Below are 280764 nucleotides of genomic sequence, written 5' to 3'. Positions count from 1 at the left end.
AAGACATTCTGTTAATCTTCTCCAAATCCTTCATTGGCTCCTCATTGCTTCCAGACAGAAGGCCAAAGTTCATGGGCTGCCATTCCATATCCCAGGTCAGATTCAGAACTGCTTGAATGGACAGACCCAATTGCACATGTATAACCTATGTCTGATTGCTTACTACCTTAGGGAGGGGGCAGGGGAGGGAGGGAGGGAATGAGAGAGGGATAGAATTAGGAACTCAAAACTTTAAATAAATAAAATGAATGGACAGACGGGGGCAGTTAGGTGGTGCAGTGGATAAAGCACCGGCCCTGGATTCAGGAGTACCTGAGTTCAAATCTGGCCTCAGATACTTGACACTTACTAGTTGTGTGACCCTGGGCAAGTCACTTAACCCCCATTGCCCCGCCAAAAAAAAAAAGAATGCACAGACCCAAAGAATAACCATGAATAATTCTGAGAAAAAACATTACTTTCTTATTATATTAATAATTGATTTTATATATGGGATCTGGAGAATCTCTTTTTGATTATTAATAACCAGTTATTAGCATGTTAGTTATGAGTAGAGTGTTTTTCTCTTTTTACTTCCAGGGTTGACAATGAGACATTCTCTTCAATCTTGGGCAGGAATCTACCCAACTAGGAGGGCTTCTTTCTGATTCAGGGATAAAGGGAATCTAATTTAGGTGAATTCTGGCCCATTGTTCAATACTTTAAGTGATTTGGGGAGAAATGGTTTCCTTCTCCAGATAGCCCCAAGCAGCAGAGTCTTATCTAGCCAAGTCCTCAGCTGGAGAAGGTGGAGATTTTTTTTTTTTTGCAGGGCAATGGGGGTTAAGTGACTTGCCCAGGGTCACACAGCTAGTAAGTGTCAAATGTCTGAGGCCGGATTTGAACTCAGGTACTCCTGAATCCAGGGCCGGTGCTTTATCCACTGCACCACCTAGCCGCCCCCAAAGGTGGAGATTTTTTTGCCCACCTCCCGATTGATATGTCCACCCCTTCATTAAGTGGTAACCAGAATTGATTTTCATCCTCAGGGACAACCCCTTTTCCAAAGGTATTTAAACATTCAGCAACCTCCATTCTGAAGTCATTTGTTACCCTGAGACCGCTGACCATCAATTTATTGATTATTTGCTAGTCTAATTGATAAATTGATTAATGATTACTCAGAAAATATCTTTCAGGCTTTTCATTCCAGTAAATTCAATGATGATTTGGAAAAGAGTTTCCAGTGGAATTCTCTAAGGATCAATGCCTGGTTCTACATAGCTGAACATTTTTATCAATGACTTGATGAAGACTCATATGGCATTTTATCAAATTTTCAGATGACCAGTGGGATGAAAGAATTGGGATTCAAAAAGGATATTAGGAGGCTACATTGTTAGGCTGAAATTTAAAAATTCCAAAAAGTGAAGTGACTTTCCTAAGGCTATATGGCTAGGAAGGGAACAAGATGCCTCCACTGACTCCAATTCTAGCTCTCTTTCCATTCTGTCCCTTTGGTTAGTTTGTTTGGCTTTGAATGAATCCCTCTCTTAATCTTCCCTCTAATTCCTCCATCTGTCTTCTGCTTCCCATTTCCCTGTTGACTGATATGTATTTCCATTTCTCTCTCTCTCTCTCTCTCTCTCTCTCTCTCTCTCTCTCTCTCTCTCTCTCTCCCTCCCTCCCTCCCTCCCTCCCTCCTTTGATCATTTTGGAGAAGAGTGAAATTCAGGTCTCATATACTGTCTCTTCAGAGGGATGCTTGATAAACTGGTTTGTGGTCTGCCAGAATGAACCATTAATAAACTTGATATCAGCATCAAGAAGGGCAACTGGGGAGCAGCTAGGTGGCACAGTGGATAAAGCACCGGCCGTGGATTCCGGAGGACCTGAATTCAAAGCTGGTCTCAGACACTTGACACTTACTAGCTGTGTGACCCTGGGCAAGTCACTTAACCCTCACTGCCCCAGCAAAAAAAAAAAAAAGAGAGAGAAGGGCAACTAGGGAGGCAAAAGGGCTTGAGGTCATTTATATGAAGAACAGGTGAAGAAATTCAGATAGGTTAATCTTTCCATTTTCCCCTCTACCTCTCTTTTTTTGTTTGGTTTGGTTTTTTGTGTGTTTTTTTGGTGGGGCAATGAGGGTTAAGTGACTTGCCCAAGGTCACCCAGCTAGTAAGTGTCAAGTGTCTGAGTCCAGATTTGAACTCGGGTCCTCCTGAATCCAGGTCTGGTGCTTTACCCACTGCACCACCTAGCTGCACCCTCACCCCCCACCTCTCTTACTTTATCTTCAAAGTCCTTTTTTGAGCGCTTCCATGGCCTGAGACCAATTCATATTTTTCTTGGAAGCTTTGGATGTAGGAGCTTTGACTTTGTTATCTTCTTCTGAGGGAGAATAGGTTAATCTAGAGATGTGAACACTTGAGAGCAAAACAATCATGGTCTTCACACATTGGAAGAACTGTCACATGGAAGAGGGATTAGATTTATTTTTCTTTGTGCTAGAGAACAGAATTTGAACCAGTGAATAGAAGTAAAAAGAGAGAGAGAGAGAAAGAGAGAGAGAGAGAGATTTAGGATTGATATAAGTGTTATGGGGAAAATGGGGTACGGGGTTTGGGTTAGGGGTAGGGGTTCTTAGGAATTCCTCTTTAAAGAATTACACCCTCTTGCACACAAAAGCCGTTAAAATAATATGGTAGTTCATTTAGGGGCAAGGGAAGGGGTGGGGAGGGAAACCATGAAAGAAATCCTTGGACTTCTCATGGGGAGATAAGTATGGAACAAAGCACGTGGCTCTGAAGTACCAATCTCCTCGAGCAGGAGGCTGGTAGGTACTTTTATAGGGGACTGATGGGAGTGACCATCAGTGGAAAGTTCCTTTAGTGAGGGAGGACCATCCCCCACTGGTGGTGGCTAGAGGAGTTGGGTGAGGGGTGGCTACGGATCTCTCAAGCCATCTTTCTCTTCAGGACACAAAGGCAGCAGCCACATCCAAACTTATCTCCCCAGGGGTAAGGGAGACCAGAATGAAGGGTGGAGGGCCCAAAGCTAGATCAGTCCAAACTGGTTCCGTTTATCTCCCTAGGCTTCTCTGTCCTCTGGTTTAGTTTCTCAAGGAGAAGATTCCTTGATGTGCCCCAGAGAACTTCTGGGGTGCTCTGCGCCCTCAACATAAGGAAAAGTTTCCTTAAGAATTCATGTTGTTTTGTCATGGGGAAAATAGGGTAGGGGGTTTGGGAAGGGGTAGGGGTTTGGGGTCCTTAGAATTCCTCTTTAAAGAATTACACCCTCTTGCACAAAAAAGCAGTTAGAATAAGATGGTAGTTTATTTAGAGGAAGGGGAAGGGAAGGGAAACCATGAAAGAAGTCCTTGGACTTCTCATAGGCAGAGAGGCATGGCACAAAGCATGTGGCTCTGAGATACCAATCTCCTCGAGCAGGAGACTGGCAGGTACTTTTATAGAGGACTGATGGGGGTGACCATCTGACTGTGGAAAGTTCCTTTAGTGAGGGAAGACCATCCCCCACTGGTGGTGGCTGGAGGAATTGGGTGAGGGGTGGCTGCAGATCTCCCAAGCCATCTCTCTCCTCAGGATACAAAGGAAGCAGCCACACATAATCTTATCACCCCAGGGTTAAGGGAGACTAGAATGAAGGGTGGGGGGCTCAGAGCTAGCTCAGTCAGATCTATTTCCGCTTATCTCTCTAGGCGTGTCTGTCCTCTGGTTTAGTTTCTCAAGGAGATTTTTTGATGTGTCCCAGAGAACTTCTGGGGTGCTCTGCGCCCATAACAGTTTTAATAAGTTATATTGAATAGCTTGCCTTCTTAAGGTGGTGGGAGGGATGAGGAAGAAAGAGAATTTGGAGCACAAATGACATACATGTAATTGGGGGGAAATATAATTCTAAATAAATAAAAAAATAGGAATGGGCTTCCTCTGGACGTAGTGCTAATGCTGTATCCATTATGCCATCTGATATCCTTGTCAAAAAGAAAACGAGGGAAATTCAGCACGGTCTGGCTTGATAAAGCCACGCCTGTCCTTTGTGACGGCTATTTCTTTTTCTCAATGCTCACTAATCATTCCTTGAAGAACATATTGTTAAGTTTGCCAGGAATCAGAGTCAAGCTCACTGACCTATGCCTGGATGATTCCATTCTCTTTGAAAATTGAGACATTTGCCCTTCTCCATTCCCACAGTACTTCTCCCATTTTTTCAAATTTCAACACTGTGCCTCAGATGCCATCTCACCCTAAAACTTCCATTAGCACCCGGAACCTCCTCATCCTGGAACATCCCTCAATGTTGGCCCTCTTCTCCCACTGGTGAATTCCTCCTGGGGTCAACCGTCATTTCTCTCCTGGTCCTGCTTCTGACTTTCTGTACTTAGACATCATTCCTTCTTCCTTCCAACCCTTTCCAGCTCCCATTTGTACCCAATCTTCAATCATCAAACATTTATTTTATCAAGTGCCTACTATGTGCCAGGCATTGTGCTAAATGCTGGGGATACAAAAAAAAAAAGCAAAAGATAGTTCCTGCCCTCCAAGAACTTACTGTCCAGTGGGTAAGATAACTTGCAAATAGATACATACAAAGAAAACTATGTATAGGATCAATAGGAAATAAGCTGCAGAAGGAAGGTACTAGAATGAAGGGTTGGGAAAGGCTTCCAGTAGAGTGGATTTTAGTTAGGAGGTAGAAATTAAGCCCCTTGGGGTCAGGGATTGTTTTTGGATTCTCAGTGTTCTACAAGATTTTAGAAATCCTAATAAGTGCTTGAGGCTGGATTTGAATTAAGGTCTTCCTGACTCCAGAATCAGCTTGATAATTGAAAATAGAAAGAAAAACAAAGAAAAAAAACGTAATTAAAAATAAATACCGGCGAGGCAAAATGTAGTTCCAGTTATAACCCTGTATGAAGTATGGAGAACTTGAATGTGACTATTTAAAAAAAAAAAGTTAACTGGCTGGGACTGAGTCTTATGAGACCACCTTCCCCTGAAGGTCCGAACATTTCTTAGAGATACCGTGAGGAGGATCACTCAAGGTCTCGGGGCACGAGCTCTAGGGTGTCAGGGAAGAGCCGTTAGCCACTTAACCCTTTGGCTGCCGGAAACTGCCAACCAGAAGGGCTCTAAGAGAAGGGAAAGATCTGGCTCTTCTGGGTGTGCCTGGTTCCCCAGCCATGGAATGGGGGTTAAGGGGAGGAGGAAGACTGGAGGAATGAATGAGAGGAAGGAATAGCTGGTATGGGAGTGGGCGGGGAAGTGGAAGATAGGAAGGTTGAAACAGTGGTGGGGCTGGGGAGGGGAGACAATTGGCCTGGAGGGAGGGGCAGGGATTAGGGAGAGTTAGACGCTGTGACTCCTGGGGCCAGGACCCTCGAGGGTCCTGGAGCAAATAAGTCCTTGTCACTGACTCAGTTTCCCCAATAGGAAAAGTGGGTGTTAATGATTTCATGATCGTTAAGGCCTCTTCGTTTTCGGAGAATCGTTCGTTCGGGTGCATGAACCGTGAGAGGGCTAGGGGAAGGAGCAGGTGCTCCTCCGCTTCCCTGGATGCCGCCCATGACTCCCTGCCTGGGCTCTCCAGCTCCGGACTGCCCACCCTAATGGTGTCTCTACTACTGCTGCTGCTCCTGCTGCTACCGCTGCCAGTCCAGCTGTGGATCCAGCTGGAGGAATCCTGTCAATGGCAAGTGGTACTCAACAAGTACGACACCCTGGGAGAGGGCAGTGAAAGATTTTTCTATCAAAACCCAGTTTCCACTGTAGACAGATTCTTCAACAAGCTAGTGGATTCACCCATCAACCACAAAGAAGTAGGTACCTGGCCCAGCTGCCCCTCTGGCTCCCCCCTCCCCCTCTCTCACCCCCGCCTAGGTTTCTATTCTTTGTTCCTTCCCCTCCATCCTCCAAGGCACCCACCCACCCCTTTCTGCTTTTCCATCTTTCCAACTGTCCTCTGACCCTCCAATCTTCCATCCATTCCCCTTGGCTTCTGTCTGTCAACTCTGGCTTCTTTCTACTTGGGCAAGCAAGTCACTTGTACCTCTCCTGGCCTCAGTTTCTTCACTTCTGAAGTGGGAGGGTTGGACAAGATGGCCTCTGAAGTCCCTTCCAGCTCTCAATCTCATCTGTGTTCTTCTCTCTCTCCTTCCATTCTACCCCTTCATCCTTCCTCCCTCCCATCTCTCCCTCTATCTTCCCATCCGTCAGTCACTGAATCCTTTCATTGGTTCCTGCTCCTTCATGTCTTCAGGACACCTTCCCAGAGCCTTGGATATCTCTTGCCCTGGGGTTAATGGAAGGAGGTGGGAGGGGAAGAGGGAAATGGCAGAATGGCAGGAGTGGGGGTGGGGGACAGGGTAATCACACTGAGCTGGATGTATCCCTCATCTTTAGAATTACCTGGGCTTCCCTTACTTCATGAAGATTAATTTCAGCTGCCCTGGAGAGGTGAGTGAGGGGCAGAGAAGGAGAAGGGAGGAATGGAACCAGATGGGCACACAGACACAGGGTAGGTAGAGGGGAAAATGTTGATTTAGGGATGAATCACTGAAGGTTCCTGATGGGTGGGGAATCATTTTAGGATGAATCAGGGAAGGTGGCTTTTACCTCACCCAAACCATCTTTGGGGGACCCACCCATCAGAACTTGACTTCCTGCCCCCAGCATCTTTCCCCCTTCCTAGCCAGCTCCCCCAGCCTACCAAAGGAGCTTCTGGACACTGCCATCCCTGCTCCCCCCATCCAACCAATTGCCAAGTTCTAATCCTTAGTACTCTCCTAAAATGGAGAGTCCTAGGAAGATTCCCCGGAGTCTGAAGAAGAGGAATGTTGTCTCCTTTGGCAGATGGGGAACTCAGTCCCTAGAGGCCAGTTCCTGTGTGGCCTCTCCTAGGAGGGTGGCTGAGCAGCAGGTCTCCTGTTTTTAAGGAAGGTTTGGGGAAGGGGAGGGAATCCCAGGGGGAAATTTAGATTCTGGAGGGTTCACCTAGCATTCAAGAATGGTGCTGGTGCCTTCATTGACACACAGGGTACTCTCTCTCCAGTTTCTCTCCAGCTTCCAGGAATGAAGCCAGTAATTGTGCCCTGGGTTCTTGCCTGGCAGAGTTCTGTTCTCTGCCCCCAGCTGCCTACCCACTTCAGCCAGATAGGCAGGGTCAGAGGCCTTTCTCTAATGCCAAGGCCCAGGCCAAGGCACCTGGTGGGTGGGACAAGGAGGATCTGGCCATGCCCCTAGACTGGTCAGTGTCACTCCCTCTTTGGTCCCCTCTCAGGCTAAAGAAGCCTTTGTCCGTGGGGGCCACCTTAAGGGCCTGTTTCCCATTGTGCTGGTCACCTTCCACACCCCTGTGAATTTCCGGAGGTGGAAGTCAGAAAGGTTGCAAATCCAGATGGAGGGAGCACCATTCCGAAGCCACAGTGAGGGTCTTCCCCCAACAATGGACTGGGCACCAAGAGTTAGGAAGAACAATGTCTTGGAGAAGGGGGCTGCCAGAGGGCTCTTGCTACGAAGTTGGACAGGATGAGGAATAGATCTGTCCTTAGCCAGTTTGGCACCTGGAGAATGGGTGGGGATAGGGAGCAGACCTGCATACCAGGCCTTGTGAGGTACAGGTCCCTGGACACTCACCTGGGACACTCAGAGGCCCCTGATGCCTAGTCAAGGGTTCAGCTGCAAGTCACAAAGACCTTGGGATCCCACAATAGCTGGTGCCAACTTTTTATACTTGGATTCAGTTGTGTTTGGGTAGGATAGAGTGACCCATCCCTCAGAAAGCTTGGCCTGTTAGACAATGCTAATGACTCCTGGAGGCCCCAATTCTCTATAGGAGAGGGGAGAAGCATAGCCCACTGTGAGGTCTGGCACTCTATACCAAGGCCCCAATCTCTTGGTAGGGTTCTGGTAAAAAGGGAAGGTGAGGCAGTTCTGGCTGGGTGAGGGTGGTCCCCAGGCCTGTGCCCACCTTTTTCCATCTCGTACCTACCAGTGTCCTGTTCAGCTGAGCATGCCTGTGCCATGAGTTGGTACACCCCAATGCCCATGAAGAATGGCAGTGTAGTGATGGAAGTTGAAATCTCCAGCAACAAAATGGGGGAGATCATTGGTAATGCTAGGTGGGTGGAGTCCCAGGGATCCCTGTGGGGTACAGGGATGGTAGAAGGCACAACTGACCTCGATGTTAGCATAGTCGGTGTGTGGTTTGTAGACAGAGGGCTGATCTAAGTAAGTAAGCAAAATCTCTAAACCTAGGATGACCCTAGAGATCACCTAAATCAACCTACTACTTCCATCTGTATTTTACAGATGAAGAAACTGAGGGCCATAGAGGCTAAGTGAAAGAGAGTAGAATATAAGCTCTATGAGGGCTTAGCACAGAGTAGGTGAAGCATAAATGTTTGTTGAATTGAGTTGGATTAAAAGAGGAGGATCATAAATTATAGAGTATTTGACCTGGAAGAGAGCTCAGAAGACATGGAGTCCAACCCCCTAATTTTACAGATGAGAAAACTGGGGCACAGGAAGGACCTTAGCTCTGGGAGGCATCTTCATAGAAATGATGATTGAACCCATGGCAACTCATGAGAGATCACCAGATGGGATGGCATAGAGGGACAGAGGCAAGGTGGCAGTACCCAAGGGCACAGAGGTTCTAGGTGCCAACAGCAAGATTTGAACCCAGGTCCTTTGACTTCAAATTCAATGTTCTTGTCACTGTACCATGTTGCCTCCTATTCAGAGTCAGGGACCTAGGGCTTGAGAGGCAGTGTCTGGGTACCAAGTTAGGGTGTGGGGTGAGAAATCTCCATTGAATATGTTGAAAGCCAAGGAAGCTATTCCCCCTCCTTCTGCAGGTACATGATAAATATCAATGGGTTTCTGAAACAAGAAAAGGACAAACTGATCTTTACCCTTGGAAATGAGGTGAGAGAGAGGAAAAGGATCGGAGAAAGTCTGAGGGGAAGGTGGTGGGGGGAAGGTGATCCTCTTGACTGAGGATCCTGGCTAAGATGGGGTTTGTCTTCCTTCTCCCATTGTGTCCCTTGGTCCTCTCCCATTAGGTCAGGCCCATAATACACAGGGATTTCATCAACACACCATCTAGACCTGTCTGGGCTACAGTGGACCAGGCTCCTGTGCTAATCCTCGGGGGGATTCCGGATGAGAAGATGATTCTCCTCTCTGACTCTAGCTTCAGAGACATCTCCCTGGTGGAGGTGAGGGAGGCTGAGTGGCAGCTGACTGTGTGGATGGAGGGTGGGCAAGAGTGGACATTCTCTAGACTTGGGAAGGGAAGGAGGGAAGGAGATGCGGATCCCCAAGAGTGGGGTATTATAAGGACTTCATTGTCTATAAAGGAGGGGTGGTGGTGGCCTATATAACCTCTATGCCTATTTCCTGCTCTCTATCCTGCACACCTCCATCCCTGCACTGCTGGGCTCAGCTGAACATCGATAGCTGCTGGCTGGGTTCTCTTCACTGTCCTCAGGAGCAGTTCACGGCCTCCATCTTTGACACCATATCTACTGAAAGCACCCTCTTCATCCGACAGAACCAACTTGTCTACTATTTCACTGGCGACTACTTCCAAGGGCCTGAAAAAGGGCCTGCCACCAGTGAGAAGCTAGGGAAGGGAAGAACTATGAGAGTAGGGATTGGGCCTTCCCTCCTAGTTCTAGTGTCTCCCCCTCCTCACCTTGGGGCAGATTAGCTTCTCTGAGCCTGGGGTCTGACTCCAGCTCAAATGAGAATAATCTTCCAAGAGATCATAGAATACAGACTCCTGAACCAGATGCTGAGGAAGAGCCACCTGAGGTGATAGAGGGAAGAATGATTCAGGGAGTTCAAGGATCAGTTGGATGAGTTTACAGCAGTGAACTTTTGGTATGTCTGATGGATGCCCTTCCATGGAGAATGGGCATGTCTATGGGCACCTTATGTAGAATCCAGGGAAAAACCAGTGGGCATGCCCACTCTCTCCATGAGGAGAACCCCAAAGGTTTGTCTACTTCCCTGTAAGCTCATTCAATTGATAGGGGAGCTTATCAGACTGATAAGGGAACTCTTATCTCTTACCCAGAATTTACACAAGGCCAAGTTCCTTCTTAAAGCCCATAGCAGGGTCATGACCCAAACAGAAAACTATAATATCCAAGAGCATGAAAAAGGGGCAGAACCATATAGGTGTTGGGGGAGGGGGTAGTTTGTTGTTTCAATAGCAATCTTGGGGAACTGATGAAGGCTTCCTGAAGGAAGCTAAGCCATTCTCAGATGATCCTGAGAAGTTTCTGGGATTCAGTTTCCCACTGGAAGAATGAGGGGGTGCCAGTCTTGGAGAAGGGAGGGGGGAGATTCCTGGCCCTGAGAAAGTCCCTCCCTTTCCCCAGGCAATTGGGTCCGAGTCTTGCATAGTCGGTGTATCAAGAAACTTTGTCCTGTGGAACTCCACAGCAATGGCTCTGAGTACGTCTTGGCCTTGGCTGGGGGCAACGAGGAGGGCTTCTTCCACTTTGGGACCATCACAGGTAGCCTCCCTCAGCTTCCTTTTTCTGAAAAGGGACTTTCAGGCTCTAAAATTGTGGGGTGGTGATGTGTGGTCCCAAGTTCCTACACCTCCCTTCACCTCTATTCAAACAAGTATTTATTAAGAAAGATGGGTATTTAAGGGTATCTTCAAGGACCAAATTGCCTGAATGGATGTAGCACATTTTTTTTTATCCATAAGGCAAAGCAAATCAAGACAGTAGGATGAAAAATTTAATTCAAAGCAAAATTATAATATCTGCTTATAATTATTTGTGTTTAAAGTATATTTGCACAGATAGGAGGGATTAGAGCAAAGCATAATTTTTTTTTTCTTCAATTGACATACCTGGTCCTTCTAATAGTTAACCTACATTTATTACCTGTGTGACCTTGAACAAGTCTCTCTCTCTGGGCCTCAGTTCCTCATCTATATATGAAAGGGTTGGACTGGAAGGGCTCTGAGGTCCCTTCCAGCTGAGATAGGCCATCACTTTGACTTTCAGTTTGAAATGCCCATGAGAAAATGAAAATTGGCTCCTGCATTCTATTGGGGGACACATCATGCACATAGATAAGTAAATATAAAATAAATTGGAGAAAGCCTTAATGAGGGGGTACAGGAGGTCAACTGAGGTGGCACCTCAGGGGGGGACATCCTTTGCAAGACACAGAGTTGGAAGGTGGAATATTAGTGCTTTATTCTCATTTTGACTTGAATGGTGATTGATTGAAAGATAGTAATTGGAAATTAGCCTGGAAAGTTAGGTTGGAGAAAATCTCAAAGTGTGTATTTTCTTCTGGAGGAAATGAGGATGAAAATTCAGTGTTTTTTTTTAGTAAGACTGTGACCTGCTGGGACCTGTGCTGTAAGACTATTAATATGGAAGCCATTTGGAGGATGGGTTGGAGAGGAGATCCTAGAAGCAGAGACCAATTAAAAGCCTATTACAAGGGGCAGCTAGGTGGCGCAGTGGATAGAGCACCGGCCCTGGAGTCAGGAGTACCTGAGCTCAAATCTGTCCTCAGACACTTAACACTTACTAGCTGTGTGACCCTGGGCAAGTCACTTAACCCCATTGCCTCACTAAAAAAAAAAAAAGTCTATTACAGTAGTCAAGGCAAAGATGATGAGAGCCTGAACACCCATGGTATATGAAACAAGGGAGTGAAGAGAAGGTGATAGATTTGAGAGACTTGTAGATAAGACTTGGCAATTCCTTGCCAAGAGAGAAGGGAAAGGGAAGAACCAAGGATAATTTTAGATCGTAAGTCAAGGTGACTGGAAGGATGATGCTATCCATAACAGAAATAAAGAACTTTAGAGGAGGAATAGGTTTCTGGGGAAAGAGAGCAAATTTCATTTTCAATTTCAGATGTGTATTAGACATTGAGATGGAGATATCTAGCAAAGTAGTTGGTGATGTGGGCCTGGGCTTTAGGAGAGAGGCTAGGGATGGATACAGTATATATATCGGGGAGTCATTTTCATAGGAATGATGATTGTACCCATGGCAACTAATGAGAGATCACCAAGTGAGATAACATAGAGAGGCAGAACAGAGATGGTACAGTTAAATGAGCTTTTTTATTGAACTCTCTCAATATTCCCCATGAAACAAACAACTTTTTTTTTTTTTTAGTGAGGCAATTGGGGTTAAGTGACTTGCCCAGGGTCACACAGCTAGTAAGTGTTAAGGGTCTGAGGCCAGACCTGAACTCAGGTACTCCTGACTCCAGGGCCGGTGCTCTATCCACTGCGCCACCTAGCTGCCACCCATGAAACAACTTTTAAAAGTGCATCAAATAAAGCACCTGCCCTGGATTCAGGAGTACCTGAGTTCAAATCCAGTCTCAGACACTTGATACTTACTAGCTGTGTGACCCTGGGCAAGTCACTTAACCCTCATTGCTCCGCAAAAACAAAAAACAAAACAAAACAAAACAAAAAACGTACATCAAAGCAAATTTTAAGAGTATAACCAAAAGAAAAAAAAGTCACAGTGAGTAATTTTTCCAGTCCCAGGTGGCTTAAGAAGACAGAATGAGGTCTGCAGATTCCTTTGGTAGGAAGTGGCTGGGACTGCATCATGGTGGAAGGAACACCAGATGTGGGCCCTGGAACCACAGCAGAATCACCAGCAACAGAGATACTAGGAATGCTCAGTACCCAGAAGACAGAGTATTGAATAGCTAGTCAGAAAAAAAAATGCAGGGGACCTCTGTGCTAGCACTGGATCCAGAACCAGGCACCATTGGGCAATTCCATTGCTCATTGCCATTTCCAAGTTTACAGGGTAGACAGGAGTGCTTACAGTTGCAAAGAAGCTGGGGGTTCTACCAGGGTAAGGAGCAGAGCACAAACCAGGAGGGTCATGACTAGAACTCACCCCAGATTGCACCATCTTGCAAGCACCAAAAACTTATAGCTCCACCCCACCAGACCTAGCCATAAAAACAGCAGGACAAAAAGGCCTAAAGCTCATGATAATTATCTTCTCTATCCTCTCCCCCCATCCCAGAGGGGAGCAGAGGCCAACTCTAAAATATAAATTCCAAAGTCAAGAAATAGGCTGGAAAATGAGCAGACAATAAAAAAAGAAACGTGATCATAAAAATCTATGGTGACAGAGAAGCTCAAGAGAAAAACTCAGAAGACAATGACTTGAACATATCTACAAGGAAAGCCTCAAAAAATGTATATTGGGCACAATCCCAATAATAATTCCTAGGAGAAATAAATATTTTCAAATGGTTTTTAAAATCATATAAGACAGAGGAAAAATTTTGAAAAAAATGAGAGCAATGCAAGACATTTATGAAAAGAGAGCAACTTGGTAAAAGAAGCCCCCAAAATACTTAAGACAATAACTCCTTAAAATTTACAATTGGTCACATCATAAAAGAACTACAAAACCACAATGAAGAAAAGAACTTAAAAACCAGAATTGATCAACTAGAAGCTAATGATTCCATGAGACATCCTAGAAATAATAAAACAAAGAAGATTGAAAAAATAGAGGAAAATGTGAAATTGACCTGGAATATAAATCAAGAGATCATTTAAGAATTATTGGACAACCTAAAAACTGTGATTAAAAAAACACACCAAACAACCAAGAAATCCAATGTCATAGAACCAGAGGGCAAAGTAGAAATTGAAAGAATTCACAGATCACCTCTCAAAATGAAAACTCCCAGGAATCTTATAGCCCAATTCCAGAGCTCTCATGTCAAGAAGAAGAGCATCCAGAAAGAAACTTCAAAAAACATGGAGCCACAGTCCATAAATCATACAAGATTTAGCAACTACCATGATAAAGAATTGGAAGTCTGGGCATGTGATATCCCAGAAGATAAGAAGCTAGTATTATACCCAAGAATAACCTACCTAGCAAAACTGAGTATAATCCTACAAAGGGAAAAAAAAGAATTTTAATGCAATAGACTTTCAAGTATACCTGATGAAAAGACCAGAATGTAATGGAAAATATGATATTCGAGGGCAGCTAGGTGGTACAGTGGATAAAGCACCAGCCCTGGAATCAGGTGGACCTGAGTTCAAATCCAGCCTCAAACACTTGACACTAGCTATGTGACCCTGAGCAAGTTACTTAACCCTCATTGCCCCCCCCTCAATTGATATTCAAACACAAGACCCAAGTATATAGAGGTAAGCATGAGTGAAAAATTATAGGAATTTTAATAAAGTCAAACTGTTTATAATCCCAAATCAAAAACTGATACATGTAACCCCTAAAAACTCGATTATCATTACAACAGTTAGATGTAATCTACTTAGAGGACATGGGTGGGAGTCTATTTTGTTGCTATGTTCTGAAAAGAAAAATGGATGAATGAGAAAGAAATGTACTGTGGGAGTGAAAAGTTTTTGGCATAAAAGTGGTCCTCAAGGAAGATATCTATATCCACCCACACAGTTGGGTATAGAAATTCATCTTACTCAATAGGGAAGTAGGAGGTGAAGGGACTGTGAAAAGGTGGGGAGGGGGCTGTGAGAAGAGGGAATATAGTGGTCAGAATGGGATAGGGTAAAAAAAATAGAAGGATAAATAAAAGACAATAGGTTGGCAGGAAATACAAAGTTAGCAATCAATGTGAATGGGTTGAACTTACCAATAAAATAAAAGAGGATACTTACTAGCTCTGTGACCCTGGGCAAATCACTTAACCCTGTCTGCCTCACATACTTCATCTGTAAAATGAGCTGGAGAAGGAAATGGCAAAGTACTGCAGTATCTTTGCCAAGAAAACCCTAAATAGTATCACGAGGAGTGGAATACCACTGAAATGACTAAACAACATACACATACATGAGCATGTGATTTTCCCTTCAGTAGACTATAAACTCCTTGACAGCAGCAATGGTTCTATTCTTTGCCTTCGTATCACTAGCATCTAGCAAAGAGCCTGACATTTGCTTAATAAATGCTTGTAGACTGACTGATTGCTGCTTTCCTCCCACAACAAGATAAATACTTCACTCAATCAATCCATAGGCATCTATTAAGTGCCTGCTGTGTGCCAAGCACTGGTATAGGTGAATAGGTGTTGGAGATACAAGCAAACAAAGCAAAACATCTCCTGCCCTTGAGGATCTTACCTCCTATCATTGGGTTTTAGAATAAGGAGACTTCTTCATCTAGTCCCTGAGTTTGTTATTATTTACTTAGATATGAATGATGCACAGAGCTTTCACAAGGACAAGACAGTTGGGGTGCTTGCCCAGGGCACACAAAGCTGAGACAACACCAAATCTTTTTAAAACTTATTTCTTGGGGTAGCTAGGTGATTCAGTAGATAGAACAGCAGCCCTAGAGTCAGGAGGACCTGAGTTCAAATCTGATCTCAGACACTTGACACTTATTAGCTGTGTGACCCCAGGCAAGTCACTTAACCCCAATTGCCTCACCAAAAAAAAAAATAAACAAAAAACATAAAACTTATTTCTTATCCTAAGAATGCCAAGCAATTGTATAATCTTGTCTGGCTTCTGGTGCTGATGGCTGACACAAGGCTATGAGCTTTTCCCCTGGCTTCCACCCATCAGGGCGCTTGACAGTAATGTCTAGGGGCAATCCCAGGCTGGTTGCACCAGGCATCTAAATCCAATTGTTGAAAAGGACCGGGGTTAGATCCCACTGCACGGGACACTCATAGAAGATTTAGTAGGAGGTGCACACAAGGATGGGGGGTCTGGCGTTCAGCCGGGTTCATTCCAAAGATGGAATGGAAAGAAGTAGTCTGGGATAAGGGACCAGGGCTGGCACATCCTTCTGAAAAGCCTGCTTGGTCCTCTGTCCCTAACCTCATTTTGGGCATAATGTGCTTGTGGATTCTCTCTCTTAGGGGCTAGAGGCTGCTCGTCCTGGACCATTCTTATAGCTAGGGAGTAAGAGGGAAGCTGCTCTGCCTTGGCCCCAGGACTAACCTCTGTCCTCATGCCTTACTCCTTCCTCCTTCCCTAGATGGCAAAGTAACTTTTAAGAGGATGCCTAATATGAGATCAACGTGTGACTTCCAGAAAGGTATGGATATATGGTGGTGCTGGATCCCCCCAGGGGTGGTGTTGGGGTCTAGGGCTAGGGAGGCAGTATGGAGCAGTGGAAAGAGAGGGTTGGATTTGGTCAATCCCGGCTCTGCCACTGACTAGCTTTGTGACCTTCAAAAAGGCATTTACCCCCTCCTTGGGCTTCAGTTCCCTCATCTGTAAAAGGAGGGTGTTGGACTCCATTCTGGTTTCTGAACCTCAGAGTGTCTAGGGGCCTGGGATGGTCCTGAGCTCTCTTGAGTCCTTGCAGCCTAGGGAGGGGAGGTCAACAGAGGCTACTTGGGTCCACTGGGCCCCGAATCCCTGGGAGAGCTGTCAGGACACAAAGAGGCCCTGGGTCATTCCTGGGAGGTGCCGATGGCCTCCAGTCAACAGCATCAGGCCAGCAACCCTGGCCACCTCCCTGCAGCTCCAGAGTGTTGGCTCCATTGGGTGGTATACAACATGGAAGACGACACTTTCTTCCTTCTCATGGAGTTTGCTCAAGGCAACAAGACACGTTTCCAGGTTTTAAAGTACTCTCCAGTCACTACAAGCTCCCATTTGGATTCGGTCCACTTGCTCTTTCAAATTCCCCCTTTCATCCCCATGGGTACGTGGGGTTACCTGAGAGCTCGAGGGGGATTGAAAGGCTAGATAGCTGGGGAAATATGGGCATGGAGAGAGGGTTGAATTGGGCTGGAGTGCTGGGGGAGAGGGGATGAAGAAGTGGGGTTGAGGTGCTGGGTGAGGGAGGGGGTTTGATCTGAGGGAGTTCATTCACTACAGTAGTTTTGGATCCCTGAGCAGGTGAGGACATAGATTTTGTGATGCTGCTGGGCATGGAGAAGTACACTGACTACCCCTTGGTTCCCAGGGGTCTGTTCCACAACCCTTTCTCCCAACTGCTGTTCATTTGGGGCAATGCTATTCTGCAGAGGTGAGAGGGCAAAGGGGAAACTAGGTGGGGAGGGGGCCAGAGGGCATGCGGGCCAGTGGCCATGTGCACAAGTAGGATTCCCTGAACTTGGGGGGCGGGCTAGAAGCCTCTCCCTCTATCCTCACCCTCCCTTTGAGGGTTGGCTGCAGCCTTCCTCTCACCTACAATGTCCTATGTCACCTAAGTAACTAGACATTGAGATGGTGGAAGTGGATGGAGTGGTGGGCCTGTAGTAAAGAACTGAATTCCAAACCAGCCTTAAACACTCAATAGCTGTGTGTCCCTGGGCAAGTCCCTCAGTCTGTTTCCTCATCTGTAAAATGGGAATGAATAATAGCACCTGCTTTCCAGGATGGTTGTGAGGATATAAAATGAAGTGCCATTTGTAAGCACTTGTCAACATAATTCTAAGTCTAGATTCTTGCTCCTCATGCCCTGAGACTGTGGGCTAGAACAAAAGAAACCCTGAGTTCAAGTTCTGGCCTCTGACTCATTATGTGATTTCAGCCCTCTATTTCCCCATCTGTCTAGTGGGGCATCAAACCCTGTGATTCCCTGAATCTTTAGCCTGGGGAGCCGGGAATGTAAAGGACAAGGAGGGTGTTGCATGGGGGCAAGCAGAGAGAGGCTGAGCTCTTTGGGCTGCTCTCTTTAGATGCCCTTGACCAAGCCCAGGTTCCCCTCTCCTTCCCCCACAGCTATGATCATAAGAATTACATTTACTTGGCTGGATTCCCCAAGGAGTCCTCAATAAAATACATGGCCAGCTCCTACAAAGGCCAAGTGGTCTGCGTCACTGAGACTGAGGAGGTGGGGAATAAGAGGTTGGCCTGACCACTCCATGGCTTCTGCCTCCTCCCTATTCTCTGCCTCCTCCTGAACTCAAGGCCCCTCCTGGGGGCTCCCCATCCCTTGTTTCATCCTGGATGCCCCCACTCCCCTCACCCTGGTCACCATTCTTCCCAGCCTCCCAGGGGATCCTGCCTGGGCCCTCAAGCTCCTGTACTCTCTCACTTTCCCTCTCCTTGTCCCTTCTGGGATCTCGGCCCCCTAGATCTGGTTCATTGTTGAAGGCAGCTTCAAAGTGTATCGTCTGTACCCGTCAGAGGGCTGGGAGATTATTTTCAGCCTTTCCCAGATGGAGGCTTCAGGCCTGTATTCAACCAATGAGACCTCAATCAGTATCTTCTATGACAGTATAGGTCTGCAGCAGGTGAGCTTGAAAGAGAGGGGAGACATGTATAACCTAGATGCTTACCACTTCAGGGAGGGGGGTGGGGATGGAGTGAGAGAGGGAGGGATAGAATTTGGAACTCCAAACTTTAAATAAAAATGTTTATTAAAATTAAAAAATAGGGACAGCTAGGTGGCGCAGTGGATAAAGCACTGGCCTTGGATTCAGGAGTACCCGAGTTCAAATCCAGCCTCAGACACTTGACACTTAACTAGCTGTGTGACCCTGGGCAAGTCACTTAACCCTCATTGCCTTGAAAAAAAAAATTAAAAAATAGAGTGCAGCCTTTCCAAGCTGGCCTGGCTACCCAGGGAGGAATCCATTCCCAGAGGGCTGAAATGACCCTCCCTCTCCTCCTCTTTAACCCCTTTCCCCACAGCTGGTCTACCTGGTTGACCAGAAAGGGGAAGGGAGGTTGGTGAAAAGACAGCTGCCAGTGAATCAAATCTTGGTGTATCAGCTGCTTGGTCTGACTACCTATGAGATCAGTATTAACACGTGAGTGAGCCAGAACCCAACTGCCCATCTGGGACAACAGAGTGGTTGGTGTGGGGTTAATAAAGGAGATATCAGAGCCCAGGACCCTTGAGGGCCTCTCCCATGCAAAGCCACCTTGAGGAGCCCTTGACTGTCTAGCTTAGGTGCCATTTTCTCCATAAAGTTTTCTGAGATTCCCTAGGTGAAAGTAATGCTTCCCAATTCCATTTCTTCTCATGCCTTCCTATGACTTTCCTTCACCATGAACTCACTATTTTCTTTTTGTTATTTTTTCACTTGACCTTTCATCTACTTTGTTCTTATGTTATAAGCTCTTTGGGAAGAGGGTCTAGGTTATATCACCATTTTTATTTTACCAAGTATTTGCTGAATAATATAGACTAATGGATGGATGGATAAATGAATATAAAAATAAACAGATGGATGAATGAATACATGAATGGATATATGAATGAACTAATGGATGAACTAATGGATGGATGGTTTATATATATGGATGGATGAATAAATGGGCAGAAAAACAAATAGGTAAATCAATGGATACACAATTGACATACAGATATATGGATAAAATGGACAGATAAATGGACAAACACTTAGATGCAGGGGTGATAGATAACATGTGCATAGAAGGAACTCGGAGGGGGGGCTTGCTTAGGTTGGGGCTGGGCTCCTCCCAAATCCCTTTTCCTCTGTGTCTTTCCTAGGCCTCTCCCGACCCTCTTCTACAGTAATCCCTGCCCTTTTGAGCTAATGCAGCTAAGGGACCTGCCGAACCCACAACGATATACACGACTGGAGCGCTATCGGGCTGAGCCACCCTTTGTGAGCTCTGAGGCTGGCTTCCACAGCAAAGTCTCTTTGGCCATCTACCAGGGCCTTGTCTACCACCTGCTCTGGCTGCACTCCAAGTATAATAAGGTATGTATGAATGAAGCCAAGAAGAGAAGTCCAAAGTAGGGGAGAGGGCAGTTAGAAAGCTCAAGGAGTTTCCTTCCCCAGCACCTACCTGTACCTTCTCTGTTGCCCTTCTAGCCCTATGCAGATCCTGTCCATGACCCTACCTGGCGTTGGTGGAAGGATAAAAAGCAACATAAGGTGAAAGGGATGGCAGGGGTATTTCCCCCTCACCACCCCCCCCCCAGCCTCATTTTTCCTACACTGTCCACTCTTCTACAGGGGGTTGGGAAGGAAGTTATGGGAGTGTGTAGGCAGGGATGGTGGGGTTTGGCCACAGGGTTGTCAGCAGTGTGCTGCAGGTGAGCTGGTTGTTAAATTTGCAGGGTGAGCATTTATACCTTGTAAATCTGCCAACACTACAAATGGATATCCAATTATTAAACACCAGCATGTCAGTGGCCCTGGGGCTCTGACACCTGGGATAGGTGACACCATAGCCAAGAGGGACAACTAACCCATTGGATGACAAGATCTGAAAAGCATAGCCATTAATGGTTTGATGCTGGTGTGGCATCAGAAGGTCTTCAGGGGAGTGCCCCAAGGATCTGGGCTTGGCTCTGTGCTAGTTAATATTTGTATCAATCATTTGGGTCAAGGCATAATATGTTCCTTAAGTCTGAAGGTGACAGAAAGGAGAGAGAGCTTACACACTGGATGACAGAGTCCAGAATTTAAAAGATCTGGGGCAGTGAGAACATGGGGCTGAATCTAATATGATGAAATTCAGGAGACAATAAATGTAAAGTCTTAACACTTGGGTTCAAAAAGTCAGTGTCCCAAGGACAAGCTGGGGAAGGTGTGGCTACACTGAGTAAAAGAGGTCTTAGGGTCTTAGTGGACTGCTAGCTCAATATGAATTCACCTTTTGATATGACAGCCAAGAATGCTAATGTCATCCTTGCTCCATTAAGAGAGAAGCAGGGGGGCAGTTAGGTGGCACAGTGCATAGAGCACTGGCCCTGGATTCAGAAGGACCTGAGTTCAGATCCGGCCTCAGACACATAACACTTACTAGCTGTGTGACCCTGGGCAAGTCACTTAACCCCAATTGTCTTACCCCTCCCCCCCCAAAAAAAAAGAGAGAGAGAGAGAAGCAGGGTGGGGCAGCTAGGTGGCGCAGTGGATAGAGTACTGGCCCTGGAGTCAGGAGGACCTGAGTTCAAATCTGTCCTCAGACACTTAACACTTACTAGCTGTGTGACCCTGGGCAAGTCACCTAACCCCAATTGCCTCACCAATAAAAAATAAAGAGAGAGAGAGAGAGAGAAAGAAGCAGGGAGGTGATAGGAAGTCAACTTGAACTCTGCCCCAGTCAGAATACACCTGGACAGTTGTCTTTGGTTCTGGATTTCACATTTCCATAGTCTAGAGGAGGGCATGAAGGATGATGAGGGCACTGGAGGTCATTCTGTGGGAGAATCTGTTGAAGGAATTGGCCATGCTTGGCTTGGCCAAAACTGGGAGGGAAAGGGAAGAGAGGTAGGGAAGGTGAAGAGAGACAAATTTAAGGAAATTCTCTAACAATTAGGACTTTTCAGTACAAGAGCTGAGAAAGGCTGGATGGAGTTGGAGTGGGGCAGTAGAGAGAGGGCATACCCTGGAGGGGGATTCCTCTTTGGGCCTATGAGTTCCTTTCTAGCTTTTGAGATTATGGGATCCTTGGAGCTAAGGGGGCTGATGGGATCTTCAGGAGGTGCTCAGAACCTGACCAATCCCTCCCTGGTCTTGGCAGGCTTTCTATTCCTATAAAGCCAGTAACTTTCAGACTGAGTTTGGTGTGTACATTAATATGGACAGCTATGGCAAGCTTTACAATCAGAAGGCCATGGATTTCCTTCCTGAATACATCTACCTGGACAAAGGGACCATCTATACCTTCTCCATTTACCTTGTCACTCCGAAAACTTCCTGGAAAAGTGGGTGGACCTGCGGGGACCCCAAGGGCTGGTAGAATGGAATCAAGTTGGGGGAAAGAAGATGGGGCAGGCAGACGGGGCTGGGATGAGAATCTCTGAGCTGCTGGCCCACCTTTGTCTCCCTCCTCACCTCTTGCAGACAGCTTCCTGGGCAAAAAGAAGCATTTGCGTCTGGCTGTGATACTGTCCCACCCCTTGTGTGTGTCAGCAACAGTGGAAGAGAAATATCTCATTAACCGGAATGCCATTCTCTTCCAGGTGGGAAGAGCAGGCCATGTGACCATGCATATATCTCTGTGTTAGAATGTATGTATTCCTGTGTGTATGTGTGTGTGTGTGTGTGTGTGTGTGTGTGTGTGTGTTCTAACTGCAGTCCAATTCACCTGGATTCTCGGCCAAGGAGGAATTAACATTTTAGGCACCAGATGAGGAAACAGTAAATGAGAAAGACCAAAGAAATGGTCTAGGTTCCAGACCGGGGAGGTCTCAATTCCAAGCCCCAATTCTCTTTGGCCAGCACAGTGCCTTAACTCACCATTTAACAACATAAGCATTGATTAGGTGCCCTTTATATACCAGACACTATACTAGAACTGGAATACAAAGTCAAACAACAACATAGTTGTTTTTCTTCTCTCAAGGAGTTTGCATTCTATGGGGGATAGGTGCACAAGATATATACACAATCACAGAGAAAGATTGTGACTGAGTTATCTAGGCAGAATTGGCCTTGGGACCCTTGGACAGAGTCAAATCTCTCCTCCCTTCCCCTTTCCTGAAGAAGATTGAGGGGGAGGTAGGGAGGAGCTCTCCAGAACCCCAGGCCCTTAGCACCTTCCCCTCAACCTGACCAGGTGTCTGTCAAGGACAAACTCAGATGCTTCGATCAAAGCATCAGTGGACACAACCTGATGAAAACGGCCTTACTCATCAAGGTGGGAGACAGGAAGAAACAGAGGAAAGGGACCACCCCTTTTTTCTATTGGGTGGGAAGGTGGCTCACAAATGACAGGTTTAGCAGAGGGAAGTTCCTAGTTGACATTGGGGAGTAAAAGACCCCTTAGGCCTGGGAAAGCAGTAAAAGAAATGGGGGTGGGGGTAGGTGACTGCCCAGCACTGAGCAGTCCTCTCTACAGGTGGTCGGCTCAGCTGGGAAGTGCTTTCTTAGAACTCGATATGGACATCTGATGCAGGTAACTGAGGAGAGGTCATGGGGGCTTGGCAGATACTTAGGGGAGGGGTAGACTCTCTGGCCTGGGCTCTGGTCTTCCTAAAGCTAGGACTGACCCCTCCACTCCTTCCCCTCCCATTGGGAATAGCAAAAAGGATGCAGTGGTCCTTGTACTTGGGTGGTTTCAAGACCTTTTTCATCCCTCAGACAAAATGTTCCCTGCTCTTTAGATCCTAGAGAATGAGGGGGAAGGGATGTTTGAGGTCCTGGTATAAGTCCTCTTTCTCCTTCTGCTCTGCAAATTAGGGGGCAGGGACAAACCAGGAAGGTACTCTGGGTTCCCTGGGAGAAAGGTCATGGCATGTTCCTGCTTCTTCATGGCTAGAAAGGATAGTAGAGGATTGGGAGCAATGGGTGAATTTGGTGTTTTTCTCTTCCCTCCCCAACTCTTCCCTTTTCCTCTCTCTCTTCCTTTCCCCTACTTCCTTGGGCAGGGCAATGACATGATCCCCATGTTCATCGGCTGTCCCCCAGGCAAGAGGTTGGCTTTTGATATCACCTTAACCCTTCAGTACAACAAGGAGACCAATAGAAGATACTTTGACTGCGTGTACCCAGACCCTGAAATGCCTTGCTTCTTATTCAGTGATCGTGAGAGGGGGTCCCTGCCCAGCCACCCAGCACATGACCTTCCCCCAGCCCAGTACCACCTCTCTGCCCTACCAAGGCTCCACCCTCTTCCCCAGTTCAGCCTTGTCCCTTCCTCCTACAGCTTTCTTCCCTTTCTTCCTGATCCAAGACATGGTGACTGGTGAGTCAGGAAGCTTCAATGGCAGGTGAGCCCCCTGCCTTCCCTGGTCTGAAAGCTTTTTGGGGAAGCATGGGACAAAAACCAAAGAAACAGAAGGATTTCCTGGGGACTTCAGAACTATTGGATAGATGCCAATGGTGAGGTATAACCCCTGTCCCAGGAGGTGCTGACCAGCTAAACTTTTTGTTGAAACCCCCAATGCCATTTTCTTTCCTGCAGACTTCCCACTTCCCCTCCTGGGCTTACTGTGTGTGTGTGTGTGTGTTTATGGCTATGGTGCAGTATTTTGAGGGTGGGGTGAGGACAACACTGCCCCTCCATTATCCAGGGTGAGGAAGACATGGGGTTGGGGGTTGGGGAGAATGGAGTTGCCTACCAGGCTGGACCATTATTGTCCAAGCCCCTGTGTCTCTGGTGCAGCTATGTTCTGAAGGTGATTGGCGGAGGAACTTCCCTGGAAAACATTGTGGATTACTCAGAGGCTGACATCTTCCGCTACAACAGTCCTAATGACACGTAACTACTGACTCCAAGCCCATAGGGCTCCATGAGTCCCTCCCCCATATCAATCTTCCCAAGTCACTTTCTCCCTAAACTTCTTTTCCTTGTAACCCTTGTGGGCCCAGACAGGCAGACACATGCATAGGCAGATCAACTTGTGTTGTTCAGTTGTTTCAGTGGGGTCTGACTCTTCCTGACCCCATTTAGGGGCTTCTTGGCAAAGATACTGGAGGGCTTTGCCACTTCCTTCTCCAGCTCATTGTACAGATGAGGAAACTGAGGCAAACTGGGTTAAGTGACTTGGCCAGGGTCAGGAAGCTGGTAAGTGTCTGAGGCCAGATTTGAGCCCAGATCTTCCTGATTCCATGTTTGGCACTCTATCCACTTGCCACCTAGGTGCCCCAAGATAAACTTATACCCCTACATATATGGACATGGGTACCTCCCTATACTAATTACAAGGTCTCTGAGTTGGAAGGGACCAGATTAGCTAACTAGTCTGACCCATAGACCTGATCAACAACTCCCTCTATGACCTCCCCAACAAGTAGTCCTCTAGCCTTTGCTTGAAGACTTCTGAAAGAGCGTGCTCATCACCTCCAGAAGCAATCTGCTTCCATCTGGATCCCCTCTGCTGGTTAAGAGGTTTTCCTGCCTTTGGGCTAAAACCCAGTGCCACTTCTATCTACCTCTCCTCCTCCATAAAATCACAGCAGCACAGATTCTGAGCTGAAAGGGCCCTTAAAGGTCTAGCCCCCTTATTTAAAGATGAAGATTCTGAACTGTAGAAAGGTTAAGTAATTTCTCTAAGCTCCTATATCCAATATGTGTCAGAGCTGGGATCCAGACTCAGGTCCTCTGACCCTTTTCCCACGGCACCATTCTTGGCCTCTGGGGCCAAACAGAATCCATATGATCCCTTCTCTCCACATGGTAGTCCAACAATTACTTGAAGACAGCCCTGATGGCCCCTCTGGGTCTTACTTTCTCCAGGCTAATCATAGAGTTAGAGCTGAAGGTCAGAGGCCACATATGCTGGCCTCAATGAGTATCTGTTGATAACAAGTGTACCTACTATGAACTGAAACATGGCCTCAGGCACACCTATGTACAAACATGTGTGCATACACACACGAGCATCTCATGGAGTATCTAAGTTCATCAGATGGCTGGCCTAGGAGGCCCCAGCCAGACCCAGAACATGGCTTTTCCTCTCTCTAGTACCGAGAGCCTCATCTGGACTAACAGGGACAACTGGACAGATAGCCATTCGTTTAGCATCCTGCGGTACAACAGCTCTGGCATTGAGTACGCAAGCAATGGTCCCACAGTCCTCCTCTCTGCCTCCCTTTATCTGCAGCCTGCTCCCAATCCTTGAGCAAGCTCCCTGCCTCCCTAATATCTGCAGGCTGCTCCTGTCCACCTTTTAGGATAGAGGGTTGAGGATGCAAGTGGGTGGCTGCCTTTGGTCCCCCCAGTCTCCCATAGCTCCACAATTCCTCTAGGTGGCTGTGTATGGAGAACTCTCCTTGTCATGATATCATTCCCAAGCATATCTTTTCTCCTGACTTCTATTTCAAAATCATGGTGAGCAACAGGTAAGGGAAAATGAAGGTGGGTTGAGTTGGGGTGGAGGGAGATGGGAGAGCCCTTAGGTTCCCCCTTGGGCCCAGCCCCACCCAGGAACAAACCCCACTGCCCCTCTGTCTTGGCCAGGGGTGTGGACACGAGCACCTACTGTGATTATCAGCTCATCTTCATCCTCCACATCCATGGCCTTCCACTCAGCAGTGGCAGGGCCCTCTTTTACCTGTGGGTGAGCCTGTCTTCTTCTTGCCCCTTCCTCCCTCCCAACTCCAACTCCTTTCCCAGTCTTTTCCAATCTGATGTGGAGGCACCAGCTTTGGGCCTTGAGTCAGAGGACCTAGATTTGAATCTTGGCTCTGCCACTTCCCTGTATGACGTTGGGCAAGTGATTTGACCTCTCAGTTTCTTCACCTGTAAAATGAGGTGATTGGATTAGATGTCTTATAAGGTCCCTTTCAGCTCTAAATCTATGCTCCCATAGACAAGCCTTTCCATGCCCACTCCCTCTCCCCAACAGCCCTAAATGACTGATTCTTGTACTGCTTCCATTTTTGTTGCTTTCTGCAGCTCCTCTCCTTTCCCTCCCCTACATCACCATCATCTCTTCCCTAAAGCCTTTAGGGATCCTGTCTTGTGCCCTGCCTTTCATCCCATCTCCTTTGGAGTTCTCAGGAATTCTTTCCTTCATTACCTTTCCCACTGTCCTCAGGCTCCTGCCCTACCCTCTTGTTCCCTACCAGGTATCTCTGACTGTAAATGTGGGCTTTATTTTCCTCTACATCTCCTGGTGCTTCTTCCGGCCACACTTGAAGAAATGGTGGTCTCTCTTCAAGTGGAAAGTCAATGATATCATCATGGCAGGTGAGGCCTGGATTAGCTGGACAGAGGAACTGAAGGGAGGTTCAAGGGCTAGCTAGGAGCAGGGATCAGGGGTGGGGACAGGGTTTGTGGTCTAGCCAAGGGCAGGCCAGAGGCTGGGGCAAGACCCTCTGAGCTGCACTTGGAAGGTAACCCACTAGGCCTGGTTCTTCTCCATGCAGAGTCTTTCTCAACATATTCATCATCTAGCAGTTCTGTCCCTTCCACGGTCAGTTTTAAGGGCAATGAATTACAGAGCACTGAAATGGAACCAAGTCCTTTCCGAAAGCCAAGACCCAAGAAAAAACCTTGAGGCCATGATAGCCTCTGCCTGTCCCTTCCAGCTTCTCCTTATCCTTCTTGGCCTCTCCTATCTTTATCTCAACCTCTCCTATCCCTCTGCATCCCTTCTCCCTTCCAGTCTCACACCAGTCCTCCCAGGATACCCCATTCCTCCTTAACCCAACATCTCCTGAGACCTTCAAGCCTCTCCCTTTCCCTCCCAAGTTCCCCTCTCATCTTCCCTCCCTTCTGTCATCTCCCTTGCCTTCCAGCTTTTCTTCATCCTCTGGCTCAGTCAATAAAAGTCATGTCTAGGGAATGTGTGTAGTTCCTGTACTGTCTGGGCCATGGGGAGTCAGAAGAAGCCATCTCTTTCCAGGAACACGGACATATTTGGGGGGGGGGAGGGGAGCAGAGAGGGAGAGCAGAGGACAAGGACCAGAGAGAAAAGGAGGATGGAGGATCTCCTTCTTTGCTGGCCTAAGCTTGGGAAATGCCAGCTAAAGTGATGCTCAAGATCTTCTAGCAGAGCCTGGAAGAGCACATGCCATGGAGTTGTGGGGAAGGGTCACTTTCTGCTCTTCTCTCCTTCTTCCCTGGGGTGTCTCACACTGATCAAGAATGGAGGTAAAGGAAGGGATCCAGAAGAGGCTGCAGAAGATAGGGAATGGCCCTAGATGGATGGAAGGGAAGGGGTGGAGGGGGATAACATAAAGTGATCCTAGTTCTCTGATCCTGGTGGTAAGGATGAGGATGTATATGGTGACAGCCTAAGAGAATGATGCATCCAATCTGGAGAGTCTAGCTTGAGGAGGGAGGAGAGCTCAATCTGTAAAGAGAGCAGCATATACAGGGACAAGAGCTACAGGCTGGGAGATAGAACACCTGCATGTCAGTGCCAACTCTGTTTCCCTTCCTCTCTCTAGACCTCAGTTTTCTCATCTCTTCAATGGGGATGATACTCAGGACCTACCTCACTAGGCTTGAGAGGAAAGCACTTGGTAAACCTTACTGGGCTTTAGAAATGTGAATATCCAAATGGGGAAACCAGAGAAAGGAGAAAGACTTGCCCAGTCACAGAGCCAGTCATGAGTATGTCTGAGATCCAGACTACTAAACTCCCAGAATAAGGTTCTTTTGTGCTGTGTCATGCTGGGTTTCAGGGGTGCAGAGGACCTCCATGGTTGTCTTCACCTCAGGAGACTGGGGGATATGTTCTTCTCATGTCCCTAGTCTCCCTCTTCTGAGCTCTCGTCCCTTATTACCAATTGCTTTTGGACATTTTGAGCTAGGTTCCCCATAGACATCTCAAACTTAACACAATTCCAAAACACAATTCATCTCGTCCCACAAAAAAAAAAAAAAAAAAGAACCTTCCTCCCCTCTTCCAGATATACCTATTTATGGGTGAAGGCATCACTACCTGTAAGCTGTAATCTGTTACCTGTAATTACTACCTGTAATTACTACTAGTAATCCAAGATCATCATCTCTATATCATCTTTGTCATCTCATTCCAATGCTACATATCCAACCTCTTGAAGTCTTGTTTCTACCTTTCCAACATCTCTCCTATATGTCCTCTGCTCTCCCTTCACCCAGCCACAAGCTTAGGTTAGACCCTCATCTGGACTATTGCAATAACTTTTCTATTTGGACTCTGCCTACAGTCTTTAATCCAATCTATGCTTTTTACTCCTATTTTTCTATTTTCCATTAGAAACAAATACAAACTCCTCTGGCATCTAAAGCCCTTCATAACTTGGCTCCAGCCAACTTCTGCAGCGTTGTTATAGCCTTGTTATACACACACACACACACACACACACACACACACACACCCCACCCCCCTCAATCATATCAATCAATATTGGGGTTCAGAAAATAATGAGAGACCTCTAGGTCCAAAGTTTCCTCCCTTCCAAACTGTCTTTTTTAGTTATTTCTCCCAAATTAATAATGAGATTAACAGCCTCTTTCCCACAAACAAACCAGGTTTTATTAAAGGGAATAAAATTTAGAACACAGGTGAAGTTAATAAAGCCAGGGACAATGAGAAAGGGAATAGGGGAAGAGAAAATGAATAAGCTCCCTGGCTCTAGCAAAGACTGACTCAAAACCCAAACTTGCTTCCAGCTCAGCTAGCTCAAAGATCTGGCCTTGCTTTCACAAACTCACCACCACCTGGGGTCTGTATTTTCAATGAGAGTCAGCTGTGCATTCTTTCTCTGGTTCGCTCTGAAGCTCTCTCACACAGCTCCTCTCTCCCCCCTTTTTTGCCTCTCCCACAGTAAGGGGAGGTTCTTAGCCATGCTTAGTCTCCAGTTGGTTCAACATACCCCTGGGCTGTTCCCATTATAATTTGGCCAGGCCCATGTGGGCATAGGGGACTACTAGAGGAGGCTTAGATACTTAGTTGTTCTTTTCTGTAATCCCTTCAAGTACACACCCATCTTCTCTTAGGCTTTTTTAAGATTACATCTTTTCAGTCTGACCATAATGAAGCAAAGATGGGGTGATGGAAATCCCAAATCACCATTTCTTACACTGATAAATTATAAGCTTCAGCAACAGTTTAGGCATTAAGCATTTATTAAAGTATATTAGAGGTTAGTAAAGAGAGAACACCTGTCTCTGAAAGAACAGGAAAACCTATCTACCCTAGAAGGGAGATCAGAGTTCTGCCTGGCCTGGTTCTGCCACCACCACAAGGTTCCAGCCACCAACTGAAAGAGAGAACAGCACTTTCTGTGTCCCCCGGAAGACATAGTCCTTACACACTGCTTCAAGCTGATTGGTTAAGGGTGGTCTCATGTTTTGTGAGGTAACTTCTGGATGCTGAATTGACCTTATAAAGGTCAACCCATGCTCTCTCAGCCGGGGGCCCCTGGTAATAATATTCTCACATTGCCAAGATCTTAGTTTTTAATATTAAGCTTCAGGTCAGCTTTTATACTCTCCTCTCTCACCCTCATCAAGAGGTTTCTTAATTCTTCATTCTATGCCATCAGAGTGGCATTCTCTGCATATCTGATAAGGTTGATAGTTCTGGCAATCTTTTTTTGTTTTTGTTTTTTTGTTTTTTGTTTTTTGCTTTTTTGCGGGGCAATGGGGGTTAAGTGACTTGCCCAGGGTCACACAGCTAGGAAGTGTCAAGTGTCTGAGGCCGGATTTGAACTCAGGTCCTCCTGACTCCAGGGCTGGTGCTTTATCCACTGCGCCACCTAGCTGCCCCCAGTTCTGGCAATCTTAATTCCAGTTTTTGATTCATCCAGCCTGGTATTTCACATGATATACTCTGCATATAAGTTAAATGAGGTAACAATATAAAGCCTTATCATACTCCTTTTCTAGTCTTAAACCAATTAGTTCTTCCCATATTTGGTTCTAACTGTTGCTTTTTGGCCTGCATATAGTTTCCTCAGGAGACAAGTAAAATAATCTGGTACTCCCATCTCTTTGAGGACTTTCCACATTTTGTTGTGATCCACACAGTCAAAGACTTGATTGTAGTCAATGAAGCAGAAATAAATGTTTTCTGGAACTCCTTGCTTTCTCCCTAATCCAGCAAATGTTGGCAATTTGGTCTCTAGTTCCTCTGCCTCTTTGAAAACCAGCCTGCTCTTCTGGTCATTCTCAGTTCACATATTGCTGAAGCCTATCTTACAGATTCTTAAGCATAATCTTGCTAGTGTGTGACATGAGTGCAATTATTTGGTAATTTGAACATTCCTTGGCATTACCCTTTTTTAGGATTGGGATATAAACTGATCTTTGTAATCCAATGGCCACTGTTGTGTTTTCCAAATTTGTTGGCATATTGAGTGCTGCACTTTTAACAGCATCATCTTGTAGAATTTTGAGTAGTGGTGGATAACAAGAGATTTGTTAACAATATAAGGAAGCTGAGTTCTGCTCCATTTCAAGTGATTACTATCTATGACACCATCAATGTCAGACCTTCCAGATATCTAGAATGGTGCCTCAGTAGAAAAGATTGCTTTTAAGGGGAAACCCAAATGGTGGTTCTAGAGACATATATAGGGTCACAAGATTGGCAAATCCTCGGGGACCACATCTGTAAGGAGATGAATTCTTTGGTCATTACTTGTATAAAACTTATTCCCCTGACCTCAGGATCAGACTGGCAAGACCTTCCTAATGTCCAGGTATACATCTCAGATGGCACCATCACCAAGAAACTCTGATATAACCATCATGATAAGAATGGATGCAACAGTACTGGAACCCTCAGAGGTGTCTGTGCCTTCGTGAAAGGCTAGATTCTGTAGCTAGACAGTTCAATATCTTGATTCCATAGTGCCTGCCCCACAGAAGTTTGGAGTGGGATAGCTTCTTCAGCACTACAGTTACTAATCCTGAACACATTAACAAGCAGGGTCCACAACTTCACTCAGAACAGCTACGAATGGTGAACCTATGGGAGTATGCCTGGTCCCAAGGATTCCCAGACACCTACAGATTTTTTGGCAATACTTTAGATAAAACAGACACAGGTGGGGAATGCATGCCTCCATGCCTTGCAAAAGCCACAGGCCTGGAGATCAAGCTCTGTGTGTTGACCAAACTGAAAGGGAATGCCACAGAATTGAAGAAGAAGACAGAAGAACAGAGTTATCTTGGTTTACTCTTTTTATTATTTTTTTTTTTTGGTGAGGCAACTGGGGTTAAGTGACTTGCCCAGGGTCACACAGCTAGGAAGTGTTAAGTGTCTGAGGCCAGACCCGAACTCAGGTCCTCCTGATTCCAGGGCCAGTGCTCTATCCACTGCACCACCTAGCTGCCCTGAGATGTTTTTAATGATCAAATAATTAAACTATGAAACTGTAAAGTGTCTATTATATAGTCTCAATTTTTAAACTGTTTTCATTATATATTAAATGTAACTTCTCATGACAAATATTTTTGCAGTTTTTATATAATAATTTTTTTTGTGAGGCAATTGGGGTTAAGTGACTTGCCCAGGGTCACACAGCTAGTAAGTGTTAAGTGTATGAGGCCGGATTTGAACTCAGATCCTTCTGACTCCAGGGCTGGTGCTCTATCCACTGCACCACCTAGCTGCCCCTAATAATACATTTTTAAAAAAATGTCAGAAGTTCTTAAGTTCAGAACAAACTGAGCCTTGAAAGGGAAGTTAAGAACAACTGAAAAAAGGTCGGTTTTTTAAAGCAATATTTGGAATAAAAGAATAAAAGAAAGAAAGTACATCCTGTTCCCCGCTTCCTGCATTCACAAACTAGGATTGGAATCCCTAAGGGTATCTTTGACTACTTTCCCTCAAGGTTTTAGAGATAACCATGAAAGCTTATGGTTTCTTACAAGGTTGCACATGAGCTTCCACCAGTATGCTACCCATGATCAATAAACTAGTTGAATACCATTCGATTTTAGAAAAAGGTTTTATTGAGAAGGCATGGTAAGAAGAATTGGTACAAAACATTCCCCCAGTTCTTGCCTCACACACACAAGATCCTTTGGATGAGTGAACTCAAGCTAAAGTATGATGGTAGTCAAGGACACATGTAGAGGGCACAGGTGGCAAGGAGGTAACTCAGCACCTTGCTCTGAGAGTGCTTTTCTCCCTTTATGGAGTCTTCATGTAGTTCCCCTGAGGTGGTTCTCTCTCTCTCTCTCTCTCTCTCTCTCTGGGAAATTATCCCCTGCTGCTGAGTTGAGCTGATCTTCTGCTGGACCAGTGGTCAGATGGACTTTCCAACAGGTCAATGCAGATTGCTGCTGTTTCCTTTTTTGACATGGTTACTAAACTGGTACATAACAGGAATGCTATGGATAGAGTGTATCTAGGGCAGGTTTTAGCAAGGCTTTGCTGATATAAAGTATCTCAGACTATTCTTGCAGTGAAGACAGAAATATGTGGACTAAAGGAAAATAGGATTACATGGATCAGAGCTGATTGGATGCTAGACTTAAAGAGTTGTTATTAATGGGTTAATGTCACAACAATAACAAATGGCATTTCTGTAGTGGTTTAATATTTGTAAACACTTTGTGTGTTATCTTCCCAACAACTCTCTTAGATAGGTACTATTATCAATCATTTTACAAATGAACAAACTGAGGCTTTTGAGGGGCTAAGTGATTTCTCCAGGATCATACAGCAAGTAAGGGTATATAAAGGGAGGGAAGGGTTCAACATCTATTAAACACCTACTTTGTGTCAGCCATAAGTACTGAGGCAGTATTTGAACCCAAATCTCCTGACTCCAAGTTTAGTTGTAAGGGCCAAATTTTAATTGGGCAGCTCACTGTATTATTGGGGTTCAGAAAATAATGAGAGACCTCTATGCCCCAAGCTTCCTCCCTTCCAAACTGCATTTTTTAGTTATTTCTCTCAGACTAATAAGAAAGGAGATTATTAGCCTCTTTTCTACAAACAAACCAGGTTTTATTAAAGGGAACAAAATTTACAACACAGGTGAAGTTAATAAAGCCAGGGACAACAAGGAAGAGAAAACAAATAAGCTCCCTGGCTCTAGCAAAGACTGACTCAAACCCCAAACTTGCTTGCTGATCCGCTAGCTCAAAGAGCTGGCTGGCCTCACTTCCATTCACCACCTGGGGTCTGTAGTTTTTCAATGAGAGTCAGCTGTACAGTCCCTCTCTGGTTCACTCTGCAGCTCTCTCACCCCAGAATGAATATTTCTTCCCTTCCTAGTTCCTCTCTCCCTCCCCAAAAAGGGAGGTCCCTCAAGCTGATTGGCCAAGAGTGGTCTCTTGCTGATGCCAGCAGTACAGTCACCCAGGGCTGGCCAGGTGTGGCCTCCATCCAATCATCCTCAAGCAGGTACCTAGTCAGTTTCTCATTCTCACCCAATTCAAACAACACTAAATCAGGTGGGGCCTCTGGGCATCTGCCAAATTCCATTATTTTATCACATAGTGAATAATGGTTTATTTTATTTTATTTTTTTTTAGTGAGGCAATTGGGATTAAGTGACTTGCCTAGGGTCACACAGCTACTAAGTGTTAAGTATCTGAGGCCGGATTTGAACTCAGGTACTCCTGACTCCAGGGCCGGTACTCTATCCACTGCACCATCTAGCTGCCCCATTTTATCACATAGTGATTGATCCACTAAATCACATGGCAAGGTAGGAAGTTTTTGTGAAGTACCTTAGAGGTCTGTGCTTAGTCCTATGCTATTTACTATTCTGATCTGTGACTTGGTGAGTCACAGATGGTGTGTCCAACAAATGTGCTGATACCACAAAGGTAGGAGGGGTTAATACACTGGAAGAGATTTGGCATGCAAAAAAGATCTTGACAGGCTACAAAATTAAACTTACCCTAATTAGAAGGAATTCAGTAGAGATAAATGTCAAGTCTTAGATTTGGGTTCAAGAAATCAACTTCTAAAACACAAGTTGGAGGAGGCAGGGTTAGACATTGGTTTGTCTGAAAAAGATCTGAGGGTTTTAGTGGACTACAAGCTCAATAGGAATCAATAGCATGATGTAACAGTCAAAAAAGCTAATGGGACTTTTGGATATATTCACAGAAACATAGTTTCCATGAATAAAATAAGGCAGCAAGAGTCTCTTGACTTTGCCCTCATCAGAATTCATCTGAAGGGTTGTGGTTGTTGTTTGTCTTTTGTTTTTGAAGAGAATAATGACATTTGGGGAAGGTGACATCATGACTTAAAAGTGCAATGGATCTAAGTGAAGGAGGGCTGTGCAGAGTCAGCAGCTTCACTCTCTCCTCCAGAGCCATCTGGTTCCAGTGGTGAGATATGCATCAGGATGATTGGAAATGGCCCCAGATGCAGTGGGAGAACTTGGTCTTTTTTTCATGGTTATGGTTCTGTGGCAATACCTCTTTCCATAAGGACATGTACATTTCTCCAGATTTATATGTTTTGACTCTTTTCAGAAGGAAAATGAACTTGAGGTGACTAAGTAGTCCAGAGACCTATTTTCAGATACTTAACCTTCTGGTACTACTCAAAGTTTGTAATCAACCAGTCCATCAGCAAACATGCATTAAATACACAATGAGCTAACAACACTAGCTAGACTTTATTACACGTTAAGGTTTGCAAAATGTTAGCTCATTTTATCAGGAGATAGACAAGAGTTTGCAAGTCCTGAAATGAGGAGTAGCCAACTAGGGCAGCAGGGCTGAACTGTGGGTCATAGCTGAGAGAAGAATGTATAAGAAGATTGAAAGGTAGGAAGGGAGCAACTTATGAAGGGATTTAAACATCAAGCAATACTTTTTAGTTGATTCTAGAGGTAACAGGAAGCCACTGGAACTTAGTGAGTAGGGGATGATATGATGCACCCTGTGCTTTAGGAATATGAAGAAGATGGATTGGAGTGGTGAGGGACTTGAGGCAAGGAGATCAAACAGCAGGCTATTTCAATAATCCCAACAAGAGGTGATGAGGGCCTGAACTAGGGTGGGAGTTCTGTGAGTAGAGAGAAGGGATCAGATTTGAGAACTATTTAGAAAATGGATATGTAAGCCAGGCTTGTTTGGCTATGCTCCAAAGACCCCTTAGGACACCTTCAAGTTAGGCACTGACTGATTAAATATGCTAGAATTTCCCTTTTCCAAAGAGGAACTAGATAATGGAGTTACATAACAACTAGTCAATCAGGAGTACTTCCACTGCCCAGGGTTGCTTGAAATTCCAGTGATCCTAGGGGCAGCTAGGTGGCGCAGTGGATAGAGCACCAGCCCTGGAGTCAGGAGGACCTGAGTTCAAATCCGGGATCAGACACTTGACACTTACTAGCTGTGTGACCTTGGGCAAGTCACTTAACCCCAATTGCCTCACCAAAAACAACAACAAAAAAGAAATGCCAGTGATCCTTTGCAAACTAAACTTTAGCTGAACTCAGAGATGCCTGCAACTGCTGAAACCTGTCTTGACCAGCTCAGAGAGTAAAGTAGACATTCAAATGTGCTCTTAAGTGTGAGAATTGGGGTAGAATAAAACTTAATATCAGACTACTATTTTTAAAAATATTTGGCAGTGAATTGACTGAAAATAGTGGATTCTATAATATTTAATGTTTGGATTGAATAGCCCTTGTGTAAAATATATTGAAATTATAAATTGAGGTAATCTTATTAATAACAGGTTTGTTGGAAGTTTCAGATATATACTACTGTTTATGGTACGGTTATGTTTTTAAAAATTTTATATTATAAAATTGGTCAAGTTTTGTATCAGTTATGTTGGGCAACTTTTTATAAGTTGAATGTTATTAGATTATGAACTGAATTGTTAAAATAGGTAAAAATATTGTTTAAAACCAGTTATGTTATTTCGATCATACATGCTAACTCTGTTTTATAATGTTTTGTAACTGCAATTAGGAAACTGGATATATTTACCTTTGCCTGTAGTTAAGAAGTTACCACTAAAAACTTTTGAAAGTTGTAACATTGTTAATTAAGTTGTTTGGAGTTGTTGTCATGTTAAAACCTAAATTGGTAATTGATTGCTACATGTAAAAAGGAGGGAATGAGGTAAAAACCTTATCCAGATAGGTTCTGTTGATTCAGAATATTCCACCTTGGGCCGGCAGAGACACCAGTCCCTCCTCTGGGGTCCCTGTTGATTCTCCTTATTTTGTAAACTTGTCAGGTTCTTGGAAACCTTTGTGGTCATGTCAATAGCCCTGGAAAAAGAACTTATTTGGACTACGTAGTTCCTGAATAGTGAAAGTGACGTACTGAGAATTTACAAGCTTATGTATAATATAAAAGTGATTTCTAATGATTGATCTTTATACCAGGATGAGTTTAAATTTGAGAAGAACAGAAGAAAAACAAGTGAGGAATCTTAAATGAAATCTCTTATGTGTGTGTGAGTCCTGGTAAACTTTTATTGCTTACTGAAACTCCACAAGAGTAAAAATAACTGTATTTAGCCCTAAGCTATGATTAGTGAAACTTGCCATTTGAGGTAAAAGCTCTTGGGACTGTAACTGATATTGTTTTGAGTTTTGAATTGATGTATAGTTGTGTGATGTATCATTAAGTCAGTAATGCACCATTTGAGAGAAATGCCACAAGCTACTTAGTGGGAATGTAATTCTGAATTGTTATGAGTAGAAATTTGTATCTGGGGAAAAGCCTAGAGGACAACCTTGGCATAACCTAAGGTAGGATCTTCCTAGCTCAGTTTGGGGAAACTGAGCCAGGAGAAATCTACCTCAACTCTTACCAAAGTCATTCTCCCAGCCTTCCCATGATAGTCCATCACCATTCATGATGTGACATTATGGCTGCTTATTGGCTCAGGAGTAATGTCCTACAATGACACTACCAATTAATGTCATAAATAGTGCCATAATGTCTTAAATAGCAAACTCGAACAATCAGCACTTCAAGTGAATCAACTTAATATATCCTAGGTAGCAAGCATTAACTATACTTGTACTCATGTTAAATTGACACTTTCCATCCCTGAGTTAACACTACACAAATGAATCTGCCTTGAGATGCTCAATAATAAACAACAAAAGAGTTGGAATAAGCATAATTAATCCCAAACTGCATACAGAGAACAGACTAGGGGCGGCTGGAGTCAGGAGTACCTGAGTTCAAATCCGGCTTCAGACACTTAACACTTACTAGCTGTGTGACCCTGGGCAAGTCACTTAACCCCAATTGCCTCACTAAAAAAACCCAAAAAAACCAAAAACAGAGAACAGACTAGAAAATATTTCACATAATACCATATAGTAAAACAGGTTCAGGTATTAACCATCTAAGCATCAACATAGGATATCGCCCTCAGAATTCCTTTAAACAATGGGAACATCTTAACTAGTTTGCATGTGTTTCTACACATGTTCTAATTTCAAATAATAATCATAGGTAGATAGACTCCTATTTCCTATTAAAGTGATATAAGGCAATTCATAAGTTCCCAGTGAACACTAATATATCTTATACATATCAAATTCAGTCACTAATTTAACTATTGCTTAAAACAGCAAGATCTTTCTCACAGCTTAGTGCAGTAATGTAAATGCTCTAGTGTTAATTTAATAACCAATTGATTCAGTATTGCAATAACAAACTTCCACTTTGTCTACCTCGTAGTGCCAGGGGGAGAGATGGCCTGAGAGATCCTGAGCCACCCCTCACCCAATCTCCCTCAGCCACCACTAGTGGGGATAGTCCTCCCCCAATTAAACCATTATTTCACTCCAATCGGATTTGTATGCAAGAGAGTGCAGTTCTCCAAAGAGAAATTCCTAAGAACCCCAATACCAAACCCCCATAACATTTTGCTCCATACTTTACGCAGAAAATCATTTATACAACACTCACCCTATGCTAAGCACTTTACAATCATAGGATCCTCACAACCCTGGGAGGTAAGCTTTATTACAGGAAAGTAAACTTACTAGTAGATTTCTTAATGCCAAATCTTCTTACTTTACCATAATAATCCTGATAGACAAGAACACATTCAGACTGTGTTATTTCTTTTAGGGCAGATTTTGGTTTAGATCAAATCAACTACAGATTTAGAATACCCAATGGTAACATACCCTGCAAAATATCATCACAACAATACCCCTGCAAAAATCCACCTCCTCCTCTTCTCCAAGGAGGCAGGACCTCCCATTCCACCCTCAAAATCCATCAGACACGTCATTGGCCTTCTCTCCTCCCCACAGCAGCCCCTTGGTCCCAAGGCTTTGCAACTCGAAGGCAAAGAATCCAGTTGAATCCTGAAAGGGTGTGGCCTGCTTCAACCTGGACAGCATGAACAGACACTTCGGACTGCACATCCTATAATCTACCTCCATACCATTTCTAGTCCCCTATGCCTTAAATCCTGTCTATGAAGAAAAGGGAGGGGGGTGGCTAGGTGGCACAGTAGCATTTGCACTGCGCTTTGGAAATATTATTACAAATGATAGCTAGCGGGGGAAGCTAGGTGGGTGGCACAGTGGATAAAGCACCAGCCCTGGAGTCAGGAGGACCTGAGTTCCAATCTGGCCTCAGACACTTGACACTTACTAGCTGTGTGACCCTGGGCAAGTCACTTAACCCCCATTGCCCCGAAAAAAAAAAGGGAGGGAGAAACTGTTAAACTCGAGTAAGAACTTATTTCCTCTCCATATCCATTTTGCCTATAGAGGTCAAGCCTTCTCTCTGTCCTGAACCTCTTAAATACTAAGTGAGAACAGGATACATGGAGATACCTAAAGTACTATCTCCAGATCCCACACCCCAGCCCCAGCTCTTGCCGCCTCGAGGACTGAGAATCCTTCCCATTCTATCTACAATTGGTGAAACTTATCCGCCCTTCACCAGCCGGAAACCAAAGACAGAATTTGAAAGTCCTTTCAGAGTAGAAGGGGCACAGTCATTTCTCTCTGCTACCCACTTTCAGCTGCCAGGAAGCAACATCTCTATAAGGGGAACACAGCAGGTTCTCCCCTGCCAACCAAGAGGGCTAAGAAATGGCCGGGGGCTATCATGCTGCCTTCTACTGAGCAGAACCCCAGGCTCACATTGGATCTGTCACTTACCTCCACAGGACTCTCCCAGACCACCTCCTTAAGAGTCAATGGGGGGCAGGGCGCAGCTAGGTGGCACAGTGGATAAAGCACTGGCCCTGGATTCAGGAGTACCTGAGTTCCAATTCGGCCTCAGACACTTGACACTTACTAGCTGTGTGACCTTGGGCAAGTCACTTACCCCTCGTTGCCCTGCAAAAAAAAAAAAAAAAAAGAATCAGTGGGAGTCAAGCTATGGCTAGAAGGAGGCAGGGAGAATAGGCATCCTCCAGGTCCCAGAAAAGGCACTGAGCTCCAAGCACCAAGCTGGACCCCCTGCAGAGGGATGGAGAGGGAAGAGGAGAACCCAGTAAGCCTTCATGATGAAGGCCTCACTCCTATACTCTCTTCTGTGGCCTTGTCAGTGCCAGCTGAAAGCTAGGCTTCACCAGCTGTGGGCCATTTGCTCCACCCTTCTGCTCCTGGGCATCTCACCCCCAAAGCTGGAGCCAAACCCACTCTCAACTAATAGCATTTGCTTGCTCAGGGCCTGATTCTCTTCATCTGGGGCTTCAGAGAAAAGGGGCAGCCTGAAGTGTGAGGGATGGAAGACGGGCTGCCAGAGGGGCTCCTCTCCATGGAGAGGTGTGACTCCATCTCTTTCCTGAGCCCTTCCCTCATGACACCTTAACCACTCTATATTAGGCCAGTGACTATGCTCAGTCAGGCCCCTGGGACGCTGCCCCACACACTGGCTTTGGCTCTGCATAACTCAACCTTCACTAGGCTCTAAAAGCATCTTCCTACTGCCTTCTCAACATCTCCCTCTCTCCCCACCCTTGGCACTTGCCCACTTCACAGAAAACCAATACCACAATCAATTAAATCCATCCATATCCCAACAATGTCTCCAACACAATGAACCACTAAACTGCTGGGCACTTCTCCCTTCCATATCACAAATCACCTGAGGTAACCAGCTTAAAAACGATAGAGCATCACAATAATCAACTTCACCCACAATGAGACCAGAATTGATTCAACTACACCTGAATCTATTCTCCAAATGACATCCCATAGAACCTTAATTGACAATTTCATTCTAGTACCAATTCGGCCAAGAACCATCCACTCCAAGCATTTCATCTTTTAACAGATTTTACTTGATTTTAGTTTGTATGAATCCCCAAATTTCTTAACTAGAGGGCCAAATCAAATTCACTGACCTTTTTGGATGATTTCCTTTCTTTTGTTGGCTTATTCAGTTTTCTAATTAGTTTGCAAAACCATGCTAGATCAGGGAATTTCTTTCTGCCCCTCCCCCACTTCCTCAATCTGGCCACAGCATGGGCTTCTAAATTCCAAGCAGAAACTTACATTTTGGCAGAAACTTGAGCATGTAAGACAATTTTCAAAACACACATGAGACACAGATGGACACTCCCGGGCAATTTATATTCCCTTGAAACTTCCTTTCTCAGTCCTTTCTCCTCCTTGGAACACCAAGCTACATTTCACAAAGAAATCACATGAAAATTCCATAACTTCATCTCACTTCTTGATTTTTTTTATCTTTTCTTTGTAATTTCTAACTTTTAACAAAAAGCAAATCACTTTACTGAGCACCTGGTTAGATTTTTTTCCCTGAGGCAATTGGGGTTAAGTGACTTGCCCAAGGTCACACAGCTAGTTAAATGTCAAGTGTCTGAGGTCACATTTGAACTCAGGTCCTCCTGAATCCAGGGCTGGTGCTCTATCCACTGTGCCACCTAGCTTCCCCCATCTGGTTAGATCTTAAAGCCTTAATATACAGCTGAGGATCTTCTAAGAGGTTCTTACTATGCCCAGCTAAACCAGATAACCTGAAACTTGCATGCCTCAACCTTTCATCCTGAGATGATCCCAGCCTCAACCAGCAGCTCCATGATGGTGCCCAATGTACTCAAGAGCCCCTTGATGGGCACAGACCCCCCCCCAGAGTATTATATCCAAATTCAAAACTCATTCATCACAAAATATTTTATCCCATTTCAATCACTTTCCGGTTCTTCCCAGACAATCGCTTACAAATACTTAAAGCACAGAACACATTTTTCCTTTCAGTTTTTCTTTTTTCACTGTCAGTACAAACAGTGTTCAATTTATTTCTACTCACTTCCCTAAGAATGGGCTTGTTCTTTTAGGGATTTCTTTTTGTTGTTGTTGTTGTTGTTTGTTTGTTTGTTTTTTGCGGGGCAATTGGGTTTAAGTGATTTGCCCAGGGTCACACAGCTAGTAAGTGTCAAGTGTCTGAGGCTGGATTTGAATAGGGATTTCTTAAAAGGCTACTCTTACTCAGTTCCTTCAGCACTGTCCTTGGTGACTTTTCTAATTTGGGGGGGGGGTCCTTATAAACCACCCAGACTACAGACTCAAAACACTTAGCTATAATCTAAAAGCTTTCAGGCTTAAAACTAGCCTACAGACTCAAACTGCTTGGCCCCGTCAAACTGTTTTGCCTCCATCTCTCCCAGCTCTCTTAACCACCCAGGAAGCACTCAACAGCTCTTTCCTCCCAAGGGATCTGCACACACAGACTTATGTGGCTTGATCCCCTGATCTGATAAATTCTTACCTCTTGAGCTCACTTAATCCAACCACATTTGCAACATCTCCTACTGCTGGAGTTCCTTCTCTAAACCACCCAACCTCTGAGCTCCAGTCCTCTGTGTGATCACTGATAATAGTTCAGCAAGACATCTTGTAGAAAGAGTGCTGGGACCCAGAGGCTAGAAGCTCCTTTCAGAGCACAATATCATAAAAAAAATCTTGGCAGGACCTCCAAATTGTGAGGAATATCACTCCTCCAATAACTTCTGGAACTCAGAAGTTCATTTGTTGTCATTCTCGCGAGAATGGGCCACCTCATGTGCAGCTGGTGGGTGACCAAAAATGGAGGCTTGCAGGCAGGTTTTTATCTCCTCTCATCCCTAATGAGAAATAGTCCCTCCTTTTTTCAAGGTATAAAGTTGCTATCTAGCTCTACTGTCTAAAATATTTTCCCCAACCTCCATGCCTGACCCTGCTAGCTACTGTCCCATCTCTCTCTCTCTCTCTTTTGGGGGATAGTGAGGATTAAGTGACTTGCCCAGGGTCACACATCTAGTAAGTGTCAAGTGTCTGAGGCTGGATTTGAATTCAGGTCCTCCTGAATCCAGGGCCGGTGCTCTATCCACTGCACCACCTAGCTGCCCCTAGAGTTAGACTTTTAAGCATTTATTAAGGAGAATAAGAATTTGGTGAAGAGAGAGAGAAAGAGGCCTAGATTCATCTATCTATCAAAGGGAGAGCACATTTAGCTCCACTCTCCATGACAGTCCAGATGAAAGAGCATGAGAGAGCTAGCCTCTCCCCTTCTTCTTCCCACCAACAAACATCACTTCCTGACACCAAAGAAAAGCTGCATGGCTTGCCCTCAGATGCCTTTCTCCTCATGGCGGAGCTCTCCTACAGTAAAGTCTCCAGCAGGTGGCATCATTCTAATCATTACAGTCCCCGCTTTGTTTCTTCAAGAAACACATAGTGTTTCCTTGACAAAACAGTAAAAAACAACAGAATATAATACCCTATGCTAACAAACAATGTTAATAACAATATAGAAAAGGGAGGAAGGGGAAATTTTGTCCAGAGAGGTGGTCCCTCATGAACCAGCGCTTTGACACTGGCCTGCAGAGGGAGGCCCTCTGCAGAGAATACATATTACAAATGGTGTATATAATAATAGAAGGGAAAAAACAAGAAAACAAAACTGTTCATTTGAAGTCTTTGAAAATCTTGTCTCAGATGATTCTTGGGATGTCCTCTGGGTATAGTCGTGGAATGGAATTTTTTTTTCAGGGGTTGATGTGTGGATGCTGGTAATCAGCCAGGTAAATTTCCTACAAAATTGAGCTTAACACAACTTTAAAATAGCTTTGTCAATAATCAAATTAAACAATGAGAGTTCTTAAAAACATGTCTAAGGGAATTCAGAATCTTAGTTGTTACACTTGAAACATATAATAAAACGAAAATCAAAACATTCTCTAAAACTTAATATTACGACAATAATTTTTATCTTTGTTTCATCACCTTTTGCATCATCTGCCTAATTATACTCATGCCATTATGAGAAATTTAAAAATCTAATATAATTGGTAACAGATGTCAAGGCCAAATCCAACACTGTATTTATCATGATACCTGAGATAATTATGGGGGCTACCATAAAAGAACAGAGAAATGATGGGATATGAGCATTCCCACACTTTTATACTACCCATGCAGTATGCCAGGCTTAAAATAGGTGGATGGGATATACGTCCATGCCACCAAACATATTGGAAGAAACTGAGTCAGACTTAATCAGATGCATGGGATTGAAACGTCCATGGCATCAGGCATATAAGAGGGGGCATAGAAGCCAGGTGTAGAATGAGATGGGTGGGATGAAAACTTCCAGTCATCTCTACAATATTGTGGGGAAAAGTTCAACCAAGAGAAACCAACCTCAATGTTTGTCAAAAGCTGTTCCATTGGCCGTACCTTGACTTCATGCATGTCTCCCCTCATGTGACAGTTCAATATCTGCTCTTGCATGTATTCCTCTTGTGATCAGATGGAATCCTGGCCAACTGGTGTCTGATAACTTAGAATGAAGGCAATTAATGTCTCAAATGATAAGTTCCCAAAATCCAGGTCTCATATGGATTTAAAAATTGAGGATAATAATGATTGCAAAAAATGTGAATGTACCTTGATTCAGAATATAATATACAATTATGCAATAATTTCAAATACCTTTTTTAAAGTATACAATTACTTTTGTGAAAAATTGGAACATATTTAAATACAAGTTAAAACACAATATAATCTTAAAGAGAACTTTTTTGTTTGTTTGTTTGGGTTTTTTTTGCAGGGCAATGGGGGTTAAGTGACTTGCCCAGGGTCACACAGCTAGTAAGTGTCAAGTGTCTGAGGCTGGATTTGAACTCAGGTACTCCTGAATCCAGGGCCAGTGCTTTATCCACTGTACCACCTAGCCACCCCTGAGAACTTTTTTTTGAAAAAAGAAAACTTTCACAAATGTTCCCCTCTTTTTAAAAAATATGCTTATCAAAAATAATACTTCTAGAATCAATTTACACTTGCCATGGCAACCAATTTGCCAGGGAAATGCTTTATAGAGTTTGATCAAATAATCTAATCAGTTGAGAGAAAAAATATAACAAAAACAAACAACTCAGAATATGGGAGCACAATACTCCCAGAATTAACATTGTATTATGAAATCAAAACCATCTTGCGTTGTTTTAAAATAGAGATAAACAAATACAACAAAATACACATGGAAGAATTAAAAACAATGAAATTCAAACTAGGGAAATCTAAATGAATATGAACTTAACATTAATAAGAGTATTACAAAATATAAACTTGATCACATGACTATAAAAAGGTTTTACAAATATTCCCCCCCCCTTTTTTTTGGCTAAGTATAAAATACAATCTTAAAAACACAAAAATCTCTATGAAAGTAAACCCATACTGTTAATTTCAAAATGTAGATGTAATAGCATAGAAATCCTATGTAACCTCTGAACTGACATTATTTTTCTGAGTGAATTTAGAACACTTTTGATTCAGATATCTAAAATTTGCAATACTCATATCAATACTTTGCTGCTTCCTTCTACATTTCTACAAAATATGTACCCCTCTATGGCAAAAGAAGTGGAGTCTTGAACTATGATGATGAGGCTTGTCTTGTACATCTGTATTCAGCTTAAGTTGCTCTTGTTTTTTAACCCTCTATTTTCTCTGTCCATCCTTTCATAATATAAATGCTTTATAAGGTTACTAATTAACAACAAAAGCAGATTAACAAAATTATGAACAAAAAGGGCATATATGGGATTTAAAGGGTTTTCTAAGGTTGGTTTGGGAGAACCATAGCAGGTCGAGTCAGAATCACAGCTTAGGGGCAGGCTGTTTGCTGGAAACTGTAATGATTGGAATGACGCTACCTGCTGGATACTTACTGTAGCAAAGCTCCACCATGAGGAGAAGGACTCTCAGGGCAAGCCATGTGTTCAAGGTCCTTAGCATCAGGAAGCAACGTTTGCTCATCAGTACTGTCTATCAAGGTTACCAGCCAATCAACTTGAGGAGCCTCCCATTTCTGGGAGGAACACATGAAGTAGAAAGTGGATGCTGGGGGAAGAGTTCTGTCTCTTTTGGTTCCTGACTTCGCCATGGTGGGTTGGATGATAGGGTCTCTTAGAAATAGTTAGATTTTTACCTTTCTCTCTGATCCTAATGCTCTTTAATAAATACTTAAACATTTAAATACTCTTACTAAAGCTTATAATTTGTTGGTGACCACTCATTAGATTTTAGATAGTTTAGCTAGAATTTTAGCCCCTTACAAAATGCAGGTAGAGAAAGATGTACATGTGCAAGATCAGGACCTGAGAAAAATCTCTTGACTTCCCTGGTGGGAGGATCAAGGGGCCTGGCCATGGGAGGAGTAGGAGGTGGTGCCAGAGGAGGGGGAGGAGGGGGGTCCTGAGAGGAGTGGTGGAATTAGGGCAATTTGAATCAGGCCTGGTTTCCCCTCCCCCCACTGCTTCTAGATGTGGTTGGGGCATTGCCTCCAGGCATGCAAAAGAAGAGAAACTCTTAGCATTAGAATTTGAAAAAAATGCAGGAGTCAGAGGTTTCTCTGAAAAGGCATGGTTGGAAGAGGGGGGATATTTATATTGCCTTGTGTGAGCACCTTGCTCGCTCTTCTAACAAAAAGAAAAATAGAAAATCCACAAAAACAAAGCATTAACATGATCTTATCCCCCATTCGTCTGGTTAAACAGACTAAAATCAGAAACAGGGTACTTAGGGAGTTGAAAAAAACCATTTGAAAATTTAAATAGAAAACAGCCAGTACTTAGCAGTACTTTCAAGTTTAAAGGGACAAGGTAGGGGAAATTTCTTACCCAACAGGAAGATCAGAAGATCAAGGTTCAGGGGCAGCTAGGTGGTACAGTGGATAAAGCATTGGCCCTGGATTCAGGAGGACCTGAGTTCAAAACTAGCCTCAGACACTTGACACTTACTAGCTGTGTGACCCTGGGCAAGTCACTTAACCCTCATTGCCCTGCAAAAATAAAATAAAATAAAAGATATGAGAAGATCGAGGTTCAGCTTTCCTCTTTGTGGTCAGCCATCTGTAAGGGGCAAAAATTCTAGCTAGTCTGTCTAAAATATCTAATGAGTGGTGGCCAAAAAATTATAAGCTTTAGCATGAGTTTAGACTTTTAAGCATTTATTAAGGAGAATAAGAATTTGGTGAAGAGAGAAAGAAGCCTAGATTCATCTATCTATCAAAGGGAGAGCACATTTAGCTCCACTTTTCATGAGCGTCCAGACAAAAGAGCATGAGAGAGCCAGTCTCACCCCTTCTTTCTCCCACCAGCAAACACCACTTCCTGATGCCAAGGACCTGACTGCATGGCTTGCCCTCAGATGCCTTCTCCTCATGGTGGAGCTTTCCTACAGTAAGACTCCAGCAGGTGGCATCATTCCAATCATTACAGTACCAAGTAATGGCATATGAAATCACCAGTGGAATATTACTGTGCTGTAAGAAATGATGAAGGGGATGGTTACAGATAAGCCTGAGTAGGACTTTGTAACGATTGGAATGACGCCACCTGCTGGATACTTACTGTAGAAGAGTTCTGCCCATGAAGGGAAGGTCTTTGAGGGCAAGACCAGGAGTCAGGAAGTGACGCGGGCTAGTGGGAGGAGGAAGGAAGAGACTGGCGCTCAGTCTCGCTCTCTTTCCTGGGGACGCTGGCGGAGAAGGGAGCTAGAAATGTGCTCTCCTTTTAACAGATAGGAATCTAGGCCTTTCTCTCTCTTTACCAAATTCTTATTCTCCTTAATAAATGCTTAAAAGTCTAACTCTTGCTAAAGCTTATAATTTATTGGCGACCACTCATTAGATATTTTAGACAGACTAGCTAGAATTTTAGCCCTTAACAACTTGTATGAACTGATGCAAAGTGAAGTGAGCAGATCCAGTAAAATAACTTAAGCTATCACATCAACATTGTAAAAAATAAATAATTTTGAAAGTCTTGAACAAAATAATGATCAATCATAATTCCAGAGGACCTATAATGCTACCCATCAGAGGGATGACAGATATAGCTAATATAGGAATTTGTTTTGTTGGACTATTTTTGTTTCCGGGATGTTTGTTTTCCTTTCTTTTTGGTGGAGAGGAGAGGGGAAGAGGGGAAGAAAGGGAACATTTATTAAGTACCTACTATGTGCCAGGCATTGTGCTGAGCAATGGGGTTACAAAAAGGCAAAAGACAGTCCCTTTTGAGAGGAATAATGTGTCCTCCTCAGTAGGCAGGATACATTATTCAAGTCCCCAGGGGCTTCTCCCCTAACCCCGCCCCTCCCCATTCCCTTCCTTTTCTTGCTGAGCTAGCACTTACAATTGCCTTTCCTTAGATAGGGCGGGCCACATTGTTCAAGTCCTAGGGGCTTCTCCCCATCACCCCCATTCCTTCCTTTTCCTGCTGAGTTAAGAGTTAACCAGTAGAGGGTGCTTCTCTCAGATAAGAACAGACTACATTATTCAAGATTAGGGGCTTATCTCCCGCTCCCCCAAATTTTCATTCCTTTCCCTGCTGAGTAAGAAGGGAAGTTAGATAAAAAAGAATCATAAAAATCTCAGGGTCTGGTCGTCCTATGGGGTGGGGGCAATGGTGGTGCCACATCTGTGTGTATGTGTGTGTGGGGAATGGGGGGTTGGTCTACATGATTATAAGTGTCCGAAGAATGTGAATACAAATGGGGGAGGAACTTTGGGTTAGATCTAGGATAAAAAGGGAAGTTTGCTGTGGCAAAGCATGCCACTCTTCCAGAGTGTGTGCCCTTTCTTGAAAGAGCATAATAAAATGACCTTCCTTCTTTGCACTGGACTGGGAGTTGTGCCTCAGTTTATCTGTTCCCAAAACTCATTGAAGAGCTTACAATCTAATGGGGAGATAGCATGCTAAAATATATATATATATATATATATATATATATATATATATATATATATATATATAGAGAGAGAGAGAGAGAGAGAGAGAGAGAGAGAGAGAGAGAGAGAGAGAGAGAATGTGCTATATATAGGATAAATAGGAAGCAATTAACAGAGGGAAGACACTAGAATGAAGAGGGGTGGGGAAAGCTTCAAGGAAGCCAAAGAGCTCAATAGAGTGGAGAAGGGAGAAATTTCCAGGCATGGGAGAGAGCCAGATAACATGCTCAGAGCAGAGCCAAGAGAGAGAGATAGTGTGTCTTGTTTGAGGAACACCCAGGAAGGAGAGCAGAGTCACTGAATCAAAGAATATATTAGAAATGATTATTAATAACCAATACCTTGGGGAGATTCCTTCTTTTTTCTGGGGACCAATGAGGGTTAAGTGACTTGCCCAGGGTCACACAGCTAGTTAGTGTCAAGTGTCTGAGGCTGGATTTGAACTCAGGTCCTCCTGAATCCAGGGCCAGTGCTTTATCCACTCCAAAGTCCAGTTCTCCTTGAAAATAAGATTAAATTGAATCTCTTCATCTTGGTCAGGCCCAACCCAAGCTTTCAAGGAATCTTGAGTGGAGACAGCTCTGTTTATCTATATAACCAAAGGCTTCTCTGTCCAGAGGAGAGGTCAGTTCAGGGAGGAGGTCACTTGGGAGCCCCCTGTTGAAGAGAAGGACATTCTTTGAATTGATAGCCCAAGTCTGGAGATAATCTGTCTGTGAAGGAGTCAATTCATGGCCCCATTCACCACCTAGGGTTTCAAGGGTATAAAAACCCTGTGCCCCACCACCATGGGGGTCTTTGGTCTGAGAGAGATGGCCAATGACCATCCCTTTATTAATAACTTGCTGGCCTTATTAATAAAATGATTAAATTACCCAGAAACCATGTCTCTCTTATTTTTAATGATCACAAATACATGTTGAGGAGTAAGGTGTAAGGAGACTAAAAGGTAGGAGGGGGCCACAAGATGAAAGGCTTTGAATGCCAAAGAGATATTTTTGTGTTTGATCCTGGAGACAACAGGGCGCCACTGAAGTAGTCTTATTGAGTAAGGGGAGGAGCGTGACTTGGTCAGACTTGTGCTTTAGGGAAATCATTCTGGAGGCTGAAGAGAGGATGCATTGGAGTGGGGAGAGACTTGAGGCACAAAGACACACCAGCAGTTATTGAAATCCTCCAGGTGTGAGGTGACCAGGGCCTCTACCAGGGTGGGGCCAGTGTGACAGGAGAAAGGGGAACATATGAGAGAGATGTTAGAGAGGTGACATGAGAGACCTTGGCAACAGCTTGGATGTGGGGGAGGGGAGTGAGAGATAGTGAGGAGTCCAGGAGGACTCCTGGATTGTGAGCCTGAGGGACTGAAGAGATGGTGCTGCCCTTTATAGTAGTAGGGAAAGTGAGAGGGGAGAGGGTTGGGGGGAAAGATGATGAGTTTTGCTTTGGATAGAGTGAGTTTCAAATGTCTGGTGGACATCTAGTTTGAGAGGTCTGAAAGGCACTTGGAATGGGAGGTTACAAATCAGCAGACATGAGCACCGGCCCTGGAGTCAGGAGTACCTGAGTTCAAATCCAGCCTCAGACACTGGGCAAGTCACTTAACCCCAATTGCCTCACTAAAAAAACCCAAATCAGCAGACATGTTGGGGCAGGGAAGGAGGATTTGAGAGTCATCAGCATTGAGATGGTGATCAGCTCAAAGGGAGCAAATGAGATCACCTAGTGAAGTAGTATGGAGGTGTAAGAAACAAGTAGACTGAGGCAGGGACTCCCAGTCTGGTGCAAAGCAGAAAGGCCTTTATTATGAAAGAAAGGGTGCACACCTCAAAGAAGTTGTGCACAAAGCATGCTTGTTTCACACTGAGTTTAGATAGGTCCCTAAAGCAAGTATTCCCTGCCCCATTTCACCTGAATTGGTTATTCCAGGTTCCCAATCTTCAGGATATTTGGAAACATGTACACTTCCCACCCAGATGTGGTGCCCACCCAGACACTCAGATTTTCTAATTCTTTGTTATGTAACTTTAACTCAGGAAGGGAAATTTGGGAAAGGAAATAAGCCCTTGGGACTTGAATAATGTATGTAGTCTGCTTTTATCTGAGGGGGAGCCTACTCTCCAGGTTAATTTAGCAGGAAGCAGGAGGGAATGGTGGGGAAAGGGGAAAAGCCCCTTTGAACTTATGCTGAGAACACATTGGATTCTCTCAGAGGGAGGAGAGAAGAGGGTGCAGGACAAAATCCTGAAGGACCCCTACAGATACAGGGTGTGGTCTAGAGGAGAAGCCAGCAAAGAGAGAAGGAGAAGTCAGATTAGTAGGAAAACAGCTAAGAGAGAATGGTATTACTGTGTGATGACTGACTGTGATAGACTTAACAATACAATGGTCCAAGATCATTCCAAAGGACTCATGGTGGAAAATGCTCTCCACATCCAGAAAAAAGAACTGTGAAATCTAGATGCAGATTGAACCATACTATTTCGACTTTTTTGTTGTTTTTCTTTTTTCTTTTTGGAGGTTTTTCCCTTTTGTTCTGATTCTTTTTTCACAACATGACTAATGCAGAAATCTGTTTAATGTGATTGTACATATATAACCTATATCAGATTGCTTGCTCTCTTGGGGAGGGGGGAGGGAAGGGAGGGAGGGAAGGGAGAAAATTTTGGAAATGGAAATCTTACCAAAACGAATGTTGAAAACTATCTCAACATATAACTAAAAATAATAAAATACTTTTATGATTAAAAAAAGAGAATGGTATCCCAACTACCCAGAAAGAAGATAATATTGAGGAAAGAGGGAACAAAAGGCTGCCAAGAGACCAAGGAGGATGAGGATAGAGAAGTTTACAAACATAACAACCCTGGAAGATAAAGGCATTTTACAATGGAGGAAACTGAGGCATACAGGTTAAGTGACTTGCCAAGGTCACACAGTCTGTATTAAAAGTGAACTCAGGTCTTCCTGACTGCAGGCTCATCTTGATAAGTAAGCAAAAAAAGAGAAGAAAACGTAATTAAAAATAAATACCGGCGAGGCAAAATGTAGTTCCAGTTATAAGCCTGTATGAAGTATGGAGAACTCGAATGTGACCATAAAAAAAAAAAAAGTTAACTGGCTGGGACTGAGAGTCTTATGTTATGGGACCACCTTCCCCTGAAGAGCCAAACATTTCTTAGAGATGCTGTGAGGAGGATCACACAGAGTCCTAGGGGCACGAGCTCTGGGATGTCAGGGAAAAGCCGTTAGACACTTAACCCTTTGGCTGCCAGAAACTGCTAAGCAGAAGGGCTCTAGGAGAAGGCAAGGATCTGGATCTTCTGGGTGCGCCTGGTCCCCCTGCCCTACCTTGGGGGTTGAAGGGAGGAGGAAGACTGGAGGAATGGATGGGAAAGGTTGAAGAAGGGGTGGGGCTAGGAAGGGGAGACAAAAGGCCTGGGGCGAGGGGCAGGAGGGGGAGGGAGAAAGGGGGAGGGGTTAGCAAGAGTTAGGCGTGGTGACTCCTAGGGTCCAGAGAACCCCTCCCCCACTCTCCTCGAGTGTCCTTGTCACTGACTCAGTTTCCCCAATAGGAAAACGGGGTGTTAATGATTTCATGATCATTAAGGCCTCTCCGTTTTCGGGTGCATGGACTGTGGGAGGGCTAGGGGAAGGAGTAGGTGCTCCTCCGCTTCCCCGGATGCCTCCCATGACTCCCTGCCTGGGCTTCCCAGCTCTGGACTCCCCACCCTAATGTTGTCCCTACTGCTGCTTCTGCTCCTGCTGCTACTGCCGCGGCCAATCCTGCCGCAACTGGAGGACAACTGCCGATGGCAAGTGGCACTCAACCTGTATGAAACTTTGGGAGAACACAGTGAAAAGTTTTTCAGTCGGGAAGCTAAGCCTGTGGACCATTTCTTCGACAAACTAGTGGATTCACCCATCGACTACAAAGAAGTAGGTACCTGGCCTAGCTGCCCCTCTGGCCTTCCCACCTGCCCATTCCCTTCCTACCCTTGCCCCGCCCCCCCCATCCCCACACCAAGGTTTACATTCTCTGTCCCTCTATCCCTTCCCCTCCATCCTCCAAGGCACCCACCCACCCCTTTCTGCTTTTCCATCTTTCCAACTGTCCTCTGACCCTCCAATCTTCCATCCATTCCCCTTGGCTTCTGTCAACTCTGGCTTCTTTCTACTTGGGCAAGCAAGTCACTTATACCTCTCCTGGCCTCAGTTTCTTCACTTCTGAAGTGGGAGGGTTGGACAAGATGGCCTCTGAAGTCCCTTCCAGCTCTCAATCTCATCTGTGTTCTTCTCTCTCTCCTTCCATTCTACCCCTTCATCCTTCCTCCCTCCCATCTCTCCCTCTATCTTCCCATCCGTCAGTCACTGAATCCTTTCATTGGTTCCTGCTCCTTCATGTCTTCAGGACACCTTCCCAGAGCCTTGGATATCTCTTGCCCTGGGGTTAATGGAAGGAGGTGGGAGGGGAAGAGGGAAATGGCAGAATGGCAGGAGTGGGGGTGGGGGACAGGGTAATCACACTGAGCTGGATGTATCCCTCATCTTTAGAATTACCTGGGCTTCCCTTACTTCATGAAGATTAATTTCAGCTGCCCTGGAGAGGTGAGTGAGGGGCAGAGAAGGAGAAGGGAGGAATGGAACCAGATGGGCACACAGACACAGGGTAGGTAGAAGGGAAAATCCTGGTTTAAGGGTGAATCACTGAAGGTTCCTGATGGGTGGGGAATCATTTTAGGATGAATCAGGGAAGGTGGCTTTTACCTCACCCAAACCATCTTTGGGGGACCCACCCATCAGAACTTGACATCCTGCCCCCAGCATCTTTCCCCCTTCCTACCCAGCTCCCCCAGCCTACCAAAGGAGCTTCTGGACTCTGCCATCCCTGCTCCCCCCATCCAACCAATTGCCAAATTCTAATCCTCAGTCCTCTCCTAAAATGGAGAGTCCTAGGAAGATTCCCCGGAGTCTGAAGAAGAGGAATGTTGTCTCCTTTGGCAGATGGGGAACTCAGTCCCTAGAGGCCAGTTCCTGTGTGGCCTCTCCTAGGAGGGTGGCTGAGCAGCAGGTCTCCTGTTGATAAGGAAGGTTTGGGGAAGGGGAGGGAATCCCAGGGGGAAATTTGGATTCTGGAGGGTTCACCTAGCATTCAAGAATGATGCTAATGCCTTCATTGACACACAGGGTATTCTCTCTCCAGTTTCTCTCCAGCTTCCAGGAATGAAGCCAGTAATTGTGCCCTGGGTTCCTGCCTGGCAGAGTTCTGTTCTCTGCCCCAACCCTGCCACCACCTTCCCTCAGATAGGCAGGGGCAGAGCCCAGGCTAAAGCACAGGGTGGGTGGGACAGAGAACTGACCATGCCTCTAGACTGGTTAGTGTCACTCCCTCTTTGGTCCCTTCTCAGGCAAAAGAAGCCTTTGTCCGTGGGGGCCACTTTAAGGGCCTGTTTCCCATTGTGCTGGTCACCTTCCACACCCCTGTGAATTTCCGGAGGTGGAAGGCAGAGAGGTTGCAAATCGAGATGGAGGGAGCACCATTCCAAACCAAGAGTGAGGGTCTTCCCCAACAATGGGCTGGGTACCAGGAGTTAAGAAGAACAATGTCTTGGAGAAGGGGGCTTCCAGAGAGCCTTGCCAAGAAGCTGGACAGGATAAGGAATAGATCTGTCCTTAGCCAGTTTGGCACCTGGGGAAAGGGAGGGATATGGAGCAGACCTGTATAGCAGGCTTTGCGAGGTACAGGTCCCTGGAGACCCACCTGGGACACTCAGAGGCCCCTGATGCCTAGTCAAGAGTTCAGATCTAAGTCACAAAGACCCATCCCTCAGAAAGCTTGTCCTGTTAGATAATGCTAATGACCCCTGGACACCCCCATTCTCTAAAGGAGGTGGGGGGAAGCATAGCGCATCATGAGTTCTGGTACTCTGCACCAAGGGCCCAGTCTTTTGGTAGGGTTCTTTAATAAGGGAAAGTGAAGCAGTCCTGGCTGGGTGAGGGTGGTCCCCAGGCCTATGCTCACCTCATTTTATTCCACACTTGCCAGAGGAATGTCCAGAAGATGACATATGTTTCCTGAGTTGGTACACCCCAATGCCCACGAAGAATGGCAGTGTAGTGATGGCAGTTGACATCTCCAGCAACAAAATTGGGGAGATCATTGGGAATGCCAGGTGGGTGGAGTCCCAGGGATCCTTGTGGCCCAGGGGATAGTGGAAGGTACAGCTGACTTCACTATCAGCATAGTCAGGATGTGGTTTGCAGACAGAGGGCTGATCTAAGTAAGTAAGCAAAATCTCTCAACCTTGAATGACCCTAGAGATCACCTAAATCAGCCTACTACTTTCATCTGTATTTTACAGATGAAGAAACTGAGGGCCAGGGAGGCTAAATAGAAAGAAAAGTAGAAAACAAAGTCTCTCAGGGCTTAGCACACAGTAGGTGAGCCATAAATGTTTGTTAAATTGAGTTGGATTAAAAGAGGAGGATCATAGAGTATTCAACCTGGAAGAGAGCTCAGAAGCCATGGAGTCCAACCCCTTCATTTTACAGATGAGAAAAATGAGGCCCAGGAAGGGCCTTAGCTCTGGGAGGTATCTTCATAGAAATGATGATTGAACCCATGGCAACTGATGAGAGATCACCAGATGGGATGGCATAGAGGGACCAAGACAAGGTGGCAGTACCCAAGGCACAGAGGTTCTAGGTGTCAGCAGCAGGATTTGAACCCAGGTCCTTTGACTTCAAATTCAGTTGTTCTTGTCACTGTACCATGTTGCCTCCCATTCAGAGTTAGGGACATAAGGCTTGAGAGGGGCAGTGTCTGCTCATCAAGATGGGGTGTGGGGTGTAAAGTCCATATTGAGTCTGTCAAGAGCCTAGGAAGCTGTTCCCGCTCTCTGCAGGTACATGATAAATATCAATGGGTTTCTGAAACCAGAAAAGGACAAAGTGATCTTTACCCTGGGAAATGAGGTGAGAGAAAGTAGGGTAAAAGGATGGGAGAAAGGCTCAAGGGAAGGGAGAAGGGGGGAAGGTGATCCTCTTAACTCAGCCTCCTGGCTAGCATGGGCCAAGCCAATCTGTCTTCCTTTCTTCTCCCATTGCGTCCCTTGGGACTCTCCCATTAGGTCAGAGGCATTGCACACAGGGACTTCATCAACACATCATCTAGGCCTCTCTGGGCTACAGTGTCCCAGGCTCCTGTGCTAATCCTCGGGGGTATTCCCAATGAGAAGATGGTTCTCCTCTCTGACTCCAGCTTCAAGGACATCTCCCTGGTGGAGGTGAGTGAGGCTGAGTGGCAGCTGACTGTGGATGGAGGGTGGGCAAGAGTGAACGTTTTCCTAGACTTGGGAAGGGAAGGAGGGAAGGAGATGCTGATCCCCAAGAGTGGGATATTGTAAGGTCTCACCTAAGCCAGGGGGCACATGATCTCAGCCCTCTGCCAAAGAGGCATCATAATACAGGACAGGGGGCAGGGAAGGGAACCTGACAAAGAACTTGGGTTCTAGGCTTCACTCTGCCCCTTAGTTGCCAAGTCCCTTGGCCAAGTCTCTTCATTCTCATTTCTTTGAGCCCTCAGTGTGTTTATACAGGAAAGGGTTGTAGTGGCCTAAATAACTTCTAAGTCTATTTCCTGCTCTCCATCCTGCAAACCTCCATTCCTGCACTGCTGGGGTCAGCTGAACATCGATAGCTGCTGGTTGGGCTCTCTTGAATGCCCTCAGGAGCACTTCACGGCCTCCATCTTTGACACCATATCTACTGAAAGCACCCTCTTCATCCGACAGAACCAACTTGTCTACTATTTCACTGGCAACTATTCCCACTTACCTGGAAAAGCTAACAGTGAGAAGCTAGGGATGGGAAGAACTGTGAGAGTAGGGATTGGGCCTTCCCTCCTAGTTCTAGTCTCTCCCCCTCCCCACCGTGGGGTAGATTAGCTTCTCTGAGCCTGGGGTCTGACTCCAGCTCAAATGAGAATAATCTTCCAAGAGATCATAGAATACAGACTCCTGAACCAGATGCTGAGGAAGAGCCACCTGGAGTGATGGAGGGAAAAATGATTCAGGAAGTTCAAGGATCAGTTGAAGGAGTTTATAGCAGTGAACTTTTGGGATGTCTGATGGGTGCCTTTCCATGAAGAGTGGGCATGTCTCTGGGCACCTTATGTGGAGTCCAGGGAAAAACCAGTGGGCATGCCCACCCTCTCCATGAGGAGAACCCCAAAGGCTTGCCTTCTTCCCTGTAAGCTCATTCAATTGATAGGGGAGCTCATCAGTCTGATAAGGGAACTCTTATCCCTTGCCCAGATTTTACACAAATCCAAGTTCCTTCCTTTGTCTTGGAGCCCATAGCAGGGCCATGGCCCAAAGAGAGAAAACTATAATATACAAGAGCATGAAGAAAGGGCAGAATCATGTGCATGTTGGGGGAGGGGACAGGTTATTGGTTCAATAGCAATCTTGGGGAGCTGATGAAGGCTTCCTGAAGGAAGCTAAGCCATTCTCAGATGATCCTGAGAAGTTTCTGGGACTCAGTTTCCCACTGGAAGAATGAGGGGGTGCCAGTCTTGGAGGAGGAAGGGGGAGACTCCTAGGCCTGAGAAAGTCCCTCCCTCTCCCCAGGCAATTGGGTCCAAGTCTTGCATAAAAGGTGTATCAAGAAACTTTGTCCTGTGGAATTCCCCAGCAATGGCTCTGAGTACGTCTTGGCCTTGGCTGGGGGCAATGAGGAGGGCATCTTCTTCTTTGGCACCATTACAGGTAGTCTCTCTCAGCTTCCTTTCTCTGAAAAGGGACTTCCAGGTCCTAAAATTGTGGGGTTGTGATACATGGTCCCAAGTTCCTACACCTCCCTTTACCTTTATTCAAACAAGTAGTTATTAAGTAGGATGGTGCAGTGGATAAAGCACCAGCCCTGGATTCAAGAGGACCTGAGTTCAAATCTGGCCTCAGACACTTGACACTTACTTCTCACTGACCTTTCCCCCCCACCCCCACCAAAAAAAAAGGAAGGGAATTTAAGGGTACCTCCAAGGAATGGATGCAGTGAATATTTTTTATTCAGAAGGAAAGCAAATCAGGACAGTTGTATGAAAATTTAAACCCAAGTAAAATTATAATATCTGCTTGTGATTCTTTGTGTTTAAAGTGCATTTCCACAGATAGAAGGGATCATAGCAAGGCATAAATAATAATTTTTGCTTCAATTGATGTACCTAGTCCTTCTACTGTGTAACCTGAATTTATTACCTGTGTGACCTTGAAGAAGTTTCTCTCTCTCTCTCTCTCTGGGCCTCAGTTCCTCATCTATATATGAAAGGTTTGGACTGGGTGGCCTCTGAGGTCCCTTCTAGCTGAGATATGCCATAACTTTCACTTTCAGTTTGAAATGCCCATGAGAAAATGAAAATTGTTTCTGACATTCTATTGGGGAATACATCATCCACATTGATAAATAAATATAAAATAAATTGAGGAGAGAGAGCCTTAATGAGGGGGTACAAGGAGTCAACTGATTGGGAAAGGCTTTGCTTAAGAGGTGGCACCTCGGTGGGGAGCTCCTTTTCAAGACTGAGTTGGGAAATGGAATATTAGTACTTTTTTTCTCATTTTGACTGGAATGGTGATTGAGTGAAGAATACTAATTGGAAATTAGCCTGGAGAGTCAGGTTGGAGAAAACCTGAAAGGGCTTTAAATTCCAGGCTGACTAGTATGTACTTTCTTCTGGAAGGAATGAGGATGAAAATTCAGTGGTTTTCTTTAGTAAGAGTGTGACCTGGTGGGACCTGTGCTTTAAGTCTATTAATATTGCAGCCATGTGGAGGATGGATTGGAGAGAGGAGATCCTGAGAGCAGAGAGGCCAATTAAAAGCCTGTTACACTAGTTCAGGCTAAGGTGATGAGAGGCTGAACACCATAGTATATGGAAAGCCTGAACACCATGGTATATGGAACAAGGGAGTGAAGAGAAGGTGATGGATTTGAGAGACATGGAGATAAGACTTGGCACAACTCCTTGCCAAGAGACAAGGGAGAGGGAAGAACCAAGGATAATTTTAGATTGTAAGTCAAGGTGACTGGAAGGATGATGCTATCCATAACAGAAATAAAGAAATTTAGAGGAGGAATGGGTTTCTGGGGAAAGAGAACAAGTTTCTTTTTCCATTTCAGATGCTTATTGGACACTGAGATGGAGATATCTGGCAAAGTAGTTGGCCATGTGGGGCTGAGCTTTAGGAGAGAAGCTAGGGCTGGACACAGTATACATACCGGGGAGTCATTTTCATAGGCATGATGATTGTACCCTTGGCACCTAATGAGAGATCACCAAGTGAGATAATGTAGAGAGGCAGAGCAGGGATGGTAGAGGTGAGCTTTTTTCCTTGAGCTCTCCTAACATTCTCCACTAAATAACTTGAAAAGTGCATCACAGAAATTTTAATTGCTATAACAACAACAAAAGTCAGAGTGACTTGTTTTTCCAGCCCTAGGTGGCTTAAGAAGACAGAAAAGAGGTCTGAAAATTCTTTGGGTTGAAGGTGGCTGGGAGTGCATCATGGTAGAAGGAACATGAGATGTGGGCCCTAGAAACAGCAGGAGCAGCAACAGAGGTACTGGGAATGCTCAGAACCTAGAAGACAGTAAGGGTATTGAACAGCTGGTCAGAAAAAAAAATTGCAAGGGACCTCTGTACTAGCACTGGATCCAGAACCAGGCACCATTGGGCAATTCCATTGCTCATCATCCAATTTCCAAGTTTACAGGGTAGAGAGGAGTGCTTACAGTTGCAAAGAAAACTGGGGTTCCCACCAGGGTGAGGAGCAAAGCACAAACCAGGAGGGTCATATCCAGAACTCACCCCAGATTGCACCATCTTGCAAGCACCAAAAACTTATAGCTCCACCCCACCAGACCTAGCCATAAAAACAGCAGGACAAAAAGCCTAAAGCTCATGATAATTACCTTCTCTCTCCTCTCCCCCCATGCCATAGGGGAGCAGAGGCCAACTCTAAAATCAAGTCCAAAGTCAAGAAATAGGCTGGAAAATGAGCAAACAATAAAAAACACCTGATCATAAAAATCTGTGGTGACAGAGAAGCTCAAGAGAAATCTCAGAAGACAATGGCTTGAACTTATCTAAAAGCAAAGCCTCAAAGAAAAATGTAGATTGGGCACGATCCCAATAAGAATTCCTAGAAGAAATAAATATGTTAAATGGTTTTTTAAATCATAGAAGACAGAGGAAAAATTGGGAAATAAATGAGAGAAATGCAAGAGAACATGGTAAAAGAAAGCAACTTGGGAAAAGAAGCCCCCCAAATACTGAAAATGATAACTCCTTAAAATTTGGAATTGGTCAAATGGTAAAATAGCTACACAACCTCAATGAAGAAAAGAACTTAAAAAATTAGAATTGGTCAACTAGAAGCTAATGACTCCATGATACATCCTAGAAATAACAAAATAAAGTTAGAAGCCTGAAGAAAATGAAAGGAAAAAAAAGAAAAAGAAGAAAATTGACCTGGAAAATAGGTCAAAGAGAGATCATTTAAGAATTATTGGACATGGGGAAGCTAGGTGGTGCAGTAGATAAAGCACCAGCCCTGGATTCAGGAAGACCTGACTTCAAATCCAGCCTCAGACAGTTGACACTTAACTAGTTGTGTGACCTTGGGCAAGTCACTTAACCCTCATTGCCCCCCAAACCAACAAACAAAGAATTATCGAACAACCTAAAAACTGTGATTTTATACAAAAGAGCCAAGACATCCAGCATCATAGAACCAGAGGGCAAAGTAGAAATGGAAAGAATCCACACATCACCTACTAAAATGAAAACTCCCAGGAATCTCATAACCCAATTCCACAGCTCTCAGGTCAAGGAGAAAATACTAAAAAGCATCCAGAAAGAAACTATTCAAATACCATAGAGCCACAGTCAGGATAACACAAGATTTAGCCCCTATCATGATAAAGAAGTGGATGTCTGGGCATGTGATATCCCAGAAGCTAAGAAGCTAGGATTATACCCAAGAATAACCTGCTCAGCAAAACTGTTCATAATCCTATGAGGGGAAAAAAAAGAATCTTAATGCAATAGAAGGCTTCCAAGTATTCCTTATAAAAAGACCAGAAGTGAACAGAAAATCTGATATTCAAACACAAGACTCAAGATAAACAGATAGAGGTAAACATGAGTGAAAAACCATAGGGAACTTAATAAAGTTAAACTGTTTATAATTCCAAATAGGAATCTGATACATATAACCCATAAAAATGCAATTATCATTACAGCAGTTAAATAGTCTACTTAGACAGAGGGCATGGGCATGAGTCTATTTTGTTGGGATCTTCTCAATAGAAAAATGGAAGAGTGAGAAAGAGGGATGTACTGTGGGAAAGAAAATTATATGCCATAAAAGAGGTCCTTAAGGAAGTGTCTTTACAATGAAGGGGAAAATAGGGAGCGAGAGGGACTAGGCAATGCTTCAACCTATTTCTCATGAAAACTATGTGTACATGCTTATGTGTGTACATATTTCTTTGACAACTTTTTTTTCAGGACAATGAGGGGTATGTGACTTGCCCAGAGCCACACAGCTAATAAGTGTGAAGTGTCTGAGGCCGGATTTGAACTCAGATCCTCCTGAATCCAGAGCTGGTGCTTTATACACTGTGCCACCTAGCTGCCCTGTATGTATATATTTCTATACTAAATTGTGTTGGGGTATGTCTACATGCACCCACACAGTTAGGTGAAGAAATTCATCTTTCCCAATAGGAAAGTAGAAGGCGAAGAGATTGTGAAAAGGGGGGTAGAGTTGTGAGAAGAGGGAAAGTAGTTTAAGGGAGGCAGTGATCAGAAGCAAAACAGACTTTTTAGAAGGGGATAGTAAAAAAAAAAATAGAAGGATAAACAGAAGAGAATAGTTTGAAAGGGAATACACATTTAGAAATCTTAACTGGAAATGTAAATGGGATAAACAAATACATAAAATGAAAAAAGACATCAGAATGCATGAAAAACAAGAACCTAACACTATGTTGTTTACAAGAGACACATTTTTTTGCAGGGTAATGAGGGCTAAGTGACTTGCCCAGGGTCACATAGCTGGTGTCAGGTGTCTGAGGCTGGATTTGAATTCAGGTCCTCCTGAATCCAGAGCTGATGCTTTATCCACTGCATCACCTAGCTGCCCCAAAAGAGACACATTTGAAACAGAAAGACACATGTATAGCTTATATTTAATTGCTTGAGTCCATGAGGAAGGGGAGGGAGGGAGGAAGAGAATTTGGAACACAAAGTTTTAAAAAATTGATGTCAAAATTTTGTATTTTACATGTAATTTGGTAAAATAAAATTCTACATGAAACAGAAACACAGACAAGAGTTAAAATTAGGGCTTGGATCATTTAAAATTAGCTAAAATGATGGTTCAGCTGAATTTTTTTAAAAAAGGAATGGGTAGCAATCGTGATCTCAAATAAAGCAAAAACCATTGACCTAATTGAAAGACATATTCAGGGAAACTACATTTGGCTAAATGTTGCTATTTCGTTTTTGGTTTTGTTTTTGTTTTTTGGCAGGGCACTGAGTGTTCAGTGACTTCCCCAGGGTCACACAGCTAGTAAGTGTCAAGTGTCTGAGGCCAGATTTGAACTCAGGTCTTCCTGAATCCAGGGTCAGTGCTTTATCCACTGTGCCACCTAACTGCCCCTAAACAGTACTATTCTAAAAGGTATCATTGCTAATAGGCAACAATGACTATTAGTATTGAACATATATGCATGACATAAATGGCATAGCAACTAAATTTTTTTTCATCCAAATTCTTAAAAGAAATGTCAAATGAATTATAGGAGGAAGGAGACAGTAATAATATAATAGTTGCGGGCCTCAATTTACCACTCACAGACTTAGTTAAATCTAAGCATAAATTTTTTAAAGTTATGATGAATAGCATTTTCGAAAAGTTAGATATGCTAGACCTTTGGAGAATATTAAATGGGGATTTAAACAAAGGAGTATTCCTGTTTTCAGCTGCACATGGCACTGGGGCAAAACTGACCATGTATTAGGGCATAAAACCACAAAAACGAATTCAGAAAGGCAGAAATATTAAAGGTACCCTCTTTGGACCATAATGCATGTCAGGTACTTCACATTATCTATGAGACTTGAGGAAATCTACCCAGGCTCAGGATCCCACCGTACAATATACATTCCATAAAGGACCATGGAAAAATGGATTGAAAATTCATTGAAAGTAAATAATTTAATCCTAAAGAATGAGTGGGTAAAAGAAGAAATTACAGAAATGATAATTTCATTAAAGGTGATGGCAACAATGAGACCACATAGCAAAATTTGTGGGATGCAGCCAAATCAGTATTTTAGGAGGAAATTGTATATCTCTGAATGCTTTCATTAATAAAAGACAGAGAAGAGCAATGGATTGGGCTTGCACCTAAAAAAAACCCAAAAACTAGAAAAAGTACAAATTTAAAATCCCTAATTAAACATCAAAAAAGAAAGCCTAAAAATCAAAGAAGGGATTATTAAAATTAAAAGTAAAAAAAAAAACATTGAACTAATAAATAAAACTAGGAACAACTTTTATGAGAAAAAATAGTTAAACCATAGATTAATTTTATTTAAAAAATACCAAATTACCCGTATCAAGGATGACAAAAAATAGTGAATGCACAACTAATGAAATTAAAGTAATTATTAGGTGCTATTTTGCCCAATTATATGCTAATAAAACTGATTACATGAGATGGACAAATATTTACAAAAAATAAATGGCCACTATAACGGAAAAGGAAATAGAATGCTTCAATAATTTTATATTGAAAAAAGAAATTGAATTAGCCATAAATGAGCTCCCTAAGTAAAAAAAATAAAAACAACCCAGGATTAGATGGAAGTACAAATGAATTCAACCAAACATTTAAAGAACAATTAATTATAAGATTATATAAACTGTTTGAACTAAGAGGCAACAAAAGGAGTCCTACCAAATTCTTAATATGTCATAAATATGGTTCTGATCTCTAAACCAGGGAGAGCAAAAACAGAGAAAGATACAGAGCATTTCCCCATTAGTATTGATGCAAAATATTAAAAAGATAGCCAGGAGGGGCAGCTAGGTGGCACAGTGGATAAAGCACTGGCCCTGGATTCAGGAGGACCTGAGTTCGAATCCAGACTCAGACACTTGACACTTACTGTGTGGCCCTGGGCAAGTCACTTAACCTCAATTGCCTCAACAACAACAGCAACAACAAAAAGAGAGAGAGAGAGAGAGAGAGAGAGAGTGAGAATGGTTGGTCAGCCTGAAGGGGAACCAAAAGAGAGTATAGCTTCAGGTGAGCTATAAGGTAGGAAGGCAGGTTACTGAGGATGACAAATCAGTGGAAAGAAAAGAGATGAAGGCAATGAATAAAGATGGCTTTTTCTAAGAGATTGCTATGAAAAGGAAGAGAAATGAAGGATGATGTTTTCAGGTGATGGCTGCATTGAGTACAGGTTTTTTAAGGATCAAAGGGGAACTTTGGCATGTTTGAGGCAACATGGAAGGAGTTAATAGGTAAAGAGAGACTGACTATAAGAGAGGTAGTGTTCACTGACAAAGGCTTGTGGAGGAGACAGGATAAATAGCACAAGTAGAGGGACTGACGTTGGCAAAGAGTAAGACCATGTCTTCCTCTAAGACTGGAGTAAAGGAGGAGGTAGAGGAATAGGAATAGTATGGAGAAGGGCAGGGAAAGGTATTCTGGGGGGATTTGGGGATGTTATCCTGTATTTCTCATTAAAGGAGGAAGAATGTCCTCTGCTCAGAGCAGGAGTTGTCAGCCTTTTTGTGTGTCATGGACCCCTTTTTGTCAGTCTGGTAAAGCCTCATGCACCCCTTTGAGAAGGCAGAAACAAGTTTTTAAATGCATAAAATAAAATAAAATAAAATACATAGAATGACACAGGAAACAAATTAACATTAAAATACAATTATCAAAATATTTTTTTAAAAAACAAGTTCAGAGGTCTCAGGTTCAGAACCCTTTCAAAATCAAAATTAATATTGCCTTGAGTTTCTACTATATCGATTCTACCATACAATTGATTATTTTTGGTGACGCAATTGGGGTTAAGTGACTTGCCCAGGGTCACACAGCTAGTAAGTGTCAAGTGTCTGAGGCAGAATGCAATTGATTTTATGGTGTGTTTTATTTTTTTTTAAGTGAGGCAAGTGGGGTTAAGTGGTTTGCCCAGGGTCACACAGCTAGTAAGTGTTAAGTGTCTGAGGCTGGATTTGAACCCAGGTACTCCTGACTCCAGGGCCGGTGCTCTATATGCTGTATTTTATAACTGAGTCTGCATCTGCCTAAAGCCCCCTTGTTATATGCTTGTGTTGAGCTCAGGAATTTTGCATTCCCTCTGAGTTAGTTTAAAGGCATAATTAAGAGAAAAGTCAGTATCTCTGATACAGGGATACTTCCAGAACACGTGTCATCTGTCCTTGCCTGTCCTTGTGAAATTAGGGGAGATTTTAATCTTTTCCAAGGAGGCAACAAGTCTGGTGGGGCCCCAGGACACCTGTCCCTTCTTGCAAGCTTTTTCCCTCACTTTGCAATTAAACCTGCTTGATTCCTGACTCTACTATCTCTAGCCTGCTCTATTCAGCTCTGGCCATCCATAGGGTAGAGTCTGGTTTTGTCAGGTTGACAATCCCTAACCTTGTTGTGGGGTGTGCTTGGGGGCCCTCTCTCAGGGGTTAGAAGCTACACATCCTGGACCATTCTTAAGGCCAGGGAGTGAGAGGGAAGCTGCTCTGCCTTAGCCCTAGGGCTAACCCCTATCCTCATGCCCCACCCCTCCCTCTTTCCCCAGATGGCACAGTGACTTTTAAAGCGTTGCCTGCCTCCAGTTCCATATGTGATGTGTTAAAAGGTTTGGTGTTTCCCTGGGACGGCCTGTGGGAAGCTGCCCATACCACCCGTGTCCAGGAATGGGCTTGTGGGAGGAGGTGGTGGGTGGTGTTGGGGTCCAGGGCTAGGGAGGCAGTATGGAATAGTGAAAAGAGAGTGCTGGTTTTCTTCAATGCCGGCTCTGCCACTGACTAGCTTTGCGACCTTCAGAAAGGCACTCCCTCCCTCCTTGGGCTTTAGTTCCCTCATCTGTAAAAGGAGGGTGTTGGACTCAATGACTTCTAAGGTCCTTTTGGATTTCTGAACTTTGGGGTGTCTAGGAGCCTGGGAAGGCCACTACTCCTGGGAAGGTCCTGAGCTCTCTGGAGTGCTTGCAGCCCAGCCTAGGGAGGGGAGGTCAACAGAGGCCACTGGGTCCACTGGGCAGGCCCTGAATCCCTGGGGGAGCTATCAGTACAAAAAGGGGCTCTGGGTCATTCCATGGCCTCCAGTTGACAGCATCAGTGCAGCAACTCTGGCCACCTCCCTGCAGCCCCAAAGTGCTATCTCCACTGGGTGGTGTACAACACAGACGACTACACGTTCTTGCTTCTCATGGAGCTGGGCAAAGGCAACCAGATGGAATTCGCGCTTTTCAAATACACGCAAGATGCTAAAGGCACCAATGAGTATAATGTCACCTTGCTCTATAAAATTCCCCATTTCGTCCCCACCAGTAAGTGGAGAGATCTGAGAGCTTGAGGGGGATCACAAGGATCTGTAAGATTTAGCTGGGCAGGAGGCAGCTAGGTGGCGCAGTGGATAAAGCACTGGCCTTGGATTCAGGAGGACCTGAGTTCAAATCCAGCCTCAGACACTTGACACTTAACTAACTGTGTGACCCTGGGCAAGTCACTGAACCCTCATTGCCCTGCCAAAAAAAAAAAAAAAAAGATTTACCTGGGAAAATATGGGCATGGAGAGAGGGTTGAGTTGGGTTGGAAAGTCAGAGGCTGGAGTGCTAGAGGCTAAGGAGTAAAGAGGTGGGGTTGAGGTGCTGGATGAGGGAGGGGATTTGATCTGGGCACAGTTCACTACAGCAGTACTGGATCCAACAGCAGGTGGAGCAAAGCATTTTCTGATGCTGGTGGGCATGGAGGAATACACTGACTGTCCTATGGTGCCCAGGGGTCTGTTCTACAACCCTTTCTCCCAACTGCTATACATTTATGGCAATGCTATTCTGCAGAGGTGAGGGCAAAGGGGAAACTAGGTGGGGAGGGGGGCAGAGGGCATGCGGGCCAGTGGTCATGTGCACAACTAGGATTCCCTGAGCTTGGGGGGTGGGGCGTAAGGACCAGAAGCCTCTCCCTCTATCCTCATCCTCCCTTTGAGGGTTGGCTGCAGCCTTCCTCTCACCTACAATGTCCTATGTCACCTAAGTAACTAGACATTGAGATGGTGGAAGTGGATGGAGTGGTGGGCCTGTAGTAAAGAACTGAATTCCAAACCAGCCTTAAACACTCAATAGCTGTGTGTCCCTGGGCAAGTCCCTCAGTCTGTTTCCTCATCTGTAAAATGGGAATGAATAATAGCACCTGCTTCCCAGGATGGTTGTGAGGATATAAAATGAAGTGCCATTTGTAAGCACTTGTCAACATAATTCTAAGTCTAGATTCTTGCTCCTCATGCCCTGAGACTGTGGGCTAGAACAAAAGAAACCCTGAGTTCAAGTTCTGGCCTCTGACTCATTATGTGATTTCAGCCCTCTATTTCCCCATCTGTCTAGTGGGGCATCAAACCCTGTGATTCCTTGAATTTTTAGCCTGGGGAGCCGGGAATGTAAAGGACAGGGAGGGTGTTGCATGGGGGCAAGCAGAGAGAGGCTGAGCTCTTTGGGCTGCTCTCCTTAGATGCCCTTGACCAAGCATAGGTTCCTCCCTCTTCCCCCCACAGCTTTGACCATAGGAATTTTGTTTACATGACTGCGTTCCCTAAGGAGTCCTCAATAAAGTACATGACCAGCTCCTACAGAGGAGAAGCAATCGGTGTCACTGAGACTGAGGAGGTGGGGAATAGGAGGTTGGCCGGAACACTCAATGGCTTCTGCTTCCTCCCTTTTCTCTGCCTCCTCCTGAACTCAAGGCCCCTCCTGGGGGCTCCCCATCCCTTGAATGGCCCTGGATGCCCACACTTCCCTCACCATGGGCACCCTCTTTCCAGTTCCCCAGGGGATCCTGCCTAGGCCCTGGAGCTCCTGTACTCTCTCACTTTCCCCCTCTTTGTCCATTCTGGGCTCTTGGCCCCCAGATCTGGTTCCTTCTTGAAGGCAGCTTCAGAGTGTATCGTCTGTATCCATCAAGGGCCTGGAATATTGTTTTCAGCCTTTCCCAGTTGTTACACTTAAACACGTATTCAACCAATGAGACCTCAGTCAGCGTCTTCTATGATAGTTTTGGTCTGGAGCAGGTGAGCTTTAAAGAGAGTGCAGACATGTTTAACATATATGCTTACCACCTCAGGGAATGGGGAGGGGAAGGAGGGAGGGATAGAATTTGGAACTCAAAACTTTGAATAAATATGTTTATTAAAAGTTTTAAAATGGAATGCAGACTTTCCAAGCTGGCCTGGCTACCCAGGGAGGAATCCATTCACACTGGGCTGAAATGATTCTTCCTCTCCTCCTCTTCAACTGCTTTCCTCACAGCTAGTCTACTTGGTTGACGAAAATGGGAAAGGGAGGCTGGTGAAAAGGCGCTTGCCAGTGAGTCGACTCTTACTGCTTCTACGGCTCAATCGGACTCCGGTTAAGATCACTTACAAGCTGTGAGTGAACATGAACCCAACTGGGATGATAGAGTGGTTAGGATGGGAGTGATAAAAGAGAGGTTGCCAGAACCCAGAAACTCTGAGGGCCCCTTCCATGCAAATCCACCTCGAAGAGCCCTTGAATGTCTAGCTCAGGTGCCATCTTCTCCATAAAGTCATGGGTCCCAACCCCATGTATTCTCATGTTTTCCCTAGACCGACCTTCACAATGATCTCACTATCTTCTTTCAGTTATTTTTTCACTTGACCTTCCATCATCCTTGTTCGTATGCTATAAGCACTTTGGGAATAGGATCTATGTTATATCACCATTTTTATTTTACCAAGTATTTCCTGAATAAATATATGAAGAGATTAATGGATAGATGGTTAACGTGGGGCTGGATAAATGGATAGGTGGATGGGAAGATGAATGGATAAGTAAATCAATGGCTAGAAAATTGACATACAGGTATATGGATAGAATGGACAGATAAATGGATGAACACTTAGATGGAGGGATCATAGATGACATGTGCATAGAAGGAACTCAGAGAGGGGCTTGCTCAGCTTGGGGCAGGGCTCCTCCCAAATCCCTTTTCCTCTGTGTCTTTCCTAGTCCTGTCCCATCCCTCCTCTACAGTAATCCATGCCCTTTTGAGGAGGTACATCTAAGAAACCTGCCAAAACCACAAAAATACACACGGGTGGAGCGCTATCGGGCAGAGCCACCCTCTGTGAGCTCTGAGGCTGGCTTCCACACCAAAATCTCTTTGGCCATCTACCAGGGCCTTGTCTACCGCTTGCTTTGGCTGCACGCCATGTATAATAAGGTATGTATGAGTGAAGCCAAGAAGAGAAGTCCAAAGGAGGGGGGAGGGCAGTCAGAAAGTTCAAGGAGTTTCCTTCTCCAGCACCTACCTGTACCTTCTCTGTTGCCTTTCTAGCCCTATGCAGATCCTGTCCATGACCCTACCTGGCGTTGGTGGAAGGATAAAATGCAACATAAGGTGAAAGGGGTGGGCAAGGGTAGTCCCCCCCTCACCCAGCCTCATTTTTCCTACACTGTCCACTCTTCTACAGGGGGTTGGGAAGGAAGTTATGGGAGTGTGTAGGCAGGGATGGTGGGGTCTGGGCCACAGGGTTGTCAGCAGTGTGCTGCAGGTGAGCTGGTTGTTAAATTTGCAGGGTGAGCATTTATACCTTGTAAATCTGCCAACACTACAAATGGATATCCAATTATTAAACACCAGCATGCCAGTGGCCCTGGGGCTCTGACACCTGGGATAGGTGACACCATAGCCAAGAGGGACAACTAACCCATTGGATGACAAGATCTGAAAAGCATAGTCATTAATGGTTTGATGCTGGTGTGGCATCAGAAGGTCTTCAGGGAAGTGCCCCAAGGATCTGGGCTTGGCTCTGCGCTTGGCCCAGAGCTTAATATTTGTATCAATCATTTGGGTCAAGGCATGATATACTCCTTAAGTCTGAAGGTGACAGAAAGGAAAGATAGCTTACACACTGGATGACAGAGTCCCAACTTTAAAAGATCCGGGGCAGTGAGAACCCAAGGCTGAATCTAATATGATGAAATTCAGAGAGAATAAATGTAAAATCCCAACACTTGGGTTCAAAAAGTCAGTGTGCCAAAGACAATCTGGGGGAGGTGTGGCTACACAGAGTAAAAAAGGTCTTAGGGTCTTAGTGGACTTCTAGTTCAATATGAATTCCCCTTTTGATATGACAGCCAAGAATGCCAATGTCATCTTTGCTCCATTAAGAGAGAAGCAGGAAAAAGAGAGAGAGAGAGAGAGAGAGAGAGAGAGAGAGAGAGAGAGAGAGAGAGAGAGAGAGAGAGAGAAGCAGGGAGGGGCAGCTAGGTGGCACAGTGGATAAAGCACCCGTCCTGGACTCAGGAGGACCTGAGTTCAAATCCACCCACAGACACTTAACACTTACTAGCTGTGTGACCCTGGGCAAGTCACCTAACCCCAATTGCCTCACCAAAAAAATAAAAAGAAAAGAAAAGAGAGAAACAGAGAGGTGATAGGGAGTCAACTTGGACTCTGCCCCAGTCTGAATAAAACTGGTTCTGGATGTCACATTTCCATAGTCTAGAGGAGGGCATGAAGGATGATGAGGGTACATGCTGTGGGGATAATCTGTTGAAGGAACTGGCCATGCTTAGCCTGGACAAGAAACCACTCAGATGGAGACAGAACAGCTGGATTTCATGTTGAGAGGGCTGCTGTGTGAAATAGGAATTCAACATATTCTGCTTTGTCCCAGAGAGTAAAACTGGGAGGGAAAGGGAAGAGAGGTAGGGAAAATGAAGAGAGGCAGATTTGGGGAAATTCTCTAATAATCAGGACTTTCCAGTACAAGAGCTGAGGAAGCTGGATGGGGTTGGAGTAGGTCAGTAGAGAGAGGGCATACCCTGGAGGGGGATTCCTCTTTGGGTCTATGAGTTCCTTTCTACCTCTTGAGATTATGGGATCCTTGGAGCTAAGGGGGCTGATGGGATCTTCAGGAGGTGTTCAGAACCTGAGGAATCCCTCCTTGGTCTTGACAGGCTTTCTATTTCTATACATCCAGTAACTTTCTGAGTGTGTATGGCATACGCATTGACATGGAAGGCTATGACAAGCTTTATGATTTGAATGCTGAAAATCGCCTGCCCGAATTCCTCTTCCTGGACAAGGGGACCCAATACAGCTTCTCCGTTTACCTTGTCCTTCCAAAAATGTCCTGGAAAAGTGGGCAGGCCTATGGGAACCCCAAGGGCTGGTGGCATGGAATGGGGTTGGGGGAAAGATGATGAAGCAGTTGGGCAGGGGGCTGGGACAAGAATCTCTGAGCTGCTGGCCCACCCTTGTCTCCCTCCTCACCTCTAGCAGACAACTTCCTGGGCAAAAAGAAGCACTTGCGTCTGGCTGTGGTAATTTCCCACCCCTTGTGTGTGTCAGCAACAGTGACAAATGACTATCTTGTGAACCGAAATGCCATTCTCTTCCAGGTGGGGGAGCAGGCCATGTAAACATACATGTGTCTGTGTGTTAGGGTGTGTATATGTGTGTGTCTTCTAACTGCTGTCCAATTCACCTGAATTCTTGGCCAAGGAGGAATTAACATCTTAGGCACCAGATGAGGAAACTGTGACTGAGAAAGACCAAAGAAATTGTCTAGGTTCCAAACTAGGGGAGGTCTCAATTCCAAGTCCCAAGGCTCTTTGGCCAGCACAGTGCCTCAACTCACCATTCGACAACATAATCATTGGTTAGGTGCCCCTTATATACAAGACATTATACTAGAACTGTGACACAAAGTCAAACAACAACATATTTGTTTTTCTTCTCTCAAGGAGTTTTCATTCTATGGGGGATAGGTATACAAGACATATACACGATCACAGTTTGAGAAAGGTTGTGACTGAGTTATCTAACTAGAATTGGCCTTGGGACCCCTGGACAGAGTCAGATCTCTCCTCCCTTCCCCTTGCCTGGAGAAGATTGAGGGGGAGGGAGGAAGGAGTTCTCAAGAACCCCGGGCCCTTATCACCTTCCTTTCAACCTGAGCAGGTGGTTATCCAGGATAAAAGTCAATGCTTTGGTCAAAGTATCAGTGGACACAACCTGAAGAAAACATCCATAATCCTTAAGGTAAGAGACAGGACAGAATGGAGGGAGAGGCCACCCCTCTGTCTACTGGATGGGAAAATGGCTCACAAACGACAGGGTTAGCAAAGGGAAGTCTTGGTTGACATAGAGGAGCAAAGGATTCCTTGGACCTGGGCTGGGGCCCAGCTTACCTTCCTCCTCTCTAACCCTAATTTTGATAGAAGCAGCAGAAAGTGGATGGCAGTAAAAGAAATGGGGGTGGGGATAGGTGGCTACCCAGCAATGAGCAGTCTTTTCTTCAGGTGGTTGGCTCAGCTGGAAGGTGCTTTGCTAAGACCCGAATAGGACACCGGACAAAGGTAACTGAGGAGAGGTTACAGGGGCTTGGCAGACTCTTAGGGGAAGAATACACTCTCCGGCCTGGGCTCTGGTCTTCCTAAAGCTAGGACTGACCCCCTCCACTCCCTCCCCTCCCATTGGGAATAGCAAAAAGGATGCAGTGGTCCTTCTACTTGGGTGGTTTCAAGTCCTTTTTCATCCCTCAGACAAAATGTTCCCTGCTCTTTAGATCCTAGAGAATGAGGGGAAAGGGATGTTTGAGGTCCTGGTATAGGTCCTCTTTCTTCTGCTGCTCTGCATATTAGGGGGCAGGGACCAGCAAGGAGGGTACTCTGTGGGTTTCCGGGGAGAAAAGTCATGGCACGTTCCTGCTTCCTCATGGCTAGAAAGGACAGTAGGGGATTGGGAGTAATGGATGAATTTGGTGTTTCTCTCTTCCTTCCCCAACTCTTCCCTCTTCCCCTCTCTCTCTCTTCTCTCCCCTTACTTCCTTGGGCAGGGTAATGCCATGATCCCCATGTTTATCGGCTGCCCCCCAGGCAAGAGGTTGGCTTTTGACATCACCTTAACTATTCAGCACAACAAGAAGGCCAATAAAAGATACTTTGACTGCGTGTACCCAGACCCTGAAATGCCTTGCTTCTTCTTCGGTGATCGTGAGAGGGGGTCCCTGCCCAGCCACCCAGCACATGACCTTCCCCCAGCCCAGTACCACCTCTCTGCCCTACCAAGGCTCCACCCTCTTCCCCAGTTCAGCCTTGTCCATTCCTCCTACAGCTTTCTTCCCTTTCTTCCTGGTCCAAGACATGGTGACTGGTGAGTCAGGAAGCTTCAATGGCAGGTGAGCCCCCTGCCTTCCCTGGTCTGAAAGCTTTTTGAGGAAATGTGAGGGGGGGGGAGGGAGGGAAAAAAAGGATTTCTTGCGGATTTCAGAACTCTTGGATAATTGCCAATGTTGAAGCATAACCCCCGATTTTCTTTCCTGTACACTTCCCCTCCAGGGGCTTACTCTGTGTGTGTGTGTGTGTGTGTGTGTGTGTGTGTGTGTGTGTGGTGGTGGTGGTGGTACATTGTTTTGAGGGTGGGGTGAGGACAACACTGCCCCTCCATTATCCAGGGTGAGGAAGACATGGGGTTGGGGGTTGGGGAGAATGGAGTTGCCTACCAGGCTGGACCATTATTGTCCAAGCCCCTGTGTCTCTGGTGCAGCTATGTTCTGAAGGTGATTGGCGGAGGAACTTCCCTGGAAAACATTGTGGATTACTCAGAGGCTGACATCTTCCGCTACAACAGTCCTAATGACACGTAACTACTGACTCCAAGCCCATAGGGCTCCATGAGTCCCTCCCCCATATCAATCTTCCCAAGTCACTTTCTCCCTAAACTTCTTTTCCTTGTAACCCTTGTGGGCCCAGACAGGCAGACACATGCATAGGCAGATCAACTTGTGTTGTTCAGTTGTTTCAGTGGGGTCTGACTCTTCCTGACCCCATTTAGGGGCTTCTTGGCAAAGATACTGGAGGGCTTTGCCACTTCCTTCTCCAGCTCATTGTACAGATGAGGAAACTGAGGCAAACTGGGTTAAGTGACTTGGCCAGGGTCAGGAAGCTGGTAAGTGTCTGAGGCCAGATTTGAGCCCAGATCTTCCTGATTCCATGTTTGGCACTCTATCCACTTGCCACCTAGGTGCCCCAAGATAAACTTATACCCCTACATATATGGACATGGGTACCTCCCTATACTAATTACAAGGTCTCTGAGTTGGAAGGGACCAGATTAGCTAACTAGTCTGACCCATAGACCTGATCAACAACTCCCTCTATGACCTTCCCAACAAGTAGTCCTCTAGCCTTTGCTTGAAGACTTCTGAAAGAGCGTGCTCATCACCTCCAGAAGCAATCTGCTTCCATCTGGATCCCCTCTGCTGGTTAAGAGGTTTTCCTGCCTTTGGGCTAAAACCCAGTGCCACTTCTATCTACCTCTCCTCCTTCATAAAATCACAGCAGCACAGATTCTGAGCTGAAAGGGCCCTTAAAGGTCTAGCCCCCTTATTTAAAGATGAAGATTCTGAACTGTAGAAAGGTTAAGTAATTTCTCTAAGCTCCTATATCCAATAGGTGTCAGAGCTAGGATCCAGACTCAGGTCCTCTGACCCTTTTCCCACGGCACCATTCTTGGCCTCTGGGGCCAAACAAAATTCATATGATCCCTTATCTCCACATGATAGTCCAACAATTACTTGTTTTTGTTTTTATTTTTGCGGGGCAAAGAGGGTTGAGTGACTTTCCCAGGGTCACACAGCTAGTAAGTGTCAAGTATCTGAAGCCAGATTTGAACTCAAATCCTCCTGAATCCACCTAGCTGCCCCCAGCCCTACAATTACTTGAAGACAGCCTTCAAGGCCCTTCTGTGTCTTACCTTCTCCAGGCTAATCATAGAGTTAGAGCTGAAGGTCAGAGGCCACATATGCTGGGCTCAATGAGTATCTGTTAATAACAAGTGTACCTACTATGAGCTGAGACATGGCCTCAGGCATACCTATGTACAAACATTTGTGCATGCACACACAAGCTACCCATGGAGTATCTAAGTTCATCAGATGGCTGGCCTAGGAGGCCCCAGCCAGACCCAGAACATGGCTTTTCCTCTCTCTAGTACCAAGAGCCTCATCTGGATTAACAGGGACAACTGGACAGATAGCCATTCGTTTAGCATCCTGCAGTACAACAGCTCTGGCATTGAGTACGCAAGCAATGGTCCCACAGCCCTTCTCTCTGCCTGCCCAGTATCTGCAGCCTGCTTCCAGCTCTTGGGGACAGGGAAGGAACTCTCTGCCTCCCTTTATCTGCAGGCTGCTCCTGGCCACCTTTCAGGATGGAGGGATGATGGTGCAAGTGGGTGACTGTCTTGGGTCTCCCCAGTCTCACCTATCTCCACAATCCCCCTAGGTGGCTGTGCCTGAGGAACTCTCCTTGTTATGACATCATTCCCTACTCTTTCTTTTCTCCTGAGTTCTTTTTCAAAATCATGGTGAGCAACAGGTAAGGTCTTAATGGGAAAGTGAAGCCTGGATGGGGGTGGGGTGCGGGGGAGGAAGGTGGGAAAGCCCCTAGCTTCCCCCTTGGGCCCAGCCCCACCCAAAAACAAACCCCACTGCCCCTCTGTTCTGGCCAGGGGTGTGGACACAAGCACCTACTGTGATTATCAGCTCATCTTCATCCTCCACATCCATGGCCTCCCACTCAGCGGTAGGAGGGCCATCTCGTACCTGAAGGTGAGCCTCTCTTCTTTCTGCCCCTCCTTCCCAACCCCAACTCCTTTCCCAGTCTTTCCCAATCTGATGTGGAGGCACCAGTTCTGAGCCTCGAGTCAGAGGACCTAGATTTGAATCTTGGCTCTGCCACTTCCCCGTATGACGTTGGGCAAGTGATTTGACCTCTCAGTTTCTTCACCAGTAAGATGAGGTGATTGGATTAGATGTCTTATAAGGTCCCTTTCAGCTCTAAATCTATGCTCCCATGGACAAGCCTTTCCATGCCCACTCCCTCTCCCCAACAGCCCTAAATGACTGATTCTTGCACTGCTTCCATTTTTGTTGCTATTTGCAGCTCCTCTCCTTTCCCTCCCCTACATCACCATCATCTCTTCCCTAAAGCCTTTAGGGATCCTGTCTTGTGCCCTGCCTTTCATCCCATCTCCTTTGGAGTTCTCGGGAATTCTTTCCTTCGTTACCTGCTCTGCCGCATTGTCCTTAGGCTCTTCCCCTACTATCTTGCCCCCACCAGAAAACTGCATATGTGTGCTTGGGAATTATATTTGCCTACATCTTGTTCTGCACCCTCTGGCCACGGGTAAAAGCAGCCTGGACGTCTATAAAGTCAAAATTCACTGATCTCCTCACCACAGGTGAGGTCTGAGTCAGCTGGTCAGAGGGACTAGAGGAGGTCCAAAGGCTAGCTATGAGCAGGGAGCAGAGGCTAGCTGGGGTGGGGACAGGGATTATGGGCTGGATTAAGGAAAGGGTTTGGAGGCTAGCCAAGGACCTAGGAGGGAATAAGGCCTAGCTAGGCATCAGGACAGGGTCTGGGGGCTAGCCAGGAGCAGGGACAGGGGCAGCATCCTCTAAGCTACACTAGGAAGCTAACCCACTAGGCCTGGCTCTTTTCCTTACAGAATCTTTCTATACATACTCAACATCTGCCAGTACTCTCCACTCCATGGTCAGTTCCAGGATGAGTACAGCAGACAGACAGTCTCTGCGAAAGTCAAGATTCAAGAAAAAATCTTGAGGCCATGATAGCCTCTGCTTGTCCCTTCCAGCTTCTCCTTATCCTTCTTGGCCTCTCCCATCTTTATCTCAACTTCTCCTATCCCTCTGCATCCCTTCTCCCTTCCAGTCTCACACCAGTCCTCCCAGGATACCCCATTCCTCCTTAACCCAACATCTCCTGAGACCTTCAAGCCTCTCCCTTTCCCTCCCAAGTTCCCCTCTCATCTTCCCTCCCTTCTGTCATCTCCCTTGCCTTCCAGCTTTTCTTCATCCTCTGGCCCAGTCAATAAAAGTCATGTCTAGGGACTGTGTGTAGTTCCTGTACTGTCTGGGCCATGGGGAGTCAGAAGAGGCCATCTCTTTCCAGGAACACGGACATATTGGGGGGGGGGAGGGGAGCAGAGAGGGAGAGCAGAGGACAAGGACCAGAGAGAAAAGGAGAATGGAGGATCTCCTTCTTTGCTGGCCTAAGCTTGGGAAATGCCAGCTAAAGTGATGCTCAAGATCTTCTAGCAGAGCCTGGAAGAGCACATGCCATGGAGTTGTGGGGAAGGGTCACTTTCTGCTCTTCTCTCCTTCTTCCCTGGGGTGTCTCACACTGATCAAGAATCGAGGTAAAGGAAGGGATCCAGAAGAGGCTGCAGAAGATAGGGAATGGCCCTAGATGGATGGAAGGGAAGGGGTGGAGGGGGATAACATAAAGTGATCCTAGTTCTCTGATCCTGGTGGTAAGGATGAGGATGTATATGGTGACAGCCTAAGAGAATGATGCATCCAATCTGGAGAGTCTAGCTTGAGGAGGGAGGAGAGCTCAATCTGTAAAGAGAGCAGCATATACAGGGACAAGAGCTACAGGCTGGGAGATAGAACACCTGCATGTCAGTGCCAACTCTGTTTCCCTTCCTCTCTCTAGACCTCAGTTTTCTCATCTCTTCAGTGGGGATGATACTCAGGACCTACCTCACTAGGCTTGAGAGGAAAGCACTTGGTAAACCTTACTGGGCTTTAGAAATGTGAATATCCAAATGGGGAAACCAGAGAAGGGAGAAAGACTTGCCCAGTCACAGAGCCAGTCATGAGTATGCCTGAGATCCTGACTACTGAACTCCCAGAGTAAGGCTCTTTTGTGCTGTGTCATGCTGTGAGCCTCTTAACTAGGAAGGGTTTCAGGGATGCAGAGCACCTCCAGGGTTGTCTTCACCTTGGGAGGCTGGGGGATATGTTCTTCTCATGCCCTTAAGTCTTCTGAGCTCCAGTCCCACATCACCAATTGCTTTAGGATATTTTGAGCTAGGTTCCCCACAGGCATCTCAAAATATGTCCAAAACACAAATCATCTTCCCCCCCCAAAAAACAAACTTCCTCCCCTTCCAAACATACCTGTTAATGGTTGAAAGCATCACTAGCTGTCTAGTCATCCCAGCTCACCATCTCTGTATCATCTTTGACATCTCACTCCAACTCCACATATCCAAACTCTTGAAATCTTGCTTCTACCTTCCCAGCATCTCTCCTGTATGTCCTCTACTCTCCATACACTCAGCCACAAGCCTAGGTTAGACCCTCCTCTGGACTATTGCAATAACTTTCTATTTGGACTCTGCCTACAGTCTTTAATCCATCCATACTTTCTACTCCTATTTCTGTATTTCCCTTTAGAAACAAACTTCTCTGGCTTCTAAAGCACTTCATAATTTGGCTCCAGCCAACTTCTGCAGCCTTGTAATACAGGCCTCCCTTACACAAACACACACACACACACACTTTCCAGTCCAACCCGGAAGAATAATGATGGCAGTCTCCCAAATATCAAGACAGATGCTGGAGCTCTCTACCAAAAGCAAAATAGCTAATGCCTACTTTATTACCCAGTCAAAAAGAAAACAAATGAATAGATGAGGATGTTCAATTTGGTGCTCAGTTGGGGATTTTGAATTTGTTTTTTTCTTGTGTTTTTTTTTTACTTGCATGCCTAATTCATTGATCTGCTCTTTCTGTTTTGTTGATGTAAGAATTTTAAAAAATAAATATTCCCCTAAGTAAATACTTTGGCTGTATCCCATAAATTACAATAGGTTGTCTCATTGTTGTCATTCTCCTTTTTTTTATTTTTTGGTGAGGCAATTGGGGTTAAGTAACTTGCCCAGGGTCACACAACTAGTAAGTGTTAAGTGTCTGAGGCCAGATTTGAACTCAGGTCCTCCTGACTCCAGGGCCAGTGCTCTATCCACTGTGCCACCTAGCTGCCCCTGATGTCATTCTCCTTAATGAAATCAGTTGGTTTTTATGATTTGTTCTTTGATCCACTTATTCTTTAGGATTAGATTATTTCATTTCCAATTATTACTTTTTGTGGGGCAATGAAGGTTAAGTGACTTGCCCAGGGTCACTCAGCTAGTAAGTGCCAAGTGTCTGAGTTTGGATTTGAACTCAAGTCCTTCTGAATCCAGAGCCAGTGCTTTATCCACTGTGCCACCTAGCTGCCCCCTCCAATTAATTTTTTTTTCTTTCCTTTTTCTTTTTTTTGGTGAGGCAATTGGAGTTAAGTGACTTGCCCAGAGCTAGTAAGTGTCAAGTGTCTGAGGCTGGATTTGAACTCAGGTCCTCCTGAATCCAGGGCCAGTGCTCTATCTACTGTCCCACCTAGCTGCCCCCCTCCAATTAATATTTTTCCTTTGGCTTTTTTATTTTTTTGAGCAACAAACATTTATTTTATTTTTTCCATTTGCATGTAAGGGTAGTTTTCAACATTCATTTTCATAAGATTTAGAGTTCCAAATTTTTCTCCCTCCCTCCCTCCCTTTCCTCCCCCCTCCACAAGACAGCAACCAGGTTATATATGTACAATCCACAAGTGCTCTTTTTTCAGTTCTTTCTCTGGGGGGTGGATAGTAAGCTTCCTCATTAGTTCCTTGGGATTGTCTTGGATCATTGCATTGCTGAGAATATTTAAGTCATTCACAATTGCTCATTGAACAATACTGCTGACATTATATACAATGTCCTCCCAGCTCTGCTCACTTCACTATACATTGATGTTCATGAGTCTTTCCAGGTTTTTCGGGGATCATCCTGTTTGTCATTTCCTATAGCATAATACCATTCCACCACAATCATATAGCACAGCTTCTTCCATCATTCCTCAATTGATGGACATTCCCTTGATTCTCAATTCTTAGCCTCCACAAAGAGTTGCTATAAATATTTTTTGTACAATTTTCCCCCCTTTTTCATGATTACTATTGTTACCTGTTTCCCTTCCATCCTATTCCCTTCCCCATGATATTTATTCTATTATCCATCTTCTTTCATCCTATCACTCTTTTTCTTTTCTTTTCTTTTCTTTTTTTTTTTTTTTGGTGAGGCAAATGGGGTTAAGTGACTTGCCTGGGGTCACACAGCTAGTAAGTGTTAAGTGTCTGATGCCGGATTTGAACTCAGGTTCTCCTGACTCTAGGGCTGGTGCTCTATCCACTGCGCCACCTAGCTGCCCCCATCCTATCACTCTTCAAAAGGGATTTGCTTCTGTCTGTCTCCTCCCCCACTCTGCCCTTCCTTCTTTTGCCCCTCTCTCTTTATCCCCTTCCCCTCCTTATTTTCCTGCAGGGTTAGAGAGATTACTCCACCCAATTGAGTGTGTAAATTATTCCCTCCTTAAACCAATTCTGGTGAGTGTTAGGCTCATTTACTGCCCAGATTAAATAGATTACTCCACCCAGTTGAGTGTGTGTGTTAGTCCCTCCTTGAGGCAACTATGATGAGTTTAAGATCTTTGAGCCTTTTCTGATGAGTGTAAAATTCATTTACTGCCCTGCTCCTCTCCCATCTCTTCCCCCACTCCATAAGCCTTCTCCTGTTTCTTTCATGTAGGATATCACCTCTGCCTTTCCCCCTCCCCAGTGCATTCCCCTCACACCTCAACTTAACCCTAAAGATGTCATCATGGGGCAGCTAGGCGACACAGTGGACAAAGCATCACCCCTCAAGGGCAGCTAGGTGGTGCAGTGGATAAAGCACTGGCCTTGGATTCAGGAGTACCCAAGTTCAAATCCAGCCTCAGACACTTGACACTTAACTAGCTGTGTGACCCTGGGCAAGTCACTTAACCCTCATTGCCCTGCAAAAATTAAAAACAAAAAACACAAAAAAACACAAAGCATCACACCTGAACCTAGGGGGATCCCAGCCCAAACCCGTCCTCAGACATAAGACAATCACCCACTGAATGACCCCAGGTATGTCCCCCAACTCTAATTTTTTATGGTTCTCTAAGGTCTTGTATTTGAAAGTCAAATTTGCCATTCAGTTCAGGTGTTTTCATCATGAATACCTGAAAGTCCTCTTTTTTTATTAAAGTCCCATTTTTTCTCTGAAAGATTATGCTCATTTTTGCTGGGTAAGTGATTCTTGGTTGTAATCCCAATTCCTTTACCCTCTGGAATATCATATTCCATGCCCTCTGATCCTTTAATGTAGAAGCTGCTAGATCTTGTGCTATCCTGACTGGGGCTCCACAGTACTTGAATTCTTTCTTTTTGGCAGCTTGCAATATTTTCTCCTTGACCTGAGAGCTCTGGAATTTGGCTATAATATTCCTAGGAGTTTTCCTTTTGGGATCTCTTTCTGGAGGTGATCGGTGGATTCTTTCAATTTCTATTTTAGCTTCTGCTTCTAGAATTTCAGGGCAAGTTTCCCTGAGAATATCTTGAAAAATGATGTCTAAGCTCTTTCCTTGATCATGGTTTTCAGGTAGACCAATAATTTTCAAATTATCTCTCCTGGACCTATTTTCCAGGTCAGCAGTTTTTCCCAGAAGATATTTCACATTGCCCTCTATTTTTTTATTCATTTGGATGTGCTTTATTGTGTCTTGGTTTCTCATAAAGTTACTAGCTTCCATTTGTTCATTCCTAATTCTTAGGCAATTATTTTCATCAGAGAGCTTTTCCATTTGGCTTTTCAAGCTGTTGACTTTTTTCTCATGTCTTTCCTGCATCACCCTCATTTCTCTTTCCATTTTTTCCTCCACCTCTCTAACTTTATCTTCAAAGTCCTTTTTGAGTGACTCTATGGCCTGAGACCAATTCATATTTTTCTTGGAAGCTTTAGATATAGGGGCCCTGATGTTGACATCTTCCTCTGAGGGTGCACCTTGATCTTCCTTGTTACTGAAGAAATTTTCTATGGTCCTCATCTTTCTCTGTCTGTTCATCTTGCCTTTCTTTTACTTGACTTTTAGCTCCTTAAAGTGGGGCACTGTTTCCAGGCTGCACTGTCCTAAGCTTCAAAAGTCCCAGGTGGTATGATTTAAGGAGGATCAGGTTCTTCACTCACCTGGCCTGTTCCCTGGTCCATAGATGACCCCAGACCAACTTGTTAATCAACCAGCTTTGTGTGTTGTGTTTGTCAGCTCTGATGAGCCTGTGCCCCTCCCCCACCTGGGCCACTTCTACTCGAGCCTACCTCCTGGTTCCCAGCAGGGGTGAAAAACCCAAATTCTGCCTCAGCACCAGCACAGACCTCTGCAGTCTCCCCCCTGCCCAGGACTCAGTCCACTCACCAGACTGTGAGCTTAGTTCCAGAGGACTCTGGTGCTTCAGCTGATTCAGAGGCTCTGGGGGTCTCCTTCTCTGGTGAGGCCTTCCTGAGACTGGATCTATGTCAGGGTGACTGTGGGGTTGGGCTCGACTCCTGTATCAGCACAGCAGCTCCCTCCTTCCAACCTTCTAAGCCATTCTTGGTTAGATGATTTCAGCACATTCTTCTGTGGGTTTTGCTGCTTCAGGCCCCTCCAATTAATTTTTTTTCCTCCAATAATTTTTTTTTTTGCAGGGCAATGAGGGTTAAGTGACTTGCCCAGGGTCACACAGCTAGTAAGTGTCAAGTGTCTGAGGCTGAATTTGAACTCAGGTTCTCCTGAATCCAAGGCCAGTGCTTTATCCACTGCGCCACCTAGCTGCCCCCTCCAATTAATTTTTATCCATCTTTCTACTGCCCTTTGTTGAATGTAATTTTTATTGCATCATGATCTAAAATGTATACATTTACTATTTCTGGCTTTCTACATTTGATTTTGTGGGGTTTGTGGCCTAATACATGGCCAATTTTTTGTATAAGTGTCATGTGCTGCTAAGAAAATGGTATATTATTTCCTGTTCCCATTGAATTTTCTCCAAAAGACTGTCATATCAAGCTTTTCTAATATTCTATTTACCTCTTTAGTTTTTTTGTTTATTTTTTGGTTGGACTTATTAAGTTCTGAGAAGGGACAGTTGAGGTCCCCCACTTGCATAATTTTGCTATTTCTTCCTGTAACTCACTTAACTTCTCCTTTAAGAAGTTGGATAAGGGGGCAGCTAGGTGACACAGTAGATAAAGCACTGGCCCTGGATTCAGGAGGACCTGAGTTCAAATCCAGCCTCAGACACTTGACACTAACTGTGTGGCCCTCATTGCCAACTCCCCAAAAAAAGGTTGGATGCTATCCCACTCCCACTTGGTGCATATATGTTTATTATCAATATCACTTCACTGTCTATGGTACCCTTTTTTTTTTTTGCAGGGCAATGAGGGCTAAGTGACTTGCCCAGGGTCACACAGCTAGTGTCAAGTGTTTGAGGCCGGATTTGAACTCCGGTCCTCCAGAATCCAGGGCCAGTGCTTTATCCACTGTGCCACCTATCTGCCCCCTATGGTACCTTTTAGCAAGATGTAGTTTCCTTCCTTGTCTCTTTGAATTAGATATACTTTTACTTTTGTTTTGCCTGAGATCAGGATTGCTACTCCTGCTTTTTTTTTTTACTTCAGCAGATGCATAATAGATTCTGCTTGAGCCCCTTATCTTTACCTTATATGTGTCTCTCTGCTTCAAGTATGTTTCTTGTAAACAACATATTGTAGGATCCTGGTGTTTGATCCACTCTGCTATCTGCTTCTGTTTTATGGCAGAGTTCATAACATTCATATTCACAATTATGATTACTAACTGTAATGATTGGAATGATGCCACCTACTGGAGACATACTATAGGAAAGCTCCGCCATGAAGTGAAGGTCTTTGAGGGCAAGACCAGGAGTCTTTTCTTTGGCATCAGGAAGTGACATTTGCTGGTGGGAGGAAGAAGGAAGAGCCTGGCGCTCTGACTGGGGCTTTTTCCTGAGGACTCCAGTGGAGAAGGGAGCTAGAAATGAGCTCTCCCTTTAATAGATAGATGAATGTAGGCCTTTCTCTCTCTCTTTACCAAATTCTTATTCTCCTTAATAAATGCTTAAAAGTCTAACTCTTGCTAAAGCTTATAATTTATTGGTGACCACTCATTAGATTTTAGAAAGACTTACTAGAATTTTAGCCCTTAACAGATGGCTGACCACAAAGAGGAAAGTTGAACCTCACTCTTCTGATCTTCTGGTTGGGTAAGACATTTCCCCTGCCCTGTCCCTTTAAACTGAAGTACTGCTGAATTGCCAGGTGTTTTCCCTTTAAATTTTTTCAAATGGACCTTTTAAACTCCCTAATTACCCTATTTTTGATTTTAGTCTGTTTAACCAGACAAATGGGGGATACAATCATGTTAATGCTTTGTTTTTGTGGATTTTTTATTTTTGTTAGAAGAGCCAGCAAGGTGCTCACACAAGGGTGCTCCCCCTCTCCCAGCCATGCTTTTTCAGAGAAAACTCTGATTTCTGCCTCTTTTCCAAGTTCTAACACTAATTGTTGCTCTAATTTTGCATGCCTGGAGGCAACAACCCAACCTCTGGAAGCTTTTAATCCCCTAGTGCCTGGAGGCAAAGTGAGGGAAGGGGAATCCAGGCCTGAGTTCAAAATCAAGTCTGATTCAAATTGCCCTGGTCCCTCCCCTCCTCTCCAGACCCCACCTTCTACCCCTCCCTTGGCCAAGCCCCTTGATTCCCCTGCCGGGGAAGTCCAGAGATCTAAAGTGCATTGGAAGATTTCTCTACCTGCATTTGCAGCTTCAGGCTCAGCCCTTCCCTGGCCTGGCTGTGCTTCTGACTCAATCTTAGAAAGCCCTTTAAATTCCAGATATGCTCGTTTTGTTCATAATTTTACTAATCTGCTTTTGTCTTTAATTAGTAACCTTCTAAAGCATTTGTATGATGAAAGGACTGACAGACAATATAGAGGGGTTAAAGAAGAAAAACAAGCTGAATAAGAATGACAATCATCAACATAGTTCAATACTCCTCTTCTTTTGCCATGGAAGGGTATATATTTTACAGAAATGTAGAAGTAAGCAGCAAGGTATTGATATGAGTATTGGGGACTTTAGATATCGGAATAAAAAGTGTAATGTCAGTTCAGAGGTTATATAGGATTTCTATGCTATTACATCTACATTTTTAAATTAATGGTATGGGTTTATTTTCATAGAGATTTTCATGCTTTTGAGATTGTGTTTTATACTTAGTTTTTAAAACAAGGAGAATATTTCTAAAAGCTTTTTATAGGCATGCGATCAAGTTTATATTTTATAAGACTCATTAATATTAAGTTCATATTCATTTAGATTTCCCTAGTTTGAATTTCATTGTCTTTTATTGTTCCATGTGTATTTTCTTTTATTCATTCATCTAATTTTGAAACATTGCAAGATGGTTTTGATTTCATAATACAATGTTAATTCTGGGAGTATCGTGCTCCCATATTCTGAGTTGTTTGTTTTTGTTATTTTTTTCTCAACTGATTATTTGATCAAACTCTTTAAAGCATTTCCCTGACAAATTGGTTGCCATGGCAAGTGTAAATTGATTCTAGAAGTATTATTTTTGATAAGCATATTAAAAAAAAAGAGGGGAACGTTTGTAAAAGTTTTCTTTTTTCAAAAAAAGTTTTCTTTGAGATTGTATTGTGCTTTAACTTGTATTTAAATATGTTCTGATTTTTCACAAAAGTAATTGTATACTAAGTAAAAAAAGGGGTATTATTTGAAATTGTTGCATAATTATATATTATATTCTGAGTCAAGATATATTCACATTTTTTGCAATCATTTATTATCCTCAATTTTTAAATCCATATGAGACTTGAATTATGGGAACTTATCATTTAAGACATTAATTGCCTTTATTCTGAGTTATCAGATGCCAGTTGGCCAAGATGCCATCCAATCACAAGAGGAATACATGCAAGAGCAGACACTGAACTGTCACATGAGGGGAGACATGCATGAAGTCAAGGTATGGCCGAGGGAACAGCTTTTGACAAATGTTGAGGTTGGATTCTCTTGGTTTAATATTTTATTCTCTTTTCCCCCACAATATTGTACAGATGGCTGGAAGTATTCATCCCACCCATCTCATTTTACACCTGGCTTTTATGCCCCCTCCTATATGCCTCATGCCATGGACATCTCAATCCCATGCATCTGACTAAGTCTGACTCAGTTTCCTCCAATATGTTCGGTGGCATGGACATATATTCCATCCACCTATTTTAAGCCTGGCATACTGCATGGGCAGTACATATTGCTCAAGTGTGGGAATGCTCATATCCCATCATTTCTCTGTTCTTTTATGGTAACCCCCATAATTATCTCAGGTGTCATGATAAATAACGGTGTTGAATTTGGCCTTGACATCTGTTACCAATTATATTAGATTTTTAAATTTCTCATAATGGCATGAGGATAATTAGGCAGATGATGCAAAAAATTATGAAACAAAGATAAAAATTATTTTTAAAAATTAATATCGCAGCAATTGTCTTCTCAATTACCTTCCATAAGGGGGGACTATAGTAATATTAATTTTCAAGAATGTTTCAATTTTTGTTTTATTATATGTTTCATATGTAACAACTAAGATTCTGAATTCCCTTAGACATGTTTTTGAGAACTTTCATTGTTTGATTTGATTATTGACAAAGCTATTTTAAAGTTGTGTTAAGCTCAATTTTGTAGGAAATTTTCCTGACTGATTGCCAGCATCCATACATCAACCCCTGAAAAGACTTCCATTCCACGACTACACCTAGAGAACATCTGAGAAAAGACTTTCAGAGACTTTAAATGAACAGTTTTGTTTTTTTTTTGTTGTTGGGGTTTGTTTTTTTTCTGTTTCTGTTATAATATACACCATCTGTAACATGTATTCTCTGCAGAGGCCCTCCCTTTGCAAGACCTATGTCAAAGCGCAGTTCGTGAGGGACTGCCTCTCTGGACACAATTTTCCTCTCTCCCTTTTCTATATTGTTATTTACATATTGTTAGTTAGCATAGGATATTATTTTTGGTTGTTTCATTGAGCAAACGCATTCGTTTTTCAAATGAAACAAAAGGGGGACTGTAATGATCAGAATGATGCCACCTACTGGAGACTTACTATAGGAAAGCTCCGCCATGAAGTGAAGGTCTTTGAGGGCAAGACCAGGAGTCTTTTCTTTGGCGTCAGGAAGTGACATTTGCTGGTGGGAGGAAGAAGGAAGAGCCTGGCGCTCTGACTGGGGCTTTTTCCTGAGGACTCCAGTGGAGAAGGGAGCTAGAAATGAGCTCTCCCTTTAATAGATAGATGAATGTAGGCCTTTCTCTCTCTCTTTACCAAATTCTTATTCTCCTTAATAAATGCTTAAAAGTCTAACTCTTGCTAAATCTTATAATTTATTGGCAACCACTCATTAGATATTTAAGACAGACTAGCTAGAATTTTAGCCCTTAACATAACTCCATCCTATTTTTCTTCCTGTCCTCCTTTCCTTTCACCCTTCTCACCAGTTTTTTGCTTCTGTCTACCACCTCCCCCGATTGGCTCTCCCTTCTACCAGTCCTCCCCATTCCTTACTTTATCTCCTCTCCCACCCTTCCCTGTGGGTTAACAGATTTCTATATTCAACTGATTGTGTATATTATTCCCTCTTTAAGCCAATTCTGATGAGAGTAATTTTCAAGTGAAGCCCACTGCCCACTCTCCAATCTTCCCCTCCACTATAATAAATTTACTCATTTTCTCCTCCACTGTAATAATTTACCCCATTCTACCTCTCCCTTCCTTCTCCAACCAGTGTACTCTTTCTCATCCCTTAACTAATTTTATGTCATTCCTTCATATTCACCTTATACCCATACCCTCTGTCTATATATGTATGTATATATGTATGCATATGTATGTATATATATGTGCATGTATGTGTATGTGTATATATATTCCTTCTAGCTGCACTATTAGTAGTACAATTCTTTTTTAATTTTTTTTGGTGAGGCAATGAGGGTTAAATGACTTGCCCCTGGTCACACAGCTAGTAAGTGTCAAGTGTCTGAGGTCAGATTTGAACTCTGGTCCTCCTGAATCCAGGGCTGGTGTGCTATCCACTGCACCACCTAGCTGCCCCATTAGTGGTACAGTTCTTAAGAATTACAACCATCATCTTCCTATGTAGAGATGTAAACAGTTTAACTCTATTGAATCCCTTATGTTTTCTTTTTCCTTTTTATTCTTCTCTTGAGTCTTGATATTAGAGATTGAATGCTTTGTTCATTTCTGGTCTCCTTATGAAAGCTTGAAATCCTTCTATTTCATTGAATAATCATTTTTTCCCTTGAAGCATTATGCTCAATTTTTCCTTTGTTTGTTTTTGTTTTTAGCATTATGGTCAATTTTGCTGACTAAGTGATTCTTGTTTGTAGTTCTAGCTCCTTTGCCTTCTGGAATATCATGTTCCATGCCTTCCAATTCTTTAAGTTGCAGTTGCTAAATCCTGTATAATCCTGATTGTGGCTCCCCAATATTTGAATTGTTTCTTTCTAATCACTTGCAATATTTTTTCCTTAACATGATAGTTTTGAAATTTGGCTGTAATGTTCATTGGATTTTTTACTTTAGGATCTCTTTCTTGAGGTGATTAGTGGATTCTTTCAATATCTATTTTGCACTGAAGTTCCAGGATATCAGGGCAGTTTTCCTTGATTATTTCTTTTTTTTTTTCCTTTTTAAAATTTATTTTAGTGAGGCAATTGGCGTTAAGTGACTTGCCCAGGGTCAGACAGCTAGTAAGTATCAAGTGTCTGAGGCCAGATTTGAACTCAGGTCCTCCTGAATCCAGGGCCGGTGCTTTATCCACTGCGCCATGTGAGATTTAAAATTGGATATTAGATCATAAATCTCCCCTACTTAACCTTTCCCTTAATTTATCTCCCAAACTAGTAAATGGAAGCAGGTTTTGGTTTTCTAGATAGACCTTTTTATTTATAGTTATGATAGTCACAAGGTGATGTTGGTTAGAAGGATAGGAAAGTAGAAACACAATACAAATCGTCTTAAGTCTAAGCTTAGTCTATATTCCTTATAACAACTCACCAAACCGACAAGGCCACCAACCGACAAGGCCACCAACCGACAAGGCCACCTTTGGAGAGAGAGTCCGTGCCGCGCCGTCAGGAGTCCCGCCAAGCAGGCAAAAAAGGCCTCTCTCCTTTTCTCCACCCCGGAAGTCAAAAAAAAAACCCGGCAGGCAGTCTGACATGCGCAGCAGGCGCACTGTACCTGGCAGGCAGTCTGACATGCGCAGCAGGCGGACTGTACCCGGCAGGCAGTCTGACATGCGCAGCAGGCGGACTGTTCATCTCCTCCCCAAAAGGGTGGTCCTTGAAAAACTGGCGTCTTTCAGTTATCCTAACCGACTGTTAAAAACTTTCATATTTTACCACATTTCCCCCCTTTGCTTCCTCAAGAAATGGAATGTTTCCTTGATGGAACAGTAAAAAGAATATAATAACTTTTGCTGACTAATAATATGCGAACAACAATACAGAAAAGGAAGAGAGGAAAGTTTTGTCCAGAGGGGCGATTTTTTTTTTTTTCCTCATGAACCGACGCTTTGACGTTAGTCTTGCAAAGGGAGAGCCTCTGCAGAGAGTACATGTTACAGATAGTATATAACAGAAAGGAGATAGTAAAAGCTAATAAAGCAAAACAGTTCATATAAAGTCTCTGAGTTCTCTTGTCTTCTTGAAGTGGTAAGATGTCATCAGGAGGAAACTGGATTCTGGTCTGGAAAACTGGATTCTGGACTCTGGTCTGGAAAGCTGGATTATCTTCTTTAACTGTTTGAATTGCTGTATTTTTAAAACCTTAGCATAGCATTGTCAATGATCAAATTAATAAATTCCATTACATTCCCTCCTTTATATGGTTAGACTTGTAATAGAGGGTTGAGGTAGTTATGCAATGTGTAACACTTTTTACCACCATGTGTCTGGATCAAAGCCAAATTTAGTATGTGTTCATGACACCTGAAAATGTTATGGAAAGGTTATCATACCATATCTCATGGTTCTGAGACAGCCAGTGATTGTGCTAGGCCACAGGTGAATTCAACTGAGTGAGATAAAAAGATAAATAAGTTCAGTTAAATTAGGTTAAATTAGGAGGGAGAGAGGATGAATACTGGACTGTGCCTAGTAATTGTGCTCTACATAGTCACCATCATAAGCAAACCATGGACTTACGTATACCTGTCTCTCCTTTTGTTGCACATATATTCTCTCCAGGGCCTGCGTCAGAGTTCACAGCAAGTTAGTCTCTGAAATGATAAGTTTCCATATTTCTGAAATCTCATTAATTTCACCAAAGACAATATGATGGTAAAAATGTGTGCTATGCTGCATAACTGAGAATATATTAGTGATATATACAATAATTCCAAACCATACCCAGAGTATAATGACATATAAATAATAAACGAATGTAAATAGCTGATTATATTAGACATTGTTACATAATCTTCTTTTAGACATTATTACATAATCTTCTTTTAGCAAGTAGACCACATCATCTTATACATGAATTCTCTGGTATAACAGTAGCAGATACTTAAAGTGGTGATTAATTCATCAAAAAGAAATAAGACTTCAATTAGCAAGATTCAATATTCAATGTTTTCAGTGAGGTATCAAGCAATTTCTGGTACTTTTTAGTTAAACAGAACAACATACAAGAGAAAGGAGAAAAATAAATAAATAAAACAAAACTCATTAGAACTCATGGTTCTCTCAAAAAGAAAGAGTAAATAAAAAAAAAGAAGAATTCTGGTAGCTTCTGAGGCCCGATAGCCTCACCCACAGCATATACTTAAAATGTCTTTGAATAATCACTTAGTTTACAAAATTTAGTTTTAAAGAAAAGCAAAAGAAACAAAAGTAAAAAAAAAACCAAAGCAAAACCAAAAATAAAAAATAAAAAGCAAAAGATTCGCTAAGCACCCTTTTGTGCTCTTAAAGAACTTAAAGGTGCAGTCAATTCCAGGTCTTTTCAGTGCCTTTCAAAAGTCAAAACAAAAACAAAAAAACCCAAAAATTAATAAAAAAAAAAAATAGTTGAGGTAGGCCAGAAAACTAGGCCATGTACTTCAGTGCTTTTGCCTGTAGAAGGAAATGCTTGTTAAATTATAAGGTATTTAAGCTGCTAGAGTTTGGGGTATGCCACATTGTTTTAACTGGTTCCCCAATTCTCTGCATGCCAAAATGGCAGGGGTTTCTGAATTGTCATTGATCTTTCTAATGCTGTCATAATGTTCTTTATGGTAGAAAATGTGGAGTTCTGTAGCATCAGTTTTGTCTGTGCCACTGATTTTCAATAAAGGCTGATTTAATTGATGAACCACAACATTCAGCTGATGCTGCTTAGCAAATGCTACAATTGTATCATTTCCTCCCCACTTTCCAAATTTCTTTAATTCATCAACATATTCTTCAAAAGGGGAGTCATTTACTATAAAAGACTCAAACTCTTGTCTATGGTTAATCATATAAGAAGCAGCTTCTTGTCTGTGTCTGAGATGATTTCTACAGTGACCTTCTAGCTGGTCTGCTAAAGCCCTAAAAAGGCAATTTCCGTCTCCTGATACTTTACGAAGACTGAGTCCCAAAGCATTTAACTGATCAGTGGGATTCTTAAATGGGAACTTCCTGTTTCCTCTGAACTTTCTTTGCTCTTTAACAGTTGCTATCGTTAGGGTTTTTACCTCTTTAGCGTCTACCTCAGGTCTATCTGAAATCTCTTCACCTATGAATGGTGCAGGCTTTATATGAGAGCAATGAATCCATGAGTCTTTTTCACCAATTTTAATGGCGGTAGGAGTTGTCAATAATACCTGAAAAGGTCCTTCCCAGGCAGGTTGAGTTCCACTGGTTCTCTGAAAATTCTTTACATATATTTTATCTCCTGGGTTGAAGTTATGCAATGAAAAGTCTAATGGTCCTGCCTGGACCACAGCTCCTGCCTCATGGAGTTCACGTAGCCTGGTCTGTAATTCCTGTATATAGGAAGCAACAGAAGTATCACCTCCCACCAGTGATGTATAAACTGGGGAAAAAGTTTTAGCTTGGATAGGAGGGTGACCAAAAAGCATTTCATAAGGAGATATATGAAGTTCTCCTCTTGGTCTACTTCGTAGATAGAATAATGCCAATGGTAGAACATCAGGCCATTTCAAATGGGTTTCAGTACATAATTTGCCAATCATACTCTTAAGCTCTTTATTCATACGTTCGACTTGGCCTGAACTTTGTGGATGGTAGGGCGTGTGGAATTTTGGAGTCACTCCCAAGAAAGAGTAGATTTGGGATAAAATCGAATCAGTGAAATGTGTGCCTTTGTCAGAATCGATGCGGGCTGGTGGGCCAAAACGAGGTACTATCTCTTTAAGAAGAATTTTGGCAACAAAGGCAGCTGTGGCTCGGGGGCTGGGAAAGGCCTCCACCCACCGAGTGAGCTGATCAACTATAACAAGGCAAAATTTATAATGTCCTGCTTTTGGCATAGTAATATAATCAATTTGTAAGTGCTCAAAAGGTGTATATGCTAGAGGACGCCCTCCATAAGCTTTGGCCTTAAAAGCATACTGATTATAAGACTGACATGTGGAGCAGCCCGAGCAGATTCGAGATGCTGTATTAGTCACACCTGGTGCTATCCAGGTTCTCTTAATAGAGTCTACAATGCCTTGTGTACCAAAATGGCCTTTTCTGTGAACAGAGAGGCATACCTGGTGGTAGAATTTCCGGGGAAGAAATGGCTTACCTTCCGGAGACACCCAGATGCCATTGATCTGTTTCGCCTTAAATTTCTTTTTCCACTTTTCTACTTCAGAATCGTCATAGGTTAGGTTGGAAGGAATATCCTCAGAAGGTGAAAGGTTAAATACATGTTCAGGAGCTTCTAATGCAGCAAGCTTGGCTGCAGAATCGGCTCGTGCATTTCCCTTTGAAACAGGGTCACTATTCCCTGTGTGGGCAGGGCAATGTACAACGGCTAGGGAAGAAGGCAGTTTTAGGGCATCTAAGAGGTCCTTGATAAGGTCCCCATTGGCAATAGCCTTGCCCGAGGATGTTAGAAAGCCTCGTTGACGCCAAATCATACCAATAAAGTGGCATATGCCAAAGCCATATTTCGAGTCAGTAAAAATGGTGGCACTCTTATCTTTAGCTATATTACAGGCCTGTGTAAGAGCCACAAGTTCAGCAGCCTGTGCACTAAAATGGGAAGGCAGAGAAGCTGCCCAGAGGGTGTCATAATCAGAAACTACAGCAGCTCCAGTAAAACGGGTTCCCTCTCTCATAAATGAGGAACCATCTGTATAGAGGACAAGATCAGGATTTTCTAAAGGTGTATCAAAAAGATCATCACGGGGTTTTTCAGCCATATCAACTAAAGAAGCACAGTCATGCAACGGTTCCCCCGAGAATGGTAAATTAGGGAGTAGTGTTGCTGGATTAAGAACTGTGCAGCGTTTTAAAGTGATATTCTCATTACCTAACAGGGTTATTTCATACTTAGCCAGCCTTTGATCTGAAAAGGCTTGTGTCCTGTGACGTAGTAAGAGAGCCTCCACTTCGTGAGGGCATTGCACAGTTAGAGGGTTACCTAGGACCAAATCAGAGGCTTTTTCTACCAAAAGCGCTGTGGCCGCCACTGCTCTAAGGCAAGGTGGCACTCCAGCCGCTACAGGGTCCAGCTGAATTGAATAGTAGGCTATAGGACGCTGGTTAGGCCCCAGTGACTGAGTCAGGACTCCAGAAGCCACCCCCCTTTGTTCATGCACAAAGAGAGTGAAAGGCTTACTATAATCTGGCAGTCCTAGGGCAGGTGCTGATAACAAGGCCCGTTTTAATTCTTTTATGGCTGAGAGATGCTGGGGATCCAACTGTAAAATGTCTGGAACAGAACTTTTTGTAAGAGCTATGAGGGGTTTAGTAATTTCACCAAAAGAGGGTATCCATTGTCTACAGTACCCAGCTGCTCCCAGAATGGCTCTCAACTGCCTCTTAGTAGTGGGGGCAGAGAGTTGTTGAATGGCCTGGACTCGCTTAGAAGAGACAGAGCGAGTTCCAGCAGCCAAAATAAATCCTAAATATTCTACCTGGGGCAAACACCATTGTACCTTTGTCTTAGAAACCTTGTGTCCTCTCTTGTGCAGCTCCAGCAGTAAGTGACGGCTATCTTCCTGACAAATTTCAGCATTAGGAGAGGCCAAAAGTAAGTCATCAACATATTGTACTAGTGTGGAGGCTTTAAAGGTAATAGAGGCCAGATCCTGCTGTAAAATTTGGGAAAATAATGTGGGACTGTCTACAAATCCCTGTGGGAGTCTAGTCCAGGTCCACTGTCTATTTTTCCAGGTAAAAGCAAATAAATATTGGAAGTCCTCATGTACTGGTATGGAGAAAAAGGCAGAGCAAAGGTCTACCACTGTGAAACATGTAGATTCATAGGGAATTGAGGAAATTATCATAGCCGGATTTGCGACTATAGAATGTCTAGGAATAACATAATTATTAATCGCTCTAAGATCTTGCACAAAGCGATAAACAGGTTTACCATCTGGCCCAGGCTTGGGTTTTTTAACTGGCAAAATGGGAGTATTGCATGGAGAGTGATGACATGGAATAATAATACCCTGGCTTTTCAAAGCCTCAATTATAGGGGTGATCCCTTCTATTGCTTCCCTAGACAATGGATACTGTGGAATGGAGGGGGGTGGTCCCCCCTTAACTTTAAAGGTAACAGGCATGGCAGACTTAAGGAGCCCCACCTCATTAGGGGATGAGGCCCATAAAGACTCAGGAATGTCAGAGGGGATTTTGGATACCTCCCCTGCTGTTCCTTGAGCTTCTGTAAGTAAAATTGGTAATAAATGAACAGTATCCTCTGGCAATTGTAAGGAGACAGCCCCATCTGGAGCACAAGATATGGTTGCTCTAAGCTTGCAAAGGAGATCACGACCTAATAAATTTACAGGGGCATCAGGCATGAGTAAAAATGAATGTTCTACTGTTAAGGGCCCCATAGATACCATGCGAGGATTCAATTTTGCCACTCTCTGGCTCTTTCCTGAGACTCCCACTACATTCAAATATCCTACAGGTCTACACCCAGCATCTGGTTTGCTTACTAATACTGATTTAGAGGCTCCTGTGTCTAGCAGACAATCATAATAAGTCTCCCCCACTTTTAAGGTGACATGTGGTTCATTACTCTGGGGAGGTGAATGGACTGGCACAAGTGCATTCAAAAAATCCGGATCTGGGAATATATGGCTTTCATTATCTATGTTCCATTCCTCCCCAAGACACCATCATTCCTGTGTCCTCTTCTGAGGGGGGTCTTGGTTACCATTATTCTGGTACTGCCTTTCTGTATTCCTCCAAAAAGATCTATTTCTATTTTGATTTCGCCTGTAATTAGAATTAGAATTTCTTCTCCAAGTCCTACATTCTCTCAATTCATGCCCCTCCTTACGACAGTAACAACACACCTTAGTGTCCTTGCTCCGGTATCCACATGGCTGACTAGTAATCGCTGGTGCCAGAATGCTCTGTTTAGGGTGATCTGGATCTTCCTCACGTGAGTCAAAGACATAATTTGCAAGTTCCTTAATTCTATCTACTGAGAGATTTCTCCAGTCTGGACATTGTTTCAGAAAGTATCTGCGTATTTCTGGCAGTGAATTATAAACAAATGTGTTGAGAATGATACAGGAATCTCTTAAATCTACTGGATCCAATCTGGTGTACTGTCTAGCGGCCTCACAAAGTCTATCATAAAATCTGTTTGGTCTTTCATTAGCCTCCTGAGGTAGGCTTAAAAATTTCTGCCAGTTTTCTGGTTTTCTAGAGCAAGATTCCATTCCCTTCAGAAGTGTTTCTCTAGCATCTTTTAATCTTTGGAAATCCCTATCATCATTATAATTCCACTCTGGATCCTTTAGAGGCCATTCCACATCGGCCTTACCTTTCGCAACAAGGGCATTTCCTGCTGAGATAACATCTGTAATCTCAGTTGGGGACAGTAAAGTTTCCAAAAGGCAAGTAACATCAGCCCAACTGGGTTGATATGCATTAAATATAGTCCTTAACTGTGAAATTACAGTGTTAGGATTTTTCTCAAAACTAGGGATGATTGATTTCCATGCGCTCAAGTCACTTGGTCTAAAGGGGCTATATTTTCTGACTTGAATTGGCACTCCCTTCTTACTATGTTCTATAGCTTCCTGCAGAGGGAGTAGTTTCTGCTGATCTGATTCTGAACTTGGATCATCTCTAGTAGAAACAGCCATTTTGAGGTCTCTCTCCATATGTGAGAATTTCATTTCGAGGTCTCTCTCCATATGTGAGAATTTCCCCCATATCATAACAATGATAATAACAAAAACAATGATAATAACAAAAACAAAAAAAAACCAAAAAAAAATAAAATCCTTAGTCGTATGAACTATGGATGTGGTATTAAAAGGTATTTCAATTGCAGGCATAAAATTTCTACTTATATTAAACGTATTTTCCCAAAGATTCTCACGTATACTATTATACAAAAAACTTTTTGCTGCCTGAATGAGGAAAAAACCAATAATGTTATGAAGGACCATTGAGTAAACTATTCCTCTAAGTCGGGATGTTATGCTGTCCCAATACATTCCGATGAGAAAAATCAAAGGGATAGTAGAATATTCGAGCATCTTGCCCTTTAAACTGGGCTGGCTTTTCTGTTTAAAGCAAGACTCTTAGAGGCTTAAAGTCTTTAAGGGAGATTAGACAAAGGGAAAGTCCGTGGGGGGGGGGGGGTAATTTGGAAAATCCACCGAATTGGCCGGCTTATGGCCAAACTAGGGAGGGTGGGAGGGTCCTTAAGGTCCCTTCGGGGTCGCCAAAACTGTGAGATTTAAAATTGGATATTAGATCATAAATCTCCCCTACTTAACCTTTCCCTTAATTTATCTCCCAAACTAGTAAATGGAAGCAGGTTTTGGTTTTCTAGATAGACCTTTTTATTTATAGTTATGATAGTCACAAGGTGATGTTGGTTAGAAGGATAGGAAAGTAGAAACACAATACAAATCGTCTTAAGTCTAAGCTTAGTCTATATTCCTTATAACAACTCACCAAACCGACAAGGCCACCAACCGACAAGGCCACCAACCGACAAGGCCACCTTTGGAGAGAGAGTCCGTGCCGCGCCGTCAGGAGTCCCGCCAAGCAGGCAAAAAAGGCCTCTCTCCTTTTCTCCACCCCGGAAGTCAAAAAAAAACCCGGCAGGCAGTCTGACATGCGCAGCAGGCGCACTGTACCTGGCAGGCAGTCTGACATGCGCAGCAGGCGGACTGTACCCGGCAGGCAGTCTGACATGCGCAGCAGGCGGACTGTTCATCTCCTCCCCAAAAGGGTGGTCCTTGAAAAACTGGCGTCTTTCAGTTATCCTAACCGACTGTTAAAAACTTTCATATTTTACCACAGCCACCTAACTGCCCATGGGACAGCCCCTTAATTTAATTTTTTTAAAGATATCCTCCCTTCATATTCGACTCACACCTGTGTCCCCTGTCTAAATATACTCCATCCAGGGGCAGCTACATGGTGCAGTGGATAGAGCACCAGCCCTGGATTCAGGAGTACCTGAGTTCAAATCCGGCCTCAGACACTTAACACTTACTAGCTGTGTGACCCTGGGCAAGTCACTTAACCCCAATTGCCCAACAAAAAACCAAACAACAACAAAAATAAATTAATTAATTAATTAATAAATATACTCCATCCAGCTACCTAATAATGAGAAAGTTCTTATGAGTTATAAGTATCATCTTCCCATGTAGGAATATAAACAGTTTAACGTTTTTTTAAATCCTTTATGATTTCTTTTTCCTGTTTGCTTTTCTATGCTTCTCTAGAGTCTTGTGTTTGAAAGTCAAATTTTCTATTCAGCTCAGGCCTTTTCATCAAGAATGCCTGAAAGAAATATGTTTGATGTAATTGTACATATATAACCTATATCAGATTGCTTTCTGTATTGAGAAGGGGGAAAGGAAGGAAAGGAAGGAGAAAAATTTGAAACTGAAAATCTTATGAAAACAAATATTGAAAACCATCTTTGCATGTAACTGGAAAATAATAACATAATTTTATGATTAAAAAAAAAAAAGAATGCCTGAAAGTCCTCTCTTTCATTGAATTCTCATTTTTCCCCCCAAAGGATTATAATCAGTTTTGCTGGGAAGGTGATTCTTGGTTGTAATCCCAGCTCTTTTGCCCTCTAGAATATCATATTCCAAGTCCTCCAATCCTTTAATGTAGAAACTGCTAAATCTTGTCTTATCTTGATTGTGGCTCCACAATATTGGAATTATTTCTTTCTGGATGCTTGCAATATTTTCTCCTTGACCTGGGAACTCTGAAATTTGGCTATAATGTTCCTGGGAGTTTTCATTTTAGGATCTATATCAGGAGGTGGTTGGTGTATTTTTCAATTTCTATTTTACCTTCTGGTTCTAGAACATCAGGGCAATTTTCCCTGAAAATTTCTTGGAAGATGATGACTAGGCTCTTTTTTTGATCATGGATTTCACATACTCCAATAATTTTCAAATTATCTTTCTCAGATCTCTTTTCCAAGTTAATTGTTTTTCCAATGAGATATTTCACATTGCCTTCTATTTTTTTGTTCTTTTGGTTTTGTTTTATTGTTTCTTGATTGCTCATAAAGTCATTAGCTTCTGGGGGCAGCTAGGTGGCACAATGGATAAAGCACCAACCCTGAATTAAGGAGGACTTGAGTTCAAATCCGGCCTCAGATACTTGACCCACCCCCCCCCCCAAAAAAGTCATTAACTTCCATTTACTCAGTCCTAATTTTATTTTATTTTTTGCAGGGCAATGAGGGTTAAGTGACTTGCCCAGGGTCACACAGCTAGTAAGTGTCAAATGTCTGAGGCTGGATTTGAACTAAGGTTCTCCTGAATCCAGGGCCAGTGCTTTATCCACTGCTCCACCTAGTTGCCCCCTCAATCCTAATTTTTAAGGAATTACTTTCTCCAGAGAGCTTTTGTACCGCCTTTTCCATTTGGCCAATTCAGCTTTTCAAGGCATTCTTTTCCTCATAGGCTTTTTGAAGCTTTTTTTTTTTTTTTTTTGGTGAGGCAATTGGGGTTAAGTGACTTGCCTAGGGTCACACAGCTAGTAAGTGTTAAGTGTCTGAGGCCAGATTTGAACTCAGGTCCTCCTGACTCCAGGGCTGGTGCTCTATCCACTGTGCCATCTAGCTGCCCCTTTTTGAAGCTTTTTTACCATTTTGCCTAGTCTGCCTTTTAGGGTGTTATTTTCTTCAACATTTTTTATGTGTCTCCTTTACCAAGCTGTTGACTTTTTTTTTTAATGATTTTCTTGCATCACTCTCATTTCTCTTTCCATTTTTTCCTCTACCTCTATTATTTTATTCTCAAAGTGCTTTTTTAATGCTTCTATGGTCTGATACCAATTCATATTTTTCTTGGAAGCTTTGGATGTAGAAGCTTTGACTTTATTATCTTCTTCTGAGGGTGTATTTTGATCTTTCTTGTCACCATAGAAACTTTCTCTGGTCAGAATTTTTTTCTGTTTGCTCATTTTCCCAGACTATTTCTTGACTTTTAACTCTTTGTTAAAGTGGGGCACTGCTTCCAGGGTGGATGGCACACTCTCCCAAGCTTCAGGGGGTTTGTGCAAATGTTTTCAGAGATACTTCTAGGAACTTGTCAGTTTTTAGTTCTTCCTCCTGGCCTGTGCTCTGGTCTGCAAGCAACCACAAGTCTGCTTTTCTGTGCTGGAACTATAAACAGAATACCACTCCACTGTGGCATCAAGCTTTGGTGTGCTTGTGCTCCTCCCCTGACTGGGACCACTACCCGAGCCTGTGACCTGGATCCACGTATGGGCAAAACAACGGAGTCCTGCCTCAGTACTAGCAAAGAGATCACTGTAATCTCCTTCTGGCCAATTGTTCAGCCCCCTTACCATCTGTGGGCTGAGTTCCAGAAGCAGTTGTAGATGCTGCTAAATCAGAAGCTCCCAAGGCTTGCTCCTGGTTTGCTGGGGCTGGGGCTGGGGCTGTGCTGGTGCAGACTATGCTAGGCTGTGCTCCACTCTCACCCCAGTACAACAGACCTTTCCTGCTGACCTTCTAAGTTGTGTTTGGATGGAAAATTATTTTACCCTGTCTTTCTATGGGTTCTACTTCTCCAGGATTTATCTTATGACATTGTTTGAAGGTATTTTGAGGGGTCTTAGTGAGAGCTCAGGCAAGTCACTGCCTTTCCTTGGCCATCTTGGCTCTGCCCCTAATTCTTCTTTTAAGCAGTGATTTTCTGTTTCCAAACTTGTTTTTTACACATCTTTTCTAGCCTTTTCCTTAGTTTTACATTTGAGCTTTTCCCCTGAGGTAGAAGGGGCACTGTTCTAAGTTTCTTGTACCAGGGGCTTCAGAACCTAATTGTTTACCTGGTGCTGCACTGTTACCCTGAAGCCCTTGTTTCTGGTACTGTGCTGAGGGGGTGGGGTGAGGGTAGCAGGCACTGATGGAGGCCATAAGGGTTTGGTGGCTTACCTGGTGATCATCCAAGGTCCCAGGGCTGATGTCTGGTATGTGCTGAGGCCCATGGGGTGTCCTTGTGTTGGCATCTACCTGCTTGATCAGAGCTATTCATGGTTTTTCCTAGAGGTGGTATGTGTCATTCTCCTGGCTAAGGCACATGGGGGGGGTGGGTCCTGGCTTTGGTGTTTGCCTGCTCTGCCACACTGGGGTTTAGTATCTCTGACTGGTTTGCTGAGGTGGGGCTTCCTGCTGGCTTGCTGGGACACTTCCAGTCCTGGACTGTGTTCCCCTTTTACCTGAGTGAGACAGGCTTTTCCTGCCAACCTTCTAAGTTTTTTGGGCTAGGAGACTGCTTCACCCGGTCTTTTTGCTAGTTCTGCTGTTCCATGATTCATTCTGGAACACCATTTTATGGTTTGGAGGGGTGAATATGGGAGATTTAAGGTCATTTCCTGCTTACTCTGACATTAGGGCTTCCAAAGGTGAAGTCCTCCTTGGTCTTTTAATGTAGAAGCTAATAAATCTTGTGTTATCCTGACTGTAGTTCCACAATATTGAAATTTTTTTCTTTATAATTGCTTACAATATTTTGTCCTTGACTTGGAAGCTTTGAAACTTAGCTATAATGTTCCTGTGAGTTTTCATCTTGGGATCTCTTTTAGGGGGTAATTGGCAGATTTTTTCCATGTCTATTTTACCCTCTAATTCTAAAACTTCAGGACAATTTTCCTTAATAATTTCTTGAAGTATACTGTCTAAAATGTTTTTTCCCCAAAATTCTACTATTCAGGTAGCCAAACAATTCTTATATCTCTCTTCAATCTGTTTTCCAGGCCAGTTTTGGGTTTTGTAATGAAATATGAATGTGAGAATAATAATGAAAAGAGAATGTGAAAACATTCTCTTCTTTTTTTTTATTCTTTTGATTTTCTTTTATTATTTCTTGGTGTCTTATGAAGTCATTAGCTTCCCCTTGCCCAATTCTCATTTTTAAGGAGTTATTTTCTTCTGTAAGTTTTTGGATCTCTTTTTCCAATTAGTTGACTTTCAAACAAAAACAAAACAAAACAAACAAACAAATTTGGGGCAGCTAGGTGGCACAGTGGATAAAGTACCAACTGAGGATTCAGGAGGACCTGAGTTCAAATCTGACCTCAGACACTTGACACTTACTAGATGTGTGACCCTGGGCAAATCACTTAACCCTCATTGTCCTGCAAAAATAAAAAGACAATTAGTTCACTTTCTTTTCATAGTTTTCTTTATTTTCTTGCATTTCTCTTATTTTTTTCCTATTTTTTTCTTCAACTTCTTATATGATTTTTAAAGTCCTTTTTAAACACTTCTAAGAACTAGTTTGGGGCTTGAAGTTTTATAAATAGCTGAACCGACTTCTCTGTCTTCTTCTGAATTTGAACCCTGATATCCTCTATCACCATAGCAACTATCTATGGCCAGGTTCTTTCTCTCTTGCTTACTTTTTTTAGAGGCCTATTTCTTAGCTGTTAACTTTATGTTATAGTCAAGCTGTACTCCCAAGGTGTAGGGGATAATGTCTCAGGCTTCAGGTTTTTCATGCAGTCCTTTTTCAAGTTCTATCTGGGGAACTCTGACATTTTATTTCTTCCAATGTTCTATAATCCAAGGCCAGGTGTGGTCACTGCTCCTTCATCTCAAGCTTTGGTCTATAAGTGACTTCAGGTAACTCCTTTCCAGGGCCCCCAGCAACACTGTCACTTCAAACACTTCTAGTCCTTTCAGTCTCTCTGGTGACTGAAAGTGTCAGTTCTCCCCTTTGTCCTAGAACCTAAACCCAAGGTTCAGCTCCCCTAGGAGTGACCCCAGCCAGCAGTGTCCCTGCACCTATGCAACAGCATTCACCAATGCATACTCACTCCTCCTCCCCCACAACCCACAGTCTGAGACCTTGTCTGATCAGCACAAGTTGGCCCCTAGTCCAGTGCCAGCCAGTGGAGGACCTTGCATTCTTTCCCTGAGCAGCCACCTGTCAATGGGGCAAAAGTTCTTGAAGCTGAGACTGCTACTCACACAGCTGCCCCAAGGGCTTGTTGTTTGTTGAACTGGAGGTACTTCTAGGGAATATCTGCACTTCCATCATGCCAGACCACCACCCCAGGTGGCCGTCTTTCCTAATTCCTCCCAAACTTTTACTTATTCCTGACACTCTAAAGTTAACTCTAAAGCATTATTTTAAATTATCTGTAGGGGGATTTGAGAGAGTCAGGTAATTTCTTGACTTATTCTGCCATATTCCCAGAATGCTGGTTTCTTTCATTATACTGTTTCCCTCACCCCACAATTTAACCCTAAAGATGTCATCATGGGGCAGCTAGGTGACACAGTGGACAAAGCATCCCACCCTGGACCTAGGGGGATCCCAGCCCAAACCCGTCCTCAGACACAAGACCCACTGCACGACTCCAGGTATGTCCCCCAACTCTAATTTTTTATGGTTCTCTAGTTTCTTGTATTTGAAAGTAAAATTTGCCATTCAGTTCAGGTCTTTTCATCATGGGTTTCTTTCATTATAAACAGAGGTATAGATCCACAGAGACCAGACACTGGAATGTGTCACAACAAACAGTTTTGTTGGAGCTACCACAACCCCCTGGAAAGGAAATGTTAATGGGACTTGACTCTCTTAAAAAGGAAACACACTTGGGGCTGCTAGACAGGCAACTCCTTTTCCCATTCCCATTAGGAATAGCACAGTGGACAGAGCTTTGGTCTGTAGGGAGTAGGGAAGAGAGAGTTCGCACCCAGCCTCGGACACTTCCTTACCATTCGTAAAGTTTGCTTTGGAAATTTATATAAATGCTAGCCATTAGTCTATGTAATATAAGAGGATTATTATGATAGTCATAACTTCTTTGAATGCAGTTATAATCTGTTTATCCATTTTACAGGCGATAGAACTTGGAACGGAGGCCCACAGATGTGGCGATATACCCTAGGGTCCGTGAGTGGCAGAGGCTAGATTCGAACCCGGGACTACAACCGCTCGGGACTGCCAGCTTCCTGTGGAGCTCAGGGGCCGCTCTTCGCAGTACCGCCCCTGACGCCCTACGTAGGGGACGTCGCGGGGAGGGGGCGGGGCATCAGCCTCTCGAGCTCTAAGGGTAAGGCTCGGCTGGGCCCGCCTCGGTTTGGGACGGGGAGGCAACCAAGCCGGTCCTTCCGCCAGGCTGGGCGTCCCGTGGGCGGAGCGGGTACCCGGGCGCGTGCGCACTTCCCGCGTTTCCCGCCGTGCTGCGTCACGGTCGCTAAGATGGCGGCGGCGGCGAATGGGGCAGCCGGGGCGAGCGGGTCTGGGAGCCCGGGGGCGGTGCTGCAGGCAGCCGCCGGCATGTACGAACAGCTCAAGGGCGAGTGGAACCGCAAGAGCCCCAACCTGAGCAAATGCGGCGAGGAGCTGGGCCGCCTCAAGGTGCCGGGACGGCTGGAGCCGAGAGCACGGGGGCGGGGTATCCCGGGGCTGGCGGGGAGAGAACGTACCAAGTGAGAGCATGGCGGAGGAGGGGAGGGGGCCATACCAAGTGTGAGCATGGGAGGGGTGTACCGGAGACTGCTCGGCCCCGAGGGGGACGGGCGGGAGGGATTGAAGCCAGACACGTGGGGCGTACCAAGTGTGAGCCTGGAGGGCCCCACGTAGGCCACGGGGCGCGTTGTTAGTAGTGATTGACAAGGCAGCAGTCAGGCTGGATCGTACCAGACTCGTGCACGGGAGAACGTTGGCTAGGGGTAGACCAATGGAGGGGGGGAAGGGAGACTTAGGAGCCAATCGTGTCTCCCCTCCCTCAGGGTCCTAGCATGGACTATGGCTTAAGAATCCTCCTAGAGCAAGCTTGGTTGAGTAAATCAGTGGTTGGTTGTATGAACCTGGAACAGAGAGGACCAAAGTTAGGGAATTTTTAGGAGGTACTTGGTGGTCCTAGCTTAGGTCTTGGGGGGAAGGGGGAAATGGAACCGGGTGGTGACAGCCTAGAAACACGTCTCCTTTAAGGCCTCCCGACCACTCTGTCACTGCTCATCCTGTTTTTTGCTCTTGCCTTTGAGCCAGTTGGTGTTGCTGGAGCTCAACTTCCTGCCTACCACGGGTACGAAACTGACCAAACAGCAGCTCATCCTGGCCCGTGAGTCTCTCCTGCTCTTTCTTTTTTCCCAGATCTTGTCAGAAGCCTAGTGCAGCAACTAACGCTTTCTCGGGCTCTGTCCCCTTCCCCACAGTCCCTCTTGGGGAGGGAGGGGCGGAGCAAGGAAGAACCACACCTCCCCTCAAAATCTGCTCCAGAGAGCAGAAATGGTTGGTTTTATTGGAGATGTTGATGGTCAGAATGTGCCCTGGGATTCAGAGCTCTACTCACTGAGGGGACACAGATGGGGGAGGGAGACTAGGGGTTTGAGGGAATCTTTTGTTCTTTGTTCCCAGTGTTGGGCCCATGCTATTTTTCCTTTCTTTTGTCTCCACTCCACCGCAGGTGACATATTGGAGATAGGTGCCCAGTGGAGCATCTTGCGAAAGGACATACCCTCCTTTGAGCGCTACATGGCCCAGCTCAAATGCTATTACTTTGACTACAAGTGAGATGTGAGGGATTGGGGGGACGGGGGAGCCGTACCCTGCCCTATACTGTCTCTAGGGTAGGGACTGCTTGAGAGTCACAAGGAATTATTAGAATCCAGTTTCTTTATATACCCAGGGCTCTCCATGCTGCCACCACCACTTCAGGACCTTTTAGCTGAAATGAACCTCAGGGAGACCATGAAGTTAGATCATTTCCTTGTACAGATAGGAAGCCCAGAGAGTAGAAGGGATTTGTCCAGAGGTTATTCAGCAAAACCCCCCAGAAAGCCAAGATTCAAGCACAGGTCTCCTAACTTCCTTGAACACGAAACTGTCTCATAGCTTATACCGGCATAGTTAAGACCTAAAGTTTCTGAAAGCTGTGCTAGTAGAGCAAAATGGGAGACTTCAGTATGAACAGGCTCTGTTGTCCCAGGACTGGAGCCTAATTAAGTACCGAGAGGCTTACCGCAGATGCCTGGCCTTTGGGAGATGAGATCTGGGGCTGCTGGGCCAGAATAGACCCCTGAAACCTATACAACAAAGACAAAATGGCTTTTAGTCCTTTCGTGCCACCTTTAAAAAATGGAACCACTACAAGAAGGAAATAAGTGTTGATGGTGGCACCTGCAGTGTGTCTTATTTGAACTTTACCACCTACCTGGGAAGTAGGTGCTGTTGGGATCACTGTTTGACAGATGAGAACACCCAAGCAAATAGGTTAAAAGATCCCACAGCTAGTATAGTAGACCTGTGGTGAAATTTGAGCTCAGGTCTCCCTGATTCCCCAGTTTTCTGTCGATCCACTTTGTAAGTATGGAGTGGTGGAAAGGGGAACAAAGGATGCCAAGGACCACACAGCTCTGAGTCTGTCTTTGGCCAGTGAGCAGTAAATGAATAACACTGCCAGAGGCCTCAGGATCTTTTAGGAGGAAACAAAAGGAAGCCTTCAGAAGTTGGGTAGATTCCCTTCATAATATGAGCTGGCCAGGGACAGACCCATGACCTTGCTGCCCTCTCCCCCACAGCTGTTGCCTTGTAGAAAGTATCCATATAGGAGATTTGTGAGATCATGGAGAAGATTGTCTGGTCCAATACTTTCCTGTGTTCAGGGCTCACAGTGTGTCTTGGAATCAAACATCTAGAGCTCTCCTTTGCATCCAAAGCCATCTGGACAGACTTTCCCACAGTTCCAAAAGTCATGGGGCCAGGATTGGAATCCAAGACAGTGGAGTCACTTGCCCTGTCTGGGCCTCCCTCAGTGACTTTATGTCTTAATTGGTCATAAGAGTTCTTCATTCACCCTTGACCCTTGAACAAGTTTCTTTGTCTGGGTCTTGGTTTTCTCATCTGTAAAAAGGGAAAGCTTGCTCTCAAGGGTCTTGAACCTTTCTGCAGTTAATTCTGTGCATTTGCTTCACCACATAAGAATGTTGTGAAGGTCCAAGGACATGATGGATGCATTGATATTGGAGAACTGAAGCGGGGTGGGTGCTTGGGTGTGGTTGGGATCTGGGGTAGGGCTCCATCCTCACTGCTGCCCTTGGCCCGCTTTGCAGGGAACAGCTCCCAGAGTCGGCCTACATGCACCAGCTTCTGGGCCTCAATCTGCTCTTCCTGCTGTCCCAGAACCGAGTGGCCGAGTTCCACACCGAGCTGGAGCGCCTGCCTGCTAAGGACATCCAGACCAACGTCTACATCAAACACCCTGTGTCCTTGGAGCAGGTCGGGGATCTCAGCCAGGGCTGCCCACATCAGGCAGGGCTAGAGCATGAGGCCCAGCTGAGCGAGTGGGGGGGAGCAGGCGGCTTAGGGTGTCCCTCTGGGCGGGGGTAGGGGCTTCTGATCGCCTTAGTCATCCTCGCTGTCCTGGTGACATTGCCCTCCCTTGTATTAGATGTCCTCAAGGCTTGAGTCTTGTCAACAGGGGGTTGGGAGCTGCCCTGCAGGGTTTTGACTCATTCTCTTCCATGCCCTAAAGTACCTGATGGAAGGAAGCTACAATAAGGTGTTCCTGGCCAAGGGAAACATCCCTGCTGAGAGCTACACATTCTTCATTGACATTTTACTGGACACGATAAGGTAGGTGTCATTCTCCTTGAAGCTGCCCCAAGGGGAGGGACACCACTCTATCCTGGAGGCAAGGACCCCAAAGCTGCTTCTCCCCCTGGGTGGCTGGATGTCACTACCCACAGTTCACCTCAGACAGCCTCCCTTTGTATCAGTTGTCAAACAAAGGAAGTCAGGGCATCCAGCACCCTGGAAAGTGGAAGCCTTACTCCTCACACTGCGATGCTCCCAGTTGTTGTATGATCTGGTCATCTCGTAAAACATGCTTCAGCTTAACTTAGCTCTGCAGCAGTAACACACACACCTGCCCAAGTTTCTTTGGATCCCGTCACCTTGGCGCAGGTGACCATGTTCCTGTATTCACAAACCCCGCTTTGTTCATTCCTTGGTCTGGACTCATTTCTCAGATGTGCTAATGAGGCCCAGAGCAGAGGGGACTTGAGCTTACGGCTGCGGTCAGGACCTGGGATTCGATCCTCTGGGGCAGTGGGCTTGGGAAATGGATGCCACATGGAAAACATGGAAAGTCCTCTGTGCTGCTCCCCTCCCCCGGGTGGTGGTGAGCATCAGAGGAGAGAACATCCTGGGTCTAGAGCTCACCTGGCGATTGGCATCAGCGTTCTCATTCTGTTGACCTTCTCCTGAAAGCCAGAACAAAGCCTTCTAGAGGCCAGCTGGACATTAGCTCATCTCCACCGAGGTGAAGGAGAGAAGGGAGACTTTTCCAAGGACGTGGATGGAAGCAGGCCTGAAGCTTCCCTTGACTAAGTCTGAGGGTGCTAAGGGCTGATGGCAGAGGGCAAGATAAAAAACTAGCTGCAAAATCCAGGTGCTGGCGAACCTACCCCTCTGGTTTGCAAAAGCTAAGGCTGTGGGCCTTGTGTTCTGGGGGTAAGCAAGGGATCACATTGAAACTTGTGTCCTCTCTCATGAAGGATGTGGTCACATCCATATTAGTGTGAATTAATATGAAAGTGGTTCAGTTGTTGGAATTCAGGTTGCATACTGGCATTGGGCTTGAACCACTGACTGCTTCAAACAGTGTGAAATTAAATACGTTCAGCCCCTACCTAGGATTCCTGATTCACACTCTTCTGGACCTGGGTGTGTTATGTCCTGAAAAAAAGAGTAAGAATTGGCAGGGGCTCACCATTGTTTACCAAGTCCCAGAGGAGCTGGGAGGACTGCCTAGACCCTTCTCTCAGTGGTGTGCCATGGCCGAACCACATAGTGTTCATTCACAGTTAGAGAAACTTGTAAGGCTGTGAGTACAAATAGCATCCCCATCTCATAGATGAGAAAACCGAGTCCCAGGGAAAATGGCTTAGCCCAGGCTTTATGGCTAGTAAGTGTCAGAGATTGAACTGGGACACAGGTCTCCTGATTCCCTCAAATCTAGGGGTCTTTGAGCAGACTGTCAAGGTGACTCTGAAGAGCCTTTACATATAATGAGGTGTGCTTGGCCTGCTGGGGCTCACACTTTGACCCTGTGAGGAACTGGGGTGGGGGAGGGCCCTGGAGCAGAAGCTGGCTTCAGACGGCATCGGGTATGGGGACGTGAGCCTCAGTTGGGTCCCTGTGCCTTCCCTTTCACCTCCCCCTCCCCCAGCAGGTTTGGTCTCCATGCTGTTTCTCCTTTCCAGAGACGAGATTGCCGGCTGCATTGAGAAGGCCTATGAAAAGATCCTGTTTGCAGAAGCCACTCGGATCCTTTTCTTCACTGCCCCGAAGAGGATGGCCGAGTACGCCAAGAAGAGAGGCTGGGTCCTGGGCCCCAGCAATTACTACAGCTTCCAGTGTCAGCAGCAGAAGCCCGAGGACACGACCATCCCCTCCACAGAGCTGGCAAAGCAAGTCATCGAGTACGCCAGGCAGCTGGAGATGATTGTCTGAACCAGGGGCGGGGGGGGGGGTCTGCCGAGAGACCGCCTGATGGGTCAGTAAATGACATGAGATCACCTTCAGGTGTCTGAGTCTTTGTGGGGCTGGCAGGGGGGGGGGGGGGTTGTGCCCGGAGTATGGGAAGACACACTGGGAGCAGTCGCTCCCTGAAGAGTTAAGGCCAGCAGGTGGGCCTGGGCCAGGTCAGGGCCTTGGCACATCACACCCAAGTTTCTGGCGAACCCAACTTCATGAGGCTCACCTTCACCTTGGAGCTCTTTCTGCCTCAGTTCTCTCCATGGGGGTGCTAGCAGGCCCTCCCTGTCCCAGCTGGGCAACAGAAGAGAGAAGCCAGCGGCAGGGGGAACTGCTCTTTTATTGGAGGGGTAGCAGACAGTCCACCAGCTCTCTCTTGGTTCCCCTTCCTGTCCCCATCCTTAGTCGGCCTCAGCTGCTTGCAGGTCATAGTGGTCCAGCCCTGCCACTAAGGAGCCAGCCAGCTTGACTGTGGCCACCCAGGGGGGTTCGCTCAGGTGGTTGGTGGGGGTGCTCAGCCTAGGGGAAGATAGGAGGCAGCTAGGGCCTGGGGTGTAGCCAGCTGGCTTGCCCCACTCCCAATGGTTATGGTTTTAAAGCCCCAAGGTTGAAAGATTTGGGCCGTCTGGACTTGGAGGTAGCCTGACAGAAGAGCCGCACAAATCTGGGCCCAAGTGCCCTTGTGACCCTGAGCGAGTCTCTTCAGCGCTTGGTCACCCCCGACCGCCCCCCAGTGGGGCAGCTCGCCTGGGCCCCAGGCCCTGCTCACCAGGCCGAGACGTTGCGGGGCAGACGGCGGTGCCGGGGCTGGTGACGACAGTAGCACTTGCAGGGGCAGGAACTGAGCACCTGAAAGGGTGGCCAGTGGCGAGCTGGGGGCCGGCCGCCACTCTCGTTGGCCTGGCCCTGGCCTGGCGCCGCCCGGTCTCGGGGACCCTCGCCACTCGCGCCCTCCTCCCGCGCGGTGCCGCCCCGCCCAGCCCGCGGACCCTTGTTCTTCTTGGTCCGAGGTTTGGCAGGGGCCGGGGACGGAGGTCCCGTAGCCCGGGGAGATGGCACGGCCGGGGTCGGCGCGGGTACCGGGGTGGGAGGTGTTTCAGGCAAAGCTGACGCCGGGGGAGCCGGAGGCGGAGGTGGAGGCGGTGGGAGCGGAGGAGGCGGCGGCGACAGCTGGGGGGCTTCTTGCGGCCCTGGGGAAACCTGGACTGCAGGTGCCTGGGTCTCCCCGTCAGCCGGGGCGGGAGATGGGAAGATGAAAACAGGAGGTGCCAGGAGCGCTGGACCCGGCCTGCGAAGCCCCGGCGCAGGTAGAGGTGGCGGAGGTGGAGGCGGTGCCCCCCAAGGGGCAGCCGCCCCTGACAGCCCGGACCCCCGCCGTCTAGCTCCCCCAACGCCGCTGCCGCTACCCCCGCTCGCCCCGTTGAACTGAAAGTGGCGTTCAGGGCCCTCTGGCGGGGTCACCCAATCAAACTTGGGCTTGGCTCCTGGGAAGGGGGCGTAAGGTGGGGGTGGTGCCCGAGGTACTGGCGGAGGAGGTGGGGCCGGGGGCACAGCCGAAGGGCCTCCGGCTGGCCCCTCTCCGTCTCCCTCCCCACCCTCTGTCTCCAAGGTAGCCCGAATAGCTTCTCCTGGGGCCCTAGGGGACCCAGGCCCCGGAGAGCCCTGCTTTAGAGCCTCGGCATAGGAGATGGCTCCCGAGGAGAAAAGCAGGCCGCCCCCGCGAGCCGAGGGCTTGGGAGGGGCGGCGACCCCGCCGGCCAGAAGGGAGCCGGACTGGAAGGTCACTTTGCACAGCAGACTAAGTCCCGGCTCAGCCGCGGGTGGGGGCTCTCCCTCGCCGCCTCCGGCCACTAGACCTTCACTCCCAGGGCTGCCAGTCTGGCGCGTCCTGCCTTCGCCCGCGCCGCCACGGGGAGAGCCCCCGGGAGGGGCGCTTCTCCGGCCTGGGGGTGTCTCCCGTTCGGGAGGCGGTTTCTGAGGTTCTGGGGGCGGGGGTGGGGGCGGTAAGGCCGGGCCCACGGAAGGCTCCGGCCCGTCCGCTGGGGGCCGTGGAATGGGTAGGGGTGGGGGCGGGGGTGGAGGCGGGGGCAGCAGGCGAAGGCCCGGTGGGTCGCCCTGGCCTCGGTGGCGTGCTTCCAGCAGGCCCCGGATTCGGGGTACCGGCGTCCCCGGCGGCTTTCGCCACTTAGGGGGCGTAGGGAGTAGCGGCCCTGCAGTTCCCGCCGCCGTCGGAGGAGCCTCCTCGGGCGGGGGTTCGGCGGGCGGCTGCAGGTCGAGCGGAGCGGGGGCCAGCGGGGCAGGCTGAGCCGGTGAGGGTAGGGCCCCGGAGGCACCCTCAGGGGGCACCAAGAGCCCTGGTGGGGTGGGACCCCCGGGGAACCAGACTCCTGGGCCGCGGGCTAAGCGTAGCGTAGGGGGCCCTGGGGCTGAGGGCGCTGGCGACGACTCTGCCTCGGCCAGGGGACCACGGCGGCTGGCGTTGGTAGGGCGGTCCGAGGCCGGCTCCTTCCGCGAGGCACGGGCCTTGCCGGGCTCTGAGCCGGGGGGCGGCTCCGACTGCACGTTGCCCATTCCCAGCCCGGGGGTCAGGGGGAGGCTGCAGGTCAAACAACCCACCCGGGGAAACCAAGGTCAGAGGAGTCCGGGGTCTGCAGAAACCATCGCCCCGCCCCAAGATCTATAACCCCGCCCCTCCCCTTGGCCCCGCCCCTCCAGTCCAGGTCCAGCCGCTAGATCGATACCCTTGATTCGTTCCCCCACGCTGGAGTCTAAGGGTCTAAGGATCCCCAAGCCCATCCTCCCCGGGACCTTGCCTCCACACCTGCAACCCCGCCCCTTAACTCAAGCCACGCCCCAAATATGTAACTCTTCCTTCTAGCTATAGTTTGCCACCTCACCACCTGTAACTCTCAACCCAGGCCCCGCCCCTCCCGCAAACACTCACCGACTCCCGGATGGGACTAGGGCTCCCGACCAGGTGTGAGCTCACACCAAGCCCCGGTGAAAGGAGGAAAGGGGAACGGCCAGAGCGGACAAATAACTGAAAAAGAACTAGGGGAGGCGGGGGGGGGGGAAAGACCCCCGAGACCACGCCCCGCCCCTCCCTTTGCCCCTCCCCCAGGCTCTAAATTCTCCCCCACTCCAGTTTTCACCTTTCGGCCCCTCCCCCTTTAGAACGTCTCGCACCCCCGGGCCATTCCCTCGGGTCGCTCCTCAGGGTCTTAGGCTCATTTAGAGCCCCTACCAACAGTCTTGCTCCTTGAGAACGCTCCCCCTCTTCGACTCCGCCCAGGCCCTGCCCCTTAAGAATCCGGCCCCATCAGATCCCACCCTAGGAGTAAATTTCCCTTCCCGGGACCCACTCCTTTCGAGTCTTCTCCCCCCACCTCCCACTGGGTCCTGCCTTTCGAGCCCTCCGCCATGTGGCTTCTCCTCTTTCAAACCCTCTCCAATATAGCCTCACCCCTTGAAGATGCTCTTATTCCAAGGGTCCGCCCCTTTGCCACTCCCTCCCACCCTGCCTCAATCCCACTCCACCCCTCCCCCAGGACAGTGCCGAAAGAGCGGGTAGTGATGGAGAGGATGGGGGTAGCAGGGTACGGCTCTTTTGGGACAGGGGGAGGGGTTGGGGGGTGTCTCAAGGAGTGATGGACCACAGGCAGGAAATTGAGGAGGGCGCTAGGACCTGGCAGACGCATCCCTTTTTCTCCGACTGTTCCCTCCTCCTCCATCACCTCCCCTCTCCATCTATCCATCTCCCAACCCCCCCTTACCTTCCCCCCCCAAACCCGGCTCCCCGTTCCGGGCTCCGTCGCCACCACCAGAGCGAGGGAGGGAAGGAGGGAGGAGGAGGAAGAGGAGGAGGCAGAGGTAGCCGCCGCCACTTGGGAGCCCGCCGGGAGCACCGAGGCAGGTGCTTGGGGAAGGAGGGGGCGTCGAGGCGGGGGGGGGGGCGGCCGGGGAAGGGGAGCCCCCTCCTAGGGAATCAGATGGGTCCCATACTCTGGGTGCTGGAATATGATTGCGCTTCCTCCTTTTTTTCTCTTCTTCATCTTCCTCCTCCTCCCCCAGGAGGATGCTAGATTGGGGTGGGGGTGGGGGTGGGGGGTGAATTATAGGAAGGCTCCGGGACCGGGAATTAAAAGGAGGGATGGAGGGGGAGGGGAAGGAGAAGGGGGCGTCTTTTACTGGGCCTAGCGCCCCCACCCCTTCCACCGGAACCATAGAGACCCTCCTACGTTCTCCCCCACCCCCATCTCCGTCGGAGGTCCCGGAGCCCAGCTGGGGAACAGAGACTACCTAACCCTTTATCTTTGGGGAAGGGAAGAAATCAGGGGAGAGGAGAATGTGTATATTTGGGGAGGCCTGGGCGAGGGAGGGGAAGAGAGAAAATGTGGTGGAGAGGAGATGTTTGAGGAGGGGGGGACTGGCGGAAGGGGGAGAGATAGGGAGGGACTTTTGAGGGAGCGGTTTAGGAAGGGGGAAGTTTGGGAAATTTGGGAGATGTCTGGTGAAGGGACACTGGGTAGAGGGATAGTTAACGAATGGGGGAAGGGAGCTCTTGGGGAGGAAGGCTTGGAAAGATCAAAGAATTGGAATGGGGATATTTGAGCAGAGGGAAAGAGATTTGGGGGTGGTGGGAGATGTTCGGACGTGGAGAAACAGCCGCTTCGTTCGTTTAAAACAAAATTCTGTCGCTTCTTTGGAACCTGCGGACCCAGGCATCCCTAGCTTCCAGCCCTCAATGTTCTCACGCTGTTGCTGGGGAAGGGTGGAGAAGAGAGGGGAGGGAAGGGGGGAGGGAGGACAAAGAGAGGCCCTGTCACATGACCGCCCATTCACAAAATTCCCCCGGCCCATTGAGAAAAGGGGGCCCGGGGCTGCTGCCGGAGTCGGCAGAGCAGCTCTCAGAGCCTGGCTGGGCTGAGAAGGGCCGGTGCTGGAGCAGCGGAAGGCAGGGAAAGCCGGGGTGGTAGATAGGAGGAGAGCACCGCTAGTCCGGGGAGGGGGGGGGGGCGGGGGGGAGACGTGAAAGGAGAGAGAAAGTGTGTGTGTGTGTGTGTGTGTGTGTGTGTGTGTGTGTGTGCGCGCGCGCGCGCCTCCCGTGCCAAAGGGGACAGGACTCTGGTATTTTATGAATGGAGATATCTGTCTTCTCAGTATTGAGTCTCTCTACCCCTATTCCTGCCTCTCTTTTTCTCGGTCATTCTGACTCTGTGCTCCCCACTCAGTATTCCCCATCCTATCTCGGCCCTTTGCCCGGCTCTGTACTTTTTGTTTCCACCCCAACCCCCACCGACGTCCAGCATCTCTGTGTATTTCCATATAGCTTTTCATCTCTGTATCTCCCTTCATTCTCTTTGCCTACATCTCGCTGTTATCTCTCCTGTTTCATGGCCAACCCGCTATGGGTCTCCTCTGTGTTCGTTCTGTTCTCTTCCGGTTCCCCTGCATCTCAGTCACCTCCATCCCTCTTTGCTTATGTTTTCTAGGTTTTCTGTCCCTCATCTGTGGCCCACCTATCCCCACATGGTTTTTCCTTATCTCAGTGCACTCACCTCCTTCCCTCTTCTCTATATCCCCCCTTCTGTATCCCTCCCCTCTACCTCTATCAGTGTCTAGACCTATGTCCTTCCTTATCTGTCTCCTCTCATCTCTTCCTGTATCCTATTGTTTCCCCAGTCTCACCTCATCTCACTGTCCCCCTTAATCTGTTACCCTCACTCCTTGTCTCCCCATCTCTCAGCCCTACCATATGTCCCCTAGCCTCTCTACTTTGTCTCTCCCCCCACCACACACTATTTCTGTGCCCCTGCAATCTGGTCTCTATCTCTGCTTGCTTCTGTGTCCCTCGTCTCTATCTTCTCTGTAACCCCCATTTTGTCACTGTCTTTCTATATCGCTTCTAGCTCTCCTCCCTCTCACATCTCTGTCCTGTCCCTCTATTCCCCCATCTCCTTGTGTCCTTGTGTCTGTACTTCGCCCCTGTGCCTCCCTGACCTTTCTGAAGCCTCTGTCTCTGCCATCCTTATTTGTGCTTCCCACTGTCTCTGTCTGTCTCCCATCTCTCTGCAGACCCTTCCCATTCATTTCTGAAACTCCTTTGTTTATCTGGGTTGATCCCCCTCCCCAAGCTATCTTCTCTATATATCCTTTTCTCTCTGTGAACCCCAAGTCTCTATCTCCCCTATCTCTGTGTCCTGTTTCTATATCTGTGTCTCCATATCTCTTTCCAGACTGTCCCCTCTCGTGTCCCCTGTCTCTCTGTCCTCTGTCTATATACGTGTCCCTGTCCATCTATGTCTCCGGCCTCATCTCCCTGTGTCCCCATCTGTGTCCCTACTTTTTGTTCCCTCTCATGCATCTTTTCCCCTCTGTGCTTTCTTCCTTTCATTGTTCTGAGGCACTTTCTGTCTCCCTTTTCTGTGTGTGCCATATTGCTCTGTGTTCCTCATCTCTGATCTGACCCCTTCATTTTCCAGTGTCCCTCCAAGTCTCTCTCCATTCTCTTTTTTTTTCACTTTTTGTGGGGCAATGGAGGTTACATGACTTGCCCAGGGTCACACAGCTAGTAAATCTCAAGTGTCTCCATTCTCTTTCTCCATATCCCTTCATCTCTCTGTATTCTTTTATGGCTTTCTGCATCCCTTTGTCTCTCCATATCCCCTTTGTCTCTATCTCCCCATATTTCTATGCCTCCCTTTCAGCTCTTCAGACCCACTGTTCTGGGTCCCCTTCATTCTTTAGTGTCCCCCCCCACTCCTCTCTGTGTTCCCTTCATATCTCTGGATCCTTCCTCTTTTCTGTGTCTGCCATGATTCTGTATCCCCTTGTCTCCTTCTGTATCCCCCAGTATCTCTCTACTGGCTATCTCTCTACTTCTCCCTCATGCATTCCATCTCCCTAGGTCCCCTCTCTTTCCTGTGTTTACCCTGTGCCCCCCACATATCTGTGGCTTCAGTTTCTATATCCCCATCTCTGTGTCCCCTTGTCTCATTTCTATTCCCCCCCCCGCCACTTCTGATTCCTCTCTCCCCTTTTTTCTGTCTCCCCTTTCTCTCTGTGATCTCCACCTCTCTGTGTCTCCTTAACTCTTTTGGGGGTCCTTCTTGTTTGGGAATACCCCCTCATCTCTCACCCCTTTTGATATCCTCTCCTCTGTGCCCTTTGGTCCACATCTCCCACCTCTAAGTCTCCCCCCTTGGCTTACTGTGCTCTTTTCTCTCTGCGTTCCCTTTATCTTTCCATGGCCACCTATCCCTGTCCTCCCTGTCTCTTTGTTGCCTCTGTCTCTTTCCATGCCCCGAAAAATCTATTATCCCCTGTCTTTTCTGTTTCTTCCTGCCTTTATATATCCTATCTCTCTGTCTCCCTTTAAACTTTCATAGTCTTTCTCTGTGTGTGCCCCTTCCTCATGTTTCCCCTATCGCTGTGTCCCCCTACTTATCTCTAAGGTCCCGTTATTTTGGTATCCCAATCTATCTGCATCCCTCTGGCCCCCCTCCTCATCTGTGTCCTCCATCTTGATGACAACCCACTGTGTCTCTGTGTCCCTTATTACTCTATAGTGACACCTCATCTCTCATCTCCGTGTGTCCCCCTGTATTTCTCTGGGACCCCTCTGTATCTCTGTCTTTTTTTACCACATCCCTTGTCTCTTGGTCCACCTGTTTCTGTGTAGTCCCCATGTCTCCCCTCTCATCTCTCTGTGTCCACCTCATTTTGTATTACTTATGTCTGTGACCTCCTAGCTCTGGACTTCCCATATCTTTGTTCTCCCTTTCTCCATGGCTTCCCATCTCTGCATCCCCTTCCTTGTATCTCTGGGGTCTCATCTCTCTGTAACAACTCTGTTTTCATTTTGGGGTCCCTCTCCATTATCCCCCTTGCTTCCACATCCCCATCTGTCTGAGACCCCTTTGTGCGTGCCCCCCTTTTCCCTGAGCATCCTATCTCCGTGTCCCCCATATGTCTCTAAATCGCTCTGTCTTCCTCTAGCCCCTCTATATCTGTGCACCTTCTTTCTGTTCCCCTTCCATCTTTGTGCGCCTGTGTCATTCCTTTGCCCTGTTTTCTCTGTGTCCCCTACCTTATTCCTTCCCTCGTGTCCCTCTCTGTCTATTCCCTTCTCCATGTTTCCGTGTCTCATTGTCCCCGTGTTTCCCTCTTCAGCCCCATCTCTTTGCATTGCTCTTGTATCACTGAGTCTTGGTCCTCAGGATCTCCTGTTTCTCTCTGCCTCTGTTTCTCCCATCTCTGTGTGACCCATTTTGTGTCCTTCTCTCCCTCTATGTCACCAAACTCACCAAGACTGCCTAAATTTCTGTTCCTCTCATTTGTGTCCTCCTAGATCATCCTCTGGGTACTTTTGGCCTTTTTTCCATTCCCCCTGTCTCATTCTTTGGACCCCTTGTTTCACACACACACACACACACACACACACACACACACACACTTTGTGTGATCCCATTGTCTCTATCTGGATGTTGCCTGGTATGTTGCCACTGACTCTGTATCCCATTTTGTCCCTGTCACCATATCTCTGTTACCTGTGTGGATGCCCCTATCTCTGTGTACACATCTTTATGTGTCCCCCACCTCACCAGGTTCCCTTTCTCACTGTGTCCTCTCCCCTTACCTTTGCCCCCTCATGTCCTCCCTATTTCTGTGGCCCTCACTTCTGTCTCTCGTCTGTTTCTCTGTTTCCTCCCTTATCTCTCTTTCTTTATGTCTCTCTGTCTGCTCTGACCACAGCTGCTTTCCACCCTTTCGTTATTTCTATATTCATCTCTGTCTGCATCTCTACCTCTTCCTGTCTTTCCTTTTCTCTTTCTTAGTTTCCCCTTTCCTCGGCACTTCTCTGTGCCATTCCATCCCCTCTCTGTGTTGTCCTTTCCTTTCTTGGTCTCTCTCTATCTCAGTCTCTCTATCTCTCTATCTCAGTCTCTCTTTCCCTGTCCCCAAGTCTTTGGCCTCTAGGTTAGGGGGTGGAAGAATAATTGTGTTTATGATTCCATCGAATGAAACTATTGGATTCCTCAGCTTCATTCAAAATTTTGGAAAGGGCAAGGGGAGAGGGCTCAGGGTTTGGCTCCTTTCTGTGGCCTGGAAACCGAGGAAGAGGTAAGAGAGAAGGTGTCCTCTCTCTCCAAAGGAATCAACTGTGTTCCCATTCAATACCGCACCCATAAACACATTCTCATTGTGTGAGAGTGACAGGCAGACTTTTACTGTGTCTTTATATTAAGTCCACATGTGTGTCTCTGTGTGACACTGTGTATGTGTGTGTGTGTGTGTGTGTGTTTCCAGCACTTACTACAATACCTAGCACATGATACATTCTGAATAAATGCTTGTTAACCAGCTGACTCTTTTGAGGTTACTATGCCTGTGCACAGATACTGAGGAGAGTCCTGGCTTAGACACATCTTTGAGCCAAGCCTCTGCCATTGAATGGCTGTGTGACATTGAGTATATATAGCCCACCTCTCTGTGCTATGTGTCCCAGTTTCTCCTCTGTAAAAATGAGGATAATAGTATATGTAGCACCTGCCTCACAAGACTGTTGTGAAGAAAGTGCTTCATAAATCTTAAAAGTGCTTTAAGAATCAGAGTTGCTATCATAATTCTTATTAACACATTGACCTCATGCATATGCCTCTTTCCCAATTTGGTCCAAATCCAGCAAGCATTTATGAAGCGTCTGCTCTGCTTACTATGCCAGGCACTGTGCTATGCTCTGAGGTTACAGAGATCAAAGGAAACAGTTCCCATCCTCCAGGAGCTGAAAATTGACTGGGGGATGATAGGTGCCTAATTAAGGATATAGTACACAACTCCTTTGAGATGAGAGGGAGTGCTACTGGAGGCAAGGAATGGTGCGAGCATTTATTAAACACCTACTACTTGCCACACAATGGGGGAAGCACTTTACAAATATTATCTCTTTGATCCCAGTGATCAGTAATAGGTAATGAATGAGACTTTAAGCAGCTAAGGGACACAGTGAATACAGCTCTGGGCTTAGAGTCAGGAAGACCCAAGTTCAAATCCTGCTTCAATCACTTGCAAGTTGTATTACCCTGGGCAAGTCACTTAACCTTGCTCAGACTGTTTTCACCCCGGCAAAATGGACCCATAGGTTGTCTGGATCTACAGAATATGCTGAGATTTCATGGTAGGAACCCCCACTTCCCAAAGCAAAGCTTTTAATGGCAGAGAGGGAGGAATTTCCTGTGCTCCAAAATATGTGCCTTAATTTTTTTTAGTCATTTGATAATCATTCATGTTTTAAGTAATAAAAGGCCAAAGCAGCTGAAAATTTACAAATATTAATAGCATTTATTTAGCATTTAAGGCTTGCAAAATGCTTTACAAATATTCTCTAACTGGATCCTCAACAACCCTGGGAGGTAGGTGCTATTATCATTCCCATTTTACAGATGAAGAAACTGAGGCAGACAGAGGTGCAGTGAGTTGCTCAGGGTAATACAGCTAGTAAGTATCTGAGGGTGAATTTGAACCCAGGTCTTTCTCACTCCAGGTCCAGAGCTTTATCTGTTATGTCACCTAGCTGCTTCATTTGAAGTTCTTTTCTCACTACATGTCTGGGAAACAGATATTTTAGGCATTATTATCGCCACTTTACTGATGAAGTAGCTGACGGCTACAGAAGTCAAATGACTTGCCTAAGGACACACAACTAGGAAGTAGCAGAGCAAGATTTGAACCCAGGCTTCCTGACTTTAATCCAGCCATTTCTCCCCACCTCTCCTTTTACATCCCCCTGTTATATCCCAGGCTCCTTTGTGTACTTTATTGATCCCCTGAATTCCTCCTCTAATGGAAAGGAACAAGGAAGGAGAATGAAGTGATTAGACTGAGGTCAAATTTGCTAGAAGTGAGGACTGAGAGAAGAGAATGGAAGGATGACAGCTGATGGGAGTGGGCAATGAGAGGAAAATAAGGGACGTGGTGGGTTAGGAGGCTTGGGAGGTGTTTCAAAGGAGGAAGGGGAGTGGATAAGGATCGAAGGGAAGTCAGGAAGCCGCAGAATAATGAGGAGGTTTGCAGAGTGAGAGACATAGGATGGAATGGGGGAGAAGGAAGGGAAGGAAGAAGAGAGGTGCAAACTGATGTGAGGAGGAGGAAGAGGGAGGATGAAAGTGATGACAAGATAGGGAACAGGTTGTAGCTCCAAGAAAAGAGTGAATTTGATTTAGCAAACATATGTAATATCCTGTGCTCTTTGAGGAAGATATAGAGATATAAAATGGCTGTCTCTGCTCTCAAAGGGATTACAATCTAACTGTGGACTGGGAAATGTGACATATACTCAAATAAGCAGAGGACACAAGGAAGACTAAGGAGGGCAGCTAGGTGGCATAATGGATAAAGCACCAGCCCTGGATTCAGGAGGACCTGAGTTCAAATCCGACCTCAGACACTTAACACTTACTAGCTAGATGACCCTGGGAAGTCGCTTAACCCTCATTGCCTCGCAAAAAAAGGAAGACTAAGAAAGAGGCAATGGGGAAAGAGCTCTAGACTAGAACCCCTCAAAAAATCTGGTTAAGTCTGGCACTAGCTGTGTGATCTTAGATTATTTTCCCCTTCGGAGCCTTTTTCTTTGTCTTTAAAATGGAAACAATAACATTTGCACAGCTCACCTCTAAGGGTGGCTTTGAGGAAGGTACTCCATAAGCCTTATTGCATTATATATAGATGCAGGAGCCATTTTCATTGAATTTTTCCATTTCATTTTCATTCTCAAAGTTGTAAGGACCTCTTGGTGGTCTTAGTGATGCATTGGATAGCATTTTGGACCTAGGGTTAGGAAGACCTGTGCTCAAATTCAGCCTCAGATACTTACTAGCTATATGATCCTGACCAAGTCACTTACCCTCTGTCTGCCTCAGTTTCCCCATTTGTAAAATAAGGCTAATAACAGCACTTTTCAGTGCTATTGTGAGGATCAAATGGCATATTTGTAAAGTGCTTTGCAAACCTTAAAAGCACCATAGAAATGTTAATCCAACCCAAACCCATCTCAGGAAACTCCATAAGTTATTTACCTAAGCAAAGAAATTTCACCTTTGGCTTTGGTGAAGGGAATTCCCCATCATGAAAGGCTAGGGAAGTGTGAGTTTATCATTGGAGTCATCTATATACGGAATGATTCAAGGATGCAGTAAGCAACCACACATGAAGAGGGCTGGGTTCTCCATAAATGTATGAGGCTCCTCTAGGAATTGTGGGCAGCATAAAGAAAAGCAGGATGAGGAGAGGTGGAACAGACATGGGAAGAATATGAGATGAGATTACATAGAGTTAACAATTCTACAAATGTGGCTGGGAGGAAGGGAAGAACATTATGAGCCTCCACGCACACTGTCAGGTCAGGGAGACCTTTCAACCACCTTTAATTTAGCTGCTTAGTGCCAGGTCCTTAGAGGGTACCCAGAGGGTAGAGGAAGAACAATTCATTTTTAAGTTCTTATTGGGTCCTTTGTTTTTATTCTTAACTCCTTAATGTTTATACAGCAGAAGAATCATCCATAAGATAGGTATTGACAAATATTAGGAGCTCCTGGCAAGTATTAGAATCCTAAAGGGAGGCTGAAGTGAAGAGACTTACCAAAAGTCACACAGTCTAGTGGTTGAGGTTTAAATCCAAGTCTATGAATTCCAGATCCAGCATGCTTTTCACCACACAATAAAAAAAGAATTAGGGGCAGCTAGGTGGCGCAGTGGATAGAGCACCGGCCCTGGAGTCAGGAGGACCTGAGTTCAAATCCGGCCTGAGACACTTAACACTTACTAGCTGTGTGACCCTGGGCAAGTCACTTAACCCCAATTGCCTCACTAAAAAAAAATAAAAACAAAACAAAACAAAAAAAAGAATTAGACATGGCCTCTACAGAGACAGCCTAGCAGGAAGAATGGATAGGGTTCTGCATGTGGAGTCAGGAAGTCCTTGGGTTCAAATCTAGCCTCTGACACACTAGTTGTGTGACCCTGAAGGAGTCATTGCTTCTTCCTGAGATTGCTTCTCCTCCTCTATAAAAAATTAGGTCTTGGATAGAGCACCGGCCCTGGATTCAGGAGGACCTGAGTTCAAATCCAGCCTCAGACACTTTACACACTTACTAGCTGTGTGACCCTGGGCAAGTCACTTAACCCCAACTGCCTCACAAAAAAAAAAAAAAAAGGTCTTTCAGGTCCCTTTCAGCTCCATGTCTATTATCTTATTTCCTTGGGAAGATCTTTGTATAAAATGATGGGATTACAGGTATGAAAAAGATAAGGATGAAGAGATGAAATAGAGGATCAGAGTAGTGTAATGAGGAGAGAAGAGAACAGTAGGAAGATGACTAGGAGACATCCAGTTAAGTATTCATTAGGTGCCTACTGTGTGTTGGGCACTTTACAAGGACCAGGAAATGCAAAGAAAAGCAAAGGCAGTTCCTTGCCCTCTAGGAACTCCCAGCCTAACGGGAGAGACAACATGCAAACAACTATGTACAAACAAGTTATAGACAGGACAAATAGGAGATAATCAACAGAGAGGAGGCACTAAATGCCTTAAGGGGGATCAAGAAAAGCTTCCTTTTTTTTCTCCTTGGATTTAAAGGAAGTCATGAAAGCCAAGAAGTAGAAAATTCCAAGCATGAGGTTCAGCCAGGGAAGATGTATGGAGTGTCTTGTTTAAGGAACAACAGAGGCCAGTATCACAGATACTTGGTGGGGAGTATGGTATAAAAAGTTAGAAAGGGGAACAGGTTACAAAGTGTTTTAAAAGCCAAATGGAGAATTTATATTCAATCCCAGAGGATCAAGAACTCTTGGAGTTCTCTTGAATAGGAGTGTAGCATGGTCAGATCTGTTCTTTGGCAGCAGAGTGGAGGATAGGTTAAAGAGGAGAGAGACCCATGGCAAGGAGATCAACCAGCAGGCTATTTTGTTCAGGCATGAAGTGATGAGGGCCTGTACCAGGCTGGTAGTATCAGAAGGAGAGATGTTGTGACTGTAACGACAGGATTTAGTAATTTGGATTTAGAAGAGACATGTAAAAGTCAAGGATGACCCCTAGGTTGTGAATCTGATTGCCCTCAAAAGTAATAGGGAGGGGAGCTAGGTGGTGCAGTAGATAGGGTACTGGCCCTGGAGTCAGGAGGACCTGAGTTCAAATCTGGCCTCAGACACTTGACACTTACTAGCTGTGTGACCCTGGTAAGTCACTTAGCCTTAATTGCCTCACACCAAAAACAGAAGGGGAAAAAAAGTAATAGAAAAATCAAGAAGAAGGAGATGGGGCAGGCTAAAAGTTGAGTTGTTTTGTAGATGCTGGTTTTAAAATGTCTATAGGACCTCCCATTTGAGATGTTCAGTAGACACTTGTAGGTTCAAGACTAGAAGTCAGCATAGAAGTGAGGGCTGGATAAATAGATCAGAGAATCATCAGCATGGAGCTCATTGAATTGATCAGAGCTAATGAGATCACCAAGTGAAGAGAGCCCAAGGACAGGCTGATACTAGAGTGGTACTAATGGTTAGTGGGCTTGACCTGGATGAAGATTCAGCAAAGGAGACTGAGATGTAGTCAAGGGGAGAACCAAGAAAGAGCAGTGTCCTGAAAACCCAGAGAGAAGACACTCCATACATCTTTCCTAGCTGAACCCCATGCTTGGAATTCTCTACTTCTGGCTTTTCTGACTTCCTTCAAGATTAAGAGAAAAAATCCTAAATTCTACATGAAGCTTTTCTTGATCCTCCTTAAGGCATTTTATGCCTTCCCTCTGTTAATTATCTCCTATTTGTCCTGTCTATAACTTGTTTGTACATAGTTGTTTCACATGTTGTCTCTCCCACTAGACTGGAAGCTCCTTGAGGCCAAGAACTGCCTTTGCTTTTCTTTGTATTTCCTGGTCCTTGTAAAGTGCCTGACATACAGTAGGCACCTAATGAAGGTGCCTTCTCAAGGAGTAGAGGAAGCTGAACAATGTCAAGGACTGCAAAGAAGTTAAGGATGAGGGATGAGAAAAAAAAATGTTGTCATTTGATATTTAACAGATCATCACTAACCTTGGAGGGGAAAGGTTTGGTTGGATGATGAAGTTAGAAGCCAAATCATAGAAAGTTAAGAAGAAAGTGAGAGGAAAGTAAATGGAAGCATCTTGTAGGCAGCCTTCTTGAGTTTAGCCACAAAAGAGGAAAAAGATATGGGAAAGGGCAGCTAGGTGGTGCAGTGGATAAACCATTGGCCCTGGATTTAGGAGGACCTGAGTTCAGATCCTGCCTCAGACACTTGACACTTACTAGCTGTGTAACCCTGGGCAAGTCATTTAACCCTCACTACCCTGCAAGAGAGAGAGAGAGAGAGAGAGAGAGAGAGAGAGAGAGAGAGAGAGAGAGAGAGAGAGAGAGAGAGATGGGACAGTAGCTAGCAGGGACAGGCAGGGAGGTTGGGGAAAATCCAGGTTCTGAACCCTCTGTCCCTCTCCCCCTCACCACAGGTACATGGTTGTGGTTCGAGCAATAGTGATGGCCCAAGATGACTCCAGTGGGGGGTGGGGGTCTGACCCAGGTAGGCATATGCCAGATCCACTGGGGCCCATACCTTATCCATGGGGAGCACCTCTAAGACCAGAGTGTAAGCAACCTCCCTGGGAGAGAGGGGCCAGGGAGGTGCCTTGGCCTGAGAACTGAGGGTGGGTGACTAAATTGCTTTGTGGAGTCTGGGATGATACAATGTGTGTACCAGAAGTTGTATTGATGATGTGGTGTTTGGGGGGTATTTGATTACATCAAGTTATATTGAAGGTAATATGGGCTTTTTTAGGAATATATTGGGGGGGATGGGGGTACATGGCGATTTAGATTGTTGGATTGAGGTGTCAGAAGTTTTGGAATAGTTTTTTGATGGTCCATAAGAATGGATTTGAAATATCTATGACCCATTTGGGGAGAATATATTTAGAAGAAGTATGATTTAATGGGTAGAGAGATGGGCTCAACCAAGAAGACCTGAGGTCCTGGGAACGTCATTTTACCCTGGCAATTCCCCAAGACTATAAGGTACCACTCTGTGCCAATCTGCATTGCTAGAGGGACTTTTCTCACTGGGAGCACCTTACACCAATAAAATCACAGGTTTGGACACCCGAGACACAAAATACTGGGTGGAAGTATGCTTGGGTTGGTCCATGGGGGTGGTAGACTGGTCCGAGAAATAAAGGCCCATGGGTGTCAGAGCATGGGCTCAAGGTGGTGGGGGACCATGACCCCTCCTCCTCCCTGGGGCCCCCACTGCCCCTCCACCTCCTATGGCAGACCACCCTGGAGAGCACATTGAAGCTGGGCCTGGTGTATATCAAAGCGAACCCCATCTTCCACCACTGGCAGCTGGAGGACCACAAGATTGGCCTGACTTTCCAGGACCCATCGGAGGCTGACGCTTTCCAGAGAAGCATGCAGACTACCCTAGCAGAGCTGGTCCAAGGTAGATGGAGGAAGGGGAGAGAGAGTAGGAAAGAGGGGAGCTGGAAAAGAAAGGTCAGCTGTATGGGGGAGGGGACAGCAGGAACAGCAAACCCCAGCTAGAGAAGTCCCAGGGACAAGAGAGCCTGGGCTGGTGAAACTCCTCCCCACACCCAGATGAGAAATCTAGCAACCCTGGTGCTAGCCTGGTGCTAGGTCCTTTCCTTTTGGGGGGGGGGAGGTTTCCCCAACTGCACAAGGAAGGTTCTGGTCCTGAAGATTCCTTCTCCATCTAAAGTTTATGAACTGGTACTATTCCCTCCTCCCCACTCTGTTGTTTATAACCCAGAAGGATTCACCTGGAGAACTCTGAACGGGCCAGTTCTCCTTTCCAAATTTTCCCCTTTGTACAAGACAGTTGGGTCTAGTGGTCTCAGATCCTTTCCAGCTCCAAATGCTAGGATCCTAACCATGGGATTGAAGGCAAAGGTTAGGATCCTCCCTACCCTCTCCCCCCCCCCAGCCTCATCCTCTTTTCTCTCCTCCCAGGCTCTCTCTCTTCATCCTCCTCCTCTCCTTCCAACACCTCCCAGGAGCCCATGGATGTCCTCTACACTCAGAAGGTGAGTAACTTGGGAAAATGTTGCCTGAAAAAAAGACTTAAACATCAGGGGGGAGATCTGCCTAGTGTTCAGACACTAAAAAAGATCACTATCATGACAGTGTTCTGTTGGAGCAGAATTAGGACTAATGGTAGGGTGGGAGGGAGGTGGGGTGGGAAGTATAGTAGAGTGGAGAGAAAAAATTCATTTTGGAGTCACAAGACATACATTTGAACCTTGGCTTTGTCACCACCACCAACCTGAGAGCAAACTATAGGATCAGAGGCCACTAGGGGGCGCAGTGGATAGAGGGCTGAGCCTGCAGTCAGGAAGACCTGAGTTCAAATGTGCCCTCAGATACTGTGTGACCTTGGGCAAGTCACTTACCCCTTGTCTGCCTCAGCTTCCCCAACTGTAAAATAAGGCTAATTATGGCTTCTCCCTCACGGAGTTGTAAGGATCCAATTAGATATTTATAAATGTCAGCTATTATTGTAATCTCAGAGCGGAAAGGGATTTTGGAGGTCATCGAGTTCACACCCCCCTTTTACAGAGAAGGAAACTACAATTGCAATAGGTTGGGCCCTTCTTTTTTTATCCCCCAGCACTTAGCATTCACTTACACTGAATTGCATGGTTTAAGGGCCCCTAACCAATTCAGGGTGATGGTAAAGTAGCCTACTCAAGGGCCTACAGCTAGTAAGTGCCTGAGGTGGTATTTGATCCTAGGCCCAGTGTCCTAACTGCTGCACCACACTGTCTCCCAGCCCTCTTCCAGACTACCACCACTCCTTCCTTCTGGGGTTTCTGGGTTTCACTTTATCCACAAAATGAGAGATCCACAAGAATGGTCTTCAAGATTCTTTGAGAGATAATGGGCTGGATTCAGACTGAGGAAGGCCTGGCTTTGAATCCTCCTTCAGATATCTACTAGTTAGTTCTAAGATCCTGGAGGAGTCACTTATCTCCCCCAGTCTCAGTTTCCCCATCTGTAAAATGATAATAACAAGAGCCCCTCATTCCTAGGTTTGTTGTAAGAATTGAATGATAAATGTATGGAAAGTCATCTATAAATGTCAGCCCTTATGATTTCCAGCTTTAAAACATCTATTCCACTATAATGGGAGTCACCTTCTTGGTGGTCCAAGACTGACAGAATTGGGCACTTTCAGCCTAAAAAACAGAATCATGCAACTCAACCATGGGATGGGGGTGCCAGGTAAGGTAATATGCTCCCCATCACTGGAGGTATCCAAGCAGAGACTAAAAGAGATTTAGGGAGGCAATGCAAAATAGAGTCAGAAGCCCTTGGTTCAAAACTCACCTCTTCTGCTTACTACTTGTGTGACCTGAGGCCAGCGGTAACTCCCTGAGCCTCAGATTAAAAAAAAAAAAAAAGTCTCATCTTTAAATGAGGCTCACTCAGAGTCAGAAGTCCTGGGTTCAAATCTCACTTTTGACACTCAGTAGCTCTCTGATCATGGACAAATCACTTAAATTCTATGGGCCTCAGTTTCCTCCTCAGTAAAAGAAAAGAGTTGGACTAGATATGGCCTCTAAGGTCCCTGAAGTCCTGTCTGGCTCTGAGAGGTATGAGAGCAAAGGACTCACATACAGGCCTGGAAGTCACCTGCCCTGGGTCATGCTATTCTGAGGTGGGGGGTGGGGGGAAGACTTATGAGGACACTGGAGAACAGAAGGAAACTCAGTGCTGGGACAGAGAAATCAGTTAGCACCGAGGGTAGGGATGAGACCAGAAGGCTCTGGCCTACATCCCATGGGCCCGAGGTGGTTTTTCAAGCAGAGGAAGGGTCAGAGGGTAGCTGAATGAATGGGGCAATCAGCTCCTTAGGCAAAGAATGGGAAGGGGCTGGGCCCTGAGGCTGGGAAGCTCAAGGAGGTGGCAGAAAGAGACTATGGAGGCTTGAGAAGGGGGATGCTGGGGGGGGGGGGGGAACCAGCACCAAAGACATCTGCCCCACTCCCTACCTTATACCTCTCCAGACACACCGGGACAGCCAGTCTTCTTCCAGCTCCATCCGCCAAGACGCTAGGCCCCCAGGTCCAGCTATAGTCACTAGCGAGTCGTCTGGTTTGGGCCTGGCCATGACCTCCAAGCATCGGCCCTCCCCCACACAGGTGGGACTGCCCCAGCCCTCCATTTGCCCAGGGCGTGGGGTGGGAAGGGGCAGAGCCCCAGGGAAGCAGAGCCTGGAAGCCTGCCCTCAAATGCACCTGAAACAGAAACACTGGGGGGGTGGGGGGTGGGGGAGGGGGTCCGCAGGCTGCACTTGGTACGATCTCTGGGTCCCTGAGGAAGGATGGGGACTTCCTGAGCCTCTAGGGGATGAAATGCTTGGCTTGGAGGCGCAGTCCACTCTTTTCTGACCTTCTAACCACTTTCCTTATTTTCTCCTTCCCAAGCGCCAGAGCTCCCCGCAACTCCAGCAACTTCAGCCTTTCGCGGTCAGACCCGAGGCCCCAGGAACCATGCCAGGCTGGGTGGGCCGAGGCTACGAAGATTATCGGAGAGCCGGCCCGCCCCCTGTGCCCCTGGCCGTGTCCTGCGTGGTGCGCTTCGACAAGGCTGGCAGCACACCACCCCCCGGCCAGGCCGTGAGCCCCACAGTGCCAAGGACTCCGGCGTCCCCACCCCCACCGCCCCCAACTCCGGCTCCCGCCCAGCTCCTGGCCAAGGGCTCGCCGTCTTGCCGAGTGACAGCGGGCTTCGCCGAAGAGGCGTCTGGGGCAGACGCTGCGCGCTGTGTGCACTGCCGGGCTCTGTTCCGCCGAGGCTCAGATGGGCGCGGGGGACACTGCGCCGAGGCCCCGGACCCGGGGGGCCGCCTGGTACGCCGCCTCAGTTGCCTCTGGTGCGCCGAGAGCCTTCTTTACCACTGCCTGTCGGACGCCGAGGGCGATTTCTCGGACCCGTGCGCCTGCGAGCCGGGCCACCCGCGTCCAGCTGCGCGCTGGGCGGCCCTGGCTGCGCTCTCCCTCGCAGTGCCCTGCCTTTGCTGCTACCCGCCCTTGCACGCCTGTCACTGGGCGGCGGTGCGCTGTGGCTGCCCCGGCTGTGGGGGCCACCACGAGGCGGCCCGGTGAGTGAGGCCTCGGGCCGCGATGGGGCGGCCCACAGCCCGCGGTGCTCTGCCGTTCGTTCGAGCCCGGCCCGGGGAAGCCAGAGCTGGGAGCACCAGAGAGCAAAACCAGGAAGCCGGAGCCCAGACGCAGAGCTGCAGCGGCCAGACCTGGGAACCCGGAGCTCGGATCAGGCCTGGCCTCCAGCTAAGGTTGGCCACCGGGATTCCATCGTTGACCTTTCCACTTGCCCCTCAGCTGCTCATGCCCCACTCGCTCCCTCAATTCCTCCAAGAGGCATCCCGTCCTACTCTCTGGTCTCCTCTCCCAGAAAGCTCAGTGGCCATTGGGGACCTTAATGACCTGCAGCTGCCCATCCAGCGCCTCCTTCCCCACCTCTGGGGCCATCCCTTCCGACTCTCTCCAAGGCCCTACTCCTCCGAAGCACTCCATCTGATTCCCAGACTGTGGCCCCTCCGCAGACAGCTGAGAGAGGACTGGAGTCTACTGAAACGTTGGGATTTAAGTCCCTCCCTCCACTCCTCCTCCCTAGTCCGGAGATTCCAGAGCCTCCCACAATCCAAGCACTAGAGTGAGTGAGACTGTGTGCCAGTCAGGGGTGGGAAGACCTGCCCAACCCGAGAGCCACCGTGCCCACTCTCCCAGGCCCAGGCCTTATTGCTGCATACATCTGGGTGGAGGGGGCTAGAGAAGCTCTGGCCATTTTCCTTTCATCCCTCCCAAAGTTGGGGCTCAGACCTTGGCCCGCCCCATCTCAGCACTTTTGCCAATTCTTTAAATTAATGATCTATCCTTCCCCGACTGGCCCAGAGTATCTGTGGATCTGACTCCTCTTCGGGTCCATTGGGAAGGCTGGGGAGGGAGGGAGAGCCCAGGGAGCGGGGACGCCTGAGTCCCAACCCAACTCCCTACCAACCTTTCTCCCTCTCTGTGCCTAGGTCTCCTCTTGCTATGGAGAGGGGAACATTTCTAGACTTCACCTACCTCGTTTTTAAGGGGGGAGGGGGGAAAGGAAGAGGATGTGTGTGCTGGAGGGTGCCCTGGGATCCACTTCTGAGGGGGGGGCACCTCTCTTTGCCCTGGAGTTGCCCAGGCCTCAGTTCCCTGCCTTAAGCCACTTGTCATCCATGGCATTCCCACCCCTTCCAGGCTTAAGCACTCTTGGGACCCAGACAGTGGGTCAAAATTATCTTCTTTGTCCAGGCTTTAGAAGGAACCAGAGATTGGAACCCAGGGCTCTTCCCCATTTGTGTCTCCCTGTGCCAGGAATGGGGGAGCCGAGCCTGGACCTCTCTTCTCTGGTTTGTCACCTTAATAGTGTACCTTTTATGTGCGACAAAACTGGAGCAAGATGAGGGTGGGTGTTATTGCTTGGGAACCTTCTTCTGTAACCTCAGCCCCCCCCACCCCCCCCACCCCCAGGAACTGAAGAAAACCTGAGGGAGGTCCAAGATAATGGCTTTAAAACGTTTGTTGCTAATTCACTGGAAGACTGGCTTTACTTTTTTTTTTTTTTAATACATACTAGCATAGCCCTACCAAAAGATAGTGAGGTTTTCACCTGGCTAGGGGAGCACCCAGGAATAGCCTAAAATGGGGGTGGTGAATGTCACACTGGGAGCCAGCCCTAACTCAAGCAGACCAAAGGACAGTGCTGGAAGAGACTTTGGAGGTCACCTTTTGCAGAGGGGAAACTGAGGCCCAGAGGAAAAGCAATCTGCCCAAGATCATACAGATAGGCGATAAGTAGGCAAACTATATGTCAACAATGAATAAGAATGCTGGTCCTATTAGGGAAGATCTGAATTCAACTCTAGTTTCAGAGGCTTACCAGTTATGTGAGCCTGGACAAGTCCATTAACCTCAATCAGCCTCAGTTTGCCAGTTTGTAAAACGGGTGTTATAAACGAGCATCTCCCTCTGGATTGTTAGATGAGTTATATTGCATTAAAGCGCTATATAAATGCTAGCTACCATTTGTTTTTGTTTTGTTTTTCGGGGCAATGAGGATTAAGTGACTTGCCCAGGGTCACACAGCTAGTAAGTGTCAAGTGTCTGAGGTCGGATTTGAATTCAGGTCCTCCTGAATCCAGGGCCAGTGCTTTATCCACTGCGCCACCCACCTAGCTGCCCCCGCTAGCTATCATTTGTAATAATATTTCCAAAGCGCGGTGCAAATGCTAGTCATTATTATTATTCGAACCCAGGGCCTCTGACTCCAACTGCAGAGCTCTTTCCAAGCGTCCTGCCTGTTCCGATCCATAGGAGTGTGAACCGACTCTGAGATAGGCTGAGGGAAGGGAGACAAGAGAGGCCAAGGCGAACACGCGCACAGGCGCGGGCACGCGCACGCGCACACACGAGCGCTGAGGTCACGATGACTGGGACTGGACTTTCCAGCAGTCACGAGCGCTCCCTCGCCTAGCTTCCGGCTGCTATGGGAACGAACGCCCCCTCGGCCTTGAACCTGCCGGCTCTCCGGGGCGGGGCGGGGCCAATGAGGAGGCTTGCCCCACCCCCGCCCCCGCGCTGGGAGCTCCCTTAGCGGCCGCAGCCGCCGGCCCGAGGGCGGAGCCAGGCGTTTGCCGGCGTCTTCTACCGGAGGGAGGGGAGGGAGGGGCCCGGACGGGCAGGCGGTTTGCGGGATGGCTGCGTCAGAAGAGGCCCCACCGGCGGGGAGCCCAGAGGAGGCGGCCTGGCTGGCGCGCGCCGTGCGGGCCCTTGGGTAAGAGCCAGCTAGGGGCGGGCTCGGGGTTGGGTACGGGCGGCCTGGGACACCGGCTGGAGCCGGCCCCGCCTCATCTCCGCCCCACCTCCGCCCCTTTCCCCGGCAGGTGCGCGGCAGGCTCCCCGGGGAAGGAGCCCCGGTCGGAGGCGGAGGCAGGCGCGAGGCTAGCGGAGGCCGCGGCCCGCGGAGCGTCGTGCGCCCACTTCCGAGCCTTGTGCGCACGTCTGGCGGCCGAGCTAGGCGCGCTGGGGGCCCTGAAAGAAGGGGCGGTCCTGAACGCCGGAGACGCCGACGGTGAGCGGGGCCCGCGGGGCCAACGGGCTCGAGAGGCGGGGACAGCCCCCCTCCCGCCGGGTAGGGGGCGTGTCCCGACGGCCACCACCGGGCGGGGGCGGGCCCCGCCCCAGCACTCAGCGGCACCCCCCACCCCCACCCCAGGCCCCGAAACGGAGGACTGCTTCCTGCTGGAGCTGAGCGGCCTGCTGCGGGAGCTCCAATGCCCAGACCGGGCCCTCACCACGGGGAACCCCACAACTCGGCTCCGGGCCCCCGGCAACGGCCTGCGCCTGCTTCGTGAGGAACTGTGGGCCCCAGAGGCTTCCGGGATAGCGGGGCGGGGCTAAACCCGGGGGCGGGGCCGGCGCGAGGAGGGGCGGGGAGGGCAGGGAGTTGAGTCCGGAGGTTGGGACACTGACGGGGCGGGGTCAGAACCCAATGGGAGGTTGAAAGGTGCTCTGCCGGTAGAAGGGCAGAACCCCAAGGGGCCGAGGGGTTGAGCCGGAGGGAGGGCTCTGATGGGCTTTGCGTCGAGGCAGGGGCCGGGACGTTGGAACGCAGAGGCCCGGGTAGGCCAAGAATTCAGAATGGGGCTGGGGGTGGAACTCTTCTTATCCCGCCGGTTATGGATAGGAGAGCATCTTAGGGTCGGAATTCCCTGGCGGGGCCGGGGTGGGGTGGGGTGGGGTGGGGTGGGGGGGCATCCCTTCCACCCCCACCCCGCCCCTGCATTCCTGCCTCTGGCCACCCTTCCCTCCGTTCGCTTCTCAGGCTTCCTCTGCTCAGAGCTCCAGGCAGCTCGACTCTTGAGCCTTCGAAGCCCACCCGACTCCTCCCATGCTGAGGCCCGGGAAAAAGCTCAGGGAGAGCTGGCCCTGATTCTCCAAGCTCTGGGGATGCCCCAGCCGGAGCCAGGCACCCCAGCCAGCCAGGTGCTGAGAGAGGTTCATTCGAAGGTGAGGGGCTCCCTCCCTTCATGGGCACCTTCTGAAAGTTTCCAGACTTGAGGGGAAGTTTCGGGGGCCAACGTTCCCTCTTCACCCCCCCTTTTTTTTCACAGTGCCCCCCTCTTCTAGGCAGCCCCTCTAAACTTCCATCTGTGCATTTCACACCCACTTTGTAAATTACCACTTCTTTTCTGCCCCCCCCCATTTCCTCTAGTAGGACTGAGCAAGGGTACACTATCGTCCATCCCTAGCCAAGTCCAAATTTTGCAATTGAACCAGGTCCCAGCTTTCTTCTTCCTTGTCTCCTCCTCACGACCATGTTTAGAGGAGGCCCGGAAGGTCTTGTAAAAGAAAGGAACAAGAACGGGGCAGAATCCTTCTCCCCTAATGTGTTCCTTTCCCCCCCTCCTAGATCTCAGACTTGCTTCCCTCCCTGCCCCCTGGTCACCTGGACCCCCTACTCACTCAGCCTCTGGATGCTCCTCGATGGGTATGAGAGACTCCCCACCCCCTTCCCCTGTATCCTTTCTAGGACTGGGGGTAGGGGAGGAAGATGTGGATCTGGGCAAGTCTAGGTTTGGATCCCCCACTTGGAGGAGGGAGCTAAGGGGTGACTGTCCAATCCCCTGGCCCAGGAGGCCCTGAGTACCCTCTCCAGCTGCCTTCGGGATCAGTACTGCTACCGCCGTCGTCTCATGCTGACCAGGCTGGATCTCACAGCATCTGCCTTCCATTGGACAGAGCGGGCCCAGGTGGGTAGGGGTGAGGAGGACAGGAGGGTCAGCACTATCAAACCTTGTATTGAAACAGTCTTAGAATCTTGGATTCTTAGAAGGTGAGAACTGGAAGAGACCTCAGAGCTCATCTAGCCTGAAATTTTACATATAGGGAAACTGAGGTCTGGAATGCCATAGAACGGAGCTATGAAAGGAAGTTTGTCGACAAGGCTTGTGGCCACCAGAGTTGCTCTCCCAACCTGTCTTCTCTTCTCTCCAGAGCCAGGGCACTGCCATGACAAATGTCTTGAAGCCCCTACGTCAGGGGTTGGCCCCTGAGTCTGGTGTCTCCCTTGCCCACGTCTTGGCTTCCAGGGCTGACCTCTCCCGACTGGTCCCAGCCACAGGGCAGACTGCCCGTCTGACTACCTGCTGCCCCATCAACAAGGTGCTGATGGGCCCAGTCCCTGACAGAGGGGGCCGGCCCAATGATCTGGAAGCCCCTATGCCCAGCTGGCAGAGCCGCAGGGAAGGGGGGCACCAGCACTGGGGACGGAAGAAGAAGAGACGGTGAACAGGATGCTGTCCCCCATATCATGGCCCATCTGGAGCCCTTTGTCTCTGTCAGGGGCTGAAGGACCCCAGGGTGTGCATCCAGTTTTCCACTCAGTTCCCATCCCCAGCAAAGCCAAGCTCTCTGGAAAAATAGATTTAATTTACAATATTTGCATCTCCTGTTTTTGCCTGTGGCTGGAGCAGGATTGGGGGGGGGGTGAGGTTTTGGATTTAGGCGCTGGGGTTTAGGGAGTAGGTGTCTCCAAAGTCACTGGCTTCAGCTTTGAGTCATCACCATCGAGCTCTGCATTCGAATTCTCCAGCACTGGCAGCTTGTGGTCCTGTGGGTAGATAGAAGGCCCTGAGGGTAGGGGCACTCTGCCCATGGCCCAGGATTGATTGGGATCTCCCGGTCTGTCCATCCCCCTTTCTCCCCTACCTTGTTACCAGTTGTGTTTCCTACGGCACAGGGGCAGACTCATCCAGGGGAGGCTCAGTTTGGGTCCAAGCGTGACAGAGGTGGGTTCCCTTTTCGATCCCAGGAGGTGATGGGTATGGAGAACCTGAAAAGGGGGAAATGGGGTCTTGTGATTTCCCCTCCCCACCTCAGTTCTCTATCTAGTCCCTCGTTGCCTTCCCAGGATGAAAGGGTCTAGTTCCTCCCACCCAGCCCCAAGGCCCATGCACTAGGAGCCAGGATCCCTTCAAAGGGGGCCTCACCTGTTGTGGGGACCTCATGGGGTGGAGAAAGCCCAGGGGTGCCGGCTCCCACCTTCTTCTTGCACTCAACCTCTACTCTGTCCTTGCAGTGTCGATGACAGCAGAGCCCGCAGTCTGGGGAGGGGGGTCAGGAGGAAGGCTGCTCATCGAGGGGAGGGCCCCAGAACCTTCCCTCCTCCCCTCATCCTACCCCAGTCACTCACCCCGGCAGCGGTATCCCTGCTTGGTGACTCCCCAGAGCTGAGGAGAAAGCAAATATGGGGGTGGGCTTACCTTGGCCATGAGTTAAAAAACAAAACCAAACCACAACCCTATCCCTGGCTTGGGATTATCTGCCTCTTGTCCCCAGCCTTATGCTTTTTATTTATTTATTTTTTTGTGGGGCAATGAGGGTTAAGTGACTTCCCCAGGGTCTCACAGCTAATAATATCTGAGTATCTGACTCAGGTCCTCCTGAATCCAGGGCTGGTGCTTTATCCACTGTGCCACCTAGCTGCCCCAGCCTTATGCATTTTTAAGGGATAAGAACTGGCCTGGTGATTTCATCCTCTCCCAAGGCAGGTGGGACACCCTCCGGGGTGTCTTATTGCCTTAGAACACTGACAGATGAGTGACTTGCCCAAAGTCATTCAGCCAACATGGATTAGAGGCAGGCTTTTAATTCATCTTTCTGGCTGCAAGACTAATTAAAAGATTTTAGCCATTATATAGATTTATTCTGGCTCTTTTAGGCAGGGAGAGTAGTAAGGCAGGTGCCCAGTTGTTAAGGGGGAGGCTGGACACCAGGGTACTCAGAGGGGATATGGGGCAGGGCAACTTGAGCCCCAGACCTGTGGCGTCCTTAAAGAGCATCTGGTCAAACCCACTCATTTTCCACATGGGGAAACAAGCCTGGAATGAGGAACTTGTCAAGCAAGTTAGTAATTAGGGTTGGAAGCCAGGGAAAGGAGACTGGTGGAGACGAGGGCTGGATCCTTGGGGGCCCCAGAGGCTGGTGAGTGGAGGGGACTGAGCACCTTCAACCTCCTGGAGAACTGGGGCAGGGGAATGGAACAGTTGAGGCACAAGGGAAGGAAGGGGAGAGATGCTTACAAAACCACTGCAGCTGCCACAGAACGTGGGTTTCTTGAACGTGACCTCATGGAAGGGGTGTAGAAAGGACAGGCCCAGCTTGGCACAGATGGAACTGGCCCGAAGCAGGTAAGCTGTGAGTTCCTCCCGGCTGAAGGGACCATCACTGGGCAAGTCAAGGTAGGAAACAAAATAGTCTGCCTCAAAGAACTGGGGCTTCTGCCTCCTCCCCCTCCCCTCTGGACCCCAAGGTTTAGCCTCCCTCACACTGAGCGAGGGCCCTCCCAAGGACCTGGGACTGCCATTGTTTTTTCCCACCCCCTTTCAGGGACCCCGGTCTGTGCACCTCACCCCTGTCGAGGGGGTGGATGGAGACCGTGGCAGGCAAAGGGAAAACTGCTGGATAGACGTTCAAAGTCTTCGTGAGAGATGGTGCCCCGGCCGTCCAGGTCATAGTTCTTGAAAACTGACTGTGGGAAGAAGGGACCCAGGCTATCGACCTGATTCCACGTCACCATTGCCACCTCCCTCCCTCCCCAGCCCAATACGTGCCCAGGCCTCCCCTCACCTCCACCAGCTGTTCCACGTGGCGGCTCAGGGTGATCCTGTCAGGCTTGGGGGCTACTCCAGCTGCCCACTCTACTACAAGTGGTGCTTTGAAGGGGGAGGGGGGCTGCAGAGAGGGACAGGGGGAGACATGAGCCCTGGAAGGCAAGGCCTGAGGGTTTGGGGGAGGGTGGGGGGGCAAGGCCAATTCTCACCAGAGTCTTGGGGCATCGGGGCTCCCGGGCATAGGACAGTTCATAAATCTCATCTTCTGTATAGAAGAGATCCAGGGACAGCTGAGGGAGAGAAGACAGGGCATCACAGACTGTGCCCATATGCCCATAACCAAGCCCGGAAGGTCCCCGACCCTGCCTCCCCCCGCCCTACTCTGCCCACCATGCCTCCCGCAGTAGCCTCCCTCACCCCTTTTTTTAACATACTGTTTTCTTGTGCTAATGCTGACAGGACCTTTTGCATGGAAGTTAAGGGCCAGGTTCCCCAGCCTCCTTTTTTTTTTTTTTACTAGTAGGGAAACTGAGGCAGAGGAAAGGGATGCAGCAAGCCCTCAGTTCTGTCCCCCACCCCTCCTGCACCGTGAGCAGATGCAGCAGGTCCTGGCTGGCACTGCCAGGCGGGCTCTGGTCCTGGAGAGACCGGAGCTCCTGCAGCCGAAGGTAGAGGCTGTTAAGCTTGGCCACATGCAGCTGCCCGTCTGGCAGGCGGTCGGGCATCGCCTGATGCAGCGAGATGAGATCCTTCAGGTGGACACCCACAATGGGCAGGCGGAAGTCTGAACAGCCAGCCCAGGCCCGGCGGTAGAGAGCATAGTTGTTGTGGGAACTGAGGAGTTCTGTCAACTCCAGCAGCGTCTGAAGCATTGGAGGAGGAAGCCCAGGACACAAGGGAGGTCAGAGCTGACCAGATCCTATCCTGTGTCCCTGAGGACCCAGGAAGGACCCTCAGAGCCCACCCACATCCTTTTTTTTTTTTTTTTGAGAGGTAGTGGGGGTTAAGTGACTTGCCCAGGGTCACACAGCTAGTAAGTGTGTAAAGTGTCTGAGTCTGGATTTGAACTCAGGTCCTCCTGAATCCAGGACCAGTGCTCTATCTACTGCGCCACCTAGTACTTCTCTTGACTTTCACATTCTTTCAGATATTACATCGAATCACCAGTTATAACCACCAATTTTGTTGGGTTTAGGGTCACTATCTCTACAATTTCTGTCTTGTCAGTGAATTGGAAACAGTTGAGAAATAAAAAGGAATGGAGAGGGGAACCTCCCCCAGGCTCTCAAAGGGACAGATGGGGGAGTTCGTAAGGTCTCAGGAAGAGAAGGGGGGAGCTGAGAGGCTATTCCAGGGCAGGTGTGACAGGCTCACCTTGGTGCTGTCGGGACTCAGATGCGCATGGGAGTCTTTGAGCCGGGAGATGGCGCTGTGGCATAGGCCACCAGTCACTGCCATGAGGGTGTTAAAATTCTGTAGCTGCCGCAGCCTCTAAAACAAAAAAATGGAGGCTTCCCGTCTATGGGCACTAACTGGAGGGTGGGGAGGATCAGAGCCGCATACATAAACAGGACCGGGGAGCCGGGCAGTGCTTGTGGGGAGGCTAGTCCATCCTGCCCCTCTGGTACAGTGGAAAGTGTATTTGATTTGGAAAGAAGTGAATCTGGCTTCAGCTGTGTAACCCTGGGCAAGTCACATAACCCATATTTGCCTCAGTTCCTCATCTGTTAAATGGGCATATGCTGGAGAAGGAGATGGCAAGCCACTCCAGCATCCTTGCCAAGAAAAGCCCATAGGTGATGTCCACGGGGATGTGACTGAACAACAAAACCAAACCTGAGTTCATAATCTAACTGCTGCTGTGTCACTTGTGTGACCGAGTCACCCATGGGACTTCATCTGTCTTGGCCTCAGTTTCCTCGTCTTACAAATGAGGTGATTGGATTAGTTGGCCTCTGACATCCCCACCCCCAAACCCAGCTTCAAATCAGCAATTCTCTGAGCACTTGTCATAAGGTTAGGAGGGGGTGGAGGCAACAGGAAGCCAAAAGCACTTGTACCCAGGCATCTGAGGGATGCCCCAACACCTGGCTCTTGGCCAGAAGACTCAAGGGGATGGAGCCAGGGCCTGGAATGCAGCGCGGGATGCTGCTGCTTTGAATGACAGAAACAGCCACTGCAGGGTGGCTCACCTGGGCCACGTGGATGAACTTGTCAAGCACCTGGCCTCTCTGAGATGGGCTGGGTCTGCTCAGGACCATGACCTGTACCCATCTGGACACGCTGTTGGTAAGTCCCACAGAGCCCTCCAGGGCTGGGCAGCCTCTTACTGAGCCATGGAGTACATAGCCCCGAAGGTCCTGAGGCTACGGACAGGAGAGATGCTTAGGAATATCTTGAGCACAGGCCACATGCACGGAGCTGCTCCTGTCTCAGGACATAAGCATCAGAACTACCACCCCTCTTCCCAGCCCCAACCCTACCAGGGACCGCCATAGCTATATGTGAACTCCAGCCCTCACCACTGGAACTCCCAATTTCTCCTCCCAGCTAGGTCTCAGACCCAAGCTTGCACCTAGGGTTAGGGTCTACCACTTCTGCACCAAATTCCTGACCCTCTTACCACCCCCTCACTCCTGGGAGGCAAAGCACCCAGCTCCCACATGTTCTCCCCTGAAAGGCCCAGCTCAGGACCTAATCAGTTGGCCTCCACCCCAAGTCTCTACCTCCCTCACAGCCAAGTCTTAGGCCTCAAGCATCCAGGTCATTCCTTCATCCAACATTTATTCATCAAGGAATGAGGCTTTGAATACAAAGGGGCAGAGTTCTTGCCCTCTAGAAGTCTGCTAAACCCACTCCCCTCTGTCTCTGCCCCTCCTTCTTCCTTAGGGGTTGAGTACCGGGGCCCACCCAGGTCTGTGGATGTCCTTGTTTCTTGTCCCCAGCCCTGACCACTAGCTAATTCTTTGCCCCTCAAAGCTCTGTTTCAGAATACAAGCTTCCAGGGCCTCCAACTCTGACTTCTGGATCCCTCTCTCTCTACTAGGCATTCTCAAGGTCCATGTGAGCAGGCCAGGGGGCCCTCCTTTTCTCCCACCCTCTGACACTCATCCATCCATAGGACCTTACCGTGATGGCCCGGAAAGCCCTGAACTCTAGGTCTGTGAGATGTTCTGCCAGCTCCCCTGTCTGCAGGTGGTCAAAGATGAGGGAAACCTTGCGTTTCTTCCCCAGCCCTGGGCTATTGGGTGGGGGGAGGGGTCCCTCAGGGAGACTCAGGCTGAGGAGGCAAGAGGGGTAGATGATTCAGAAAGAAGGGACATAAGGAAGCGATAACAGGGGGGAAAGAGGGGGAAGAAATACTGTCGATATCAGGAGAGAATAGATAATGATAAATCCCTCACCTCCAGGTGGGGGTCCCTAAGCATCTCTGGGCTGCATTGCCCTCCTGCTCCACCAAGTCCCAGAAGCTGCTGATGATTTCATCAAGGTGGGGTTCCAGGTGCAGGGCCTCAGGGTACTGGCCCATCCAATACCTGAGGGAGAGGGTAAGGGCAGTGGGGAGCTAGGGGGTCAAATCTGTGTGACGTCTGGGAGGGAAGCAGAGGGCATTTCTGAGGGTGGGCAATGTGGGTTGTGGGATTTCCCACAGGAGGATCATTTAGACTCTTCACATTTATTTGACAAGTGAGGAAGGTAAGGAAGGGCCAGTGGCTTACAGCTGGAGAATCTGGAGGGCGGCTATCTCTTTGGGGAGGGGGAGTGTCTCTAACAGCTGCTGCTTAGTCCTTTAGGATGTCTCTTGGAGGAAGATGAGGGCTGTGCCTAGTGGAACAGACTGTGCAAATGTACGTCTCGGGGGTTATCTGGGATTGGGGATATAACCAGCAGCCACAGTCTGCTCTGAGGGCCAGGCCACAGGAAAGAAGGGGGCCTCACCTGACTAGGTTACAGATCTGCAGCCGCCTCTGCTCCTGTCGGTCTCCTTTGGCCTCCTGGTACGTAGATGTGTTAAGGCTCTTCCCAGAGGAGCCCCCACCCCTCCCCACACACCCCTCCCTTCACACTCCCCTGAAGGATATATGCTGAGCAGGCGGCGGGCAAGGTCAGCTGAGGGCAGCACCCAGCTATGCATGGTCAAGGTCATATTGAGCATGTGGTCCCCTCGGCATAGTCCGCCAGCTGTGTCTGTCAGGAGCAAGAGGAACAGGGTTGGGGGAGTCACCAAACAGGAGGGCACCACACTTCAAGGTCATTGCCAAATCCCAGCCCTCATTGTCTGACTGGGGAAACTAAGGTCCACACTGGGCTAGACTTGCCATTAGCCACTCCGAGAGTTAGGACTGGAATGCAGGTTTTTGGACTTTGAATGCAAGGTCCTGTCCATCAGCCCACCCTTTCAGTCATCAGAGGGACAGGGATCAGAGGACTAGGAGTTGTGCAGTTAGTGATTGACAGGCAAGGGGGGGGTGATAGTGCAGTAGTAGTGGCGGTGGTAGTAGTAGTAGTTGTTATAATAGTAGTGGTGGTGGTAGTAGTAGTTGTTATAATAGTAGTGGCGGTGGTAGTAGTAGTAGTTGTTATAATAGTAGTGGTGCTGGTGGTAGTAGTAGTTGTTATAATAGTAGTGGCAGTGGTGGTAGTAGTAGTTGTTATAATAGTAGTGGTGCTGGTGGTAGTAGTAGTTGTTATAATAGTAGTGGCAGTGGTAGTAGTAGTAGTAGTTATAATAATGGTGGTGGTGGTAGTAGTAGTAGTTATAATAATGGTGGTGGTGGTAGTAGTAGTAGTTGTTATAATAGTAGTGGTGGTGGTGGTAGTAGTGGTGTAATAGTATCTGTGGTGGTAGTAGTAGTAGTGGTAATAGTGGTGGTGGTGGTAGTAGTACTAGTACTAGTAGTAGTTGTAGTAGCGGTAGTAGCAGCAGCAGCTAATGAGCATTTACTATGTGCCAGGCACTGTACTAAGCACTTCACAATTATTATCTCACTTGATCCTGAGGTTAAGTGACTTGCCCAGGGTGTGTGTGTGTGTGTGTGTCTCTCTCTCTCTCTCTCTCTCTCTCTCTCTCTCTCTCTCTCTCTCTCTCTCTCTCTCTGTGTCTCTGTCTCTCTCACTCACACACACACACACACACACACTGTGTTTGAGGTCATATTTGGCCAAAGGTCTTCCTGATTCCAGGCCCATGCTCTGTGGTGCCATCTAGTGGCCTGGTTAGAGGACAGGTAGGGGGAAGGGATGTTTGTAGTGCAGCAGTGAGTGCTCACCAAAGGAATGGATGCATTTCTCCAGTAATTCATCCAGACTGCAGCCTCTGCTGAGGGGTCCCAGCGTCATGGAGGCCATGACCTTGTTGATCTCCCGGGGGCTGGGGCAAGTCATGTGCCTCCGGCCCTGGCGGGCCCTCCCCCGGCCAGGTACAGTTGCCAAGCATTCCAAATGACCCTTCCTGCCGACAGAACCCCAGAATTACAGCACCTCCTTCTGTCTCCATCACTCCAGGCTCAGCTCCTGCCTCCATTTCACACAGGTCCCTGCTGTTCCAGGCAGACCCTCAAGATTGCACCCCACCACACACATTATCAACTCTTAACCCAGGATGCCCCCCCCCAACTATTGTGAATAGAGTCCTCAGGGTAAGACATGGAGGGAGGGCCAGGTATCTCCCCTTTAGCAGGATCCCAGACATCTGGACTGCCAGCTGTGGGCAATGGGCCTGAGGGAGTACTCAGTCACTGACTCCAGGCTCCCCTGAGCTGGACTGGGTCCCTCGCTGAGATAGCTTCAAGGAAAAGTTAAAAATAAACCTTCCAGCATGGAACAGAGGAGCCTCTGGGGAATGCGGAATGGGGAGGGAGAAACCCAGGGATGAGGGGAGCTTATGAGACCCAACATGGAGGGGGAGACAGAGAAAGAGAGACAGAGCCTACTGGAAAGGAGAGAAAAATAGAGAAGGAGGAGGGCAGGGAGAAACACAGAAAGTAATGAGAAAAGAGAGAGTTCTGGAGAGTGATCACAGAACTTTAAAGCTGGGACAAGGTAACCAAATCTGGCCTTTTATAAATGAGGGAACCGAGACCCAGCAAGGGGAGATCATAAGGCACAAGGAATCTGGGTCTCTAGGAGCAAAGGAAAGTCAGAGGCAGAAGAAGAGGAAATACTTGTTTTCTTTTACACATGAACCCAGGTTAGGGAAAGCTTCTGAGGCCTCCAGTCAGCTCACAGCTCCTCCTCCCCCCACCCCAAGTCCTAGGGTGTGAAGGCATCTGGGAGTGGCCCAGAGCCTCAGCTCCTTCCCCTAGCTGGTTTCCCTACTTCCCCGAGCAGAAGGGGAAGTACTTAAGTCCTTTCCTTCTTCTGAAATTCACCCCCCCCTTCCCTCCTTGATGCCCATCTCTTACCTGCTGCCAGGCAGGTCTTTCCCTGTCCCTGGTCCTGGCCCATCTCCCTCAGAGGAGAACAGAGCCCTGGTAAAAAGGGGTCGGGAGACCTAGCCAGCCCGAGTCCTGTGCGTCACACTCCCTGAGGTCCCAAGAGCCACCTGGAGTTTCCAGCCTTGGGGGGAGCCCGAGGGACCCAGGTATGCTAGACTCCTCTCTTGCCCTACCCCTTGGGATACGGTGGTTTTCCAGGAGTAGAGGAGACTATTTTGGGGCATTCTTGGATGTGTGTGTGTTGGGGCGGGGGGAACAGGCAGAGAGAGAGAAACATACCAACAAAGACAGATGGATACAAATGACACAGAGTGATAATAATAACTCATTTCTAAAATGACATCAGGGTCATAAAGTGCTTCCTCCACAATAATTCTGGAAGGTGGAAAGTACAAATATCCTCATGTTACAGGAAAGGAAACTGAGGTCTAGAGAAGTTATGTGACTTCTATAAGTTCACATAGCTGGTATGAGGAGGATTTTAATCAAAGGACCTAGAGTTTGAAGCTGCTTTAGAGCTTATTAAGTCTAACCTCTTTAGAGACAGAGATAGAAATGCAGATAGAGAGAAACAGAGAGATCGATGGAGAGATAGAAAGATAAATAGAGATGGAGAAAGAAATAGATGAGAAACAGATGGAGAGAGATAAAGAAAGATAGATGAAGAGAGAGAAATAGATGAGGAGAGATGGAGAGATAGAGAAATAGAGATAGATGGAGAGAGATAAATAGATGAGGGATAGATGGGGAAATAGAGATAGATGGAGAGATAAATAGATGAGGGACACATAGCTTTTGCTTCTTTATCACCTTCATTCCTCTCCCCAGAGAACCTTCCCTTGTGGCAAAGGTAAGAAAGGGAGAAGAAGCAATTCAGCCAAACTAAATCATAAAACAACTATGTCTGGCCATATATGAAGTAATGTACACCCTTAAGCCCCCACCTCTTCAAACAAATCAACCAGAATGATTAAGTAGAAAGAGCTACAGGTTTGAAGTGAGATCTGTGTTTGAATCCCAGATTCACTACCACCTGGGTGACACTGAGCTAACCTCAACTTCTCAGGACTTCAGTTTCCTCATCTATAAAACAAGGTGGTTGGACTAAGTAATGTTTAATGTTCTTTCTAGGTCTACAATTCCTCATTTTACAGATAGGGAAACTGAGGCCCCAAGAGATGATGTGATAAGCTAGCTTAAGGAAACGTTAAGTGGCTTGAATCTTTTTTTCCAAGTCTAGGGATGTTTTCATTAGTCATAGACATAGTGATAGAGACACAAAATTCTAAGTGGAGACAGTTACAAAGAGTTTCCATGTTATACAGACACAATGTTAACACTGGAGTCACAGAATTACAATGTTATACACAGTTACAAACAGAGACGTGTGTGTGTGTGTGTGTGTGTGTGTGTATAGACACAGTTACAATGTTAATTACAGTTGCAGAGAGAAAGAAGCAGTTACACAGTTACATTGTTACATGTGAAGGGACTCTCCTACACAAGACTACACAGATTCTTTGACATTTATCTTTTTGGCATTAGCTGGTACCTTAGTGATCATTTCAGGCATTCATTTTATTTTGATAGAGGAGAAAACAAGCCCAGAAAAGGATTTGCCCAAGATCACAGTGCGACAACCCACACATACTACACCCCAGCCTGCAGCCTAGAAAAAGAGTCTTAAGGGGACACAGGTCTCTTGTCCCTCCCTCCCACCCCACTTTGGATTGACTTTCCCCCAGAATAATGGCTTGAAGAGCTCCTTCTTCCCTAAGGGGAGACTGGAATACTTCTTAGAAGATAAAGCATAGAATGTCAGATCTGGGAGTGGTCTTAGAACACAATGGCAGAGCTAGAAAAAAACCTTAGATGAGAGAATGTCAGGGCTAATATGACCGTAGAGTAGAGAATGTAAGAACTGGGAGAGAATATCAGAGCTATATTTCCTTAGATCATAGGATCTTAGTGCTGGAAGGGACCTTAGAGGAGAGAATGTCAGAACTAGGAGATACCAGTTTAAGCATCCAATTTAACCCTATCTTCTTCCTCTTTCCTCCTCATCCCTCCATTAAGGACATGAGACCCTAAACTTGTAGGTATCCCAGTTCTCTACTTATTCTTGGCTAGATCACTTCCCTCCCATCCGCCCTCCCCATAATCCCCCCACCCCCAATAAGAGACAGATATAGAGAGAATGGGAGGGGCCTGGAGAGGAGGAGGAAGGGAGTCAGTAAGGAAGGAGGGGCAGGGGCCAGGGGATCCCCTCACCTCTTGCTTTCTTTCCGGTTCATGTTGCCCCCTGGGGAGGGAGGGGGAGGAGGTCTAGGCTCCTTGATAGCCCAGGCTGGGTTGGGTGTCTCTGGGCCCCTCCCCCTCCGGGCCCCCTCACAGCTACTGGAGCCTGGGCTTTTTTCCTCCCAGTGAAAGAGGAACTGACCCCCTTCCCCCACTGGCTGTCAGAGAGAGAGAGAGAGAGAGGAAGAGACAGCCCTGGGTAGCCTGGGGGAGGGGGATCTTCTGAGGTTCTTCCACTGTCCCTCTAGCTCCGCCTGGGTCTCTCCTGGTCTGGCTGGGCATTTCTGTCCCTCTCTTTCTCTTGCTATCTATCTTATCTCTCACTATCTTTGCCTCTTTTGTTCCTCCTCTGTCACAAACTCCATTATCTCTGTCTCTGATTCTCTTTTTATGGTCAGGCCCTTTCCCCCTGACTCTGTCTCAATCTGGCTGAAACATCCACTTTGCCACCTGCTTCTTACAGATGTTCTTCCCACCCTCTCTATAGTGAATCCAGCTGTGCCCGAGGAGAAAGCAGATGTTGTCCCCCTCCCCCTCCAGGATCTGTGTGGCCATACCAGGTTCCCTATGAGGCTAGAGGAAAGCAGAGAAGCTGAAGTGGGCCTGGACCTCGAGGGAAGTTGGAAACACCCCCTCCTTGCCCCAGAGAGGAAAGAGTGAAAGGGGTGGGTGGCAAAGTATGATTGTAAATGCTTGGGGATCCCTGAGGCTCCCCTCTTTCCTCTCCTGTGACACAGCTGGGGAAACGGTGCAGATGTGCTGAGTGAGGGAGGAAACTGCTGGTTTCCTGAGTCGTCTGATGGGGGTGGAGGGATGGGGGGAAGGGAAGCCAGACAAGGTGAAATGCTGAGGTTTCTTCCACCTCCTCACCACCCCAGTCTATTACCCATAATACCTGGTGAGCATATTTGCATAAGAATGCACACCTGTGTGCTCAGTGGTTCAGCCCAGGTCACGTGCCCTGTCTCTGGTGGATGAGGCAAGGGCGCAGTGCTGTGTAAATTTTATGCAGATGAGGTTGGTTTTGTGTGTTTGCGTGTGTGTTACACAGATTTATGCAAATATATATGTAAATCTCTAGGGCCTAGCTTCTTAAACTGTGGGTCACTTCAGAACCACTGAATGTGGGGGGGGGGTCTCGAAAAATTTGACAACAGTAAAAGGTTATGTATACCTATTTTATATACCTATATGTCCAGGGTCGCGTAAAAACTTTTTTCCATTCTCCACCCCTTTTCTACTGACACAATATGGAGTTGTGAACCACAGTGTAAGAAGCTTTTCTCTAGGGGACTGGGAAAGGGTGGGGAGGAGAGAAACAAGATGATGCTTAAGGAATTTCTTCCTTCAAGAGACCTCAAATGTGGGGAACCAAGGGGGTTGGGGAATGGGGTGGCTATCTAGAACCCATCTGTCTAGAACCATCTTGGCTCCTAGACTAGGTGTAGCCCCGGCCCAAGATGGGAAAGAGGAGAGGCGGGGCTAATGCATCAGCCCTGCCCTTCCAAAACTCAGAACCAATAGGAGTCAGGGGGCGGACTCAAGGAGCCACACACCCCCATTGCCCCCTTCAGAGCCCTATTCCCAGTGCCATCTCTGTCCTCGCCTTCCCAGTCACCCTCTCCAAGCGTCCGGCCCCTCAGTCCCCACAACCATCACCCCGGACGCAATTCCCCCAAACTCCCAGGCCCCAGTCCTAGCCTCAGCTCCCTGGGATCATGGGGGATGGAGGGGAGGGCGAGGATGATGTCCAGTTTCTCCGAACTGTGAGTATCTCTCTCTGTCTTTGGGGTTTCTCTGTCTCTGAGTTCCTTTGGGTCTCTTCTCAGACTTCTTTACTCTGCCTCTAAGGATTTCTTTGGGGCTGCGAACACCTCCTGTTTTTCTCAGGGTCTGTCTCCTCCAGTTTCTTGCCTGCCTCTCAGGTTCACTCTGTCTCTGAATGTCTGTCTCTATTACATCTTGCCACTGTCTTTTGAGTGTCTCTGCCTTTCTCTGGATGGTTGTCTCTGGCTCTCTTGGGCTCCGAATGTGTGTGGGTCCCTGCCCGATTGTCTAGGAGTCTTTCCCTAGTAGGACTGGGAGATGAGATGTATATAGAGAAAAATACTGTTGGCCCTCCTGGATTTGGGGGGGGGAGGAGGGGGGAGTAATGCGAGCAAAGGAGTACCCTCCCCTCCACCCTGGAAGGAGGGTGCAACGTGGTGGCTGCTTGCCACCAGGACCACAGCTCTGCTTCAATGCCAATTTCCCTGTCGGCTTAATTTAGCTTCCCCCCCAACGGCCTCATTCTCCAACTCCTGGCTCTGACCCACTTAGAGTCCCGGGGTGAGGGGTGGAGAGGAATCCTGGTGGGGGGTTCCCGGAGGAGTTCTGACTGCCCACCCCCAGCCAGTACAGGCCCTGAGGGTCTCTGTTGGAGTCTGGCTCTAGCTCGGAGTTCCTTGGTGTCTCTACGGCTTTGTCTCTGACTCTGGGCCCCTGGTGCTCCCATCTCTGAATCTCCATCTCTCTGGGTCTCAGTACCTTCCTCTGTCAAATAACGGGAATGGACTAGGTGACTTCCAAACGCCCCTTCCAGTTCTAATATGCCTATGAGTCTAGGCTCTGTCTTCTGAATCCTTCTGCCTCTGGGTCTTTCTTGGTCTCCGGCCTCCTGTCTCTGGGTCTCTCTCAATCTCTGCATGACAGAGCCCGGTCAGGCCAGGGCGGGGGTGGAGATGGGAATTTGGGGGAACAGGTGTGCTGCCCAGAATAGCTGGGGCTGCTAGTGGGGACAGGGGCGGGGAGCCAGGGGGGAGAGAGGGGGAGGGGTGGGCTCTCTAAGGAAGATGAGAGTCAAGATACCCCAGCCTCCTGCAAACCACCCACCCACCCACACACTCCCACTCCCTGGAGGCTGGCTTGAGTTTATTGGGGGTCAGGGTGTGCATTCATACACCCCTTTATACCTCCAGGCTGAAAGCCCTATCTCCACTCCCTCCCCAGGGCTCAGGAAAATGCTGACGGGGGCACCTTCTCAGCAGAAACCTAACCTTCCCTAAGCAGGAGAGGACGGGAGAAGGAAGGGTCTAATTTCTAGAAGGGGGAGCAGCTGGGGAGAGGGGACTGGGCAGGAGAGGAGTCAGGCGCTGTTTGGGGGGAGGGGGGAAGGCTGAGGGGTGAGAGACAGGGACAGCTGTGCATACCTGCCCCGCCCCCCACCCCACCAGGCCTTCGACTCTCTCCAGAGCCTGAGCCCATTGGTACATTTCACAATCCCCGCTTCTCAGTAGCTGGCTTGGATTGGTTGGCCAGCCCCACTTGGATGCTTCTGATTGGTGTGTTTACAATCAGCCATAAAATCCTGCTAAGCAGAATTGGTACCAGACCTTAAGAGGACTTTGTGATGTCTATCTGACAGACCTCAGATTCTAACCTTTTTCACTTAAGGAAATGCCTCCTGGGCCAAAGACAATGGGTTGGAGAGTTCCTGGGCCTGAGTCCTATAACTAGAACTGGAGGGGACCCAAGCTGCCATCTAGACCAGCCCCCTCATTTTGGAGGGGGGGCAGGGCAATGGGGGTTAAGTGACTTGCCCAGGGTCACACAGCTAGTAAGTGTCAAGCGTCTGAGGCCGGATTTGAACTCAGGTACTCCTGAATCCAGGGCCGGTGCTCTATTCACTGTGTCACCTAGCCGCCCCCAGCCCCCTCATTTTACAGATGAGGAAACTGAGGCTTGGGAGGAATGACTTGCCCAAGATCACAGAGAATAATAAGTGATAGAAGGGGGCAGCTAGGTGGCGCAGTGGATAAAGCACTGGCCCTGGATTCAGGAGGACCTGAGTTCAAATCCAGCCTCGGACACTTGACACTTACTAGCTGTGTGACCCTGGGCAAGTCACTTAACCCCAATAGCCTCACCAAAAAGAGAGAGAAAGAGAGAAATAAGTGATAGAAGGGGGGTTTCAAGTGAAGTGTTCAGACCCCAAAGCCAGCTCTCATTCCACTATACCAAGATCTTTTCATTATGTAGTGCCTTGCTAAGTACCCCTCTTTCTCTCTTTTTGCCCAATTCCAGAACGAGGCCACAGCTCTACTCCTAGCTCTGACCCACTTAGAATCCTGAGCTGGAGGGTGAAGAGGAAGGGGTGGTCCTGGTTGGGAAGCCTGGAGATCTGCCTACTCTTGCCCCCCAAGTTCCTCCCCTCAGTACAGGCTCTGAAGGCCTCTGCTGGAGTCTGGACAACCCTGAACTGATAGCCTCATAGCTGGTCTCCTTTCTCTCCATTTCATCCAGTTCATGGCTGTCAAATGGTTATTTCTTTTTTGGGGGTAAGGGGGGGGGATCAATGGGGGTTAAGTGACTTGTCCAGGGTCACACAGCTAGCAAGTGTCAAATGGTTCTTTTTTTTTTTTTTAAGTAAGGCAATTGGGGTTAAATTACTTGCCCAGCGTCACACAGCTAGTAAGTGTTAAGTGTCTAAGGCTGGCTTTGAACTCAGGTACTCCTGACTCCAGGGCCAGTGCTCTATCCACTGCGCCACCTAGCTGCCCCCTGAATGGTTATTTCTAAAGGACAGGTCTGACCCCTGTTCAAGAAGTCACAATAGCTCCCTTCCTTGCTTCAGCATTTAAAGCTTCTGCCCATTATAACTAATCTATCTCACTAAACTAATTTCACATTATTCCTCCTTATGCATTCTACTTTCTGCCCCAAATGGTCGACCTTGTGTTTCTTATACATGGCATTTCATCTACCACCTTCATGCTGTTGCCTGGGCTGTTTCCTCTGCCTGGGATGCCATCTTCTCTCACTTCCACCTAGAAGAATCCTTAGCTCCTTCTCTTGCAGGAGGCCTTTCCCACTGTCCCCCCTGGTTAGAGCATATATAAATATTTGGTATTTAGAGCATCAAAGGATTGCACCAGAAGAACAGAGTTAGGGCTAGAAAGGACCTTATGGGTCATTTAGTCCAACCTCATTTAATTTAATTTAATTTAAATTTTTTTTTAATTCATGAGGGGCAGCTAGGTGGCGCAGTGGATAGAGCACCGGCCCTGGAGTCAGGAGGACCTGAGTTCAAATCCGGCCTCAGACACTTAACACTTACTGGCTGTATGACCCTGGGCAAGTCACTTAACCCAAACTGTCTCACTAAAAAAAAAAAAACACACACACACACACACAAAACAAAAAATTCATGAAAATCTATTTTCTTCTCCTGCCATCTCCCACTGGAAAAGGAAACCCCTATAACAAATGTCCATAGTCAAGCAAAACAAATTCCATAAATTCAACTCTTTCATTTACAGATGAAGAAACTAGGCCCCAGAGATGTGACCCGCCTAAGGTCACACAGGCAATAAATATGTACAGTAGGATTTGAACACAGGTCCTCTTTCTACTTAACTGTGTACGAGGTATTCTCAGTAGAACATAAACTTCCTGTGGGCAGGGACCCTTTTCATATCTATATTTGTTTCCCAGTACCCAGCATGGTTTCCCAGCCCACTGCAGGTGCTAATTAAAGGCTTTTTTTTTTTTTTGGTGAGGCAATTGGGGTTAAGTGACTTGCCCAGGGTCACACAGCCAGTAAGTGTCAAGTGTCTGAGGCCGGATTTGAACTCAAGTCCTCCTGACTCTAGGACCAGTACTCTATCCACTTTGCCACCTAGCTGCCCCTTAATTAAAGGCTTTTAAAATGTCAATTAATGGAACTCTCATTTTCCAAATGAGAAAATGTAAACCTAGAGAGGTTAAAGGATATTCCCAAGGTCACACAGGTCTTCTAATTCCACACCCTATGCTTTTGTCCCTGAATGGCTGATCTGGGAGGAATGGGCTGGTTAGATAAAACCTGGGGGGAAGGGTGATGTCGGGGATCAGCGCTAGACTAGAGGGGATGGCTTGAAGAGACAGCAGAGTCCAGGTGCAAGGGAGGGAGCTGGGGTTTGGAGGGGACAAGAAGGGGCTAGGATGAGAGGGATTGTGGGTGATTGGATCATTCTCTTCCCTTTTCCCTGAGGCTCAGAGTGAGGGGCTTAGAGAAGGTGTCTCAGGATGGTGGGTAGAAATTTCTTCCTGAGCAGGCAGAGAGGAGTCTCGGAATAGGAGATTTGGGATCCCTGAATACAGAGGCTACTTCAGTGAAATGATCTGAGATCTCAAGAAGGGGCAGGGAGGGAGTACCCAGGATGGAAGGCCGGGGATCTCGGAGACAGAAGTTTGTGATTACTGAGGAAAAAGAAGAGGAGTTTCAGGAGTAAGTGGTGGATTTGGGGTTTTAGAACTTGGACTGAGGAACCCTGAGAATGAAGGTCTAGGGCAACTGGGGGGCATGGCGGATAGATAGTGTGCCAGGCCTGGAATCAGGAAGACCTGAGTTCAAACAGAATCTCAGACATTAGCTGTTTGGCCCTGGGCAAGTCACTTCACCCTTTTGCCTCAGTTTCCTCATCTGTCAAATGAGAAGGGAATGGCAGACTCCTCTAGTATCTTTACCCCAAATGGGGTCATGAGGAGTCGAACATGACTGAACAACATAAGGGTTTCAGGGTGAGAACAGAGTGTACGATTTGGAGTTAGGAAGATCCGGATTCAAATCCTGCCTCAGTCATTTACTAGCCAGGGATGTCTTTTTTTTGGGTTTTTTTGCGGGGCAATAGGGGTTAAGTGACTTGCCCAGGGTCACACAGCTAGTAAGTGTCAAGTGTCCGAGGCCAGATTTGAACTCAGGTACTCCTGAATCCAAGGCTGGTGCTTTACCACTGCGCCATCTAGCTGCCCCAATGTCTTTTTTTTTTATTATAAAAGTATTTTATTATTTTCCAGTTACATGTTAGAGATAGTTTTCAACATTTGTTTTTATAAGATTTCTAGTTTCAGATTTTTCTCCCTGCCTCCCCTCCCTCTCCCCCTCCCCAAGACAGCAAGTAATCTGATATAGGTTATATGTGTACAATCACATTAAACTTATTTCTGCATTAGTCATGTGATAAGAGAAGAATCAGAGCAAAAAGGAAAAGCCTCAAAAAAGAAAAACAACAGCACCAAAACCAAAAGAAATAGTATGATTCAATCTGCATCCATATTCCACAGTTCTTTTTTGTTTTTTTCTTAGCCAGGGATGTCTTAAAGTCTTCAGGTTCCTCAGCTGTAAATTGAGGGGCTTAAGCTTAAAAACCTCCAGGAACCTTTTTCAGCTCTAAATCTATGAGCTTGTATCTCAGAGGGCACGTTGGGCTCCAGATGAGGGAAGTCGGGGGCTCAGTGGGAGAAGTGGGGCTTTCAAAGAGTTCTTAAGCTCTTAGGAGGTATGTGGTGGGGTGAGATTCCTGCTTGGGAGACTCCAAATGGAAGTAAACCCCTGCAAAGCCAGGCCTCTTCTGGGTTTTTTTGTCTTTCCTGTACCTGGTACATAGTAGGCACTTAATAAATGCTTATTGCTCATTGTTGATTGGGGACGGAAAGGATTGGGACTGGAGTTCTCAGGGTAGAGGAAGAGGCTGTCATTCAGAGAGAGGAAATCTCAGCCTGTGCCTTCCTCCTACCCCCCTCTTCCCCAACCCTCCCAGGAGGATGAGGTCGTCCTGCAATGCAGCGCTACCACCCTCAAGGAGCAGATTAAGCTCTGCCTGGCCGCAGAGGGCTTTGGCAATCGTCTCTGTTTCTTGGAACCCACTAGCAATGCCCAGGTCAGTGGGCTTATGGGGAGCTATGGGTGGGGAGGGTAGCAGAATAGGGGATGGGGGATTGGGAGAGGGAGCCCCCCTCAGTCACATACTCTCACCTCCATCCACCATGGGGCTCAAGGGCTTCCTGAGCCTGACAACCCTTCACACCCCTCTCTCTGCCCATTCCCCAGAATGTGCCCCCTGACTTGGCTGTGTGCTGTTTTGTGTTGGAGCAATCTCTCTCTGTTCGAGCCCTGCAGGAGATGTTGGCCAATACCATGGAGGCTGGCACCGAGGTGAGCCCAGGACCAGGGTCAGTGCCAGGAGGGGATCCTGAGACCTGGTGTGAAGAGGGACACTAGCATAGAGGCTTCTGGGAGTCCTAGAAGACTGAGGAGGGATAAGAATGAGAGGAGACAAGAATAGGAAAGGGCATACTAGGAAGAGCTGAGAGGACAGAGATAGGAGAGAGGCTCCTAGAGAAAGCCAAGTGAGATGGAGATAGGATAAAAAGGGGGTGGGGATCTAGAGGTTGAAAGAACCAAGAAGTCCCTTCCAAGGTCCCCAGTGAGCAGTCATCCAGCCTTTGCTTGAAGACCTTCAAGGACGGAGAGCTCACTGCCTCACAAGGCAGCTCCATCCCACTTGGAATCAGCTCTTCTCAGTAAGAAGTCCTTCCTGACTCTAAGTCTAGGTTGGTCCTCTGCAGTTTCCACCAATGGACCCCTTTTCTGCCCTCTGGGGCCCATCAGAACTTTACAATGCACCCCTTCAAATACTTGAAGACAACTACCATGGCCCCTCTGAGCCTTCTCTTCTCCAGGCTGAACATCTTCAGTTCCTTCAGCTGATCCTTCCATGACAGGCTCTCAGGTCTCTTCCCCATCCCAAGTCCTTCCTAACATATGGTCCCCAGAATGGCACCCCATTCTCCCCAGATGGCATCTGATCAGAGCAGAGTTCAGGGAGACTCGTGGCTCCCTAGTCCTCAATGCTGTGCTTTTCTTGATATGGCCCAAGATTGCACTTTGTTGTTATACCACACAGTTGGCTTACAGTGAGCTTGTGGTCCACTAAGGAACCTAGATCTTTCCTTCAGATGAGCTACTGCATAACCCTGCCTCTGTGATCTTAGGAACAGGCATCACAGGGAAACTGAGAAGCATAGAGATAGGAAGGGAGGTCAAAGGATATCACAGGAAATTGAGATGGGGAGGAAGGAGCCTAAGGAATCATAGGAGGATGATGGGAGATGGGGAGTCAGAAGGTATCTGGGAGTCAGTGGAACAAGAGGATGGAAATAGGACAGACACTGAGAGGTAGCTGGGCAGGGTGGGGGCATCTAGGGGAGAGGAGGAATTGTACAAAAGGCAAAGGCACCCAAGGAAGGTCAGAGAATGGGGTTGGGAGCTAAGGTGATGGGGTGGTTTGGGGGAGGGTGCTACACATATCTACCACCTCTGCCTTTTGTCCAGCTTTCTCCAAGTAGAGGAGTATGGGGATGGGTGGGAAGAGGGATTTCTGCCCAAGTTTCACCATTTGCTCTGCTTCTTTTCTACCCCAACCCACTCCACTACAGACCCTCAATTTGGATAAGTGGGTATGTCCCGCCTGTGGGTGTGACCTATTCCACCCAATCCCCATTCCCTAGTTTTTTGGCCCATACTCTCAGGGGCTCAATGGGATCAGCTCGGCATGCTTCCCTTGACCTGAATCCCCATTGTTCCCCCTGGGGCTGGGAAGCTAAGGAGGTAAGGGGGGAGGGGGGCCACTTCTTGTTCCAGTGGCCTCCCTATCTTCGCTACCCACTTCTACTCTTCCCTGATCTTACCTCTGGTCCTACCCCTCCAGAGTCCTCTTCCTGCCTTCCTCGGTGCCATGGGATCTTCCCATCCTTCACTGCACGGTCCTTTCTTCCTCCATGCCAGTCCTGAGTGTGGGTCTGGGGGAGGGGCACGGAGCAGGGTGGACAGGGAGTTTGGAAACCTTAGACCACACTATGTGGGTGATAAGGACACCAGTCCTGTGGCCTGTGTGATAACAAGAGGATAACATATTCCTAGTCCTTATTACATGATCCATGTGATATGGGATATGACCAGAGCTGCAACTAAGGTAGAGCAATGGGGCTTTGCCCCAGGGTGCCAAATGTAGAGGATCTTGAATTTAGAGAGCATTTGCAGCATTTATCAGCAAAGAAACTGTAGAATATTGTGCCTAGTCAATGAGGATAATCAGTTAAAATGGGAGGCTGGACCTCCCCAGCATTGCACTTTCTTCCTTCCTCTCTGGTTAGGAATACTTGTCCCAGGTATCAATATTTTCTAGTTATGGCTCTGGGTCTGCTCCAGTCACATGACCTGTGTGAGACCAGTGTGGTATCAGTCCTCAGCCTGGGCTCCTGGTCTGTGTGATAACAAGGGGGGGGGGCCTATGCAAGCTGATCACATGGCCTCTGGGAAAGGCCAGGCATGACTTGACCGTGATGTTATAATGAGGCATGACGTTATAACGTATCAATTACCCCCAACCTGCCCCTCCTCCTCAGCCCTGTGAGAATGAGGCATGATCAGAGCACTGGGCTCAGGAAGAGGGTGTGCATACACGTGTGCACACGTGTTTGTCTATGTTCTGCCACATACATCCCCAAATAAACCTGGGGCCATACCCTAAAGTGGGGGAGGGGTGAGACAGAAACGGGAGGCAGGCAGTCGAACCAGCAGTGTGAGTAGAAAGGTAGCGTTGGACTGAACAATCCTCAGCCCTGGACCCAAGTCCCAGCTCTCCCCACAGACTCGCTGTGTGACTGCCTCCTCTCTGGGGTGGAGGGGTGATGGTTTGGAGAGCAAGGAGAGGGAGGACTGGCTGGGGGAGCCCTGGGTGCTCACAGAGATCTATCCCCTTTCCTCCCCACCCCCAGTCATCTCAGGGCGGGGGACACCGGACCCTTCTCTACGGCCATGCCATCTTGCTTCGTCACGCACACAGCCGAATGGTAAGTTATCAGGTAGGGGGGAGGGGAGGAGTTATGGAGACCAGAGGAAGGAAGAAGGGACAAGGGCTGAGGAAAGCCTCCCCAAAGGACTGACTATCTCCTTCATTTCTCTCCCTTCTCCCCCTGCCTGGCTCTCCCTCCCCAGTACCTAAGCTGCCTCACAACATCCCGCTCCATGACCGACAAACTTGCCTTCGATGTGGGGCTTCAAGAAGATGCCACAGGTGTGGTAGGGGAGCTGGAGAGACTGGCAGAAACAGGGGGTTCTGGGAGGACACACTGAAGAGCAGGGAGACACTGGGCAGGATGCACAAGGTTGGGGGGCAGGGGAGGCAGGGAGTGGTGCACTGGGCAAAGAAGGGCAGATGGACCCAGGAGGAGGCACTGGAGGAGAGGGGCAGAGCAGGGAAGAGGGACCCCGCCAGTGGCATAATCTGCCTCCTCCCCATCTCCTCCAGGGGAGGCCTGCTGGTGGACCATGCATCCAGCCTCAAAGCAGCGATCTGAAGGGGAGAAGGTCCGGGTGGGGGATGACCTCATCCTTGTCAGTGTCTCTTCTGAGCGGTACCTGGTGAGAGGCCTGGGAGCCTCAGGGGGCTGCCCCGGCTTCCTTCCCATACCTCCATCTGCAGTTACTTGGAAAACCAAATACAAAAGTGGGCCTCTCCCTTCCTGGCCCCATTCCTACCCATTGCTATCTCTCTCCTCTCTGACCCCTCTCTGCTGACCCCGTCCCATTTCTTCCTACCTTCTCTGACCCAACTGAGGGGGCTGGCTGCTAACTCACCCTGGCCTCCTGGCCTCTGGCTAGCCAATTCACCTCTCCAGTCTCCTTGTCAGTCATGTCCTGAAACCTTGGGTAGCTGACCCTTGACCCCACTTTGATGACCTCTTCCTCCCAGCACCTGTCCACAGCCAGTGGAGAGCTCCAGGCTGATGCCTCCTTCATGCAAACCCTTTGGAACATGAACCCCATCTGTTCTGGATGTGAGGAAGGTAGGGGAGCCCCCAAGATTCCCCCACACCAGCCAGCAATGTTGAAGCCTGAGAGCTCTGCCCCATACCCGATTCAGTTCGCTGAGTCACCCATTCCCTCACCACAGGGTACGTGACCGGGGGACATGTTCTCAGGCTGTTCCACGGCCACATGGATGAGTGTCTGACCATCTCTTCAGCTGACAGTGATGACCAACGCAGGTCTGGCCATGATGGGGTGGGGGACCTGGCTACCAGGGGAGTTAGGGCAGGATGAGAATGAGGTTCCTGGGCATCCAGGTGACTCGGGGCAGGAGAGGGCTGGAGACCCAGACTCCAAGGAATCTAGTGGTGGTGGATAGACTTAGGGCCCCTAGGAGAAGGGCCTGGGACTGTGGGCCCAAATGCCAGAGGCCCCAGGTATGAGTAAGACTGGGGACCCAAGACTGGGTTCTGGCATGGTGATGGGACTAGAGGTCTGGATGTTAGGGAATCCAGGCCTGGTGGGTCTTGGGGCTCAGATTTGAGAGGCCCAGAAATGGGGTTTCTGTGGACTAAAGGTCTTACGAATAGTAAGGGGCCTGGATACTGGTGCCTTGAACCAGTAAGTTCTGGGGTCCCCTCTGACCTTCTTCCCCTCCTACTAGGTTGGTTCATTATGAAGGGGGTGCTGTGTGCACCCATGCCCGTTCCCTGTGGAGGCTGGAACCCCTGAGGATAAGGTAGAAGGGGCTGAGGGAACAAGAGGCTATGGGGTTTGGGTGGACAGGAATCTGGGGGACTGTGGGAAAAGGGGGATACTGGGTGGGTTTAGAGTCTGGAGAGGGGGGATTGATGAGTCTTCAGACCTGACGCCACCACTGTCCCTCCCTTCACCCCATCGCCAGCTGGAGTGGAAGCCACCTGCGCTGGGGCCAGCCCCTGCGAGTGCGACATGTAACTACAGGGAGGTACTTGGCATTGACAGAGGACCAAGGCCTGATGGTGGTAGATGCCTCCAAGGCTGCTACCAAGGCAACCGCGTTCTGCTTCCGAATATCCAAGGTACCCCTGATTGGGAGTCTCCTTCCTTTTCCTATGAGTCACCCACATAAAGCCCCCTGCTGCGGGATTTGTCCTCTGGCTGCATGTCTAACCTGGAGCAAGGCCCCTACTATATCTGGACCTCAGTTTCCTTGCAGGGGTGGCTATATAATCCCTAAAGCCCCAGAAAGCTCTGGCCAGCTAAGCTTGAGCTCCTAGGGGAGAGGCCTTGGGTGCTGGGCCTGAAGTCAAGAAGCCCTGAGTTCAAATGCTGCCTCAGGTACTTGCTAACTATGTGTTTCTGGGGGAGTCCCATACTTTCTACATCTATAAAATGAAGGGATCAGATGAAATGATCTCAAAGCTCCCTCTCAGCTCTGATCTGAGATTTGAAAGATCATAAGACCATAGGAATCCCTGAGCTGAAGCCCTTGGGATCCCCCAAACAGGCCTGTGCCCTGAGCCCCTCAGTATGTGTCTTCCCCCTCAGAGGGATCCTGACTCCCTCACTCCTTTTGCCTACACCCTCCCACAACAGGAGAAACTGGACACAGCCCCAAAGCGCGATGTGGAAGGGATGGGCCCCCCTGAGATCAAGTATGGGGAGTCTCTGTGCTTTGTCCAACATGTGGCCTCTGGCCTGTGGCTCACGTATGCAGCCCCTGACCCCAAGGCCTTGCGCCTGGGCCTGATGAAGAGGAAGGTAAAGTCCTTTGAGAGGCTTTGGGAAGAGGGGTGGGCACTGAGTGGGAGAATGGGGGACAGGGGAGAGAGATGGAGAGAACAGCAGCAGAGAATGTAAGAGAGAAGCAGAGGGAAAGAAAGAGGAGGAGAAGGAGGGAGAGGAGAGGGGAGGGAGGGTGGGAGGAAGAGAGGGCGGAGGGAGAAAGAGGGAGGGAGAAGGAGGGAAAGGAGAGGGGAGGGGAGGGAAAGGGGAGGGAGGGGAGGGAAAGGGGAGGGAGGGGAGGGAAAGGGGAGGGAGGGGGGAAGGGACAGAAAGAGAGAAGGGAGAGGGGAGAGGGGGAGGGAGAAAGAAGGAGGGAGAAGGAGGGAGAGGAAAGGGAAGGGGAAGGAAGAGAGGGAGAGAGGGAGAGAAAGAGAGAAGGGGGAGGGGAGAAGGGAGGAAGGGGGAGGGAGGAAGAGAGGGAGAGAGAGACAAGAAAGGGGAGGGGAGGGAGAGAGGGACAGAAAGAAAGAAGGGGAGGGGGAGGGAGAAAGAAGGAGGGAGAGGAAAGGGAAGGGAAGGTGGGAGGAAGAGAGGGGGAAGGAGAAAGAGGGAGGGAGGAGAGAAAGGAGAGGGGAGGGAAGGTAGGTGGAAGAGAGGGAGGGAGGGACAGAAAGAAAGAAGGGGGGGAAGGGGAGGAAGGGGGAGAGAGAGGGGAGGCAGAGAGATGGAGAGGGAGGGAGAGGGAGGGGAAGGGGGAGAATGGGGTAAGAGACCAAGAGACACACAGAAAAAGGCCACAGAGTCCAGTGGGAAGATTCCTGCGTTTGAATCCTGTTCCTGAGGATTGCTCCCTGTGTGACCATGGGCTTGTCATTTAACTGGGATGAACCTCACTTTACTCATCTATGAGATGGGGATCTTGCCTATAAATATATAATGTTAATATTTATATAATAAATATATAATATATATGCACACATACACACACATATAGGGGATCTGCCTCAAAGGGCTGTTGTGCATTTCCAGGGAGAGAATGCAGGCAAAGACAATAGCCAATAGCTACTGTTTTGATGATGATGGCCCAGAAACACATGTGGGAGAGAGATGAGGAAATAGGGAGAAAGAGACAGGAAGAGAGACATAGAAAGAGGCAGAGAGATGGAGAGAGTGCAGATTGTCAGGGCCACAGGGATGGTACAAAGGGCTGGGATGGAAAGGGAGTCAGGCCAGGTGTGTGGAGCAGGCTCTGTCCTATCTCACCCCTCCCCCTCCATTTGTGCCCACCCTCCAGGCCATGCTGCACCAGGAAGGCCACATGGATGATGCCCTGTCCCTCACCCGGTGCCAGCTGGAGGAATCCCAGGCAGCCCGGATGATCTACAGCACAGCTGGGTTGTACAACCAGTTCATCAAGTGAGATTCTACACCACCACCACTATCCCATCCACCTAGGCTGCAGGGCCCAGACTCCTGGTCTCTAATCCCATGCCGTTGTAATCCAAGGCCCTGCATTTTGACCTTGACCCCAGAACCTCAATCTCTGAACACATCCCCCACACCTCTGTCCTGTAACCTTTGACCCAGTTAATCCCTCCTGTCAGTCCCCCTGCCCCTGCCACAAATCTGGCTCCCTCATTCCAGGAGCCCTGACCCAGCATGCCTCTTGGCTGGTAATTGCTGACCCTATGACCATGACCTTTGACCTCTGGTCTCTTGAATCCTTGCTCTATGAATTCCTGACCTTTGTCATCTTCCCCCACCCCCTCATCCCCATCCCATACCTTCAGAGGCCTAGACAGTCTGAGTGGGAAGCCCAAGGGGGCCCCAGCCCCGGCCGCAGGCGTGACACTGCCCATCGAAGGGGTCATCCTGAGCTTGCAAGACCTCATTGGCTACTTCGAGCCCCCCTCGGAGGAGCTGCAGCATGAAGAGAAGCAGAGCAAACTACGGAGCCTCCGGAACCGCCAGAGCCTCTTCCAGGAAGAGGTATGTGCCTATGGGTGCATGCAAACAATTGGGTGCATGTGTGCACACACATGTGTGCTCCTCTGTGTGTACATGCATGCAAGCATGTACACACAGGTGTGTACAGACTAGTGGGTGCATGCTTACACATGTGTGCGCAGCTCTGCATTGTGTACATACATGTACACATATGTGTACACACATGTATACACTCTGCTATGGGGAGTAAAGAGACTGGGTGAGGGTGCCAGGAGGGAAAGGGGCTGGCTGTGAGGAGCTGCAGCAGCAGGGGAAACTGTTTCATTCAAATTGGTTACATTTGGTATCACAACAATAACTAACATTTATAGAAGCACCTACTGTGTGCCTAGTCCTGTACTAAGCATTATCTCATTTAATCCTCACAATAACTCTGTGAAGGAGATGCTATTATTGTCCCCATTTTAATAGATGGGGGCCATTGAGGCAGGCAGAGGTTAAATGACTTGCCCAGGATCCCACAGTTAGTCAGTGTCTGAGGCAGATTTGAACTCAGGTCTTCTGACTCCAAGCTGGGCTCTCTAACCACTGTCTCAGCTAGCTGTCTAATTAAATTCTTAGGATTTAATGATGAGGACCTGAGGCATAGAGAGAAGAAAGGAAGTTGTCCAAGTTCATTCACCCTTTATAAAAATCAATCATTCCTTGTAATCTCACCAGATGATTCCACGATTCCTGGCTGGTGACTCCTGGCCTACAACCATTATAACCTTGGCCCCTAACCTCTGCCATAGATGGCACAATGGATAGAGTCCTGGGTTTGGAGTGAGGAAAACCTGAGTTCAAATCCAGCCTCAGATACTCACTAGCTGTGTGACCCAGGGCAAGTCGCTTAACTCTGTTTGCCGGGGTTGTAAAATAAGATAGAGAAGGAAATGGCAAAGTGTTCCAGTATATTTGCCAAGAAAAGCCCAAAATGATGTCATAAAGAGTCAGACACAACTGAACAACAGCAAAACTGCATGCTGAGCACTTCGCTAGACACTGGAAATGTAAAGACAAACCCAAAACAAAATAGTCTCTGCCCTTATGAAGGTCATATATTACTGGAGGGATATGACAGATACACATCTGAATAAGCATAAGATCATTTGAGGCAGACCATTGAAGCTGGGGGCAGGGGAGATCAGAAAGGCTCCCCCTGGGGAGATGACACCTGAATGGAGGTGAGGTGGGAGTTTTTGGAGGCATAGCCTGTGTAAAGACAGGGAGACAGAATATGGAAATACATGATACGTCAAGTGGGAGCCAGACAAGAGATGGCTCTAAGTATGAGGTAAGGATTCTGTAACCTAGAAGCAATAGGGAGCCACTGCAGATGTTTGAGGGAGGGGATGTGTTATAGTCAGACTTGTGTCTGTGATGTTTAAAATCTTTATTGTGTCATTGCCTTAAATTAAAAAGTCTCAGTACCAGTCTTTGGGCATTAAACATTTATTAAAGCATACAGATATTTACAAGGAGTTCAGAAAGTTAAGAAAAAGAAGTCCTACCTAGCCTAGAGTTCCAGCCTGGTTGGGTTCTTCCTCAAGTCCTCCTCCACGAGCCTGCTTTAATCAGGAACTCCCAGTAAGCTGATTGTGGAAGCTTTTTATAGGTCTGGAACAGAGGCGGTTCTTACACAGTGCTTCAAGCTGATTGGTTGGCATCATCCAAATCCATTGGTTTTGAAGGTGTTCTCAAGTTAAGTTCACAGTCTAGCTCTTGAGAACAATACCTTCTTAAGGGCTAGCCAGGTGTGATTACAATCCAATTAACTTGAAGTAGGCTTAATCAGCAGTCAATCACTCTCACTTGGTTCAATCAGTCTAGATTAATCTCCAGGTGGGTCTTTGAGTATCTGCTAAATCCCATTATTTCATCACAAGTCATAGGAAGCATCTTGTGGCAGATGGCTGGAGGATGGATTGGAAGAGGGGAAGAGACATGAGGCAGGGAGACTAATCAGGAGGCTATCACAATAGGATAAACGAGAGGTGATGAAGCCTGGGCTGAGTGGAGAGAAGGAGACAGATGGTAGAAACCTGGAGGTAGCTATAAGAAGATCAGCAGCTGGCTGGATCTGGCCTGTGAGGGAGGCTGAGAGCCCAGGAGAATGGAAGGATGGTGGCAGTGCATCATGAGGAATAGGGAACTTTGGAGGGGGGATGTGTTTGGGGCAAAGATGATGAGTTCTATTTTAGATGAATTAGGTTGGAGACAGAAATAGAAAGGATCTTGGAGTCCAGCCCCCTCAGAAGAGCCATGGGGAGTCAGAAGATCCAAGTTCTAACCCTAGCTCTCCTGTATTTGCTGTGGACTCTTGGGCAAGGCTCTTTCTTGCTATGAGCCTCAGTTTCCCTTTCTCTAAAATGGGGATGGACTTGAATGGCCTCCCTTCTGACAGTACATCTTGGAAATGAGTGAGGGACAGCTAGGTGGCACAGTGGATAGAGCACTGGCCCTGGAGTCAGGAGTACCTGAGTTCAAATCTGGCCTCAGACACTTACTAGCTGTGTGACCCTGGGCAAGTCACTTAACCCCAATTGCCTCACTAAAAAAAAAAAAAAAAGGAAATGAGTGAGGAGGAGACAGAGAGTAGGCAAAGGAAAGGGACCCTCTTGCTAGCCTCACTTTGCCTCCCACTCTTAACCCTTCCAGGGAATGCTGTCCTTGGTTCTGAACTGTATCGACCGGCTCAACGTCTACTCCACAGCTGCCCACTTTGCTGAGTTTGCAGGAGAGGAGGCAGCTGAGTCTTGGAAAGAGATTGTGAACTTACTCTATGAGCTTTTGGGTAAGAAGTCCCAACCTGAAGTCACCCAGTGCTAGGTCCCCTGTTCCTCAGACCCCTCAGTTCCTCTCTGTTTCCGACCCTCATTCCAAGTCCCTGTCCTCTGAGGCCTGGGGCACCCAAGGTTCCAGAGCCCCATGTGACCTCAGATTTCTCTGCTTTTGGAGCTCTCATCTATTTTCTTCATCCTCAGCCTCTTTGATTCGGGGGAACCGTACCAATTGTGCCCTCTTCTCCCACAACCTCGACTGGCTCGTCAGCAAGCTGGATCGTCTGGAGGCCTCTTCTGGTATGGGAAGCCCAGGGGAAATCGACAAGGGGGAGGGTCAGCTTCAAGCAAGAGACCCACAGTGAGTCAGAGGCAGGCACTCAAGGGAACCCAGGAGAGTCCCAGAGAAATACAGAATGAGACAGACACAGTCATAGAGGGAGACTGAGACAAAAGATTTAAGAGCTGGAAGGGATGTGAGTCCATCTAGTCCAGCTCTTTCATTTTACAGATGGAGAAACTGAGGCCCAGAGAGAATAGATGACTTGCCCAAGAGTGTAGCTAGCAAGAAGGAGGATTCAGGACATGAATAAAGGGAGAGAGAAGAAATGCTGAAGTGAGACAAGCAAAGGGAGGGAGAGTGGGAAAGACAGTGCTACAGGCAGTGCTGAAACCCCTGTCCTGCCTGCCCTCACTTCAGGGATCTTGGAAGTCCTTTACTGCGTACTGATAGAGAGTCCAGAAGTACTTAACATCATCCAGGAGAATCATATCAAATCTATCATTTCCCTGTTGGACAAGCATGGCCGGAACCACAAGGTCTGTGTTCCAACCTCTGACTCTGACCTCTCACCCCAGTGCCTCTCCTCTTCTAACCTCTGACCCCTTTTCCCAAACCATGACCTGACCCCGTCTCCTGCCGTGATCTCTGAACCTGTTCCTCCCTAGACCCTGGTCATTGGCCCTGTATTCTGACCCCTAATCCCTGACCTTCCCTTGCTAGGTTCTGGACGTGTTGTGCTCTCTGTGCGTGTGTAATGGTGTCGCTGTCCGCTCCAACCAGGTCCTCATCACTGAGAACCTCCTTCCAGGGCGTGAGCTCCTACTGCAGACCAACCTCATTAACTATGTCACCAGGTCTGAGCCTGACCCCTACCCCTAGCTAAGACCACTCTAGCTACTATGTCATCAGGGTGAGGTCCAATCCCTGATCTTAGACCCCCTCCCCACCAAACATAATTCCCCATGTACCCCAAATTCAAACCTGGGGTCCCCAACACTCCCCAAATCACCCTATCTTCCATCCTGTCTCCTTTTTCAGTGTCTCTCTCCTCTCTGTGCCTCCCTCATGTTGCTTGATAGCTTTCCTGCTCACATACAGTAGTCTCTCCTCTTGTGCATCTCTTCCCTTCATCTCTCCTTCTTGTAGCCCATTTTTCTTTCCCTGTCTCTCCTTCTTATGCCTCTTTCTCCATATCTTCCCCTATAACTTCCCCAGTGCTCTATATCTTTTCTTCCAGTCTCATTCCCTCCATATCTCTCCTGCTCTTTTCCCCATATGTATTTCCCTTTGTTATTTTCCCATACACTTTGTGTCTCTCTTATTTCTCCCTCTCCTCATGTCTCTTGTGCTCCACCTCTTTCCCTCTCCTATCTCTCACTTGTCTTCCCCCCTCTCTTTCTCCTTCCTATGTCACCTTCCCTCTCTATCTCTCCTGTCACCATCGTCTATCTCCATCTCCCTCTCTATCTCTCCTGCCTCTCCTTCACTCTATGTCTCATTCTCCATACCTCTCTCCCCAGCATACGCCCCAATATCTTTGTGGGCCGGGCTGAGGGGACCACGCAGTATGGAAAGTGGTACTTTGAAGTCATGGTGGACTCAGTGGAACCGTTCCTGACTGCCCAAGCCACACACCTGAGGGTGGGCTGGGCCCTCACCGAGGGCTACAGCCCCTACCCTGGGGGTGGGGAAGGCTGGGGCGGCAATGGTGTTGGAGACGACCTCTACTCCTATGGCTTTGATGGACTGCACCTCTGGTCTGGTACTGCACTTTGACCTTCCAGTACACTGACCCCCAGGGAGCCCCAACCTATTTCCTGGGGTTTTCATATCAGGGAGACTCCAGGCCCTGAGCCCTAATGACCTAGAACTGCTGGTGTCTGATCCTAATCTCTTAGGAACTCATAAGGACCCCTGACTCTAAACTTTGACTTCTAAACTTAATTCATGGACCCTTAATTATAGGGGATCCCCAGCTTCTGAATCTTATCTCCTGGGATTCCTGGCCTTTGACCTCTGATGCCTAGTCTCTTTCACATCTTCTGGGGTCCCTGATCTCCCCAAATCCTGGCCCCTAGGGACTTCTAAGCCCTGTTGCCTAGAACCTCTCAACCCCATTTCTCCTAGGGACCCCACTGCCCATGCCAGCTCTGTAACCCCCATAACCCTCAATTGCAGGGCGAGTTGCCCGGCCAGTGGCTTCCCCAGGCCAGCATCTCCTGGCTGCAGAGGATGTGGTTAGCTGTTGCCTGGACCTGAGTGTCCCATCCATCTCATTCCGGATCAATGGCTGCCCTGTGCAAGGCGTCTTTGAGTCCTTCAACCTGGATGGGCTCTTCTTCCCTGTGGTCAGCTTCTCTGCTGGTGTTCGGTAAGGAGGCTGCTCCATCCCCTCTTTCTCTGCCATTGTTGTCCATTTCCCTTTCTTTTTTCCCTTTCTCATTTCCCATAAACTTTCCTTCCCACCCACTCCCAAGACCTCCTAAGTCTGTGGGTCCGCAGGGTCCAGGGTGGCAAGGTGGCATAAATAAGAAGTGATAGAGTAAGGATTTGAACTCAGGTACTGGTACTCTGCCATGCAGAGAGTGCCAAGCCTGAAGTCAGGAAGTCTCATCTTCCTGAGTTCAAATCTGGCCTCAGACAGAGGTGTGACCCTGGGCAAGTCACTTCACCCTGTTTGCCTCAGTTTCCTCATCTGTAAAATTACCTAGAGAAGGAAATGGCAAACCAGTCCAGGATCTATGCCAAGAAAACCCCAAATAGGGTCACAGACAGTTAGACACAACTGAAACAACTCAACAATAACGCTGTTACTCCAAGTCCAGCAGCGTTCTTTTCTTTCTTTAAAAAAAAAATATTTTTGTCTCTATCTTCAGCTTTTATATCATCTATATTTCCTAATGTATCACTCTCTGCTCTATTTCCCAGAGAGTTATCCCTTAAAAGGAATAAAAATGGGGGGAGAGCAAGTCAAACATCTGCCAAGGCTGACATAATGTCCAGCATTCCCCACCATGGTGCCCCCTCTCTGCAAAGAAGCAGGGAGGGGCCTTTCCTCATATCACTTTGGGGCATGTGATGGAATTCTAAGGGCACCATTTGTATTTTCTAATCACTTCCTGGCCCAGAGAGGAGAGTCCTAGACCTAGACCTGGGTTCAGATTCTAGCTCTGACGTCACTTAGCTATGTGTGATGGGAAAGTCACTTTTCCTGGGCCTTATTTTTCTCCCCTGTAAAATGGTATAAAGAATATTCCTACTCTGCTTTGAGTAAAAGACTTTGTGAACCTTCATGCATGGGAAATGCTATTCCCCAGGGTCCCTTTCCATTTCCTCAACCTTTAAATCCCCTTCCCCTCACTAACTATCCCACCTTGGACTTTTTTTTTTGTGGGGCAATGAGGGTTAAATGACTTGCCCAGGGTCACACAGCTAATACATGTCAAGTGTTTGAGGTTGAATTGGAACTCAGGTTCTCCTGAATCCAGGGCCAGTGCTCTTTCCAGGGAAGATGGCCTGTGACCCCTGTGTCCCCTTCCTCCCTCCTTCTCCTACCTAGGGTACGGTTTCTCCTTGGTGGTCGCCATGGAGAGTTCAAATTCCTCCCACCACCGGGCTATGCCCCATGTCATGAGGCTCTACTCCCCCGAGAGCGCCTCCGACTGGAGCCCATTAAAGAGTACCGTCGGGAAGGATCATATGGGCCTCACCTCTTGGGACCTACCTGCTGCCTGTCCCACACTGACTTTGTGCCATGCCCTGTAGACACTATCCAGGTAAACTGCAGAGGCAGTAGGGAGGAGGGGGGGAGCAGGGGGCAGGAGCCAGTATGAGGAAAAGCATAGCAAGGGGAGGCCCAGTCTGAACATCACCCATATAGTATCTCAGTAGAGTGGGAGCTTCTGGAAGATAGGCATGTTTCATTTCTTTTCTTTTTTTTCTCCAGCATCTAGTACACTGCCTGGGGGCATAGTAGGTGCCTTAATTAGTGCTCATTAAATTGAATGGCATTGGGGGAGGGGGAAGGGCAACAGGCAGATGAGGGAAAAGAAGAGATGAATGAGAACCTAAGAAATTTGTGAGGGTAGGGGTAGGATCTCTTGGACTGTGAGTGCCCAGTGAAGGTGCAGCCAAACAATCTGCTTAGGCTTGGGGCAAATCACTTTACTTCCATGGGACTCAGTTTCCTGATTTGTAAAATGAGAGCGATCTCTTAGGGCCTTAGTATCCTCCTCTATAAAATTAAAAAGTTCAAACTAGATGCTCTCTAAGGCTCATTCCAATCCTAAATTGATCTTTTATTCGTACCCTGTCCATGAATCTTTCCTTGCTAGAGACAAAGTTCCTTAGAAATCTCACTGATGAGGGGAATCTCAGCTTTCTTCTCTTAGAGCTAGATAAATCTAGCCATAAAATCAATAGGAAAAAAGTTAAAGACCTGAATAGAATTTTAGAAAAGTTAGATATGATAGACCTCTGGAGAAAATTGAATGGAAATAGAAAGGAGTATGCCTATTCTCAGCTATATATGGCACCTTCACAAAAATTTACCATGTATTAGGGCATAAAAAAACCTGATGACCAAAAGCAGAAAAGCATAAATATTAGATTCACCCTTTTAGATCATAATGCAATAAAAATTATATTCAATAAAGTACTGTGGAAGAACAGATTAAAAATTAATTGGAAACTAATCTAAACACAAAGAATGAGTGGATCAAAGAACATATCATAGGAAAAAAATCAATAATTTCATTAAAGAGAATGACAGCAATGAGACAACATACCAAAATTTGTGGGATACAGCCAAAGAAGTACTGAGGGCAGAAATTATATCTCTAAATGCATACATCAAAAAAAAAATAAAGAGCAGATCAATGAATTGGGCATGTAACTAAAAAAAAAACTAGAGAAAAAAAGCAAATGCAAAATCTCCAATTGTGGAAACCAAACACCAAATTATAGAAAACAGAAAACCTAATAATCCTGAAAAATCAAAGAATAAATGAATAAGATTGAAAGTAAAAGGATCGTTGAACTAATAAATAAAATTAGGAGCTAGGAGCTAGGAGCTAGTTTTATGGGGGGGGGAATGGTTAATTTTATTTTTAAAAAAATAAAGTTATCAAATTACCAGTTTCAAAAATTAAAAGGATAAATGCATCACCAACAGAAATGAAATTAAAGCAATTATTGGGAGTTATTTTGCCCAATTATATGCCAGTAAAGCTGATAATCTAAGCAAAATGAATGGATGTTTACAAAAATATAAATATCCCAGATTATCAGAATGGGAAATAGAATACTTAAAAGAAATCCCCACTGATCTTGGAGTGGGTAAGAAGGGGGAGATGAGTAGCTGGGGGATGGGGGCTCTGTTCTCAGCTGACAGGAGTTCAGAACTAGTGTTTGGCATTGGATGGAAACAGGCGATTTGGTCCTTAAGCCCTAGAAGAAAGGAAAAAGGAGTGTCCTAAGTCCTTGGACTGAGACCAAGGGGATGTGGGTGAGGTGTCACACCAGTGGGAGGTCCAGGATTTCACACAGTCTCTTTTTCCCCAAAGATTGTTTTACCACCTCACCTGGAACGGATCCGTGAGAAGTTGGCAGAGAACATCCATGAGCTCTGGGCTCTGACTCGCATTGAGCAAGGATGGACCTATGGCCCGGTGAGGGAGGGCTGGCTCTAGGGGGATCAAGATGCCTGGGAGGAAGGATGATTTTCCTATCATAGGAGGAAGGGTGTCCCCGTGGACATAGAAGCATCTGAACTAGGAGGAAAGGAAGGATGGAGGCTGGGATATGACCCTGACTGGAATCTGGGAAGTGATTTCTGTGCCCCAATGACACTCCCTCCTTTGAACTAGGTGCGGGATGATAACAAACGGCTTCACCCATGCCTGGTGGACTTTCACAACCTCCCAGAGCCTGAGAGAAACTACAATCTGCAGATGTCAGGGGAGACACTCAAGTAAGGAACCCAGAGTTGGGGAAAGAGACATGGAGGCTGAGAGAGAGAGAGGTCAGGGAAAGCAGTCTGGGAGAAGGAGAGGCAAAGATAAGAAGGGAAACAGAGACATACTGAGAGCTAGGGGCTAGGGAAAGACCAAGAAATAAACTGTGAGTGGGAAAGACAGGGCAAAGATAGAGTGGGAGAAGAGAATAGAGAGAGAAGGGAGAAGGGAGAGGAAGGGATGGGGAGACAGGAAAACATTGAGAGAAGTAGAGGCAGAGACTGGTTCAGAGAGAACTCTAGATATATTGGAAGAGGGGACAGCTAGGTGGTGCAGTGGATAAACACCAGCCCTGGATTCAGGAATCCCTGAGTTCAAATCCGACCTCAGACGCTTGACACTTACTAGCTGTGTGACCCTGGGCAAGTCACTTAACCCTCATTGCCCCACCAAAAAAAAAAATAGATATATTGGAAGAGATCTTGGGCAAAGCAGGGTGGGAAAGTGTGTGGATCTGGGAGATGGGCTTAGGGGCTGATCCCTTCTCCCTCTCTAGGACCCTGCTGGCTTTGGGGTGCCATGTAGGCATGGCCGACGAGAAGGCTGAGGAGAACCTCAAGAAAACAAAACTCCCCAAGACGTGAGTTTGGGGGATCCTGGGGTGAAGCTTGAGGGAAGGGGAGCTGGGAGAGAGGTTTATGGTCAGAGGAAAGGGATCATAAGTCCAGGGGAAAAGTTTTAGAGGCCCAAGGGCCCCCAGATGTCTTAGGCAAGAATGATTCAATCTACAAAGATAAAATATAAAAGAAAAATACTGTCTTCCATCTGGGTCCCCAAACTCAATTGCGCAGGTATAGGTAGGTTGCTGAGGCCAGGCTAGCCCTACTGGTGTTCGTGGAGTCCAGACTCCAGACAAAACAGGACTGTCAGCCAACTGGTCAGCAATTGTTGATAGCTAAGAACATCAGGACAACCTTAATCCATTGTATTCAAGGAGGCTATGGCCAAGGAGCCAAGGGAAGTGATAGTGACCCTGTACTTGGTCCTGGTCAGACCAGATTCATCTAGAGTCTGATCTTTTCTTCTGGGCAGCACATTTTTAAGGCCAGTGAAAAACTAGAGAGCATCCAGAGGAGGGTGACCAGGATGGTGAGAGAATTAGTGCCCAAAGGGCATAGGAGGAGGCTTAGCCTGCAGAAGAGCTTAGGGTGGGGTGGCATGAGAGCCACCTTCAACTATTTAAAGGCTTGTCTCCTGGAACAGGGGCTGCGCTTGTTCAGCCCCAAGGGGGAAAGGACCTGGAGCCTTGGAGGGGTGGGACTGACAATTGGAGCTGTCCTAATAAGGAATGGACGACTTCCCCTGGGAGGTGGTGGGTCAAGGGGAGACAACTTGTCAGGAATGTTAAGAAGAGGATACCCTGCTCAGATCTAGGTTATACTCCCTTATAGTTATGTCATTCCGGGTAACAGGGTCAGAAGCAAGGCAGACCAGAAGGTCAGGGGTTAGAGGTCAGTCTTTTTTGGCATCTGCAGGTACATGATGAGTAATCGGTACAAGCCGGCTCCATTGGACCTGAGCCACGTGCGGTTAACACCAGCACAGACCACACTTGTTGACCGGCTGGCTGAGAATGGGCACAATGTATGGGCTAGAGATCGTGTGGGTCAAGGCTGGAGCTATAGCGCTGTCCAAGACATCCCTGCCCGAAGGAACCCCCGACTTGTCCCCTACCGCCTCCTGGATGAGGCCACCAAGCGTAGCAACCGAGACAGTCTCTGCCAAGCCGTGCGCACCCTCCTGGGTTATGGCTACAACATCGAGCCACCTGACCAGGAGTCCAGTGAGTGACTCCTGACACTTCCTTCATTCACCTTTAGGATTCAGGAGCCCAGCAAATGACCCCAGGGTTTTGTTTTGTTTTTAAACCAAACCAGAGAGAATCCATTTTTCTTTCCTTTCTTTTTTCTCCTCCCTATCTGCCAGACTCCCTCTGTCTTTCTCCCTCCTTCCTTCCCTCCCTCCCTCTCTTCTCTGTCTCTGTCTCTGTCTCTGTCTCTCTCTCATTTTCTCTCTTTTGGTCTCATATTCAGTTTTTTCTGTCTTTTTATCCCTCTTCTATTTCCTTGATGTCTTCTTCTCTCTCCCTTTCCCCTTCTCTCTTTTTCTATCCCTTCATCTCTCTCTTTTTCACTTTCTCTCTTCTACCCTACCTTTCTTCCAATCCTCATTTTCCTTCTTCTTTGTATTTCTCATTCCTATTTCCTCTACATTTCCTCTTCAACTCAACTCAACAACTGATTATTTCTCTCTGTCCTTCCTTCCCTATCTCTCTTTCCAGCCCTCTCTGTGTCTCTGTTGCTCTTTCTGCTTCACTGACCATTTGTTCTCAAGTTAGGAGAGAGTTTTTCACAGACTATTCATCAGAATTGGCCACCCCTCCTCTCCTCACGCTGACCCTTTTCACTCACCCCCTCACCAAAATCCTAGGAAACCTCTTTTCCCTTTACCCGATGCATTCCCACTATGTTCCTTTGGTTTCTCTGTCCTCTGTGACCCATCCCCCTCTTTGGTATTCCCTGCTCCCAGGCCAAATAGAGAACCAGTCAAGTGGGGACCGGGTGCGTATCTTCCGGTCAGAACGCACATACGCCGTGCAGAGCGGCCGCTGGTATTTCGAGTTTGAGGCTGTCACCACTGGAGAGATGCGTGTGGGCTGGGCCCGTCCAGAGCTGCGGCCAGATGTGGAACTGGGAGCAGACGACTTGGCTTACGTCTTCAATGGCCACCGAGTGAGCACCTCCAGCCCACCTTGCCCCTACCCCATTCTTCTAAATCCAGCTTCCCCTTCACCTGTACCCTAGCCACCAATGTTTCCTCTAGAGAGAGTCTTCTCCCCAGACTTGCTCTAGTCCTGTTCTGTCTTTGGCCTGTCATCTACTCATCTTCCCCTAAATGAACCCCCAGTCCATTTAACATCTCTCAAGGAGAAGTCCCTCTTCTTCTCCATCCTTCTCCAGAAAGTAGGACCAACCTCTCTCCCTAGCCCTCCCCTGAGACAGGCAAAATGAACCCTGGGAATCATCAGAGCCAATAGGCCACCTTTCTCTCTCCTTCCTCCCCCTCCTCTCAATGCTGACCACAGACATTTCCTTCCAAAATGAATTTTGATGCAGAACCTAGAGAAAAACAAGTCACAAACAAAAAAATCCAATGAGCAATTTTTATCTGTCTCTCTATTTATCCATGAATATTCATTCATCTGTCTATTGACCCATCTATTGATTTATTCATCTACTTATTCATCTCTTCACCTAACTGGCCTTCCAATTTTTCTTTTCATTGATTCATCCATCCATCCATCCATCCACCCATCTTTTCATTTATTCTTCACTTCTCCACTGATTCATTCATTCATCCAAATTTTTGTTCATTCACTCATTTCACATATCTGTCCTTCAACTTAACTAATTACCTATTTGCCCACCAATCTATTGATTCGGTCATCTACTTATCCATCCATCCATCTAACAAGGTTTTTGCTGAAGACAAGAATAGGCAGACACACGGAAATGATGTGCTTCTCTCTCCCTGTTGCTAAGGGAGAGGGTAGAGAATGTCCCAAAGTAGAGGTAGAGTTTGGGGGTAATGCTGGGGAATTAAGATAATGACAAGCACCTTTCTTACTCTTCTGTTCCTGGAAACTGTGACCTTTTCTCTCTGTTTCTCTGTATCTCTCTCTTATCCATGGGTGATTCTCATCCTGTATATCTGTAGGGGCAACGCTGGCACATGGGCAGTGAACCGTTTGGCCGACCCTGGCAACCAGGAGATGTGGTTGGGTGTATGATTGACCTCACGGAGAACACCATCCTCTTCACACTCAATGGAGAAGTGCTCATGTCTGACTCAGGCTCAGAGACAGCCTTCAAAGAGATTGAGATTGGGGATGGTGAGGATGCCCATCTTAGCTTCTTTTTCAACCTCCCCTTGCTCCCCAAAGCCTTTGAGTCTCCCTTGAGGCAGCAGGGGAAGGAGCACCAGGCTTGGAGTCAGGAGGACATAAGTTCAAATACCAGCTCAGACACAGTTTCTGAGCAAGTCACTTAACTCCTTTCTACCTCAGTTTCCTCATTTGCAAAATAGGGCTAATACCAGCACCTCCCTCCCAGGTATCCTATAAAATGGGATAACATTGGAAAAGAGATTTGCAAAGCTTAAAGTGCTATGTAAATACTAGCTATTATTATTGTGGTGGTTCACAGAGATTGCTGTAAAGATAAACTTAGAAGCCTCAGAGACATAGGAGTTACTATTATCTACCTTCTGAACCCCTGTGATCCTCATCCCCTCACCCCGTGTCCCTCTCACCCTCCCTCCCACCCAGGATTCCTCCCCGTCTGCAGCCTGGGCCTAGGCCAGGTGGGACGCCTAAATTTAGGCCAGGATGTGGGATCTCTTCGCTACTTCACCATCTGTGGACTCCAGGAGGGCTTTGAACCTTTTGCCATCAACATGCAGAGGCCTGTCACCACCTGGTTCAGCAAGAGCCTGCCCCAGTTTGAACCTATGCCCCCTGATCATCCCCACTATGAGGTGAGACCTCCCCTTTCCCTCTGGAGGGCCAGAGATGCCCCAGCTCCTTTCCTGCCTTTCTCCCACTCAGATGACCCTCTGTAATCAATGTGGGATACACTTAACTGAGAGTTAGGAGATCTGAGGTTGGGACATGACTCTCACCAACTTGCTGGGAGAGAACAATATGGGGAAGCCAGACTGGAGTCAGGAGAACCGGAACTCCAGTTTTGCCTTTTGCTACTTACTAGCTGTGGGATCGAACATCTCTGGGCTTCCCCACTTCCTCTTTGAAATAAGAGAGTCATGCTAGATAAGCTATAAATTCCCATCCAGCTACAAAACACTCTAATTCTGGTATAAGATTTAGAAAAATATGAACACCTAGGTACAGTTTGGTACCTTCCTCACTAACTTTTACTGTTTTCCATCATTGGCTAATTATGTGCTGATTAGTGCCAGTCATGAATGCCCTGAAGTGGTTGCATGTATTCAAATTCACATTGTTTGGGGTTAGAATTATGGAAAATGTGGTCACTGTCTTCAGCCCAATGGAAATAGGCAATGGGAATTTGACTAATGTGACCACTTCCAGGGGAATAATTCATTGCTTGCACTAATCAGGACTTAGTTGTATTTAGTCTGGTTTTCTTACATAAATCTAACTTATCAAGCAATGGACATTTATTAAACATGTACTGTGTGTCAGGCATTGTACCAGGCATTGGGGATACAAGTACAAAGAAGGAAACCATCCCTACTCAGTGAGCTTATATCCTAATGAAGGATTCAACAAAAACATAAAAATATAGACAAGATAAAGTGAATCAATACAGAATATACAAATGAGTTCAGTGGAAGGTGGGAAGGCTGAACATAGTTGAGGGGATTGAGAAGGGTTTTAGGCAGAAGGTTATCCTGAATCTCTGGGCTCTGTAGTTTCTAAAGGCCTGATGCCCCACCCCCCAACAATCCCACTCCCATAGGTGACCCGAGTGGATGGCACGGTGGACACTCCTCCCTGCCTGCGCCTGACACACCGAACATGGGGCTCCCAGAATAGCCTGGTGGAGATGATGTTTCTACGGTTGAGTCTTCCTGTCCAGTTCTATCAGCACTTCCGATGCACACCAGGAGCCACTCCTCTGGCCCCACCGGGACCTCAACCTCCCGGGGATGATGAGGTCCGGGCGGCTGAGCCTGACCCAGACTATGAGCAGCTGCAACGTTCAGCAGGACGCACAGGCGATGCTGAGAACAAGGATGGGACTGGGGGGCCCACCAAAGATGGAGCAGCAGGGGGATCTCAGACAGGGGCTGATGCAACAGGAGGGTCCCCAGCCCGGGCTGAGAACGAGAAGGATGCTGCCACTGAGAAGAGCAAGAAGAGGGGGTGAGTGTGGAAGGTCATAGTCTGGGCCAGTAAATCTCAACACCAAGAGAGACAACATGGTATCAGATGGGAAGGGGACTGTGTATGGAAAGCTGGGGTTCAAATACCAACTCTGTTCATTCCTTTCTGAGCCTCACTTATAAAATCAGAGGATTGGGCAAGGTGGTCTCCTAGGCACCTCGAAATTCTATGATCTTGAGATTGTGCTCTGATGTATTAAGAGGATTAAGTATACTCAGAGGAGCCTCCAGTACTGGGCACCCTGGAGTACCCCCCAAAATCCTAAAACATCCTGAGGGGCTCTCAGCATTCAAGGTGGATCAGTTAGCTCTGGATCCCCTTCCTTCAAATTAATGACTTGGTGAGACTTTGGGGGGGGGGCAGGGGGGAGCAGGTACCATGTCTGAAACAGAGAAACAGCAACAAGGAAGTATAGACTCTGATGGTGGGGCTCTTGTGTCTCCTCTTCTCTCCCCCACCCGCCCTGCAATCCCCAGGTTCTTGTTCAAGGCCAAGAAGGCAGCCATGATGACTCAGTCCCCTGCCACACCTGCTTTGCCCCGACTCCCTCGTGATGTGGTGCCTGCCGACAACAGGGATGACCCCGAGATCATCCTCAACACCACCACGGTGAGGATTGTGAGATAAGGTGGGGCCTAGGGTAGAGTTCTCAGACCCCTCAACAGATGCCCCAGAATCCAGTTCTCTACTAGGCCTGTCCCTGCTCAGCCCGTGGAGATGTCCTGGTTCTCCCGGCCGTCCCCAGTACTGGGCAAGGGTCCCCCCTCTGTTCTTCCCCCACTCCGCCCACTCCTCACCTCTCCTCCTTTTTCCTAGTATTACTACTCGGTCCGGGTATTTGCCGGCCAGGAGCCCAGCTCAGTGTGGGTAGGCTGGGTCACCCCCGACTACCACCAGCATGACATGAATTTCGACCTCAGCAAAGTCCGGGCTGTGACGGTGACCATGGGGGATGACCGAGGCAATGTACACAACAGGTCAGGACCCCGGGGATCTGGACACTGGGAGGCTTGGGAATGTGGAAGCCAAAAGGCAAGCGGAAGGGAGGACGGACACAACTTAGAAACACAGCCTCAGGGGGAAAAGCCACAAGCTTTGAGTGAGGAGATGGGGCAAATCATTTCACTGATTTGCTGAATGATCTTAGGCAAGGCGTTTAACATTTCGGGCCTCCGTTTCCCTTCCTGTAAAATGAAGGAGGTGAGGGGGTGTGGTTCAGCAGAAGAGTCTGGAGTCATGGGGGAATGGGAATCAAACCCCAATTCTGCCTTGCCTCCATTTCCTCATCTGTAAAACAGGGGAGTGGGATTCAGCGAACTCTCTGATTCCTTCCAGTTCTAAATCTACCAGTTTCTGAATTCAACAAAGGTTGGCTAAGAACCTGTTATGTGGGGCAGCTAGGGGGCGCAGTGGATAGAGCACCGGCCCTGGAGGCAGGAGGACCTGAGTTCAAATCCGGCCTCAGACACTTAACACTTACTAGCTGTGTGACCCTGGGCAAGTCACTTGACCCCAATTGCCTCACTAAAAAAAAAAATAAAAGAACCTATTATGCGCAAAGGACTCTGGACACTTAATAGGCCTGTCCCTGAACCTCAGTATTCCTCTCTGCTCAATGTGGGACCTGAACTAAATGGTCTCTAAGGGACTCTGCCGCTCTAAAGGTCAATCCATCTCAATGCAAGTGGTGCCCATTAAGTACTTGCTGTATACCAAATATTGGTTACGAGGCCAGGAATACAGATACAGAGTCTTTTTTCTTTTTCTTTTTCTTTTTCTTTTCTTTTTCTTTTTTTTGGTGGGGCAATGAGGGTTAAGTGACTTGCCCAAGGTCACACAGCTAAGTGTCAAGTGTCTGAGGCTAGATTTAAATTCAGGTCCTCCTGAATCCAGGGCTGGTGCTTTATTCACTGCGCCACCTAGCTGCCCCCCAGACACAGAGTCTCAGGGACATCTAGTCAGTTAGACAAGAAGGATTTATTATTAAGTACCCACCCCGTCCCAGGCAGGCAATGGGTTAAGTTCCACGCCTTCTTATTTTCGGTGAGAGTTTCAGGAATTCTTTAATTCTTAATTCTTTCCCTTCATGGTGTCATCCTTGTTTCCCCATCCTTATGAGCAGAGAAAATCCCCCCATATGCCCTCTCTGGAGTCTTCAGTCCAGTACAAAAAACATTAATTAAACACCTACTGTGTGCTAGGGATACAGACAGAAAAAAGCAACAGTCCCTGTCTTCAAGAAGTTTACATTCCCCTGGGGGCATAAAACATGGGCACAAATTGGTACAGTTGAAGGGAAAATGAGAGGGGAATGAGAGTGCTAACAATGCAGAAGATCAGGGAAGGTTTCCTGAGCAAAGCTTTCATCGAAGACCCAACATGGGGAGTAGATAACAAAGGCTGATTGAAATGTACAATGGTCACTTTGTTAGCCACAAGGTGGATTGGAAGGACTAGAGATGGCTTCCGGTGCCCTCCCAGCCTGGACATTCCCTGTTCTAAGGCCCCTCCAGCTCTGTTCTAAGGGCTCTCCCAACTCTGACACTGATAACGTGAAACAGATAGAGTCCCTGGGTTCAAATCTCAGCTTTCTCACTTACCTCCAAACGTTGTGGCCACAGCCACAGTGCTTCACATCACTCTCTGCCAGACCTTCCCCCAAGTTGTGCCCACTAGCTTGCAGGTGTCCCCCAGGACTCTGTCCTGGGGCTCTTTCTCTCCTCCCTCCTTACTCCTTCAGGTTTAATTATCACCTCTAAGCCCCCACGTCTCTCCTGAGCTCCAGGCCTGCATCACCAACTATCTTTTGGACATCTCACACTGGATGTCTGGTGGGCATCTCAAACTCATTATCTCTGTCCCTCCCCTCTTACCAACCTTGCTGGTTGGCAGCATCCACACTTGCCACCTCCACGTCATCCTCAACGCCTCGTTCCCACTCCCCCCCCTCCCCTTCCAGTCTTGTCATTTCTTCACGCCTTTCTCCATTCACCCTTCTATCACCCTGGTGCCCCGGCCTCATCACCTCACACCTGGACTAGTGCAGCAGCTTGTTGTGGGTCTGCCTGACTCAGCTCTCCCCAGTCCATCCTCCCATCAGCTACAAAGTGATTTTCCTAAAGCTCAGGTCCAATGACGTCACTCCCTTACTCAATAAACACCAGTGGCTCCCAGGATCATGTAGAAAATTATCTGTTTGCCTTTCTAAGTCCTTCACATCCTGGGCTCTTCTTCCCTTCCTAGTCTTCTTACTCCCCTCCATGCATGCTATGGTCCAGCAACCCTGGCTTTTGGGTCGTTCCTCAAAGAGGACAAGCCATCTCCCGACTCTGGGCAGCTCCCCTGGCTGTGCCTCCCGGCAATGCTCTTCCTCCTCACCTCCACCTCTTGGCTTCCTCCCCTTCTCAACTCAACACTCACCTTCCGGAGGACATCTTGCTAGGGTCCATCAACTGCTCTAAGATTAACTCCCACTTACAATGAAAACATCTCATATGGACATTGTCTCCCCTGTCAGAAAGTGAGCCCCTTATAGGCAGGGACTGTGTTTCTGCCTTTCATTTGCATTCCCCATTCTCAGTACGGTGTCTGCCACACAGTGGGCACTTTATAAATTCTTGTTGACTGACTGTGAAATGAATTAGACAACGTTGGAGATCACTTCTGGCACAAGTTCCTTTGACTTCAATAAATCATGTTAGACTCTTGGGTCTTTGGGATCAAGCTTTGACTCTCAGGTTCTCAAGATTGGGGAGCAGGAGGCATGTCTCTGGGGTCAAGATGTGACTGAGGACTTGGGGTCTCTGGAATGATTTCTGGGTTTGTTTGTTTGTTTTTTTTTCCTGGAAGCAATCAAGGTTAAGTGACTTGCCCAGGGTCACATAGCTAATAAGTATCTGAGGCCATATTTGAACTCAGGTCCTCCCGACTTCAGGTGCTGGTGTTTTGTCCATTGCACCACCTAGCTACCCTTGGAATGATTTCTGGAAGGGGCAGCTAGGTGGAGCAGTGGATAGAGCACCGGCCCTGGAGTCAGGAGTACCTGAGTTCAAATCCAGCCTCAGACACTTAACACTTACTAGCTGTGTGACCCTGGGCAAGTCACTTAACCCCAATTGCCTCACTAAAAAAAAAAAAAATTAAAAAAAGGAATGATTTCTGGAGTGAGGGTCTGGGTTCAGGGGGCTGCAGTATCCTAGGTACCTAGGGGAAAGGTCTGGTCTTAGATTCTCACTCCTCTGGGTTTAAGGCCAGGTTTTGAATCTTGAACTTCTTGGGGGTGAGGCTCCTGGCAGACACTACTACCTCTCCTCTCTTCTGGTTAGCCTGAAGCGCAGTAACTGCTACATGGTGTGGGGCGGGGACTTTGTGAGCCCAGGACAGCAAGGACGCATTAGCCACACGGACCTGGTCATCGGCTGCCTGGTGGACCTGGCCACTGGCCTCATGACCTTCACGGCCAATGGAAAAGAGAGCAACACCTTTTTCCAGGTCAGCCTCATACCAAGAAGTCTCCCACCACCCTCTCCCCTCAATCACTCAGCCAGATGCCCCGATGGACTTTCCTTATCAATCCACCCATGACCAAGTTCTCACTGAGCCTCCCTCAATTCTGACCTCCCATCCCCCTATGGGGGGAGGCTGAGCAGGGACCATCACAGGCTGGCTCCTACCTGCAGAGGCAAGACTCAATCCCACGACTCCCTGTCCCGATTCCAAAAAGTTCCCCAGGCTGGCCATGAACCCAGAAAAGCTTGGGAGGGAAGAGGGGGACTGAGGCAGATCTAGTAGAGACCCATGTCTGAGCCCTGGAGGCAGAGGGAGCCTGGGAAATGGTGAGAGAGGTTGGGGGAGGGTGTGGCCTGATAGAGCAACAGGAAAGAGCCTGTGGGTCCAGGAACTAGGAAAACCTGAGTCTGATGAGAAGCAATAAAGCAGGAGAGTGAAGCTGGGGCCATATCTTTGGGTCTTCAGAAGCCAGCCCAAGGGGCTTCAAACAGTACAAGCTAGCTGGCTCTCCCTCTTCTCCTCCCTTTGACCTTGCCAGACCAGAGACCTCCATCAGAGGCCTCCTGTCCCTCCAACTGTGGGCCACTCCTTATGTCCTCCCTACTTTCTCCACCAGGTGGAGCCAAACACGAAGCTATTTCCAGCTGCTTTCGTACTGCCCACCAACCAAAATATTATGCAATTTGAACTGGGAAAACTAAAGGTGATGGGGCAGGGGTTGTGGTGTTTAAGTTGGGGCAGGGGGGAAGGCTGGAGGACTTCAGAGGTGGGAGGGATCCCAGTGAACTGGGGTGGTCAGGAGCTTCCTGGAAGAAGTGGTATAGATGGAGTGAGTGGCCAGTGGATGGGGTGAAGGATGGATAGATTGATGGGTGGATGGAGTAAATGATCCATGGATAAAATGGTCAGTGGATAGGACAAGGATGGAGTGATGGAGTGATAAATAGATGGATTGTGTGGCCAAAGGATAGGCCGAAGAATGGATGGAGTGAGTGTTGGTTGACTGAGATGTATTATCCATGAACTGAGTGAGTGACCAATGGGTAGAATAAGGAATGGATAGATAGATGGAGTGAGGGGTTTTTAGATAGAATAGATACATGAGCAGTGTGAATGGCCAAAAGGTAGAATAAGGGATGCATGGAAAGAATGATTGATAGATAGATGGAGCAGCCAAATGAATAGATACTGAGGGATGAATAGAGTGAGTAAATGTTGGCTAGATGGGATCAATGATTCATGGATGGAGTGAGTGGCCAAATAGATGGGAAGAGGAATAGATAGATAGATAAATAGATAATTCAAGAGATGTATGAATGGATGAAATAACTGATACATGGGTGGAGTGAGTGGCCAATGTATAGGATGAGGGATGAATGATGTGAGTAAATGATATGGTCAGTGAATAAGAGGAAGGATGGATGGAGTCAGTGAGTTAACTGTAAGTGTGAATGGATGTTGAATGGCTAGAATGAGTAATACATGGGTGGAATGAATAAGAGACATCTGTTTGTTCACTCATCAATTATGCAAACTTTCATTGACTTTGACCTAATTATTAGAGGAGAGAGAAAGTTTAGATAGTATTAGATCCCTGCTTTTTGTACAGTATAACAAAGACTGTTCCATGAGCTGTCTAAAGGGCAAAGTGCTTTCTGAAGGTGGAGGGAGAAGGATTAGGTGAATAGCCAAGAACATTCTAGATACAGGGAAAAGTCTGAGCAAAGGCAGGGGAGCAAGGGGATGCGAGGAACAACATGGTCCAGTTTAGCTGGTATGTAAAGCGAAAGGATGGTCTGCATGAATGACTGGCAAGTTTGTGTTGGGTGGGGGACAGTGGGTAAGGTAGGAGTCCCCCAACCTTCAGACCACTCAACTTCTCCCCGGACCATTCCCACTTCTCCATCAGAATATCATGCCCCTGTCAGCTGCCATGTTCCTCAGTGAGCGGAAGAACCCAGCCCCACAGTGTCCCCCACGCCTCGAGGTACAGATGCTCATGCCCGTGTCCTGGAGCAGGATGCCCAACCACTTCCTACAAGTGGAGATGCACCGGGCGGGTGACCGACTGGGCTGGGCAGTGCAGTGTGAGGACCCACTGACTATGATGGCCTTGCATATCCCCGAGGAGAACCGGTGAGCATCCCCCACCCCCTAGCCCAGGCCTCGGAGACCACTTCAAGCCCTCTGCCCCTGCCCTGGGGAAGCTGGAACCTCTCAAATTCCCCGCCCCCCTCAAGCTCGTGTGTCTGGCTCCCTGTGGTTATTTCTGTTTCCTTTGTTTTCTCTGTTGTGTATGATGTGTCCCTCTAACTTTGCCTTTCCTTTTTTCTTTCTTTCTCTCTCTCTGTCTCTGTCTCTGTCTCTATCTCTCTGTCTCTGTCTCTCTTTCTGTGTTTCTGTCTCTTTCTGTCTCTCTCTGTAATCTCCCACTCTTTCTACCTCTGCCTAAATTCCTCTCCCTCCCTCCCTGTCTCTCTCCCACTCCCTCCATCTCTTACTATCTGGACTTTCTTGTCCCCTCCCACACCTCCTGCCTTTCCCAGTCTTCTCTCTCTCTCAATCTTGCTGTGTCTCTGTCTCTTTCCTTTCCCCCTCTGCCTCTCTCTTCATCCCTCTCTCTCTCCTTCCTTTCTTCTGGCTGCAGCTGTATGGACATCCTGGAGCTATCTGAACGTCTCTCCTTACAACGCTTCCACTCCCACACCCTGAACCTCTACCGGGCCGTGTGTGCCTTGGGGAACAACCGAGTGGCCCACGCACTCTGCAGCCATGTGGACCAGGCCCAGCTGCTTCACGCCATTGAGGATGCGCACCTCCCCGGCCCCCTGAGAGCTGGCTACTATGACCTGCTCATCAGCATTCACCTGGAGAGCGCCTGCCGCTCCCGGCGCTCCATGCTCAATGAGTATATTGTGCCGCTGACGCCTGAGACCAGCACTATCACGCTCTTCCCTCCCGGCCCCCACCCTGCCCCTGGGGAGGAAGACAAACGGTGTCACGGGCTTCCTGGTGTGGGGGCCTCCACTTCCCTGCGTCCACCTCTCCACTTCTCTCCCCCCTGTTTCGTGACAGCCCCAGTAGGGGCAGGTTCTGCCGAGGCCCCTGCCCGCTTCAGCCCCTCCATCCCCCTGGAGGTACTCCGTGACAAGGCACTAAGGATGCTGGGGGAGGCTGTGCGAGATGGAGGCCAGCATGCCCGGGACCCTGTGGGTGGCTCTGTGGAGTTCCAGTTTGTTCCGGTCCTCAAACTGGTGTCCACTCTGCTGGTAATCACTGAGTTATTCACCTCTTCCCTACACTGCATACTTATCCCACCCCCACCCCCCATCTATCTGTCACTAATTCTATCCACCATCAGTGTCCTTCCATATTTCACAGCTTCTGACTCTGTCCACGAATCACTTACTTCATCCATCAATCATTCATGTCATCCGCCAGTCGGTTAGCCTTGCAGTTGGCGACTTTCTCTGTGCATTATTATTCTCTCCATCCATCAGTCACCCCCTTCACTGCCAGCTCTTTTCTCAGATCATTCACTCTCCACCTCTTATCTCATCTCCCCCTCCACTGGTCACTCACTCCATCCATCACATACAGCCTTCCTACCCACCCAGCCCTGGCTGGGGGACTATGTGGGGACAGTTTGGGGGCGACGCCAGAGGAGCTCGATGGGGGAGACGGCTCTGGGGTCTGAGAGACTTTCCTAGAGGAGGGAAGGCAGCTGAACCCCAGAGGATGGAAAGGGATGGGAGAGGGGAAGAGGAAAGAAATGCCATAGATTTTGTGTGAGACAAGGAGAAGACAGTCCTGGGGGGAGCAGAGGGGACATGGAGAGGAATGTGAGGGGGAAGACGGGCATCGGCCTCCATTGGTGGAAGCCTCAAAGTCTCCACTGAGTGACCAGTCTGGACTTGGTCCTGCAGGTGATGGGCATCTTTGGGGATGACGATGTTAAGCAAATTCTGAGAATGATTGAGCCTGAGGTTTTCAAGGAAGAGGAGGAAGAAGAGGAGGAGGAGGAGGATGAAGAAGAGAAGGAAGAGGATGAAGAAGAGGAGGAGGAAGAAAAAGAGGAGGAGGTCAAGGAGGAGGAGGTGGAGGAAGAGAAGGGAGAGGAAGAGGAAGCTGTGGAAGAAGGACTTCTTCAGATGAAGCTGCCGGAATCAGTCAAGCTGCAGGTGGGTGGAGTGGCGCTCCTGGGGCACACTCAGCCTCGCCCCGGCTTGCTGGGTCAGCTGCTGCTGGGTGGTCTGGCCGCCCATGGGCTGACTCTTTCTCTGGCCTTCAGATGTGCCATCTGCTGGAGTACTTCTGTGACCAGGAGCTGCAGCACCGCGTGGAGGCCCTCATCGCCTTCTCGGAGCGCTACGTCGACTACCTGCAGGCCAACCAGCGCAGCCGCTATGGCCTGCTCATGCGGGCCTTCACCATGTCTGCAGCGGAGACCGCCCGGCGCACCCGGGAGTTCCGCTCTCCACCCCAGGAGCAGGTGTCTGATGAGCCGGCCCCGGCCAGGGGACCCCTGACTCTCCATGTGCCTCTTTTCTGGCCCCGTCTTTCCCTTCCTGCCCCCCTGACCCCCGATTCTTCATCCCCAGCTCCCAGGCCCTTTACTCCCTGTTCTCTGAACCCTTAAAGCACTTAGCCTGGCACATGTTGGGTGTTAAATAAATCTTTATTCCTGTCCCCTATCCCCAATTTTCCACCCCCTATTCCTTGAATCTATTTCTCCCTCCCTTGATCCATGACTTCTTTGGGGGGGGGGATTGTTTTTGTTTTTGGTTTTTTTTGTGAGGCAGTTGGGGTTAAGTGACTTGCCCAGGGTCACACAGCTAGTAAGTGTTAAGTGTCTGAGGCCAGATTTGAACTCAGGTCCTCCTGAATCCAGGGCCGGTGCTCTATCCACTGCGCCACCTAGCTGCCCCCGATCCATGACTTCTAACCCCCTCTTTCCTACTCCCTGACCTTTCATCTCCTGCTCCCTGACCACTGACCTTTCCTTCTCTGACCCCTGATGTTCCCTCCCCTGCTCCTTAACCCTCCATTGCCCTCCATTCACAACCCCCCAAACCGTACTGTGACTTTCCAGGCTCCCCCCCAGACTCTGACTTCTAACCCTCTAGATTGCCCTGTTTTCTGGCTTCTGACCCCCTACCATGGGATCTCTGACCTTCCGTCCAGTCCTTGCTCTCTGACCCTGACGCTGCAGCTCCTCAGTTCCGGTTCTTGACCCTCCTCTCCCTGCCCTCTGACCCTCAGCTCATCACTATGAATTCTGACCCTTCATCCCTTGCTCTCTGACCACCGAGCCTCAGTGCTCCCGTCTGTCTTTTTGCCTCTTCTTCCCTGCTCTCTAAGCCCCACTCCTTGAGCCCTGACCCATCAGCTCTTGCTCTCCTGCCTGGCTCTATGCTCTGACCACTCAGACTCTAGTTTCCTTTCCAGATCAACATGCTTCTACACTTTAAAGGAGGGGAAGATGAGGAGGAATGTCCAGTCCCAGATGAAGTGCGGCAGGAGCTGTTAGATTTCCACCAGGACCTGCTGCTGCACTGTGGTGAGGGTCTGGCCTGGGATGCCCTTCCCCACACCTGTCTCGGAGTCCTCTCATACTCCCCATGCCCTGGAAGAGCTTGGCTCCCTCCCAGGTCCCCTCCCCCCAGACCAGGCCAGCTCAGCCACTCCCTCCATCCTCGTAGGCATCCAGCTGGAGGGGAAGGAGGAGAAGGTGGAAGAGGAGACCACCCTGGGAGGTCGACTGATGAGCTTTTTGGAAAAGGTGAAGCTGGTGAAGAAGAAGGAGGAGGAGTCAGAGGAGACCCCTACTCCCGAAGAGAAAAAGCCTGGTGAGGAAGAGAAACCCTGACCTGCCCCATGAGGGGAGGCATGACCCAGTCTGTGCAAGCACCCAGCCTGAGTCAGGAAACACAAGGAAGAGATAGCCAAGAGGAGGCAGGGAGCTGGAAAGACAGAAACAGAAGGCAGTGATAAAGTAGCAAGTGGGAGGAGGGGAAAGGGAGAAAGAAGATGGTAGCGTGGGATTGTAGATAGTCACCCATGGAGCCAGGTGGAGCTGGGTTCAAATCCCACTGCTGACATATCATTTGGCCAGCACAGGGGAGCAGAGAGGGGCCAGTCTGACTCTTCACCATCTCCCCACCCGACTTTCCCTTCTCTGCCACCTCAGAATCCTTGCAGGAGCTGGTCTCTCACACAATGGTGCGCTGGGCTCAAGAGGACTTTATCCAGAACCCAGAGCTGGTCCGAGTCATGTTCAGCCTCCTCCACCGTCAGTATGACGGGCTTGGGGAACTGCTCCGTGCCCTGCCCAGAGCTTACACCATATCCCCATCCTCTGTGGAGGACACCATGAGCCTGCTGGAAAGCCTGTGTCAGATCCGCTCCCTGCTCATTGTGCAGATGGGGCCACAGGAAGAGAATCTCATGATACAGAGCATCGGGTAACCATCCCCTGCTTCCTGATAGTCCCACATCCTGACCTGCTGCTGCCCCTCTGGGGATCTCATCCCTTCCCTCTCTCTCTGCTCCTTGTTCTTGGGATGGATGGCCTGAGGCTAGGGAGCAGGGGCTGAGCCTGGGATTCCTTGGTTTAGGGAACATTCCACCTTCCAATACAGGTTAGCACTTTACAAGTATTATCTCATTTGTCCCTCATCATAACCCTGTCAGCACTCTGCAACATAGAGAGAATCACCTAGATCCCTGAAATATTATGTGACATGCCCAGAGTCATACAGCCAGTGTGCCTCAACAGTGAGACTTGAACCCAGGTCTGTGTGACTGGTTCTCCATCCACTCTATTAGGCTGCCTCCCAAATGAGCTATTTAGGCCTTTTTTAATTTTTTTTGAGGCAATTGGGGTTAAGTGACTTGCCCAAGGTCACACAGCTAGTAATCATTAAGTGTCTGAGGCCAGATTTGAACTCAGGTCCTCCTGAATCCAGGGCCAGTGTTCTATCCACTGTGCCACCTAGCTGCCCCAAAGCTAGTAATCATTAAGTGTCTGAGGCCAGATTTGAACTCAGGTCCTCCTGAATCCAGAGCCGGTGCTCTATCCACTGCGCCACCTAGCTGCCCCTTCTTGAGGCCTTTCTTGTCTTAAATCTTCTGTTCCTAGACGCCTCTGAGATCCTTCCCAGGTTCTATGATTTTGTATGATTCTCATCCCTCCGCATCACCACTGTATTCCCCTCCCAGTCTCCTATCTGTGACTATTTCCTTCTGTGGTGTGGTAGGAAGTGTTCTAGACTTGGAGCAAGGAGAACCTGCTTTGGAATCCCGCTTGGGATATTTATTAGCTGTGTGACTGACCCGAAGTAAAAACCTTCCTAAACTTCCCTGAGCCTCAGTGTCCTCATCCATAAAAGGGGGTTCATAATAGCATCTACCCCATAGGGTGATGGGGAGGATCAAAAGAGATAATACTTGGGGGCAGCTAGGTGGCACAGTGGATAAAGCTCTGGCCCTGGATTCAGGAGGACCTGAGTTCAAATCCAGTCTCAGACACCTGACACTTACTAGTTGTGTGACCTTGGGCAAGTCACTTAACCCTCATTGCCCCACCAAAAAAAAGGAGATAATACTTGTAAAGTACTTTGGAAATCGCTATATGAATAAATGTTAGCTATTATTAGTAGTTATTGGCTTCTGCTACTTTCTTCATGGCCAACTTCAGGGCTCTGAGGTCCTTGGGAATTGATTCCTTGACCATCCCTGAGCCTACCTACCTCTCCCACGAGTCTGATGCCTCCTCTTCCCAGCCCATGCCTCACTGATGAGAAAACCATCCCTGGATGGTTTTCTAGAATCCTAGAAATTCTAGAATCCTGGCCCCAGTTCTCTGTTTCCTTCTCTCCACCTCAGTCAGTGGACCAGGGACTTAGAGACTCTGGCAACCCCATCTCCCCTTTCTTCTGTAGGAATATCATGAACAACAAGGTTTTCTACCAGCACCCAAATCTGATGAGAGCTTTAGGGATGCATGAGACAGTGATGGAAGTTATGGTCAATGTGTTAGGAGGGGGAGAGTCTAAGGTAAGTCAAGACTGGGATTTTTGGGACAAGTCTATCTGAGCCTAATGCAACAGGGGAAAGAAGGCTTTTGCAGCCGAAGGTTATGGGGGGGAAAGATTCTCTTTCTTTCTTCCTTCCTTCCTTTCTTTCTTTCTTTCTTTCTGTCTTTCTTTGTTTCTTTCTTTCTTTCTTTCTTTCTTCCTTGCTTTCTTTCTTTCTTTCTTTCTTTCTTTCTTTCTTTCTTTCTTTCTTTCTTTCTTTCTTTCTTTCCTTTCTTTTCTTTTTTTTTGGTGAGGCAATTGGAGTTAAGTGACTTGCCTAGGGTCACACAGCTAGTAAGTGTTAAGTGTCTGAGGCCAGATTTGAACTCAGGTCCTCCTGAATCCAGGGCCAGTGCTCTATCCACTGTACCACCTAGCTGCCCTGGGAAAAGATTCTCAGAGGCTGGGGCTTCAGGGGAAAGAAGGGTCTCAGGCTCTGAAACTGTTAGGGAGGAGAAAAAAAATCAGAGCCTGAGGATGTTGGGAGAGAAGCTTCTCTTAAAACAGGTTGGGGGGAAGAAGACCCTCAGAACTTTGGCCAGCGGGGGAGAAGGCTCTCACTCACAGCCTGGGGGTGCCTGTCCTACCTTTAGGAAATCCGCTTCCCTAAGATGGTCACCAGCTGCTGTCGGTTCCTTTGTTATTTCTGTCGCATCAGTCGCCAGAACCAAAGGTCCATGTTTGACCACCTCAGCTATCTACTGGAGAACAGTGGAATTGGCCTGGGTGAGTTCCCTGCTGCCCTGAGGCCCAGCCCCAGGGTGCTCCCCATGCCCCTGCCATGTCCCACCACCGGGCCCTCCATGTTCCTCCCCAACCCTGAGTTGCCCTTCCGTCCCCTATGCAGGCATGCAGGGCTCCACTCCGCTAGACGTAGCAGCTGCCTCCGTCATAGACAACAATGAGTTGGCCCTGGCCCTTCAGGAACAGGACCTGGAAAAGGTGGGGATTCTTTGTACCTGCTGTGTCCAATGAGTGGCCCCCTCCCCTGCCCCAGCCATCACCCTGTGACCTGAGAGATGATATGACTCAGTCCTCCACCCAAAGGGGTGATTGGGCTCTGACTTCTGAAGGCCACTGGCCTAAGGGGAAGGGATAATTCCCCTTTGCCCTCAGAGAGCTCCTAGTCTTAGGGAGAAACACAACTCTGTAAAATAAAGGGGTGGGACTTGTAGCAACTGCTACTCTAAATCTAAATGATCCCATGAGAGGGCTGACCTGTCTGTATATGTGTAAGTGTATACACACATGGGGGTCAGGAGGTGGCCCCGATGACCCCAGCCCACCCCCCTTTCCTTTCAGGTGGTTTCATACCTCGCTGGCTGTGGACTCCAGAGCTGCCCAATGTTGTTGGCCAAGGGCTACCCCGATATTGGCTGGAACCCCTGTGGTGGGGAGCGCTATCTTGACTTCCTCAGATTTGCAGTCTTTGTTAATGGTGAGGATTCGGGGAGAGAGGGAACAGCAATGCAGGAAGGCTCCTTGGAGGAAGGGAGGAAGGCCGGGAAGGGATTGTTTCCGTGCCAGGCCATGTGGTGGAGAGGGCAGCTGGCTGATGGCTGAGACCTTCCCGCCTCACCAACTCTCACAGGAGAAAGTGTGGAAGAGAACGCCAATGTGGTGGTGCGCCTGCTTATCCGGCGCCCGGAGTGTTTTGGTCCAGCACTGAGGGGAGAGGGCGGCTCCGGGCTGCTGGCCGCTATGGAAGAGGCAATCCGGATCTCAGAGGATCCTGCTCGAGATGGCCCAGGCGTCAGGAAGGACCGGAGGCGGGAACAGTGAGTAGTAGCCCAGAATTCCAGAACTGAGAGCAGCGCCCCTCCCCATTCTGACAATCCAGGGGTTTTTAACCTTTTCTATCCTGGACTCCCTTGGGAGTCCGGTAAATCTGAGGGATCCCTTCTCAGAATCATGCTTTAAATTTGTAAAATAAAATGCACAAAAAAAAAGAAAAAAGAAAAAAGGGGGGCAGCTAGGTGGCACAGTGGTGGATAGAGTACCAGTCTTGGAGTCAGGAGGACCTGAGTTCAAATCAGGCCTCAGACACTTGACACTTACTAGCTGTGTGACCCTGAGCAAGTCACTTAACCCCAATTTTCCAGCAAGAAAGAAAAAGAAAGAAAGAAAGGAAAAAGAAAATGCACAGAGGAAACTAATTTTATTGAAGTTCAGTTATCAAAATATTAAAAAAAAAAAAAGCTCATAGTTAAGAATCCCTGGTCTAGGCACCCAATCCTCCTTGAAGGTTCAAAGTCAGGAGGGACTTACTACCTCCCAAAGCACTTTTGGAGAATGCTAATTATTCTTTTAATAGGTAACATTTACATGGTGCTTTAAGGTTTGCAAAGAGTTTTGCTTAATTTGTCTCACAACAACCCCTAGAGGAAGATGTTATTATTGTCCCTATGTTGCAGATGGGGAAACTGAGGCAAACAGAGATTAAGTGACTTGCCCAGGGTCACACAAATAACAAGCATCCAAGACAGGATTTTAACTCAGGTTTTCCTGTCTCCACGGGCAGTATTCTATCCCTTCCACCACCTCTGCAACTCTCTGGCTTCTACCTGCCCCATCTTGGCCTCACTTCCTCTTCAATCTTCCCTTACTTCTACTTTCACACCTACCCCAGGAGTCCCTTCCTGGTTCACCCCATTCTGGTCCTTTCTGAGATTGCTTCCCATTTATGCTGTATACATCTTGTAAGGTTTGCACATTGTCTCTCCCATTACACTGTGAGCTCCCTGAGGTGAAGGACTCTTCTTTCTTTCTATAGGCAGTGGCTAGTACTCTGAGCCTAGAGTAAGGAAGACCTGAATTCAAATCCAACCTCAGACACATACTAGCTGTATGACCTTGGGCAAGTCACTTCACCTCTGCCTACCTCCATTTCCTCATCTGTAGAATGGGATAATAATATCTACCTCTCAAGGCTGTTGTGAGGACCTCATGAGATAATATTTGGAAGAGACTTAGCACAGAGCCTGGGACAAAGTAGGTCCCTAACAAATGCTTGTTGACTGACTGACTGATTCTCTTCACTCAGCCACGGGGGTGAGGAGGCCCCTGAAGAAAACCGTGTGCACCTGGGAAATGCCATCATGTCTTTCTACTCGGCCCTGATCGACCTGCTGGGACGCTGTGCTCCCGAGACTCACGTGAGTGTTGGGGCAAAGGGGGACACCCGGGCAGGGGTCATGGCAGTGGGGCTAGTGGGGAAGGTCAAGCTCTGCCCCCTCTGTTCTCTTCTCCACTGCAGTTGATCCAGGCTGGGAAGGGAGAAGCTCTGAGGATCCGGGCCATCCTGCGTTCCCTGGTGCCCCTGGAGGACCTGGTGGGCATTATCAGCCTGCCCCTTCAGATCCCCACCCTGGGAAAAGGTACGGGGCTGGGGGAGGGGAGATTGGAAGCAAGCCCTCTGGGGATTGGGGACATGTTGGGGGGCCATTGGATTGACTGGAGCCTAACCATGTCCCTCCTGGGTGCCCCCTGGTAGAGGGGGCCCTGGTGCAGCCTCGGATGTCGGCCTCCTTTGTGCCTGACCACAAGGCCCCCATGGTTCTCTTCCTGGACCGTGTTTATGGCATTGATAGCCAAGACTTCCTACTGCACGTCCTCGATGTGGGCTTCCTGCCTGACATGCGGGCGGCTGCTTCCCTGGATACGGTGAGTCAACCCCTCCCCAGCCTCCCACCTCCCCTCCCCCTTTTAGGCAATGCCTCACCTATAATACGCCCTCAAATAAAACCCAATATAATACCCCCTCATAGAGTCCCCTATAACCCCCGTAACCGCAATGTGACACCCTAACCATGACAACACTATCACCATACGACAGCCCCAGAGAGCCTTCCCACTGAGCACATCCTGTATAGCATTTTAAAAAATATTTGATATTTGTATATCACTTTCATTTCTCAGTATAACTCCTTCCTCCCACATCCAGAGAGATTCCCTTATAATAAAGATTTTTAGAAAGAGAGAGAGGGGGCAGCTAGGTGGCACAGTGGATAAAGCACCAGCCCTGGATTCAGGAGGATTTGAGTTTAAATCTGGCTTCAGACACTTGACACTTACTAGCTGTGTGACCCTGGGCAAATCACTTAACCCTCATTGCCTCACAAAACGAAAACAAAACAGAAAGAGACAGAGAGACAGAGACAGAGAGAGAGAGAAAACAGTTCAGGATGTAATTAGAAAAATAACAAAGGTCTGGGGGAAAATCAAAGAAAACAGTTCAGGAACACATTAACCAGGTTAGACAATGTATGAAGTACTCCGTACCCATAGTCTCCCACACCTTTGCAAAGAGTGGAAGCTGCTGCTTTCTCTAACTTCTTTGGGGCCAAATTTTAACATTTCAAAAAAACTTTTTTTTTTTTTGGTGGGGCAATGAGAGTTAAGTGACTTGCCCAGGGTTACACAGCTAGTAGCTACTAGCTTACAGCTAGTAACTGTCAAGTGTCTGAGGCTCGATTTGAACCCAGGTCCTCCTGAATCCAGGGCCGGTGCTCTATCCACTGCGCCACCTAGCTGCCCCCTCAAAAAAACTATTTTATTAATACTTCCCCCTGCCATGTCACTGTCATTTGCCTGTCTTTCAAAAGAACCCTTCCTTCTAACAAATAAATACCCAAACAAAACCAATCAATACGTTGATCACACCTGACCATGCACCTCTGTGCCACCACCTCTACCAAAAGGTAGAAGCCATGCTTGTCAGTCCTCTGAAGTCACCATTGGCCCCTGCACTGATCAGAGTTCTGCTTTTTTTCCGCGTTATTCTATTTCATATTGTTGTGGTTACAGTATAAATTGTTCTCCTGTTTCTATTTACTTTACTTGGCATCAGTTCACCAGTATAGCATTTCCACATGATAGCCCCTGGATAACTCCCTCCAACCAACACTCCTATAAGAGACCTGGGTCTTGCTCCATTTAGCTCTGGCAGGGGCAGCTAGGTGGTGCAGTGGATAGAGCACCAGCCCTGGAGTCAGGAGGACCTGAGTTCAAATCTGACCTTAGACACTTAACACTTACTAGCTATGTGACCTTGGGCAAGTCACTTAACCCCAATTGCCTCACCAAAAAAAAAAAAAAACAAAAAAAATCCACCCAACCATTTAGCTCTGCCTACTCAACCCCTCTATTGATAGTCCCCATTTACGACCCCATTATCTCACCTTCTCTTTGGCCTCCCATGTTACCAGCCTCCTATGTAAGACCCCTATATGCCCACCATGCCACACCTTCTCTTCACCTCCTAATATTAACAGCTCTTCCATGTCACATGCTCTGACCCACTACCATATTAACTGCCTTTTGTGTTTCAGCACCCCCACCCTTGTAGAAGCTCTGATAGCATCCCAGTAGAACTTCCCTGTACAGTAGCCCCCAAAGATCCCCCCTCTGCCATCCCCCTCCCCACTCGGGAACAACCCTGGGCCAGTGAAGGACAGGGAAGGCTTCAGACTAAACATAGTTCAGTCCCTTAAATGTCAGTGGAGGGGCAGCTAGGTGGCGCAGTGGATAGAGCACCAGCCCCAGAGTCAGGAGGACCTGAGTTCAAATCTGGCCTCAGGCACTTAACATTTACTAGCTGTGTGACCCTGGACAAGTCACTTAACCCCAATTGCCTCACTAAAAAAAAAAATGTCAGTGGAAAGAGGGTGGGGCATGGGGGTACAGGATCTGCCTTTGAATCCCAAACCCGGCATTTTACTGGGCAGTTTCCTCATCTGTGAACTGTGGGAGCTGGGCTGGGGGACCTCTCCCAGTTGTAGACACATGACCCTGTGACCCTCCGGTGTCCCTCAGGCGGCATTCAGCACCACAGAGATGGCCCTGGCCTTGAACCGCTACCTGTGCACAGCGGTGCTTCCTCTCATCACCAAGTGCGCCCCACTGTTCGCTGGGACCGAGCACCGAGCCATCATGGTGGATTCCATGCTCCACACCGTGTACCGCCTATCCCGAGGACGCTCCCTCACCAAGGCCCAGCGAGATGTCATCGAGGACTGCCTTATGGCACTGTGCAGGTGTGCAGAGGGAGAAAAGGAAGGGCCAGAGCCCTGGGGAGGGGGCAAGGGGGCCACATCCTGGGATCCCAGCACCAGCCAGAGTGCCAGTGACGGAGAGAGGTCAGAGACAGGGCTCAAGTTGGAGCCAGGAAGACCTCAGTTTTAACAGCCCCCCCTCTGCTGTGTGACTTTGGGCAAATCATGTAACCTCTCTGAGACTCAGTTTCTCCATCTGCAAAATGGAGATAATAATACCTTTAATACCCACTTCTGAGACTGTAAGTTATAGAATCCAATCAGTAGAGAGAAATTTCACACCAGGAGTCCCTCACACTGATGAAATCCCATTGCCTGGTACATAGTAAGCTCTAGATAAATGCTAATTATTACCATCATTATCATTATTATTATTCCTGGGGGGGAAAAAATCTTACCTCATGGGTTAATATGAAGCTCAAGTGAGAGAGCCTACATGAAGTTATTATTATCTCATTCTGCCTTATTATAATAATTATTATTACCCCTGAAGAAAAATGTCCTACTTCACAGGGTTAATATAAGACTCAAGAGAAAAAGCCTCGACTTTATCATAACCTTCATCGTTATTATTATTATTATTACTAAGACTGGAAGTCATTTCATTGGTATAGTTAATGAACATTAAGGAAACTCCCTTTTCCAAGGCAGACCATCCCTCGTTCTGCTCTTAATTTTTTTAATGAACTATTACATTGTAAAAATTATTTTTTCTTAATTACATAGAAAAGCAATTTTTAAGATTTAAAAAAAAATGTTAAGTTCTAAATTCTCTTCCTTCCCTCCCCACTCCTTGGGAAGGCAAGCAATTTGATACAACCTCTACATGTGCAGTCACATCTGGGGCACTGAGACTTCCAAAGTCATAGAACCCGTTTGGATTCGAGTCAGCACTCGAGCCTGGGTCCTCCTACATCCAAAGCTAGCTCTCTTTAGATCACATTGCTTTTCCTCAATGTTAACCATTTCCACCATTACTGCTTTTATTAATACCAACAACCCTTTGTCCCTGGCTCCAGGTACATCCGTCCATCCATGCTCCAGCATCTTCTGCGTCGCCTGGTTTTCGATGTGCCCATCCTCAATGAGTTTGCCAAGATGCCCCTCAAGGTGCCTGGGCTGAGGAATGGGGGGAAGGGAAACTGTAGATGGTCATTAATCAGCGTGTTCCTTTATATTCCAAATCGGTGTAGGGATAGGGAGTGGACCTGTGATTTCATTGGTCTGGGAACTCCCATAGAAGGACATTCCCTCTGCCAGTTCCTATTGGCATCCTCTCTACGACCTGTAGTCTTAGGGAGCTGCCCAGAGGTACGCAGCTTAAAGTAGTACTTGCGGGGCAGCTAGGTGGCATACTGGATAAAGCACCGGCCCTGGATTCAGGAAGTCCTGAGTTCAAATCTGGCCTCAGCCACTTGACACTTACTAACTGTGTGACCTTGGGCAAGTCACTTCACCCTCATTGCCCTGAAAAAAAAAATAGATGATCCAGATTGTCAAATTAGCATATCCATTCATCAAATCCCAATTCCATACATATGGATGGTGTCAAGCTTTGAACTGAGTGATGAGGGAGATATGAAGCTTGTATAAAACATTATCTTATCTTCATGGTGTTTAGACTCAACCACAGATAGCTATGATACAAGACTGATGGGAAAGGTCAGTGTAGACTGAGCTTCTCAAGGAAGGTAGGGAGAAGAGGAGAAGGATGCATTTTGAGCTTTTTTTGGGGGGGTGAGGCAATTGGGGTTAAGTGACTTGCCCAGGGTCACACAACTAGTAAGTGTCAAGCGTCTGTGTCTGGATTTGAACTCAGGTTCTCCTGATTCCAGGGCCAGTGCTCTATCCACTGTGCCACCTAGCTGCCCCACGTTTTGAGCTTTTTAATTTCATTTTTTAATTAAATTAATTTTTTTTTACTTAACAAAGAGATATCTATCATCCCTTTTTCACCACCACCCCATTCCCATTGGAAAAAAGAAAGAAAAAACCAGAGACCTTATAACAGATATGCATAAGAAAGCAAAACTAATTCTCACTTTTTAAAGAATAGGGAGGAATTCAGTAGGAGCAAGGGAGGGTGCTCCAGGCAAAAGGTACCGCAAGAAAATGCATGGAGATGAGCAAATCATGGGGTCTTTTCAGTGGGTTACGGGGCAGAGTCAGAATGCATAAGGAAAAGTATGGTGTAGTGGATAGAGGGCTTAACTTGAAGTCAGGAAGACTCGGGTTCAAAGCCTGTCTACAATACTATGTCCCTGGGCAAGTCATCTAGCCTCTATGGACCTCAGGATCCTCATCTGTATAATTAAGGGGCTACAAACCTATGCTCCTGTGATCCTCTGCGTGGAAGGAAGTAATATGAGATGTTGGGAAAGCCAGGTTGGCGCCATATTGTGGCTGGCCTTGAATGCCAAAAAAAAAAGAAGTAAATGACATGGCCAGGTCTTTGTCTTCTACTCCCCTTTCCCCAGTGAGCATGCTGGTTTTCATAACCATCTGTATTTGTGGAGGTGATTTTTGCCGTTCTTGATTCAGCCCCGTGTTCTAAACTTTCAAGGTCCTTTGGATGCAGACTCTCTTCTAGCGTTAGCTCTCCCTCCATCCCTTGGGCCATCTGCCAATCTGATGAAGAGTAGGACTCTCTGTCCCTCCATCCATGTCACTGACTGAAAAAAAGCACAGGGCCCAACACAGATCCCTGGGGCCCTCTACTAGAGACCACCTTCCATTAATGACTGTTCTGGAGATCCAGCCATTCAACTAGTTCTAACTCCCCTTAATTGTATTTGCTTGTCCTGCTCAAATTCATCCATGAGCGTTTATTAAGTGACTGCTCTGGTCCATGCACTGGGGATCCCAACACAAAATAAGAAACAGTGCCTGCCTTCAAGAAGCTTATCATGTCCTGGGGGAAAGGACATGTGGGCAGACACACATGGACAGGGAGAGAACTCCAGCCACTGGTGGGACTCAGGAAGTAGCAGAGGGAGATTTTCACGCAGCCATCAGTTGACCCCACCCCCACCTCCATCCCCCACCCACCTCCCACCCCCGCCATGACCTCACCCTGGCCCAGACTCTGGTGTCCAGGCTGTGCCAGGGAGGCCACTAGGGGATGCCACAGTGCACGGAGCCCAGGACCTGGAGTCAGGAAGGCCTGAGTTCAGATCCCTTCTCAGACCCTTACTGAAGTCTTGTCTCCTCTGACTGCCTTAGTTTCCATATCTGTAAAATGAGGATAATAATAGCACCTGCCTTCTAGGGTTCTTGTTAGGATCAAAACAGAAAATGTTTGTAAAGCACTTGGCACAATGCCTGGCACATAGTAGGCTCTTTTTTTCTTTTTTTTTTTAGTAGGCTCTTAATAAATACTTATTTCCTTCCTTCTTTTATTCCTTCCTTCTTCTTTCCCTTCCTTCCTCACTTCTTTCCTTCCTCCCTCCCCCCTCCTTCCATTTCTTTTTTTGTTGTTTTTGGGTTTTGGCGTTTTTTTCATTTTTTTCTTCCTTCCTCCCTCCTGCCCTCTTTTCTTCCTCACTTTCTCCTTCCCTCTGTCCTTTCCTTCCTTCCTTCTCTCCCTTCCTTCCTCCCTCCTGTCCTCCCACCTTTCTCTGCTTCATTCCTTCCTCCCTTTTTTCTGCCTCCCTTTCTCCTTCTCTCCATCCCTTCCTTCCTTCCTTTCTTCCTTCTCTCCTTCTTCCCTCCTTTCCTTCCTTTTTTCTCACCTTCCTCCCTCCCTTCCTCCTTTCTTTCCTCCCTAGCTCCTGACCAATCACTATGAGCGCTGCTGGAAGTATTACTGTCTCCCCACGGGCTGGGCGAACTACGGGGTCACCTCAGAAGAGGAGCTGCATCTGACTCGCAAGCTCTTCTGGGGCATCTTTGAGTCATTGGCCCACAAGGTGAGGGCCTAAGAAGGGAGGTCAGTGGGTTGGGAGGTGACAAGGGACCCTAAGTTGTGCGGGTTCCTGGACGAAGCCAGTGGGATGGCAGGGAGCCCGAGATGTGGGGGCAAGGGGAGTGGGGAGGGAATGGGCTTGGAGTGAGAGCCCTGAGTTGTGGAGGAATCAAGAGAGATGAGAGTGCTGAGTGTATGTAGAGCGGGGATGGGCCCCTGAACTGTGCAGGGAAGAAGGGAGGGTGTCCATCAGGTCTGAGGAATTGGGGCATGTGTTGGGAGCATTTGGGGGTTCAGCGTCCCTAGATTTGGGGTTCCTGGGAGGAGCCAGAGGAGAGTATTTATTTGTCAGTCTTGGAAATTTGAACATTTAGGGAACAGTGCCTTCAGGGCTGCTGGGTGTGGGAGTTTGGAGCTGCTAGGCCCTAAGGTCTTGGCATTCCCAAGGCGTTGGTGTTAACCTGATGCTTGCTGTCTGGGGTGGGGTGGGGGGGTCTCAGGGAAGAGGCAGTGCATCTGGTCAGTTCCAAAGTCTGAGGGTTATGAGGAAGAGAAGGGTGCTGGGAGGTTGCAGTTCTGGGCTCCTGGGGGTGGGGCTGGGAGCTCGGGGACCCTGGATGTGGGCAGGAGGGCATCTCAGGGGGTTAGGGCTCACTGCTCTGAGCAGGAGGGCACTGGGGAGACCTAGGGCTCCACCCTCCCAGTGACGCCTTGGCCCCCCACAGAAATATGACCCAGAACTCTACCGCATGGCCATGCCGTGCCTGTGCGCCATCGCGGGGGCCCTGCCCCCAGACTACGTGGATGCCTCCTACTCCTCCAAGGCCGAGAAAAAGGCCAGTGTGGACGCTGAGGGAAACTTTGACCCGCGGCCGGTGGAGACGCTCAAGTGAGGCCCTCGGGCATGGGAGGGGGAGGGCAGGCCTGGGCATGGGCGTTTGGGAGAAGAAAAGCAGGGGCCGGGGGCATGTCTCTGGGCATCGCCCTCCACACCCCATCCTGGTCACCATTCCCTTCCCACCCTCAGTGTGATCATTCCTGAGAAACTGGACTCCTTCATCAACAAATTTGCAGAATATACACATGAGAAGTGGGCATTTGACAAGGTGCTGGCAGCAGGTTTTCCCCAGACCCCAGGAGCCCCCAAACGCTCCTCCTCCCTCCCCTGAACCAGAGACTATCCCAGAATTTCCTCCCCTCAACGCTCCTCTGTAATCCCACAAACCCCCACCAGGGATCCCTCCAATCCAACTTTCAGGGGCTCCTTCAGGTCACCCCCTGCTTCCCCCACCCCCCAACTCAGTTCCTTCTCCCCAGAACCCCAACACAAGGAAACAAATCAAGTATCCCTTCCGGAATTTTTGGCCAAGCAACCTGCCCCCTCCAGAAGGCTCCCTCCTGAGCCCCTGCCAGGGTCCTCAGGATCCTGGGCTCCCAACAGACAGGGACTGGGGCTGACATTTGGTCTCTTCCTGCAGATTCAGAACAATTGGTCTTTTGGGGAGAACATCGATGAGGAATTAAAGACCCACCACATGCTTCGGCCCTATAAGACCTTCTCAGAAAAGGTGCCCGACTCCCCACCCCCAATTTAGACCCTGGTCTCCCAGTCTTGGACCCCAGGTGCTGACCTGGACTCCTGCTCACCCTCTTAATGATGCCATTCTAAATCACATATTCAGACTCCCTGCCCCCTGATCCATAACACTGAGCATGAACTCAGACCCCCAATCCCATTTGGGAGCTTCTTCTTGGAATGGTCTCTTGCCCATGTAACACTACTGGGCTCCTCAAATCTTCCATTTCTCCCATCCCAGGCCCCCCAGAAACTAGCTTCCTCCCTTCTAGCTTCAGACACCTGCAGTCTCTGACCAAGGCCCCCACTGTTCCCCGGCCTCCTCTGGCCTAGCAATAGCACAGATTTTCTCAGATTTTCTATGGTTTCCAGGGCCCTCTACTATTCCCAAGGACAGGGGCACAGATGGGAAGATGAGAATAGCAGATTGGGGGGGGCAGGGAATTTAGAGGTCTTCTATTTCAGCCCCTTCCCTTCCCTTTTAAAGAAGAGAAAATCAATGGGGGCCCTGGAAAAGGACAGATTTGCCCAGAGTCAAACAAATAGTAGAAGGGCTAAGCTTGAGACCCAGGTCCTCCAGCTCCCAATTCAACGTTTTTTATACCACCCCCAAGTTGACTTACAAATAGTGCTTAAGGTACAGACTGTCCAGACATCTCACAGTCCAACCTCCCAGGGGTCTGTGGGAATGGACAGAGAGCTGCAGCTGGTCTCTCTGAACTCCTCTGTTGGCTCCTATGCTCACCCATTTCTTCTCTCTAGTTGAGAAACCCAACCAACCTTCCCTGGTTTCTGACCCTGGGGTCTTGTGCTCATGGATCTCCCTCTCCCCACCACAAGGCAGTCCCTATCCTAATCTATTGATCAACATGCCTTCCTGCTCCTTAACCCCCATCCCACACCAGGACAAGGAGATTTACCGATGGCCTATCAAGGAGTCACTGAAGGCCATGATCGCCTGGGAATGGACTGTGGAAAAAGCCCGTGAGGGGGAGGAGGAGAAGGGAGAGAAGAAGACCAAGACCCGCAAGATCTCCCAGAATGCTCCGGTAAGGGGAGTAGGGGAGATGGGAATGGGGGACCCGGAACATCAGTGACTCATCCTTCCCTGACCCTGAGTGTCCCATTTTTCAGGCCACCTATGACCCGAGAGAGGGTTATAATCCTCAGCCCCCAGACCTCAGCTGCGTCACCCTGTCCCGGGAACTGCAGGTAAAACATCCCATCCCACTGCTCCCATCTGAAATCATCCCCTCCCCCAATGAGCTCTGGTTACCCCCCACCCCCAGATCTGGTGGGCTGCTGGGGACACCCACCTGAAGAATAGGTGAGGGTCCTGTGTCTGGAGACAGGAATTTTGTCCTTAGGAGGGCATAGGGCAAGTGGGGGGGGAGTGGGGGAGGAGAGACAAGATGTGGCTAGGACTGTGCCTATGAAGCCAGGACCTGGCTGTGCAGCTTCTGAGACTGAAGCTTCCCCTGTCACCTCCCTCCAGGCCATGGCTGAACAACTGGCTGAGAATTATCACAATACATGGGGGAGGAAGAAGAAGCAGGAATTAGAGGCCAAGGGTGAGACCCAACCCTGGAACCCCTTCCCCCAACTATCCCTTAGAGAGGCCCCTACTCTGGGAACCCCCAGATCCTCCAATCCTGGGGACCCCCACACTCCCTGAGTGATTCTCACTCTGAGGACCCCTAGATTACCCCTATATCTCCCACTTCCAGGGACCCCCCCACACTCCCTGAGTGGTCCTCAGTCTGAGGATCCCCAAACTGCCCCTAGATCTCCCACTTCTGGGGATCCCTAGTACTAAGAGGGACACCCATGCATCCTCCTTCCCCCCAGCTCTGGTGACCACCAACCCCCAAGACTGCCCAAATCTAAGACCCCCTCAATGCTCCTTGCCCCAGCCCTTCCTGCTCCATCTCTCCCCACTGAGCACCATCACCCCACAGGTGGAGGTACCCACCCCCTCCTGGTCCCCTATGACACACTGACAGCCAAGGAGAAGGCCCGAGATCGGGAGAAGGCACAAGAACTGCTCAAGTTCCTCCAGATGAACGGCTACGCAGTGACGAGGTGTTTGCCCAGGGTGTGGTGGGCAGAGATGGGGGGGGGGGGCGGGGGAGGCCTCACTGACTTCACCCTGCCCTGCCCTGCTCTCCTAGGGGACTAAAGGACATGGAGCTGGACACATCTTCCATTGAGAAGAGGTTTGCCTTTGGGTTCCTCCAGCAGCTCCTCCGATGGATGGATATCTCCCAGGAGTTCATTGCCCACCTGGGTGAGACCCCTCCCTGCCTTGCAATTCCCTTTTTCCCAAGGTATCTAACCTTTACACACACACACACACACACACACACACACACACACACACACACACACACACGAACTGGCCTCTGGGACTTCCTTGGCCCTGAAGAAGTCTCCTCACCCCCAGACCCCAGAGAACACTGTCCACCTAAAGATCTCCCCAGGAATTTCCTCTGAGACCCCCTAATGACCCTCTTCTTCCCCCCCCCCGCCCCACAGAGGCTGTGGTCAGCAGTGGACGGGTAGAGAAGTCTCCCCATGAACAAGAGATCAAATTCTTTGCCAAGGTAGGTGGTCAGAGCTGGGTCAGGTTCCGGGGTAAGGAAAGAGACAGAGAGTTGGAGCTAGATATGGGGTGATGTCCAGGCCCCCTCACTCTCACTCTTCTCTCCCCCCACCCCTACCCACATCCCCACCAGATCCTGCTGCCTCTCATCAACCAGTATTTCAACAATCACTGCCTCTACTTCCTGTCCACCCCAGCCAAGGTCCTGGGCAGTGGGGGCCATGCCTCTAACAAGGAAAAGGAGATGATCACCAGGTGTGTGCCTTGGGGGTACCCCAGAACCCTGGGCCCCTCCTAGCCTCTTGCCCCACACTCCTGAAAAGTCCTGACCCCACACCCCATTGCCTGCATCTCAGGATGCCCTGACTTCCTCTCCACCCCGCCGGCTTTGGGGATACCCAAGGGGCAACAAGACCCATCTGGCCCTGATGGGGTTCTTGGAGGGACCAAGACCTCCACCCGGGAGGGATCAACTCTCCCTATGTTCTGAGTGCCAGGCGTTGACTCCTTATCCCTTCATGCCTTCTCACCCCCTTCTCTCCACCCCTGACACCTCTCCCCTTACACTTCTGTGCCTTTATTCCCTATCCCCCTCGGCCGCTGTCCCCCACATCCCTCTTGCCCAATACCTTCCTCTCCTCTTCTTCCATCCTATCCATCCCCCCTCTTGTCTCCCACCTCCTCTGTCCTTTTTGTCTCCCTGCTCTCTCCTTCCCTCCGCACCTCCTCCCCTTCATCCTGTCACCCCTCCGCCCTTTTCCCCTTGTTCCTTCCATTTCTCTGCCCGTAATCCCTGTGATTTATGGCCTCCCTATGCCCATCTGACACATTCCCCTTGTCTCTCTCTCTCTCTCCCCTTATCTTTTCTCTCCTTTCATCCTCCTGTCTCTCATTCCTTCTATCTTGTCCCTTACGCTTCGTCTCATCCACTTCTCCCCATTGCTACATCCCAATCTTCCCTCTCTCCCTGACCCTCCATCCCTGCTTCCCTCCTCCCTCCCACTCTTCCACCATCCCCATTTCCCCTCATCCCTGACCCTCCATTACTCTGCCCCCTTTTTCCCTCTGTCCTCTCCAGCCTGTTCTGTAAACTCGCCGCTCTGGTCCGGCACCGAGTCTCTCTCTTTGGTAAGAATTCCTCCCTCCATTGCCTCCTCCCCCACTATAACCCTTCTCTCCCTGCTCCCTCTCCAAATTCCTCTCATTCTTTCATCCCTGCCCCCAACTGGGACCCATATTCCACTTGGGAATGGAGGGCTGGGAAAGCATGGAAGGGTGTCAGTGTTGGGGTCAGCCATAGGGCCACGCTCTCCCCATTTCCTCCCCCCATCTTGTCTCCTCTCCCCTCCAGGGACTGATGCTCCAGCTGTGGTTAACTGCCTGCACATCCTTGCGCGGTCCCTGGATGCCAGGTGAGACCTCCCCACCCTGACCCACAGAGGTCCCTAACAGAGAATCGCCTCGGGCCACTCCCAGTTACTTCTGTCCCTCCATCCCCTCTGCTATCCTTTCTGCCCAGCGTCCTGAGTAAAACACCTCAGAGGTGACCTTGTCCACCCCCGACAGGGGAGCCCTGCTACAAAGTTCCAGACAAGCGGTCATCCAGCTTCTGCCGAAGACCTTGGGGTAGGGAGAGGCTCACGGCCTCCCGAGGTAGCCTGGCCATCTCTATTAGGAAGTTTGCCCCAAAGTCAGTTCTGAACCGGACTCCTTGGGGCAGCCACCATTTGTTACTGCTCGTGTGCTCTAGGGCCAACCAGGATGCATCTCATCCGTCTTGGGCCCTCGAATACTTAAAGATGGTCATTGTGTTCACACACACACACACACACACACACACACACACACACATCCTATCCAAGGCTTTCCTACTTCAGGCCAAATATCCCCAATTCCTCCAAACACTCCTTATATGGTGAGGCTGAGATTCCTTCCAACGTCCTGGCTGCCGTCCTCTGAACTCCTTCCAGAGCATGTAAATATCCTTGCTCAAATGCATCAGCCAGGATGGGCTGCGTGCCGTTCTCCAGATGTGGTCTGGCCAAGGCCAGGGCCCCTGGGACCGCTGCTTCCTCTGTTCCAGACACAAGGCCTCTCTCAGTGGGGCCGTGGATCACGTTAGCTTTCCTGGTGGTTGTTTCCCCCTGTTTATCCTGCTAAACCAGCAGTCCACTCAGACCTGCAGGGCTTTTCATGGGAATTGTGATGTGCCACAGTCAAAAGAACAAAGGCAAAAAGAGTCCAGGACAGCTAGGGGGGCGCCATAGTGCACAGAGTGCTTGGGCCTGGAATCAGGAAGACTCATCTAGGATACTTACTAAACCCTAGGCAAGTCACTTGACCCTGTTTGCCTCAGTTTCTTCATCTGTAAAATGAGCTCAAGGAGGAAATGGCAAACTATTCCAGCACCTTTGCCAAGAAAACCCCAAATGGGGACACAGACAGTCAGACATGATTGAAAAATGACTAAACAATAACAAACAGTCAAAAGAGCACTAGGTTTGAAGTCAGAGAGCTCAGGTTTAAATCCTCCTATCTTTTTTTTTTGTTGTTTTTGCAGGGCAATGAGGGTTAAGTGACTTGCCCAGGGTCACACAGCTAGTCAAGTGTCAAGTGTCAAGTGTCTGAGGCTGGATTTGAACCCAGGTCCTCCTGAATCCAAGGCCAGTGCTTTATCCACTGCACCACCTAGCTGCCCTAAATCCCTCACTTGACTACCCCAGGCCTCAGATTTCTTATTTGTTAAATAGGGGCTAGGACCACAGACCAGAAGGCTCCACTGTCCCCTCCGGCTCTAGTTCCATAATCCTACAATCATTTCTAGTCCACCTACCCCCTTCTAGACTGAAAGCCCCATTAGGTAGCCCTTTCACTTTTATACCATCAGCAAATTCAACAAGCATCCCTTTCACGGCATCATTCGGGCAATGAATGAAATGTTGAGCAGAGACCTGGAGCACTCCACTAGTGACCTCCTTCCAAGCATCACCATCATGATGAATCTTTGAGGGTATTCATTCATCCAGTTCCAAATCTGGCTGACAATCCTGCCATCTGACCCATATCTCTCCATCTCCCTCACAAAGATAACATTGAGACACTTGGACTTGGTCAAATGCTTTGCTAACAATCTAGATAGGCTGCATTCATGGCATTCCCCTAATCTACTCATCTAGTGACCCCTTCAGAAAAGGAAATGAGGTTGATTGAAGGTGACCAGCTTTTGATGAAACCTTTTCTAGAGATTGCCAAAGTCTCCAGGAAATTGCACCAGGGCCATACATAGTTCACATGAGTTTGTCCTAAGCTGCCCCTCAGAAACCCCATAGCTGGGAGTCCTCTGTTCCACTCATTAGCTGAGGACCTCAGAATCCCAGAGATCACCCAGTTACTGTACCTGGACAGGAATGGCCTCTGTGATGTCCTTCATGTAAGGTCACGTAGTTTGTGCTCAGAGACCTCCTGGACATGTTTGGAGGGTGTTCGGGGGAGGAGAGATTAGACCCGTTCTGGTTGGCTCCCCTGGGCAGAACCAATCAGGAGCAAGGGGTAGAAGTATGTTGGAGGGGCAGCTAGGTGGTGCAGTGGATAGAGCACCGGCCCTGGAGTCAGGAGGACCTGAGTTCAAGTGCGGCCTCAGACACTTAACACTTACTAGCTGTGTGATCCTGGGCAAGTCACTTAACCCCAACTGCCTCACCAAAAAAAAAAAAAGAAGAAGAAGAAGTATGTTGGAGCTGTGGGGTGGGAGAGCATTCTTTTCCGATACACTCTCAGATTCTGAGATTCTACAAGGAGCACAGAACTTAGGCTACTTCTCTTAAGGCAGCTTATATCAACCTTTCTTTGATTCTCCCTCATTCTTTGGATTCTGCATTAGTTTTTCCAGCTTCCACAATACCCTCTGGGAACATAAAGAGCATTCTGTACACTAATGTCCCTATAACTTTTTCAAGCATCAAAGAAAAAGATCAGGGCAGGGGGAGAAGTGTCTTAAAGAGCCACAAGCTCAATCAAATTCCCAGAGTCAAGGGCATCACGAAAGTCTATCAGCCAGCCAGAGTGATGCTTTTGGAAATCTATCCTCTCACTCCGTTGTCCCTGAAGCTCATCTTTTCATTTATCTCCAACGTAGCACCCCGAGCCTCCCACTGCCCCTCTACCAAGGGTAATAAAGTCAAGGCCAGAGATTGTGATGGTCAGCCCGCCATCCCCACTCCCTCCTTTGTCCCCATCCCCAAATCTCACTTATTCTCCCCTGGATACCCATTGAGTCCACTGTCATCCTGTCTTGGAACTGAGCTGATTGAAGTCAATGTGACCTCCCCAGTCCCATCTTACCCCCTGGGTCTCTTATCATTTTATCAGGGGGTCCCTGCACCCCTCCTCCAACTGCCCCAAGGTAGAAGATGTAATTGGACCCCAAGACAGAAGATTTTTGTCAGTGACCTTTTAGGTCACAGGATCCTTTCATGCTTTTTAAAATTCTTGAGGACAACCCCACCCCTCAGATGAACATTTGTTTATGTGGATTATATCTACTGATATTTATCATATTAGAAATGAAAACTGGGGGCAGCTAGGTGGCACAGTGGATGGAGCACTGGCCCTGGATTCAGGAGTACCTGAGTTCAGGTCCAGCCTCAGACACTTAACACTTACTACCTGTGTGACCCTGGGCAAGTCACTTAACCCCAATTGCCTCACTAAAAAAAAAAAAAAAAAAAAGAAATGAAAACTGATACGTTTTTTAAAATATGCTTTTATTGATTCATTTAAAAAATAACCATAAAACCCTTACATGATAACATCAATAACATGTTTTTTTCATTAAAAAAAAAAACAACATTTTGTGAGGAGAATGGAACTTTTTTATCTTTTGCAAATCTCTTTCAAGAGATTTGCCCTCAATAGAAGACAGCTGGATTCTCATGTTTGCCTCTGCATTTAATCTGTTTCAATGTGTTGCTTTAGTTGAAATACATGAATAATAATAACAATAAGTAGCATGTATATAGCACTTTCAGGTTGGCAAAGTGCTCTGTCTCCTCTCCCCGCCCCCGCATCCATCCCCTGACCCCTTCCTGGTCCCCCAGGACCGTGATGAAGTCGGGCCCAGAGATCGTGAAGGCTGGTCTCCGATCGTTCTTTGAGAGCGCTTCAGAGGACATTGAGAAGATGGTGGAGAACCTACGCTTGGGCAAGGTGTCCCAGGCCCGGACCCAGGTCAAGGGTGTCGGCCAGAACCTCACCTACACCACCGTGGCCCTGCTTCCCGTCCTCACCACCCTCTTTCAGCATATCGCCCAGCACCAGTTTGGAGATGATGTCATCCGTAAGGGCAGCCCCTGAGGGACCCTTGGAGCGGGAGGGACCAGGGCCCACCCACATGTGGGGCTCAGGCTAGGAGGTGGGTGGAGCTCCAGGGGAGGAGGGTCCCGGGGAACTAGAAGACTTCTTGGAGGACATATACAGCCCTGCCCTATGGGCTGGGAACTAGGGGAGAGCATTTTTAGGAGGGAGACCTAAGTTCAACTCATGACTCCACCACTTCCTATCTAGGTGACCTCAGGCAAGTCACTTCACTTCCGTGGGCCTTAGTTTCCTCATTCTTAAATGAGGGGTGGCCCCTCCCAGCTGCAGTGCTAGGGTCCCAAGACCTCCCAGTCCTTCCTAATTCTGAATCTGTGACCCCGGATTTGATATCTGACAGACGCCTTCCTCTTGCTGGGACTCAGTTTCCCCATTTGTAAAACTAGGGGGGTTTGGAGTCAATCATCACAAGATCATGAGATTTCTAGTGGAAATGACCCATGAGGCCATCTAGACTCACTGGGACCGAGGGAGGAGAAAGGACTGGTCCAAGGTCCCACAGGCAGTAAGCAAACCACAGTGGGGCATTTGAACCCTGGTACTCTGACTCTTTGCCCTGGCCTGTGGGGCCACACTCCTCACTGCCTGTTTGGTCTCTGAGGTCTGTTCCGCTCAGAGGCCCAAATGCTCTGAAAGAATTCAATGGGAAGGAAAGGAAGCTCGGGGTGACCTCTGACCTTTGCCCTTGCATCTTTCCCCCATCCTTCCCACACAGTGGACGATGTCCAGGTCTCCTGTTACCGAACGCTTTGCAGTATCTACTCTCTGGGGACCACCAAGAATGCCTATGTGGAGAAGTAGGCGGGGTTGGGAAGGGCAGGGAGGGGTCACTGGAGAAGGGCAGGATGTGCTAGGGAGCTGGATAGGGGCAGGATTCTAGGGAGCACATTGGAGGGGAAGGAGGGGATGGGGGCAGATTGGAGGGGAAGGGGAGAAAGTTAAGGGGTTCAACCGTAGGAGGGAGCTGGAGAGTAGGAACCCTCACAGGTGGAGAGGGATGTAGATGGGGAATCTGACTGTGCCCCATACTCCAGGCTGCGTCCAGCCCTCGGAGAATGCCTGCCCGTCTGGCAGCTGCTATGCCAGTTGCCTTCCTCGAACCCCAACTGAATGAGTCAATGTCTGGCTCTGTCTACACCACCAAATCTCCCAGGGAACGTGCCAGTGAGTTTTGGGGATTGCCTCTGAGTGATGGTTCCGGGTGCTGAGCAGGAAAACAGTTAGGGGTAATGGGTTTGAAGTACAAGAGGCCAGTTCAGGCTCGATGACAAGAAAATATTCCTAACGACTAGAGCTGTCCCAAGGTAGAGTGGCCTACTTTGGGGCGTAGGGAGGCCCCCGTCACTAAGCCTGGAGGACCACTGTTAAGGCATGTGGTAATGGGTATTCCTTTCAGGATCCCAAGGGCCCTTTAAAGACTGAGATTCTGGAATATTCTGTGGCACTAGTTTTGGGGCCCAATGGGGTTGGGGTCATAGGGTTCGGGGGAGCCCCCTGAATTGGTCTCATGCCCTGCACCAGTCCTGGGCCTCCCCAGCTCTGTGGAGGAGATGTGCCCAGACATCCCGAATCTGAAGCAGCTGTGAATTGGCCGAGATCGGGGGGGCTGGCCGAGTCGGGCGCCCGCTACACAGAGATGCCCCACGTCATCGAGGTCACGCTACCAATGCTTTGTAATTACCTGCCTCGATGGTGGGACCGGGGCCCCGAGGTACCCAGCTCACAGCCCCCAGGGGGCCCCCCACCCTGCACGGATGTCACCTCGGACCACCTCAACTCCCTTCTGGGAAACATCCTGCGGATCATCGTCAACAACCTGGGCATCGATGAGGCTTCCTGGATGAAGCGCCTGGCAGGTGGGCGTGTGGGGATGAAGTACCTGGAGGGGGGCCATGGAGGTGGGTTTGAGTGAGGGGGGAGGTAAGTGTGAGTAAGAAAAAATACAGGTGGGGCCAGGTCCTGGGGAGCTATGAATGTGGGCAGATGTGGGGTGCACAAGGGGCAGGACCCCTCCAGATCAGAGGTGGGGTCCTGCAAAGACAGTTCTCCTCATGGCTGAGAGTGGATCAGTCCCTTGAGAGCCACATTTTGGGAGTTGGGATCCCCAGAGGTTAGCAGGAGGGGAGCAGCCAGAGTAGGGGCTCAGAGTTCCCAGGGTTGGAGTCTGAGGTTGAGGGGCTAGGGGCTGAGGGGGAATGTGAGGGTAAGGATTGGGAGCTGGAGCCCCCAAAGACCACTGAAGGGGGTTCCAGGGGCTTCCACGGCTCAGTGGAAAGTCCAAAGATGCCGGTATGGCTTTGGACAAACCGCTTTCTCTCTCTGCGCCTCTTTAAAATGGGAGTGTTGGAAGGGATGGTGTCTGAGGTTCCCCATCAGCTCTAAAAGCCCCAGAGATTTATTCCCTAAGGGCAAGGAGTCCAGGACCCAGAGGACCAGAATTTGGAGAGGGCTCCTAAGGACAGCACAGACTGTGTGTGTAGGTGGGGTCCCTAATGACAAGGACCCCAGGAAAGGGGGGAAGGGTCTACAGGCCTAGGGGTGAGTTCTCAGCCCCACTAACACCCCCCTCCCCATGTACCCCCAGTATTTGCCCAACCGATCGTGAGCCGGGCTCGGCCTGAGTTGCTCCGGTCTCATTTCATCCCCACCGTGGGGCGGCTTCGGAAACGCGCTGGGAAGGTGGTAGCTGAGGAAGAGCAGCTGCGGCTAGAGGCCAAGGCGGAGGCCGAAGAAGGAGAACTCCTGGTGCGGGACGAGTTCTCCGTGCTCTGCCGGGACCTCTACGCGCTCTACCCCCTGCTCATCCGCTATGTGGACAACAACCGGTCAGCCCCTGCCTGCCCCAAAGCCCCACCCCCCCTTTGGTAGCTTTAGTCTAGGCACAGATACCAGAGAGGGCAGGAAGAGAGCCCAGGCCTTGGCACACAGTTGGCTCTGTCAATAGTGACGCCTTGAGGGGTACCAGCTAGGTCTCCATTTTTTTTTTTTTTTGGTGAGGCAATTGGGGTTAAGTGACTTGCCCAGGGTCACACAGCTAGTAAGTGTAAATTGTCTGAGGCCAGATTTGAACTCAGGTCCTCCTGACTCCAGGGCCGGTGCTCTATCCACTGTGCCACCTAGCTGCCCCCTCCATTCATTTTTGCCTGAGAGAAGACCAGACTTGGAGTCAGGATGATCTGAATTCAGATTCCAGTTCTTTGGAATCTCAGTGAATCAGCATGAGAGGCCTTCAGACTCACTTAGACTGTCCATCCGTTTAGTGCCAGCCAGGCAGGTCCATAGCGAAGGGCCCCCAGGGATCTATTTGGTCTATTTAACATTTTCATCACCAATGACACACTTATCTAACCGCAAATGTCATCAGAACCTTTACCCTGTGACCAGCCCACCTCCTTTTCCAGACCGACAAACCTTTGAAACCATTTCTCATGCATGCCGTCCCTGATGATATACCACAGCTAGCTTGTATCTACCGTTCATCTTTCTTGGTCCGTTGAACCACCTAGATTTTCTACTGAGTTGGTAGTGTTCCACTGTCTGCAATAGGAGAATCATGGTGTTTAAAAGATGGGCTTCCTATCAGGGAACAGCTCAGAATCATTGGAAATGTTTTTCCCAAATGTGACCCGGGTCTCCTGTTTGCTATTCAGCTCTGGGCCCTGCTCACTGTCCTTCTTTAGTGCCTGTACAAGATACATATGTGTAGACAGACTAATGCTATGGGCTTCTCAGACAACTGTATTCCCAAAATGGGCAACATGCCTCCTTCATCCACTTGTTTTTTCCTGTGTGGATTGCAAAGTTTTCTGTCAGCAGGCAGGCAAGAAGCATTTATTAAGCACTTATCCTGTGCTAGGCACTGTGCTAGCACAGGAATACAAAGGGCAAAAGGGGCAGCTAGGTGGCACAGTGGATAGAGCACCAGCCCTGGAGTCAGGAGTACCTGAGTTCAGGTCTGGCCTCAGACACTTGACACTTACTAGCTGTCTGACCCTGGGCAAGTCACTTAACCCCAGTTGACTCACTAAAAAACAAACAAAAAAACAAAAACAAAAACAAAAACAAAAAAGGCAAAAGACAGTCCCTGCAATATGAGAGCTCACACTCTAATGAAAGAGACAACTTGATGCCAGATCAATTAGATAAGCAGCAGAGGGAAGGCACTAGCATCAAGGGAAATAAATGGGGGAAACTTCCTGTAGAAGATGAGATTTGAGCTGGCACTCAAGGGAAGCCGGGACGGGGGAGCATCCCAGGCATGGGGACAGTCAGTGAAGATGCTTGGAGCAGAGAGATGGAGGGTCTTATTCACAGAGCAGCCAGGAAGCTGGTGTCACTGGATGGAAGAGTACATGGTGGGGAGTAAGGTGCGAGAAGGCTGGAAAGGGAGGAAGGGTCAGATTATGAGGGTCTCTGAACGCCAAACAGGGGACTTTATATTTGATTCTGGAGGCAATAAGAAACCACTGGAGATTATAGAGTAGGGGAGGTTCCTGTGGTACCACCTGTTCATTTGTTTTTTTGGTGAGGCAATTGGGGTTAAGTGACTTGCTCAGGGTCACACAGCTAGTAAGTGTTGTGTCTGAGGCCAGATTTGAACTCAGGTCCTCCTGACTCCACGGCTGGTGCTCTATCCACTGCACTACCTAGCTGCCCCACGACCTGTTCTTAATGAAGTCACCCTGGCCCTTTGTGATTGTTGCTTTTCTATGTGCTCAGATCCCTTTATAATAATATAGTTCAGATTTTTTTCCAGAAATCAAAGCCAAGTTCCCCGTCTGTCCCACCCTCCTCCCTTTCTAGTCCTTCATTCCTGCAGCATCACTCCCATTTTCCACAGCCTTCCAGGCATCACCGACAGGGGCTCAGTAATCATAGCTGGTATTTTTTTTCAGCATCCTGGAATATAGCTCGTGTGAGCCTGGAGACTAGAATTCATCCAGCTCTAACCTTCTATAATCCTTGTAGGGAGCACTGGGTGCCTTCCTGGCTGAACTCCAACTGTTGTCAATCGCTGCTTAACTTAATGCTGTTTCCTCCCAATCTTCCTCCCCACCCAAACACCAAACCTCCCCCCATTTATAGCACTGAGCCAGTAGGACCTATTCATGGATAGAGCTGAGTCATAGGTCAAGTAGCTGGACTGGCTGACTGGGCATCTAACCCAGGACATTAAAGTAATAAAAGTAAAAATAACCTTCTAACTCATGCTGGACATTTTTTGGGAATCAAAAGCCTTCCAGTTTTTAGCTAGTCAGAAGGCCATCTCAGCTAAAATTCCAAAGCCTTTAATCACTTGCCTACTGGAATTACCCTGGGTACAATTCATTCCAAAGAATTAAAGTTTCAAGCCACCCAAAGGGTATCGGAGAGACACATGGTGGACACAATTGGCTTGTGCCTTGTTCCCAACAAAGAATTGTCCAAGAGAAATTTTGTAAAGGATATCATGCCCGATATTGGCAGCTAGAATAGAAGGGGGGCTTGTTGGATAATAGGGTGATGGGGAAGTCCATTCACTGTCCAGAAAGGGAGAAGAGCTCCCTCTAGGCACCCAGCCTATTGGGCACCCTCCCCACATAGGACATGAACAAGAGGCTCATGAGGCAGAACCTGGATGGGTCATGACACATAGTCACCATTGGAGGGAGCACCTCCAATGATGTGATCCCAGATCCATCCGGATTCTGTGTGTCAAAGGATTGAAGAAAGGGTCCTTACTTATCAGAGAAAAGCCATTTCCTTGCTTCCTGAGGGGGGGGGGGCTCCCCTTGGACAAAGCCCCTGCCAAGTGCTTTGAAGAATGGGGAGTTGGTGTAGAAAATGCCATTGGATGGAATGCTAAGAATTCCTCCTGAAGGAGCCATTGAATGACTCCAACCATTCATTCATTTATTGTTTACTTATAATGGGGCCAACACTCAGCTTGTGTTTTTTTTTATTTTAGTTTTGTTAATGTTTTTTTTAAACATCCCTTGTATTTCCTGAACACATCTCTTCACCCTCCCCTCCCTAAGCACCCATCCCTCATCATAAAGATTTGGGGGGGGGCGGGGCAATGAGGGTTAAGTGACTTGCCCAGGGTCACACAGCTAGTAAGTGTCAAGTGTCTGAGGCTGGATTTGAACTCAGGTCCTCCTGAATCCAGGGCTGGTGCTTTATCCACTGCACCACCTAGCTTCCCCCCATCATAAAGATTTTAAAAGAAGGAGGAAAAGGCATTTCAGTAGCAACCATTTCTGGCCGTGATGCAATATTCCACACCCATAGTCACTCCACCTCTAAAAAAAGGGAGAGAGAACACCAGCTTTCTTAGCAGGACGGGCCTGGCAGGTGGGCCCATCCCAGCCCCCTCTAACTCTCTGCCTCATCACCCTCCTACAGAGCCCACTGGCTGACAGAGCCTAACCCTGATGCAGAAGAACTCTTCAGAATGATAGCAGAGATCTTCATCTACTGGTCAAAGTCTCATGTAAGCATCTGCCCCCTGGTCTTCCCCTACCCCCTACCCCCTACCCCATCCCTTGACACTGCACTGAACCTCCACTTGGGGAGCAACTGTGTTAGAGTGAAGAGTCGGGGTCCTGGGTTTGAGTCTCAGCTCTACCTCCGACTTGGGGTGATCTTAATAAAGTCTGTTCTCTTCTCTGGTCCTCAGTCTTGAAGAGGTTAGCTGACCCCCTAAGGACTCCGATAGGCTTTGTTCAGGGTTCTGGACTGCCTTCTGTTTCTACCATTCTGAGATTTCAAGACCCTCTCCTATTGTGTCCATTTTCTCCCCCACCCCTAGAACTTCAAGAGAGAGGAACAGAACTTTGTGGTACAAAATGAAATCAACAACATGTCCTTCCTTACAGCAGATAGCAAGAGCAAGATGGCCAAGGTAGGAAGAGGGGGATAGGAGGGGGTCTGGTCGCATCCTCTTCCTGTCCCACCCAGACCTTCCTCTCCCCCACCCTCCCTCCAGCCCTTCCACCTCTTCAGTTTTTTTCCCCCATGACCTTCCCTTGTCCCAGTTTTCCTCCCTTCCCAGTCAGGCATTTATTAAGCACCTACTGTCTGCCTGACCCTGGGCTGAGTGCTAGGAATTCAACAAAACTGATCCACAGACATTTATTAAGCACCTACTATGTGCCAGGCACTATGTTAACAGGGTCCCTACCATCAAGGAGCTCACAGTTAAATGGGGGTTACCACACACAAACAACCATACCCAAACAAGATATATACAGTGCAAACTCAGGGGAGGCTAGAGAGGCCTCCTAGGGAAGGTGAGGTCTTGAAGGAAGCCAAACATGAGGACAGACAGAGAGTATTCCAAGCATGGTAGACAGCCAGTGCAAGTGCATGGAGCCTCATATGACGATCAGCAAGGACACCGTTGTAGCAAGGTCATAGAGTGTGTGGAGGAGTAGAGTGGGAGAACAGGAAGGTATGAAGGATGTGAAAGGCTTTTCTATTTAATCCTAGAGGCAAGAGGGAGCCACTGGAGACTCCTTTTTTTTTTTTTTGAGGCAATCAGGGTTAAGTGACTTGCCCAGGGTCACACAGCTAGTAAGTGTCTAAGGCTGGATTTTAACTCAGGTCCTCCTGAATCCAGGGCCTGTGCTTTATCTACTGTGCCACCTAGCTGCCCTTCACTGGAGACTCTTGAGGGAGGTAGGGCTTGACATGATCAGACTTAAGCTTCAGAAAAATCACTATGGCAACTGAATGGGGGATGGATTGGCATGGGGGAGACTTGAATCAGGGATATCAATTAGGAGACCACACCAGCAGTGAGGCAGATCTGAAAGAGGGTTGTGGCTGTGCTAGCGAAGAAAGGTTATGTACAAGAGATGTGAAGACAGAGATGACGAGATTTGACAAATAGATTAGCTATATGCAGGGGGAGTGAGGAACCAAGGATGCCACCCAAAGTTCAAGGACAGTGATAGCCTCAATGGTAACAGGAAAGGTCACAAGTGAAGAGGGTTGAGGAGGAAAGATAATGAGTTATTTTGGACATGCTGAGTGTGAGATGCCTCCAGTTGGTGATGTTGGTGATGAAAGATGACAGTTCAAGAGAGGTGAGGGCTAGATGAATAGATCTAGGAATTATCAGCATAGAGGAGGGCTATGAATAGATCTAGGAATTATCAGCATCTTCCAATCCATCACACCAATAGGGCTTCTGTGGACAGACTTGAACCATCCATGTGGTTGAAATGTGTGGATGGGCAGCTAACAGACGGCCCCTAGGGGGGTGGGAGTTTAAAAGTCATAGAATAGGGGACAGCTGGGTGGCGCAGTGGATAAAGCACCGGCCCTGGATTCAGGAGGACCTGAGTTCAAATCTGGCCTCAGACACTTGACACTTACTAGCTGTGTGACCTTGGGCAAGTCACTTAACCCTCGTTGCCCCAACCAAAAAAAAAAAATCCTAGAATGTTGGATGTTAGAGATGAGAGAGAATTCAGAACAAAGAAAGCTGGAGCTGGGAAGGACTTTAGAATGTAGGCAGATCTGGGAGGAGCCTTTACAACAGGATGTCACACCTTAGGACATAGACCATCAGAGCTCTTTAAAAACTATTGAATCCATTCCCCCACTTCATTGTATAGCACAGGAAAGTGAGGTCCAGAGAGAAGGGATACTTTACCCTGATGGACATAAGTGAGCCTAGAACCCAAGTTTCCTGGCTCCCAGCAAAGGGGTTTTGTCCCCTCCCAACCCATCTGTTACTCTAAGGAGGGGGCCTGGGCAGGGGATGGATTGGGAATTCCAAGGGGTAACCATATCTCTGTCTCTATCTCTGCCCGGATGGAGCAGGCGGGAGATGGACAGGTCAGCACTCCTCCCCAACCTAGGGGTCTCAAAGCATGGCTGGATGGCTGAATCCCCCAGCCCCAATCCCCTCTGCTCCTATTATCTCCCTGTCCTCTAGATTCCTACCTTCCCTCACTCTCCTGTTTCCAACATTTTTCATCTCCCAACCCTACACTTCCCTAGCCTTGGATGTCCTGGCCCTTCATCACCCAATCTCCTGACTCCTCTGTTGCCAACACCACTCCCTCTGCCCAGTCTTACTGGCCTCTAATCCCTTTGTCCCCCAGCTGCCGATCCCCTCATCCCAAATTTCTCTCCAAATATCCCTCTCCCAGCCTCCTTTGCCTCCACAGGTTCCCCCATCAGGAATCTGTTCCCCACTTTGCATCCTCTTCCCCCCTCTGCCCCTCACAGCTTCCCCACTACCATCATTGCCACAACCACCCAAAGCCCTGTCTCCTACTCCTCTTCCCCAAGTCTCTAGCTTCTTGCAATTTGACCTTTTTTTTTTACTTTGTAAAAAAAAAAAAACAACTCTCTTTGCTAGTCTATAGCATCTGGGGTTGGGGGGAGTGGGAGGGAGGGGGGCATGTGCATGCTGCCCCAAAGTAGGGCAAGCATGGGGGTCAATGCTGGGGGCCTAAAGGCTCCATGCCAGTGCTGGTGTCTTCATGTGGTGGTGATCTTGAACACGTCCAGAAGTCTAGATCTCATGCATTGGTCTCTTCCGTATCTTCCATGTTTCTCTGTCTTTCTGTCCCCCTCTTTCTATGTGTCTCTGTTTCTCTATATTCCCACATCCCTTTGGTCCACATGAGTCTTTCCATGTCCCCCCTAGGTCTGCATGTCTTCTGTATGTGTCACCACTGTCTCTTCCATTTCTCTGCATTTGGGCCATTCTTGGGGGCTATGGTCAGGGAAGCCTCAACTGGACAGCTTGATCTTTCTTGGGTCTGGGAGGTGAGGGAGGTGTGATGTCTTGGGGGAATTCTAAACCCAGGGGAACCAAGGGTGTGGGAGAATTGGGGATATGGGTTTTCAGAGGGGGCCCTTGGAGGAGATTGGGGGTCTCTGGGCTCTGAGACACGTGCGGCCTGCAGTCAGGAGGCTCCGATCAAGAGAGAACGAAGAAGAAACGCCGAGGGGACCGATATTCCGTCCAGACCTCTCTGATTGTAGCTACCCTCAAGAAGATGCTGCCTATTGGGCTGAACATGTGTGCACCCACTGACCAGGACCTCATTGCACTGGCCAAGACTCGTTATGCCCTGGTACCCACCCTACCTTCTCTGAATTTTCTCATAATTCATTGACCCTTCTGATCATTTACTAACCTTTCTGGTCAGTGTTTGCCCTATCTTCTGTGACCATTCACTTATCCTCTGACATGTAGTGACCTCTCTGACCATTCAATGACCTCTAGCCAATGTCTGACCTATTTCTGACCCTTCTGATGCTTTGACCATTCCCTGATTCCTCTAGTCATTCACTGACCTCTTTGGCCAGTTTCTGACCAATCTCTGACTCCTATGGCCATTCTCTGACACCTCTCTTTGTCCATTCCCTAACCCATTTGGTCAGTGTCTGACACATCTCTCAACCCTCTGACCATTCACTGACCTCTCTGGCCAGTATCTTACCCATCTCTGACCATTCTAGTCAATATTTGACCTCTATGGCTGACCTCTTCTGATCCCTCTCACTATTCAGTGACCTCTCTGACGTGTATTTCACCCATCTCCAACCATTCTCTGATCTTTCTAGCCGGTACTTGACCCTTCTGGTCATTCATTGATCCCTCTGACCAATATCTGACCTCTCTGACCATTTAGTGGTCTCTCTGTCCAGTGTGTGGCCCATCTGAACATACACTGACTCCTGAGTCATTCACTGACTGCCCTCTTCCCCCCTGCCTCCCTGGCTATTCTCAGACTCATCCCAGTCTCCCAAATATATCCCGAGATCCTTATCCCTATGAGCATAATAGGGGGAATCAGGAATCCAGAAACCCTTCAACTTGATTGTCTCCCACCACGTTTGTCCCCAGAAAGACACAGATGAAGAAGTTCGGGAATTTCTGCAGAACAACCTTCACCTTCAGGGAAAGGTACGGATGAGCCCTGTGCTGGAGCCGGAGGTGGGGGGAGGGTTATAAGGATTGGGCTGAGGGATGGAGAGAACACATCAGACTAGAGACGAGACTTATTCCTTAGAAACTCTCCACAAAATGACCATCCTTTTTTTTTCTAGAGTGAGGGTTCCCCATCACTGCGTTGGCAGATGGCCCTGTACCGGGGGCTGCCTGGCAGGGCTGAAGATGCTGATGCCCCCGAGAAGATTGTTCGCCGGGTACAGGAAGTATCAGCAGTGCTTTTCCACCTGGAGCAGGTAGGCGGGAGCTCTGAAGGGGTAGACCTTTTCCAAGGAAGAGCTTAGACCTCAAAGGAGGAAGCACTTTAGTCCCAAAGGGCCAAGGTCTAGATAAAGGAGGGCCTAAAAGGGATGAGAGTTTATGGATTTCATAAGATAATAGACTTATACCTGGAAAGGACCTTAGAGTCATCTGATCCAACCCCCTCAATTTATAGATAAGGAAACTGAGGCCTAGAGAGGGTTAGGTAATAGGCCCAAGGTCACACAGCTGGCTACTGACTGAGCTAGGTTTGAACCTGGAATTCTAATTCTTAGCGCAGTGTTCTTTCCACCGCCCCATGAATTCTGAGAAGATGGTGAGTTTGGGGGTATGAGGTCCCTGATCCATACCCTCTCCTCCCACAGACAGAGCACCCCTACAAGTCCAAGAAAGCTGTGTGGCACAAGCTCCTTTCGAAACAGCGTCGTCGGGCAGTTGTGGCTTGTTTCCGCATGACGCCTCTATACAACCTGCCCCGGTGAGGGGATCTGGGGGGAAAGGGTGGTGAGGGGAAGTTTGAAGATCCCAAGGAAAGCAGAGGGATTGGGATCTTGGAGGAGGGGCAAAGAATGGCCTGTTTCATAATCCTAAATAGATCCTAGCTTAACTTTTAAGTTAGAGGCCTTTTAACCAGAGTTACTTGATTCAGAGTCTAGCTGGGCTTTCCCTGTTCTGGGGAGCGGAGATAGGACCAGGAAATAAGGGTGATAAAGGGACAGGGAAATTCAGGGGGCAGAGAGAAGGCTAGAATTCCAAGGCAAAGGCAGGGGATAGAACAGGGGTTATCAAAATGATGTAGGGTGGACTGGGGTGGGATTGACTGGACAATAATGGTGGCCTGAGAGAAAATGACATGACTAGAGTGATTCAAAGACAAATTCACATGACCAGAGTGACTCAAGAGAAAATGACGTGACTGGAGAAATTGCAGAGAAATTGACATGGCTAGAGAGGCAAAAGAAATTAACATGGATAGAGTGACTCAAGAGAAATTGACAAGGTTGGAGAGATTGAAGAGAAATGGACAGGGCTAGAGATTCAAAAGAAATTAACATGGCTAGAGTGATTCTAGAAATTGACAAAGTTGGAGAGAGTGGAGAGAAATTGACATGGCTAGAGATTCAAGAGGAATTACTATAGAGTGTCAAGGACAAAAATAGGAAGGTGGGAACTTCTCTTGGAATCCACCCATCCACCTCCCCCTTCAACCTTGTCCCCACAGACATCGTGCAAGCAATATGTTCTTGGAGTCCTACAAAGCAGCATGGATCCTGACAGAGGAGAGCACAGCTTTGAGGGACCGCTGATTGGATGATCTCTCTGTGAGCTGGGCGCCCAATGTGGGGGGGACCTCATGGCATGCTAGGGGAGGAAAGATAGGAATATGGGAGGGGAGGACATCAGTGGGGTAAGGATGGCCATTTGGCATCCCCTCCCCAATGTGCCCCATCCCTTCTCTCACATAAAGAAAGCTGGGGAGGAAGAAGAAGAGGAAGAAGAACAGGAGGAAAAGAAGCCAGACCCTCTGCACCAACTGGTATTACACTTTAGCCGGACAGCCCTGACAGAAAAGAGGTGAGGCCCTGAGAAAGAGTCATCCCCTGTTGCCCCTTTCCCAGGGCCCAGGAAGAACCAAAGGGAACCCTAGGAAGAGACCACAAATCCTCAGGAGATATCTAGAGTAGCTGGAGAAGTCCAGCCCCCAAACTCCTCAGTGAGATTTACCCCATTCCCTGGGGACATCTCTAATACTGCAAGGACAGCCCTTCCCTCATACCCTCAGGCTATCTCAAATACAACCCCAAGCACCAAGCTCCCCTTGCCCCTCCCTGTGATCCAGGTAATCTCTTCCAAACCCCCTAGAAGACTATACCCCCTCCCTGTGTTTATTGAACATTGTTCCCCCTTGTTTTATATTCCAGTCAAAGTTGCTAACTTGCCTATTGTCCATACACTATACTCTATCTCCCACCTCCAGGCCTTTGTCCAGGCTGTGTCCCAGGCCTGGAATGCAGTCCCTTTTCAGGTCCACCTACTAGAATACTATTAGCATTGGAGGGGATGTGGGGAAAATGAGCCACCAATTCATTGTTGCTAGAGTTGTAAACTGATTGGACCATTCTGTAGAGCAATTAGGAACTATGCCCAGAGGAGTATAAAACCAGGCCTACCCTTTGACCTAGCAATGCCACTACTAGGTCTGCATCCAAAAAGAGAGAAAAGGACCTATATGTATGAAAATATTTATAGCAGCTCTTTTCTGGTGGCAAAGAATTGGAAATTGAGGGGACGGCCGTCAATTGGGGAATAGCTGAACAAATTGTGGTGTCTGTTTGTGATGGGATACTGTTGTGCTATAAGAAATGATGAGCAGGATGCTCTCAGAAAAACTTGGGAAGACTTACATGACCTGATACAAAGTGAAATGTACTGTGTACAAAGTAACAACCACATTGTAAGATGATCAGCTGTGAATGACTTGCCTATTCTCAGCAATACAATGATCCAAGACGACTCTGAAGGGCTCATGATGAAAAATGCAATTCATCTCCAGAGAAATAACTGATGGTGTCTGAATACAGATTGAAGCATATTTTTTCTTTATTTTTGGGGGGGGTGTCTATGTTTTCTTTTACAACATGATTAATATGGAAATGCTTCGCATGACTAAAAATATAACCTAAAAAAAAGAATCCTATTAGCTTCCTTTAAGGCTATATATACTCAGATGATGATGCCTACTTCCTACATGAGGCTCTTTCTAATACCCCCCCCCAGTTGCCCTTCCCACCCCCTAAATTACTTAGTATTTTCTTGTATAGATTTTTCCTTCGGTGTGTTCATGCCACCCACCCATCCCGGGTACGTTGCCAACAAATACCCCTTCTATATCTTACGCCATACACTGGAGAGGCTTCTCCTGATATGCCCTAGAAGCAGCCCCCCAGTAGCCTATGGAGATCTACGCCATTGCCTTGTGGGGAGCCCCCATTTCTTTGGAACATCTCTGTAGGGAAATGCCCTGACTGTCCCCCCCCCAATCCCTTTCCAGCAAACTAGATGAGGACTATTTGTACATGGCATATGCTGACATCATGGCCAAGGGTAAGCCCCCGGGAGCACCCCCTCCCCAACTCATCATCTAGCCCTTCCTCCCCTCCACGCTGGCGTGGGTGGGCTCCCCTCCTACTCTAGCCACGCTCTGCTATCACCTTGGGAAGAGGAGGGGGAACTCTGCCCCCTTGCCAGGGCCCAAGGAGGCCATTTGCCCCTTCTCGCTCACTGACTCTTGCCCCATCCAGAGCTGCCACTTGGAGGAGGGGGAAGAGCCTTCGGACTTTCGAGGTGGAAGCTGAAGCCTCGTTCGAGGTATGGAGGTGCAGGGATAGAGGAGATTCTCCAGGGCGGAGCACTCCTCAGGGAAGGGATGCTGACCTCCATCCACCCTCCCTCCCCTCCCCTTCCCTGCAGGAGAAGGAGATGGAGAAGCAAGCAACTACTCTACCAGCAGTCGAGGCTCCACAACCGAGGGGCTGCTGAGATGGTGCTGCAGATGATGAGCGCTTGCAAAGGTCTGTGCAGACCCTCCCTGCCACACTCACTCCTCTCACTGATCTCCTCTCCCATGCTCACCGCCTTCTTCCCGGCACCCTGAGCTTTCTCAAACTCATCTCCACCCTCATCAATCAATTAACCAAGTCATCAACAAGCATTTTTTTTTTTTTTTGCGGGGCAATGGGGGTTTAAGTGACTTGCCCAGGGTCACACAGCTAGTAAGTGTCAAATGTCTGAAAGCCGGATTTGAACTCAGGTACTCCTGAATCCAGGGCCAGTGCTTTAACCACTGCGCCATCTAGCTGCCCCCCAACAGCATTTTCAAAGCACCCAGGCCCCTGGTAGTCAATGGGGATCCAAGGCAAAGTGGGGGGAGTAAAAAGAATCCTGGGCCTGTAATCAGGAAGACCTACCTGAGTTTCAAATTCAGACTCAGACCCTCCCTGGACAAGTCATTTAACCTCTGTCTGCCTCAGTTTCCTCAACTGTAAAATGGGGATCATAATGCCTACCTCTCAGGATTGTTTTTATTTATTTTTTTTTTTTTAGTGAGGCAATTGGGGTTAAGTGACTTGCCCAGGGTCACACAGCTAGTGTTAAATGTCTGAAGCCAGATTTTAACTCAGGTACACCTGACTCCAGGGCCTGTGCTCTATCCACTGTGCCACCTACTGCCCCCTCAGGGGTTGTTTTGAGAATTAAATGAAATAATATTTGTAAAACACTTAGCATAGCACCTTACACATAGTAGGTGCTTTTAAAATGCTTCTTTCCTGAAGCAGCTAGGTGGCACAGTGTATAGAGCACCGGCCCTAGATTCAGGAGGACCTGAGTTCAAATCTGGCCTCAGCCACTTGACACTTACTAGCTGTGTGACCCTGGGAAAGTCACTTAACCTTCAGGTGCCCCGCAAAAACAATAATAATAAATAAAATGCTTCTTTCCTTCCCTTCTTTCTCACATATTCAATCCCTTGCACCCCATTCATTCTAGCCCCTCTCAGACTTGCCTTGCCATATTTTGGACACTTTTCCCCTGCCTCATGGGGGACCAAGGGTGGAGGCTGCACCAGGCCTGGCACTGAGTAGGTGCTGTTCCTCTGCTAGGGGAGCCGGGAGCCATGGTGTCATCCACCCTGAAGCTGGGCATCTCTATCCTCAATGGTGGCAATATAGAGGTGCAGCAGGTATGGGGAGACTGGGGATGGACAAGAGGTAGGTGGCCTTCTTTGGGGGTCCTCAGGTGAGGACCGGATGCCTGCTCATCAGGGATCTCAAAGAGGGGACTGGTTGCACCAGATGCTCTCAGGAATGCCTTCCCCCTGGGTCTGGGGCAGGGCAGATCCTAGCTGCCCACTTGAGACCCTTCATCCTGCTTGTCTGCCTCATGCAGAAAATGCTGGAATATCTGAAGGAGAAGAAGGAGGTGGGCTTCTTCCAGAGCATTCAGGCCCTGATGCAGACATGCAGGTCTGTCCTGTGGGCAGCAGAGGGTGGGAGCAGAATGGGAAAACAGAAAGCCCTGAGGAGTTTGTGGGGGCTGAGTCAGGCCCTCACGTGTGCCCTCCTGCCCCGATCCCCTTCCCATCAGTGTTCTTGATCTGAATGCCTTCGAGAGGCAGAACAAGGCAGAGGGGCTTGGAATGGTGACCGAGGAAGGGACTGGTGAGCCCCCTTCCCATCCCTATCCTTGGGACCCCCTTTCCTTTGAGACTGCCCTTCCTCTTCCTAATCCTGGAGCCTCCTTTCCACTAAGTAACCTCCCACCCCCTTAAAACCTTCATCCCCATCCTGGGCCCCTCTGATTACAAGGATCCCCCTCCCCTCATCCCAGGGAACCCCCTTCCCTAAGCCCTCATCTCCCCGTGGGCCCTCATTCCTCTGGCACCCCTTCTCCTGAGGCTCTGTTCCCCCCTCCTACCAAGGGCCCCCCACCCACCCTGGGACTCTCCCTCCTCCCTTCCCCCCATCTGGGTTGCTGTTTCCCCCATTCCAATTAATGCCCCTAATCCAAGTTAATCAAGTCTCCTCTTTGCTGTGTTGTGATGTGTGGTACTCACCTCTTTCCCTGACCCCTGACCTGACCCCCTCATGGCCTCTTCATCTGCACCCATCTCTCCTCCTGTTCCTCTCTCCTTGCCCCCGTTGCCTCCCCCCCCCCTTTCCTTGTTTCTGTCTCTGTGCCTCCCCTCTCCTGGTTTCTTCTCTCTGTCTGGGTCTCTCCACCTCTGCTTCTGTCTTTCTGTCTCCATCTCTCCATCTCTGTAACTGTTTCTCTTTCCTCTCCTTTTCTGTCCCTCCCTGTCTCTATCTCCGCGTCCATGTCCATGTCTGTCTCTTTCTGTCTCTTTTTCTCTCCACATCTCTGCCTTTCCCTCTCCCCATTTTTCCCTCCTCCCATCCTGTCCGGCTGCCTCAGTCATCAATCGCCAGAACGGTAATTCCCCTGCCCACAGTCCCGTGTGCTACCCTGCTCTGCTAACCCTCCTTCCTCTTCCTGCCTACCCCGGGCCGGGACCAGGGACAGGATCAGAGACCAGGGAGTGGAGGATAGATACTGGGGACTGGGAAGGGATGGGGCAGGAAGCAGGACCCAGGGCAGAATTGGGGGATGAGGGGTCTTTGTTTACCATAGGGTCTCTGGATCAGCTGGCCCAGGACAGGCAGGGCTGCCCTCCCCTAGACCCCCCACTGCTCCAAGCTCCAGACCCCTCTCTGATCGGTGCCCTTTCAATCCAGGCACTTAGTTCTCCCCGCTGGATTGGCTGCCATAGGCCTCTCCCTTCTGATTGAACGCCTGCTCTTAGCATTCCATCCACAATCTGCCTTATTTCATTCTCCCTGTCCCTTGCCCTCCCTGTGGCCTGCCGAGGTGGGCAGACCTGTTCTGATTAGTCATGGTTGACACCTCACCCCACGTGCCCCTGCTCAACCTGACCAGCTACATTCTAGGCCCCAATCTGCCCACCTACCCATCCCCCTCCCCCTCCCCCCACCGCAGCTGCGCAGCGTTGCTCTTCGATCCCACCCCCTCCTCCAATCCTCACCTCCTAGAAGCCCTGGAGAACTAATCCACTGGGTCCCCTCCACCAACCACCTTGGCCCTGTGACATCACAGGCACTGAGATCGTCATGACTGATATCCTGGACCCTGAGGTCATTATAGCCATGTGAGGTCACAGCCCTTGAACTCACACATCCTATGATGTCATAGACCCTGAGGTCACAGCCCTATGAGGTCACAGACTCTGACATCCCTGGCTCCACAAGGTCACAGCCCCTGAAGTCACAACGCTGTGATGTCCCACAGAAGTCACAGCAGGACTACCCAGGCATGAGTGGCGGTCAGCCCCTCCTCCATTCCTAGCCCACTACCCGTTCTCCTGACCCTGTGTGCTGTGTGCATGGGCCTCCTGCATGCCTGTTCCCTGGGGGACCTTGCCCCGCAGCAGGCTGACCCAGCAGGGCCCTGCCTCCCTCTCTGTCCCAGGAGAAAAAGTGATGGCCGATGACGAGTTCACCCAGGATCTCTTCCGCTTCCTCCAGCTGCTGTGTGAAGGCCACAACAATGGTTCGTATGTGAGAGGAAGAGGAGGAGGAGGGGGAAGGAGAAGGGGGGAGGAAGCTGCTCCCTCCAGGTCTGGAGTAGGACCTGGAAGGGTTGGGGATGGACAACCAAGCCCTGCCTGGGAGGCCATGAGTGCAGACTCAGAAGGCCTGGATTCATGTCCTGGTCTCACTACCTGCTAGGGTCATTGAGCTACGTGACCCTGGGCAAGTCATTTTACAAACTCCTGTCTAAAAGGAGGGCCCTTCCAGTTCTGAATATTCTAGGGGTAGCCAAGTGGAACAGTGGAGAGAGCACTGGCCCTTAAGTTGGGAGGATGTGAGTTTAAATCTTACCTCAGACACTTATTAGCTGTGTGACCCTGGGCAAGTCACTTCACCCTGAATGCCTCAAACATCTGGGGCCTTCTCCAATCATCCTGATGTATATCTTGCCCCTGGACCCGGATGGCTCTGGAGGAGAAAGTGAGGTTGGTGACCTCGCACAGCCCCCCCTCACTTCAATCCAATTCAGCGCAAATCACGACATCACCTCCCCGCTGTCATGGTCCTCTTCAAGAATGAAGGACAAACAGCAACAAGTCAAGGAGTCTATGACCTAAGAGCCCCAGTTCCGGGACTTACCTGTCAACAAGTCACTTCCCATTTCTGAATCTCAGTTTCCCTCTCTGTTAAATAAGAGCAACAATACCTACTTTGTGACAATCAAATGAGATGAGGTTGGATTTGATCCAGCAAGCATTGATTAAGTGCCTACTGTGTACCAGGCACACAGGAGCTAGAGAGGTTAATCAGTCAACAAGGAATTATTCAGTGCCTACCACCACTACTTAGTAGCTAACACTTATATACCACCTATTATGTGCCCCCTAACACTTATATACCACCTACTATGTGCCCCCCCTAGCACTTATATACCACCTACTATGTACCCCCTAGCACTTATATACCACCTACTATGTGCCCCCTAACATTTATATACCACCTACTATGTGCTGGGCACTATGCTAAATGCTGGGAAAGGCCAAAACTTAATAGTCCCTGTCCTCAAGAAGCTTACATTCTCCTGACCAGAAACAGCAGAGTATGGGGCTAAGTAAATCAGAGCCCATCCAAAGCAGTTGGGAAAGCTCTGGCAAGGAGGGGTGGAGGCCAGAGTCCAGCAGACCCATTCATCAGGAGGCTCTTTTCCTAGTCAGGAGGACTGGGGGAAGGCCAGAACTACTCTACTGGGGGAGAGATGGAAGTAGATTAGTTAGCCGTGGTGACTAACCGGATTGGGGGGAGGTGCCAACAGAAATGTGAGCCAGTGGTCTGTCCCCCTAGACTTTCAGAACTACCTCCGGACGCAGACAGGAAACACGACCACCATCAATGTCATCATCTGCACTGTGGATTACCTGCTGAGGCTCCAGGTGGGCATCTCAGGCTGGGGGGAGGGCAGCTGGAGGGCCAGGGCCCGGGTCTCTCTGCACTCACCAGCTGCTGCCCTTAGGAGTCCATCAGTGATTTCTACTGGTACTACTCGGGGAAGGACGTGATCGATGAGCAGGGAAAGAGGAACTTTTCCAAAGCCATGGCTGTGGCCAAGCAGGTCTTCAATAGCCTCACGGAGTACATCCAGGTACCCTACCTCAGCCCATCGCCATCCGTGACCCTCCCCTCCCCTCGGCCCCTCCTCACCTTCTAGACTGGTTACAACTTACCTCCTCCTGGAAGCCCTGGAGAACTTAGGGTGGGGAGCTGAAAGGGCCCATAAGCATCACGGAGTCTGGGCGCCTCATTTTACAGAGGTGGAAACTGAGGCACAGAATAGGAAAAGATTTGTCCGAGGTCACACAAAATCCAGACTTGAACCAACATCTCCAGACTTCTATAAAAATGCTCATTCTACTAGACACCGACGGCTACATTTCATAGGAGCTTATTTATTAGAGCATGCATTTGTTAAGCAAGAAGGAACTATGTCTTTATTCAACACCTACTGTGCGCCACCTAGCTAAAAGGGACCTTAGAAACCGTCTGATTTAAGCCCCTGGTTTGAAGAGCAATGGGGAGGGGGACAGGGAATGGAGACCCAGAGGAAAGTAGGCAGGAAGGCAGGCCTCTCTCCTCCAGAGCCTTTCTCAACTGAACAGTAGGGCCAGCATCCTTCCACTGAGCCTTCACAAAAGGCTCTACAGAGGGTCAGGACTCCTCAGCCTTGGAACTGGCCCAGCTCAGTCACCTTGAAGGCAGGGACCCTGTTTGTTCTGTCCCTATAACCCCAGCACCTAGCACAGGGCCTGGCTTCATAAATGTCTGTGGAATCGAATTGGATTTGTTTGTCGAAAGACTAAAAAAAAAAAATCCTTGTCGCCGCCTAAGAGACCCAAGACCTAAGCAATAAGGCAGGGGGTCCAGTGAGGCGGCTGCTGCCCCCAAAGAGAGATGCTAAAGGTCTGTGGCAGCCAGAGCAGAGTCACCCATATAGAATAGAGGATTTTGCTACTGATGAGACGGGGGAGGGGGGAAGGAGAGGGAAAGGAAGGGGAGGAAGGAAGCCATCTTTGAGGTCCCATCTGCCTCCCCTGACCCAGCCTAGACCGTGGACAGACCTAAGAAATATTTGCTAAATTGTGCTGATTCCACAGAGTGGCAGAAAGACATGTGAAGTCCAAGGATGCTGGTGGAATCCAGGGCCCGGGTGACCCTGGGCCAGTCATTTCCCTGCTTCATTGGTCAGATGAGGGAGTTGGACTTGTGTGTCTGAGTCTTAGGAGCCTCAGTGCCTGATGGGTGGGGGAGGGACCAGCCACGTGCTGAGCCAGCTCTGCATCCTCCCACAGGGCCCATGCACAGGAAACCAGCAGAGCCTGGCCCACAGTCGCCTGTGGGACGCCGTGGTCGGCTTCCTCCATGTTTTTGCCCACATGATGATGAAGCTGGCTCAGGTGGGGTTACCCTTGATTGGTCTCTTTCTGCCCCCCCTCCCCCGCCGGCCCTCCTCTCCATCATGATTGGCTCCCAGGGGCCCCCTTCCCAGCCAGTGGGTTCCATCCTCCCTGGGGGCCCGCAGCTTCCCCTCATCAGCCCTAATCAGACCCCTCTGCGGCCCCCTTTCCCCCCCCCCTCCCTGATTAGATTCATACTCAGCTGGCCGAGCCTCTCCCCATTTTGAGACCTGCTTTCTGATGTGTCTGGCTCCCAGTGGCCACTCCCACCGTCCCTCTACATTGGGTCCCCGGTACAACCCCTCTACCCGACTTGTTTCCTGCCCAGGCAGTCCCACCCCCACCCATCCTGGTTTCCTTTGACCCTGTTACCCACTCCAGGCTGCCTCTGCTCTGGGGCTTCTTGGGGTCTGATGGGAGACCTCTTGGTTTGCCTGGTCTGGGAAGGGGGTGGTGGTGAGGTTCTGGGGCTGGGTGGGAGGTTCTGGTTCTCTATCCACCTGTGGCAGGGGATGGCCCCTGCGGGGCACTGGAGCAGGTGTGTCAGCCCCCTCCCTCCAGCACACATCCCAAACACAACGGAGAATCTCTGTGCAGCCACGTCCCAGCTGCCTCAGGCTAGGACTGGCCTCTGGGTCTCTCAGCATCTCTCAGCCTCTCCATCTCTGCTGTCCTCAGAACTCAGCCCTTCCTTTCTACCAGTCCATCCCTGCACCTGTCTCATTGTCTTTGGGTCTTTCTGTGCTACTCTACTTCTCTTCATTTCCATCTCTGTCTCCCGGTGTCTCTGTAACTATCTCCCTGCCTTTTGCCTCTTTTTCTGTCTCTGTCTCTCTCTTGACTCTCTGTCACTGTCTCTCCCTCCCTTCCACCTTCTCTTCTCTCTGTCACTCTCTCTGTCTCTTTCTGTCACTCTGTTTCCGTCTCTCCTCCCTCCCTCACTATCTCCCTCCCACCTTCCCTTTCTCCTCCCTCTCTCTCTGTCTCTCTCCCTGGCCCTGCATGGTCATATGACCTCCTCCCAAAGTCTGAGGACCAGAGTAGGAGGTTGGAGGACTGACCCCCACCCCTAGGCCACATCCCTACCCCCACCTCTGAGGAGCAGCCCTCAACCAAATCCTCCACAGAGGTCAGGAGGGTCCATATCACGTAATAGGAAGCTGGGGACCAGGTCAAGGGTGTGGGGAGGTCGATTTAGCGGTGTGTGATGACAGCTGTGGACCCGTGACAGGACTTGGCCATGTGGGGCTGGGGTCTCTCTAGGACTCAAGCCAGATTGAGCTGCTTAAAGAACTCCTGGATCTGCAGAAGGACATGGTTGTGATGTTACTGTCGCTGCTAGAGGGTGAGCCTAAAGCTACCCCCGTGTCCAAAACCCTGTCCCCACCCCTAAGAGAGCCTTCCCCCAAACTGTGGCCAAAACCAACCCTCCCCAGAGACATACACTGAAGTCCCTCCAAAAGAGCCTTTTCAGTCCCCCTCCCCTCATGAAAATCAATCAAGCAGCTTAGCACAGTGCCTGGAACATAGTAGGCACTTAATAAATGTTTCTTCACTTGACTTGAATAAGTGTTTATTAAGCACTCACTATTCATGGGGCACTGTCTGGTAGATGGAACCTCATAATCCCTGTCCTCAAAGAGCTTATGTTCTAGCCTGTGTAGACGCTTCCCAGAGACATCCCCTCATGGAAATTCCACCTGTCCTCAGAGGTTCCTCAGAGAACTCCCCCTTCCCACAAAGATGCCCCTCCACAAAGACCCTGGATTTCCTTCCCAAAACCCTGCCCAGAGGCTCTCCCTCTTGGAAACCCTCCCATTCCAGAAGCCCTACTCAGTGCCTCATCATCAAAGGCTGGCTCCAAAGGACACCCCGAGGGAAGTTCCCCTACAGAGACTCCTAATTACCCTGTAAAGATGTGAATCCCCTGGTGAATCCCTCCTCCCCTGGGACGGTCTTCAGAAGCTTTGTCTGAGAGCTTTCCCAAAGATACTATCCACAGAGAATACCCCCCTCCCCCCCCCCCTCCCGCCAAAACCTTCCCCTTCCCAACGTGGTCCTCGGCACCAAAAACAACCAAAGTCTCCCCAAGCAAGACAACCCGGGAGGAATCCCCAGGATAAGAGGAAGCCTTCTTACCCTGATCGGACCTTAAAGAGAGTGGGAGGCCCCTGCTTGTCCCTTTAGGATGGTGAGGCACCAGCAAGCAGAGGGGTCTTTGGCCTTGATCTCACAGCCAGTGGGTGATAGGTAGAAAAGGGACCAGATTTGGCAGCTGGGGTCCTGGCTCTGAATCCTGACTCATTCCCTTATTAATTGAGTCCCCTAACCACTTGGGGCATCAATTCTCCCCTTCTGTAGAAGGAGGGCATTGAATGTGAAGGCCCTTTACCAGCCCCATTGCCCTTCATTGTGGAGGGCCCCATCTGGCTCCTGACAGCTCCTGCCGCCTTCCTCCCCCACCCCTGCCAGGGAACGTGGTAAATGGCATGATCGCCAGCAAAATGGTGGACATGCTGGTGGGAGTCCCTCCTCCAATGTGGAGATGATACTCAAGTTCTTCGACATGTTTCATTAAAACTGAAGGACATCGTGGGTTTCCGAGGCCTTTCAAGGACTACGTCACCACCGACCCCCGTGGGCTCACTCTCCAAGAAAAGATTTCCAGAAGGTATGGCCCTGGGACCACCTTCCCAGTAGCCACAGGAGAGGATAGGCAGGAGCCCCAGGTGCCTAGGCATGAGGCCTTGAATTGGGGCCATTTTGGAGGGAGTCCATGAGAATAGGGGAAGTGAACCCCACCCTACAGGAGCCTGAAGACATCTGGGGGAATGGACAGGTGGGATGCTGGTGAAAGGGCCAGAGACCTAGGGAACATCTCTAGAAGGGGGACGAGAATAAGGAGAACCTCCTGGGCAGATCAGCCCACTAGAAAGAGGGTTTATTGATAGTCAAGCGGGGATCAGCAGGGTGCCAGAAGGCCCAAACACAGAAGCTCCCGTCGGAAGGAGACTGAAAGTTTGGGTGGGAGGTCTCCTGGTGAGGAACTGAGCCTAAAGGAAGTTTGGGGTTGGGGAGGAGGCTACCTGCAAGACTCCCCGGTCATGAAAGCTTGATGGTGGAAAACTCTAGGTAGACAATGAATGGAGAAGCTGAGGGGAGTGGGAGATGAAGCAGACATAGAAGGGAGGGAGGCTCTTGGCATGAGGTATCCCTGAGCTCACAGCTTGAGGGAGGAGATTTTTGAAAGGCTAAAATTCTGGGGGGGGTGTTTGGGGTACTATGGAAGAGTCCAGGGACCAGGAAAGAAGTCAGGAATTTGGGGAAGGGGAATATCTGGAGCCACCACTAAAGGAGAGCTACTGAATGAGGCAGCCCAGGACCTAGTGGGGTGGCCAAAAGGCACTGGGACCACATAGGCTTAGAAGGGCATCCCTAGATGGGGCCCAGAAATTTGAGGAGAGGGTTGTCTGATGGGCTCTCTCTGAAGGCTGTCTAGGGAAGGGAGCTTCTAAAAATGGACATCTTGGGGGGCAGTGGGATGCCAATATGGAGAATGGTGGCCTCCCACTGAGGCCTGGGCTTAAGGGAGAGGGGGTGCCTCAGGGTAGGGGAATGTCATCACTGAAGGATCTCTAGGAGAACAGTCTTGGGGAAGAGGGTTTGGAATGTGGGTGCCCTGGGGGAATACTGAGGCATTGGGGAGCAGGCTGGAGACCTAGAAAAAAAACACTCAAAGGAGCTAGCTAGTTTAATGGATAGAACTCCAGACCTGGAGTTGGGAAGACCTGAGTTTAAATGCTGCCTGCCTCCAGCACTAGCTGTATGAGCCTGTTCAAGTCACTTCACCTCTGTTTGTCTCAGTTTCCTCAAGCGTAAAATGGGAATAGTGAGAGCACCTAATTCCCAGGGTTGTTTTGAGAGTCAAATGAGATAATATTTGTCAAGTGCTTTTCAATCTTTAATTGAGGTGGAAATGGATTATTTACCCTAAAAGAGGCTCTGGAATTGAAGGCATTTTCCCAGAGTGACTAGGGAAGGGGATTTCTGCATGGGGGAGCTTTCTGAGGAATAGTGGGGTACATAGGATGGGAGAGTCAGTGAGGAGACCAGAGGCAGGCGGTAATAGTCCCTCCATGGAGACAGTTGGAGGAGGGGTTTCTCCATGGGAAGAACTACCAGCTGACCCATGCCCGGGGCCCTTCCCTCCACAGGCCATGGACAGTCAGAAGCAGTTCACCGGCCCAGAGATCCAGTTCCTGCTGTCCTGCTCAGAGGCAGATGAGAACGAGATGATCAATGTGGAGGAGTTCGCCAGCCGCTTCCAGGAGCCTGCCCGAGACATTGGCTTCAATGTGGCTGTGCTGCTCACCAACCTGTCAGAGCACGTGCCCCACGATCCTCGGTTGCAGAACTTCCTGGAGCTGGCCGAGAGCATCCTGGAGTATTTCCGGCCCTACCTGGGCCGCATTGAGATCATGGGTGCCTCCCGACGCATTGAGCGCATCTACTTTGAAATTTCTGAGACCAACAAGGCTCAGTGGGAGATGCCCCAGGTGGAGCACTGCCCCACCCCATGCCCCCCTCCATGCCCCCCTCCCATGTGTCCCTGAGGGGCCCCCCCACACACAGCAGCCCTCCTCTCAGTGCACTCTCATAGATAGGCCTTGGCCCCAGGAGCCCTCGTATATCCCTTCAAAACTCATTCCCCTCCTTCTTGGGAAGCCAGGGAGCCAAGCTGTGAGGGGCTTTCCAGGCCCCCCCAAGGAGGCTGTATTTTATTCTTGAGGTAACGGGAGGCCAATGGAGTCCGTGACACAGTCATTCCTGAGTTTCAGAAATAGAATATCACTTTGGCATCTCTGTCAAATACCCCTCTGCTGTCCTTGCACACTCACTCCCTTTCCTTGTACAAGAATCTCCCCATTCACATACACCCCCAGCATGCTCACATATGGCTTACACACTCATCTTCCTCTCCTTGTACACTCATCCTCCATACATGTCCTTCATATAAACTCTTGTCTACCCCTTGCACACTCAGCCTCCTCTCCTTGCACACTCAGCCTCTATACGTGTCTTTCCTATATACTCTCGTCTACCCCTTGCACACACAGCCTCCATATGAGTCTTTCATATATACTCTTGTCTACCCCTTGCACACTCAGCCTCCTCTCCTTGCACTTATCCTCCATGTATGCCCCCCAGATATACTCTTGCTTACTCCTTGTACACACAGCCTCTTCTTGCATGCTCAACCCCTACATATTCCCCTAGCACACTCTCCAGCACCTCTCCTCCAGATGCCCCCCACGCTCCCCTTCCAGATGTCCCTCAGGGAGACGCATCCTCATTCCTCCCAGAGTTCCCCCTTCCCCACTATGACTGGGCCACCCCGCCATGCTCACTCCTCACCATGCGTGTGCCTCCCCCCTTGCAGGTGAAGGAATCCAAACGCCAGTTCATCTTTGACGTGGTGAATGAAGGGGGGGAGTCGGAGAAGATGGAGATGTTTGTGAGCTTCTGTGAGGACACCATCTTTGAGATGCAAATCGCCGCCCAGATCTCAGAGCCCGAGGGAGAGCCTGAGGAAGATGAGGATGAGTCTTCGGCAGAGTCTGGGCCAGATGGAACCGAGGGAGGACCAGATGGAGAAGGGGCCTCCGCAGGCGGCCCAGCAGGCATCTCCGGGCACATGGTGGGTGCCGCATCTTGGGTCCTGCGACGGCTGACCTACCGGAGCCTGAGGCGGCGGGTGCGGCGGCTTCGGCGACTGACCCTGCGGGAGGCTGCAGGTGCCGGGGCTGGACTCATCTGGGCCGTGGTGACATGGACGGGCACGGGAGTGATCGGTGCCACCCGGGGGGCCTTAGGCCTGCTCTGGGGCTCTCTGTTTGGTGGAGGGCTGGTGGAAGGAGCCAAGAAGGTGACGGTGACGGGGCTGTTGGCTGGGATGCCAGACCCCACAGGCGATGAGGTCCATGGGGAACAGGTGGCTGGAGCTGGGGCTGTAGGGACCGGGGATGGAGCTGCAGAAGGTGATGAGGAGACAGGGGCAGAGCCCACTGATGGAGAGGCCGAGGCTGAGGCTGGAGCTGGCGAGGCTGGGCCAGCCGGAGGAGAGGGGGCCGGAGCAGACGGAGGCCACTTCCGGATGGAGGTCCCCGGAGGCCTTGGTGACATGGGAGACACAACACCAGTTGAGCCGCCTACCCCTGAGGGCTCCCCCATCTTCCGGAGGAAACTAGGGGTGAGTGGGGAGGTGAGACAGAAAAGAGAAAGAATGAGGAGAAAGAGAAGAGGCAGAGAGAAAGAAGAGGCAGAGAGATGAGGAGGAGGAAGGTGGGGGAGGAGGAGAGGGAAAGGGAAAGGGAGAGGGTTGAAGGAACAGGGGAGGGGTCATAATACCCAGGACTAGGGGCAGAGCAGATGGATGGAGGAGACACAGACAAACGGAGAAGAAAGACAAAGGAAAAAGATGAGACGTGGCTACACAGCCAGACAATAGGAGATGCCTACAAAGAATGGCAGGTAGGGGGCAGCTAGGTGGCACAGTGGATAGAGCACCGGCCCTGGAGTCAGGAGTACCTGAGTTCAAATCCAGCCTCAGACACTTAACACTTACTACCTATGTGACCCTGGGCAAGTCACTTAACCCCAATTGCCTCACCAAAAAAAAAAAAAAAGAAAAGAAAAGAAAGAAAAAGAAAAAGAAAAAGAATGGCAGGTAGACAGAAAGCAAGGATAAAGACAGAGAAACTAAGGCTGGGATGGAGTCCAGAGGGAGACAGATCTAGACAGAGGCAAGAGGGAGGTTCATAGGCAACAAGACACATAGAGAACCCTGGATTGGAGGGATCAAGGGAGGGACTGCTCCCTGAGCCCATCCCTCCCCTCCTCTGCCCACCCCAGCTGGAGGGAGGAGAAGAGCAAGCTTTAGAAATGGAACCAGAGCCAGAACCAGAGCCAGAACTGGAGCCAGAGCCTGAACCTGAAAAAGCTGAGTGAGTGGCCTTGCTTGACCCTTGACCTGGGCCATCGGCTAGCGCCGACCTCCGCCCCAGGGCTCTTTCCAGGCACCCCCAGCGCCCGGCCTCTGCCCACTGTGGGACACTGAATTGAGAGTCGGAAGGCCTGGGTGTGAATCCTGGCCCTACCTCTCATCACTCAGATGACACTGGTCAGGTGCTTCTCCTCTGGGGGCCTGAGGAGCCTCATCTGGAGGAGGAGGAGGAGGCTGGAGTGGGTCATCTTGAAGGATCCGTCCGGCGCTCAGTCCCATCATGCCAGGGATCACTGACCTTGGGGTTATTGTCTATATGTGGAAGACCCTGGTGATCTGTAAGCCCCTGGATCTTGCCTCACGTTCTCTCTCCTCACCGGCCAGTACCGAGAATGGAGAAAAGGAAGCTTCCCGAGAGCCGGCCCCCGAGGCTCCCAAGAAGTCCGCTGCCCCCTCTCCACCTCGGAAGGAGGAAGCCAAATCTGAGGGCCCAGACTTCTGGGAGGAAATGGAGGTGCAGAGGGTCAAGTTCCTGGTAAGGACCGGCCTGGACGGCGGGAGAGATGGCCCCATCAGGGACAAAGGGAGAAAGGGGAGGAGGGCAAGGCCCCTCCCCAGGGCTCCTCCAGACTCCCCCACCAGCCCTGTGGGACTGGGGGAGGGGCGTCAGACCTGCAGAGGGAGCTCAGTCCCTGCCTCCTCCCCTCTCTTCCCCGTTCCTACCAGAACTACCTCTCCAGAAACTTCTACACCCTGCGATTCCTTGCCCTCTTCCTGGCGTTTGCCATCAACTTCATCCTGCTCTTCTACAAGGTATCAGGCAGATGGAGGCCCCGGGCAGCTTTGGGAGCGCCTGGGGCTGTTGGTGCCCAGGTCCATCAAGCAGGGAGGGAATTAGCCTTCTGGACACTTGGGGCCCCTCTTCCCTTGGAGAAGGCACTCTGGTACCCTAATGGAAAGGGGAATTGGCCCCTGGAAGCCGGACATCCACCCCTCTTTGGCTGGGTGTGAAGGTCCTTAAGTGGCTAAGGGGCCTGGAAGGCATGAAGAATCCTGCCTCGGGTGTCAGAGAACCTGAGTCCAGCCCTGTGTGGCCCTAGGCCTCAGTTTCCTGATGTGTATAAAGGGGGCTGGGTGGGCGTAAATAAGCCACTGAGGTCCCTCTGTGCTCTGTAGCTGGGGTCTCCTGATCCAGGTGCCCGAGTCTTTGTGGTGGAATGGGGGGCTGAAGGCTCGGCACCCCAACACCACCCCGTCCTTGGGTCCCCTAGGGCTCTCGGGGATGCCCAGACCCTTCCCTGACCATCACCGTGCCCTCCCTGCAGGTGTCTGACTCTCCTCCCGGTGAAGGGGACTTGGAAGGCTCAGGGCTGGAAGGTCTGTCGGGCTCAGGGTCCGGGGACTTCCTGGGATCTGGCATGGGTTCAGGGGTTGGCGAGGAGATGGAGGACGATGAGGAGGAGAACATGGTCTACTACTTCCTGGAGGAGAGCACGGGCTACATGGAACCTGCCCTTCGTGGACTCAGCATCCTGCACACCCTCATTGCCTTCCTCTGCATCATCGGTTACAACTGTCTCAAGGTGAGGCTGGGGGAGGACAAGGCGGGGCCTGGGCCTGACTTCTGGCCACTAGGCTCTGGAGACCCCATGATCACTCCCCTCCCGGCTTCCCCCAGGTCCCACTGGTCATCTTTAAACGCGAGAAGGAGCTAGCCCGGAAACTAGAGTTTGATGGTCTCTACATTACTGAACAGCCCGAGGATGATGACGTCAAGGGACAGTGGGACCGACTGGTGCTTAATACCCCGTACGGCCCCTGAAGTCCCCCTGGGGAGGCCCTGAAAGACTGAAGATGGGAAGGTGGGAGGTGGGGAAGGAGACTCCAAAGAGAGACTGGGGGAAAGGAGGGGGCCCTAGAAAAGAGACATGGAGGGATGCTGGGGGAGATAGAGAAGTCGAGGTACTGAAGGTGGAGACAAGGGATTCCAAGGAAGCAAGAGGGAGGCCACACCATGGGACATGGAAGAGCTAAAACTAAAGGGGAGATAGGGGGAAGACCCGTGTGGCAGATACTGGGGGACATAAAAGGATGGGGGGAGCAAGTTGGAATATGAGGGAGGAAATGGGGGATCCCTAAGAAACATGGAGGACACGGGAGGTAGGTATGAGGCACCCCAAAAAGTGAGGCAGGGATTGAGAGGGGGAGGCAGAGAGATCCCAGAGGGAGGGGCCGGCCCCGGGGGCAAAAGATCTGGGAGCCCCCTATCAGTCCTTGTTCTTACATTCCATAATTTCTTCCTCCAGATCCTTCCCCAGCAACTACTGGGACAAGTTTGTGAAAAGGAAGGTGAGAAGGCCCAGAGGAAATGGAGACCTCACCTCCACCCCAGTTCTCTTTCCCTTCACCGGGTCTCTTTGGCAGTACCTGATTTATCTTTTCCTGGGGTCCTCTGTGTTCAAGGAATGTCTTCAACCCTCCCCACCCTGCCTACTTCCCTAGGTGTTGGAAAAACATGGGGACATCTTTGGCCGGGAGCGGATTGCAGAGCTGCTGGGAATGGATCTGGCCAGTCTGGAGATCACTGCACAAAACGAGAAGCGACCAGAACCCCCTTCGGGACTGCTCACCTGGTACGGGGCCACAGCCAGCCAGCAGGGCTGGTGGAGGAGGAACAGGGTGCTCCAGAAAGGTTCTAGCCTATTCACCACCTTCCTCATCTTCCCCTTAGGATCATGTCCATAGATGTCAAATACCAAATCTGGAAATTTGGCGTCATCTTCACTGACAATGTGAGTAGGGGGCCACCAAGGTGGGAAGGAGGAGAGTCCCAAGGATGCTCTCTCGGGGTGTACATCCATGCCCTGGTTTACCCCATGGGCTGGCCCAGAGTGTCTCCTGCCTCTGATACCCCCAAAGTGTGCCTGACTTTGCTCCTTAAAGTATCCCTCATTACCCCCAAACCAGGAAGGCTCTTGATTCCTCCGACTTTTCTTCTGAAGCCTCACCCTTGTTCCATTGCTGTCCCCCCCTGCCCCCAGTCATTCTTTTTTTTTTTCTTTTTAATTTTTTTCCCTCCAGTCATTCTTGTATTTGACCTGGTACATGGTCATGTCCCTCCTTGGCCACTACAACAACTTCTTCTTTGCCGCTCACCTGCTGGACATTGCCATGGGAGTCAAGACCCTGAGGACCATCCTGTCTTCTGTCACTCACAATGGGAAGCAGGTACCTGTGGGGCCAGGGGACGGAGCCGGGAAGGGCGGTGGGGACCTGGCTCAGCCAGAGGTGGGGGGGTGAGCTGGCCCCCTCACCTGCACCTGGGCCTCTCCCGCAGCTGGTGATGACGGTGGGACTGTTGGCAGTCGTGGTTTATCTCTACACGGTCGTGGCCTTCAATTTCTTCCGCAAATTCTACAACAAAAGCGAGGATGAGGATGAGCCAGATATGAAATGTGACGACATGATGACGGTGAGGCGGCCTGGGGGTTTGTCCTCCTGGGGGGTTGGGAACAGGGGGTGGAGCAGAGGTGGAGCCTGGGTCTCCCTGTCTGGCTCAGCAGCCTTGCCTGATGCTGATGGACAGAAGCACCAACCTGGGCCGGTTTGCCTTCCCCTCCCAGGGGCCCTGCCCTGTGGGTGCTAACTTGGTGAGGAGACCTGATGGGCCTTAGGCCAATGCCGCTCAGAAGCCCGGGGCCGAGGGGACGCAGCAGCCTCAGGCTCCCCCGCTAGCAGGAATCACGGGGCCCACCCTGCTTCTCCCTCCTCAGTGTTACCTGTTCCACATGTACGTGGGCGTCCGAGCTGGCGGGGGCATCGGAGACGAGATTGAAGACCCGGCCGGGGATGAATATGAGCTCTACCGAGTGGTCTTCGACATCACCTTCTTCTTTTTTGTCATCGTCATCCTGCTGGCCATCATCCAGGGTCAGGAGTGCTGGGGGCCCAGACTCGGGAGGGAGGGGGCTGTTGTCCTGCAGGGTCAGGGGTCAGGGCTGGACAGAGGCCATCTTACAGGTGAGGAAACTGAGGTCCAGGGAGGCTAAGCGTGCTCGAGGTCACTCAGCCAGCATGTGACGCCGGCTCTGAGCCAGGCTCCCCGTGTCTGCCGACCGGCTCCCTCTCCTTCACTGCCTCACAAACGCACCCTTCCCCAGCATCTTCTCCAGGGCTCTGGGCTGGGGGAGCAGGGGTCCCAGGGAAGAGAAGAGGGGGATAGTCAAAGCCAGGGAGGAGACACAATGGATGTGGGGTCAAGTGAAAGGGTCAGAATGGAGTGAGGGTGACCTTTATTCCCTTTCTCCCCCTCCCAGGTCTGATCATTGATGCTTTTGGGGAGCTCCGAGACCAGCAAGAGCAAGTGAAGGAGGATATGGAGGTAATGGCCCTGGGGGTGTCTGGGAAGGAAATGGGGGGGGGCTGGGGAGAGTTCTGTGAGGTCCCGAGTACATTCATTCAAGGCAGCATGTCTACTGTGTGCTAGGCCCCACGCTTATTGCTAGGACTTCCCAGGTGTGGGAGTTGCTGAGCACCACCATCCAGGGTAGCACATGATAATAGGGTCAAGGACCTCACAGTCTAATGGGGACAGAGGAGTCCACAAAAATTTATGACAGAAGAGTGAGGAGAGGGCCAGGAGGAATGCAGGGAGGAACCAAGAGAACACATTAACCTATGGAGCCGTGATGGAGGGAGCAAGTCCTGATCCGTGAGATAGGAAGGGCTAGAAGCTGACCTCGGGGGGAGAATATGGGCAGATATGGGGGGTCCTGGGAAGTACCTGAGAGGGAATTGGAGGTCCCAGGAGTGACCATGAGAGACTTTGGGGAGGGGGATCTTGGTACCTATGTGATAATTTATAGGACCTGAGGGATGTGGGAAGAGCTTTGAAATCCTGAGTTGGGGTTATCTAGAAAGAGGAGTTCTTGTAGAGGGTCTCTAGAGAATAACTGGAGGGGCAGCTAGGTGGCACAGTGGATAGAGCACCGGCCCTGGATTCAGGAGGACCTGAGTTCAAATCTGGCCTCAGACACTTGATACTTACTAGCTGTGTGACCCCGGGCAAGTCATTTAACCCCCATTGCCCCGCAAAAAAACAAACGAACAAAAAAAATCGCCATGTATAAGAGAGTAACTGGGAAGTGACAGAGGTTATCAGGTGAGGGGCTTAGAAGGGTCCCACACAGATACAGGGAAGCTGACAGATCTCAAGTCCTGATTCTCCCCTTCTTCCCCTCCCCCACTCCACCCACAAGACCAAATGTTTCATCTGTGGCATTGGAAGCGACTACTTCGATACAACACCCCACGGCTTTGAGACCCACACACTGGAGGAACACAACCTGGCCAATTACATGTGAGTGCTGGCTCTGCTGGCCAATCAGGGGAGGGGACAGGGCCAGGGTGGATTCCAAAGAGACCACAGAGACTGGAGGGATACCCAGATAGAAGGAGGTAAGGGATAGGACATCAGGGTTCCATTGACCTGGTCCCCCCTGGTGACACGTCTGTCCTCTTCTTCATCAGGTTTTTCCTGATGTATCTGATCAATAAGGATGAGACAGAGCACACAGGACAGGTGAGAAGGGGTTATGGGTTACCTGAGGGGGACGATGGGTCTTGGAAAAACTTGGGAGACTTTGGGGAGACATTCAGTACACTAGGGGTAGGGGGGGCTCTGGAGGAGGCCTAAATAGGAAGAAGGGATGCGAGAACAGGGATCTGTGAGATAGCATGAGGAGGAAGGGATGGCCAGGAGGTTCAAACCAGGAATACTGACTGTCCATCTATCCATCCATCCTTCCTTCCTTCCTTTACTTGGGCTGTCTACCCCATCCCTTCTCCCACCAGGAGTCATATGTCTGGAAGATGTACCAGGAACGCTGCTGGGACTTCTTCCCAGCTGGTGACTGTTTCCGAAAACAGTATGAAGATCAGCTGGCCTGAGAAGCCAAGGCTCCCCTCCAGCTCCCCTCACCGCAAGTGCCTTATGCCACTTTGGGGGTCCCCTCTATCCTGGGGTTCAGCTCCCCCCATGCGAAAGGGGCCCCTCTGGAATAAAGGGTTTCTTCTGCAGCTCCATGAGTTGGGATGTGATTTGGCAGCATTCTGGGACAGGAGATTGGGGTAAGGAATAATTCAGAGATTGTTCAGATCATTGATTTTGGAATCATGGGAGCCCTGAGATCTGATATCCTCGTCATCCCAGAGATGGAAGGAAAGGGACCCTCTGAGTCATCACATCTATTTCTCCAAGCAGATGAGCAGACACATCAGTGCGGGTGAAGGATCACATTTATTGGAGAAAGTCATGTGCGTCTGGGGTGTTAACAGAGGTCTCAGTTTCACTCTTGAATGTACAGGTTGCTAGGGGCATTGGGGTCATTGGCAGGGCGAGTCTCTACCACCACAGGCCTACGGAAGTTGGGGATACACAAACAGGCCAAACGTTAGGAATGTACCACCAGGACTGCCCTCCCCCCAGCTTCCCTGCTCTCAGCATCCTCCCTTCTCACCTTGGAGACCCCAACAGGCGAAAGGTAAGAGAAGGGTCTCTTAGTTCCTGAAGAAGCTGTTTAAGGAGGAACTAGGTCAGTGAAGCTCACACACATTTCAAATCCCACCCAAGGTCCTTTAGGCATCCTCTCGTCCAAACACCCCCACCCCATTTCACAGATGGGGAACCTGAGGCCTAGAAAGGGGTAGGCACTTGCCCAAGGTCACAGCACTAGAACCCAGGACTCCTCCTTATGGGGAGGAAGATGTTGGCCTGGGAATGGGTTGGAGTGCTGGCAGCCGAACCAGGTGGTCAGTGGGGTTGAGAGTATCAAGGTTCTGGGGTCTCACCTGGTCAGAGCCCAGAGCCCACACCTGCACACCGTGTTTCCAGAAGACCTGGATCCTGCCTCCAACTAGGGCTGGAGGAGTAAAGGGGAAAGGGTTTTGGTTAGCACTCATTCTCAGAAAGCTCCAAGCCGCATCTCCATAAGCTCCCTCGCCTCTACATACCTACGGCCTCCACAGACTCGCTGAGGGGGAGTTCTGGGGCCCTCAGCCCCCGTACTGGGGTGCCTTCCCTCGTCACCAGCTTCAGGCTCCCTTCACAGATAGGAAAGGAAAAGGTCTTAAGGTTGGGGTTAGGAAGAACGGGGTATGCAGGGGTGACAATGAAAGGGGGACTTAATAAGGGGTGCTAAGAGTGATAATGGGTTCTAGGCATTCTCAGGAAGTTGGTCCTGGAAAGCTTATAATAAAGAATCTGAGGGAGAAGGTCAGGGACGATTACAGGGCGGTTGAGAGGTCCTGAGGGTTGAAGGGGACCTAAAGGGTTCAGGATCAGTCTAGGAGGGGTCCTGGAGGACTCTATGAGGATCCAGAAGTTCTCAAGGGGTTAGAAAAGTTTTAGAGGATTATCCAAGGGATCAAGAGGTAGGAAGGGTGTGGGGAGGTCTCAGGTGTACTGGGGGTTTCTCAGGGTCCAGGAAGTAAGAAATCTGGAATTTAAAGGGAAAACACCCTAGCTTTCAGTGAGTTTTAGGGAAGGAGAAGGAAGGGGCTGGGAATCCCAAGGGGGGCCCATTAACCATTTAGCAGCACTAGGACCAAGTCATCTGCCAGCTGGGTCACCTGCACCGGACCTTCACTCTGTACTGAAAGTGGGGATGAAAGAGATTTCAGGCCCCGCCCCATCAGGCCCTGCCCCGCCCCGCCCCGCCCTGTCAGGCCCTACCCCCATTCTGAGGCTCCACCCCTCCACCTCTCTACGGTCCTCCTCCTCCCCCAATTCTAGCGCGTTCTCTGAGGCCCCGCCTCTGTCCTCAATCCCGCCCCCTTCTTCTGGTCCCTCCCTTACTGCCTCCTGTGGTCCCAAACCAGCTGGAGAGGGGGCCAAGTCGGACATTATGGAAGCACACGGATCCAGCAGGCCCGGGGCTTACGCCCACGCAGACGTCTGGGAGCTCAGGCCCAGGAGCCGCCAGCAACGAAAACACGCGGAGCGGAGACGGCAGCGGGAAGGGTACCTGCTGCATTTAAGGAGGGAGAGGGGCGTGGCTTCGTCATCGACCAATGGCAATAACGCACCCGAAACCGGGCGGGACTACAGGGATAACGAGACAGCAGGACCGCCCACTGGGGGTGGGGCATTGTGGGTCTAACCAACGAGGTACAAGACCTCCATTCACCAGCCAATAGGAGCGCGGACTTTGGATGGGGCGTGTTTTAAGTAGCAATGGGCAGAGCTCACAGAACTCTGGTTTTAGACACGATGCCCCAGCACTAGAAAACTAAACTAGAGGAGACTGTGCGTCCCAGGGCTTCCCCCCTCAACCCGGTCCAGAACCGCCCTCCACCATCCCCCATCCCCCTGAGCCCAGATACCCGGATGAGCATGAACTTCTCCATGGGCGGATACCACTGGAGCAGGATTGCAGCAGCCTCCAGCGCGGCGCAAAGATACGGTCCCCCGGAGCTGGGGCTCTCCGCTGCAGGGGCGTGGGGGGGGGGTTGCCAGGTCATGCCCAGACGAGATCCTGGGCCACCCGTGACAAACACTGGGGCCCTGACACATCCTCCCCTAAGCCAAGAGAGGCCTCCTCCAGCTGGGACCCCTCTAATAGAGACATCACCCCCACACTGACAGCCTGCATTTCTTCTGGCTGCCTACGCTTGCTGTTCCTTCGGAGGCCTCCCCTAGGGACCTCTCAAGACACCGACCAGACCCCCAAATCATCTCAAGCAAATGCGATGTTCACTCCCTTCCCCACTGGGCAGCCTGAGCCAACTTCTGCCATCCTAGATCTGGGAATTCCTAAGACACTCCACCCCACCCCAAGCATGCCCCAAGGAATTCCAAGCCTGAGTCCCTGAGCCCCACCCATGGAGGTTTGGGAGTTACCACACCATCACAGATGACTGGAGTTCTGAGCTATCCCCCCCTCAACTAGCATCCTAAGAACCTCTCCTAAGCTTTGGGGTTTCACTCACCCACACAACAGGCACGGCAACCCCGAGTATCCTGGATTTTGGTGGATACCACATTCTTCCTGAGGAAGTAGGGGAGGGAGGGTGAGACTAGGGAGCGTCTGTCTGGGAGGAGAGGGGTTTCAGAAAAATGATGTTGGAAGGGTGATAAGACCTTGGCAGCAGACGGTGGGGAGTGATGTGGGCAATGGGGCCCCCTGTTCTTGTCTCCTTCCGATCCAGCAATCCCAGGAGGCTATGTGAGTACAACTGGGGGGTCTTTCCTGGGAAAGGAGATGAGAGTCAGGACCTGAAGGATGCCTCCTCCATCAGACCTCTCTAGGGAGTCCCCCTCATTCTTCCCACTTCCCTCTGACTCTCTCAGCCCGCCATCTCTCTCCTATCTCCCAGACCACTGCCCATCTCCTCCTTTCAACTGGTGTCCCCCCCACATTCCTTCTACCCGCCTCTGCTGCCATCCCTGACATACCTGACAGAGACATTAGGACGTTGTTGATACAGTAAACCCAGGTTGTTCGGCCGGGGAAAAGCTGAGAAGAGAGGAGGGAAAGAGGAGAGGGGCCTTGAGTTTTTCCTTATCCCACCCATTGCCTTCCTAACCAGGACCTTCCCAAACTCACCATCTCCAACATGGCCTCCTGGTCACTTCGGTTCAGGATGAAGATCCCCTCCTCAGCCCCCAAGAGCAAGTGCTGGTCTGATCAAGCAGAAAAAAAAGGGGGAGATGGGCTGTTTGAACCCACTTCCTTGGGACTCTTCATGCCTAGTCCTCAGCTCTCTAATAACCCTCCCCTCCCCAGCCCTGCCCTCTCAAACCCCCAGCAGGTATACCATTGCCCCAGCTGTGTGGCTTTAAGCAAGTCCCTATCATTCTAGGCCTCCCTTTTCCCATCTGTAAAGAGTCTGTAGGGGCAGCTAGGTGGCACAGTGGATAAAGCACCGGCCCTGGATTCAGGAGTACCTGAGTTCAAATCTGGCCTCAGACACTTGACACTTGCAAGCTGTGTGACCCTGGGCAAGTCACTTAACCCCCATTGCCCCGCAAAAAAAAAAAAAAAAAGTTTGTGATGATAGGTCTCTAAGGTCCCTTTCTGGTGCTGACATTGTATTCTCTTCCCTTGCCCACCTGCAACCCCACCCTGGTACCCTCACCCTTGGTTGTGGGGTGTGTCCAGGCAGCAGTACTGCTGGTGTGGAGGGGACAGCCGTTAAACACTTTCACCAAGAGGGCACAGTCCTATGTACAGTGAGGAGCAGATTGTGAAGAACAGAGAAACCCCCTCCTCCCCCCCACCCCTAAATGTATGCTGGGATTGAGGACACATTTCCTAAACCCAGACACTGTGGTCAAGGTCCTCCTCTGATTCCATCCCTCCTCCTTCCCCAAGCCATAGGTTTCAAGGGACCTCACCTTTTTCCTTTTCTCTTTCTTGGGGGGCAAAATAGGAGGCTGGTTGGACCCTGAGGGGGATGGACTCCAGAGGGAGGGGTCTGAAAAGATAATCATTCCTGGTATTTACGTAGCATTTTCAGGGTTGTACAAAGTTTGACATACATTATTTAATAATAATAATAATAATAATAGCTATGACTTTCAATAGCACCTTAAAGGTCAACAAAGCCCTGTACATAGATCTCATTTTGCTCAATCAACAAACCTTTATCAGACACTAGGGATATGAAGAGAAAAAAGGAAACAGTCCTTGGCCTGATACTTTCTATCTGGGGAAAGGAAGTGTTCACCCAATAAGAAAAAGAAAGGAAAATCTGGCAGGAGAGAGAGAAGCAGCTGGAGGGGGAAATAAAGAAAGGCTTTATGTAGAAAGTGGTGTCTGAGTTGACCTTTAATTGGAACTAGGGAGTCTAAATGAGGAAGTGCTTTTTCTGTGTGTGTGTGTGTGTGTGTGTGTGTGTGTGTGTGTATATGTATGTATGTGTCCCTGTGTGTTGGGCGGGGTAGGGGCTGGGCTATGGCATGGACACCAGTAATGATGGGAAATGGGTCAGCGTGGCTAGTTTAGAAAGAGCACGAAGGTCTAATAAGCCTGGAAAAGCAGGCTGAAGGCGGGCAGTGGAGGGCTCCCCACAGGAGCATCCCTGGGAGGTAGGTAAGCACTCCAGCTGTTAGCTGCAGTTGGCAGATGACCAAACAGATGAAGATGAGGCTCAGATAGGTTTGGTCACTTGACTAACAGGTGTCCCAGTTGAAAGTCAGACCTGGGGATCTCCTGCCTCCTGCTTCAACAGCCATCATTTCATCAGTACCAGGTGTTCAGGTTCCCAGCTGGGAAGCTCCTTCCCCCAATCTGATATCCCAACTCGCCCCAATTACCTGATCGAGCAGAGAGGTGGGGACTTCGGGGGGCCGGAGGGGGTCCTGGGCGGGGTGTACGGGGAGGAGGTCCGCTGGAGCATCTAACCAAGACCCCGGGGCTCAGCCGCCCATCATCCCCAGGACCCTCATCCGATGGGGTCCGGAACTTGGACTGCAAGGAGAGGCAGGAGGGCACAGCAGTAAGACAAGATCTCTTCCTTTTCCCTTCCCTCTCTCTGACTTGGACAGTGTCCCAGAGGAAAACTGAGTCAAGTACCCAACCTTGGAGGGATCCCCAGTATCCACTAGGAAACCCCATCATCCTGAGTCCCAGTCCCTTGGGGACCCCATCATTCTAGTCCCCAGACCCTGAGAGAATTTTAGTAAATTGGTCCCTAAGCCCTGAGGACCCTGCAATCCCAGCCCCACTGTGTCCCCATGGTCTCACCTTGGGGGGTAGTGGGGGAGGAACATCCACTGCAGGGGTTGGGCTGAAACAGGAATAAAGGATGAGGGTAATTTGGTATCAGTTTGTCACAGTGGGGTTCAGGGAATTGGGGACTGAGAGATCAGGGGTATTGGAGTCTGGGGTATCAGGGAGGGTGCCCAGCAGGGTTGGCTCACATGTCCACATCATCATAATCGTTTTCTGAGTCATCAGACTGTTCCCTGAAAAGAAAAGATCAAAGGCTGAACCTGCCAGAAATGCTCCTTCCCTCCAGCCATTTCTCTGTTCCTATCCATCTACTCGGTTCCAGTCTTTTTGCCTTCTGTCCAGTTCCTCACAGTCCCTCTCTTTCAGAGTCTCTCTCTTATCCTACCCCTTTATTTGACCTTTCCAGTGTCTTTGTGTCCTCAATCCATCTTCCCTGGTCTTTTATTATCCCTCCCAGGCCCTTCTCTGTCCTTTCTCCTTTCTTCAAGTCTCTTTATCATCTCCCCCCAACCTTCCATCTCTCCTGACTCCTCCAACTCTCCCTCCATTCTTCCCAACATTACTGCTGGGCTTCCCTCACCTGTTGCTCCTGGGGATGCTGTCCCAGCTCCTAAGGTCAGGGGCTTGGCCAGAAGCCTAAAAGAAAAAGAATGATGGGGTTTCCCCCTCTTAGTCTATAAGCTCTTTGAGGATGAACAACAACTGTTTCCCTTTTACCTTCTTATGCCCAGCACCCGGCACCATGCTGGAGAGACAATTAGGTGCTTCACTGCTTTTTGAGGGACTGATTAATTGAGGGAAGGGAGATTAGTAGGTAAAGAGGGTGGAGATCTTCCCAGGGGAGAGTTAAGGAGGAAAGAAAAGAAATCTTGAAAAGGTACTGGGAAAGATAAAGTCTGGGGGTAGAGAAGGGAGCCAGCCAGAAAAGGAAAAAGGGGCTGGGAGGAAGAGGGAGCGGGGAGAGCGGTCCTCACGCTGTCAGTTTGAGATCCAAGCTTCTTGGAACACAGTGGTCTGAACTTCATGTGCTGTCCTGGTGAAGGGGTAGCAGTTGTAAGAGGATGAAGAGACACAGAGATCTCAGCAAGTTTGGATGAAATGGGAGGGAGGGTAGAATTGAACATGGGATTTGGGCTGCATGTTTGTGGGGTTTTAAGTTTCTGGCTGGGGGTGGAGTTTGTGACAGGCCATGGTTTAGAGTGTCAGAACTGTGGTTTCTACGCTTCAAGTGGCAGGGATGAAAATTGGGGGGATAAATAAAAAATAATTTGGAGGGTTAGACTCTGGTTTCTGGAGTTACTGGGAGAGGGAATTTGAGCAACTCAAGGTTTAAATGGTCAGGGTTGGGGAGGTTGGGCCTTGGAGGTTCTCTATACTCACGGCCAGAGTCCAGGCTGGGGATGCCCAAGGAACCAGCTCGGTGAGTGGAATGGATCCTCCGAGGAACAGCAGGAGGCTGCTGTGGAAACAAAGAGAAAGTGGGGGGAGAGGATCCAATGCCACCCCCTCAAATCAATCAAAGCACCCCAGGGTGTCCACACTGAGGTGGAGGAGGTCATGGCCACAGGCCAGCTGAGGCAGGCAGTCTTCACCTTGATGGATGGTTGTCTTTATGGATATACCTAGGACAGAAGACAACTAGAGGAGGGGAAGACAGAGCTAGAACGTGGGAAAGATAGGACACAAATGCTCTCATAGTGAAAGAACAGAGAACTGGAAATAAGGTCATACGAAGAAAGAACCAGATGGGAGGGCTTGGATGAGGAAGGGCCCCTAGAGACTGTCCATTCCCACTCCTTTTTAGAGAAAAGGAAATTGAATCCCTGAGAGAACTCGCTTATGGCCCCACAATTAGTGAGTAACAAAGCTGAGGCTTGAACCCACTGTTGCTGATTCCTGAACAGTATCCACTATACCCTACCGCACCTGAGTTTAAGTGCTCTAGTTCATATTTGTATGAGCATGGCTAAGTCACCCCCCCCTTTCTGAGCTTTCCACTTTCACAACTGTGGAGAGAAGATACATTCTTAACAAGATGCGACTTTGAGAAAATTAAAGACAAAAATAAATTAATCTGATGATATAAAAATAAGAAGCTTTTGCCAAATGAAAAGTAATGAATACAAAACAAGGAAAGAGACAGACTTGGGATTTTTTTTGTTGTTGTTAAACATTTCTGACAAAAATCTGATATAAATGTGTCAGTTTCTTCTAGATTTTGGATAAGAGTAAATGCCATTCTCCCACAGATAAGTGATCAAAGAATATGAAAAGGAAGTTCCTGAAATAAAAAACACAAATTATCAACAATCATGTGAAAAAATATTCACAATTTCTAATAATTAAAGACTTATAAATTAAAACAATTCTTTCATGCCACCTGATCCCCATAAAATTAGCAAAGATAATAAAAGGTGATATGACTTAATGCTGGTGGGTATGTAGTTAAATAGGTATTTACTCTGTGTTACTAGCACAGCCCTAAATCAATTCAACCTTTTTTGGAAAGCAATATGAAATTATACAATGAGATAGAAAAATGTGAATACTCTTTGACTTTGGTCAACAAAGAGCTTATGGGAGAGGTAGAACCAGGATTGTGGAGTGAAGGCAGGCACTTACCTGAACTCTCTTAAACTCCCCTCCAAACAGTTTTAAATTATACCTCAAAATGAATTCTGGAGCATCAAAACCAACAAAATGGTAGGGTAAAACAATTTTCTAGCCCAAGATAACTTAGAAGGTCAGCAGGAAAGGTCTGTTTCACTGGGGTGAGAGTAGAGCACAGTCAACAACAATGTAGGCCACACCCTGGCAAGCCAGCAACAGGCCTTGTGGGCAACTGAAACAGAGGCAGTGGCTTTGGGTGCAGTCAGACAACTGGTCAGAAAGAGATTACAGGGGACCCTTTGCTAGCATTGGGAGCAAGATTCTGTTGTATTATCCCTACAAAATTCCAGATCACAATACCAGGGCAGGGAGGGGCACTAGCAGAATTGAGGACCCTTGTCACAGTTCCAGGATGGAAAAGAGTATTTGTGGTTGCTCACCAACCAGAGCACAGGCCAGGAAAGCAGTCTACCACCTTAGAAGAATCAAATACTTACAGTCCCTCAGAACCAGCTCTGAAAACAGCAACATGAAAAACTTGAAGCTTGGAACAGTGCCCCCTCCACCTTGGGAGCAGAGCCCAACTTTAACATAAAATTAAAAGTCAAGAAATAGGTGGAAAAAAAGGAATAAACATCAACAACAAAAAGAACCTGACCATAAAAAGTTACTGTAGTGACGGAAAAGATCAAAACACAAAGTCTGAAGAAAACAACAATGTAAAAACTGCAAAGCCTCAAAGAAAAATGTGAATTGGTCTTATGGTCAAAAATAATTCCTGGAAAAGCTCAAAAAGCAACTTAAAGGGGCAGCTAGGTAGCACAGTGGATAAAGCACTGGCCCTGAATTCAGGAGGACCTGAATTCAAATCCAGCCTCAGACACTTGACACTTATTAGCTGTGTGACCCTGGGCAAATCCCTAAATCCTCATTTCCCTGCAAAAAAAAGGAAAAAAGAACAAGAAACACATTTGAAGCAGAGAGATAAACACAGAGTAAAGGTAAAAGGTTGGAGCAGAATATATTATGCTTCAGCTAAAGTAAAAAAAGCAGAGGTAGCAATCCTTATCTCAGACAAAACAAAAGCAAAAATAGATGTAATTAAAAGATAAGGAAGGAAACTACATCTTGCTAAAAGGTACCATAGATAATGAAGTAATATCAATACTAAACATATATGCACCAAGGGGTATGGCATCCAAGTTCTTAGAGGAGAAGTTAAATGAGTTACAAGAGGAAATAGCAAAACTATCCTAGTGGGGGATCTTAACCTTCCCCTCTCAGAACTAGATAAATCTAACCACAAAATAAATAAGAAAGAAATTAAAGAGGTGAATAGAATTTTAGAAAAGTTAGATATAATAGACCTCTGGAGAAAACTGAATGGGGATAGAAAGGAATATACCTTGTTCTTAGTGGTACATGGCACATGCTCAAAAATTGACCATGTATTACAGTGCAAAAAGCTCATAGTCAAATGTAGAAAGGTAGAAATACTAAATGCATCCTTCTCAGATCATGATGCGATAAAAATTACATGTAATAAAGAGCCATGGAAAGATAGACCGAAAAGTAATTGGAAACTAAATAATCTCATCCTAAAGAATGAGTGGGTCAAACAACAAATCATAGAAACAATCAATAACTTCATCCAAGAGAATGACAATAACGAGACAACATACCAAAACTTATGGAATGCAGCCAAAGCAGTTCTTAGGGGAAATTTTATATCTCTAAATATTTACATGAATAAAATACATAAAGAGGAGATCAATGAATTGGGCACACAACTGGAAAAGCTAGCAAAAGAACAAATAAAAAATCCCCATTTAAATACTAAATTAGAAATCCTGAAAATCAAAGGAGAGATTAATAAAACTGAAAGTAAGAAAACTATAGAATTAATAAATAAAACTAAGAGCTGGTTTTATGAAAAAAATCAATAAAATAGATAAATCTTTGGTTAATTTGATTTAAAAAAAAGAAGAAAACCAAATTACCAGTATCAAAAATGAAAGGAATGAATTCACCACCAATGGAGTGGAAATTAAAGCAATTATTAGGAGCTGTTTTACTCAACTCTATGCCAATAAATTTGACGATCTAAATGAAATGGATGAATATTTACAAAAATATAAACTGCCCAGATTAACAGAAGAGAAAATAAAATCCTTAAATAAGTCCACTTTAGAAAAAAAAAATTAACAAGCCATGAATGAACTCCCTAAGAAAAACTCTCCAGGGCCAGATGGATTTACAAGTGAATTCTACCAAACATTTAAAAAACAATTAATTCCAATACTATACAAATTATTTGGAAAAATAGATGAAGAAGAGTTCTACAAATATGGTGTTGATACCTAAACCAGGCAGAGCCAAAACAGAAAGAAAATTATACACCAATTTCCCTAATGAATATCAATGAAAAACCTTAAATAAAATATTAGCAAGGAGATTACAGCAATTTGTCACCAGGATAATACACTCTGACCAGGTGGGATTTATACCAGGAATGCTAGGCTGGTTCAACATCAGGAAAATTATCAACATAAACAACCACATCAAAAACAAAACTAACCAAAATCATATGATTATTTCAATAGATGCAGAGAAAGCTTTTGACAAAATAATACAGCATCATTCCTATTAAAAACATTAGAGGGGGCAGCTAGGTGGCACAGTGGATAGAGCACCGGCCCTGGATTCAGGAGTACCTGAGTTCAAATTTGGCCTCAGACACTTGACTAAATTAGCTAGTGTGACCTTGGGCAAGTCACTTAACCCTCATTGCCCAGCAAAAACAAAAACAAAAACACTAGAGAGCATAGGAATAAGTGGAGCTTTCTTTAAAATAATAAGCAGTATCTACCTAAAACCATCAGCAAACATTATGTGTAATGGAGATAAGTTAGAAGCACTCCCAATAAGATCAGGGTGAAATAGGGATGTCCGTTATCGCCTCTATTATTTAATATTGTACTAGAAATGGTAGCTTTGGCAATAAGAGAAGAAAAGGGGAATTAAAGGAATTAGAATAGGTAAGGAAGAAACAAAACTATCACTTTTTGTAGACGATATGATGGTATACTTAGAGAATCCTAAAGAATCAACTAAAAAACTACTTGAAACAATTAACAACTTTAGCAAAGTTGCAGGATATAAAATAAATCCACATAAATCATTAGCATTTCTATACACGACCAACAAAGCTCAGCAGCAAGATATAGAAAGAGAAATTTCATTTAAAACACTTTTGAAAAAGGAAAGGGTGAAAGAAGAGAGAGAGAGAAGGATGAACACAGGGGGAAGTAGGATGGAGGAAACATGAATGGTATGAACTCACCCATTACATGGAAGAAGATAGCAGGGTGGATTACATGATTTGGACATAAAGAGTAATATTATAAGCAAATTACAAGAGCACAGAATAGTTCACCTGTCAGAACTATAGGTAAGGAAAGAATTTATGAGCAAACAAGACAGACAGCATTGCGGGGTATAAAATGGATAATTTTGATTACATTAAATATGAAAAGTCTTGCACAAACAAAACCAATACAGCCAAGATTAGAAAAAAACCAAAAAACAGAAAACTGTGGGGATAAAAGAGGTGTGCATTTACAACAAGCTTCTCTGATAAAAGCCTCATTTCTCAAATACATAGAGAACTAAGTCAAATTTATAATACGTCACTCCCCAATTGATAATTAGTCAAAGGATATGAATAGGCAGTTTTCAGATGAAGAAATAAAAGCTAGTCATATGAAAAAAATGTTCTAAGTCACTATTGATTAGAGAAATGCAATTTAAAACAACTCTGAGGTCCCACCTTACACCTATCAGATTGGCTAATATGACAGAAAAGGAAAATGACAAATGCTGAATGGAATGTGGAAAAGTTGAGACACTAATGCACCATCGGTTGGGTTGCGTGCTGATCTAACCATTCTGGACAGTAGTTAGGAACTATACCCAAAGAGCTATAAAACTGTGCATATTCTTTGACCCAGAAATATCAGTAATAGGTCTCTATCCCAAAATGATTTTTTAAGAAGTTGAAAGGGATCTATATGTACAAAAATATTTATAGCAGCTCTTTTTGTGGTGGCAAAGAATTAGAAACTATGGGGATGTCCATCAATTAGGGAATGGCTGAACAAGTTGTGATATATGATTGTGATAGAATACTATTGTGCTATAAGAAATGACGAGCAAGATGCTTTCTGAAAAACCTGGACAGACTTATAAGAACTGATGCAAATCAAAGTGAGCAGAACCAGGAGAACATTGTACATAGTTACAGCAATATTGTAACAATGATCAACTGTGAAAGACCTATTCTCTACAATATAATTATCTAAGACAATTCCGAAGGACTTCTGAATAGATTGAAGCATACTTTTAAAAAAATTTTATTTTTCTTGGGTTTTTTTGGGTCTGTGTTTTCTTTTACAATATGACTAATATGAAATGTTTTGCATGATTGCACATGTATAACCTATATCAAATTACTTGCCTTCTTAGTCAGAGGGAAGGGGAGGGAGGGAGGGAAATAATTTGGAACTCAACTTTTTTTTTAAACACACATACGAAATTGTGTTACATGTAATTGGAAAAAAATAAAACATTAAAATAACAATAGCTATAGGGGCAGCTAGGTGGTGCAGTGGATAAAGCACCGGCCCTGGATGCAGGAGTACCTGAGTTCAAATCCAGCCACAGACACTTGACACTTACTAGCTGTGTGACCCTGGGCAAGTCACTTAACCCCCACTGCCCCGCAAAAAAAAACAAACCAATAGCTATAACAAAGAGCCTAGCGCCAGTCCATAAATATTCCTATTTCCAGCAACACATCTCAACCCACCTGCAAGATGTTTGGCTGATGCCATCAGGCACAACCAAAGGTAAATTCATCTTCCCAGTCCTACCCCTCAAACAGACCAGAGCCTTCAAACTTCCTTCCTTCTCCGGAGTGTACCACCATCCTCTAAGCCACTAAGGCTCATCTTTGAGGTATCTTTGACCTTTCCCTCTCTTTCTCCCTCACCCCAATCTCCAATTCATTGTCCCAGACTCTCAAAGCTGGCCCAGCTAGATCCCCTCTTGAACCCCTTCTCAAACAAGTGGGCATCTATCCACTGCATGGAGATGTCTGCTAAGGAGGCTGGGGTGGTTTCCTTATCTCAGACTTTGATTACCCTCCATATTGGGAGAGAATCCAGAGCTAGAGGGAAAGGCTCGCCATGGGAAACTGGGGAAGCTCAGAAAAGTTGGGTGCAGTTGGGGAAGAGAGCCCTGGAGTTTGAGCTGGGTCCAGAGGTCCTTCTGAAGGGATAGAGGGACAATCCCAAATGGTTACTGCCAGATAGGATGGGAAGCCTTCGGGAAGGAATGAGGCATGATGGTAACATTCAGCCACTGATTTGGCAAGATGACTAGCAAGGCTTGGACTGGAGGGAAGAAAGGTATGGAGAAGCCTAATGCTTTGGATACTGAGGCTGGGTAAGTGAGGTGAGGAGAGATGGTGCCAGACCTTGAATGTCAAGCTCATTTTATTCCTACTTAAGGCAATACCTTGATCTCTATGGGAGGAGCAATTGTCTGAAGCTGGTGTTATAGCAGCATCTACCTGAATGAAGTAGTTGATACTTCCCACCCACCCATGCCTATGCCTGGGGCTCTTCTCACCTCAGGTTCTTCCTCCTCACTCTCGCCCCCCAAAGGGGTCTTGCCTGGGTTTCTCAGTTTCTCCAACAATTCCAGAGTCAGGCTCCGAGACAATCCTGGTTGGGACACCAACTGGTGCTAGAGATGGAGGGCAAGAGTGGATGGTTGGAATGTGAAAGGGTGTTGATAATGCTGGGACTGGGAAGGAAGCAATCAATCCTTCAGTCTTCCTCCACGAGGGTAGGGTGTCAGGGCATCATCTCTCACTGGGTATCAGAGAGGACTTAGGGAAGGATAACTGAGGGGAGTTTGGAAGAGGCCCATGGTTACCAAGTGGGGTGTTGGGGAGACTTGGAGGGCAAGAGTTCTGGGCAGGGGGGGTTCCCTGGGGAGGATACCAGGAGAGATTCTAGGTCATGGGAGAGATCAGTGATGTCATCCTAGTCTCCTCAATCTCATCTGTCCTGCATATCCAATCCATTGCCAAACATTGTCATGTCTACCATCTCTCCATTAATCCCCTTCTCTCCACACACACTACCATCAGTCTAGTACAAGGATCACCTCAAACCTGGACTATTGTAACAGTCTTCTAAACCATCTCCCTGCCCCAACTCTCTCCCCACTCCAATCCCCTCCACTCAGGTGCAGCACAAGTCTATGTTGTGCTCCTACTCAGCAAATTCCAGTGGTTCACCACTATCTCCAGTTAAACATGAAGTCCTCATAACCTGAGACCTCTGCCTACATTTCCAGTCTTCTCACACTTGACTAATTTTCTGAAGGTCTTGGAAGGAAACAAGCAACTTATGATTTCTTTTGTTTCTTGTCTCCATCTTCCAAAGTCCTTTTGCCAGAAGATTCTCTGAGTATAACCATCATCTCCCTTTCGTAGTCTTCCTCTCTGCTTAGTAAATATGTAACAGTGTGCAACAATCAAGACCTCTCTGGCTCATAGCTGACAGTGTCCTTGAGTGCTGGTTGATGCTGGAAGCACTTTCCTGAATAATTAATATAATAACAATTCACTATTAATAATTGCTAAATATAACAATATGCATATAATTGCCAGTTTGGGATCTCTCTCCTTCTACAGGATATCAGAAATGAGAGGGCCATCAAAGTACAGCTCGATCAATCCCTCCTACAACATCTCCAACAAATGGTCACCCAGCCTTAGCTTGAAGACCTCCAGTGATGGTGAGCCATTCCCACCTTTGGACAGTTCTTTTATACACTCACAATGCCCTCTCTTTGGTCACCAACAATCTCGTCATTACTAAATTACAACAGCTTCTTTCAGTCCTCATTTCTCTTGAGCTCTAACACTGGGCACTCATGGAATGTTCTATCTCGGTTCTTCTCGTGCCTCTCTGATCACTGATCCTCAGTCTCAACATCAACCCCCTCCTACTCACAAAGCAGGAATGTCCCCCAAGGCTCTTTTCTAGCTCCTCTTCTTTCTCTATATGTTTCCTCTTGGTGATCTTAGCCACTCACATGGATTCAATTATCCCCTTTCACCAGATGGATCCCAGATCGAGATATTCAGCCCTAATTTGACTCTGAAACTCCAGCCCTGCATGTGTATTGTATCTCTCCTGTAGGAAGCAAGCTGCTGGTGGACAAGGGCAAATTGGTATCCTCAGTTATGGTAAATTAAATCGAATTGAAACCTATAATACCTATATACTACTTCTGGTTTTGCCTAGTTGTTTTGAGGAAGGGATTCAGGGGAGGAGGCTGTGGGTACAGATGGGCACACATCTCACATTGAGCATCTTGGCAGCACTGGGCCGTTTCTTGGGGTTCTTGGTGAGGGTGACTTTGATGAAGTTGTGGAAAGCGGCTGACCTGGGAGGGTGAAGGACAGGGGTTATGTCTGTTAAGGATGCTCTAGGGAGCTGAGAAACATCCTACGTCCCCGACTTCCTAGGTTCTTAAGCTCCTCCTATCTACCTAACCCAAACCACCCAATGCTCCCCCCAAACCCAGGGTCTCCCCCTCACCATCGTCCCTTCTCCTTCAGTCTGGGGGGCTGGTATCCACTTTTGGTCATGAGGAATAGCATTCTAGGAGAGATGAAAGGATAAGAGGGGGTTCAGGGTCCCTCTAATGGATGTCTCCTTCCTCAACTACTTCTCAGAAATACTGCTAGGGAGGGGGACCAGTCCAGGGGCTGGGGATGAGGTATCCTAAGAGTTCAAACAGGGGTTCCTGGAGTTGAAGATGGGGGCCCTGAGGAGCCACGCATGGGGCCTCTGAGAGACTTAATGTGAAGTTAATGTGAAAGCTTCAGAGGACTGAGGCCAAGGGTGTGTCTTAGGGGCTGAGCAGGGGAGGGCTCCCAGGGGCTGAGCCAGGGGTGGGGAGGTAGCTCAGGGGATGAGCACTGGTGTGTCTCAGGGCCAGGGGCCATACCTGAGAGGGTGCACATCAAACATCGGAGGCTGAAGTTCAGCCATTTCAATTGCTGTGATCCCCACAGACCAGATATCACAGAGCTCTGTGTACCCTCCCTTGAACTCCACAGCAGCCACTTCAGGAGCCATCCTGAGGGGCAAGGACACAGAGACTGTCAGGGACAGAGGACAGACTCAAAGACACAGAGATGGACTCAAAGGCACAAGGAGCTCATTAAAGATAGGACAGCACAAAGAAGAGAGATGGAGACGAGCAGAATTAGGTGGGACAGACCCGGGACACTGGGGAAACTCCAAGCCAGATGCCTGCAGGATTCCCAGAGCCATCAGCCCTCACCATCCCCATGTGCTGATCTTGCCCCCAAACTCCTCACCAGTAAGGCGTCCCAATGAAGGAGAGACGTCGAGCCAGGGTGGCCCCTATTTGGGCTGAGATGCCAAAGTCAGCTGGAGGAATAATGTAAAAATGTAATGATGTAAAAAGGAATGATGTAGCAGCTACCGGTCCACTGCCTCTCCAGATTCTTTCCACCCCACCCCCACGGGCTTCTCCCAGGCCTACTCACCAAGCTTAACCTCTCCATTGTCATTGATAAGAATATTTGCTCCCTGGATGATTGGGGGGGAGGGCACAAGAGAGAAAAAGCAGGACTCAATCAAGCAATAAACATTTGTTAAAGGCCCACTTTGGGCCAGGCACCGTGCTAAGCACTAAACTCAACAGAGCCTCTATTTCTCCCTCCCCACAACCCTCCCGTGGCCCCACCAAAGCCCCACCTTGATGTCTCTGTGAATCTTGCCCTGGTTGTGCAGGTAGGCCAATCCCTGGGGAGAACAAGGGGAACAGGAGAGAGAGCAGGGATGGGGTCACCTGGAATCCCTTCCCTGGAGCTCCTTGTGCTGAGGTTGGGGTATTATGAGATTTGGGGTTACAGGGAACAGGAGACAGGTGGGGAAACCAGGAGGCTGTGGTTTGGGGGTGGCATTCATTAGGTTTATACTATATGCTAGGAACCATGGATGCAAAATCGAGTTAAACAGTCCCTGTTTCATGCAGTTGATTTTGTTCTTGAGGAAAGAAGAGATCTAGAGATGAGTAAACACCAAATGGATGGAATAGCTTTAGGGACAGGGGCCGAACCTAGTACAGGGGACTCCCTGAAGAGGAAACTCCCTCTATCAATGCATGTTGGCACATTCTCCACAACTCAGCCTTAAGAAAGTCGGTCGGGACTAATATGGAAAGAGGTTTTGCATGACTTTGAGTGTATAATGGATAGCATATTGCTGGTCTTCTCAATAGGTGGGGGAAAGAATTTGGAACTGAATTATTTTTTTAATGAATATTAAAAATAACTTCAAAAAAAAGAAAGAAAACTTCCCTGGAGCACTGAGAGGTTAAGGCTCTTGCCAATGAGTGCCAGAGGAAGGACTTGAACCCCATATATAGCAAACTAGATACAAAATAAAAACAAATAGAGGGGAGCAGAGAAGAGAGAGGAAGGGAGAGGAGGGGGAGGGGAGAGAGATCAAACAAGGGGTAGGGGGTGGAACAGGAAAGTGGCATGCTCACCTGAAGTACCTCTCTGCAGATGTAGCCAATCTGAAGCTCAGAGAGAGGGCCAGTCACTGCAACAGACCCCCCCACCCACCCACCCCAGGGGTCAAGGGGCTGAGTCACCACTCAGGCAAGGGCAGAAGGAATGAAGAAAGAGGGATGGGGAAGGGTTAGTCAATCAATCAATCAGTAAATATGTATTAGTCACCTACTACATGTCAGGCATTATGTTAAGCATTGAGGATACAAAAAGAGACAAAAGGCAGTCCCTGTCCTCAAAGAGGTTACAATCTAATGGGGGAGGGGCAGCTAGGTGGCACAGTGGATAGAGCACCGGCCCTGGAGTCAGGAGGACCTAAGTTCAAATCCGGCCTCAGACACTTAACACTTACTAGCTGTGTGACCCTGGGCAAGTCACTTAACCCCAACTGCCTCACTAAAAAAAAAAACAAACAAAAAACCCCAATCTAATGGGGGAGACAACTTGCAGATAAATACATACAAAGCAAACTATACACAGGATAAATAGGAGATAATTAACAGAGGAAAGGCACTGGAATGAAGAGGGAGTTGGGAAGGCTTCCTGGAGAAGGTGGGATTTTATTGGGACTTAAAAGAGGGCAGGGAGGTCAGTAATAGGCTGCTTCTCCACTTGGTGAGGGTCCCCACCCTCTCTGCCTCCTTACTGTGGTATATGTCTTGGACTGAGCCAGCGCCACAGAATTCCATGCAGATCCATAACTTCTGAAGCCTGGGGGGAGGAGGGGAGAAAAGGACAGGGATGGAGGGGGCGGGAGGAGGAAGGAATAGGGTCAGCTAGAGTAGGTTCAGGCTTAGGGAAGCTAAGAGTTTAGGGGTCTTATCCAGATAGATGCCTTGGCCATCCATAGTGTTGGGTCTCTTCTGGTTTAGTGAGATCAAGGAATGGATATAGGCCAGTTGAGAGCCTGATTGTGCTGGGGGAGGTCTGAGGGGTAATGGGGCTACTTTCAGGAGACAAGAATCTGGGGATCCAGAGGGACAGCATAAAAGTTGGGGAACCAACCTGGGGGTTAAAGAGCTGTTTGGGGGTTTGGAGAATTGGTCTGAGGGGCAGGAAATTGTCGGGGGGGGGGGGGCGGTGAATGATCAGTGTAGGGGTAGAGAAAGTGAATCTGGGGATAGGCAGCCAGTCTGGGAGGTCAGGAAGCTGGGGGGTGGGCCTGACCAGAGGTAGCTGCCATGGTAGGCCACAATGTTGGGGTGCCGGCAGGTCCGCACAATGAGGATTTCCCGTTGGAGTGTGGTTAGATCATCGTCTAAAAGGAGAGGCAGGTTCAGTATGCATGTGGAGAATAGGCATACCAGGGTCAAGGGTCAGGAAGGGGGGGGGTCAAATCTCCACCTCACCTGGTTCTATCTTCACCATTTTTAGTGCTGCTAATTCCCCGGTCACCTTGTCCTGAGCCTGTGGAAGGGAGGGGCAATAGGAGAGAAGGGGGGGAGCAGGAGATGTATTAACCCAGAACAAATGAGCAGAATAGTGTACAAATGCCCCCTCTTCCTGCTAACTCACTCAGGGTTCCGCCCCAGAAGCCCCAACACCCAAGAGAAGATCCTGGGACAGGAGGATGAAGTAAGAGGAGGGAAAAGAGATCTGACCTCACTGACCTCTACCCCAAGCCCTTCTGGAAACACAAATCCCTCCCTCCCCCATCCCCATCCTCAGCCCTTGATCATCCAGCCTCAGAAAGAGAAGCGAGTCAGTGAAAAGGAACTCCCTACCCCAAGCAGCGACTCATTTCCATTTTTTAAAAATGCTAATGGTTAGAGCAGCTCTTCCTTAAATTGAAGGATAACCCATCTCTCTCCCTCTCACTTCCATCTTTAGGCCTAGTTGTTCCCTACTGGATTAGGCAAAAAAAAATCTCATTTCCTTTCACCCAGCAGCCATCGGCAATTTGAAAATGTCCTTGGGAGTTAGGAGGAAGCTCCGCCAACCAAAGGACGATTTCAGAGGCCTCCATCATCTTCCCCTGCCTCCCTGTTGCTTCGCCTTATTAGAAGCAAAGCTCAGAGTTCTGCCCCAAATCCTGGACTGCCCCTCAGACAGGTGGATTGAAAGTCCTGGGGAAGCGGGGTGGGGTATAGAAGGATGGAGGATGGAGGCTGGGAGAAAGAAGATGAAGGACTTGGGGGAGAGACCTTGATTAGGCGGATAGAGGGAGGGAGATGGAAGTTCCTAAGGATGGAGGCTAAAGGAAGGGCTTTGGGGGGAGGGGGGAGACTGTAGGCAAGGGGAATGAAGTCCCTGGGGAGAGGGAGGGAGGGGGAAGTTCCTGGGGATGGAGGCCGGGAGGAAAAAAAGGATGAAGGACTTAGGGGAGAAGAGATGGCTCTGGGGAAGGGGAATGGAGGCCTTGGGAAGGAGAATATGAGAGCCCTAGAGGAGAGGGGGCAAAGGATATGGGCCTCGAGGGGAGGAAGGGCCCTCACCTTGAATACCTCCCCATAGGTGCCGCCCCCCACCCTCTGCAGCAGCTCATAGTGGTCCCGAGGGTCCTTGGTAGCGATGTCCGGGTCTGCGTTGTCCATGCTGGGGATAGGGTGGGGGGAGGCCTTCGGGGAGGAGGAAGGTTGCCTCCTCCTGGGAGCCCTCAGTGAGCGAGGGTGCTTGATTCAGCCTGCAGCAGCAGCGGCAGCAGCAGCCGTGGGAGGAGGGCAGGAGGAGCATTCTCCCCTGCCCGCCAGCCGCGAGGGCCCCCACTCTCGCTTCCTGCCCAGGCCTCACCAGGGGGGCCCCTCCCTCTCCACTCACCCCCCCTCCCCAGCCTGGTTCCCTCCTGCTGAGGGAGAGCCAGGCCCAAGCTGACTTTGTAGCCCCAGGGGACCACAACCCAACTGTGGGGTTAAGGGGTGGGGGCTAGGGGTGGGGGTTACCCTATGCCTTTAGACAGAAAAATCTCTCCGATGTAAATGAGATGCAAATAAACCCTTATTGCTTTATCGATCCAGTGGGGGCCTTGCCCCTTTCCCCACTCAGGATGGCGAACAGAAGTGGATCCCCAACAGGGTAGCTAAAGATAGGCTGAGATGGAGGGAGACAGGGTGGGGAAAAAGGCCCAAGGATGATGGAGAAGACACGGAGACCCTGGTCAAGTCAAGTGAATCTGTCTTTATTGAGAGCTTGCTGTATAGAGATCTAAAAGGATCTGGGCTGGAGAGTGGAAGGGCTGAGATGGACACCGAGGACCATGGAGAGCCCCCAGCTCAGTTTCTCCTACCTGGTTTTTGCAGACCGGGCCAGAGTGGAAGTGTGCCCGATTGGCTCACTGCCCACTGGGATTGGTTAGGTGCCCGGCACTTAGTTTTAAAATACTATTGACCCACTGACCCCCAGTGGCTTTGTCCAGTCACCAGGAAGAGACGGAAAGAGTCTTTGTACTGTAGACTCTGCATGGGAGAGAAACGAACAATCAAGCACTTATTAAGCACCTACTGTGTGCCAAGTGCTCCCTGAGGGCTTGGCAGGGGAACCAGCGAGGGGGGAGGGGGGTCGCTGCATTTGCACGCCGTTCTGATTATTCCGGGGTTTATTACGTTCACAGAGACCCCGGCCACTCATTTATTGAGCGCTACCTTCACCCTCTCCAACCCCCCCCCTCCCGCCCCCTCCCTGAGGAGAGAACGATCTACGCTAGGAGACAGTCTACGGAAGGAGGGGGTCTTCCTTGGAGGGGGAGGCCGGGTGTCCGACTTAGGTGGGGAGACACCAAAGTCGGTAGGCAAGTAAGGGATCGTGCTGGATGCAGAGTCGTGAAGGTCCCACGTGTACATAACCGAGGCCCCCACCCCACCCTGACCCTCATGGGGTCTCAGGCGCGGCTGCCTCTTGCCACGTGACCGAGCAGGCGGGGAGGGGCAACAATGCGGCAGCTTTGGTCCTGCCCACTCGGAGGGGGAGGGGGGAGAGAGGCGAGAGAGACCCGGGTACGCCTGCGCACTGGTTCCCGAGGGAATTTTCCCCACCTCCCTCCCCGCGGGTGTTCTCTCGCCTGCCCGCTTTCCCTCGGTACGAGTGCGCACGCGCCGGAATGGAGCGGTCCCGGAAGAGGAAGCCACGTGCTAACCGGAAGCAGCCCCCTCCGCCTCCTCCTTTACCTCCGCCACCTCCCCCGCCCGCCGCGGGAGAGTTGGAGGACCATGCGGCCGAAGGCGTCATCGGAGAAGGAGGACTTCCCTCCTCCCCGCCCCTTCCGGTTCCTGTTGCGGCTCCAGACCCGGCCTCGGCTTCGGCGTCTGCTTGCGAGAAGGAGGAGGACATGGCGCTGTTCGAGCAGATGCGCGCCAACGTGGCGAAGCTGCTCAAGGGCATCGACAGGTGCGGGCAGGCAGGGCTCGGATGGCTCAGGGGCCTCAGGGGCTGGACCTGGGAACGGGCGGGGAGGGAAGGCCGGGGCCGTGGGAACACCGCTGTGTGCGGCGTTCAAGGCCCTGCACAGCATCCCAACAACAAGCACTTACTAAAAAAAAACAGTGAGACAGCCCCTGCCCTGCAGGAGCTTACGGTCTGTCCCGGAGGGCAAGGCGCATAAATCAGTAGGTGCCAACACAAAGTAATGGGGGGAGCGTGTAGGGGGAAGAATTCGTGAGCGCCTCCTTCACGGAGGAGCAGAAGCAGCAGCTGCTGTTGATTGAGGAGAGTCGCCGCAGGCCTGGGCTTAGGCAAATCAGGAAGGCAGCTGGGGGAAGGATGGATTTATGGGACCGGGAGAACCTCGAGGATGAGAGCTGATGGGGAGGCTGCCGCAGTCCGGCTCCAAGCAAGGCAGAAACGTTGCCCCTGCCTTCAAGGAGCTCACAGTCTAAGGAGGGAGACAGCTGTGTCTGGGTAGGGTACTCACAGGATGAGTTGGGGATGATCACAGCAGGGAAGGGCTCTTGCTGAGGAGGGAGAGGAAAGACGTTGAATGAAGGCCTACTATGTGCCAGGCACGGGCTAAGCACTTTACAAAAGCGTCTCATTTGATCCTCACAAGGATGCTAGGAAGTGGGTGCTAATGAGTAATGTTCCCATTTTACAGTTGAGGAAATTGAGGCAGATAAGAGGTTAAGTGACTAGTCGGGGATTGCTGTCTGAGGCAGGATTTGAACTCGGATCTTCCTGACTTGAGGCAGAAGGTGGGATTTTAGGTGAGACCAGAAGATATCCTGGAGGTAGAGATGAGGAAGGAGAGCCTTCTAGGCATGGGAGATAGCTAATAACGCCCAGAATTCAGAGATGAGAGGCCAGGCGGCCAAAGGAAGGTGTGAGATGAAAGCAAAGGGACAGGTTATAAGGGGCTTTAAAAGCTAAACAGGGGGTAGCTAGGTGGCACAGTGGATAAAGCATAGGCCCTGGATTCAGGAGGTCCTGAGTTCAAATGTGGCCTCAGACACTTGACGCTAGCTGTGTGACCTTGGGCAAGTCACTTAACCCTCATTGCCCTGCAAAAAAAAAAAAAAAAGCTAATCAGGACTTTTGATTGATCCTGGGGGTGGTGGGAGCCCCCGGTTTTGAATGTGGGGGTGATGACACAGTCAGACTGGTGCTTTAGCTGCTGAGGGAAGGCTGGACTGGATCAGGGAGAGAGGCTTGAGATAGGTAGACCCACCAGAAGATGCTGTGCTAGATTCGAGGGATGCTAACAGAAAGCAAGAAAACATCTATTCCTAAAACTCCCATTGTGTCTGGGTGGAGGCAACATTGTAAGTCTGCCAACCCATGAGGAATCAATGGGAGTTTAAGAGGTAGGGGTGGGAGTCAGGAAGCTTCGTTGCCCAGGCAGCTTGAGCTGTCCTGGAGGAGGAGAAGGGCTTGCTGAAGGTGGGAGGCAGAGGCTGCAAGGAGGTTGGGACTAGGTGGCAAAGGGCTTTCAAAGCCTCCTTTGCTGGATCTTCATCCCACTGGTGACTGCTGAGGGGAGGGGGCCCCAAGGCTATCTGGGCCCTCTCTGCCTGTCTTCCTGTATATTTCACATGGTGATCTCAGATGCCATGGATTCAGTGGTCATCTCTATCCTGGTGATTCTCCAGTCTACTTTTCTACTATCTACCTCTCCACTCACTTCTCCAACAGCCTATTGGACATCTTGAGCAGGATGGTCCATTTGTTGTTGGTCAGTCATATCTGACTCTTCATGATTCCATGGACCACACACCTGCCACTGCTGTCTGTGGGATTTTCTTGCCAAAGACACTGGATAGGTTTGCCATTTCCTTCTCCAGTAGATGAAGGCAAATAGGATTAAGTGACTTGCCCAGGGTCACAGATGCATTTGAACTCAGGTCTTCCTGACTCCAGGTCCAGCACTTTATCCCCTAAGCCACCTTGGATGGATCAATGTAGCTATCTTAAATTTAACCTAGCAGCCTGTATCAACAAAGACTGAGCTCATTCTCTCTTCCTAATTTCCCTCTTGCTATTGTGATAACCCTCTCCATCCAGTTAACCAAGCTTAGGAGTCATCCTTATCCCCTCATTCCCTCTTCCCCACCACCCCCATTCATTTCACTTTTGTAACATCTCTCCAGTTCACCTTCCCCTCAGCTCTCAAATTATTCTTCCTAAAGCACAGATCTGCCCAGGCTGCCCACCCTCCCCTCCGGTAAACTCCAGTGGCTCCCTATTACCTCCAGGATCTAATATAAAATCCTCTGGCCCAGGACAGCCCTTGGGGATGCTCATAGTTACTGTCAGAGGAAGAGCCAGCAAAGAAGACAGGAGGAGTGGTCAGACAGATGTTCTATAGAAATAAATACTTTTAATGCGCGCCCCCCCCCCCCCCAATTTAAAGGTGTTATTTTATCCCAGAACCCTTAGGAAGCTCCTGGAGATTTTGCCCCAGGGCAGTGTTGTGAGATCAGAGGGTAGGTGGGAGTTGGACAGTTACACCGGATAACTGAGGTCTTTGGCGGGGTTCAGCAAACTTGGATTGAGGAACACCTGAGTTGGAATCCTGCCTCAGCTCTGTCATTTAAGTTAGCTGTGTGACTCGGGGCAAAACATTTCTCTGTGACTCAGTTTCCTCAACCTGTAAAATGGGGGTGATGATAGCACCGGCCTCCCAGGGTTATCATGAGGACCCAGCGAGGTAACCGACACAGCTCTTGTGTAAACCTAACAGTGCTTTCATTGTTACTCTCTAACCCTCTCATTTTATAGGGAAGGCAACAGGCCCAGAAAGATTCAGGGTCACACAGGTAAAACGTGAAAGAGCAGAGATTTGAACCCAGGTCCTCTGAGATCATAGCCACAATACTAGGCTGTTTCCCATGGCCCCCAGGGACTGGGGGAACCCAGAGGTCAAGGCTTCTTCCTTGGGGTCAGAATGTCCTTCTGCACAATTTAGGTGAGGTTTTTCATCCTTGCTAGCAACTGTGCACAATCCCTCCCCTCAGTGCCATTCTCTGGCCTCAGTGGGTTTTCCTTGAAGCACCATCTTAGAAAGGGAAAGGGGTCTCAGGGCTGCCTGGTCTAATCCCGTCGTTTAACAAGTGTGTGTTTGACACTGAATTGGCTTGAAGGCAGTGTCCCATCCCCCATCTGTGCTGTGTCTTCTCCCTCCCAGGTACAACCCTGAGAACCTGACCACCCTGGAGCGCTACGTGGACACCCAGGCCAAGGAAAACGCCTACGACCTAGAAGCCAACCTGGCCGTGCTCAAGCTGTGAGTACCCGGGGAAAGGCTGGGCACCAAGTCTGCAAGGGCCAGCAGCTTTGCCAGTCAGGGGCCTGATGCCCAAAGACCACAGGGCCGAGCACTTTGGGCAGACATGAGACAAGGTGCACACGTTTATACGTGGCTTTTCATGGGGGGTTGCAGCCCAACCACAAAGGAGTCAGCCATCCAGCCTGTGCTGGGGACGGCCATGAGTGGCGAATCCCCTCCCTCTCCAGTTTCCTGATAGCCAGCCTCCTTTGGCATCTCCACATGGTCCCCCACTGCTCCGGCTCTGCAGAGAAGGTCCTGAGTTTCAGACCTTGCTCTTGACCCCAGTGGTGTCTGACCTCAGACAAGGCCTCTCCTGGACTTCTTTTAGCAACCGCTGTCTCCTCTGTGTGACAAGGACAGTCACAGGAGCCTGTGGGGGTCCTGTGAGAGAGGCTTCTATGAGATAGTATGTGCTTTGTGGACTTCAAAGGGCCCCAGAAATACCCGGTGCTATTCCTGTGCCTGTTCTCCCCCGTGTTCTTCAGGCCAGACTTCCCTCCAGCGGATCTCACAGGGCAGGACATGGCCCATCCTCCCCTCTCCCACATAAGGCCCAGGGAGGCCACCTGTGTGTGTTCTCCTCAGAGGAGGAGAGGGGCTGAGCCCAGATTCAGACCCAAAGCATCGACGCTGTAGCCAAATTTTTCCACCACATCCGTCATTTCTGCTTCCTCTGATGACTCCTTGCCTCATTGTCCTCTCTGCATTTCAGTCCAGCACACATTTGGTAAAGCACCTACTGTGGGCAGCACATCATGAATACAGAGACCACATGGATAGTAGCTCCTGCCTTCAGTGAGCCGCTTTACTCTACTGAATGTTTCAGGAGGCAGAGGAGGTGGGGCTGAGAGCAAGGGACCCTCGTTCCCCGAGCTAACACTCTCCCCTCCCCTCTTTCCTATGGTGCACAGACAGACAGACATCACCTTCATTTCCCTTTCGGGGGAAACGTGCCTCCTCCTGGGATTCCACTTGGGACAGTTTGGAGCCAAAGAGCAAGAGTGGCTTCCTCCCTTGGAGCCCTTCAGTGGTGGGAGGATCCTCACGAGTGTGGCATGGCAGCTGGCCTGGCCCATCCATCAAGGGCCTGCTTTGTGCAGGGAGCTGAGCACCTGGCCAGGGCTGGGGCAGGTCTAACAGGGCTCTGTCCTCAGGGGGCTTCCCTTCTGTTTCAGAAGCCACTTGCCCAGATGAGACTGGGGTGGGGGGAGGCAGCCCCCCTGAGGCCTTCTTCTCCCCTCTTTCCTCAGATACCAGTTCAACCCGACCTTCTTCCAGACCACAGTGACAGCCCAGATTCTGCTGAAGGCCCTCACTAACCTCCCCCACACAGACTTCACCCTGTGCAAGTGCATGATCGACCAGGCTCATGTATCCTTCCATGGGGTGGGGGAATGCGGAAATGGGGGTGGGTGGGAGAGGAGCCCTGAGGGGGCAAGGGAAGGCTTTGGCTTCATCCTTCCCACTCCGGAAGGCAGCCTGAGAGCTGGCCCTTCCTTGATTACTAGCTCCACCCCTGCCCTCAGCCCTGGCCCCTCGGTTGAATTCTTCTGTTTGTGATTGCCCTTCTTGTTCTCAGCTTTCATTGGTTCTCCTCAGGGCTCTCTGGCGATTGGTTCATTTTCCTAAGGCCAGGCCTCCCCTTTGGAACTGGTTGTTGCTTTGGAAGAGGGGTTCCTGGGGTGACTCAGGGCTGTATTTCATGTTCCTCCCAGCCCCTGAGAGATAGTTTTCCTTAATGCTCCCCCATCTCAGCAAAAAGAGCAGCCCATCAAGCAGATCCTGTACTTGGGGGACTTGCTGGAGACTTGTCACTTCCAGGCTTTCTGGGTAAGCTGCACAGCCCCAGCCCAGTCCTGGTGGGCAGAAGCCACTCCCAGGTCATTACTGATGGGATGTGGGTCTGAGGGGAGAGCCCTTCCCACGGCCACCCCCAAAGCCCCTGCTGCCTAATCCAGGGCTCTGGAGGTCTGACTTCCAGCCTCAGTTCTTCCATCTGCCGTGCTGGGTGATCTTGAGCAGTGCCCTTTTCTAGGCCTCATCCATCTTCTGTAGAGTCTGCTGCTGAGATGATCTCTGAGGCGCGCTCTCATTCTCTCTCTCTCTCTCTCTCTCTCTCTCTCTCTCTCTCTCTCTCTCTGTTTTTCCCTACTCTGGTTATTTTTGCAACATGGCTAATGTGCAAATTTGTTTCTCAGGATTTCACATTTATAATTGATATAAAATTGCTTGCCTTCTCAAGGGGGGGAGGGGCAGGAGGGAGGGGGAGAATTTGGAACTCAAATTTTTTTTTTATAATTTTGAGTTCTAAATTTTATTCCTCCTGCTCTCCTTCCCCTCTCCCTTCCCTGGGACAGACCGCAAGCAATCAGATATTGGTTATACATGTGCAATTATATAAAACATTGCCATATCAGTCATTTTGTACAAGAAAACTCGAGTAAAAGAAGAAAATGTAAGAAAGTGGAAAATAGCATACTTCTGTCTGTGTTGAATCAATATCAGTTCTTTCTTTGGAGGTGGATAGTATGTTTCATCATTAGTCCTTGGGGATTGTCTTAGTTCATTGTATTGCTGAGAATAGTCGTCATTCACAATTCTTCATCAAACAATATTGCTGTCACTGTGCACAATGTTCTCTTGGTTCTGCTCACTTCACTATACATCAGTTCATACAAGTCTTTCCAGGCCTTTCTGAAATCATCCTGCTTGTCATTTCTTATAGCACAATAATATCCCATCACCATCATATACCACAACTTGTTGAGCCATTCCCCAATTGATGGGCATTCCTTTGATTTCCAATTCTTAGCCACCACAAAAAGAGCTGCTAGAAATATTTTTGTACAAATAGATCCTTTTCCCTTTATTTGGATGTCTTTTTTTAAAAATAGTATTTTATTTTGTTTCCAACTACATGTAAAGATAGTTTTCAACATTCATTTTTTTTTTTAATTTTTTTTTTAAGTAAGGCAGTTGGGGTTAAGTGACTTGCCCAGGGTCACACAGCTAGTAAGTGTGTGTTAAGTGTCTGAGGCTGGATTTGAACTCAGGTACTCTTGACTCCAGGGCCGGTGCTCTATCCACTGCACCACCTAGCTGCCCCCAACATTCATTTTTATAAGATTTTGAGTTCCAAATTTTTCTCCTACTGAAGGCAGCAAGCAATCTGATAGAGGTTATATATTACACTCATATTAAACATATTTCCACATTAGTCATATTGGGTAAGAGAAGAATCAAAACAAAAGGGAAAAACCTCAAAAAAAAAAAAAAAGCAACAAAAAAAGGTGAAAATAGTGTGCTTCAATCTGCATTCAGACTCCATAATTCTTTTTCTCGATGTGGAGAGAATTTTCCATCATGAGTCTTCTGGAATTGTCTTGTATCATTGTATTGCTGAGAAGAGCTAAGTCTGCCACAGTTGATCACCGCACAGTGTTGCTGTTACTGCGTACAGTGTTCTCCTGGTTTTGCTCACTTCACTCACCATCAGTCCACTTAAGTCTTCCCAGGTTTTTTTTAAATCTGCCTGCTCGGGGCGGCTAGGTGGCGCAGTGGATAGAGCATCGGCCCTGGAGTCAGGAGTACCTGAATTCAAATCCAGCCTCAGACACTTAACACTTACTAGCTGTGTGACCCTGGGCAAGTCATTTAACCCCAATTGCCTCACCAAAAAAAAAAAAAAAAAGCAGCTATAAATATTTTTGTGCATGTGGGTCCTTTTCCCTTTTCTTTGATCTCTTTCGAATATAGACCCAGAGGTGGTATTGCTGTGTCAAAGGGTATGCACAATTTGATAGGCCTTTGGGCTTGGTTCCAAGTTACTCCCCTAATGGTTGGATCAGTTCACAGCTCCACCAACAATGCATTAGTGTTCCAATTTTCCCACATCTCCAACTTTTTAATAATTTTCCTTTTTTGTCATATTAGCCACTCTGATAGGTATGAGGTGGTACCTCAGAGTAGTTTTAATTTGCATTTCACTAATCATTAGGGATTTCATATGGCTATAGATAGCTTTAATTTCTTCATCTGAAAACTGCCTATTCATATCCTTTGAGACTATTTCTCAATTGAGGAATGACTTGTATTCTTATAAATTTGATTCAGTGCTCTATATATTTGAGAAATGAGGCTTTTACCAGAAACACTGGCTATAAAAAAATTGTTTCTGAGTCTCCTTTCAATTCATTTCATGATCTTCAAAGTACAGGAGAAGGTTCTCTGTTCAGCAGTGTCCATTGTCCAGTATGTATAAACCCACTTTCTTCTGACTTAGAAAGGGAACAGGCTGGAATAGTAGACAAGTCAGCCAGCAGACACTTATTAAATGCTTGTTGTGTGCCAGGCACTGTGCTAAGGCCAGTGGTTTTATAAAAAGGCAGAAGAGTGTCCCTGCGGAAGCTGGAGAACAAGTACCAAGAAACCTCCTGTACAGACAATATAGACGGGCCAAATGGGGACTCTTGGCTGGGAGGGCAAGGGGGAGAGCCTTCTAGGCACAGGAGGGGGGCAGGCACCTGGGAGCTGGGGGAGATTGCTGTTCTGGAGTAGTGGGGAGCCCTGTGTCTCTGGAGGGAGAGAGGGCTAAGAGGGCAACAAACAGGCAGGTTGTGAAGACCTTTCAGAGCCAATCCTAGAGGTAATAGGAGCCTCTGGGCCCTGGAGTGGCCTAGACTTGCACATTAGCAAGGGCAATTTGACTACTGAACAGTGAATGGAGAAACTGGAGGCAGGGAGACCAATCGGCAGAGTCTTTTTGTGTGTTTGGGGGCGGGGGGGGGGGGGAAGGACATTGAGGGTTAGGTGACTTGCCCAGAGTCACACAGCTAGTAAGTGTCTGAGGCTGGATTTGAATTCAGGTCCTCCTGAATCCAGGGCCAGGGCTTTATCCACTGCGCCACCTAGCTACCCCCCAATTGGCAGAGTCTTGCAGTAATCCAGGCAGTGACATGTTGGAGAACTGTCAGAGGTAAAAATAACTGATTGGACTTTGGGGGGGGCGGGGTTGAGAGACAGAAGGAAAGATCCAGGACAGCTCCTAGACTGGGAGCCTGAGAGAGGAAGGGGGTGGCGCCCTCCATGATAACAGGAAAGGGGAAGAGAATGAGTTCTGTTTGGGACATACTGAGTTCCCTGGACATCCAAGCTGACACATCCAGCAGGCAGCTGGAGATGTGAGGCAGAGGCCAGGACAAGACAAGTGGACCTGAGAGTCATCGGCATAGAGACGGTCATTGAATCCATGGCTAAAAGGGAGCTGTTGGGATCACCAAGAAGTCAAAGAGAATGGCCCGTGATTATTGGGAGTGGACTGGATGAGGATCATCCAGCAAGAGACTGAAAAGGGATGGCCACATAGGTAGGAAGAGAAGCCGGAAAGAGCAGTGGCTGTGAGAGGGGGTGAGTATCTGGCAGAAGACTGGAAATGTTAGAGGCTGCAGAGTGATCAGGGACGATGAGCTTTGAGATCATTGGTAACTTTGGAGAGACTATTTTCAGTTGATTCTTTTTTTTTTTTTTTTTTTTTTGCGGGGCAATGGGGGTTAAGTGACTTGCCCAAGGTCACACAGCTAGTCAAGTGTCTGAGGCCGGATTTGAACTCAGGAACTCCTGAATCCAGGACCAGTGCTTTATCCACTGCGCCACCTAGCCGCCCCCTATTTTCAGTTGATTCTGAGGTCAGAAGCCAAGCTGTGGAGAATTAAGAAGAGAGTGGGAGGAAAGGAAGTGGGGGAACCAGCTGTAGCCAGCCTTCTCAAGGAGGTTTGTGTATATACTTATTTATGTTCATGTTTCTCCCCATCCCCCTTCCCTGTTACCGGACAAGGGCATCCTCCCTCCTCCCAGTCCTTCAACCTCACAACCCAGGAACCACCCTGGATTCCACCTCCCCTTCCCTACTTAATGTCTCATGAGTCAAGTCCTGTTATTTTTGCCTTCAACAGTTCTCTTATAAACTCTCTTCTCAGGTGAGGGGTTTTTTGAGGTTGGGGAAGACACAGACATATTTGTAGGGAGTAGGAAAGCAGTCAGTAGACAGGGTTGAAGATATGTGACAGAGTAGAGAGTAGAGGGAAGACAGGATCGAATGGGATCAATCACTTGTGGATGTAGAAGGGTTTTTGTTTCCAAGGAGCAGAGCCACCTTGAGATGAGTGATGGAGAAGATGGTGACAGAGGTCATCTGAGTGAGGTGAGGTGAGGAGAAGAGGGGAGAAGGAGCTCATAGTGAATGGCTTTAATTTTTTTTTAGTGAAATATGAGGAAAGGTTCTCGCTGAGGGTGGAGCAAAGGAGAACTATAGGAGGTTTAAGGTTTGGATGAGCTGCTGTGGTAAGTGGTATGGGTTATAGATGTGCAATTGTGTAAAACATTTCCGAATTAGTCATTTTGTACAAGAAGACTTTAATAAAAGAAAAACGAAAAAGTGAAAAATAGCATGTTTCAGTCTGTATTCAAACTATCAGTTCTTTCTCTGGGAGGCAGACAGTATGCTTCATCATTAGTCCTTTGAGATTGTCTTGGATAATTATATTGCTGAGAAGAGTTAAGTCATTCACAGTTCTTCATTAAACAATACTGCTGTTACTGTGTGCAATGTTCTTGGTTCGGCTAGGTGGTGCAGTGGATAAAGCACTGGTCCTGGATTCAGAAGGACCTGAGTTCAAATCCGGCCTCAGACACTTGACACTTACTAGCTGTGTGACCCTGGGCAAGTCACTTAACCCTCATTGCCTCACCAAAAAAAAAAAAACAACCCTGTGTGCAATGTTCTTTCTGGTTCTGTTCACTATACATCAGTTAATGTCAGTCTTTCCAGGTTTTTCTGAAATCATCCTGCTTGTCATTTCTTATAGCATAATAATATTCCATTACAATCATACACCACAGCTTGTTTAGCCATTCCCTAATTGATGGGCGTCCCTTCAGTTTCCAATCCTTAGCCACCACAAAAAGATCACGTCTCTCTTTTACAGCATGCCCTGGATGAGAACATGGATCTCCTTCTCCTCAATGGCATCACAGGCTTTGAAGACTCCGTCCGAAAATGTGAGAAAACCTTCCCTCTTCCCCTCCAGTTGAAATGAGCAGACTTGACTCAGGAAAGGGCTGACTGGGATAGGAGATAGATAAATCCCAAGGAGGGAGGGTGCTTTCTGATCCTCTTCCCTTTTCCAACCTCCACAGTTATCTGCCATGTTGTGGGCATCACATATCAACACATTGATCGCTGGCTGCTGGCTGAGATGCTGGGAGATCTTTCAGGTAAGTCCTGCCTTGGAGAGGAGAGCACAGGCTTTGTGTCCTCCTGCACCACGCTTCAGCTGGACCTTTATGTGTCTGATGCATGTTCATAATCTACAGGAGGAGCTATATGTGCTATTCAGGATCCCAGCAACAAGTCCTTCTTGAACACTTATTGTTGGTTAATTCATTTATTAAACATTAGTTGTTAAATAACAATAAGGAATGAGAGAAATATAATTTAGGTGAAACCTAAATCATAGACTTCCTGGTCTCATAAGATGCCAGGACTCACAGATAACTACAGTACACTCCTTGATGTGTTAAATACTTGGGGGGAGGGGGCAGAATAATGTAGTAAACAAACATTGTGTCTGCTATGTGCCCGGCACTGTGCTGAACACTGGGGATACACATAGGAAAAAGAAAGATGGTCCCTGCCCTCAAGGAGCTTACAGTCTAACGAAGGGAAGCAGGCGCACACAAAAGGAAGCCAAAAAACTTGGTGACGGGACATGGGGTGTTGGTGGAATCCGAGACACGCAGTGCAGCTGTTGGGGAGTTCAGAGTTGGCCAGGCTTGTGAGCCCAGAAGGGAGGCTTTGGGGAGAGAGGCAGTGCTAGGGTCTGATGAGGTGTGAGCACCAAAGCTGAGCTCAGCCTTCCTTCTATGAGGTCTGATAGCAGCTCATTGTCCTCAAAGGTAGTGCAGAATTTCAGTCTAGAGCCTGCTACACACAGTGTCCCTTGCCTTCCCCAGCCCCTTTCCAGGACTCCACTATTGATCCAGCTTGAGGTGGGGCGGCTCCCATGAAGGTGGGGCAGCACAGAGCATCTTTCTGACCTCCTTTCCTCTCCCATCCCAGACAGCCAGCTGAAAGTATGGATGAGCAAATACGGCTGGAGTTCCAATGAAGCAGGACAGGTCTTCATCTGCAGCCAGGAGGAGAGCATCAAGCCCAAGAACATCGTGGAAAAGATCGACTTTGAGAGTGAGCTTCAGCAGGCAGGGAGGGGAAGGGGCAGCAGCCCACTCAGTCATTGGGTCCCCTTGAGGGGAAGGCAGAGCTCTGCCCGGGGCAGGGACAGGGAGGCCGTCCCTAATCCTGACTCTGGTTTTCCATTTCTTCTTCTAGGTGTTTCCAGCATCATGGCCTCCTCCCAGTAACTCCTGCCCACTGTGTCCTTTTTTGTGTCTCCTTTTCCCTCATGTACTCCCAGCTTCTTAAATAAAAGCCCTTTACTTCCTGGCCCTGCCTCTTACTGAAACCTCTTCCCAGATCTTATCACTGGCCCCTTGTGGGGTGGTGATTGAACCTTTCCTCTGCAGCCCTTAGTATACCCAGCCTTCTGCCCTTGTGTTTCCCTGGCTGCCCACTAGAGGGAGTGGTAGAGTGGCCAGTCAAGCTGCTTCTCCTACTGAGGGATGGGTTGTGTTGGGGGGCGGGGGGGGGCAGCTAAAGAACACCGACTTTTCTTTCTCCCCCGCCCCCCCGCCCTAAGGCAGGTTGCCAAGTTGCCACTCCCTCTCTGGTTGCTGGTCCAACGGCTCTGCGTCTTGGAGTCACCCTGCTGACTCCTTTCTGGGTGAGGCTGCCCTCAAGCCCCAGGGTGGGGCCCCAGCAGGTGGGAGTGGGGGAAAGGGAAGGTTTGGGGTCACTCCTGCCCTCCAACACCCCTTCCCAGCAGCAGGACTTCTGTTTGCTCCTGTTCCCCACACAGACACACATAAACACCAACCCACCTCCCCTTGTGACTCTGACCCCAGCGCTGGCTGGCACGAAGAAGCCGGATGTGTTCAGAAGGAATAGTGAGGAATGTGGGAGGTATAAGGGAGATGGGAGCAGTAGTTGAAGGAATGAATGACATGAGTCAGCCCCGAGGACAGATAGAGCCTTAACCTCTGCAAAGAACACTCCCTCCGACCTCAGACGTCAGGCCGGAGTTAGGGCACCTGGAGGATGGAAGAGAAATGATGCCCTCGACTTGGGATCACTCCTGCCAAGAAATTCTCTGAGGGCAAAGAATGAGGAGGGGCACCTGTTTTATCATTGATTTCTGGCTAGGGAGAGGGGGTGGCGGGTGAGGACTCGTCAAGTGGGACCTGAATATCTTCAGTTTTCTTCTCCATTGGCCTTGAGATGGGAAGGTTTATTTGCCCTTCCCAGCACAAGCCCCGTCCTGAGCTAGTGGGCTCACCTGTGTCAGGTGCTGTGTGTGTGCTCCACCCACCCAAAGTGAGGGCAGGTGCGTCCTGGTGTCACACTGGACTTGGGCAGTGTGTTGGTATAGAAAGCTTTGGGACTGGATTGGAAGACCCAGGTGTCTGGTGGATATGACCTAAGGCAATCCCCTTCCCCTTCTGGCCGCCATTTTTTTTTCTCTCTGTAAAATAAAGGATCCTGTGATCTCAAAAGTCCCTTCCAGATACATAGTCTGGGTTTGGCCTGGTGGTGACTGGATGAAATGAACCACCTCCCTGCCCCAGAGAACACACACACCCGGAAGGGAGGTGATTTCCCAGAGCTTGGGTGGATCCCTCCTCACCTCTGCCCAGGAAAAGGAGACAGTCGGGGACAGGCTGACCTCAGCCAGGCCTGAGGAAGCTTCCTGTAAGAACTTAGGGCCCTTCCAACCAATTCAGTCTCTTGGCTGCCTTCACCATAGAGATAAGAAAAGCCAGCAGGGAAGGGGCTGACTTACCCAGTGGCACCCAAGTCAGCATTTTCTTTGAAAGGGCCCTGAGATCATGCCAGGGAAAGAGACGTAGAAGAGATTCAAAGTGGGTTAGGAGAGCTTGTGTTCATTTATTCCCAGGGTGAGAGGAGCCAAGCCTGGTAAGCAGCAGTGGGTGGGATCAGGCAGAATGAGCAGAAACTGCCCACACAGTCAGACTTCAGCCAAGGAAAGGTGTCCATCCCTAGAGACCCATGCCAACGTGCCATGGGTTGTCCTGAGAAACGGGGTCTAGAGATCTTCCAGGAAACATTGTACGGCCATTGCCTCTATGAGGTTGTTCTAGGTAGCCGATGAGTTCTCTGGCCTTTTCTCAACTCCACTTGTCACTCAGACCAAAAGTGCAGTAGCCACTCACTTCCTGATCCAGTGACCAGCTGGCACAGGCACTTGAATATAATGTTTCTGACCTGGGCCAATTTGTCCCTTCCTGGGCATCCAGGTGGTTGGTTACCCACTAGGTTCACCATATCGGTGCTGGGCTTTGTGGGGATGCCCAGTGGGCATAGGCCACTGAAGCTCAGAGCTCCTGAGCTTGGGCCACCAGTCTCAGCCTTCTCAGTCAGATGGATTAAGGACCTGCTCCACCATGCCCAACTGGCTCTGATGTTCTTTGATCTAATGCAAACCTTTCATTAAAGAGATGAGCCACAGCTCCTAGAGAGGAGGAGACTTGGCCACAGTCCCACAGGGAGTGAGTGAGGCAGCTAGGCCCTCTGATTCAAATCAAGTGTTCTTTACACCAGGAAGGAGGGTGACTATGCTTTGTGACGGGTGGGGAAATGGTGGTTCTGAGAAGAAAAAAAAGGGAAGGGGGAGTCAGGGGAGGGGCAGAGATGAGATCTTCATTCTTTACCCCTTGTGAAGTTGGGAAGTGTCTGGTTCTCACCTTTCCCGTGAAGCAACAAAAGACCAGTGTGAGATCATTCACAGGAGAGAGAGAATTCATAGGTAGGAAGCATGCGGAGAAAGGATTAGATTTGGACTCAGAAGACCTGGATTCAAATCCAGCTCTGATTGTATGTTGGCTGGGTCAGTTTGAGCAAGTCATAATCTCCCTGAGCATCAGTTTCCCCGTTTATATTAACAAGAACAATAAAAATCATGATTATGTCAATAAATGCTGAAAAACTTTTAACAGTTTATATAGGAATAAATAGGCCTTAACATAGTAAATAGTATATATCCAAATAATAGTATTTAGTATGTGCCAGACACTGTGCTAAACACTACAAATATTTCTTTTTAGTCTCATGACAATCTTGGGAGGTAAATACTATTATTACCCTAATTTTACAGTTGAAGAAACTGAGGCAAACAAGTGACTTGTCCAGGGTCACCCAGCTAGTGAGTGCCTGAGATCAGATTTGAACTTAGGGCTTCCTGACTTCAGGCCCAGCATTCCATCCACTCACTGTATCACTTTGCTGCCAAACACCAGCATCATATGTAATGGAGATAAATTAGAATCCCTTCCAATAAGATCAGGGGTAAGCAAGGGTTTACATTGTCGCCACTTCTATTTGATGTAGTACTAGAAATGCTAGCTTTTCTAACAGGAATAAGAGACAAAGTAGAAACAAAATTATCACTTTTTGAAGAATATATATTTTATATATATATATATAATTTGAGGACCATAGATAATCTTTTTTTTTTGGTGGTGGGGGGGGGAGGGGAGGCAGGACAATGAGGGTTAAGCGACTTGCCCAGGGTCACACAGCTAGTGTCAAGTGTCTGAAGTCAGATCTGAACTCAGGTCCTCCTGAATCCAGGGCCAGTCCCAGGACCATAGAGAATCAACTCAAGATTAATTGAAGCAATAACCAGCAAATTTGCAGGTTATAAAAGAAATCCACACACATCACCAGCACATCTATATAATACCAATAGAGCTCAGCAGGTAGTGGGAAATTCCATTTAACTACAACATGTATAAAATATGTTGTTTCCCTATCAAGATACATAAAAGAACTATATTAATACAACTATAAAACCCTGTTCATGGAAATAAAAATAGACCTGAGTAATTGGAGGGTAAACTTAGCCAATATAATAAAAATTACTATTTGAATTAATTTACTTATGCAGTGCTGTACCAATCAAATCACCAAAGCTTTGTTTTTTAGAGCTAAGGGGAAAAACAAACAAAATAATCTGGAAGATCAAAAAGTCAAGAATTATAAGAGAATTAATGAAAAAAAAATAATGGGAAGAAAAGGAATAGAAAATAGAAGAAAGGGAAGAAAAGAATAGCAGATCCCAAACGATACTAGAATGCAATGTCATCAAAACAATTTGTTAATGGCTAAAAAATAGATCAATCAGTGGAACAGATTGCCTGCCTACAAACAAGGACAAAACATCCTAATAGCCTAGTGTTTGATAAACCCAAAGACCCCAGCTACTGGAGTAGACTCACCATCACTATATAACAAAAATAGATAAGAAAATTGGGTAGCAGTCGGGCATAAATAATGTTAGACCAACACCTCACACTGCATAACAAGATAGCTTCCAAATGGATACATGACCTAGATGTAAACGTTCACGAATTAGAGAAGCAAGGAAGAAATTACCTTTCAGATTTATGGATAAAGGAAGAGTTCCTGACCAGACAAGGAAGAATTACAGAGGATCAAGAGAAGATCACAGAAGATAAAATTGATAACTTTGATTACATAAAACTAAAAAAAAAGATTTTTTTTCCACAACAAAAACCAATACAGCCAAGATTGGAAGGGAAACATTTTACTGGGGAATTTTTGCAACATGTTTCTCTAATAAAGGTTTCCTTTCCAAGATATATAAGGAAGTGACTCAAATTTATAAGAAATCCTGGGGACGGCTAGGTGGTACAGTGGATTAAGCACTAGCCCTGAACTCAGGAGGACCTGAGTTCAAATGTGGCCTCAGACACTTGACACTAGTTGTATGACCCTGGGCAAGTCACTTAGTCCTCATTGTCCCACCAAAAAAATTTTTATAAGAATTCCAACTGACAGTACAAGAATATAAATGTGTAATTCTCAAAGAACAAAGT

The 280764-nt window shown here is 48.5% G+C and overlaps 10 protein-coding genes across 19 annotated transcripts; 7 read left to right on the top strand and 3 right to left on the bottom strand.

Annotated features, from left to right (window-relative positions):
- The first annotated feature begins 5500 nt into the window (after positions 1–5500).
- LOC122748215 (cation channel sperm-associated protein subunit gamma-like) lies at positions 5501–26863 on the top strand. Its single transcript, XM_043993892.1, has 28 exons — positions 5501–5815; positions 6399–6452; positions 7276–7414; positions 7990–8116; positions 8855–8924; positions 9062–9217; positions 9445–9616; positions 10388–10525; positions 16013–16072; positions 16505–16687; positions 16885–17014; positions 17713–17824; positions 18069–18227; positions 18628–18746; positions 19454–19667; positions 19782–19844; positions 21439–21622; positions 21762–21880; positions 22477–22557; positions 22759–22815; positions 23288–23444; positions 23566–23629; positions 24025–24120; positions 25327–25413; positions 25611–25703; positions 25822–25921; positions 26433–26553; positions 26733–26863. Exons 1-28 carry the CDS (start codon positions 5501–5503, stop codon positions 26861–26863), a joined length of 3501 nt encoding a protein of 1166 aa, XP_043849827.1.
- A 25235-nt stretch (positions 26864–52098) lies between these two features.
- On the top strand, positions 52099–76441 carry LOC122748214 (cation channel sperm-associated protein subunit gamma-like). The gene is made up of 28 exons (XM_043993891.1): positions 52099–52407; positions 53023–53076; positions 53877–54021; positions 54515–54641; positions 55374–55443; positions 55599–55754; positions 56154–56319; positions 57099–57236; positions 65369–65428; positions 65939–66121; positions 66507–66636; positions 67342–67453; positions 67696–67854; positions 68093–68211; positions 68813–69026; positions 69141–69203; positions 70769–70952; positions 71094–71212; positions 71775–71855; positions 72116–72172; positions 72652–72808; positions 72930–72993; positions 73362–73457; positions 74808–74894; positions 75101–75193; positions 75327–75426; positions 75938–76058; positions 76326–76441. The coding sequence occupies exons 1-28, from the start codon at positions 52099–52101 to the stop codon at positions 76439–76441; spliced, it is 3480 nt and encodes a 1159-aa protein (XP_043849826.1).
- Positions 76442–100328: 23887 nt separating this feature from the next.
- Positions 100329–108879, top strand: PSMD8 (proteasome 26S subunit, non-ATPase 8). The gene is made up of 7 exons (XM_043993890.1): positions 100329–100394; positions 103318–103713; positions 104347–104419; positions 104765–104867; positions 106410–106575; positions 106832–106932; positions 108564–108879. Exons 1-7 carry the CDS (start codon positions 100329–100331, stop codon positions 108811–108813), a joined length of 1155 nt encoding a protein of 384 aa, XP_043849825.1. The 3' UTR covers positions 108814–108879.
- A 348-nt stretch (positions 108880–109227) lies between these two features.
- On the bottom strand, positions 109228–111902 carry GGN (gametogenetin). Its single transcript, XM_043993889.1, has 3 exons — positions 111782–111902; positions 109607–111433; positions 109228–109356 (listed from the first exon to the last, which is right to left on the bottom strand). The coding sequence occupies exons 2-3, from the start codon at positions 111406–111408 to the stop codon at positions 109239–109241; spliced, it is 1920 nt and encodes a 639-aa protein (XP_043849824.1). The 5' UTR covers positions 111409–111433; positions 111782–111902; the 3' UTR covers positions 109228–109238.
- A 665-nt stretch (positions 111903–112567) lies between these two features.
- SPRED3 (sprouty related EVH1 domain containing 3) lies at positions 112568–129168 on the top strand. Of its 8 annotated transcripts, none has more exons than XM_043994351.1 (6): positions 112568–112746; positions 124840–124914; positions 125170–125338; positions 125866–125939; positions 127923–128057; positions 128343–129168. In XM_043994351.1, exons 3-6 carry the CDS (start codon positions 125308–125310, stop codon positions 129021–129023), a joined length of 921 nt encoding a protein of 306 aa, XP_043850286.1. In that variant the 5' UTR covers positions 112568–112746; positions 124840–124914; positions 125170–125307; the 3' UTR covers positions 129024–129168. The 8 variants fall into 8 exon arrangements, with proteins under 8 accessions (XP_043850286.1, XP_043850284.1, XP_043850280.1 ...); XM_043994349.1 differs by having other exon boundaries at positions 112568–112750; positions 124840–124989; positions 125242–125338; XM_043994345.1 differs by having other exon boundaries at positions 112568–112750; positions 124840–124989.
- Positions 129169–131351: 2183 nt separating this feature from the next.
- Positions 131352–134411, top strand: FAM98C (family with sequence similarity 98 member C). Of its 2 annotated transcripts, XM_043994343.1 has the most exons (7): positions 131367–131745; positions 131855–132042; positions 132187–132321; positions 132796–132980; positions 133384–133461; positions 133607–133723; positions 133968–134411. In XM_043994343.1, exons 1-7 carry the CDS (start codon positions 131666–131668, stop codon positions 134259–134261), a joined length of 1077 nt encoding a protein of 358 aa, XP_043850278.1. In that variant the 5' UTR covers positions 131367–131665; the 3' UTR covers positions 134262–134411. The 2 variants fall into 2 exon arrangements, with proteins under 2 accessions (XP_043850279.1, XP_043850278.1); XM_043994344.1 differs by lacking the exon at positions 133607–133723 and having other exon boundaries at positions 131352–131745.
- Positions 134412–134416: 5 nt separating this feature from the next.
- On the bottom strand, positions 134417–145432 carry RASGRP4 (RAS guanyl releasing protein 4). 2 transcript variants are annotated; one of them, XM_043994341.1, is made up of 18 exons: positions 145294–145432; positions 142990–143055; positions 141856–142037; positions 140668–140773; positions 140525–140587; positions 139990–140121; positions 139715–139865; positions 138778–138951; positions 137960–138076; positions 137173–137448; positions 136795–136875; positions 136602–136706; positions 136385–136503; positions 136055–136199; positions 135166–135202; positions 134963–135076; positions 134682–134805; positions 134417–134583 (listed from the first exon to the last, which is right to left on the bottom strand). In XM_043994341.1, exons 1-17 carry the CDS (start codon positions 145314–145316, stop codon positions 134702–134704), a joined length of 1995 nt encoding a protein of 664 aa, XP_043850276.1. In that variant the 5' UTR covers positions 145317–145432; the 3' UTR covers positions 134417–134583; positions 134682–134701. The 2 variants fall into 2 exon arrangements, with proteins under 2 accessions (XP_043850276.1, XP_043850277.1); XM_043994342.1 differs by lacking the exon at positions 142990–143055.
- A 1488-nt stretch (positions 145433–146920) lies between these two features.
- On the top strand, positions 146921–242090 carry RYR1 (ryanodine receptor 1). The gene is given in 114 exon segments (XM_043991539.1): positions 146921–147086; positions 152880–152999; positions 153170–153274; positions 155899–155973; positions 156119–156197; positions 156432–156544; positions 156876–156969; positions 157077–157170; positions 157596–157670; positions 157836–157992; positions 158510–158674; positions 159933–160054; positions 160429–160627; positions 163286–163421; positions 163612–163707; positions 164108–164226; positions 164411–164544; positions 165211–165452; positions 165869–166061; positions 167250–167466; positions 169255–169359; positions 169558–169661; positions 170201–170284; positions 171180–171487; positions 172234–172436; positions 173422–173596; positions 174032–174240; positions 175206–175612; positions 176110–176242; positions 176450–176610; positions 179959–180124; positions 180759–180845; positions 182052–182278; positions 182790–183411; positions 184069–184323; positions 184434–184634; positions 185591–185702; positions 185845–185991; positions 186333–186606; positions 188086–188200; positions 188814–188946; positions 189068–189162; positions 189523–189658; positions 189812–189998; positions 191264–191375; positions 191477–191597; positions 191714–191883; positions 194035–194255; positions 195293–195383; positions 198041–198181; positions 198903–199066; positions 199205–199283; positions 199656–199745; positions 200659–200802; positions 200888–200965; positions 201249–201324; positions 201712–201835; positions 201925–202040; positions 202289–202356; positions 202489–202610; positions 203434–203483; positions 203707–203767; positions 207452–207690; positions 208444–208525; positions 208763–208785; positions 208788–208892; positions 209250–209314; positions 209317–209584; positions 210313–210553; positions 214113–214200; positions 214519–214611; positions 216540–216554; positions 217637–217807; positions 218584–218643; positions 218787–218924; positions 219315–219427; positions 220172–220271; positions 220418–220524; positions 222002–222058; positions 222254–222289; positions 222291–222318; positions 222421–222441; positions 222443–222521; positions 223611–223690; positions 223897–223973; positions 224095–224168; positions 224923–224940; positions 225994–226074; positions 227397–227485; positions 227566–227694; positions 228899–229003; positions 230267–230348; positions 231476–231525; positions 231528–231575; positions 231578–231601; positions 231604–231651; positions 231654–231674; positions 233218–233559; positions 234444–235253; positions 235916–236007; positions 236391–236541; positions 236733–236819; positions 237332–237589; positions 237685–237815; positions 238313–238355; positions 238509–238639; positions 238738–238798; positions 239088–239234; positions 239344–239478; positions 239780–239936; positions 240323–240387; positions 241265–241365; positions 241536–241587; positions 241860–242090. Coding segments are annotated over 114 exon segments (15171 nt in total). The 5' UTR covers positions 146921–147038; the 3' UTR covers positions 241956–242090.
- Positions 242091–242286: 196 nt separating this feature from the next.
- MAP4K1 (mitogen-activated protein kinase kinase kinase kinase 1) lies at positions 242287–262714 on the bottom strand. Its single transcript, XM_043995322.1, has 31 exons — positions 262478–262714; positions 261392–261449; positions 261210–261300; positions 260689–260753; positions 260018–260073; positions 259222–259269; positions 259011–259053; positions 258819–258891; positions 258443–258574; positions 258031–258093; positions 257794–257875; positions 256043–256159; positions 249122–249200; positions 248716–248774; positions 248322–248377; positions 247930–247974; positions 247754–247796; positions 247324–247477; positions 246403–246482; positions 246144–246228; positions 245612–245688; positions 245461–245521; positions 245146–245254; positions 244995–245053; positions 244389–244492; positions 243862–244033; positions 243593–243658; positions 243018–243107; positions 242856–242926; positions 242525–242580; positions 242287–242423 (listed from the first exon to the last, which is right to left on the bottom strand). Exons 1-31 carry the CDS (start codon positions 262574–262576, stop codon positions 242354–242356), a joined length of 2463 nt encoding a protein of 820 aa, XP_043851257.1. The 5' UTR covers positions 262577–262714; the 3' UTR covers positions 242287–242353.
- Positions 262715–264187: 1473 nt separating this feature from the next.
- Positions 264188–276235, top strand: EIF3K (eukaryotic translation initiation factor 3 subunit K). The gene is made up of 8 exons (XM_043991143.1): positions 264188–264362; positions 267592–267690; positions 268986–269106; positions 269491–269565; positions 274719–274791; positions 274930–275007; positions 275852–275977; positions 276122–276235. Exons 1-8 carry the CDS (start codon positions 264304–264306, stop codon positions 276151–276153), a joined length of 663 nt encoding a protein of 220 aa, XP_043847078.1. The 5' UTR covers positions 264188–264303; the 3' UTR covers positions 276154–276235.
- Positions 276236–280764: the final 4529 nt, after the last annotated feature.

Source organism: Dromiciops gliroides, chromosome 3 (genome assembly GCF_019393635.1).
Source record: "Dromiciops gliroides isolate mDroGli1 chromosome 3, mDroGli1.pri, whole genome shotgun sequence".
Lineage (NCBI taxonomy): Eukaryota > Metazoa > Chordata > Mammalia > Microbiotheria > Microbiotheriidae > Dromiciops > Dromiciops gliroides.
This window is presented reverse-complemented; position numbering and strand designations above follow the sequence as displayed.

Coding starts and splice junctions, on each gene's coding strand:
- LOC122748215 (XM_043993892.1), top strand. CDS start 5,501: ATGAACCGTGAGAGGGCTAGGGGAAGGAGCAGGTGCTCCTCCGCTTCC. Junction 8,117..8,854: donor GAGATCATTGGTAATGCTAG/GTGGGTGGAGTC, acceptor CTCCTTCTGCAG/GTACATGATAAATATCAATG. Junction 26,554..26,732: donor CAATGATATCATCATGGCAG/GTGAGGCCTGGA, acceptor TTCTCCATGCAG/AGTCTTTCTCAACATATTCA.
- LOC122748214 (XM_043993891.1), top strand. CDS start 52,099: ATGGACTGTGGGAGGGCTAGGGGAAGGAGTAGGTGCTCCTCCGCTTCC. Junction 69,027..69,140: donor TGCACGCCATGTATAATAAG/GTATGTATGAGT, acceptor TTGCCTTTCTAG/CCCTATGCAGATCCTGTCCA. Junction 72,173..72,651: donor GAATAGGACACCGGACAAAG/GTAACTGAGGAG, acceptor TTCCTTGGGCAG/GGTAATGCCATGATCCCCAT.
- PSMD8 (XM_043993890.1), top strand. CDS start 100,329: ATGGGGTGTCCTTGTGTTGGCATCTACCTGCTTGATCAGAGCTATTCA. Junction 104,868..106,409: donor TGCTATTACTTTGACTACAA/GTGAGATGTGAG, acceptor CCCGCTTTGCAG/GGAACAGCTCCCAGAGTCGG. Junction 106,576..106,831: donor ACCCTGTGTCCTTGGAGCAG/GTCGGGGATCTC, acceptor CATGCCCTAAAG/TACCTGATGGAAGGAAGCTA.
- GGN (XM_043993889.1), bottom strand. CDS start 111,408: ATGGGCAACGTGCAGTCGGAGCCGCCCCCCGGCTCAGAGCCCGGCAAG. Junction 109,357..109,606: donor CCCCGCAACGTCTCGGCCTG/GTGAGCAGGGCC, acceptor ATCTTCCCCTAG/GCTGAGCACCCCCACCAACC.
- SPRED3 (XM_043994346.1), top strand. CDS start 125,308: ATGCAGACTACCCTAGCAGAGCTGGTCCAAG. Junction 125,339..125,865: donor CCTAGCAGAGCTGGTCCAAG/GTAGATGGAGGA, acceptor CTCTCCTCCCAG/GCTCTCTCTCTTCATCCTCC. Junction 128,058..128,342: donor ATCGGCCCTCCCCCACACAG/GTGGGACTGCCC, acceptor CTCCTTCCCAAG/CGCCAGAGCTCCCCGCAACT.
- FAM98C (XM_043994343.1), top strand. CDS start 131,666: ATGGCTGCGTCAGAAGAGGCCCCACCGGCGGGGAGCCCAGAGGAGGCG. Junction 131,746..131,854: donor CGCGCCGTGCGGGCCCTTGG/GTAAGAGCCAGC, acceptor TTTCCCCGGCAG/GTGCGCGGCAGGCTCCCCGG. Junction 132,981..133,383: donor TGAGAGAGGTTCATTCGAAG/GTGAGGGGCTCC, acceptor CCCCCCTCCTAG/ATCTCAGACTTGCTTCCCTC.
- RASGRP4 (XM_043994341.1), bottom strand. CDS start 145,316: ATGAACCGGAAAGAAAGCAAGAG. Junction 143,056..145,293: donor AACCGGAAAGAAAGCAAGAG/GTGAGGGGATCC, acceptor CCTTTTTACCAG/GGCTCTGTTCTCCTCTGAGG. Junction 140,588..140,667: donor GCCCGCCGCCTGCTCAGCAT/ATATCCTTCAGG, acceptor TAACACATCTAC/GTACCAGGAGGCCAAAGGAG.
- MAP4K1 (XM_043995322.1), bottom strand. CDS start 262,576: ATGGACAACGCAGACCCGGACATCGCTACCAAGGACCCTCGGGACCAC. Junction 248,378..248,715: donor TTGGATCTCAAACTGACAGC/GTGAGGACCGCT, acceptor TTTTTCTTTTAG/GCTTCTGGCCAAGCCCCTGA. Junction 245,054..245,145: donor CCCCACCGTCTGCTGCCAAG/GTCTTATCACCC, acceptor CTACTTCCTCAG/GAAGAATGTGGTATCCACCA.
- EIF3K (XM_043991143.1), top strand. CDS start 264,304: ATGGCGCTGTTCGAGCAGATGCGCGCCAACGTGGCGAAGCTGCTCAAG. Junction 269,107..269,490: donor GCATGATCGACCAGGCTCAT/GTATCCTTCCAT, acceptor CCCCCATCTCAG/CAAAAAGAGCAGCCCATCAA. Junction 274,792..274,929: donor TGAAGACTCCGTCCGAAAAT/GTGAGAAAACCT, acceptor CAACCTCCACAG/TTATCTGCCATGTTGTGGGC.